We start from the raw sequence: 213905 nt of genomic DNA, 5'->3' as shown, positions 1-213905 counted from the left end.
AAAGGCGTGCGCCACCACCGCCCGGCTGCTCAGCGTGTTTCTTTAGCTTTACATTGTATGTATTTGTTTAATCACAGCACTCCGGAGGCAGAGGCAGGAGGAGCTCTGTGAGTTCGAGGCCAGCCTGATCTACTATAGAGTGAGTTCCAGGACAGCTAGGGCTGTTACACAGAAAAACCCTGTCTATATAAAATTTAAAAAAAAGAAGAGAAGAAGAAAGAAAGAAAGAAAGAAAGAAAAAGAAAAGAAGTTCAAGGTTATCCTTGGCTTTGTGGGGAGCCAGCCTGGGCTACAGGAGACACCGCTTTGATCAATCAAGGCCCTGATTACAGGACAGTGGGGCGCCAGGATTCTCCCTAACCTCCTCTGTCCTTTTGCTCTACTTCCCCCTCAGGAGGTCACAGCAGCAGGACAATGTCCTCCTTGTTTGTCAGAGGTCCCATCCCTTCAATCAGCTATACCCTCTCTTCCCTCCTAGAGTGGTGGGTGACAGCAGGAGCCAGGACATAAGTAGCTCTCTTTCCCTGCTTTTCCCCCAGGTTGGGCCCAGCTCCAGCCCTCCCTCCCTCAGCTTCAGCCTCCCTGATCTCCTCCTGTGCTGCTCACTCCCTAAAGCAGACAGTGTACCAGGAGCTTGCTCCATCCCCAGGCTGGGGGCAGGGAGGAAAAGGGAAGGCTTCCAAGTCCCAGGGGGAGCTTCTGAAGAAGCCACTGGAAACCGACCTAGGGAGGGGGTGTAATTTTGCTCTTCTGAGGTGCCCAAGACACTAGCTTCCCGTGGCATTTGTATGAGAACGTGCCAAAACTTTGAAAAATTAAAGCCTATAGAAGTCCTATACTTTTTCTCTAAGGCTGGTAAACGGATTCCTGTGGAATTCGGGGATGTCTGCAGTGCCCCTAACTCATCCCTTCCTTGGGATGAGCTCAGTTTTTCCTCCGGAGGGGCAGCCAAATGTTCCTGAAGGACAGCCTCTGTCTATGTCATTATCCACCGCACGGCTGCTCTTAGCCATGCGGTCCCAACATAGCTGAGGAGACAGGAGGGAGGCTCAAGTAACTGGGAGCAGAGCCCCAAACAGCCCGGGTCCCAGGGAGTTTGAGTCCCACTCTGAGAGCAGCAGAGGCCCTGGTGACAAGCCCGTATCAAAGGCTTCCTACCACGTGGGGCTGGAGGGCCTAGAGCTAAGGCCCTAGGCTGGCTCCCTGTGCTTTGAATTTCCATTTTCTAGGGAAAAGACTATCTGCTACTGTTTGTTTCTTGCTAAAGGGGCTGACATTGAGGGAGCGGCTCTGAGGAATCCCTGCAGCAGAAAGACAGTGGACCTTCCCACTCACCCTCCACCAGCGTGCTGAAACCAACAAATATTTCTTTTTATATATATATTTATTTATTTACTCATTATGTATACAGTGTTTTGTCTGCCTGTATGCCTGCAGGCCAGAAGAGGGCACCAGACCTCATTACAGATGGTTGTGAGCCACCATGTGGTTGCCGGGAATTGAACTCAGGACCTTTGGAAGAGCAGGCAATGATCTTAACCGCTGAGCCATCTCTCCAGCCCCTCAACAAATATTTCTGAACCGCATTCCCCACCCGTTTTTACTTCTTTACTACGTCCCCCACCTTCTCCCTTGCTGAGGCACAGCCCGAATGATGCAGTGTGGGGTGATGTCTGTCTGTCTGTCTGTCGTTACAGAATGTGTTTATAGTGAGGGATGGCCCAACTGATGCAGTGTAGGGTGATGTCTGTCTGTCGTTACAGAATGTGTTTATACTGAGGGACGGCCTGACTGATGCAGTGTAGGGTGATGTCTGTCTGTCTGTCTTTTGTTACATGATGTGTTTATACTGGGGGACGGCCCAACTGATGCAGTATCTGTCTATCTGTCAGTACAGAATGTGTTTATACTGAAGAACTGCCCGGCTTATGCAGTACAGGGTGATGTCTGTCTGTCTGTCATTACAGAATGTGTTTACTGTGATCGAACCATACTCCCCAGCACTGGGAAAATTTAAAAACACAGAGAGACACAGAGATGAGATTTTTAAAAAAAAGTTCTGTTATCCAAATACTGATAATATTATAACATCTTTCCATCTATTCTGTTTTCCAAATACTGATAATATTATAACATCTTTCCATCTATTCTGTTTTCCAAATACTGATAATATTATAACATCTTTCCATCTATTCTTGTTCAGTCCATGCTTTTAAAAAAGTGGGAGGAAGCCGGGCAATGGTGGCGCAGGCCTTTAATCCCAGCACAGGCAAAGGCAGGCAAAGGCAGGCGGATCTCTGTGAGTTCGAGACCAGCCTGGTCTACAGAGCTAGTTCCAGGACAAGCTCCAAAGCCACAGAGAAACCCTGTCTCGAAAAACCAAAAGATAAAATAAAATAAAATAAAATAAAAATAAAAAAGTGGGAGGAGAAGCCAGGTGGTGGTGGTGCACGCCTTTAATCCCAGTAGGGGCACCTCTGAAAGTCCAAGGTAAGCCTGGTCTACTGATCAAGTTCTAGGATAGCCAGGGCTGTTAACAGAGAAACCCTGTTTTGAAAACAATATCCAAAAAAAACCCAGATGGGCCGGTGAGATGGCTCAGTGGGTCAGGTGCTTGCTACCAAGTCTGATGACCTGAGTTCGATCCCCAGGACCTACATGGTAGAAAGAACTGACTCCTGCAAGTTGTCCTCTTACCTCCATATGTCCAACCCCAGCTTCAATCAGCCAGTGTAATAAAAACAAACAAAATTTATGCCATGAGTATTTTTCCATGGGTGATATTTCCCTAAGAGAATTCTGGACCCAGGCAAAGTCAGCAGGCAGGCTGTGCCCTCCTGCGTTGCTCAGAAGTGCAGGGCATTCATTGCCCAGGCTGAGCACTGCCTGGATCTTACCCCAGCCCGCTGCTTCCTTCCAGGTTCAGGCGGAGCTGCCCATGCCAAGCTTCCTCCCATGGGCCCTTGTGAAGCTTTCCCCAGCTTCAGCATCAACGGCACTTTTGTCTGCTCCACTTGGGGGAGAGGACTGGATAATCTGTTTTTTGTGTCCTTGATGGATCCAGCCCAAGTTCCATGGACCCATGTACTTGCTCAGTTTCCCTAGATGGCTCTGCTCCAAGAAGAGCTCAGAAGCCAAAGAAACCCAAATCCCTGCCTTGGCAGCCAAGATGGACAGGCTGTTTCCTGTTTCTCTCTCTCTCTCTCTGTGTGTGTGTGTGTGTGTGTGTGTGTGTATGTGTGTGTGTCATGTGTATATACGAAACATTTTACTGCATAGATTCACACTGTTTTCCGCGAGCTGTCATGAAATTTGAGCATCTAGCCCTTCCTAACTGACTGAAAAGTAAAGAAGTAGATGTGGGTGATAGTGTTTGTGTCTGGACCCCATCAGCTGGACCAGAGAGGGCCTGACGATGTGAATACTGCTTATCTGCATAGACGACCAACATCCTTAGGTGCCAGTCCCTTCATTGTGGCTGAAGGCTCAGTCCACTGGGTGGCACTCCTATAGGTAGTGTAAAGTTTGAGAGAATTTGTGGTGGCTCATGCCAAAAAGACAAGTGGCCATAAGATCGCAATGTGATCAAGGTCAGCCTGGCGTATAAAGGGAGTTCAAGGCTAGGTTAAAAAGAGAGGAGAGAGGGAGGGACAGAATGAGGGAGGAGGGGGGAGGAGGAAGAGGAGAAGGAGGAGAAGAAGAGGAAGAAGAAGCAAACAACAAACACAGGGGTTGTGGGACTCCTGGCTGGGTTCCTGTATGAGATAAAACTACTTGTTTTCAGCCGGGCGATGGTGGCGCACGCCTTTAATCCCAGCACTCGGGAGGCAGAGGCAGGCGGATCTCTGTGAGTTCGAGCCCAGCCTGGTCTACAGAGCTAGTTCCAGGACAGGATCCAAAGCCACAGAGAAACCCTGTCTCGAAAAACCAAAAAAAAAAAAAAAAAAAAAAAACTACTTGTTTTCATGTTGTTTTTGTTCTTTTGTGACAGGGTCTCTCCATGTGGACCCTGCTATCCTGGAATTCACTATCTAGAGCAAGCTCTCCTGCCAGAAGTGACCACTGACGTTTAAACAAGCAATCACCAACTAGGCATCTGCTTCTCTCCCTGATTTCATGTTCTAGGGTTCAGAACCTCCAGAACTGTGGGCCAAGTAAACTTGCTTTTTCGTGGGGTGAAGGTGCAAGCCTGTGATCCCAGCATGGGGACTAAGCAGCTTGGAAATCTTCAGTGCTAGCCTGGTCTACGTACTGAGTCCCAGGGCAGAGTATCAAGACCTACCTGTCTTGGGCTGGAGAGATGGCTCAGTGGTTAAGAATACTGGCTGCTCTTCCAGAGCACCCAGCATCAATTCCAAGCACCCATATGGCAGCTCATAAACATATGTAACTCCAGTTCCAGGAGATCTGAGGCCCTCTTCTAGCCTCCTTGGGCACCAGGCACATATGTGGTGCACAGATATACATACAGATAAAACACTCATATACATCTAAAATAATAATCATAATAACATTTTTTTGTTTGCTTGTTTTTCAAGACAGGGTTTCTCTGTGCAACTTTGGAGCCTGTCCTGGAACTCACTCTATAGACCAGGCTGGCCTCCAACTCACAGAGATCCGCCTGCCTCTGCCTCCCGAGTGCTGGGATTAAAGGCATTTAGCACCATCGCCCGGCCATAATAAAAATTTTAAAGAAAAAAATTCTCTATTCCTTTGACTTCCTAGCCCCCATCAACCATCACTATACTTATACAACATTATAAAGCAGACACAAACTGTTTTTTGAGAAAGATCTCATGTATCCCAGGCTGGCTCATTATCTAGTCAAGGCTGGCCTTTTGCTACTTCTCAAGTAGTATTGGGATTACAGGCGTGCACCACCATACCTGGTTTATGGTGCTGGGGATTGAACCCAGGGCTGTGTGCACACTAAGGATTCTACCAACATATCAACATCCCCAACCCCTAAGCTTTGTTTTTGTATTTTCGAGCCAGAGTCTCACTATGTACTCTGGCTGTCCTGGAACTCAGCATGTAGACCAGGTTGGCCTCAAACTCACAGAGGTGAGCCTCCCTCCGCCTCCTGAGTGTTGGAAATACACATACACACACACACACACACACACACACACACACATTCCGATGGCTGGCTCCCTAAGTATTTTATAACTGAGGCATGAGTTTATCCCCATCAGGCAACTTCATCTCTCTAGGGCAGTTTGAGGCTCATAGCAAACTTGAGAGGTGTGTATGAAGATGTCCCACGTGACTCCCATCCCAGCGGACAACCACGCAGGAACAGCATGCTACCCAAAGGGGAGTGCTGGCTACAACTGAGCCTCCCACATGGAAACCTCACGAAGAGGTCACCCAGACCCCAGTGTGTAAGAATGTTCAGTCTTTGCGACATTTTCTCCATGGGTTTGGAAGGCTGGCTAACCCTCACCATCTGACATCAAACAGAATTCTCTTCTGACCTAGCAGCCCCTGCCCTGCTTCATTCATCTAGGCCTGGCCATTTTGCTGGGAAAGCCTGCCTGGCCCACCCTTCCGAGGCTAAGGTAGAAACAGTCACCAAATGTGCTGGGGACAGAGCCCAAAAAGAGACAAAGCCAGACTAAGTTAATGGCTCACAGGCTTGCTTGCCCTCTCTGGAATTTCTCTCCAATGGGCTCTTCTCTCTCTCTTTTTTTCTTATTCTAATTTTGCGTTTATTTGTTTTTAATTTATTATTTATTCTTGTGTGCATTGTGTGCATGTGCGCCATGGCAGGCATGCAGGGACAAGGGGACAACTTTTGGGAGTTACCAGGGTTTGAACTCAAGTCCTTATACTTGCAAAGCAAAAAAGCAATGCCAGAAATAAAAATAATTCTTGAAAAAAAAGGGGGGGGCTGTCAACATTCCATAACAGATGGGGATGGGCTTGGGATTCCACACCCCCCACCCCTGCATAGCTATTGACAATTAAGGGTTCCTGGGGAGAATCTGCCTTACTCCCCAGTGGGGTAGCCATTGATAAATTGATTGCTTTTGCTCAAGGAAATAACTGCTGCTACCCATGTTTGTCCAGGTGACTCTAAGTAAAAACAGCAGACCACAAAAACCAAAAATAGACCAAAACAAAACCCAAAACAACAACAAAACCATATAAACATAAAAAGTGGGTACGATGGCATCTGCTTGTAATCTCAGTACTTGGGGGATAGAGGCTAGAGGATCTGGTATTCAAGGGCCAGCCTTAGCTAAGTAGCCAAGTTCAAGGCCAACTTGGGCTACATGAGAGCCATCTCAACTAAAAATAGTATTTTTGAAAAATGAAATGGAAGTAGGAGAGGGCCTGGTCCTGAAGGAGCAGGGGTCGGTGGAAGGGGGAGGTGATTATAAAGAGGACGTGACATCTGCAGGATGGCTGGCTCAGTGATGAAAAGCACTTGCAGCTCTTGCAGAGGACCCTAGTTCAGTTCCCAGTGTCCCCATCAAGCAGTTCATAGCAGAAAAAAGAACCGGGCATGGTGGTGAGTGCTTTTAATCCCAGCACTTGGGAGGTAAAAGCAGGTGTATCTTTGTGAGTTCAAAGCCAGCCTGGATCGCTTCACGGCCTTTTGGCTAAGATCAAGTGTAGTATCAAAGTCAGCCTGGTCTACTTAGTGAGTTCCAGAACAGCCAGGACTGCACAGAGAGATCCTGCTTCAAAAACAAACAAACAAACAACAACAAAAATAAAGAAAAAAAGAAAGAGAAAGTTTCCTGAATTTGTGAGTGGACACAAAGAGATCTAGTGACCCTCATGTCCATCTTTGGGGTCCAGACATGAGGAAGAGACTAAATCAAAAGTGAGAATATGCCTAAAATGGGGGGAGGTTCTGTCCGCCATTGTTTCAGCTCCTAGTCTCTCGCAAGGTCATCTGATGAGCTGTTAGCTTTTCCACAGGACACAGTGCCACCCCCCCCCCACCACCCCCCTACCCCCCGGACTCGAGCCTTTTCTCTCCTTAGGAGACTCCGGGGAGGTGGGGGAGGGGTGGGGAGGATTCTAATTCTTTCAGTATTCTGCTAGCCAAGGAGGAATACACCGTCTCTTTAGAATGTATCTAGTTCTGCTGTACAAACCAGTTACAATTTCTGGGGACCTTGATTGTACTCTACCCCCCTCTCCAGCCACCACGGAGTCTTTGCATATTTCTTCTGAAGGCTCTTCCGTTCCCTCAAAGGTCGATTAGATAAGCCTTCAACATTCTTCTGGAGTCCGCCTCGGGCCACAGGATGTAGAAACCCTACTACACCGCTTTGCCCCTGCATTGTTCTTGGTTGGCCTTTCAAACCAGGAGACATTTATTGTGTGATCAGCTGTTCTCAATCTGTGGCTCTCAGTCATCGGAAAACACAGATATTACATGATGATTCATAACAATAGTAAAATTACGGTTATGAAGCAGCAACGAAAATAAATTTATGGTTAGGGAGTCACCACAACATGAGGAGGGTTGCAGTATCAGGAAGGTTGAGAACCATTGGTCTAAATCTTAAGGTGGTGCCTCAATTTCTCGAAGTTAGCAAACTTCACTTCCCAGGGCGTCCCGGGGCTTTCCCAGGCTCTGGGTAGGGCAGGCAGGCTGGAGTAAACATCTCAGTCAGCTCTCTAGCCTGGGTGAGCTGAACTTTCATTCTACACCGCCGACTCAGAAAGTGCTCGTCCCCAGTTGGGGGTGCACCCCAGTGCTGAGCACTGTCCTAGCTGGGGAGAGGCTTCTGAGCAATATTTCAGAGATCATTGCAAGGCGAGGTAAAGGGGGTGGACGAGGAAGATGTGCCTGTGTTAGCTTACTGCAGGCAGGACCAAAGCCATGTTGATAACAATGATACAGGTGTCTTTGTTGTCCTGACAGGAAAGGATCTGGGGAGAAAATTCACCAAGGCAAAGTACCCGTGATTCTAAATATGCTAAGGCAAACAAACCCAAAGGCCAGGAAGCCCCCGCCCCAACCTGAAGCCGTCTCCCCAACTTTGAAACAAGAGCTCCCTCTTCACATCTCCCTGGGAGCCTGGAAGCAGTGAAGGCTCACAGAGCAAAGCCATCAACACCCTTGGACATCAGAGGCTTGGGAAATCTGCAAGACAGAGAGGAGGATGGGAATGGAGGTTTGCAGATTTCTGGAGGTGGAGGCGGGGGTGGGGGGGTGAGAGAGTGGGGTGTGTGGGGGGGGGGCAGTGACTGGAGAGGAATGTCGGGAAGGAGCTGGCAAAGGGAGGAGGTCTAAGGGTAAGTGCGGTCTGTTGGAGATTCTCTTCCCAGGATGTAATAGAATCCTCTAGATACTCTGATTTACCAAGGGGGGAAATGGGATTACATTTTGAATTCCATTTATTCATTTATTATCTGTGTGCGGGGGGCGGGCACATGGGCCATTGTGCCAGTGTAAAGTCAGTGGACAGCACTGAGAGTCCTTCCTTGCCCTTGGCCTTTGCATGGGTTCTGGGGATGAACTCGGGTTATCAGACCTGTGTCATGAGTGACTCTGTCCACAATTGTACTCAGATCTCACATGGAGCTAACGGGAGCACTGCTTCCTTTTGGGGGTTCAGAGTAAGGAACCTTGCCAAGGCCTTAAGTTCTGATCTCTAGCATGAGCAATAACACTCCTAAGTGCCCAAGGTGAGCACTTTGAAGCACAGAGACGAAGCCAGGGAGGCATTGGAACAACAAGTCCTGGTTGGGAGAAGGAGCTCAGAAAGATACAGAAGAATTCTGATAAAGGCCAGAACTCTGATGGAATGACTTGTCTAGAAATCCTCACCGATATCAGGGCAGTGGTGGCATGCCTTTAGTCCCATACTTGGGAGGCAGGTGGATCTCTGTGAGTTCAAAGTCAGACTAGTTTACAGAGTGAGTTCCAGGACAGCCCAGAGATACACAGAGAACCCTGTCTTGGAAAACAAACAAACAAACAAACAAACAAAAAGGAAACCCTCATCAGGGGCCTACAAGATGGCTTTACAGGCAGAGGAGCTTGCTTCTAATCCTAAACACTGAGTTCTATCCCTGGGACCCACATAGTGGAAGGAGAGAACCAATTCACAGGCACACACACACACCACACACACACACACACACACACACACACACACACACACAAGGAGGGGGAGAGGTTAATAAACAAATGTCTTTAAAAATCAATTACTTTTGCTAGGCGGTGGTGGTACGTGTCTTTAATCCCAGCACTTGGGAGGCAGAGGCAGGCTGATCTTTGAGTTCAAGGTCTGTCTGGTCTACAAGAGCTAGTTCCAGTACAGTTAGGACTGTTACACAGAGAAACCCTGTCTCAAAAAATAAAATAAAATAAAAATCAATTACTTTTATTCCTGAAATTATATGATTATTGGATTCCTGGATCTTCCTTTGTTTAATGAAAATATGACTAAACACTGTTGCTTATATGTCCAGTGGAGTTAGATTCGAGATTGATTTATTAGAATTTTCCAGACAAACAGAAGCGATAAGAGGTATGTACAAAAAGAGATTTATTATGGAAATCAGGAGGGTGTGTCCTTCAGCTTGGTTCAGGGAAATCAGAAAAATCAATGCAAAATAGATCATAACCTTAATTGTGAGAGCTTGATTATTAAGCTCTTTAATTTTTAAAAATAATTTTATTCATTTGTTTGAAGAGTCCAAGGATAATATATAATATAAAAATGTAGATTCCAGAAATATGAATGTAGAAATAAAAAAATATAAAATTGTAAGCCTAGGAGAATGAGAACAGACTGCCAGCAGCTTTTTCAGAAGATTGAGGATTAAGTATTAACAGTGGATTATTTGCTGGGTGGTGATGGCGCACGCCTTTAATCACTTGAGAGGCAGAGGCAGGCCAATCTCTGTGACTTTGAGGCCAACCTGGTCTACAAGAAGAGCTAGTTCCAGGACAGGCACCAAAGCTACAGAGAAACCTTGTCTCGAAAAAAAAAAAAAACCCAAAACCCAAACACCAAAAACCAAAAAACAAAACAAAAAACCCCAGTGGGTTATTTTGCTTTACAACCCATAGCTCTATTCACAAGGCCAAAGCATCTCTCTGCAAACTGAGAGCTAGCCTACAGATATGAGCTGAGTCGACTTTTAGGAGATAGATCTATGACCTCTGGGTTACATATTTTCCCTGCTATGTGAAACTGGCAGCACCAAAGGGGAGAGCACAGGGCTTCAGTAAACACTGCCTGGAAATACCAGGGAAGACAATAGATTAAGTACAAATACGAGTTTAACTAAAAAACTCTGTTAATGGAGATTGTAAAGTAAGGCAATCTATATCTGAGTATATTACCTCAATATTGTAAAATTCCTTTGTTCAGACCTAATGCTTGATGTCCCTATTATAAAAAGGTGGGTTCAGAAACCTGACTTTGCCACATCCTTACAAAATCCATCTCTGGCTATGGTCTCAGCTAGCTGATAAGCTTTTAAGCTTTTTATGCCCTGTGGAGATTTTTTTTTTAATATTTATTTATTTATTTGTTTTTATTATGTATACAATAGTCTGTCTTCAGGCCAGTAGAGGGCACCAGACCTCATTACAGATGGTTGTGAGCCACCATGTGGTTGCTGGGAATTGAACTCAGGACTTTTGGAAGAGCAGGCAGTACTCTTAACCTCTGAGCCATCTCCCCAGCCCTCCCGTGGAGATTTTCTTATTTTACTTTTTAATTTTTTTCCTGGATTCTGGTTTCTGGAATAAAGTTTGTTTCTGGTTTATTAGACTTTGGTGGTCTGTCCCCATCTTTGCATGACCCCCCTGGACATAACATATTTATTTTCTTTTTTTGAGACATTTCTCTGTGTGTCCCTGGCTGTCCTGGCACTCCATCTGAAGACCAGGCTGGTCTTGAACTTGGAGATCTGTGTGCCATCACCTCCCAGCTTTATGTGTGTATTTGCACATGTGTGTGGGAGCCCACCAAGGTTAGATCATTTGGAGCTGGAGTTACAGGCAGTCGTGTGCCTGATGTGAGTTCTGGGAACTGAACTCTATCCTTTGGAAGAGCAGCAAATGCTCTTAACTTCTGAGCCATCTCTTCAAACCTTACTTTTTTCCATGTATGTGTGTACATGATACATGTGTATGGGGGTACATGTGCTGCAGCACAACTCTGGATGCCCAAGGACAACTGTGTAGGACTGGTTCTTTCCTTCCACCTTTATATTTGACCCAGGGGTCACACCCAGGCTGTCAGGCTTGTGTAGCAAGTACCTTTACCCACCGAACTCTAATAGTGCATAGTTTGCTATCTATCTATCTATCTATCTATCTATCTATCTATCTATCTATCTATCATCTACCTACCTACCTACCTACCTACCTACCTACCTACCTACATAATTATGTACGGTGTTCAGTACTGCATGTATGCCTGCACGCCAGAAGAGGGCAGCAGATCTCATTATAGATGGTTGTGAGCCACCATGTGGTTTTTGGAAATTGAACTCTGCTCCTTGTTTTGTTTTGTTTTGTTTCCATGACAGGGTTTCTCTGTGTAGCAGCTCTGGCTGTTCTGGAACTAGCTCTTGTAGACCAGGCTGGCCTCGAACTCACAGAGACCCACCTGCCTCTGCCTCCCGAGTGCTGGGATTAAAGGCATGCGCCACCACTGCTAGCTGTAGAGCTTAGTTTTAACTAAGTGTTGTAGTGTGTGTCTATAGTTTTATCACTGAAGACGCTGATGCTTCAGGATTCTGAGAGTGAGTTTAGCCTGGGCGACATAGTAAGACCCTGTCTCAAAACAAAAACAAAGGCTAGCAGGGTGTTTGGTTGAAAACGTTGCCCCAGCTGCTGACACCCTTATATATCCAAAGAGTCTGGAATGTTTGGGTTGGGGCTTAGCCCCAGCCCCTGGCATCCACGTGTCCTCAGGGGAGTCTGAAATGTTTGGTGGAAAGTTCCATTCCAAGCCTCTTCCCTGGGAGTTGCTGCAGTCCAGACTCCACCCAAAAAGCCCACCAAATGGTGACCCCTCCCCAGAGCGGGTGAAGACCACTCCCACAGGCTATTTAAACTGCCCCACAGAGACCAAACACATGGTCTTCCTGGTTCTACTTTCCCCTCTCTGTGATTTTTCTGGTCTTCCTTCCTGTCTCTATCCGTGGGGGACCTGGAAGGACACCTGGGAGCGCTGATATCCATTAAACCTGGGATTTTCTAATTCGGTTTGATTTGGTCTGATCTGGATTATTGTGTTGGTGGAAAGGCTTATTGGGCCATAAAAACTTGGCACAGGGGCTGGAGAGATGGCTCAGTGGTTAAGAGCATTGCCTGCTCTTCCAAAGGTCCTGAGTTCAATTCCCAGCAACCACATGGTGGCTCACAACCATCTGTAATGACGTCTGATGTCCTCTTCTGGCCTGCAGACATACACACAGACAGAATATTGTAAACATAATAATAAATAAATATCTATTAAAAAAAAAAAAACTTGGCACAGACCTTTAATCCCAGCATTCCAGCTGGGAGGCAAAGGCGGGCAAATCTTTGTGAGTTTGAGATCACACTGGTCTGTGCAGTAAGTTGCAGGACAGCCAGAGTTACATTATGAGACCTTGTCTCAAAAAACAAAAAACAGAAAAAAAAAAAACAAGAAGAAGAAGGAGGAGGAGGAGGAGGAGGAGGGCTGGAGAGATATCCCAGTGGTTAAGAGCACAGGCTGCTCTTCCAAAGGTTCTGAGTTCAATTCCCAGCAACCACATGGTGGCTCACAACCATCTATAATAGGATATGACGCCTTCTTCTGCCATGCAGGCATACATGTAGAGCACTCATACATAAAAAATAGAAATAAATAAAATTAAAAACAACAAAAGTACAAGAAGCCAGACGTGGGGGTCACATGCCACACAGTGAGTTGGAGGACAATCAGTTGCCCAAGTGAGACTCTGTCTCAAAAACAAAACAAACATTGTGGACAACCAAACCAAACCAATTAACCAACCAAACCAAATTAAACCAAACCAAACCAAACCAAACCAATCAACCAACCAAACAAAAAACTTTAACACTTCAGGGACATAATAAAAAGGAAAACGAAACCACAGAATTGAAAAAAATATTAGTATATCATATATTCCTTTGGTAAGGGTATTGTTCCCAGAATATATAAAGAATTTATATAGGGCTGGAGAGATGGCTCAGTGGTTAAAATCACTGTTTGCTCTTCCAGAGGACCAGGGTTAATCCAAACCCCCATATCTGTAACTGCAGCTCCAGGGATCTGCCATCCTCTTCCAGCCTCCACAGGCACCAGGCACTCATGTGCTACACAGGCGTACATGCAAAGCAAAACACCCATACACACAACATAGAAATAAATAAATTGAAAAAAATTTTTGGGGGGTGGGTTTCAAGATAGGGTTTCTCTGTGTAGCCCTGGGTGTCCTGGAAGACCAGGTTGGCCTCAAACTCAGAAATCCACCTGTCTCTGCCTCTTGAGCTCTGGGATTAGAGTGTGCCAGAAAACCATCTGGATGTAAAAATTATTTCTGAAAAATCAAATAATAGCCAGACAGTGGTGGTGCACACATTTAAACCCAGCACTCAGGAAGCAGAGGCAGGAAGATCTCTGTGAGTTCGAGGTCAGCCTGGTCTACAGAGCTAGTTCCAGGACTGGCTCCAGAGCTACAGAGAAACCCTGTCTCGAAAAAACAAAAACATACAAAGAAAAAGATGTCAAATAATGAGATACAAAAAGTAAAGGAAAGAGTAAGGACAGAAAGAAATAGAGAAAGAAACCTAATGAGATACCATGTCACACACAAAAGAATGACCATGGAAAAAAAGAAAATGAAGATAATATCAAGGCTGGAGGGATGATTCTGTGGTTAAGGGTGCAGAGGACTAGAATTCAGTTTGTACTACTATATCAGGTGGTTCACAAACACCTATAAATCCAATTCCAGGGGATCTGATGCCCTTTGACTTCTTCCAAGAACCCTTTCCCCCAACACACACACCCATGCACACATAAACTCAGGCTCACATATTCAGTGCAATTTTAAAAAGAGGGGGGCATGGTGATGCAGGTTGGTAGTCCCAGCACTTGAGAATCAAATAGGCAGATGTCTTTGAGTTCAAGGCCAATATGCCAGCTGGTGTTTTGTTGTCTTGATACAAGCTGGAGTCATCTGTGAAGAGGGCTGAGAAACCTGGGCTGAGAAACAGCCTTCATCAGACTAGCCTGTGGGCAAGCCTATCGGGCATTTTATTAGTTGACATTGTTACAGAAGGGACCAGTCCTCTGTTGGCTGTGCCGTGGTCCTGGGTTCTATAAGAAAGCAGAGTCAGCAAGCCAGGAGGAACAAGTCAGTAAGCAGCACCCCTCCATGGCCGGCCTCTGCTTCAGTTCCTGCCCTGCCTTTACTCAATGACACTCTGTGATTAGGACAGGGAAGCCAAATGAACCCTTTCCTGGAAGAGCTGTGGAAAGTAAGCTAATACAGCCAGTCCTCAACTGCATAATAAGTCCCAGGTCAGCCAGGGACACACAGAGAGACCCTTTCTCAAAAAGCAAGCAGGCCGGGCGGTGGTGGCGCACGCCTTTAATCCCAGCACTCGGGAGGCAGAGGCAGGCGGATCTCTGTGAGTTCGAGGTCAGCCTGGTCTACAAGAGCTAGTTCCAGGACAGGCTCCAAAACCACAGAGAAACCCTGTCTCGAAAAACCAAAAAAAAAAAAAAAAAAAAAAAAAAAAAAAAAGCAAGCAAGCAAGCAAACAAACAAACCCAAATTGAGCAAGTAGAAAAGGTAGAACCCCCAATCTCTGTCGGTTGGAACATAAAGTTGCGTAATCACTGTAGAGAACAGTTGGGCAATTTCTCAAATTGTTAAATTGTCACATAATCCAGCACTTCCACTCCCAGAGAACAGAAATTGCATGTTCATTCAGACTTGTGAGGACTCTTCAAGAGAACATAAATCATACAACCATACATAGCCAGAAAGCAACAGCCACCCCACCTAACTACCCATGAACTGTGGGTGGACAAACACAACCTGCCACCTCTCTACAAGAGTGCGCTGTTCAGTGAGAGGCCCTACAACAGGGATGGACCTTACTAACTTTGAGCTTGCGTGAGGGGCAGTGCATATCACGCGAGAGGCTCTGGGATAGACTGCATCATCATAAACCAACTAATTAACAAACAAAACATGAGGCTCAGAGAAGGGAGCTGGTCACCACAAACACACGGTCTAGGATTCCGTTTAGGAGTGGGAGCTCTGAAGAGACAGAAAGAAAGCAAGAGTGAACAGATCACTGAGGTGGTGTGCTGGGTGTGCTGGCTCAGCTTCCCAAGGCTTTGGGTCGATCCCCAACACTGGAAGATTAATGGTTGCCACTACAGGAAAAAGAATGGGACTGATTTTAAATGGGCACAAAGTGTGATGGCTGTTCTTGGTTGTCAACTTGACTATCATCTGGAATGAACTACAGTCCAGGAATAGAGGGCACACCTGTGTTCTAGATCTTGAGTCTGGAAGACATAGATTTTGATCCAGATCTTGAGGCCAGAAGGCACATCTTTAACCTTGGCCACACATTCTGCTGGAAGCCTATCTAAGGACTTATATAAGCCTATATACATCTATACAATAGAGGAAGGAGGGCTCATTCTTGGCCTGCTTGGCCTTGTCTTGTCAGCATAGCATATCCATGCCTTCACTGCCATTAGAGCTTACTTTGGGATTCTAGAAAATACAGAAGACACCCAGTCGAGACACCCAGTCTCGTGGGACTTAGCAGCTGCTGGATTCCTGGACTTTCCCTTCACAGTAACCACTGTTGGACTCAGCCTGTAAGTCATTCTAATAAATCCCTGCCATATATGTATATCTCCATACTATAAGTTCTGTGACTCTAGAGGACCCGAATATACAAGTCTTCTTTTGAATATACTATGTATTGGACATGTACTTTATTTTTATTATATTTTATGTGTGAGCACATATGTCACAGCACATGGGTACTACACTGCATATGTGCAGGTCAGAAGACAACTCAGTTCTCCCCTTCTACCATGTGGGCCCCAGGAATTGAACTCAGGTAGTCAGGCTTGGCAGCAAGCACCCTTACCCACTGAGCCATCTCCCATCTCACCCTCACCCCCCTTTTATTTCTTAACACAAGGGTTTTTTGCTTGTTTGTTTGTTTGTTTTGTTTTGTCTTGAGACAGAGATTTTCTGTGTAGTTCTGTCTGTCCTGGTACTTGCTCTGTAGACCAGGCTGGCCTCAAACTCACAGAGATCCGCCTGCCTCTGCCTCCTGAATGCTGGGATTAAAGGTGTGCACTACAACCACCCAGCAGGATATTCTTTTTGTACACTGTGAAGAAAGCTTGCTACAAGCATGCTTGTGGCACAGCGTATGTGTGGAGGTCCTGTTCCAGGACAGGCTCTAAAACTACAGTGAAACCCTGTCTTGTAAAACCAAAAAAGAAGAAAGAAAAAGAAAAAACAAAAGCAAAACCAAAAGATTATCCCACAGCACATGCTCTGTTCTCATCATCAGTAAATAAATGGAAGGGGAAAAAAATCACTATTAACCAATCATCACAGCAATTAATTCACACAAAGATCATCAGTGCTTGCCAAACAGTTCTTTGAAAGATAAAGCATTAGCAGGTTGCTTCCAGTTTCAAAGAAGTTCTCCACGAGGTGCTTGCACATTTAAATCTGTTTTTTTCTTTACATCATGCTGGGAACGGAACCCCAAGGTCTCAGGCATGCTAGACAAGCACCCTAATACTGAGTTATAGCAGTGACCCCTTAATTTTACAAAGAGAAAAATAGCAACTTTGTAGTGGGGGAAAAAAAAGCTGCAGACACCATCTTGACCAGTGATCAAGGTTCCCACAGGACAAACTGGCACAGGTTGCCTCCTACGAGGATGCCTGGGGACTCGCTTTGTGTTCTTTAGGGAGTCCCCTCGTCCTTCAGTGCACAGACCAAGTCTAATCAGGACAGAAGTATCAGATGTTCCTAACGGGGAACAAAAGACACTCCTCCAAAATCTCAAGGCTGGGAATGGGAGGAAGAGAAAGAAACCCTTGTAGATAGTGGAGGAGGAGGGGGGAAGAGAAGGGCCTGGAATATAACCAAGTGAGAGTCCTCACCAGAGCACGTACAAGCCTGGGGTTTGGGCCTCAGAAACACACAGGACAACAGGGTCATCGAATGCAGCGGAAAATGTTGGTGCCAAGGCAGCAACTGGAAAAGTCGGAAAACCATCTATGAGTGAGTGAACTGTATTGCGCCAGGATTCATTTCCTGTTTTTATGAGTTCATCATAATGAAGGGGTTGGGACATGTGGTAGCAGAGTCTGGTGGTTTCTATGAGTTCTAGGCTAACCTGGACTACACAGTGAATTCTAGGCTGGTCAGGGCTACATAGTTGAGACACTGCCTTTAAAAAGCAAACAAACAAAAAAGAGGATTTGGAGTCTTTAGAATTTCTTCCCGTAGCCAAGTGTGATGGCTTATACACTATTCCAGTCACCCAAGAGGATTGGAACCAGTGTAAGAGATACCTGCTCCACCCAGTGAGTCTGGACCAGTGAAGGGGACACAGTGAAGACCCTGTCTTGAAAAATAGCAAACACATGAAAAAAAAAATCCCTACTTTATCTCTGTTCTTTTTGCCAAACCATCCTGGGCCGTGAGACTTTTGCATGGGTTAGGTACATTTTATTTATATTCAAAATGATTTTATAAATTATGCATCTTAGAATATATATCTGTATGCATAAACTTTTCTTCTCCTTTTTAATTAATAATGGCTCTTTCTTCCTTCCTTCCTTTCTTTTCTTTCTTTCTTCGAGACAAAGTTTTTCTGTAGCTTTGGAGCTTGTCTTGGAACTAGCTCTTGTAGACCAGTTTGGCCTCAAACTCACAGAGATCCGCCTGCCTCTGCCTCCTGAGTGCTGGGATTAAAGGTGTGCTCTACCACCTCCCAGCCGGCTTTCTTTTGTGGTGATAAACTCTATGTAGCCCAGGCTGGCCTCGAACTTGGCTATGTAACTGAACAGATCACTGCCTCCTGCTGTCAGTGCTGGTATTACGAGCGTGCGCCACCTCGCCTGGCCGCGCCTGGTTTTATGTGGGAGAACGGAACCCAGGACTTTGAGCAATCAGATGAGCTCTGCACCCACTCACCAGCAGCCCCAGCCCCCACACTAGTTTTTGTAGTAACTCTCTTCTAGGGCGATTTCTTTCCTGCTGCAAGCCTGTCAGCTGGATTCCAGCTACAAAACAGGGAGAAGACAATGAACTTTGGGGTGTGCAACCAATTTGTATTCTAAGGCAAGTTAAATTAGGATAATCTCTGTTTGCGGTCTGTTTTCTGTCTGGTCTGTCTGCAGGTATGTGTGGTGGTCAGATGTCGGCTACTGCTTCAATCCATCTCTACCTTTCTTTTGTTTGTTTTTTGAATATTTATTTTCTTTTTAATGGAATATGCAATTCTGTGCATTGTGGAGGTCAGAGAACAACCTGAGGGAATGGTTCTCTTCTGCTCCCTGGGATGGAATTTAAATTGTCAGCTTTGGTTCTGAGTACCCTTACCTGACCCACTGAGTCACCTTGAAGGCCCAGCCTCTGTGTTATTTTTATTTTACATGTATGGGTGTTTCACCTGCATGTATGTCTGTGTAGCATGTGTGTGTCTGGTTCCTCTGGAAACCAGAAAAGGGAATGAGATCTTCTTGGACTGAAGGGGTAGGCAGTTATGAGTTGCCGTGTAGATGCAGGAAATCGAACCTGGGTCTATGTTTTGAGACCAAGCTTCTCACTCAGTCTGGAGCTTGCCCTCTTGGTTTAACTGACAAACTAGTAAACTCCTGGGATCTGTTTGATCCAAAACCTCAGGGGTTACAGGCACCAGCTCCCACTCCCAGCTTTTCTCCTGGGTGCTAGAAACCTGAGTTCAGGCCTTCAGGCTTACTCAGCAAGCCCTCTACCCACTGAGCCATCTCCAGAGCCCTTTCATTGGGAACATCTCAGTTATGACTTAAGGGGCAGCACTGGGACCACCTGAAGGACTAAAGGATGTTAGATCTGGGGTTGGGGGAGCCTAGGATACAAGAGACGTGTTCAGAGAGGGGGAGAAAATGGGGCATCTGTAAGGACGCTCTGGAAAATAGAAATGAAAAATAAAAATCCTGGGTAACCGGGTGGTGGTGGCGCACACCTTTAATCCCAGCACTGTGGAGGCAGAGACAGGAGGATCTCTGTGAGTTTGAGGCCAGCCTGGTCTACATAGTGAGTTTCAGGACACCTAGGGCTGCAAAGAGAAACCCTGTCTCAAAACACCAAAAACCAAAAAAAAAAAAAAAAAAAGGAAGCGAAATTCTAGTCTGCATCCAGTCATCGTCAGAGGAAGTAAAAGCGGAGGAACGTGAGTTGCTGGCCACATTACATCCATAGTCAGGAGCAGAGAGAGAATGAATATACGCTTCAGGCTCAGCTAGCTTTCTCCGCTCTTCCAGAGAGTGGCGCTGCCCACTTACAGGCCGGGTCTTCTCAATCAATTAATCCCCCCAGACACACCCACAGGCCAGGCTATCATGATGATTCCTCATGGAGGCTTCCTTTCCAGATAATTCTAGGCTGTGTCCAGTTGACAATTAAATCCAGCCATCACAGGGCCAGAAATAGCAACAGAACCGGGAAGGCGCAGGGCAGACCTGGTTTGCTTTGTGCTGGCCCTGGTCCCTGGGCGAGAGCCTCTTCTTCATCTCTAAGGAGAGTTCTAGCAAGGACAAACTTGATTTAATGTAAAAGAAAAAAAAAAAAAACCCATCCAGTTCTCATTGTTATTTGTAGTGTTAGAAACCCTCTCAAGTTCAAATAAAGCCTTCTTATAACTCAATCAGGCGAGCGACTGTGCTTCGAGGGCCAGAAGGAAGAAAGAAGGGCTGCACTGAAAAGAAATCCAATTGTGGGCACCGAGGAATTTTAATAACTACTGATAAATCAGCTGGTGGTTCTGGTCTGTCTTCTGGGACACCAGCACTCACTGTGATGTGAAGGTCTATTGTTATGGCTCAGAGGGGGTCTGGTGGCCACTGTGGAGCTGGTCACAAGGCTTCTGTGTCAGAAAATTTGTTTGCATTCGTCTTCTTTCTCTCTTCGGCTGGGAAGATGACCCCACGAGGAAGGAGTTGCTATGCAAGCATGAGGACCTGGGTTCAGATCCTCAGGACCTCAGTAAAGCAGGGCACGGCTGTCATCTGTAAGTCGGTAAGCCCAGTGCTGAGGAAGACTCCTGGAGCTTGCTTGCTGGTCAGGTATTTTAGCTGAATTAGTGCTGGGTTTAGAGAGAGACCCTGATGCAAAAAAAAAAAAAAAAAAAAAAAAAAAAAAAAAAAAGCAAAGCAATAAAGCAATAGAGGAAGATAGAGGAAGGCACTGTGTGTCAATCTCCGGCCTCCACATGCACTCATATACATACATGTGTCCTACACGAACATGAACACAGCCACACAAACAGGTATGAACACCACTCACTCACTCCCACATAAAATGTGGTTTTTAAAAATTCTGTTTTGCAGGCTGGGTTGGTGCATGCCTTCAATCCTAACACTCAGTAGGCAGAAGCAGGCTGGCTCATTGGCTAAGAGCATTTGTTCTTGCAGAGGACCTGGGTTCCGTTTCCAGCATCCACAAGATTCACAACAGTCCTGAATACAAGTTCTCTGACCTCTTCTTCAGACCTTGCAGGCATATGGGGTAAACAAACAAACATGTGTTTGGGTGAAATGTGCACTTGAGGGTTCTTAAGTTGACTCACAGAGGACTTTATGCATAGTTTTGCACACTCCTGGGATAGCCCGACAGAGCTGGAGGCTCTCTCTTCACACGTAAACATTTCCACAGAAGCCTGGTGAGAGAGTGCATCTCGCTTCGTTTCTAGAAATCTGCTCCACCCCACTCATGAGGATTCACTGTGGTAGACTGCCTGTGCCAGTTTCAAAAAACCAAAATGTAGATTTTTTGCAAATTTTACAGAATTTTTTTGCAAATCAAAATCTGAAAGCTTTTGAGAAGTTTAAAAGAAAGGTTCCGTGGTCACATGCCTGCAGTGACTCCCAGGAAATGACTCCTGAGTACGCCAAACTGTCCTTTACAGAGGACAAAAGCGAAAAACAAAACAAAAAACTCCAAAATTAATCAAAGCAGTAAGAAAGCAATGAGAACATTAGGGTGTCTCTCATCGTCTAGACCCAGGATTGGGATCAGACTGTCAGCCTATTAAACACACTGAAGGCTACATAATTTTGTTTTAAAATAGGTAAAAGGGCAGTAATAGGTGTAGAATCCATCACACACACACACACACACACACACACACACACACACACACACACACAATTGCTGTTGTTCGTGTTGTTCGTGTTTTTGAATTTTTTGAGACAGGGCCCTACCATGAAACCCTGGTTGGTTTGAATTTGCTCTGTAGACCAGACTGGCTTGGGTCTACTTGCCTCTACCTCCTGATTGACTGGCCTGGATTTATCTGCCGGGCTAAAAGGTATGTGCCATCATGCCTGGAAACGTAATTTTTTTTTAGGCCAAAAAAGAAAACAAACAAACAAAAGAAAAAGACGTTGAATCAATCCTACGGCAAATGAGGGCCAGGCTATTTTATTATTTCTACCTCACCGGAAGGAAGGAAACTACAGGGGATGATCTGAGGACTGACCTTGCCTAATGTTACTCTGGGCTGCAAGAACACCATGAAGCAGGGTCTGGGCTTTTGTTTCCAATGCTAAGGTTTCAGGTCCAATTCTGGAAACCTGTTCCAGACTTGTTCTAGGATGCTTTGGAGTCGGCCGCGTCCTATCTGACAGCTCTGTGGCTGCTATTTCCTTCCTGCCCTGCTGATTCAAGACCCCAGGAAGCCTGGCTTCCTGTCAGGGACAGCTAGAGGACAGACTGCAGAGATGCAGACTCAGCACTGCCAGGCCGTGTGTGCAAAAACCTGCAGAGGGTCAGTGGCAGCTGTGCGCAAATGCACACTGTACTCACATGGTGCACACGTATACTGGAACCCATCCACACACTATGCACACACACATACAAGAGCGCGATGAACATGGGCATGCACCTACTCACTGAACATATATACACATGTTTGCCTACAGACACACAGATATGCATGCACGCGCGCGCGCACACACACACACACACACACACACACACACACACACACATCCAGCACACCCGAACCAGAGAGAGAAGGTCATTGGTGACAGACACAAACAAGAACTTGAAAGCAAGAAACAGGAGCCATTCGTGGGTAGATTTTGGCACATCAGAAACTCTGGAAAGCCTTGCTTTTTCTAGCAAGATTTCTGCCTTCATGGGCAAGGAGAAAACCTTTTTGTTTTTCAAACATATCTTTTGAGTTTAAATTTTTACTTTATCTTTTAAATTGAGAAGAAATTCCAGCTTTTGTTGTTACTTGTTTTCTTCTTCTTCTTCTTCTTCTTCTTCTTCTTCTTCTTCTTCTTCTTCTTCTTCTTCTTGTCCTCCTCCTCCTCCTTCTCCTCCTCCTCGTCTTCCTCCTTCTTTTCTTCTTCTTCTTTGTTTGGTTTGAGCCTAGGCTGATACTAAAGACTACAAAGGTACTGCAGTTAAGGAAATTAGGAATTTAATTTAACTAACTAATTTCTTGCAATGCTGGGGACTGAACCCAGAGTTTTGTGCATATCAGGCAAATGCTCTACCAAAATCTTGGCTATTTTCAGGCTGGGCATTGTGGCATATGCCATTGATCCCAGCAGTTAGGAAGCAGAGGAAGGCTAGCTCATGAGTTTGAGGCCAGCCTGGTCTTCATACTGAGTTTCGGACCAGTCAGTGTCACAAGCAAGACTATGCAAACAAGGACACTTAGCAATTGTTAAGGTCACAGCTCAGCAGTATTTCAGGCAAACCCACAGTCATTATTGTGCCCCCATCATCCCTATCTTCCTCTAAACACTTTTATCACCCAAAGGAAGATAGGGCTGCCTCCTCCCTGCCTCAGCCCCTTTGTGAGCTCCTGCCTGCTCTGGGGCGGGCAGATAGATGATGGCCACATTGTAGTTACTGCTGCTTTCTCTCCAGCTGGACTGAGATGCCCTCCTGGAGAGGAGCAGGGGAGATCTAACCTTGCTTACAGGGTCTTTTACTGTAGTTAACACCTCATCTCCCAGATCATTTTCCCCAAACACAATCTGTCCGGGGAGTAGGGGATCAGTTAGGACCTCCCTGCAGAACCTACAACACAAAAAGGCGGCAACCTGTGCTGAGCTTGGTAATGACTCTCCGTGTGCACAGATGTGGAAACCACGTGACTCTGCCCACAATGAGTCCAGTATTTTAACACCATCTTTTCTGTTTTCTTACACACCACCACCACTCCCCAAGACAGGGTATCTCTGTGTAGCCCTGGTTGTCCTAGAAATCATTTTGTAGACTAGGTTGGTCTTGAACTGAGAGATCAACCTGCCTCTACCCCTCCAGTGCTGGTATTAAAGGTCTGTGCTACCATGCCCAGCTCCTCTTCTAATCTTTTTTTATTGTGAAATCTGATCCCTTTAATGAAAAATGTGCGAAATATAGCTCACTGTTTTATCACAGAGCAGAGAGCCATGCTAGAAAACTTCTGTTCAGGAACTACACCATCATCGGATGTGGAGGTGGCACATGCCAATAATCTCAGATCTTTGAAGTCTAAGACAGGAGGATCTCAATTTTGAGACCAACCTGGACCACCTAGAAAAACTTTGTCTCAAAAAAAAAAACAAAAACAAAAAAACCAAAAAACCCAAACAAACAATAAAACAAAAACAAAAACAAAAAAACCCAACGTTCCCCAAGCCAAAACCAGAACAAACAAACAAAACAAAACCCAAAAGGAAGAGCTGAGTGCAATAAAAAAAAATACTTGTAAGCATTGGCTGGGCGGTAGTGGTGCACGCCTTTAATTTCAGCACTTGGGAGACAGAGATAGGCGGATCTCTGTGAGTTCGAGGCCAGCCTGTTCTACAAAATGAGTTCTAGGACAACCAGGGCTACACAGTCTAGAAACCATGTCTTGGGGAGCAGGGGCAGGTAAGAGAGAAAGGAAGGAGGGGAAAGAGAGAGAAAGAGAGAGAGAGAGAGAGCGCGCAAAAGGATGAGAGAGCTGTAGACTGGTTTACAGTCAGTAAGCGGTAAACAGAAAGGAGTTTCCCCAACTATTGAGACAAACACTCTAGTTGCACCTGAGCCCAGGCAGTGAGACCTCTTCTATAAAGTTCAGAATGCAAACAAAACCAAAATGCTAAATCAACTGGCACATGTTTTGCAAGAAAACTATGGCCCCCAAAATTTTAGGCCCATGGCTGCCTCCAGAGGGAAGTCAAGAGAATGGATAAGGATTCCTCAATGATTCCAAGTTGTTATTCTGAGACAGGGTTTCTCTGTGTAACTTTGAAACCTGTCCCAGAACTCCTTTGTAGACCAGGCTGGCCTTGAACTCAGGAGAGATCCACCTCCCTCTGCCTCCTAAGTTCTAGGATCAAAGAGTGTGCCACCACCACCTGAGTCAGTGAGCCATCTTGACGGCTGTTTCTCTCTTTCTCTCTCTTTTCTGGTGGTGCTAGGGATCACACCCAGAGCCTCATCCATGCTGGGGTGAGGGAGGGGTCTACCAGTGAGGAGCCGGCCCAGGCTTGAATATGTCTCGGGATGCATAGGTTTCCACTGAGGACCTCTCTAGATATCACCTTGAGAAGACGTTGGCTTATTAGTTTGCTAAGGCGCCTTTACCCACCAGTTATATCTGAGAGATTTCTTGTTTTACATCCTCAGTACCACTCTGTGTGGGACCGACTGTCCTGGGAGGAACAAGATGTTCTGGAGAGACATGTTCCCTCCCTTTGGCTATCAGATTATTTAAACAATGGCCTTCAAGGACTTGGGATCTTATGTTGGGTGAAGAAGGCTCCTGCTGCCAGCCAGAGGGAAACTTGCCTCCTCCAAATACTTCATACGGTTCTGCCACCATCAGATCCCTTGGAGGAGAGAGAATGACGGGGTGTGGGTGTCTACCTTGACTGTGAAAGTTTGTCCTATGTACCTCTTATTCTCTGTTGAAACGTAAACCTATGTCAAGACTCTGAAGATGGACTGGGGGGCTCAGTGGGTTTCTTTATGTGTTCTCCCCAAACCTCCTCTCTCTTCTGTTCACCACTGTGGAGGATGGGTGGTTCAGCCTGGCTATTAGGGCTCTGACTCAAACATCTGCAGTGACATTGAGATTAGAGTCAGTCTTTCACATCCTGGAGCTTGTATTGGGTGCAGCGAGGCTCATCATGGCTTTAGTTTTTATGTCTCTGACTAGTGAGGCTGAGTACTTGTTATTGGTCCTTTGGCTATTCTTTCGGATAAATGACCTGTTAGCCTTTTACCTATTTTCTTCCCTTGCTATTCATTGATCTGTAGGATTTCATTATGTTCTAAATCTGAGGGTTTTTTTTTTTTTAATTCTTCAGTTCTTTTATTTTAAAAAATATTTTGCTTGCTCTGTAGACCAGACTGGTCTCAAACTTAGAGATCCTCCTGTCTCTGCCTCCCCAGTGCTGGAATTAAAGGTGTAAGCCACCACTGCCTGGTCCAGCCCTGGGCTTTTGACCAGGTTTAAGGCACTAGGCATGCATCACCACCAGCGGGTCACGCTGCCCATTCAATCAGGCAGCGGTTGGCTACCCCCACCAGAGTCAAGCTGCTCGCTCTTTCACCAGGGGGCACATCTTGACTGCCAGGTTGGTACCACAGAGTGAGTTCCAGGTCAGCCAGGACTGTTTCACAGAGAAACCCTGTCTCGAAAAAAAAATAGTTTTTAAATACATAATGTGTAGATAGATTTTTTTCTTTGGGCTGCCAGCTCACAAAAAAATGATGTGGAGACTTATTAATTATGGAAGCTTGGGTTATAGCTTTGGCTTGTTCCACTAGCTTTTATACGTTAAATTAACTCATTTATATTCATCTCTGTTCACTTTGTGGCTTTTCACCCCTCTTCCATCTTGCACCTCCAGTTTCCTCTCTGGTAGCATCTCACAGGCCCAGATTCAGCTCCCTTTCTTCTCTCTCTCTGTCCGGAAGTTCTGCCTCACCTCTTCCTGTCAAGCTATTGGCCATTTAGCTCTTTATTAAACGAATCAGAAGGCCCCTTAGCAAAGACCAATTTTCACAGTGTACAAAAAGTTTATTCCGCAACAATAATGTCCTGGTTAGTTTTTGTTTTTGTCAACTTGATAGAAGCTGGAATTGTCTAAGAGAAGAAACTTCAATTGAGAAAATGCCTCCGTTTAGGACATTTTCTTTTTCCTTTCCCTTTCTTTTCTTTTCCTCTCTCTCTCTCTCTCTCTCTCTCTCTCCCTCTTTCTCTCTCTCCTTTGGAGAGGACTGGGTCTCAATAGATAGCCTGGCTGTTCTAGAACTTGCTATGTAGACCAGGCTAACCTCAAACTCACAGAGATCAGCCTGCCTCTGCCTACCCAGTGCTGGTGTAAAGGTGTGCACCACCAGGCCAGACTTGCAGGGAGGGCAGTTTTTAGATTAATGATTGATGTGGGTGGGCCCAGTCCACTGTGGGTGGTATCATCTCTGATGTGGGCAGGCCCAGCCCACTGTGGGTGGTACCATCTCTCACATGGGCGGGCCCAGCCCACTGTGGGCAGTACCATCTCTGAAAGAAGATCCTGAGTGGCATAAGAAAGGATGAGCAAGCCATGAAGATAAACCACGAGGCAACATTTCTTCATGGCCTCTGCTTCAATTCCTCCCCTACCTGAGTTCCTGCCTTGGCTTCTCTCAATGGGTTCACTCAGGATATTCCTGAGCTGAATAAACCCTTTCTTCTCCACGTTGCTTTTGTGCCATAGTGTGTTATCACAGTACTAGAAAGCAGACTAAGACACAGATATTTTCTGTTTACCTTTTCAAAATTCCTATTTTCTGACTAAGTTGCATCATTTTCTGAGAATGTACTCTGTGTGATTTGAGTCATTTGAAATTTGTTGGGTCTTGTTCTAGCTCTAGCATCAAAAGCATTCCATGTGCAATAGAGAATGTGTGAGCTGCAGTTGGGGGTGCCCTGTCCTACCTATACCTGTCCAGTTGGTTAAAGTGTGCTCACCCATATGTTCACACCTATTAATTTTGTCCTAATAGTTAGGGATAGAGATAACGTCTACTGTAGACTTTTCTGTATCTTCTTGCAATTCCATCTTCATTCTCTTGTTATGCTTTGAGGCTATCTGTATAAATATACAAAAACTTCAAATTATTATACCCTTTGGTTAATTGAGTATATTATCATTATGGTTTGGCTTTTTTTAAAAAATCATTTACTTTTATTTTATGTGTATTGGTGTTTTGCCATGGGTGTCATGAGCTGCCATGTGAGTGCTGGGAATTGAACCTGGGTCCTCTAGAAGAGCAGCCAGTGCTCTTAACTGCTGAGCCATCTCTCCAGTATTCTAATCTGTTATTTTTAAGTTTATTTTTCCCAATTATTTAGAGGATACTTTCTTAGTTTCTTTACTCAAACCCACATAGGTAAGACTTTATATATTTAATACAATGTTATTCCTGTACAAATGGGATAATTAACTTTTCTATACCATTATGGCTGTTAATTTCTGCACAATGCCAACCCAACATGTTAAAGCCTTTTCCAAAGCTGACAGTAAAGGTTTCCAAAAATTGAAATTATACATAGCACACACACTTGTGTGTATGTGTATTTACATAGTACATATATAAGTAGAATGTTACACATCAATAGCAGCCACAGGCTTTTGCTTTTTTGAATTGTGATTTCGTGTTTATGGTGTGTGTGTGGTGGGAAAGAACACATTGTGGCACTTATGGAGATTAGAGTTTTTTAAGTTGTTTTTTTTCCTTCCACGTTTACATGGATCCTGGGAAAAACTCAAGTTGTCAGGGTTGTATGGTCTGGCAGCAAGCACCTTTAACCAGTGAGCCATCTTGTAGATCCAGTCTCTTTTTTTCTCTAGACAAGGTTTCGTTGTGTAGTCCTAGCTGTCCTGGAACCCATTCTGTAGACCAGGCTGGCCTCAGACTTAAAGGTATCTGCCTGCCTCAGTCTCCCAAGTGCTGGGATGAAAGGCGTGTGCCACCACTAACCAGTCCTCCTCTCTCTCTCTCTCTCTCTCTCTCTCTCTCTCTCTCTCTCAGACAGGGTCTCACTAGGTAGCTCCTGCTGACCTGGAACACACTATGGAAACCAGGCTGTCCTGGAATGTACAAAGCTCCTCCTGCTTCTCCCTCTTGAGTGCTGGGATTAAAGTCTGGCTCCATTGTTTCTTTATAGCCTTCCTGTCCCCACCTTTTGAGGACAGAATTACACATCTGCTACCATGCCCACTGGGCGTTATCTGCGTTTCTGGTGACCCTATCCTTCATGCTTGCTTTAACTGATGAGCCATCCACTCAGTCCCTATTTGCAGAATTTTTCTAGAAGCAACTTTAGGGCTATAATGAGGCCCTATCTTCCTCTGCAGGTGTAAACAAATGCCCTATTATGTTAGGTGAAAATGCCTTGTTAAAAAAAAAAAAAGCAGGGAACAAATTATGGCTTCTGTGTAAGAACACTGCACTGCCAAATAAGGCAGAGAGACAGCAGCAACTCCCCACAGCTGCTACAGCAACATGGGAATGGCATGTTCGGAAGTGAGTGGAGAATCTAAGGTATTGGAAACAAAGGTGAGAGCCAGGTAGACTCTCAGAACAGAGGTCAAAGAGCTTGGAGTGAAGCTACAGGTCGTACTGAGAGGACTGAGGCAGGGTGACTGAGTTCCAGGCTAGTCTGACTTCCATAGTGAGAGCTTGTCTCAAACAAACAAAACCAAAAGGAGGGCTGGCAAGATGGCCCAGTTGGTAGAGGTGTCTGTTGTCAAGCTTCTTGACCTGATATTGCTCCCGAGGATCCCTCTGGTAGGACAGAACTGACTCCCACAAGATGGCTCAGTGGGTAAGAGTATTTGCTGTACGAACATGGGGGTCCGAGTTCACATTGCCAGCAGGCACAGATAAAAAGCCGGGAATAGGGTGTGTGTTTATAACTCTGGTGTTGGAGAGCAGAGACATGCAGGTTCTGGAAGCTTCCTGCAAGGCATTCTAATGGAAACATCTATGATGTTCTTCTTTGCCTTACCATGTGTATGTAGAGATGTGCCCATGCACACATATGGTACACACCAACCAGTCAAAGGAATGGACTGAACTGAACTACAGTCAAGGTGAGCCTGGTGGCAGATTAAGTGTAATCTCACCACTTGGGAGGAGGCAGAGGTAGGAAGAACAGGAGCTGAGGTTATTGTTGGCTAGATAGCAAGTTTCTGGCCTACCTGTGTAAATTAGAGCCAGCTCCAAAAAGAGGAAGACAAGAAGTAGAAGAAGCAAAAAGAGAGGAAGAAGGAGAAGACGAGGAGGAGCAAAACGAAGACACTGAGTTGTAAGAACACTGGGCGTGAAGTGTCTGTGCGAGATACCAAGATGTTGTTGGCCAGGATTTCCCACCGGGGGAAATCATGAGAGTGTTGTAAAGAGAGTCAGGAATTCCTTTCGGGTGTAAAGATTTGAATCCCAGAAAGAGATGCCTAGACAATGTAATTGAAGAGAGGCCTAAAGACTGACTTGGCATTCAAACTAATCAGGTGTGGCCGTGGGTGATGGAGGAGAGAGAAGACATGAAAGGAAGAGGGATGCGAGGAGGGAATCGGTGCTGCTGGTGTCAACCAGCTCAGAAACAGAAGAGAACCAAGAGGAGTCCCACAACACAGTTCCCATTGGGTCCCTAACTGAATAGGATCGGAGCAATCTGAAGAGGTGGTCGGTCAGTCCACTTTGGACATCAGCACCCCCTCTCCTTATCGCCTTGTGCTGATAACAGTATGTCATTAATTCCCCGAATATTCACTAAGTATCTATATCATGGCCCCACTCGCAAGGTAGTACAACACAGATGTGAGTGGGTCAGGGGATAATAAAACAAATTGATAAGACAATTCCCAAGGACAGTAGTAGGATAGAGGGAACTGTTCCATTTAAGGGCATCACAAAGGTCCTCTTGGAGGAGTGACGCCAACAGAGGCTTGAAGGATGATGACAAGACGATCACTGGCAGATTGAGGGAAACAGTTTTCTCAGGGGAGGAAAGCCTGGGGTGATGCAGGGGAGAGGGAGATCACCCTGGCCTCATCATGGAGGAAGGGAAGACTGTGCAAAGGCATTGAGCTGGCCTGGCATTGAGGTGGCAGGCCGTGGCTGGGAACCTAGGCTCCTTTCAAGTGTGATGCAGAAGACTTAAGGGGGAGTCACATGATTTGCATCTCATAAATTCATCCAGATGGACATCAGGACGTAAGAGGCAGGCTGGGAGCACGAGAATTACGCGGGTTCTCTTAGCCCAGGTAACAGGTGGCATCTCGGACAGGAACCTGTCATAGAAGCAGTGATATAAACAAAGTCTGTCTTTGGGCCAAAGCTTTTCTAAAGCAAAGAAAGACTACCTACCAAAGAGACAGTCTGGCAGGCGCAGCTCTTGCTCTTCGGTTGATTACTTACTTACAAGGAAGCTCAGATCGCCCACTTAAAGTTGCCAATCATTATATTACTGCATCCTAGTGGCTAAAGAAATGCAGGAACTGGAGGAGGAGGCGCAACAGGGGGACCCTGGAAACAGGACTTGGGAGCCTTCATTAGCAGGAGACACCTTTGACCACCCTAGAGAGGTATCCAGAGCTCTGGGCTCCAGTTCCCAACACCATTGGAGATTCGTAGAAGCTCTGAAAAGCGGTGACTCAGGGGAGGTTCCTCCCAAGACCGCCTCTTCCTAGTCCGCTGGGAATGACTCACCTGCTCCCTCCCTCAAGAGTGACCCCGGGGCCAATCCCTTAATGAGTCCACACCTCACTCTCTCTCCAGGCTGGGACAATAGACTGGTGGAGCTTTAGGCTCCCTAGGGGCAGAGGTTGTCAGCAACCACCCAGGTGGCTCCAGACACCTCTGGTGGATCCTGAGGTGACTAAAAAAGGCAGACCCAGGACCCTCCCCCAGCACCGAAAAGAGGGTGTGCACGAGCCAATGCCCGCGCTTACAATTTCTTCGATTTTGCAGAGCCATTTAGCAGCATTTTGTTCGCAAGCTTTGGTGTGTTGGGGAATAGCACTCCCCCTCCCCCACCCCCACCCCGGGGATTAAACTTTCCCGAAAGCTAAGCACAGGATCTACCCGGAAAGTCTTGGAGGATTTTCTTCTGGACACCAAATCTTGTTCGGGGTAGGCAGAAGTCCTCAAACTCAGCAATACTTACACTGGAGGCTTTGGGAAGAGAATGTAAAGGGTGGGGATGGGGAGTTAATCAACAAACCTCTATTTCTGGCAGGACTAGGGCTGCAAGAAGCTGGTACTTCAGAGCGCAAGGGGGGTGGTCACCTGAGCTAGGTGTCGCTCGCCCGAAGCAAATGGGAGGGGCAGAGAGCGCGCGCGGCTTGTCTAGCGGCGAGAAAGCAGCTGCCCGCGGGATGCTCGCTGAGGTCCGTACCCCGCGCACGGTCGCCTCCTACTTCCTGCGCCCTAGTCGCCTCCGAGCCACTCTGGACATCCCCCTCCTCTCTCTGCCCCGAGCCAGCGTGGCGCCCGCCTTCTACCTTGTCCGGCCGCCTGGGGTCGCCGCCCTGAGGGAGCAGGACAGTTGGTACGCGGTAGGCACTGCCCTCCACCTTCCCGGGGGCCCTCCTCCCGGCCCAGGAGCGCATCCACACCCCACCCGGAGTCTGCCCGGAGTTACCTGCCGGGGGAAGTCACAGTCCACAGTTTGGACTCTAACCCGCGGATCTACGGAGCCCAAAGCCACATTCCTAGGGGAGGGGTCCTCTGACCTAGAGGGTCGCGGATCACATTACCCGGCGAGGAGACGGCGCGAGGCTGAGTAAACCCGGGGTAAAAGTTGCATTTAGCTTAACCTTCCCAAACCCCAATTGCGCTTTTCCTGACGTTCAGAGTTCCTGGAATCCGGGGGCCTCAGAGTGGCTTCCCAGGATACAGGCACTGTCCCCGCGCGCGGGTGCGACGTGCGTGGCGGATGCCCCGGGGCGGGAAGCGCGAGCGTTAGCAAGGACCCGGAGCTGAAGGACCGCTCGCAGTCGTGCTCATGCTTGCGTCCTTGCATCCCTGCATGCATCCACGCATCCGCCAGCGGCTCGCTCGTCACCCGCGTCCAGGACACCCCATGTTGATTGAATGCAGAAGTGGGGTATCTGCATGCCCGGGCAGGATCGCGGCGGGCAGACAGCAATTCGCGTAGGGGATAGGGGAGACTCGGGCAGGGAGATAAGAGAGCACCCCAAAGGCACAGTTGGAAATCCGGGGCGGGGGGGATGTTCCCCGCGGAGTCCCGCAGGCGCTGAAGGGGGCCGGGCGGGCCTCTGGGGCCAACTTTCCGGAGGGAGGTGCGGACGGAGGGGGCGGCGCCGGCGGCAGGAGGCGGGAGTCGGGGGCCGAGGGGGGGGGGAGTCACTTTAAAGGCTCTTTCTTACCCATAATGCTTTGTGGGGACGTTGACAAGTGGATCCAAGATGGCGTAGAAAGTAATGACAGGTAAGTCCTGACTTCCCCGTTCTCCGCTGCCCGGGTCGCTTCAGGAGCCTCCAGAGCCATCCGGGGAGAGGCCCGGACTCTCCTCGGGTGCTCCGGGTCCCGGGCAGCGCGGCCCCGAGGACAGCGGGGGGTCTCGACAGCCGGCGGCAGGGCCTGGGGAGCGGGGCTCTCTCTGAGGCGAGGCCCGGACGCTGGAGCTGTTTACTGCTTCTTCCCCTCCTCAGTCTCCTCTCCCTTCCGCTGGGGGGCTGAGGCGCCAGCCGCGCAGGCGGTGGCCCGGGGGTCCTTGCACACGCCCGAGGTTCGGGGCGACCCGGGAGCCCGCGCGAGGGTGCTCGGGCACGGGCCGCCCCGGAGTCCCCGCACGCCCAGCGCCCCCCGGGGTCGCGGCTTAGGGTGGGGAGCGGGCGGCGTAGGCTACGCCGCCCGCAGTGCAGCCCGCCGGGTTAGCCCTTCCACTTGGGGTGGGGCAGCGACCCCCCGGGAAGGGGACACCACGAAAAGTGGGTCAGGGGGGCGCCCCAGAGCCCAAGATTTACTGTGGGCCCCCTCCCCACCCCCCTCCCCACCCCCCTCCTGGGACGTGCGTGGCCCGTAAGCACATCTACAAAAACAAAACCACTATCTCTTCCTGGAGAAAGTGGCCTCCAAGGCCTGTCTCTTTCTCTCTGTGTCTCTCTGTCTCTGTCTGCCTCTTTTTCCAAGGGCTGGACACACAGCTTTAACTGGGAACTTTGATTTTTCTTCCCCAAACGATTTGAGTCGTCTGCCCCCTGGCCTTTGCTGAGGGTCCTTTCAGACAGGGCTGGAAGCCAGAGTCTTCAGATTCCTTTTGGGTTGGGAACCTTGTAAGTTTTTGTTGAACTCCGAAATTGGCATTCTTTTTCTCATGGCAAACTTACACTTTTCAGGCAAGCCATTAATATAATCAAAAGTGTAACTCCAGAGATAGTGGATTCCAGGAGCGGGGTGGGGGGGGGGGGAAGAAGGGAGACGTTATCTGGCCTAATTTGTTCTTGATTTTGTCCTTTCTCCACTATATGAATAGTCCCCCCCCTTTACTCTTCCTCTCTTTTTATTTTTGAAAGCAAGACTAATCAGGGCTGAAAAGATGACTTTATTGAGATTTAAGAACACTTGTAATCTGTTACTGAAAGAAAATATTTTCAGATTTATGTAAAAGAAACAGATATTTTCCCCCACAAATCTTTACACTGGACTGTTTTTGTAACTTTTTCCACTTGAACTCTCTATTGTTCTTTTACTTCTGGGCAATGTAATGCTTGCTACCGATAATGGCTCCAACTGGTATTGTATAGATATTCTGCTTTTCTGTTTGCCCCAGGAATCGGATGAAGTAATTCATCACTAATGAACTACCGTGCCGGGGGGATGTGCAAGGTGAGACTGACTTTAAAAACTCTGCCCTGTTTTCCCTCTATCGTAAGCAATGCAAGGGGAAGGCTGACACTACTTTCCAGGGCTAGAGGTAGCAAAGTTGTACCATCCTTTTGAGTGGCTCCAACTTATTCACACATAGTGGAGCTATGTCTAGAGCCAAATGTTATTTGTGGCTATCCTTGATCAGTGTCTTCTCCAGGAGTAATTATAGATTGCCTCTTCAAATTTCCTTGTGTCACTTTAATTGGATGGTCTGGATTTTATCTGTTTTGATGTCCAGTACACTCCACTTTCAGTATAAGTAATTGGATAGATAAGTTCACACACCCACTGTTCGTGGGACTTCTGCGAAGTCCATTTCCATTGGCAATTCTTTTCGGCAAACACATCACTTATGCTGTTATTTAGTTTTTTATTTTGTGGTGCTGGTATGTATGAACTTATGGGTTCACACATATTAGATAAATGCAGAATGACCGAGCTACATCTCCAGACTCTTCTCTTTTCTGACAACTGAGTAACAAATGCCTGACAGCACTTTGAAACAGAAATGATAATACTAAGTTCTGTGTTGCTTGCTGGGGATATGACTACTCTGTCATCATTTCTGGTCCTATATAGTGTGTCAATTCAAATTTGTTTCATTTATCCTATGTAATACTTTGGAATTTTTGGGGGGTGGGGCAGGTTTTTACTACTGAAGGTTTGGCTGACCTAGAACTTGCTAATAAGTAGGCAAGGCTGGCCTTGAACTCTCAAGTGCTGGTACACTACCACGCGTGGCTTAGTGCCTTGGATTTAAAGGACATTATATATGTGGGTGAACAGTTTGTCCTGTGTGCCAGGGAGAGAGAATCTTGTTTTTTTTATAGTTTTCAACCAGTTTCCCAACTTAAGATACCTTCCTCTGGTGGTTTTAGAACAGCATTTCTCAACCTGTGGGTCATGGTCCCTTTGGGGATTGCATATCAGATAGCCTGCATGTCAGATATTTATATTACGATTCCCAACAGTAGCAAAATTATAGGTATGAAGTAGCAACAAAATAATTTTCTTTTTTAATTTTTGAGACAGGGTTTCTCTTGCAGCCCTGGCTGTCCTGGAACTCTGTAGACCAGGCTGGCCTCGAACTCACAGAGATCCTCCTGTCTCTGCCTCCCAAGTGCTGGGATTAAAGGTGTGCACCAGTACCACCTGGTTGACCACTTTGTTGTTGTTGTTGCTGGTGTATGTGTGTGGTTTTATTATTTTGGCCATAGTGATGATTGTAAGAACTGGTATTTTTGTTGTTTTGGTTTTTCTTGAGACAGCATCTCACTATGTAGCTTTGATTGGCCTGGAGCTCTATGTAGACCAGACTGCAGAGATCCACCTACCTTTAGCTCCTAAATTCTGGGACTAAAGACATATACTATTATAACACTGGGCCTTTGCCAATATCGCCTTTTTTTTTTCTTTGAGACAGGGTTTCTCTTGTACCCTGGGTCTCCTGAAACTCATTCTGTAGACCAGGCTGGCCTTGAACTGAGAGATTTGCCTGCCACTGCCCGCTAAATTCTGAGATTAAAGGCCCATTTGCCTTCGATGCCCAGCTTTTGGGGGGGCATGAAATAATCTTACAGTCACCAAAAGTGAGGAACTGTATTAAAGGATCGCCACATTAGGAAGGTTGAGAACCACTGCTCTAGAAAAAATCTGTAAATATGGTCAAGTGATTTATTGCAGATTTGTTTATCCTCCCCCCCCTTAGCATATTTGGGCATCAAGATTTTGAAATCCTCACAAACTTTTCATATCTAGTACATCTTTTTAAGAATAAGCCGTGGGGCTGGAGAGATGGCTCAGCGGTTAAGAGTATTGCCTGCTCTTCCAAAGGTCCTGAGTTCAATTCCCAGCAACCACATGGTGGCTCACAACCATCTGTAATGAGGTCTGGTGCCCTCTTCTGACCTGCAGGCATACACACAGATAGAATATGGTATACATAAAAAATAAATAAATAGGGGCTGGAGAGATGGCTCAGAGGTTAAGAGCATTGCTTGCTCTTCCAAAGGTCCTGAGTTCAATTCCCAGCAACCACATGGTGGCTCACAACCATCTGTAATGGGGTCTGGTGCCCTCTTCTGGCCTGCAGGCATACACACAGACAGAATATTGTATACATAATAAATAAATAAATAAATATTTAAAATAAATAAATAAATAGGGCTGGAGAGATGGCTCAGAGGTTAAGAGCACTGGCTGCTCTTCCGGAGGTCCTGAGTTCAATTCCCAGCAACCATATGGTGGCACACAACCATCTATAATGAGATCTGATGCCTCTCTTGGTGTATATATGTTAACAGAACATTGTATGCATAATAAATAAATCTTAAAAAAAACAAATAAATAAATAAAAATTAAAAAGAAAAAGAATAAGCTGTGTTTCCAACCCCTCAAGATTGAGGCATATAAGCCGGGTGGTGGTGGCGCAAGCCTTTAATCCCAGCACTTGGGAGGCAAAGGCAGGCGATCTCTGTGAGTTCGAGACCAGCCTGGTCTACAAGAGCTAGTTCCAGGACAGGCTCCAAAACCACAGAGAAACCCTGTCTCGAAAAAAAAAAAAAAAAAAAAAAAAGAGGCTGGAGAGATGGCTCAGGGGTTAAGAGCATAGGCTGCTCTTCCAGAGGACCTGAGTTCAATTCCCAGCAACCACATGGTGGCTCACAATCATCTGCAATGAGATCTGGCGCGGCCACTTCTGGCCTTCGGGCAAACATGGAGGCAGAAAACTGTATACATAATAAATAAATAAATCTTAAAAAAAAAAAAGATTGAGGCATATAGTCAACACTTTGCCTTTAGAATGCAGCAAAGGTAGTGGGGATCTTGGGAAGAGGTGGACAAAGACCAAGGTTCTTTGAGCACACAGCACTCCACTGGTGTTGACTCTGCAGTGCTTCTTTTATTTTAGCTTTTGAGAGAGCAAATACAGAGTTTAACGTTTATTTTCATTGTGTGGGTGGAGGCATAGTCTTGTCTTAGATCTGCCAGTTTTAACTCTTTCTCTTGTCTTGTTTGAAATATATAGGTAATTTTGTGGCCAAGAGCCAAATATTTGCTTTTGCTCCCAGAAATATTCTCACTTGTGGTTTAAAATTGAGTATTTAGGCTCGGTAATCCTGTGGAACTACTGTTCCTTAGCTTGAATTGTGTTGAGGCATTTTTCATAGTTTCTAACATGCAGACAAGTGTTATTCTCTTTGAAGTTAGTGGTTGACCATCAAGCAACTTGTCACACTGTTTTTTTGTTTGCTTTTTGTATTTCGAGACAGGGTTTCTTTGCATAGCCCTGGCTGTCCTGGAGCTTGTTCTGTAGACCAGACTGGCCTTGAATTCATAGAGATTCACCTGTCTCTGCCTCCTGAGTGCTGGCATTAAAGGGCATGTGTTACCACTACTTCCAACTACACAAAGTATTCTAAAATGGTAAATACCACAGTGTCAAAGGTTACAGGGTAGTAGAAGTCTGTGTCTTTGAACTCTGAAGATACGGCTTCTTTGCTTTTGGCTGGTAAGCTAGAGCACTGTTTTTAGATAAAGTGGTTATTTTTGGAGGAGCCGGTTAATACAATCTGGTACCTCTCTTTTAGTTGGGAAAGTTGCCTTTTGCCATTGTTTTTTGTTTGTTTGTTTGTTTTTGTTTTTTGTTTTTCGGGACAGGGTTTCTCTGTAGCTTTGGTGCCTGTTCTGGACCTTACTCTTGTACATCAGGCTGTCCTGGAATTCACAGAGGTCTGCCTGCTTCTGCCTCCTGAGTGCTGGGTTTCAAGGCATGCATCTCCACCATCCAGCACATTTTGCCATTGTTAAAAAGAGATTTCATCATATAACTTAAATGAATCCAGTCATTGTTTTTAAAGTCTGTATAGCTATATGGACTGTACACATTTCAGTGACTAGGAGAAAAATGCTAAAAACCATTTCTGCTTCTGGAGGGCCTTGTGAAACTTAAAAATGTGCAATGTAGCTGCACATCTTTAATCCTAGCACTCGGGAGGCAGAGGAAGGTGGATTTCTGTGAGTTTGAGGTCAGCCTGGTCTACACAGTGAGTTTCAGGATAGCCAGGGCTGTTACACAGAGAAACCCTGTCCCGAAAAACAAAAACAAAAACAAAACAAAACAGACAAACAAACAAAAACAAAAAAGGAAAAAGCCTGTAGTATATGCTCTGGAAAGATGGTTCAGTCATTCAAAGCACTTGTTGCTCTTGCTGAGAACCTGGGTTCAGTTCCCAGTATCTACGTGTCCACTTACATCTGTTCCAGGGGATGACCTCTGGGCACCAGGCATGTATGTGGTGCATAGACAAATGTACAGGCAAAACACTCATACACACTAAATAGAAAAAGTCTAGAAAGGAACAAAAAATTGTAATGTTTTCACGAAAAGCTGAGTGTAGTGCAGAGGGACCCTCAGGGAAGTCGGCTAACTCTTAGAAACACACCTGTGTCTAAGAGGTAGCTTGACAGTACCACTGAATGCAAATCAGCCTGTAATTGTCTGTCACTCACTACTTCAGATCCAAGTGCAGGCCCAGTGCAAGCAATAAGGTTCTTAGGGTTGTTTATTTTCATGAACTTAGGTAAACATACTTACAAATGTAATTGGATTGCTAAGTAGTGTTTTGAAATGTTTTCTACAAGCGAAGTGTAACATGGAGAGAGTGTCACACTGGCTTGCCTGTCTCTTCATGGCACTGGTGTGTCAGGGTTACCTCTGTAGCATGAGTGAGCAGTGGCACAAAACCCTTCCCTGCCACTTCAGGGGTGGCTGACATAACCCTTGAAAATACTGAATCAGATAGTCATTATTCCTCTTTTTACGACTTATCATTGACAAATCATGAAGACCAGTTGCATATGTTACACATGTAAATACTTATATATCTGTCAAGTATTTGTTACACTTTCAGTCATCTGAAAGAAATTGAAAGTTTCCAATTTAAGTCAAAAGTCTCATCAACTCTGTATACTTATAATCATTCTGGGTTCGTTTTCTAAGAACAGGGAGTCTGGTGAAACTGGAATTTGTCTAGCTTTTGAATAAAAAGTAGCTTATCATATATATGTATATGTATATATATATGAATGTATATACATACATATTTAAAAGTTTTAGGGTTCGTGTATACACGTGCTTGTCCAAGGAGAACTTTGGAGTTGGCTCTTTCTTTCCAACTTCACATGGCTCTGTAGATTGAGCTCACACATCAGTCTTGTGCAGCGAGTGCCTTTACCCACTACTGAGCCATCTCTCCTGTACGCATCACATTTTTGGACTGATCCACTCTGAAGTGTGAATGATTGTGAGTTTTATTTCTATGCCATATTTTCAGTTTTCTTATCACGTCTGAATTTGCTTTTTCACTTTCCTTTGTGGAAATATACCTTATGCTAGAAAATTTCTTGTAAACACAGCCTGTCAGGTATATTTATAAATAATATAGTTGGAAAAATTGCACAGAAATCATGCATGCATATGGTAAGTTAAATTGAGCAACACTTGAGTATATAAAACAAGGACCAAGAGTGGTGCTGGAGAGATGGCTCAGTGGGTAAGAATAGTTAAGTACCCAGCACCCACATGGGTAGCTCACAACTGCCTGTAACTTCAGCTCTTCTGGTTTCTGTGGTACTTGCACACATGAGGCATTTACACAGACATAAAATACTATTCACCCCCCCCCCAATATTAATAAGAAAAGGATTAACCGGGTGGTGGTGGCACATGCCTTTAGTCCCAGTACTAGGGCGGCAGAGTAGGCAGATCTTTGTGAGTTTGAGACCAGTTTGATCTACAGAATGAGTTCCAGGACAGCCAGGGCTGTTACACAGAGAAACCCTGTCTCAAAAAACCAAAAACAAAAAAAAAAAAAGAAAAAGATTAAAACAAAACCTCCCTCCTCCAAGCTCCTGTTTTCACTCAGTCTCCCTCTTCTTCTGCATGGCCTTGGTAAATAGCTGGGTGTCATTTAGGTTTTGGAAGACCTCTCTGATCCTATAGTGTATTGGCAACAGTAGAAGTAGAGAGAGAAATCCAGAATGCATGGCTGTTGAACTAGACACAGGATGTCTATTCTGCTCTGCTGTGACGTTAAACATTAGTGACAATCTACTGTCAAACTATTAAATGTTTAGACAATTAGTATTGAGGTCAGGTGGGTAAGTTTTTATTTTGCTGATCATCTATCCATCCATCCATTCATCTATTTATTATGTTTTGACACAAGGTCTCTTGACGTTGCCCTGGCTGTCCTAGAACTCACTCTAGACCAGAGTGGCCTTTCACAGTGATCCTGCCTCTGCCTCCTGAGTACTGGGAGTAAAGGCATATGCCACTATGCTCTACTACCATTGTTAGATTTTTTAAAAATTTTTCTTTCTTTCACATACTTTGATGTTTTGCCTGCATGTATGTCTGAATGAGGATGTCAGATTCCCTCTAACTGAGTTACAGAGAGCTGTGATCTATCTTGTGGGTGCTGGGAATTGAACCCAAGTTCTCTGGAAGAGCAGCCAGTGCTCTTAGCCTCGAGCCATCTCTCCAGCCCCCATTGTTGGAGTCTATGATAAGGTCCCCATATGTTTACTATGGATTTTTTTTAACCCGTCGGGTCCATTGTCTGGCATCTTACAAGACAGTTATTTTCATTTTGGGAAGGAGGAATTTAGGCTTGAATGTGAACTGACATAGTAGAAGAACATTGAATGGTGTTGATGGTATTCTTTCTGGAAAACTTTGCTCTTTTTTCTGGTTAGTTTTACTTTCTTGTTTTTTTCCTTCATTATTTTCATTTTATTTTTTTTTAAAGATTTATTTATTTATTATGTATACATCATTCTGCCTCGATGTATGCCCGCACGCCAGAGGAAGGCGCCAGATCTCAGTACAGATGGTAATTGAACTCAGGACCTCTGAAAGAGCAGCCAGTGTTCTTAACCTCTGAGCCATCTCTCCAGCCCCCTTCATTATTTTTGAGATAAGTTTTGTGTAGCCCAGGTTGACTTTGGACTGTGTAGCTGAGCATAAACTTTTTTTTAGAGCATAAACTTAAACATTTTTAAATAAAAATTTTCAGATTTATTTTATGTATATGAATTTTTTTTTTCTGTGTGTATGTACTACATGCATGTCTGGTACTCTTGGAGAAGGAAGAGGGCTCTAGATCCCCTGGAACTGGAGTTTCAGATGGTGCGAGCCACCATGTAGGTTCTGAGAACTGAATCCTGATCCTCTGAAAGAACAGCAAGTTCTGAAACATCTTTCCTTTCCCAATTTTGAACTTTTGATCCTCCTGCCTCTACTTCTTGGGTACTGGGATTGTAGGCCTGCGTCACCATGCCAGTTCTGGGTATTGAACTCAGGACTCTATGAATGCTAGACCAGCACTCTACTCCCGTCTTTCTCATTTTCCAGATGAGGGATGTAGCCCTGGAGAAGCTGACTTGCCCGAGGTTGCGCAGCTCAGCAGTAGCAGTGGGAAAGCTTTTATGTCTAGAGGCTGTGTCAAGGCCTTTAGTCCATGGCTGGTTCTGCTAGATCTGATTGTGTTACTGGGGACAGAGAGGCCCGATGCTGTGCATAGTGAATACAGATGCTCTGAAATGATATAGCGATTTATAATTTTTCTTTGTTGTGTATTTCTTGGAGACAGGGTTTTGATATATGGCTGAGGCTGACCTCAAATCCAAGACTCTCCTGCCTTAGTCTTTCCATGCGTGTGCTACCACACCTGCCAATCTGTGGTATTTAAAGGCTTTTTTTTCTCTCTTTCAGAAATTATAAAGCGATCTGATGGGCTATTTGGGTGAACTGCAGGTGAGTATAGATGGCTTAGGAAAGGGTTACAAAGGAGAAAAAACCTCAACCATGCATGAAGAAGGGACAGGGGGACAGGAGAAACTTTGTCTTTTTACTTTTTTTTGGAGGTGGGGTGTGATAGGGTGTCGCTGTAGCTTTGGACCCTGTCCTGGAACTTGCCTGTAGACCAGGCTGTCCTCAAACTTACAGAATCTGCCTGCCTCTACCTCCCAAGTGCTAGAATTATAGAAATAAAGGCATGTGCCACCACTGCCTACCACTTATATTAACTATTTTATGTGTTTTGGCATTTTGCCTACATGTATGTCTATGTGAGGACGTCAGATCTTAGAGTTACAGACAGTTGTGAGCTGCCATGTGGATGCTGGGAATTGAACCTGAGTCCTCTGGAAGACCAGTCAGTGCTGTTAATCTCTGAGCTACCTCTCCAGCCCCCATGACTTTTTTTTTTTTAAATGTTATTTTTTTAATGTATGAGTGTTCTTTCTGCATGTTTGCCTGCACACCAGAAGAGGTTATCAGCCCCCATTACAGATGGTTGTGAGCTGCCATGTGGTTGCTGGGACTTGAACTCAGGTCCTCCCGAAGAGCAACCAGTGCTCCTAAGTGCTAAGCCATCTCTCTTGTCCCTCCTTGTGACATTTTTACACCTCACTCCATCTTGACAAGTCAGGCCAGAAAAGATGCTGTGGGGCAGGGTGGAATGAATAGCCAGGTCAAGCAGGCAGGCTGGGGCTGTAGGACCTGAATTGGCTGCTTCTGCACAGACTAGACAAAGATAGCTCAAGGCACTTCCTGCTGCCCTGTCCGACTAGTGCTCAGAGATCAAGGGCAGTGGGAGGGAGGTTCTTCCTGCACTTTGGTTTTGAGTTAGTAAGGCACTGAGGCTCGGTTTGTCTCCTGTGATGGGGGTTCCTGTCAGCATCTATGTCAGCATTCTTAAGTGCTAGTCACCTTGGGTTCTGAAGACTGAACTCCGAGCTGCTTTCCTCAATATCTACTCTTTATGTTGGGTCAAGGATGACTGATTGTGTAAAATACATGTCTATTATGTTCATAATCAGTTTTGAGGACTGAGATACTGAGACTATTCCAGTAGAAACAAAAGGTGGGACTTTGTTCTTAAGGATTATATTGCCTTTATTTAACGCTATCTACCTCTCAGATTATTTACATTTTGCTGAAATGCCTACTAACTAAAGAGAGTTAGCCAATATTCTTGGTCCATTCTCTTGGTCTTTGATGTTACAATAGAAAAGGTGAGAGCCAGGTGTGCTTGGTATATATCTTAAATCTCAGTTATCAGGAGGCTGAGGCAGAAGGGTGGGGAATTTAAGGTTAGCTTCAACTGTATAGCAAGTTCTAAGCCAGCAAAGACTCACTCTATCTATCTATCTATCTATCTATCTATCTATTAACACACTTTCTTAGTATTGAAATTGTTCAGTGTTTGGGTTTATTACCCAGAAACAGTAGCTTTTCTTTTTGGCATTGCATTTCAAAATGTTCATACTTTCAGTTATGATTTGTAATAATTTGATGCTTTAAAAACTTTTTTTTTTTAAAAAAAAACTTTTATCATGTTATAAACTTCACAGTTTTAAGTGAGCATAGTGATGCATGCCTTTAAACCCAGCATTCAGAGGTGAGGATGGTGGGGGGCAAAAGCAGGCGAATCTAGCCTGGTCTTCCTGGATCCCCGTTTCGTTCCTGGTTTTTCTTTTTCTTTTTTTTAAAAAGACTTATTTATTGTGTATATAGCATTCTGCCTACATGCATGCCTGCAGGCCAGAAGAGGGCACCAGATCTCTCATTACAGATGGTTGTGAGCCACCATGTGGTTGCTGGGAATTGAACTCAGGACCTTTAGACAAGCAGGCTATGCTCTTAACCACTGAGCCATCTCTCCAGCCCCCTGGTTTTTCTTTTGCAATGCTAGGGATTGAACACAAGCCTTGTGCATGCCAGTCAAGAACTTTCCTGTAACTGTAGCCCGAGTTCCTGGAAGACTTAGTGTTCTTCAGTACGTCATTAGCACCAAGATTTCTTATTTTGGTTCTGGGATGGGCCCTCGGGCTCTGAGCACACAAGATGCACTAGCTGTCACTGGGTCTAAACTTATTTTCCATTTATTTTCAGTACTAGCCTTTTGTTAGGCATCCTCCTCTCCAGGAAGCCTTGCTATCTTGCCATTTGAACTCTGGTTGGTAATATTTATAAGAACTTGCTGGCTACTTTTTATCATTTGTTATAGCTTGAGTTTTTAGTCATTTTTACTGTGTGTAAATGAACATTTCTTTTCTTTTTGACTAATTTTTGTAATATAGTCTAGGCTGACTTCAAACCTGGACTCTTGCTGTCTGTGCCTCTCCTGAGAATTAGTATTAGCAGAGTGTGCGAGCACACCTGGATCTTCTGTTTGTTTAACTTACACTTCCTGGCCCCTGGTTCTTTGATATGTCCTTGAACCTGCCTGTCTTTTCACTGTAACAGCCCATTGCTGAGTCAGCACAATGTTCTTGTGACTCCTAGAGCCATGAACACACCAAAGCTGTGTATTTTGGAAGTTTACACGTGATCATGGCTCCCTAGTCATTGCAGTAATCTGTGATTATTCTTCTTTGTCTCCTGAGTATGTGAGCATTTTGCGCCATTCATCTCTTGTAGGTATGTGGAGAGGGTTGGAAGTCTATTTGAGGTAAATTATTGGTCCTTGGTAAACTAAGATGGAGACAGGCAAAGAGGGCCATGTTTATATCTCAGTACTTGGGAAGACTGGAGAATTACTAGCTAAGGTGCTGGACGACATGTGGAATCCCAAGCCACCTTGAGCTATAGTGAGACTTTGTTTCTAAGATCTAATAAAGGGAGCTGCAGAGATAGCTCAGCAGTTAAGAGCACTGGCTGCTCCTCTAGAGGACTCAAGTTCAATCCCCAGCACCCACATTGCAGCTCACAACTGTCTGTAATTCAAGTTCCAGGGGATCTGACATCCTTATACAGACAAACAGGCAAAACACAAATACATATAAAATAAAAGTAAATAAATTATTAAAATATTTTTAAAAAAAATCTAATAATCTAATAGACCAACCCAACACTAGAAAAGCTGAGGCAGGAGGATTGACCGTTTCAAAACAAAAAAAAAAAAAAAGAAGACAAGAAAACAGAGGTGGAGATACTACTGTGAGATCCTACTGCCTCTGCCTCCTGAGTGCTGGGATTAAAGGTGTACGCCACCACTGCCCGGGTACAGTGCATGCTCTTAACTGATGAACCATCTTCCCAGCCCCTGGAATTTTCTCTTTTCTTTTCTTTTCTTTTCTTTTCTTTTCTTTTTACCTCTCTCCTCTCTTCTCCCCTCCCATCCCCTCTCTTCTCCCCTCCCCTCTCCTCCCCTCCCCTCCTCCTCCCTCCCCTCTCCTCTCTTTTCTTTTTTCTTCTCTCATAAATACACCCTGACTACCTGACTATAACCTCCCCTCCTCTCCTCCCAGCCCTCCTCCCACCTCCCCTCTCCCCTAGATCCACCGTTCCTCTGTTCCTCTTCAGAAAAGAGCAGGCTTCCCAGGGATATCAACAGCATAACAAGATGCAGTAAGACTAGACATAAACCCTCATAAGTGGAAATGGGTCCTAAGAGCAGGCATAAGAGTCAGAGGAACACTCACTCCCATGTTTAGGATTCTCACAGAAACCCCAAGCTGACCACAGCATACACGCAGAGGACCTAGTGCCACCCCTTGCAGGCTCCGTGTTTGATGCTTCAGTGTCTGTAATCCCCTATGAGCTCTGCTTAGTCTTAGATTCTGTTGACCTTGTTCTCCTGGTGTCCTTGACCCCTCTAACTCCTACAGTCCCTCCTATCCATCTCCTGAGGGCTTCCCCAAACTCTGCCCAGTGTTTGGCTGTGGGGCTCTGCTTCTTTCCCATGAGCTGCTGAATGAAGCTCCCTGATGATGATTGGGCTAGGCATTGATCTGCTTTAAGTTATGATATGTAATATTTTGATGCTTTAAAAACTAATTAGATGTTGATGAACATTTCATGTTATAAATTTCATAATTTTAAGATGAGAATTGTGGTGCATGCCTTTAATCCCGGCACTTAGATGCAAACGAAGACAGAAAGTTATGAGACAGCCATGGCTGGCTAGACAGAAAAAACAAACCAAGGGCAGGGTGAGAAATTACAATTTTAATTTACACATGGAAACTGGCCTCAGACACATTTTGTGGCCTCAGATGACCTTGAATTTCTCTCCTGCTTCCACCTCCTGATGTGTAGCTACCACACTGTGGGAACTGAACCCAGGGCTTTGTGCATGATAGACCAGCATCCTACCAACTGAACTGCATTATGTATGTCTCTCTTTTTGCATTAGTTATTTATGTTGCTGGCTGGCTTTCAGTTAGCCATTTTTAAAAAAGATATGTGTATGTATGTATGAGTGTTCTGTCTGTGTGTACACCTACACGCCCGAAGAGGGCATCAGTTCCCATTCTAGATGGTTGTGAGCTACCATGTGATTGCTGGGAATTAAACTCAGGACCTCTGGAATACACACACACACACACGCGCACACACGCACGCGCACACATACACACACACACACACACACACATACACACACTCCCCTTCTGACTATATCTGTAGCATAAATTTTGTAGTATGATATTATGTTGAAGGATATTTATGTTAATGAATGTTTTTATGAATTTTGATGTGTGTTGTTTTACTCTAGCACCAAGGATGTCATGCCAATTTGTACTGCTAGCAAATACAGATTTTCCTCTTGGACTGTAAGTTGGATAGAAGTTCATGTTTTTGTAAACATTTTCTTCTGATTTAGTAGTATAAAATGACTCTTGTATCTCATTGACCTTTAATGTTGTGTTTAACTGTTTGAGTTATCTTTGTCCTTTTCTTTTGCATTATTATGCAATCAAAATTAATGTGGGCTTTGCATGGTAAGGGAAGTATAACCAGCTAATGGATAATTGTTAGGAAGATGGCCAGACTGAGCTCATTGAAAAAACTTGTAATGAAGATATAGTCTGAGTGGAAAGTGATATTGGGGATTGTGGCCGAAGGGGATAGTGGGTGATTCCAAGATTAACCTTAGTAAGTGCTTAATGGACATTTCCACAGCAGCGTTGTGTCAGCTGAGTACTTCAGATATCACAAAGGCGGGTACTGGGGTGAAGGAGGAATCTGCTTGAGGCTTAATCAGTTAGGGCTTCTGTCTTCTGATGTCCCTTGTGGCTGAGGATACCATTATAGTAGGACATCCCTACCTCATTCATGGCATGTCTGTGCCTCAGCATGCGCTTTGGGAAACTGTTCTGAGAATTGGAAGCAAAATTGTAGTTCCTGTTGGAGAGGAGTTGACTGTCTTGTAAAGGGAATGCAGATGACAGGAATTGAAAGACCAAATGAGGTCTTCTGATAAAGTGCATAGGGACTTGGTGGGGGAATGGGACATTCCAGCCTGAAGGGTGGCATGTAAGTCACAAGATGAAGAACAATCAGAAGAAGAGTGTAGAAGGAAACCTGGGGCAGAGCGGGAACTGCATGTCCTGATTACATGTGTCCTGGGGTAGTAGTGGCATGGAGTGGAAGGTGGTGCTGCCATGGTCAGGATGGTGTGCGTAGGTGGCTTGGTAGGAAGCAGAGTAAGGCACAAGAGGCTGGTTGGATTCATGGCAGTTAAGTGAAGGGTGATGAAGGCTTGAATTAAGTTGGCAGTTTTGGAAAGCAGTAGTAGATTTAAGAAGTATTTTGGAGATGGAGAGAGGTGGTGACTGAGAAGTGTGGGGAGGGTATGCAGGTACAGGGCTCCTAAGTATAAATCAGGTGAGGTTGTGGTTATGGTTGGGGGCCTGAGGTAAACATGGGGATAGATTCCTAGTGGTGTAGCACGAATAATAAAAACTAGAGACAGATAATTGGGGTTCAGCCTGAAGATCAGAAAAGCAAAGCAGCTAACTACTAGAGAGACTTTTTACTTCTTCCAAATCTTCAGACCAAAGGGGTGAGATCCTGTCTCCAAGAATTCTCACACCCCACACTCCAGTGAGCTCTTGTCTCTTCCCCCTTATATTCTTCTCTCTGCCCAGCCACTCCTGCCTCCACCTCCCAAGTGCTGGGATTAAAGGCGTGGGATCCCAAGTGCTGGGAGCACCTTTGTGTGAGCTCTGTTTCTCCTTTAGACAGATTCAATCTTGGGTAGCCCAGGGTGGCCTTGAACTCAGAGACCTGTCTGCCTCTGTCTCCTGGGTTAAAGGTGTGAGCCACGACTCCCTGGTCTGTGTGGCTGACTAGTGTGACTGCTTTGCACTCTGATCTTCACACAAGCTTTATTTATTAAAACACAAATAATATACCTCTATACAGTGGAGCACTTGCTTCTTGTTTCATCCTGGAAACACAGAAGGTCTCCCTGGGATCTGTGCTTGGAGATCTGGCAGTGTAGAGAACGATGAGTTGTTTTTGTTTTTGTTTTTTTGAGACAGGGTTTCTCTCTATAACAGCTCTGGCTGTCTTGGAACTTACTTTGTAGACCAGGCTGGCCTTACACTCAGAGATCTGCCTGCCTCTGCCTCCCTAGTGTTAGAATTAAAGGCATGTGTTACTACCACCCGGGTGAGAATGATGAGTTATTAATTTTAGGCATTTCTATTATGGAAACTTGTGGATGCAGAAATGTGGGAAGAGGAGTGTTTGGCTGCTCAGCTCTTCCCCTTCAGTGTTGTCTCTCATCTCTTTTTTTACCGTCACCTGCAGTGAACCACATGTGTGAAGTGATCCCAATACACTGATTTTGTGGCCTGGTTTGCTTTATGCTCTTCCAGAAGTTTTTTTTTTTTTTTTTTTTTTTTAGTTTTTTGATACAAGGTTTCTCTGTGTAGCTCTGGCTGTCCTGGAACTCGCTTTATAGACCAGGGTAGCTTCAAACTCACAGAGATCTGCCTGCCTCTGCCTCTGGCTTGATTTCTTCTTCCTCCTCTTCCTCTTCCTCCTCCTCCTTCTTCTTCTTGTAGCATGAACAACATAGATGAAAAAACTCACAGAAATTCAATGGCTTCTGCCTCCCACGTGCTGGGATTAACAGCACGTGCCACCACTGCCCTGCTCAATTTAAAACATTTCTTGATACTGGGCAGTAGTGGTGCATGCCTTTAATCCCAGCACCACGAGGCAGAAGCAGTCAGATCTTTGAGTTTGAGGCTAGCCTGTTCTATAGAATGAGTTCCTTGACAGCCAGGGCTACACACAGAAACCCTGTCTTGAAAAACCAAAAAAAAAAAAAAAAAAAAAAAGTATTTACTCTGTGACTAACTGTGAAACTATAGCTTCCATGACGAGGTTGATTCTGTTCCTTCTCTTAAGTTTTACTTTATTTTATTTTGGATGGGGAGGTTGCAAGGACAAGGGACGGAGACTGAATGAGATGGAGATGCATGATGTAAAAGACACAAAGAACAAATAAAGAGAAAAAACCATTTTCTACAGTTCTGATATGGCAGTTCAAGCCAAGGCAGGAGGATTGCTGTGAGTTTCTACTAGCCTGGGCTACATAATGAGTTCTTGGCTAGCCTGAGCTATGGCTTATGAGAGCTTGTTTTAAATAAACAAACAAACACAAAAGTAAAACATTTTCCTTTGCTAAGCATTTGGAGTTTAGAAGCATTACCGCATTATGAAAGAAGGAATTCTCAATGGAATATGGTTGATAAACTTGAATTTTTCTAGTTTTCTCTCAGAAGCTTAGTTTCCTAATGCTTTTATATTTAGCAGTTAAAACTATTGTTTTTTATAATTATTATTGTGTGTGCGTGAGCACGTTTGTTTGAGCATGTGTGCATGGATACGTCAGTGGACAGTTTGCTGAGAACTTAGGGGAATCAGTGCTCCTTCCACTACGCGGATCCAGGAATAGAACTCAGGTCCTCAGGTTTGGCAGCAGGTGTCTTTATCCACCGAGCTAGCTCACTGGCCCTTAAAGTTTATTCCCTCCTTCCCTCCTTCCCTCCCTCTCTCCCTCCCTCCTTCCCTCCTTCCCTCTTTCCCTCCCTCCCTCCCTCCCTCCCTCCCTCCCTTCCTCCTTCCCTGTGTATGTGTGTGTGTACTCAGTGGCCTTACATTTTAGAGAAAAATGCAAGGCTGCTGTATTGTAAGTACAGTACAATAAATAAAATTTTGCTCATCAGGATGTTTTACCTCTGTGTCCATAGAACCATAACAGACTCCAGTCTGGACAAAACAGATGATGTAGAAGCTAATACTGTGTTCCTTGTCTGGCCGGCATTCTAGTGACAACTGAATTCATATACGATAGTTCTTAGAATCCTGGTATTTTAGTTATTCTAGGTCATTTCTTTGGACAGTTTATCTGAAGTACTTACTGAATACTTTTAGTGAATGTTGTGTTTGTCTGGGAATAAAAATGGCAGCAAACGTGATGCCTGTTTATATAAGATGGTAGTATTGGGCAGATAAACATTGTACATGATATATAATCCAAGGTAAAATGTCGGAGGCCCAGTAGTTCTGTAGCAAGGAAGGCTGGTTTGAGGAGGTCATTGAAAGCAGCACAGGATGTAGGTCGGACAGAGGTTGAGAAGAGTACTGTGGGCAGGCTAACAGTGTTGTCGGGATCTGACTGCCCTTGGCGTTTGTGTGTGTGGTGCTGAGAAAGTTGGCTGGTGGCCAGAGTGAGTGGCCAGTGCTAGGTCATGAGTTTGGGCATTAGTAGGTGAGCGTCTTGGAATCATGTGCCCTCTGAGGGGTGGTGATGATTCTTTTTTCCCCAGAGGAAGCATGACAGTTGTACCATGTAGTGAATTCCAGGCTATGCTAGCCTAGATCCATCTGTGTCTTGGCAGACCTCATGCTTTCTGCTGTGTCTGCCATGGTCATGTGGGTCAGTCCGAATTTCTTTCTGTGATCATTGGAAATCACACAGACAAAATAATGCATTACGCAAATTATAGGCACCTGTTAGCTTAAATGTGAATTTCAAGCCAGGCAGTGGTGCCTTTAATCCCAGCACTTGGGAGGTGGATCTCTGTGAGTTCAAGGCCAGCCTGGTCTTATAGAGTGAGTTCAGGCTTCAAAGCTACAGAGAAATCCTGTTTCAAAAAAGAAAAAGAAAATGTGGATTTCAGCTTTTTTCTGGTAGTTCTTCAAAATATCTATATTCTTTGTTTTGTAAAGAAACTTAAAAATATTTAATGTGGTTAAATCTATTAATTTAAAAATTTAAAATATGGCTAGAGTCCAGTTACTAATAGTTTTTTACATTTATTATGTGTGTATGTATATATGTGTGAGTGTGCATGCATGTATACACACACGTATGTGAGCAAGTACATGCCCCAGCATCCACATAGAGGTGAGAGGACAACTTGGCAGGAGTTAGTTCTCTCTTTCCATCCACCATGTGGGTCCTGGAGATTGAACTCAGGTCATCAAATTTGGCAGCAAAGTACCTTTACCTGCTGAGCTCCTTATCAGCCCTGCTGGAGACAGGATTTCATGTAACCAGGCTGGCTTTGAATTCTGAGAATACCTGAGAATTTCTTTGAATTTCTCACCCTCCTGCCTCCACCTCCTGAGTGCTGGAATTGCAGGTGTGTGTCATCATAATCAGTGTTTTGTTTTGTTTGTTTTTCTCAGACAGGGTCTCTCTGTGTAACAGTCCTGGCTGACAAGAGAAATTAATGTAAAGAATGCAACTGGTTGGATTTGTATCTGTGTGCATGTGTGCATGCGTGGTGTGCGCACACATGGGTGAAGGACAGAGGTGCTGGTATAAGTCCTCCTCAATTGATCTCTATTTTTTTTTTTTTTTGAGACAAAGTCTCTCACAGCCCTGGAGCTCACTGGTGAGGCTGGCAAGCAAGTCCCAGGATCTTCCTAGCTCTACCTTCCCAGTGCTGGAATTATAAATGTGCACAACTTTTATGCGGTTGCTGGGAATTGAACTCGGGTCCTCATGCTTGTGTTTCAAATATTTTACTCACTGAGCATTCTCCTCTGCCCCATTTTGTATTGTTTTTGGAGACTGGTTCTGGAGTTGTGGCATCTCCTTGCTTCAGCCTTCTGAGTGCTGTATGCTGCCACACCTAGTGATATTTTCTAAATAAAATTAGGGTGGGCATGGTGGCACATGGCTTTAATCTTGCCGGGCAGGTTTCTGTGAGTTTGAGGCCAATCTGATGTAAGTAGCAGCAAGTTCTAGGGCTTCAGGAACAAACAGTAGATTTCATGACTAGGTTTGAAGGTGGATTACTAATTTGTTTCTGTCACAGACAGAGGTGCATGTAGGAGAGCCATGCTTCCATGTTGTCCGATACTGACAAGGCTTTGCCACACTGTGGCACACCACTGATTTTATTTTTTTTTCCGGTATTTACTTTGGACCCAGACCAGCCATCTAGCTATGATGGCATTCTTCAAAAGGGTCCTACGATTTGTGCCAGATGACTTTCAATGGTTGGTTATTTGGAAATGCTCCTTTTGAGGCTGCATCCTTGCTTTTCAACCCAAAGAAGAGTAAGGGAAATGCGAACATTTTCTATTTATTAATAACCCACTTTTTCCCATTTTCTAAAAGCATGTCAATCATGACACTAAGACATCCTTATTTTATTATTTCTATTTTATTGGTATTATTAATATTTTGTTTAAATTTAATTTTTTATTTTGTCTTCTGAGATAGGGTGTGTGTGTGTGTGTGTGTGTGTGTGTGTGTGCGCGCGTGTGTGTGTGGCCCTGTGTGGCCCTGTGTGGCCCTGTCTGTCCCTGTCTGTCCTGGAGCTCTCTATGTATACCAGGCTGATCTGGAACTCAAAAAACCTGTCTCAGCCTCCCCAGAGCTGGAATTACATGTGCTCCACTACTACCTGGTAAAATTGACTCTCTTTTGGCGAATAGTTTCATTATTTTAATGTATATATAGTTTCTCCAGACATCAGTATATAGTCAGAATTAAGAACAATATCGAGCATGGAGAAATGGCTCACTGGTTAAGAGCACTTGGTGCTCTTGCAGAGGACATGGGTTCAATTCCCATTACCTACATCAGGCACCACTCAACCACCTATAACTCCAGCTCCCACAAGATCTGATGCCTCTGGCCTCCTGGGCACCTGCATTCATGTGGTCATTTGAACACACTAAAAACAAAACAAAACAAAAAGCCTTTATTTAAAAAAAAGGAAACATAGTGACATCCCCCAGGCTCATTCATTTTGTCCTATGTAAATGTAAACATTTATAAATATAAACATTTATAGTTTCCCCTGGCTTGTCATTGTGACCATACAGTATGCAAACTTTATGACTGCTTATTGTTTTTTTTTATTATTAATACATTTATCTATTTATTGTGTGTGTGTGTGTGTGTGTGTGTGTGTACTCTTGTGTGCATGTGGGCGTGTGTATGCCTGTCGAAATGTGGAGGTTAGAGTATAACTTTTGGGTTATATGCTTCCACCATGTAGACTCTGGGGATCTGAGGTCTTCCGGTTGAATGGCAGGTACCTTAAACCATGAGCCATTGGTTTCACCCCCACTCTTGTAGGCTGTTCTTTTCCCTGACGAGTAGTTTCACACTGGGAGTGCTGCAGTTTGTTCACTCGGTCAGTGCTGAAGGATGTTTGCATTTTTTTTTTTTTTTTAGCAAATATGAATAGAGCGTCTGGAAATGTTTTTATATCGGTTTCTGAGTAAATATGATTCTCATTGTCTTGGGGTATCCAGATACAACAAGGGGTGTTGTTGAGACATATATGTCAGAGTGTGAGTATGTGCATGTGTAACACGTGTGGAGGCCAGAAGAAGGTGACAGGAGCTGTCACTCTCTGCCTGTCCTTTAGAGGCAAAATCTGTCCTAAATCTGGGGTTCGTGTTTTCCTGGCTGGGCTGGCAGCTACAAGCTCCGGAGATCCTCCTGTCTGAGCTTTCTGTGGAGCCGAGATTATATGTATGGGCCAGAAACCAGGATTGATATGTACACAGGGAACCTGACTTGGGTCCTTTGGAAGAGCTGCAAGTGCTCTCAACTGTCAAGGTGTCTGTCTATCTCCCCTTCCAACCTTTAAACTTGTCTATTCTAGTAAATGTGTTTGATAATTTAATCATAGCTTTACTTTTCATTTCTGTGATGGATGTTGAGTAACTTCTTATTGTATTAGTATTATTATTTTGGTCTTTTTGTGACAAGGTTTCTCTGTTATGTAGCAATGGTTGCCTTGAACTCACTGAAGTGATTTCTATTTTACATAAGCAGAAAAATTTTCAAATTTAGGGAAATTGACACTACCAGGTATCATGTTAAGCTCTTAACAGAGTGACCCCAGGAGGGAGGTGCTAGGTTTGATTATCTGTTCATTTCCAGGTAAGCAATTGAGGGTCTCAGGTAAGTCACTTGCTCCCGGCCACCTGGCTGGTGAGTGGCAGGGTAGTGAGCTCCAATGTGGGGCCTGTGACTCAGTCTGTGTTTGCATCACCAAGTTATGCTCTTTTCTGAGGACAGATTTCAGCTTGAGCAATATTGGTTTTGCCTTTATTGCTCCTTCTGTGTATAGTATTTGTATAGGGATGGGCTGGGAACCTTGTTGGACGATTCACTAATTGGGATCTGTGACTTGTCTGTTTTTTTCCCTGTGGTTCTGGGGTTTATTCTAGGACTTTATTAATGGTATGGCAAACACCTACCACTGAGGTTAAGTCCAGCCCTCTTATAGCTTAAAACTTTTATTTAAATTCTTGCACAGACACAGAAAAATAAATAAATCTAGAAAACAACTGGAGAGATGGCTCTTGAGTTGTAAGCCAGACTCTGTCTCAGAAACCCAAAAACTGGGGCTGAGAAATGTGTAGGTAGTTAAGAGCATTTTTCTGCTCTTACAGAAGACCTGAGTCTTTAAGTCACACCCATTCTTTTCTCATGTTTAGGATTTTTGTCCCTGAGTCATGGAAGACAGAAGAGCTGAAAAGTCATGTGAAGAAGCGTGTGAGTCACTGAAGAGGCAGGACTATGACATGGCCCTCCAGCACTGCACAGAGGCCCTGCTTTCTCTTGGCCAGTACTCCATGGCAGACTTGGCAGGGCCATGTCCCTTGGAGATAGAGCGCATCAAAATCGAGAGTCTTCTTTACAGAATTGCCTCATTCTTGCAACTGGTGAGTGCTGTTGGTATACTATGGAGAGCTGTTATGTACCGGTGCAGACCACATGTTGGCCACTCCTGTACACACAGCTGATTTGGGGCTGAACAGATAAAAGAGTACCTGGTGACTGCTGGATATTCCCAATGGCAAACAACTGTCTTTTTTTTTTTTTTAAAGATTTATTTATTTATTATGTATATAACATTCTGCCTCCATGTATGCCCACACGCCAGAGGAGGGCGCCAGATCTCATTACAGATGGTTGTGAGCCACCATGTGGTTGCTGGGAATTGAACTCATGACCTCTGGAAGAGCAGACGGTGCTCTAAACCACTGAGCCATCTCTCCAGCTCCCCGCAAACAACTGTTTTTAAAATTGTGTTATGGCGCTCACTCATTTAACACATGTTTATTGAGTACATGCTATCTGATAGAGAGAGCCCTTCATCCTCTTAGTGTCTAGTAGAGGCCTAGATAGAACATTGGCCATTGTAGACAGCTCCACACTAGGGACAGCGTGCTGAAAGGAGCAGTGCTCGGGAGCCAGGGAGCAGCAGTGCTGGAGGTGGGGTTACCCAGGACGGTCAAGGTGATGGGTGAGCCATGTGGAAATCTGGAGGAAAGGGACCCTGAGGCAGAATCCCAGCTGAATTGAGTACTAGTTGGCAAGTGTGACTGGGGTAGGATGCATGAAAGTGGAGGAAAAGGCTAGGGCCAGTGGAGTCTTGTGGGGCTTTCTGAGCCTCTCAAAGTGAACTGGGGAGCTGCAGCTGCAGTTGGAGCGGAGCAGTGATGGGATTTGGTTCAGCAGGAACTAGGCTGTGTTCAGAAGAGATTAGTAGAGTGGTAGGGGTGGTGGCACACCTTCAGTCTCAGCCCTAGGCAGAAGCAGGAGACCACCTACTCTACAGAGGGAGTTCCAGGACAGCTAGGCTGTGTAGAGAGACCATCTCTCAAAAAAAGAAAAGACAATAGACTCAATGTTAGTTTGTATAGACAACGATGCAGCCTGTGCTGTGTAGAAGCACAAAGCAGGAGCAGATACTCTGGCACTCTGAGTGCAGGGAATTCTGGAGCTCTTTCATGTCATTTACCCTGACTTTTTTTGACTGAGCCCTTAGAAAAATGGGGTTTCCTTCAGCTGGGACGACAAGGTCGTATGTAGGGAGCAGGTTTATGAGCTTAGTTTTGGGCCTTGCGAGTTTGAGGTGTCATCTAATCATCTGGCTGGAGATGAAGAGAGAGTACAAGAGTGGATTAAAGAGATTATGGGGTACCATGTTAGATTGCATCCAGGATTTGGTGCAGGTCACCAGGGAAGGGACTAAGGACCTGGGATGATGGGTGTCAAGAGGGTGTGGAGAAGGAACACGCAGAGCATCTGAGGAATAGCTGGGAGTAGAAGGGAAAGGTGAGAGTCATAGTCTGTGCAGCTAGGTAGAGAAAATGTGATATCAGTGTGTCTAATAAATGGCACAAGTCAGTGAACTGTGGCTTGTCTGGATGTAGTGGAGATCACTGATGGCCGTTATGTGAGTAGGTTCCTTAGATCAGCCTGACTTAAAAAGAACCTGGGAGAACTGGGGAGAAATTCTTCCTGTTTTTATTCCTTCGGACAGCCCCACTGTGTAGCCTGGGCTGGCCCGAGCTTCCCTGTGTGGAGCAGGCTGGCCTCCAACTTGTGATCCTCCTGCTTCTTCTGCCTCTTGGATGAGGGTTTATAAGTGTGCAGAGCCTACTCTGTGAGAAGTTCTACCACAAGGAGGCACCAAAGATAAAAAGGAACCAGTGGAAGAAGCAAAATCATAAGTGGGGGCTCCCCCAAAGACAGGGTTTGTCTATGTAGCCTTACACACCTTGGGACTTGCTCTGTAGACCCCGCTGGCCTCTGCCTTGTGAGTGCTGGGACTAAATGTGTGCACCACCATCCCTGACTCAGTCAGAATGTTTTTTAAGTTGGGAAAAATAACAGCATGTTTGTTTAGGAAAGAATCAGTGGAAAGGAAACTGTCAAAAGGTGTGGGAGCATAGAAGCTTGGGGGGTGGTGTCTTCAAGGTCAGCTTTAGAATGGGATAGTGTCTCTGGGAACAGGTGTGAGGAGGTGCTGGGAAGGAGGATGACATGGCTGTGGCAATGGGAACTCTAGTCAGGCCATTGGCCGAGGAGGAGGTGGGGCAGGAGGCGGTTGTGGTTGGGCTAAGGTGCTGAAGTGAGCCGGCTGTCAGAGTGGTTGGAGGGGAGTACAGTGGGTGCTTGGTTCTTGTGTGGAGGAGGTAACCCCAGGAGATCTTGGGAGTGTGCTCTCCCTGTACGTGGTAGACTGATAGTATTCGTGACTCCTCAAAGACAGCTGAGCTCTGTGCTGACGGTTTTAATCATAGCCTTTCAAGTATGCCATTTTACCTTATATCTTTCCTTTTCTTTTTGTAGAAAAACTACGGGCAAGCTGATGAAGATTGTAGGCATGGTATGTGTAAAAGACGGGCCCTTTTCTGATCTGATGATTTTTAAAATTATTTAATTGAATTTTTTAAAAATTTTGCCAATTTCAAAAGCAATTATAATGTTAACAATCCTATCTTACTGTGGTGCCTAGTGACAGATTGGGTTGATGTCTTTCCTGCTGTGACAGGCATACCAGGTGAGCATGTGGGCGTGAGTGTTGGCATTCTTGTCCGCATGTGCCCCTTCACCCTCCCTTCCTCAAGGAGCATTGACAGTGAGCCTTTTAAAAGTCTGGATAAATAGGTATAGTCTAAAAATGCCATGCTTAAGAAGTGCAGCACATGCTGATTAAATTGCCAAGCTTTGAATGTTGAAAATATCTGTCTTTTTTTTTTAAACAAGTCAGCGTGTTCTTAGGAGTTGGCTGGAGTGCTCTGAAATGCTCCTTCCTGTTTTCTTGTGGCCGGAAGTTGAGACCAGTAAGATCCACATTCTCTGAGTGTTCATGTTGTAGAAATCCCTTTCTTGGCCCTTGCTGCATCTCAGTAGAAAGAGCCTGTGGGTGGAGGGTCAGGGTGCCTTCCCACGCCCTCTTGCTGGGCTATTTTGCACAGCTCAGTGGCCTGGATAATATAAATTATGTTTCATTTTTCCATAACTGGGGCTTGAGGCTGAGTTGTTTGACATGTTAATTTTTATTTTTTGCTTTCTCACTCCTTTGTGTCAAAATGTTAAAAAAGAATTAAGTATTTTTATTTTACATGTTTCCAAACCATGCTACATACTCTTGTTGTACATGGACCATACTTTAGACATTACTCATTAATGACCAGTGACCTTTCTGTGAACCTGCAATGGAACTGTAGTGGCATAGGATTTAAATTAGAATTAGAGATATCCTTGTCATCTTTAAACAGCTCAAACGACAGAATGCAGATATAATGGTAGATTATGCAGAGGAATGTGACGGGCTCCTTTTCCTCTCCTGGAGTAGTGGTGGCCTGGTGAACTTACCTTTTACTACACTGAGAAACACAGATGCTTATCATACATAAATTGTTTATTTTTTTCCTTTAACAAATAATTTTAAAGGGGGCCTTGTGAAATGGCTTAGTGGGTAAGAGAACACTTGTTGGTTTTTGCAGAAGATCCAGGTTTGACTCCCAGCACCCACACGGTGGCTCACTAACTTCTTTAGCTCTTGTCCTAGGGGATCCAACACTTCTCTGACTTCTGTGGCCACCAGGCACAAATATGGTGCACATATGTACATGTAGGCAAAATACTCAATATACATAAAATTATAAAATCCTAAAAGCAAACAAGAAAGAATTTGAACATACTTGTCATAAAGTTGCTTTTCTGCCACCATAGCATGACAGGTGTCCCTTGTGTGGATGACACAGTCAAGTTATTTCCCGAACTGATGAGGCTCCAGCAGGTTCTGGTTCATTCTTTGTCAGTATAATCCACCTGATAATAGACATTCTTGCTAACTGTTGCCTTTCTTTCATGCCGTGAGAGTTGGCTTCCTGGGTTAAGGATTATGGGAACTTGTGATTTTGTTTTTCAGTTTTAATTTATTTTTTTGTGCATTGACATTTTGTCTGTGTAAGGGTGTCTGGGCTCCTGGAACTGGAGTTACAGACAGTTGTGAACTGCCATGTAGGTGCAAGAAACTGAAAGCAGATCTTCTGGAAGAGCAGCCATTGCTCTTAACCACTGAGCCTTCTCCTCAACCCTGAACTTGTGATTTTTATAGACACCGTCAGCTTATAGTTTAAAATGTACTTACCCTCTGCAATATATGCAAATGTTTCCTATATTTTCACCATGCCAAAACCCAGCAGTTTTAAAACTTTCCCCACCCATCTCATGTGTAAGAAATAGTTCCATAGGGGCTGGAGAGATGGCTCAGTGGTTAAGAGCACTGACTGCTCTTCCAGAGGACCTGGGTTCAATTCCCAGCACCCACATGGCAGCTCACAACTGTCTGAAGATCAGTTCCAGGGGATCTGACACTTCACACCAATGCACATAAAATAAAGTTAAATAAACCATAAAAATATAAAAAAATAGTTCCATATATTTAGTTTTGTTTTTCCTGAGTTCTTGGGGAGTTAAAATATAGTCTTCCCATTTGAGAAATGTACAAAGACCCCAGAAGATTACATGACTTGTGGGAAGTCATGGAAAAGTAAACGTTGGGGAGGGGAAATTTTCATTTTTCTGTTAAAAGAGATGAATTCAATAGCCAGGTGTAGTGGTGCATACCTTTAGTCCCAGCATTCAGGAGGCAAAGATAGGCCTCTGAGTTTCAGGCTAGCCAAAGCTACATAGTGAGACCCTTTCTCCAAACAAACAGGCAAACAAAGCCCAGATTAAAAACTTTTGTTAATTAATAAACGTTTAGCCGTTGGGAAGATGAAGTTGGCATGACACATGATGTGTGTGTGCTTTGGTGTCAGTAGCCAAATAGAGTGCAGGTTGAGATTCATTCTGACGTTTGATCCTCTGATTTCATTTTTGGGATCCTGTCCCAAGTAAATATTACAACAAAGGAGAAAATTGTCCACACTGTTGTGGACTGTGATGCTGTGTGTAAAGTGAGAAGAGGTTGGTTTTCAGGGAGGTAGGGCTTCATTAATTATAGTCTCTGTGTTCTCTACTCTTCTTAGGTGACATGAAACAGCTTGGAAGTGGCCCTTTTGTTTTGTTTTTTTCCTCTGAGACAGGGTTTCTCAGTGTAGCCTTGGCTGTCCTGGAATTCCCTTTGCAGACCAGGCTAGCCTTGACCTCAGAGATCTGCCTGCCTTTGCCTCCTGAGGGCTAGAATTAAAGGCGTGCTGTAGATGAGGCGAGCAGGCCTGCTTTTCGTCCTGCCTGGCTCCCACATGGTTAGCTTTACACCCGAAATAACAACACACAAATTGTATTCTTTTAAACACTGCTTGGCCCATTAGCTCTAGCCTCTTACTGGCTAACTCTCACATCTTGATTAACCCATTTCTATTAATTTGTGTAGCACCACGAGGTGGTGGCTTACCGGGGAAAGATTCAGCATGTCTGACCTGGCGGCTGGCTCCATTGCTTCTGCCTCACTTCCCTTCTTCCCAGTATTCTGTTCTGTTTGCTCCGCCTACCTAATTTTCTGTCCTATCAAAAGGCCAAGGCAGTTTCTTTATTAACCAATGAAAGTAACACATAGACAGATGACCCTCCTTCATCAGCGTGCGCATTGGAAGCGGTCTTTTTTTATGTGCATAAGTAGTCTTTTTGTGTGAGCATGTGCATGGAGACAAGAGGTTGACGTTCGATGTCTTCTCTGTTTTTCTCCAGCTTTTCTTCTTTTGGGAAATGTGGTATTTTTATTAAACCTGGAACTCATTGATTGGCAAGGCTGGTGGCCAACAGGTCCCCCAAATCTACCTGCCTGCACTTCCCTGTCTCCCTAGCATTGGGGTTACAGATGTGCATTGCTGTGTCCAGCTTTTACATGTGTGTTGGGGATTGAAACTCAGGTCCTCATGCTTGTGTAGCAAACACCTTACCCACTGAGCCATCTTCCTAGCTCCTATTTATAAAATTTGTATAAAAACGCCTTTACAAAGTTGATAATTTTATAGATATTAGAAAATATTGGCTAAGATTACTCATGTACTATGGAATTCTGTTTTTTTTTCCCCCTGAGATAAGTTTTTTCTGTAGTTTTGGAGCCTGTTCTGGAACTAGCTCTTGTATACCAGGCTGGCCTTGAACTCACAAAGATCCGCTTGTCTCTGCCTCCTGAGTGCTGACTGTGGAATTCTGACTATATATATCCGATTCTCAGTAATGTTGTTGTGTAAGATAAGTCAGTATGGCTAGATAGTCAGGTAACTAACAAGCAGGAGGAATTTCTTGCGGAGTTCCTGTTAACCTGTCACCCTGCATAGTTATACTGAGGTGCTCTGAGGCTAGGCCTGGAGAGCTCCATCGGAAGTGCCTTTTATCAATGCCTTTCTGTTTGCCTTTTACATAGTGTAATGCTCATTCTTCTATTGGTAGACCAGTTTGCATTTTGATTTTGGTAATTTGTGTGTATATGTGTGTGTCATTTTAAAAATGAACAATTAGCCAAAGTACTTTGAATTTGATACATTACATTGTATTGATTACCATTGCCAATAGTTACTGCAACCAACATGTGACAGTGACTATTAATTTAATTCCTACTTTCTTGAAACATCACAGAATATCACTGAATCTAAATCTAAAAGCATCTATTTACATACCCATCTATATCGATCTGTCTGTTTGACTGTCTATCTATCTATCTATCTATCTATCTATCTATCTATCTATCTATTTTTGTGACATCCTCTGTCTGGCCTAGAATTCCCTATGTAGACCAGACTGGCCTGGAACTCACAGAGATGCAAGTGCTGGAATTAAGTGTGAACCACCACCATGTCTAGCCCTTCTTAAATAATTCAAGTGTGAGTGTGTGTGTGTGTGTGTGTGTGTGCATGTGCATGTGTTTATCTAACAGCTCATTATAGTTACATATAAAATTAACAGTGTATACACACACACACACACACACACACTCTAGGAAGTTTGCAGCCATTAACAGTTGGTAATTTCTGAAGTTGTTAGTGTAGTGGATCTTGTAGGTAATATACATGCATACTTTCCATAGCATATTTGGAAGGATCTCTCTAAAATTGGCCTCATTTATTTTATTCTCTGCAAACTGACCTGGCCCACTTAGCATAGCCTTTATTGCTGATATTTGCACATGTTCTCTTTTTAGAATTGATTCATGACCATCCGAAGATATTAATTTGACAAAAAGGCATCAGGGCCTTTACAATTACCATGGATTTTCTCCTCTCTGTCTGTAGGTTCTTATAAAATTGTAGTTTGATCCCACAGGAACTTCAGAATGGTTTCCTGATGGGATGGATACACAGTCTTTAGTAACTTGCATTTGGAGGAAGGACATAGTGTTCTCTTCTGAAATAATTCTTATTGTATTTATTTCTTTCTGTCTATCATATGGGATGTGGGGATTGAACTCAAGTTATCAGGCTCAGCTGCAAGTACCTTTACCTGTTTAACCAACCATCTTACTGGCCCTGTATTTGAAATAGTTTTAAGTAGCTATAGACAGCGAGATAACTATGTCTTTATCTCTAAAACACAGAGGCCATCACTGTATAACCACAATATTTGTTTAATCTGACAAAATTAACAGTGTTTTTTTTTTAATACTATTTGAGACCCAGGCCATAATATGATTTACTTGGTTGCTCCTAATATAATTTTGTAGCTGGTTTATTTAACTGGAATTCAACAAAGAATTATAAAGTCTTGAAGGTAGAATTTTACTTTAGAAAATAACTTCTGATATCTTATAAAGATGGGTAGATACTATGTCTCAGTTAAAAAATAGGGAGTTTAGGAAAGTACAAAGACTAGAGTTCATGGCTTTTAGATCCAAACTCAGGGTACTGCTGGACTAAGGCTGTGAAGCCAGCGACCACTGGTTAAGTGATGTGGTTAGATCAGTTATTTGAATATAAACAGGATAGGAGCACTTTTCATGAAATGATTCTAGTGCTTTGAAATTTTTATTATTTGGGAAACTTTGAATGTTTATTAAATTCGTGTGTGTGTGTGTGTGTGTGCGCGTGCGCATGCACATGTAGTTATATAGGTGCTACTGTGTGTGGTAGGGGCTGTCAAAGGACAACTTATTAGGGTTGATTCTCCTACTGTGTGAGTTTTAGGGATGGAGTTCAGGTCTCCAGACTTGGCATCAAGTACTTACTCACTGAGCCATCTTACTGGCCCTTTAGGACTTTCTGTACTAACAAATTGAATGAACTAATGATATTTTAGATGAAGCCTGATTATTAGAAACATCGTCAGGCTGTACAGTTCTAAAGCCCTAGCCAAGAGTTTTGTCAAGCTAAGCAATCACCATTGCAAGTGCATGTCAGTGATGCTTGGCCTGTGAGGCAAGTGATGCTGTAACCAGCAACCCTGTTAAGTGGCTGGCCTGTGACCCAAGAAATTGACAGGTGATGAGATGAGCCTTGCATGGTTTTTCTGGGGGAGCTGTTGACATCTTTGATGACTTTTATTCTCAAGAATTTTGATTAAATATAGATACACAGTCCTGGACTTAAAATGACCCCATTATGGTGTTTTGACTTTATGATGGTATAAAAGTAAGTATCTGGTAGAAGCTGTGCTTTGATTTTTGATCTTTTCCAGGGCTACTGCTGTGTGGTCTGATACTCTTATCATGCAGGGTAGCAACAGTTAGTTGCACCTCCCAGTTTGCCCAGAATTATGAGGCCAAACAAGCAGTCCTCTGCAGCAAGTGTATTAGTTGGTAGCGCTGCTAGCTGGGATATTTGGAAAGATTGGTACTTTAGTTTTTGGTTGTGGTGGTGCAGTCCATCAAACCCAGGGCCTTGTGTTAGGCAAACATTCTGTAGCTGAGTTCTTTTTCTCATCCCTTTAAGGCACTTAAAGTAGTCATTTTATTCTTAATTGTATGTGCGTCTGGTGTAGAAGGAGCTGCGGGCAGTTTCCCGCCGCCCAGCTCCCGCATGGCTAGCTTTACCCAAAATAATTACACGGAAACTGTATTCTTTTAAACACTGCTTGGCCCATTAGCTCTAGCCTCTTACTGGCTAATTCTTACATCTTGATTAACCCATTTCTAATAATCTGTGTAGCACCACAAGGTGGTGGCTTACCGGGAAGATTCTAGCCTACATTTGTCTTGGGTCGAAGAATCATGACGACTGCCTCACTGCCCTTCTTCCCAGCATTCTGTTCGGTCTACTCCACCTATCTAAATTCTATCCTATCAGGCCAAGCAGTTTTCTTTATTAATTAACCAATGAAACAACAGATAGATAGAAGACCCACCTACATCAGTCTGGTGAGTGCAGGCACCTGTTGAGCCTGAAAGAGGGTGTCAGACCCCTGGAGCTACAGCTGCAGGCAGGTGCTTTGCACTGAGCCATGTCTCTAGCCTTTAAATGTACTTTAAAAAAAGTGTTTCTAGCATATATTAATTACACATAGTGATGGGTTTCATTATGACATCTTCACACACATCATTCTCTCCATTTCACTGTCTCCCTCTCTCTTCAGCGGGTTCTTTTCATCTTACTGACCTAGTCTTCTCTCACATTCATGCCTTTTTTCCTCTCTTGGCTGACCTAGGTGTTTCATTAGGGACTGCAGGCATGTGCGTGAGGGACTATTCACAGAAGCAAGGGCCACTCACCAGGTCAGAAAAAGCCAAACAGGCTTCTGGTTTGCGTTATTCTCACTTCACACTGACTTTATCAGGTTGTGACTACATAGTATGTCAAGGAGAATCTGTAGTTTTTATGGTAATTAAAAGGCTCTGTTGGGAAAATAGTTAGTAAGATAATAGTGTTTAATTACAGTATCTCAGGTCAAGCCCTCTGAAACACATTGTTTTATTTAATCATGTTGTCTTCTTGGTTGTATAGCTATGGAAGCAGGCTGTGTGTGATGGATCAGCTTGTTGAAGGCCCAGAGCCAGTTGTGAGCGTGACTGTAGCTTTGATGTGAGGCTTTGTGATGGGAAGCCATGCTGCTGTCTGAATCCACATCTGTTTGTGTCTATACTTCAGGATTTTACAGACTTAACAACCAGAAAAAGAACACAGAGAAAGAAAAGCAGTTCTTTTATTTTAGAATTAAAAAGCCAGAGGCTCTTAATTTTTTTTAAATATTTATTTGTTATCTTCAATTATGTATGTCTTGGTCACTGTTCTATTGCTGGGAAGAGACACTGTAACCAAAGCACTTCTTATAAAAGAAAGCATTTAATTGTGGGCTTGCTTACAGTTTCAGAGGTTTAGTTCATTATCATGGTGAGAAGCCTGGCAGCAGAGAGGCAGAAATGGTACTGGAGAGGTAGCTGAGAGCTACATCCTGAGAGATTCTAGGTTTTTTGAGATAGGGTTTCTCTGTGTAACTGCCCTGGCTGTCTTGGAATTCTCTTTGTTTACTCATCTGGCATCGAACTCACAGAGAATCTGCCTGTCTCTGCCTTCTGAGTGCTGGGATTAAAGCACTCAACCAAGAGTAAGTATTCCTAACCACTGAACCAAAGCTTGGTGCTTGGCTGGTCTGGCCAGCTGCTGAGCTACTTACTGGAATTTGCCTTTCTTCATCCTCAGCCACAGGGTTACCGGCTTGTATGGCCATGCCTGGCTTTTAGGTGGTTGCTGGGGATTCAAACTCAGATCCCTTTGCTTTCACAGCACCTGCTCTCACCTTCTGAGCTACTTCTTCAGCTGTCTTTTATAAAAGATATTTTCTAGACACAAAGACTTTTTTCTTCAATAGAAATTTAGGATTTAAATCTTTCTATTTTGAAACAAGTATAGGTTGAGACGAAGTTGCTAGGAGAGGTCCCATGTATGCTTCATATACTTTTTCCTCATGATTTTGACTTCTGTCAATACAGTTCAATATCAAAACCAGTAAATTAGTATGTGAAGGGTGTGCCATTTGTCATGCATTGATTCATGGAGCTACACCACAAACCACCTCAGCACCGACCTCACTTGTCCTGTCCCCATGGTCACCCTCCCCACCATTCCTGACCCCTGCCAACCACGAGTCCCTCCTCATCTCAGTCATGTGTCATCTTGCAAATGTTGTGTAAACACAATTGTGGGGTGTTTGACCCAAAATGGCTGTTTTTACTCAAGCTGGGACTGTCAGTAGTTCAGTTTTGTTCTCTAATAGGAACTGTTTTCTAATAGGAATTGAAAATTTTATGGCATTAGATTTTGGTTTTCAGTCTGATTTCTCCCAAATATCTGTTAACATTTGTACATAAAAGTCCTTTTTTGAAAAAGAAATATTTAAAAATTCCTGGTACTTTTGTGTTGCATATGCATGTACTTGCACTACAGTGTGTGCGTGGAGGTCAGAAGACAGCTTGTGGGATATGGTTTTCTCCTTCCACCACGTGGTGCACCCTGGGTATCAAACTCAGGTTGTCAGCCATGGCGCCAGTTCCTTTACCCATGGAGCCATCTCGCCAGCCCTGTGTGTAGGTCTTATTATATTTAAATTAAAGAATGCTAAGATAAGTGAAAGTTTTAATGTTTAAAATTGAGGACTGTTACGTTATCGCTTAGTGTGTGCAGATGTGTGCGTAGAAATACACTTTGTACTAATATGATCTCAGTGGTACTATGAGCTCATGTTTGTACGGACTCTACTCAGGGCAGTTACTAAGTAAGCAACTGTAGCTATATATGAGTTTTCAGTCTTATTTCTAGAGACAAGGTCTTGTCAGCTGTCCAGGCTGGCATTTAACTTGCAGTTTTGCCAAGGACGGCCTTGAACTTCATATTCTCCTGCTTTAGCTTCCAATGTCGATGTGATTACAGCATTCCACCATGCTCAGTTACGAGTGATATTTTAAAAGAAATCTCATGTTAGTGTTGGCTGGATACTTGTTAGTGCTAATTTCCTAGTTACTGTGTGTGTCACTGAGGGTTAAGCCCAGGGTCTGGTGCATGTTGGGTTAGTTCTCTACCTCTGGGCTCCATACTCAGACCTGGTATTTGTACACAGGAGGAGATTAAGACAGAGAATAGCTTTCCTTGTGAAATCTCAGTAAATCTTGTGCACAGTGACAAGAGAAAGAGCCTATTAGTCCCTGAAACAGAGCTTTCTCCCATAGGGCAGACAGAGGAGGCCGTGTCTGCAAGCTTTCTCAGCAAACCTGTCACTAGAACAATAAAAGTGAGCGAGTCAACCACCGAGACAGATGAGTGCCTGAGCACTTGGAAAGGCTTGCTTTTTCTACAGTTAGAATTTCCCTTGGGGGCTTGCAACAGAGATCTCAAGATGCTGAAACTGAGAAAAGCGGAGGGAGTTTCAGGATAGACAAACGCAGTTTAAACTCACCGTTTCTTCAGAGAAAGTGCCTTCATTGGTGACTGGACACCAACAGTGACAGCTTCTCTGTGGCCATGTAGCCACAGCTCTCTGGGCGTTCGGGCTCTTTAATGAAGAGGAAGTTGAAGATACTCTGAGCAATGGATTCTTTTCCTGCCTCATGCACCTGGGCTGGTTTTGCACTTGTCGTTTCAACAGTGCCTAAAATACAACATTTATTCAAGTGTGTTCATGGCATCAGAGCCTTTTGTAAAGTTTTGGAGATCAGGATTTGGGTTTGTATTTATGTTTTATTTTGTTGTCAGTTTTTTTTTTTACTCTGTAGAATTATTTCCTATTTGTGTATAATGAGGCAGTTGAGGTGTGCTGAAAGAATTAGTGCCTATGTTTAAGTTTCATCTTACCTTATTTATCTGAGACAGGTCTCAATATGCAGGAATTGGTTTTCCCCTTTTACAATATGGTTTCAGGACATAAAACAGTTGGTCAGGCTTGGTGACAAGTATGTTTACCTGCTGAGTCAACTTGCCAATTCTGAGAAGAGAGCCAAAAGTTGTTTTTTTCTTTTTCTTTTTTTTTTAAACATTGGTTTAGTATTTTTGGGACATATTCTTGTTTAGTAGCTTGACTGGTACTTACTGAGACAAGACTGGCCTCAAGATTATGGTAATTCTCCTGCCTCAGCTTTATGCTGGGCTTAGAATTAAAAGGATTATTATCATATCTTTGCAGGATGTATGTGTGTAGGCGTGTACTACAGTGTGTGTGTAAGTCATTGGACAGCTTTGTGGAGTTGTTCCTCCCTCCACCTTTATGTGGGTCTCAGGCATCAAGCGCCAGTGATTAGGCTCACGCAGCAAGGGCCTTTCACAGCTGAGCCATCTTGCCTTCCTGAGAATTTCTTTTAATTTTTCATTCAGTCCTTGGAGTTTTGTTTCTAAAAGTGATTGTATTTAGGTAGCAGATTATTAATTTAACTTTTTTGGTATTTTTATTTTATTATTTTGTGTATTGGTTGGTGTTTTACTTGTATGCATGTCTATGTGAGGGTGCCAGCTCCCCTGGAACTATTGTTACAGACAGTTGTGAGAGAGTTCTGGGAATTGAACGCAGGTCCTCTGGAAGAATAGCCAGTGTGATTAACCACTGATCCATCTCTCCAGGTTCTAGTTTTTTGTTCGTTTTTTTTAAATTTATTTATTTATTTATTTATTTATTTATTTATTATGTATACAATATTCTGTCTGTGTGTATGTATGTCTGCAGGCCAGAAGAGGGCACCTTATTACAGATGGTTGTGAGCCACCATGTGGTTGCCGGGAATTGAACTCAGGACCTTTGGAAGAGCAGGCAATGCTCTTAACCACTGAGCCATCTCTCCAGCCCCTGTTTGTTTGTTTTTAAAGAAGTTTTAGGACAGTGCTTTCATTATGCCAAGCTCCTTAATAAAAGACTATGGAAGTTAAGGTTTTGGTGAAAGAAATGACTTAATATTGTCCTGTTGTAAAAAAAAAAAGCTTAACTTTTGTTATACTTGAAACTTAAAATGACTTTGCTCATTGTAGATAATTCTTTTTTTTATTTTTATTTTTTATATTTATTTATTTATTATGAATACAATATTCTGTTTGTGTGTATGCTAGCAGACCAGAAGAGGGCACCAGGCCCCATTACAGATGGTTCTGAGCCACCATGTGGTTGCTGGGAATTGAACTCAGGACCTTTGGAAGAGCAGGCAATGCTCTTAACCTCTGAGCCATCTCTCCAACCCTGTAGATAATTCTTGAAAGGGAATCATGTCTTTGTGAATAGCTGAAGGCTCTCGCTCTAACCTGGCCATTGTCGACAAGGAGATGGCCAGTCCTTTAGTATTACTGTTTCCAGTCCAGAGCTTCAAGTCTATCCCAAACTGCTGGAAAACAAGCCAGAGTTAAGGCAGAAGGGAGTAGTAGGTGCTTGGGTGGCTGAAGAGGGGTGTACAGGCTCCTCCGTCCACTGCTGTGTTCAGCATACTGCTGCAGAGAGGCACCCTGGGCTCACAGACCTGCAGAGTTGTGGGAAGAGAATTCATCTGCACAGAATTTTAACTAGAAAAGGATTTTTCTTTACAATTGCTAAAGAGTATATTTTGAATGTTATTTTCATTTTCAAGTTCAGTTACTACAGCTGAGATAAGTTTAATAACATGCTGCCACACTCAGATTTCTTTCAGGTTTTATCAAGAGAGCGAAGATAGTAAGAGACCTGATTGGCAGCATTGCTATGTAATTTTGTTAGATGACATGAAGTCAAGAATGATCTTTAGTATTCACTTTTTCTTGTTGCTCTGCTTCTTTATATAGACCCTGTGAGACATAAGCTAAATTGGCTTTAAGATAAACAATTGGAAAACAGCTGTAAGCTACTTGTCTGAAAAGATGAAAGGAAACATGATTTTGACAAATTCTGAAATATTCAAACACTGGTGCAAATGATGAATCTTGGGAAGTAAAATTCGGGAAATTTGTATTAGCTCATATATCCATGGTAGGTGCCCACTAGGCAGCACCTCAGCCTCATAAAATATTTTGTGATTTACCATTTTACACATCTGTTTGGCTGAGTGATGGTGGCACACACCTTTAATCCCAGCTCTCAGGAGGCAGAGTCAAGCGGATCTCTGTGAATTTGAGGCCAGTCTGGTCTACAAAGCAAGTTCCAGGACAGCCATAGCTATTACACAGAGAAACCCTATCTTGAGAAACAAAGAAACAAAAATATGATTTATTTTTACATTTGCATATTTTATGTGTGCATGTGCACATGTGGAGGTCAGAGGACAACCTAAAGAATTCAGTTCTGCCCTTCATGTGGGTTCTGGGAATTGAAACTCAGGGTTTCTCTTGGAAGCAAACTCCTTCCCCACTCTGCTACCTCGATGGCCTTAGTAATCTTTAGAAAGGATGCTTTAGAAAGGATGGAGTCATCTGAAGTTGAGATGTTACTAAGCTTTCTCACTTCCTACATCAGGGACCTCCTCTCCCTCCCTCAGACATTTCCCAACTTTTAAAATCTTTATCCATGTTTAATTTTGACTTACAGTCTCAGGCTTATTATGTCTTTAACTTCTGATATCTTTCTTCCATCCCTCTACTGCTAGGATTGCAGGGATGTGTGGAGTAGGGATTGAACCAGGGCCTTGTGCATGCTAGGTGAGCACTGTACCAACTGAGCTACATCTTACATCAATTCTTCAGCTTTTAACTAGTTTCTTTTTTTTTAAATTAAATACATTTAAAAATCGCATGTGTGTGTTTGCTTGCACTTGTGTGCATGTGCACCTTTGGCATATCATATGTTCACTATGGCATATGTATGGGGGTCAGAGGACAATTTGTAGGAGTTGGTTCCTTCTTGCTTAAACTCATGCATCAGGCATGGTGCTAAGCACACCTCCTGGGCCCTTAACTAGTCTTTTGTTTGTTTTTCCTCACTGTGTAGCTCTGGCTGCCTGGAGCTTGCTTTCTGTAGACCTAACTGTCTTTGAACTCACAGAGCTCTTTCTGTCTCTGCCTCCAGAGTGGTGGAATTATCAGAATGCACCACCACACTCAGCTATAGTGTTACTTTAAAAAATAAAAGTGGAAGTCTTTCTGGACCAAAGGGATAGCTAAATAAATGTATGTATTTATTTGATAGAATATTACTTCTTCATTAATTTGATAAGTAAAAATATTAACATGGACAGTGTTGAATTTGCTAAGAGGGAAAAGTGCAACATTAACTGCCATGTTTATTGGGCTGTTCCGTGTAAAATATGTAGATAGTAACAGCAGTTGGGTGAAAGCATGAGCAGTAAGTGAACACTGTTTAACTGATGAGATCATGGCAAGCCTGTATGTAGCATTTTACTAGTGTTATAATGTTAATTGTGTGATGAACAATAATACAGTGAGAGGGTACAGTCAGCACAACCAAAATAAACCGTCCTGTACAGGCCCAGCTTCTACTCAGTACAGCTAGCCCTTCTTATAACGGGATACCGGTTTGGAAATTGTTTACACCCAAGTTCAGTTCCTAAGGTATTCTCTTGTAGCAGATCATGTTCATGCAAAGTAATACAGATTTTTGTGGCACTTGTAATTGTATTAATCTACAAAGTCTTGTGAATAGTTTAGGTTGGATAATTGGATCTTAGTTAATCTTTTTTTTTTTAAATTTTTTATTGAGAAAAAGAGAAAAAGAAAAATTTCTGCCTCCTCCTGTAACGGCGTAAATGAATGCAGACAGAGTGTAAAAATATATATATATAGCTTTAATGTAGAAATAGACTTACAGAACCACCGTTCCCGCGGAGACCAGGAAAGCAGAAGCGAGCAGCTCGGAGCTTGCTCGCCAAATTTATAGGCAGACATTAGCCCGAGGCGAACACGCCCCTTAAGGGGCGGGACTTATCCCTACATCCTCCCAGCCTTCCATTTCCTTCCCCCTCCTCCCACCCTTCTCCCCCTCCCCCCACTCCTTTCCCCCTCCCTCTCCAGTCCAAAGAGCAGTCAGGGTTCCCTGCCCTGTGGAAAGTCCAAGGTCCTCCCCGCTCCGTCCCTGTCTAGGAAGGAGAACATCCAAATTGGCTAGGCTCCCACAAAGCCAGAACATGAAGTAGGATCAAAACCCCATGCCATTGTCTTTGGTTTCTCATCAGCCCTCATTGTTCGCCATGTTCAGAGAGTCCGGTTTTATCCCATGCTTTTTCAGTCACAGTCCAGCTGGCCTTGGTGAGCTCCCAATAGATCCAGCCCCACTGTCTCAGTGGGTGGATGCACCCCTCGTGGTCCTGACTTCCTTGCTCATGTTCTCTCTCCTTCTGCTCCTCATTGGGACCTTGGGAGCTCAGTCCGGTGCTCCAGTGTGGGTCTCTGTCTCTATCTCCATCCATCACCAGATGAAGGTTCTAAGGTGATATGCAAGATAGGATCTTAGTTAATCTTACTAATTTTGATGAAGGCTCATTTTTTCCTTTGTTTAGAGAATTTCACTGTGTAGATCAGGCTGGCCTCAGAGGTCTTCCTGTTTCTGCCTCTGCTGGGATTAAAGGTGCATGCTATTACAGCTGCCCAATAAAGAACTAATTTTTAATGCTTTTTTTAAAAAAAATGACTTACATGTTTTACTGTTTATGCAGATGAGTCTTTTGCTTTCATGTATCTCTGCATCATGTACATACATACCTAATGCTTGAGAAGGTCAGAAGAAGGTGTTAGATTCCCCTGGAGCTGGAGTTACAGACAGTTATTAGCCATCTTGTGGGTGCTGGGAAGTGAACCCAGGTCTTCTGCAAGAGCAATAGGTGTTCTTAATTGCTGAACCATCTCTCTAGCCTCTAAAGGCTATTTCTTTCCCTCCCTCCCTCCCTCCCCCCTTCCCCTCCCTCCCTCCCCCTTCCCCTCCCTCCCTCCCCCCTTCCCCTCCCTCCCTCTTTCCCTTCTTTTCTTTCTTTCTTTTTTATTTTTTTAAGACACGGTTTCTCTGTGTAGCCCTGACTGTCCTGGAACTCTGTTACCCGGCTGGCCTTGAATTCACAGAGATCCACTGCCTCTGTCTCCCAAGTGCTGGGATTAAAGGTGTGCACCACTGCCTGGCTTTAAAAGACAAATGCCTTAAAAAATATTTATTTATTTATTTATTTGTTATTATACAATATTCTGTGTGTATGCCTGCAGGCCAGAAGAAGGCACCAGACCCCATTACAGATGGTTGTGAGCCACCATGTGGTTGCTGGGAATTGAACTCAGGACCTTTGGAAGAGCAGGCAATGCTCTTAACCTCTGAGCCATCTCTCCAGCCCAAAAGATTAATTTTTAATTGCATAGAAATATTCAATATTGAGATTTCTCTCTCCTCCCTTTCTTCCTTGTCTCCTTTTGCTTCTCTCATTCTCCCTCTCTTTAACCTCAAACTGACTATGTAGGTGAAGATAACCTTGAACTCCTGATCCTCCTGCTTCCCTTCCCATCTCCTTAGTGCTAGGGTTAGAGGTACATGCTCCCCGTTATGTGCAGTGCTGAGCATTGAACTTAATGTATGCTAGCCAAGCACTCTAATTAATTGAGTTACACCCCAGCCTGGATTTTGCAGTTTCTCTTAAACAGTTTAATGGCACAGGATCTGGCCAGCTAATAAATCTCCAGTTTTAAAAGCCCTCATTTAACTTGATATACTAAATGACATTTTTGAGAAAGAACTTAATTTAAAAAATATTGTTGTGCATAGAGAGTGTATGTGCACCTATGTGGTGTAGCACACATGAGGCCATAGGGAAACTTCTTTGAGTTGGTTCTCTCTTTCTACTAAGGGGTCCAAGGACTGATCTCAGGTCATCGGAATTACATAGCAAGCACTTTTCTCCAACATGGTCTGTATTTCCTTGGCTGGAACCAAGCAGCTTCGGTTATCCTCCTGCCTCAGCCTCTTTCTTAACTGGGGCTGTAGGAGTGCACCACCATTCTCTATTAGAGTCTTTTAAAAAATGTCAACTACTTGTTTTCCTTCTGTTTAACTGATAGTTAATTATCTCACCTATGTGTGAGTGGTATTTTGAGGCATGTATATAGTGATCAGGGTAACTGGCATATCATGTGAAACATTTGTCTTGTCTGGGTGTGGGTGTGTTCAAGATCTCTTTCCTTGTGGTCTTGAAGTACACAATTCAGGACTGATGTAGTTCTGCTGGCCACAGAAGCTGACATTCTTACCAGCTGTGCACTGGACAGCTTTAGAGGGTGTTTTCTCTGTTTGGATGCTGGAAGTTGTAGTAGGGTCGGTACATCTGTTCTTTGTCGTGCTCCTTCTTGTCCTTGCATGCATGTCTTAGAAAGACATGCTTTGTTCTTCTGTTTGGAGTGAGTCTTAGGATGTCTTACCTTTGTGAGGAAGGAAATTGGGTCTGAGTGCCCTGTGGCGGCTAATGATGTGTTTCTTCCTTGGCAGTACTGGGGGAAGGACTGGCCAAAGGAGAGGGTGCCTTCCGGGCAGTGCTGTGCTGCATGCAGCTGAAAGGGAAGCTCCAGCTTGTGTCCTCCATCCTTGCCAAGTCACTGTCAGGAGAGTCTCTGGTACGTTGATGAGCGCGGGTTTGAATGCTTGCTAGTGTTGGGTCATGTTTGACTCCTCAGTATAGTATGAGGAACATAGTGTATGTTTAGTGTAGTTTTGTCAGATGTCAAAGTTCATGACAATCCCAAAATGCTCAGTTTTTAAAAATGACCTGATACTCAATCATTGGACCCTTGCCATTTCTGATATGTATATAAAAAGCACAGGTACTTTTAATGGGTTCTAAATTATATGAAAACCAGAATACTTTAACAGTTAAAATCGGCCAGGCAGTGGTGGAGCACACCCTTAATCCCAGCACTTGAGAAGCAGAGGCAGGCAGATGTCTGAGTTCTAGGCCAGCCACAGTACTGTGAGACCATGTCTCAAAAAATCAAAATTAAAAAAACAAAACAAAATTAGAATTAAAAAGTTTTTTTTTTGAAGGTCAACGTACATACTAATGGGTTTCATACCAGATGGGTATGTGTAAGTTAATATCCTTATTTACTTTATGGAAACTATCTAGTTTTATTTAGACTCGAATTTAAGTTTTTTTTTAAATTATAACTTTTGTTGATTCTTTGCATTTAGAAGGTAAGTTTTTAAATACATAAATTTTCTAGTTTTTTGTTATAATGGAAGGGCTACTTTTTGTAACTTCATAGAGTTGATAATTTATAGGAATTTGAAAGAAAGAACTTTTTCAAGTTCCTTGGTATTTTTCAGGCATCAAAATGAAAACAGAGAAAGAAGAAATCCTATAATTACCAGGCACTGTGACCTTGACAGTTGTGCTTCAGGTTGATAGGGATTTTGAAAATCAAGAGCACAGATGGTGAAAATACAGAAATTAGAAAAATATTTATTCTTTTGTGAAATATAGTATTACTGCTCCACTACAGGGTAATTTAGTCAGTTTATAAGGAATTACTGTGCAGTGAATGACTTCCTTTATTTGGCGATGTCTATGATTTCACCAATCACAAATGTGAACCCAGCAAAATGGTGCTGCTGTTTAGATCCCAATCCTGTCAGGATGTATTTATTTCTTCTTTTGAGGCGGGACCTGGGCCTTGAGACAAACTTCTGCCTTACTCTTCCTAGTGCTGGGATTATGGTTTCTGGTCACCACTCCTAGCAAGAGAAAAATGCTTTTGAGACATGGTCTCTCTGCATGTGTAGCTCGGGCTGGCCTCAGGCCTGGGATTTTCCCTGATCTTTCAAGTACAGCAGTTACGGGTGCCTACCCTTAAAAGGTCTTTTTCTATAATTATTTTACTTTGCATTTGTTGGGGTCTTTTAATTTAAAGCAAGTGAAAAGTAATTTGTTTCTAATTTTCAAATTTTCTGAAATTTGACTTTCAAAAATTACCAAATGCATGAGCCATCTTTAGGCACTGTTTTGACTCCCTGGTTTCTGTGATGCTGGATAACCGCTGAGTTCAGCATTTCATAGATACAGGCAAGCCTGTTAGCACCAAGGGAGAGGGGAGGAATGGTTTTAGGTTTGCTTTTCTCATGTTTTGTTCTCACTGATATTTGCAAGCATTTTATAGAGTTGAAAAAGATTAGTTTTTGAAACAGAGTCTCATTATGTATCTTTGGCTGGCCTGAACTCAGCCTGGCCTCAAACTCATAGAGATCTGCCTGCCCCTGTCCCCCGAGTTCTGCGGTTATTTTACAGTTGTGCATCAGGTGAGAGCATGCATGTTGTGTGTGTTCTTAGCAGGAGCAGCAGCTGGAGTCTTTCTTCCCATTAGGCCTCTTTCCTTTCCCCAGCTGCGTGCAGCTTCTTATGGCAGAGTAGCAGTGTGAAGAAGGAAAGGGAATGAGCGGTATTGAGCACAGACAAGTCGAGCTATACACTGATGATTTTCTGTCTTCGTCTCACCCTTCCAGAATGGGATGGTAACAAAAGATTTGACAAGACTGAAGACGCTTCTCATGGAGACAGAGGTGAGTCCATTGCCGGGACCCCTCACTTATACCCAGTGAGGTCAGTGAGCATTCTGTGTTAGCATTTGGAATATTGTGGTGGTGTCAGTCAAGATACAAGGTGACAACGGGACCTTCTGTGAAACGGGATTGAGTCCCACCCTCAGATGTCAGAACATGGCCTCTCATGTCTCCTCTGCATTCTGGATCTTCTGTTCTGACTATAATTCTTCTTCTTCCTCTCCTCCTCCTCCCTCCTCCTCCTCCCTCCTCCTCCTTCTCCTCCTCCTCTTCGTTTTTGTATATATATATGTGTGTGTATGGTTGTTGTGTATGTGTATTCACTCATTTGTGGGCTACACATGGATGCATGTGGAGGCCTAAGGTTGATGTAAGATGCCTTCCTCAATTATTGCCTATTTGTTGAGGCTGGGTCTCTCACACATACAAACTCTCCAGCTGTCTCGTGTCCCTTGTGTCTGCCTCCTGAGTGCTGGGATTGTTGGTATCACCATTTCTCTGGCTTTTACGATGGTTGTGGGAATCTGAACTCTTCACATTTGCAACACAAGCTTTTCATACACGAGTCATCTCTCTGGCTCCCATCCCTGTTGTTCTTATTTGTTATCTCTGGCCTCCAAATGTTTCCATTTGGTACTTGGTTAATTAAAATTGTTTTTTTCAAAAAATATTTATGTGCATTGGTGTTTTATCTGCATGTATGTCTTTGTGAAAGTGTCCGATCTTTTTTGTTTGTGTGTTTCTTTGTTTTTTGTTTTTCGAGACAGGGTTTCTCTGTAGCTTTGGAGCCTGTTCTGGAACTAGCTCTTGTAGACCAGGCTGGCCTGGAACTCACAGAGATCTGCCTGCCTCTGCCTCCCGAGTGCTGGGATTAAAGGTGTGCACCACCACCGCCTGGCTTGAGAGTGTCCGATCTTGGAGCTGCAGACAGTTGTTAAATGCCATGTGGGTGCTGGGAATTGAACCCAGGTCCTCTGTAAGAGTAATCAGTGCTCTTAACTGTTGAGCCATCTCTTCAGCTCCCAGGAAATTTTACGTTTTGATTATTCTTTCAGTTATAAAGCACAACATCATGGAGTTTTAAGTGATCTTTGGGGAAACATGGGATGCTTGTAGTATAAGTAATTCGTCCTGGATTACTTGTTTTTATATATTTTTATTCAATCCATTTTCACCAAAAACTGGGTTTTCTTTTAAAAAAGCACTCCTTAGTAGCTTGATAATGACAGTAACTTCTTGTTGAAACTATGGTGATTTTAATCTGCAAAGTTCAATTTGTTGGTCACATGGCAATGATGGCAATGATGGTGTTGTTTCAGATATATCCAGTCAGCATTGCCACCATCCTTTCTGTGGTGTAAGACATTCCAAGTTTCATCTTAACATTAAGTTTCTTCCTTTTGAGTGTTAAAGGTGTACCCAGAAAGTGTGCCTAGCAGGAAACATGGTGGGCCACTCGGAGAAGCACCCAGGGCAGGCTTTGGTTAGTTAGTGCAATGGTAAACACTAACAGGAAGAGTAGGGGTTAATATTGCAGGGGAACCTTGGAGGCAGGAGTGTTAGAGCCTGGACAGACCGGTGAGTGTTAGAGCCTGGACAGACCGGTGAATGTCCAGAGGGGATTTGATGAGTGGTATTGGCAAATAGTCAGCTGGTTCAGGGAGAAAATAAGACAAGTGACAGGACAGTAGCAGTTGGGAGGACATTCAGGCAGACAGGAGAAGTGGTCTAGACTTGCTCAGGACAGCAGAGTTCAGGATGACTTTTAAGATTCCAGTCTGAGGCCGGCAAGTGGCTGCTACCCCCTGAAGTCAATTCCTGGGGCCCATGTAGTGGAGGGAGAGATTGACTCTTGCAAATTTTGCTCATGCATATCCATACACTTACATGCATACAAAATGAAGAAAATGTAATAAAAAATGTCTAAAACCAGAAAGATTTCAGTGTGTGGCTGTCTTTAGGAGAAGACACCTTTTCCTTGAGACACGTTCTACAGAGGCTTAGATTTGGAATAAAGCTGATGAATTTGGTTTTGCACATACTGTGTTTGAAGTGTTCACCATGTGAGAGCTACTCTGGCGGGGGCTGGTGGGAAAGCACAAGGCGGCTGTATGCAGTCTTCATAGTGACGCAGCAGTGATGGTGCTGCACTAAAGCTGCCTGCTCAGTGGGTTCAGAACGTAGACTTTTCTTCAGGTCGCAAGGTGCTTTTCCACTGCAGGGAGAGTATCTGGCAAGTCCTTTATTTTCATGCTTTTATAGTGAAACAGAACAAGCACAAGATGTTACTTGCCACAAAATGTTATGGAAAACTTCCAAATAGATTTTCTTTATTATTATTATTTTTTCACATGTTTATAGAATTTTTCCCAAAACAATTTTATTTCGTAAAGTAAAAGTCAATTATATGCATTTTATAAAATTAGCAGAGATCAAATGGGGTGACAGGGCTTGATGCAATACACAGTTTTTATCTCCAGAGTGGTTTCTATTAGAATTCTCTAGTTGGACTTGGTGGATTATTATTTTTTTACAATTGTTTTTATTGAGCTATATATTTTTCTTCACTCCCCTTCCTTATACCTAATTCTCCCCTCCCCTTCTACCTCTTCTATGGTCCCCATGCTCCCAACTTACTCAGGAGATCTTGTCTTTTTCTACTTCCCATGAGGATTGGATCCCTGTCTTTCTTAGGGTCCTCTTTGTTTGTTGTCTAGGATTGTGAATTGTAGCTGTTTTTTTTTCTAGATCCATTCATTTGCCCACAAATTTTAAGATGTCTTTTTTTTTTTTTTGTGCGATGAATAGTACTCCATTGTGTAAATGTTCCACATTTTCTTTATCTGTTCTTCGGTTAAGGGGCATTTAGGTTGCTTCTAGGTTCTGACTATTACAAATAATGCTACCATGAACATAGTTGAGCACATGTCCTTGAGGTACGATTGAGCATCCTTTGGATATATACCCAAAAGTGATATTGCTGGGTCTTGAGGAAGGTTGTTTCCTAATTTTCTGAGAAATTGCCACACTGACATCCAAAGGGGCTGTACTAGCTTGCACTCCCACCAGCAATGCAGAAGTGTTTTCTTTACCGCACATCCTCCCCAGCATAAGTTGTCATCAGTGTTTTTGATCTTGGCCATTCTTACAAGATGGAATCTCAGAGTTGTTTTGATTTGCATTTCTCTGATGGCTAAGGATGTTCAGCATTTCTTTAAGTGTCTTTCAGCCATTTAGATTCCTCTGTTGAGAGTTCTGTGTTTATGTTTGTGCCCCATAGACAAAGAACTCAAGAAATTGGTTGTCAAAAGAACAAATAATCTTAATAATATTTAAATATTTGCTTTATTTTTATTTATGTGTATGGGTGTTTTGCCTGCATGTATGTGTCTACACCAGAAGAGAGCATTAGGTCTCCTGGATTGTGAGCTGCCATGTGGGTCCTGGAAGTCTCCTCCTGGTCCTCTGTAAGAGCAGCAAGTTCTTTTTACGGCTGAACCATGTCTCCAGTCCTTTCTTCTTTTATTTTCAACATTGAAAACGCCCAAATTTAAATCAGCATCACTCAGTATTTCTTATTTCTCTTACACCTCTTTCATTTGAAAATTGCAGACAGCTACAAGTAGTGTTCTCTCTGGATGTCATGTGGAAGACTTAGATGAAGGTAAGTGCTAAATTTGTCATGGCTTCTGGTAACTCTTACTGTGGCCCTTGCCTTTTAATCGAAGAAGTATTTGTGGGAGGAAAATTTCTGAGGATAGTCTTTATAGTTGGAGATGAAGGAAAGGATGTAAATATTTAAAAGCAGGTAGAGACGAAAACATTTCTCTTTGGAACCTTTTCATAGGTTGCAGCTGAGGCTGGCCTTGATCTTCTGATGCTCCTGCCTTGACTTCTGAGCGTTTTCCTGCAGCTGTGCATTGTTATGCCTCCTTACGCAGCTTGCCCTGCAGTGCCTGTTCCAGGCCAAGTGGCTTTCATAAAATACACACTGACTTCTCAGGGTTCATCTTCATCTCTGTAGTCAGTGTGAAAATGAATATTTATTGAGGTTTAGTAGTTTCCTCAAGTCACCCAGCTAGTAATGCATGAAGCACAACTTTTAAGCCTGGCAGAATAGCCTTCTTGTCCCCTGAGGGGAGGTTGGGGGACAGAACTTGTAAGACTAGAAAACGGCTGCTTAGCCTCTCTCCTGAGCCTATTTTCCTTGGCTTATTTGGAACTTTCTCTAAATCAATCAAAGTCATTTGTATTCAGAAATGTGTGCACTTAGCTTCTATATTTGCTTAACTGAGCTTCATTTCTGTTATACAATGTTCTGCAGTGATATGCCCCAAGCAGGTCTAAGGGCTTCTCCCTCAGTGTGCAGTGGTAGGGTTTGTCCACAAGAATTTCCTGGACAGTCAGTTTTCATTCCTGAAGGAGTTTCTAATAGAAATGCAGTAAGCCTCTCCCCTGGGTTCTCAGAGAAGAGGTTACCCTGGGAGGAAGGCCACCCCCATCAGATGAGAGCCAGTGCCACCAACTTGATTTAGCTGCTGTTTAGTGGCCTCTACAACATGCTATTTCAGAGCCAATTGACTAGGCTAGTTGATTGGTAGGGGCACCTTTGTCATGTCTGTTTTATATCATGTGGGATGATACATGTGGAGGGATGTGATTCTTGGACATTAAGATATTGGAATGACGAGGTAGTCTCACATGACACGATTATGTCCTGATTACTCCCTAGGGTCTTGTAACGGTTGGCATTTTCGGCCGCCACCCAGGGGAATCACAAGCAGCGAGGAATATACTTTGTGTAAAAGGTAATGTAAAAAATATTTTAGAAACAAATTACATGTCTCTTTTGAAAAGAGAGATAATTTTCCTTCACTTTTTGAAGGTAGTAATTTAAATTCAAAGAGGATAATATGTGAAGAAAGAAAAAGCATAGTGATTAAGGGAAATGGTTTGTTTCCCGTTTGAAACAGAGGCTGCACAGGTCAACATCAAATCCATGAGATTTTAATATTAAACCACAATTGTGTGAATACCGCTTGTTTAGACTTTGTTCAGAAAGCTTTCATGCTGGCTGAACTTAATTGCAGGCTGTTGTTAGTGTGGTATTTATTCAGATGTGGTAAATGGAGTTGAAATTAGTTCCTATAAACTGGAAGAGAGCACAGTATCAGTCATACTCAATTATTTTCATAATTTTCTGAAAAAAGAGTCATGTAATTCTTATATATGGAATTTATGGGTACTTTGTATATGCACGACTTTCAGAATTAATGATGTAACTCATTACTAATAGTTATTGGTAAAAATGTAGAAAGTAAACTAAAGTCCCATTTTAAAGGCGAGCTCTTCAGTTCCTTTCATAGGAATGTGTGGCTGGTAGGGCTTTGCATAGACCTTGCTGCCCTAGACTGACTGACATTGAGAGGGGTCTGATATGTGCTGTAATGAGACACAGTCAAGATGAGGGCTCAATTGTGTTGTGGAAGTAAAAGGGCTGAACTAGTAAACACTGCAAGTCCTTGTGGTACCAAGTTAGTGGGGTGACAACATGAGCTTTTGAAAAAGAACCCCGCGAATTAGATTCTAGATAAGAATAGAACCCCATTTTTTGTAGTTTTTGGTTTTGTTTCTATTTTTTTTAAGACATCTTTTTTTTTAGTTTTAATTTATTTTTATTTCATTTTACATTCCATCCAGTTTCTACCCTACCCCTGGGGAGTTTTTTTTTAAAATTTATTGTTATGTGTATGAGTCTTTTGTCTGCATATATGTCTATGTACCATGTATGTACCTGTTTCCTACAGAGGCCTGAAGACAGTGTTGGATTCTCCCCTTGGACAGGAGTTACAGACAGTTGTGAGCTGCCATGTGGGGGCTGGGAATTGAGACTGGGTCTTCTGGAAGAGCAGCCAGCACTCTTAACTAAGTAGTGAAATAGCTTAGGAGCACACAGAAAGACAGATTTTGCAGCATGAAAACACACTCTATGTGTACAAGGCAAGCACAAGTTCTGCACTTATTTTCTGCAGCACATGAGGATTTAATCATCATCATCATCAGCAGCAGCAGCAGCAGCATTCTAGGTTCATTCAGCCTCACTTCAGATGGTTTGGAGGCACCAGTGAGATGAGCCATGCAGGGCTTATGCTGTGCTCCATTCATTTCTGTCTCTAGAGTGTGTTTTCCAGCTTAAAGTTGTCCATGCATAGCCTCTGTATTGTGTTTGTTTTGTTAAATGTACTTTTTTTTCCTCAGAGGATTGTTTTCATCAATTTTTGAATGTTTTTACTGATATAAGATCAGACTTTACATAGTTTTGCAGGGCATTTTAAAGTATTTTTTTAAAAATATTTATTATGTATACAATATTCTGTCTGTGTGTATGCCTGCAGGCCAGAAGAGGGCACCAGACCCCAATACAGATGGTTGTGAGCCACCATGGGGTTGCTGGGAATTGAACTCAGGACCTTTGAAAGAGCAGGCAGTGCTCTTAACCTCTGAGCCATCTCTCCAGCCCATTTTAAAGTATTTTTAAAAAATTAATGATCAGTGGTCTGGAGAGATGGCTCAGAGGTTAAGAGCACTGGCTGCTCTTCCAGAGGTCCTGAGTTCAATTCCCAGCAACCATATGGTGGCTCACACCCATCTGAAATGATATCTGGGGCCCTCTCTTCTGGTGTGCAGGCATACACGCAGGCTGAACACTGTATACATAATAAATAAATAAATAAATAAATAAACAAACAAATAAATAAATACATCTTTTTAAAAAAATTAATGAGCCAGCCAGTGGTGGTGTATGCCTTCAATCTTGGGAAGCAGAGACAGGTGGATTTCTGTTCAAGGCCAGCCTGGTCTATAGATTGAGTTACAGGACAGGTAACAACGACATGCAAAGAAACATGGTCTCAAAAAAACCAAAACCAACCAAATAAACAAACAAAAAAGATTGCCGTGTTCTTGAGCACTAAGTCAGGGCATATTGGTGACTGTCGTGAATATTCATCTGCCACCCTCTTCTCCCTTCATTGGACTTAACAGTGATAAATTTGGCCTCTCAAAAGATCTTTTTCTTGATAACGAGGAGGCAGAGGGCAAATGGTAGAAGTTATCCTTAAATGGTTGAACAATCTGGGCAGTGTTGGCTTATACTTTTAATACAACACTTGGGAGGCAGAGGCAGGTGGATCTCTAAGTTTGAAGGCAGCCTGAGATCAGAAAAAAGTGAGTTTCAGTGTAGCTAGGGCTATGCAGTGAAACCCTCTCTTGAAAGACCCTCCCCCTCAAAAAAAAAGGTTGAATGTAGGGCTGGAGAGATGGCTCAGAGGGTAAGAGCACTGACTGCTCTTCCAGAGGTCCTGAGTTCAATTCCCAGCAACCACATGGTGGCTCACAACCATCTGTAATGAGACCTGGTGTCTTCCTTACCAGCAGTACATTGTATGCTTAATAAATAAATAAATCTTAAAAAAAAAAAAAAAAAAAAAAAAAAAAAAAAAGGTTGAATGTATATAAAACAGTCTTTCTCATTCCTCTTAGGTTTTTAGAGCAAGGAATTTGTAGGTATGGTGCACAGTGTACTTCAGCACATTCCCAGGAAGAATTAGCAGAGTGGCAGAAAAGATACGCCTCACGGTTAATAAAATTGAAGCAGCAAAATGAGAATAAACAGCTATCAGGCAGCTACATGGAAACCTTGATTGAAAAGTGGATGAGCTCACTGTCTCCTGAGAAAGTGGTAAGAACTAACAACCCCTGTTGCTCTTGCTCTGAGCAGTGTTCTGGTTTAATCTTTGCTTTCTCATGTGCTCAATTGTAGCTTATTTCTTCAGTTTACTAAGAACATGGATGTTTGTTCGTTTGTTTTATTTATTTATTTTTGAAACAGGGTTTCTCTGTGTAGCCCTGGCTGTCCTGGAACTTGCTTTGTAGACCAGGCTGGCCTTGAACTCACAGAGATCTACCCGCCTCTGTCTCCCAGTGTTGAGATTAAAGGTATATGCCTCACCACCATCTGGCTGAGAACATGTTCTTAATAAAGTGGTGTTTTTAGTAACAAAAGATGGCTTGTTTGTTAAGATGAACATTTGTCTGGAGGTATGCAGCTCCTACAGCAATGACCTTCATTAGGAAGGTTTTGATTCTCAGGTTTTGGTTGTTAATTTCCTTCTGTCTGCATTGCATGTCACTCTTGTAAGAATGGCTGGAAAGCAGTGTGTGGAATCCCTTGGTCATCGGCCAGCAAGCGCTGTGTCTGTGCTCATGGCTGACACTTGTGTTTCTGCCCTCAGACTATAATGAAATCACTCTTTGCTTCCAGCTCAGCGAGTGCATAGAGGGAGTTGAGGTGGAGCATAGCCCTGACCTGTCGGTCACCGTCAACACCAAAAAATCCCACCAGACATGGACCTTTGCTCTGACCTGTAAGGTATGAACCCCATGCTAATTAGAGATGATATCAGGCTTGTTCTGTCTCTCGAAGCTTATTGAATTTTAAATGTCTATTAAGAGAGTGTTAAAAATGTTTTACTCGGAGTACATTTTATTATGCCAAAGTGAGTTTCTGTATATCAGTCATTAAATGTCCTTTTTTCTACTTTGAAATAAGATTCATTTATCTGTGTAGGACACCTTATTATTTACTTGGTAAAGAAGTCTGACATATATTACCTTCTTAACTTGGAACATAGGATGGGGTTCATGGCTTAAAATTAAATATTTGATAATTGAATTATTTAATCTGGGAGTTCTAAGATTTTTTTTCAATGAAAACCTATTTTTCTATTTTATTTGATGAAGTCACAAGTTCTGTAATAATGTGTATTTTTTTTTATTTTTGCGTTTTCTGGGCTTTGCCCATGCTAGGCATGTGTTCTACCACTGAGCTATATCCCCAGTCCTAGAGAGGGGTTTTCAATATGAGACATTTCTGCATTGCTTCTCATCTTAAATTATGATGGTCACAGTTTAAGACTGGAGTAGAGTTAACCATTTCAGTGAATATATTTGGTGGAGAAGTTTTGTGTTCTTTTTAGTGGTATTTCTTCTTGGCACCATCTGCATCTTGAGATGGAATGTTTAGCTTCAGCCCTGAACCCAATCCAGTGCTCTCAGAGGTAACCGTCCTCCTTCGAAGGCTTCCTATGTGAGGCTCTGTAAGCACAGTTAGAGGTTTACTCAAGATGGCAAATTTTGCCACTGGGAAAGATGAACGTATACAGAAGGTCCAGGGAGGCTGATGACGTAGTATACGTATATTATTTTAGAAACTTTGCTTTAACCATTCTGTTTTGTCTTTGTTTTTCTTTTTCTGCTTAAATAGCTTGTGAGCACAGTTTGTTGGACAACATAGTACCTTAGAAACATGGGGAATAGCAGATCCTTCCGGGAATATTTTCATTGAAGAGCCCAGTTACAACTGAATTTTTACCCCCTTGTACTCAATGAATTATTTTAACTTCCTTGTAGCCTGCAAGAATGCTGTATCGGGTAGCATTGCTTTATGATGCTCATCGTCCTCATTTTAGTATCATTGCCATATCTGCCGGAGATAGTACTACCCAGGTATCACAAGAAGTCCCCGAAAACTGTCAAGAATGGATAGGAGGAAAGATGGCCCAAAATGGATTAGATCATTACGTGTATAAAGTCGGGATAGCATTTAACACAGAAATATTTGGAACTTTTCGCCAAACCATAGTTTTCGACTTTGGATTGGAGCCAGTACTCATGCAAAGAGTAATGATTGATGCAGCTTCTACAGAAGGTAATATTTAGACTTTTTTCCCCCATACAATGTATTAAAAGGCAAGATTAAAAGATTTGTATTGACCCCTAAATATTCCACAAATAGGGAAGGAATAAAAAGCAAAAATTCCCATGTTAATTGACTTACTCACTGTGTAATGACCATAAAATGGGTCAGGTTGTGCTTTGGATCTCTTCATGCAGTTATCAGGCAAATCTTACTTTAAAGTCCCCTAAAATTGCCTCACACGAGTAGGTTATTTTGGTCTAGCAATTTCATGTTTAAAGTAAGATGGTTTTTAGCACAGTCAGACCTTTTAGTATTTGTTTGACTAGAATGTTTTTCTAAGGGTAATGACGTATATACCTACAGTGTATTTCCATTTCCTGACTGTTCAGTTAGCTTTGCTGATGTTACTAAATTATCTCTGAAGGAAAGCCCTCAATATCAGTATTAATTAAGTCAGTGTGTGCCTTCACTATTTTTAAGGAGGGCAGGGTATCTCAGCAGGATCTGTTCGGTGCCTTGGGAAGGGTCCCTGGTTTCAGCACAGGAGCACCTGCATACTTGTGCTGTGGCTGATTTGCTTTGTATATTGCTGGTGGTGCCTGTACCTAAATTTGATGCCTATTTCTAACAGGACAGGGAAAGGGCATGCTAACCCACTCTTCTGTGGCTCTTGGTTGGATTATAGGTGCTTTAATTTATTAAACAAATGATAAAGGATTTCATTAATGACACTGTGTAGTATGTGTATGACATGGTACTGTGCCGACTGGAAGTAATTATAATGTGGAGGATGCTCACTCATTAGAACCTGGAACATTTTTTTTTTTTTTTCATGAGCAGATGCTAGGATACTATGATTTGTACGTGGTAACCAGGTAGTAGAACTGTTCTTTTTCTTTTTTTCCCCTATAAGTTGAGGTTAATGAATCCATCCATCCATCCATCCATCCATCCATCCATCCATTTTTCTGGGACTGTGACTCACGAAGTAGCCCAGGCTAACCTTGAATTCACAAGTCTGCTGCCTCAGCCTCCCCAGTGTTGGAATTACAAGTGTGTGTGGCCGTGACTGGCCTTCATTGTAACATTTGTGCCAAGCTTTTGTCACTAGGCAATGTCTTCTTTGTGTTTGCTATTACAGCCCAGGTTTCATTTTATCTCATTTTCTGCCTTGTTTGGTCTCATTTACACTTTATTTGGTTGTATGTAATTTTGTCATTTTCTCAATAGGAACAAAAATACGTTAATTTCCATTGCCAAAGATAGATATGCCAGTAGATTAAATACAAATAAAAGCAGAGGGTATAATAAATCTTCTTATGAAGGACTGCATGGTAAAAATTATAGGTGTTGTGAGGACTTGGTCATGGGCAGAATTCTAGGAATGGACCTGACTGCATTCACAGAACTTCAGAACTGTACTGTTTCAAGTTAGGGGAGGTTGGAATTGAGGAAAGAGAAGAAAACGAACTCCTCCTTGGCATGTTGTTTTTAGAGTAGTGCTTTTATAGTCATGGCTTGTTTTCCCAGAAATGTTAAGAATCCACACTAGTGGGTGTTAAATGTCTACAATAAAAAGTTAAGGGAAGCGGGTGGTGGTACATGTCTTTAATCCCAGGCAAAGGTAGGTGGATCTCTGAATTTAAGGCCAGTCTGGTCTACAGTGTGAATTCCCTTGTCCCTGTGTCTATACTGTGTAGAGGTCTTATTATCTCCGAGCTTGATGAGAAAACTTTTAAGAGAATGGAGCTGGTGTACCTTCCTTAGATGAGTGTGAGGACTAGACATAAGTGTGGCATGTTTAGCTCATAGTAGGCATTTAAAGGAATTATTTTCAGGCTGGTGAGATGACTCAGTGGATGAAGGCACTTGTTACCAAGCAGGTTGCTTTATTGATTGCTTAGTCTGATTTCTTATAGAAAGAGGTAGCACTACCAGTCCCAGGGTAGCACCACCCACAGTGAGCTGGGCCCTTCCACACCAATATCTAATTAAGAAAATGCACTACAGACTTACCTACAGGTCACTCAATGGAGGCAGTTTCTCACTGATAATCCTCCTTCCCAAATGACTCTGGCTTGCATCATGTTGGCATAAACTAGCCAGTACACTGGTAACAAGTTTATCCCTAAATAATACTGGACAATAGTCTTCTTCCATGAGTTATACACTTGACTTTACTGGGCCATCTCCACTGACATCCCCAGCAGCCCCTATGGTTAAGAATGCTGCCCACTCTCTCTTGCAGTTCTAGTGCCTCACCCACTAAAGGCTGTTTGTGCCCTTCAGACTAACTGCCTTCGTGTGACTCAGGGAGATTCATAGTCCAGTTGTATGACAAATAGTATTTTCCTAGCTCATTCTTAATTATTGGACTAAAAAATCCTTTCTTCCTTAATTAATTTAGCTTTTGAGTTGAATTGAAAACACAACTCCATAGGTTTCTCTAAAAAATTATTTGTTTATATTTTATGTGTGAGTGCTCTGCATGTCTGCCTGTATGCCAGAAGAGGGCATCAGATACTATTACAGATGGTTGTGAGTCACCACGTGAGTGCTGGGAATTGAACTCAGGACCTCAGGAAGAACAGTCAGTTCTCTTAACCCTTGAGCCATCTCTCCAGCTTGATTTATTTTCTTTTTTTTCCACATTATTATTATCTGCAGTGTCCATTTATGGGTCATGAGGGAATGTCTTTCTTCTTGTAGTTATATGGTAACCTCCTAACTGTTGAGGAAGAATGTTACTTCAACTGTGTTTTTCTTTTCTTTCCTTTTCTTTTGCTTTCTTGATTATTGAGGCTTAGAAAAATAAGCTATTTACTAAAATTGTCTTTGGGTAAGCTTGAAGTTATAACTCAAAATGTGTGATAAAAGGCACTTGCAAGGGAGGGAAGTTAGCAAGCTTTCCTTGCTGCTATATACGTGGCTTCCACTGATGGGAGAGTTTGGAGATGCTGATTTGGAATTGTGGTTGGATGTCTGGAAGCAGCATATCTATGATTTATTTAGTCTTAGGTTTGAATCTGGAAGCATGCTATTCATTTCTCTGCCGTGAGTCTAGCAAGACATGATAACATCACCACAAAGTTTAGTCTACCTTAAAAATGATTTCCCATTGCCAAAGTTGATGGCAAACTAAGGACACTTATCTTCAATCCATGAATATTGTGTGATCAGCAAAGCATTAGAAAAAGAGGGTTTTAAAGTTTGTCTTCAAAGGTCAGTGTAGTGAATGACAGCACATGGAGAAGCTGCCCTCTCCTTTCACTGCTTCAGTCTGGTTATGTGGGGGATTCCTCCACCTCAATGAGACAGGGTTTTTCAGTCTACCCCTGGCTGTCCTGGATCTCAGTCTGTAGAACAGGTTGGCCTCGAACTCAGATCACCTGCCTCTGCCTCCTGAGTGCTGGGATTTTAAAGGTGTGTGCACTGCCGCCTGGCATTGGTTATGTGGGGCTTCCCCCCCACCCCCAGACAGGGTTTCTCTGTGAATCTCTGGTTGTCCTGGAACTCACTCAGTAAGTAGATCAGACTGGCCTTGAACTCACAGAGATTTGCTAGCTTCCATCTCCCTGAGTGCTGGGATCAAAGGCGTGCACCACCACTGCCTGGCAAGTTTGTTTGTGTGTGTGTGTGTGTGTGTGTGTGTGTGTGTGTGTATATTTCAGCTTTTATTAGGTTCTTAAAGCGGGAGAAAATAGAGGCCAATGGTTGGCACAGCCAAAAAGGCTTCACGTTGCCTCTGGGTAGCAGTATGGGAGAGGAGTGTAGTCAGAGGGAAGCAGGAGTGCTAGTTGGAGTTGTGTGTGCTTGGGTTTTATTTAATGTGAATAGCCAAAACTTTGATCTTCTAAGGAAAAGTGTGGTGTCTAACTTTGAAATTAGGAAACATTTTATCTTGCTTTTAGATAAATAGAATTGCTTTTAATAAATGACATTTATTGAATCCTGTGGGCCACCTCTGCTTTGTTTTCCTCTCAGCATCTTCTCGTATAGTCTCCAGGCCCCATTAAAGACACTGTTTAAATTGATAGCATTTTATATTTCACAGCAAAGCTCTCCTTTGGATACTGTATTATATGGGAAGTAGCTTTGTGACTGGAATGTGAGCAGGCTCTTGATCTTAAACACCAGAGAGCCTAAGGATAGTGGGAAGTATTTCTTGTGTCAGACTAGCTATTCTAGTTGAGTTGGCTATTTTGTAAAAGGATTTATTTATTTTATTCTTTTACAATTACATGTAGGTGTGCATGTCTGCATATGGGTATGCACGGATGAGTGGAGGTGCCCTCAGAGGACAGAGCCGTTGATCCATGGAGCTGGGGTTATAGATAGTGAGCTGCCTGATGTGGGTGCTGGGAGCTGAAATCTGGTCCTCTGGAAGAGCAGCAGTGCTCTTAACTCCCGAGCCGTCTCTGTAGCCCAGAGTTGGCTAGTTTGGGGAGTGGCAGCCCTTCTGTGGTGGTAATTACATCCTGTTAGATTTTTGCGATGCTGAGGATCCATTTCAGTATCGCACGCATGTTAAGCAAGTGCCCTTTAGGTATAGTCCAGTTTGATTTTCCATGGATTTCTCTTAAATTTATTTACAGTTTCTGCCTACTTGCCACACCTCAGGGTAGTGCCTTCTATATTGGTGTCAGGTTTGCTTGGAGATTTTTATTACAAGAGTTGGTTAATGAATAGTCTTAATAAGCACTGTTAAACTCTCCTGTTGATTTGTGACTATTGTCCAAGTTTGTTCATTTTTGTCTTTCCGGTGTGTGATTCATTTTAGGCTGGTACAGGTTGAGGGGACACATATACTGTGGCTGAAGAGCTGCGCAGCAGTCCTGAGCATTACTCAGTCTGGTTTTGATGATCGCAGATGCAGGAGCTACAGCTGGGGATGACAGTGACCACACTTGTTAGGTGCTGGTGTGTCCAGCATCTCATAGGGCACCCTACCTTCTTCTCCATAAATGGAGAGTCTCTAGAAGTAATGACCTTTAAGCACTGTAAATTAGTGAGTCATTACACAGCTAACAGTTTCTTTTTCAGATAAGAGGAATGAGCAAGGTGTGGTGGCTCACACCTGTAATCCTAGCAATCGAGAGACTGAAGCAGGGGAATGACTGCGGTTTCCAGCTATAGAGTATTGTAGAGGAAGACTTTCTCTGCACAACATAAAATCACTCCCCACCCCCAAGAGGGAAACAAATAAACAAAAAACACAAGGAAAGAATGAAGAACAGAGAGGCAGAAGTCTGACTCGGGCTCCCAAGAGAAGTAGTTCTGTAAAGCTTCCCAGGAGCCACCAGCCAGTCACAAGCATGACCTTTTGAGGCTGGCACACCAGGATGTTTTCAGGTGCCTCCTCTCTGCTGCTGCAGCTTTCCCTCCTACATAGTCATTAACAAGACATTGGGTATGGTGGCTCATTATCTAATCCTAGTGCTTGGGGAGCAGCCACGAGTTCTAGGTTAGCCTGGCCTACTAAGTGAGATCCTGTCCCACACCTCCAAGTGAAATGGGATAAAAATTAACATTGTTTGAAAATTTTGTAATGCTACTTGCTCAAGACACTAAGAAATTCCTAAAACCAAAGTGTAAATGATGGCACTATCTATATAAAATGTCAAAAAAATACTGCCGCTTATGCTGATTCCCAAAGTTTAAATACATCTAGGCAGAAGTAGAGAAGTTGATTTCTGTAGATTTTAATATGTTTTCCATAGCATTCTCAGGATACCATTTTTGGTCTGTTTTTCCCAAGCACCTTAAGGAACATCGAAACAGCCAGTGACCTTTAAATGACACAAGAATGTATGGTTTAAAGTATAGTCTAAAGCACTTAAATAAAATCTGTAATGTAATTATGAAATGTAAATTTCCCACCTTACAATAGCAGTTAGACATCCTTCTATATTCTCATTCTCTCTCTCTCTCTTTGATTTTTCAAGACAGGGTTTCCCTGTGTTTCTGACTGTCCTGGAACTCACTCTGTAGGTCAGTCTGGCCTCAAACTCACAGAGATTTGCCTGCCTTTCTATCTGCTCAATGCTGAGATAAAAAACATAGGCTACCAATGATCCAGTGCAGAGTAATTTTTATTTAAAATGACTTATATATGTGTGTGTATGTATGTATTTGTGTTTGTTAGTATGTCATGTGTGTTTGTACCCATCGGTGTCAGAAGAGGGTGTCAGCTGTCATGGAGCTGGTTGTGAGCCATCTGTCATGTGTGCTGGAATTCAGACTCTTGTCCTGGAAAGTGTTTTTAATTGCTGAGCCATCTCTCCAGCCCTAGAGTAGTTTGAAGTGTAATTTTAATGGATAGTTCATCTTTACTGCTGTTATGTTGCTGTCTGGGAATAACAATACTCTTACAAAAATGCTTTCACAAGAATCAAAAGTTAGAACTTAGAGCCTTTTTTTGTTTTTTGAGACAGGGTTTCTCTGTGGCTTTGGAGCCTGTCCTGGAACTAGCTCTGTAGACCAGGCTGGTCTCCAACTCACAGAGATCCGCCTGCCTCTGCCTCCCGAGTGCTGGGATTAAAGGCGTGCGCCACCACCGCCTGGCAGAACTTAGGGCCTTTATATATTTTTATTAAGAACTAGGATGTAAAACAACAACAACAAAAAAAAAACAAACAAAAAGATACTAAGATCCTTGCCACTGTTGTGAAATTTCTTTGTTAATGGCTGCATGTGTATTTATAATGCGTATGTGATATTTAGAGGTTACAGCACCAGAGCCTGGGGTGTAGTTCAGTGGTAGAATAACGTTGGATTTTGGACTTGATCTCTAACACCACAAAATAATCAATAAATAAACAAACTTGCCAAATTACTAACTGAATGGGAGGTTGCAGTCATGCCTGTTCTGATTCAGAGACAGCTTGAGGTGACTTCCCCTGAACTCTGAACCTTTGCCTCATGAGTTAGCTAGACAACTTTCTAACTTTTGGCTATGTTTTGCTTTCCTGGGCGGGCATGCTCCACCCAGTAAGTCTCAGGTAGTGACTCTCATGTTTGCTGTTTATGGTACGACCCTATCAAAGATGCCAGAATCTGACAGTTCTGGTTTTGACACTGTGTCCTGTTTATAGTTTAATTTGCTGAGTTTTACATGGCCTTTTGGGAAGTGGCATTCAAACGACTTCCTATCACATGTTCCAAGGAGTTGGCAGTGTTGTACACCTGTATCTTCTAACAGATTGGTGCTGGTAGCAAGGTGACCTTCAAACAGCTTCTCTGCGCTTTGCCACACAAAGATGGACACTTTCAGGACTTTGGATCTTCTCTTTGTCTCATGGGGCAGGTACTAGCAGGATGAGGAGGAAAGTGACTGTTGTCCGCCACTCGGTACATTTCATCATACAAGGAATTGGTCAGGTTTCTCCTGCAGGTCAGGGTCTCTTGGCTGAAGAGTTAAGTTCTGAATGTTTAACTGAAAAGTAACTATTTGTGGCAGGAGATAGCCAGTCTATAAAAAGATATTCTCAAGTGGATTCCTAACAATGTTATTTTGTTAAAATGATCAAAGATGCCAGGCATGGGAAAAGTACTTTCTCAATGAGTTTTGTGTTATTTTATTTTAAGGATTTTAGCTCTAGTATATGAAACTCTGTTATAAAAATAAGTACTTATTCACTTGAGAATTTAACCCTGTGTTCCTTTATAAACGTGTTCCTTGTTTCCTTTAGATCTTGAGTACCTGATGCATGCAAAGCAGCAACTGGTGACCACAGCCAAGCGCTGGGATGCTTCCTCTAAGACTATCGTAGATTTCGAACCTAATGAAACTACTGATTTGGAGAAGAGCCTTCTGATCAGATACCAAATTCCTCTTTCTGCTGACCAGCTGTTTACACAGTCCGTTTTAGACAAATCATTGACCAAGGCAAACTATCAGTCACGGTTGCACGACCTGCTTTATATTGAGGAGATAGCCCAGTATAAAGAAGTCAGCAAGTAAGTTCTTTGAGAACCTCCCTCCTCCCCTCTACTCCTCTCTTCCCTCCCCTCCTCTCTTTCCTCTCCTCCTCTCTTTCCTCTTTTCCTCCCTCCTCTCCTCCCCTCTTCCCTCCCCTCCTGTCCTCTTTCCCCTCCTCTCCTCCCTACTTCACCCCACTCCTCCCCTCCTCCTCCTTTTATTCCTCCAGTCCTCTCCCCTCCTCCCTTCCTCTCCTCCTCTTCTCTATTCTCCTTGGTCTACCTTTAGAGTGGTGTTTTAAATTTTACAGTTTAGATGTGCTTAAGTAAAGATGGGCATTAAAATAATTATTCTCCATTAGCTGTTTTTATTTAACCAATCAGCTAGCTTCGAAACAGGGTCTTGTTATGAAGTCCTGACTGACTTAGAACTCGATATGTAGGCCAGGTTGGACTTGAACTCTCAGTAGTCCTGCTTCTGCCTCTTGCATGTCAGATTGCAGGTATGAGCCAGCACCCTTGGCGCTCTGTATTCTATCTTTATTGGAAGTGCTAGTAAGAATTGTGTTTAGGAAGCCGTCGGTAGTGGCTCATTCCTTTAATCCCAGCATTTGGGAGGCAGAGGCAGGTGGATCTCGGTGAGTTTGAGGCCAGCCTGGTCTACAAAGCGAGTTCCAGGAAATAGCCAGGGTTACAGAGAAACCCGGGCTCAAAACAAACAAACAAACAAAAAACCAGAAAGAAAGAATTGTATTTAGTACCTGGCTCTTTTTCACTGCACCTCACTGAATGTCTCCTGGGATCAGCTGTGCTCACTTTTGCTGTATAAAACCAGCCCTCACTCTTGAGACACTTTGCAGTATGTGTAGGCTATTGCAAGCACTTAGAGAATATTTGTTGAATCAATGTACAAAGACAAAAGTAAGCCACATATTTTTTTTTTAATTTATTTATTATGTATACAATATTCTGTCTGTATGCCTGAAGGCCAGAAGAGGGCGCCAGACCTCTTTACAGATGGTTGTGAGCCACCATGTGGTTTCTGGGAATTGAACTCAGGACCTTTGGAAGAGCAGGCAATGCTCTTAACCACTGAGCCATCTCTCCAGCCCCAAGCCACATATTTTGAAAGTTATAAGTTTATAAGTGCTCTGTCATCTTTTATATTTTGGCCACAGCCACATATCAAGAGCTGAAAGCAAAAGATTATTTGATTAATGTAAGAGAAGTAGTCTTAAATGAAAGTGTGAGTGAGTAAAACTATTGCAAAGGTCATTATTTTGAAAATAATTTTTACTGTTTAGGTAAAATAGGATGAATCTTCAAAATTGAACCTCAATGAGACATGATTACATTTTTGTAACTATTTTTCCTTTTAAATATAGTCTAACCAATATACTGTTTTGTAAGCTGTCTTATCATTAATAATAGATTCAGAATGCTCATTAGGACCATACACAAAAAACAAAGAGCAAACGAAAATGTAAAGTACATTGTGCCACTCTGCTTGTTGGTTAAATGTTATAGGATCTTTCAAAGTATCTCACATGAGATGTGCCAGGTCATTATACTTTGTTTTCATTATTCTGGGACTCTGCCATTGCTCTTTTGGTTGTGTTCTTATCTCCCTGCTCTGTCCGGAGCAGAGTTTTGCTGTGTAGCATAGGCTGGTCTAGAACTTGTCACTCTTACCCATTTCCTCTTGAGTGCTCATATTACAGATATGTGCTGGGCCGTTTATTGGTAACTGTCAGGTGCCCAGGTGTACATGTGATGTTAGAGGACAGTCTTCAGGATTGGGATCCCTCCTTCCACCTTGGTTTTGAGACAGGGTTTCTCTTGTTTTGCTTCCGCATTGTATACTCAAGCTTCTGGCTGATTCTCTTATCTCTTGCACTTACTGAGGTCGCAAGTGTGGGCTACTACACCCCATTTTTGGGTGGATTCTGAGTTTTGAGCTCAGTTCATCCTGGCACTGTACCTGTTGAGCTGTCTTCCTTAGCCTCCCATCTGTGCAAATAAATCTTAAAGGCATGTATTGATTTTGACTGTACTGTGTTCTGATGAAATTATATTTATTAACACATGAATATGCTTGTGTATGGTTCCCAATATCATATCCTTTTTCTTAGGAAAGAACATTCTGTGAGTATTGGGCTGATGCCTGGCTTGGGGTCCATGCTTTTAATCCTAGCACTTGGATACTTGAGAGGCAGATCAGGTGGAGCTCAATGACTTCCAGGCCAGGCAGGACTGTATAGTAAGAGCCTGTGTCAAAACAAAAACAAAAGCACAGCAGCTTACCAGACATTTGGTCCTGATGTTACACATCTGTAATCTTAGCACTCAGGAGACAAAGGCAAGGGAGAGTCATGGGTTAAAGGCCAGCTTGGGCCACCTAGCAATTTCTTAACTAACCCCAGCTACAGTAAGATACTGTTTATAAAGCTTGTGACATGCAGGTGCTAAGGACAATACACTTCATCTTACTGACTTTACAGAGGCTTTCAGATTCTTCAGAATTTGTTTCTTTCTTAAAACAAGAACAAATTTAGGCCACATGTTGATGTGCATTCAGTGATCCTACCATGGAAGAAATATGTTCAGTTCTGAGAGATACATTTTTAAAGAAATAAGGCTTTAGGGCTGGAGACATGACTCAGGTTAAGTCCATGTACTATTCTTGCAGAGGACCCAGGTTTTATTGCCAGAACCCACATCAGGTGGCTCACAACTGCCTGTAACCCTCATTTTCAGGGGATCCAACACTTTGGCCTCTGAGAACACCTGACATAAATTGATTTATGCCTTCAACATACACATAATTAAAGATAATAAAAATAAATCTTAAAAGGCAAAGACTAGACATTAACTGAAGCTGTGATTTCTATTGAACTGTGCAGTGCAAACCTACCTGGTCTCCATTCCTGGCTACCTAGTGCACTCCTGCCTGGCAGGCCTAGTGTGGGAGTAGGATGTGTGTCACATCCTAGCCATGAGCACAGCTTCCGTGGGTTACCTCACTTCTCCACTCTGCATCAACAAACCAAACTCAGTGTAATCTAAAATGTCGAAAAACTCCAAATAGTTAATTTTACTAAGCTGATTCTTGTTCATGTAGTGCAAAAAATCTCTTGCAATCAAATTTGCTATATAGCTCTGGTGTTTGAAAACTGACCTATCACTTCAGAGACATGGCCTGCCTAATGCTGGCATTGGTCCTAATCACATTTCTTATCAGCTACACAAGTGGCTTACAACAGCTGGTAATGTTGGTGGCTGCATTGCCTCCTGGGAAGGTTGAGATTACTGGCTTCAAGATTGATTCAAAATGTGGTATGCAAGAGTGGAAAGAATTTGAATTATTAAGTTTCAAAGTCCTGTTCTTTAGATTTTTAACTATGTGTTTCTATATGTGTCTGTGTACAGGTATTTGTATGTGAGTGCTGGTGTCCCAAGGAGGCCAGAAGAGAGTGTTAGATCCCCGGAACTGGAGTTACATATGGGAGGTTGTGAACTGCGTGTTGTGGGTGTGGGTCCTCTGGAAGAGCAGCAAGTGTTCCTAACCTTTGAGTCATCTCTCCAGCTCCAAGCTGGCAGAGCTGTTCTAATACTTGAAGGAGGCTATGACTGGAATTTTAGTTTAGCATGCCAACCTTTTAGGAAGATGAGATATTAGTAGTAGTGGTTTCTACTAGAAATTCTAAACATGCATCTTTAGTATGTGGCTAGTCTCCTGCAGGAAAATCTGTTTTTTGAGGTGTTTATTTTCTAGTGTGTCAAGGCACTGGTTAGTGTCACAGCAGTTTCTCTTGCTGCTGTCAGGCTGTGGGCTTAGTTCTCATGAATAAAGTGGTTGAAAGGAGAGTTTAATATATGGTGATAGAAACATGACAGAAAGCCATGTTCAAAGTTTATTATAGTAACAGGCTAAAAATGTCAAGTTGAAAATGACCTAACCAGTAGTAGGGACCCATGGTGTCCCTAGAAACCAGGGCTTTGTGAGAGTATAGCGGGGGGGGGGGGGGGGAAAGGGAGGGAAGGCTGTTGGTGAGATGGGCACAGTTGATGTAACTCAGCTTCTGGATTGGAGACATAACTTAATGATGGAGCCTTTTTGCATAATGTTAGAAAGATTTGATTTGGAGTCACGGTGGAGAGGCCAGAGGTTATTCGGTGTTACACATCAGGGCATGGAGAATGCAGGATCAAAGGTATCTGTTAGAAGGTAAGATGAGGGCACACTGGGGCTTTGAGAAGGTGGCTGATTTTGGATGGCAATGGAGGTAGTTAGGTAGCTGAGAGTTCCTGGAGGGTGTGACTCTTAAGAAGCCCGAGGAAGATGGAGTTTAAAGAAGAAGGGAGACATTTGAAGCCTGGACATGACCTTGAGCAACAGAGAGAGGTCTTGTTGGGCAGCTGTATTAGAGGCAGTCTCTTCTAACTTAAGTGAGTTTTCATGACCCAGTCCTTCTCATCATGTGAAAGGTGACTTGTGAAACTCTCCTTAAAGAATCACCTGTGACACAAGGACTCATGGCTTTTCATGTGCAGGCTTTTTAATTTGAGTCTTAGTATACATCTGGTCTTTAAATAGTCAGATAAACTTGGGTAAGATGATGTATGCATTTCTTTAAATTACCCAGAAAAATTACATACAGAATAAAAGAAGTGTAATAGGATTTTTAGAAAGTCTCATACAAGGCAGATCTTACTGAATTTTATTTGATCCTAATATAAAACTGTACTATTGAATATTAATTTTAATATGTGTAGACCTTTTGGTTTTATACCTCTTTGTATTCTTTCTATCTATCTATCTACCTATCTACCTATCTATCTAGATATCTAGATATCTAGATATCTATCTATGTATGTTTTTCAAGACAGGGTTTCTCTGTAGCTTTGGAGCCTGTCCTAGAACTAGCTCTTGTAGACCAGGCTGGTCTTGAACTCACAGAGATCTGCCTGCCTTTGCCTCCCGAGTGCTAGGATTAAAGGCATGCACCACCACCCGCCTGGATACCTCTTTGTATTATATGTGATGTTTCCCTCCCTGTAATATATGTGATGGTTCCTTCCCTTTCTTCTTTTCTCCCTTCCCTCCTTTTTTTCCTTCCTTCTTTCCCCTCTCTTCCTTCCTTCCTCCCTCCCTCCCTCCCTCCCTCCCTCCTTCCCTCCTCCTTCTTCTTCTCTTCCTCCTCCTCCTTCTTCTTTTTTTTTTTTTCAAGACTGGGTTTTTTTGTGTGTAGCCCTGGCTGCCCTGGACTCACTTTGTAGACCAGCCTAACCTTGAACTCAGAGATCAGCCTGCCTCTGCCTCCAAGTGCTGGGATTAGAGGTGTGCACCACCACGCCTTGCCAATACTGTGTAAGTTAACAACTCTTGATTCTCTGACACCTTCAAGCACACTTTGTCTCATACTCACATGTACATGAGTGTCCCGATTGTTTTTTTTTTTTAACTTTTTTTTATTGAGAAAAGAAAAAAAAAACAAATTTCCTCCTCCTCCCAGCCTCCCATTTCCCTCCCCCTCCTCCCACCCTTCTCCCCCTCCCCCCACTCCTCTCCCGATTGTTGTCTCTAAGATAGGCTGAGCTCTTTTCCACACAGTGAATCTCCCATGTGAGACTCACTTCTTTGTAATACCGGATACACTTTTATTCTGGTTGTTATTTATTATCATTACCGAGAGAGAAATGTTATGGTTAGATTCTTTTGGTAAGATTTACCTGGCAAACCCTCAGCTGAAAGTCCATTGTAGTTTTAATTCAGTGCCTTTCCTCCTAGCTTCAGTAATTTTAAAGTCTTAATTATCTTAATTATCTCAACCATGTTCAAACAGGTTTACCTATTAGTTAATGTGTTTCACTTATTAAAAATCACCTGTAGCTTACTCAGACTCACAAGAATTATATGTCCTTGTGCATGTGTGTCTGTCTGAGAGGCAGCATTCACATATGAGGTCAGATAACAGCTTTCAGAGTCAGCTTACTGCTTCCACCACGTGGGTTCTGGAATTGAGCTCTGCTCACCAGGCTTGGCAGGAGGCACCTTTACCCACTGAGCCCACTCAGGGGCCATACTCAGTCATCTAAAAATTATTAAAAATATTACTTTATCTTATATAACTTGCCTTCAGCTTGGATATAGGAGAGAAAGATATAGTATATATAGATTTGTTAATTCAGTACAGTGAAATTGATACAGAATTTTACATTTCCATATATTTATATTTGAATTTCTTTGTTGTATTTTTTAGTTCTTATGGTTTTGATGAGAAATACTCAAACTAGTTTTCTGCTTTCGATTTAGGTTCAACCTTAAAGTGCAATTGCAGATTTTAGCAAGCTTCATGCTCACTGGAGTTTCTGGGGGTGCAAAGTATGCTCAGAATGGACAACTTTTTGGTCGTTTTAAGCTTACTGAAACCCTTTCTGAAGATACTTTGGCTGGACGACTGGTGATGACCAAAGTCAATGCTGTTTATTTATTACCAGTCCCTAAAGAGAAGCTAGTACAGAACCAGGGAACCAAAGAGAAGGTTTATGAAGCTACTATTGAAGAAAAAACAAAAGATTATATATTTTTAAGGATATCCAGGGAATGCTGTGAAGAGCTTAATCTTCGGCCTGACTGTGACACACAGGTATGTTTGCAGGCAGTGCCTTCCCCAGTGTCTTCACCCCAGTGTCAGCTGTTGCCTGCTGCTTGTTCTCCCTTGCCGACCAGAAGTGCACTTGACTTCGAAGGCATATTATCCTGGGTAGTTAGAATTGCAGTTTCTGTCACCTTTTGAATTTAAGGAACATGTAGTATGTTCTAGTTTTGTACAAGCTTGAACTCTGATTAGACGTTTGACATCTGCAATGAAAGAGTAAGGTTTTTTTGTTTGTTTTTTAAGCTGCTGTGACTAGGGCCACTGGATCAGCATTGTCTGCTTTCCTTGTTTTTCACTAATGGTGTTTAGGTGAAGCCTGTACCCTGTTGGCTATATTTAACTGGAAAGCTAAATCTAGCCTTTAGATGAAATAGACCATTATTCATAGTCAGTCTGTACAGGGTTGTAAGGTCGATTATCACTCAACATGTGATACTACACACTTGTTCTGGTGTTATCAAATGTGTTCTTCATGGGCATGGTCTGCTCAGACACTTTTTATCTAGCGTTTATAAGATTTCAGTTCTTAGTATGTAAAATGAGGTTAGTAATAGCATGTATGCTGTTAGTATGATTACACAAGGTCATCCATGGTAACTGCTTATTACAGTGCCTAACAAATGCTGCCAATGGGATATAATCATAGTCTGAAAGAAGCTCTAAACTTGTCCTGCAAATTGTTGTCTCCATGAAGTATTTTTGTGCACTGCCAATAGTGATGTTGGTGTAAAAGCTATTTTAAAAACGTTCATTTTGTATTTCAGGTTGAACTTCAGTTTCAGTTGAATCGACTACCCCTCTGTGAAATGCATTATGCACTAGACAGAATTAAGGACAATGATGTTTTGTTTCCAGACATCAGTATGACTCCTACCATACCTTGGAGTCCCAACAGGTATGAAAAGAGATTTCTTAGAAAAAGGAGGATGTTAATATTAAATTGAATGCCTGTATCAGTTCAAGCACACTTGCTTGTTTGCTTTTTTCTTTTTCTTTTCTTTTTTTTTTTAAGACAGTGTTTCACACTATAACCACGCTGGACTGAATCTTATTATGTAGTTCAAGTTGACCTTGAACTTGTGGTAATCCTCTAGCCTCTGTCACCCCAGTGCTGGGGTTGCCAGTGTAAGCTAGTACACTGAGCTCAAGCCTGCCTTTGTTAGAAGCTTGCCTATGTTCTTCAGGAGATGAACGAGACATTTGACATTCAGACTGGAGATTAGTTCTGTGGCTTCTCTCAGTGATATCAATTTGATAGAACACTGAGCAGCTTAGGGATATTTCCAAATGGAATTCTGACGTGACAATCATGACCTTCTGCAGTGGTTCAAATAGATACAACAGCTTTGGACGTAGATGGTATTGTGATTTAGCAAAGTACAGGGAGAGGTCAGAAGATGTTTCTTCAGAAACTGCTGTCAAGTTAGGGGTTGTGCAAATAGCCATCTTCTTAACTGTTAACTCCACTTGAAGTTAAATGAATTACTGCTGGTTTGTCCCAAGAAATACAGCTGTGAGTATTCTTTGTCACTGGTTTTCCCCATTAACTTCTGCTTTCCTAGCTCACTTGACCATAGGAAAGTATCTAAGTGACTTTACACATAAAGATTTGCTTGGGCGGCCACTTGGCAGAGTGGTGGTGCTGTTCCCTACTGATGGATGTCTTGGTGTCTTTAGTGATTGATTACTGTTGACAAGTAAAGAGTGAACACAGAGGACCAGGTGGTACATTTTTATAGATCAGGCCTAGAAGGATCAAGACATACAAGTCCATTCAATATTCCATTGCTCCTGGTCCTAAAAACAGAATAAAACATGATACACCTTTTAGTACAAGCTTTCCATTACTGCCTCACCCCACTTCTTTTTATTGCCACGTTTCTTAATAGGCAATAGTCTGCGTGTCTCCCAACATTATTCATTTACTGTGACTTTGCTGCTCATTGTCCTGAAAGTAATTGTGATCTGATCATAGAAACTCAGGGACATCCCAGCTCTCATTTGGTTGAGCTTTGCATCCATCTCTTTCTTTCCATTCTTATAACTGGTGCTGAGGTTATACTTGAACTATTTTGGTGACATTCTGTTGATCTTCCATCCTGCTGTCTGTATCTCTGTTGTTTGGCCCAACCTAAATACTTCTTCCAAAGTTAGTTTTTAAAATAACTGGCATTTCATCATGTGTAGATCTTTGGATAAAGTCTGAGAACCTGATGCTGAGCTCTGTTCTAGCTTCTCACTGACTACCTTCTAGTCCCGTCGTCTTTTCTCATTCCCAGTTCTGGGTGCATTCAGTTGTCTTGACACTTATTTATGCCTTCCTGTACTTATTTACCTCCTTATGTTTTTGTTATTCCTATTAAGCTTTTTTAACATTATGGTAAAATCGATGCAACAAAGAATCCGCCATCATTAATCATTTAAGAGTCTAGTCTGTTAGCTTAAATATATTGATGCTGTGTACTCATGTGTTTCTCTACCTCCTCATCTCTGTTCACAGCTGCATGGTTTCCTCTGCTGACCAGTCTTTGACCGGGATCAGCCTTTTGAAGATCGTTTGGTACTTTAGAGTCACATGCAGCTTAAGTGCTCACTCTTCAAGTAGACGAGCAGGATGCTTCTGTTCCATTATTTCAGCACGTATTTGCTGAGTCCCTGATGTGCCAGTTTTGGGCTTTCCAGCATGATCTCTCTAAATTAATTTTTGTCAGTTGTGTACATTTCAACTTTTTCCCTGAACTTCAAGCTTTGTAACATACGAGATCATGTCTTATTTATTTTGACAATCAAGAAAGTCTTGTACATTGAAGTTAATATTAATTTCAGGTTTAAAGAGGAAGTTAATATTAATTTCAGCCTAGTGAAGCTTTTGGCATTGTGACTTGATTTGCTCATTGTGTCCAACAGTACTACTGGCTGGCTGTTAAGTACAGAAGTGCCAGAAGCTGTCACAGAGCAGGGTGCTTTCAAGCAGGGCCAGGCTTGCCCACTACAGTTGGAATAGTAGAGGAGGGTCCTGTGTCTAGGACCTGAGATGCTGGTAGCCATGCAAACCCTTTTCTGGAATCACAGGGATTTTATTTTATTTTATTTTTTATTTTTTTTCCATTCAAAAATTTACACTTCCTCCTCTTCTCCGCCCCCCCCCACTCCCCCTCCTCCCTCCCCCTCCCTCCTTAAGAGAGGGCATGGAACCCTGCCCTATGGGAAGTCCAAAGCCCTCCCTCCTACTTCCAGGCCTAGGAAGCTTTGCATCCAAATAGACTAGGGTCCCAAAAAGCCAGTACATGCAGTAGAAACAAGTCTCAGTGCCTTTATCAATGGCTTCTCAGTCAGCCCCCACTGTCAGCCACATTCAGAGAGTTCGGTTTGCTTACATGCTCATTCAGTCCTGGTCCAGCTGGATTTGGTGAGCTCCCATTAGAACAGGCACACTGTCTCAGTGGATGGACCAACCCCTCGCGGTCCAGACTTCTTGCTCATCTTCTCCCTCCTTCTGCTCTTCAACTGGACCTTGGGAGCTTTTAGATAGACAATGAAGCCAAAAAGTCATTCTTGAGCATGTAGCCTATGAACTAATTGCAGGAATGAATCGGGCCAGAGGAGGAAAGGCTTTGAATTAACATAGTGCTGGGAGTGAAATAATTTTTTTTCATTTAAATTTTTTTTCCCCCTGAAACTAAGCTTGGATAGATTGTTTTCAGCTGTGGAGACAAGGCTCTGCAGCCTGCATGCTTAGCTTGCTTTCTTACTCAGTGGTTGGACAATGATGATAGTTGCTTTCAGATTTTGACTTTCTTTACATATTCATTATTTATTGCCAGAAATTGCAGAGATAACTGACATCAACAAAGTCTCAGATCTGCTCTGAGTCCCTTACACTAAAACAGTTGATAATCAGAATGGGCTCCATAGTTAAGGAATGATATTGACAAATTTACAGAATTGTTCCTTAAGTATGTTGTTAAACTCTTAGCTTTGTAGTTAATATAAAAGTCCTATATCTTTAGCGTTTTGTAACTCATGCTGCTGGAAATGGTTGGATGTGTTGTTTTGTTTTTTAATGTGATTATTCAAGTAATGTCTTTTCCTAAAATCATCAGAGAATATAGAAATAGAAGCTAAAGTGGATTAAACTTTTGATGCTCAATTATTTTTCCAAACAACTTTAGATTTAGAGTGTTTTAGTTGATGCAAACATATGCAAGGTGTCATTGGCTTTAGGACAGCCATCTAGTGCCATGTCTTACCTTTGTAGATAGAGGGAGGGTTATAGACGACAGGGGATCTTGCAATTGCAGTGTCAGATTGGGTGTGTGGAACTGCTTTCTGAGCTGAGCTTCTGCAGTAAGTTGAGTTACAGAAGCCCAGAGTCAAGTAGCCAGGACTGGGGCAAAGGCCAATAGTGTTATCATAGACCACATCACCTTTCCTCTTGGCCTATAATAACATGTTGGGAGTTTTGGTTTTTGCTTTGTTTTCTGATGCTTCTTGTTCACTGGGTTTGTGTTGGCTGCTCGAAATTTATTTACCTTGTGCTCTTTGCAACCAGAGGAGCACAAACATGAATAGGGCTTTCTTGACTCAAAAAACCCAAAACACTGAGCATTATTTGTTTGTTTGATGGTTTGTTTTGTTTTAATAGATGTGGAGGCTGTTTTGAGAGACTTCTTCCACTGTCAGACTGACCAGAGTTGGGTCTCCAGAAGCTAGGCTCTGTAGAATAGAAAGGCAGAGGAAAGCGGTGCTGGGGATGGTTTGTGGGTAACCATGCCAGTGACTGCCTCATGTCGGGTCTGGACGTGGTGGTCACTTAGAGCTCATTTCTTCTTTTGCGATAGAAGATAGAGCATTGCCAGGCACTGGAAGAGCTATTATTGCAGAAGCTGGCCATTGCAGAGGGACTCTGAAGTAAGGTGCTTTATGTAGTATATGGTCAGAGTTCTCTTTCCTTCTAATGTACAAAAACAAAAAACAGTCAAATTCAGAAAAAGTAGTAGTGGCATGTTTTTATCTCCTGAGTTGATTTTCTAAGGGTCTGTAGATTTAAAGACTCAAAAAAAAAAAAAAAAAGACTCTCCTTGGTTTGAGTTTAGCACAGTGGATCAGTTGCAATTCTTAAGCATCTCTGACGGTTAGGACAGTTTTCATATGTAAGGAGTTCAGCCTTCCTCACCAAGAGGGACTTTTGGTCTCAACTCTGTCCTCCTGCCTTTGGTCGTTCCACAGATACTTGACAAGTTTAGCCGGTGTCTTCACACACCCTTCTGTTTTAGCTCACATCTCAGCACTTTTACCATAACTGTTGCAGCATTAGTATTTTGGTTGGCGTTGTGAGGAAGAATGCCATTGATTCTTTACTTTCACCTGCCTCAGCATCTGGTGTCCATTGAAATCTTCAAATCATAACCATGTTGGAAGGGGCACTCGTGGGAGCGGGTTCATTACACAGCCACATGTGCTGCAGGTGGTCGTCACTCTGAACAGTAGGAGCTGTGTGGGTGGATGGCAAATGTGGGAAAATACCAGAAAATACGCCATTTCATCTGGATGTATGAAAAAAAAAACCCTGCTATTTAATCAAGATTTTAGTCAATCTGTTACTTAATCAAATATCTCTTAACCAGGGGGATGTGGGTTTTTCCTTTTCTTTGTGTTCCAGGCCTGGATGGAGATCTTCCAGTAGGTCAGCAGTAGACAGTAGATAGTTGTTTTTTTGTATTCTGTTACAGCTTCCCCATTATGGGAAACAGTTTTTTCTTGTATTTTGAAGTATTGCCAGCAAGTAGACTACAAGTGTTTGTTTTCTTTAGATTAGTATATAACTCAGGTTAGTTTTGATTCCTTGTAGAAGAGATTACCTTGACTGTAATCTGGAGAGGTGTTAGCGTAAGTGTTGGTTATTGTAGATGCTGTGCTACTTGTGTAGGTGTGTCGGTGAAACTGACAATACTGATGTGTATGTTTGTATTTTCTACAGACAGTGGGATGAGCAACTAGATCCTCGACTAAATGCAAAACAGAAGGAAGCTGTCCTGGCTATCACCACTCCTCTCTCCATCCAGCTGCCGCCTGTTCTCATCATCGGACCCTACGGGACAGGCAAAACCTTCACCCTGGCTCAGGCGGTCAAGCACATCTTGCAGCAGCAGGAGACCAGGTGAGTGGAGGAGGCATTACTGTCTCCTTAGCCAGACACAGTTTCTCTTCTTGTTTTAAAGATAGAATGAGGGCCAACGAGACAGTTTATCCAGCTCTTAATCATTAAAGGAAGAGCAAGACCTCAAAGCGATGAAGTTTGTATTCTCTTAGAATATGTTGTTTTAGAAGCTGGCAATGTAGACAATGAGAGTTTTTAACATAGCTGTCAAATCTTCAAGTCTGCTAAGGGTTGGGTATGTTAGAACTCAAAGAGCTGGGTTTAGAATGTTTATTACAGACAGATTTAAAATTTATTTGGGGGAAGTCCTCTATAGCCTAGAGTAACATACTCTCTAAAGACATCATGGGGTCCTTGGTGAAGACTGAGCAGGGTGAGGGAAATGGACATGTAAGATGGCCACTGCTCTTTTGATATTATATACTGCTTGACTAGCTTTATGTTGTGTCATTCTTTTTATTTGCACCATTTATTTCAGCAGGATTCTCATTTGCACCCATTCTAATAGTGCTGCTGACCTCTACATAAAGGATTATTTACATCCATATGTAGAAGCAGGCAATCCCCAGGCAAGACCTCTCAGGTATTTTTAAGGCTTATTATGTATCTGTATCGTTCTTTGTTATTCTTAAGAAAAGGTGTCTGTAAAGATTTTATAGGCTTTGGAAACACCTAAAGCATTAATTGTGCATTGGCATTTGAAGGTTATGTCATTGGAAGAAATCCTTAAATTAAGGCAAAATGTAAAAATTGTTGACCATTTCTGAAACATTACATATACAGAAAGACATCCTTTTTTAAGTTTCTCATGTAAAACTGTTGTTATGGTTGGAGTAGATTTTGGTATGTACATCTAAAAAATAGTGTAAGATAAGCAATTAGCTTAAATCAAATTGAGTTTGGTTACTAGCACGGTTTGCATAGCAGAGAAGTCATGTAATAACAGTTCTTGACGGAGTCAAATTTTAACTGTGGTCATTTACTGGAAGCTGCACATTAGAGAAGCATGTGTTCTTCACACTTCTGCAGCACTGTGATGATGTGTTCAGGACTTTTTGCTACTATGTAAGAGAAAGAGTATCAAAAGAAATTTTCCATTGCTGTAGAAAGGTCCAATGATTATATGTGGTGGACATAAAATATACTTAAATATAGACTATGGGAGAATAAAAATCCTTTTCTTCAGAAAACAATAAAGAATCATAAGTAGTTATTATATCATTTACTTTTGTTGTTATATGAATTATTAGTTTTGCCATTTTGCAAACTAATACACCATGGTTTAGGTTGGTCATATGATTATTAATTACTGCTTAAAATTAATTTCTAACCACACTTTGATTCATAATATACTAACCTCTTATTTCTAGTCGAGTCCAGGCATGGAAACATGAAGTTATGCTATTTAATTCTTTAATTCCCATCACCAAAACCCTTTGAAAGTGTTCAGCACAGTGGTGTGGCCTGCTAGCACAGATGCCCATGCTGTGCTGTCCTCTCGCTGTAAAGACTAAGAAATCATCAGTGCAGTAGAATCAGTTACGTGTAGTAATAAAATACTGACCACTTATCCCCTGAGCATGGGCGAGATGTTTACTGAAAGATGCCTTCACAGTAGGTTGCGGATTTTAACCTCTAACCTCACAGTGGAAGTGGAGGAGCTAGCATTCTACTCTGAGTGTTCTCTAATGGAGAAGAGTTGATTGTTTTATTTACTTGTAGTGGTGTGTCTGTGTGTGTTGCATAGAAAATGTGGCAGTCTTGGATATCATGTTGTTCTTGGCTTGGAAGCAGTTGAATGGAGGTAGTGGTGGCGCACACACAAGCCTTTAATCCCAGTACTCGGGAGGCAAAGGCAGGCGATCTCTTGAGTTTGAGGCCAGCCTGGTCTACAGAGTGAGTTCCAGGACAGCCAAGGCTACATAAAGAAACCCTGTCTTAAACCAAAAAAAGCAAACTAAACAAAAATAAAATACTTGAGAGAAGCCCCCATCTTGCTTGGTGGACTTAGCATAGGGTATTTGATATTTGAGATAGTAGACTCCCATCATATTTCTAGGTTATATAGCCTTTCCACGTGCAGTTATTTTGGGCTGTGAGGATCCGCCATGACATATGTCCCCATATGTGTAATACAAAGTGATTTTTCCAGTAGAGTGTGTTCAGAGTGGTCCAAGTGCAGAAAGATATTTCACTTTTTCTTAGCTCTCAGAGTTGTTGAATCCAAGATGAAAAAATAATTATTTTCAGATTATTTCATTTAGTAAACAGAATAAAATGAAAAAGTGCCTAGCTTCCTGGAGTGTTTTCTTTATATACAACACCCTACATACTTACTGTAGCTTTATTTCTCTAGGAGCGGTGCTAGCTTGCAGCTGCAACCTAGGAGGGTTTATGTCTTGAATTCCTATTAGAACATTTGCTGAGATTAGTTGATAGTTTTCCTATGAATCATAACCATGATAGATTTGGGAGATAGAGCGGATTAGAATGCCTAATTGCTCTTTGAGAGTTTTGCTCCTTTTGGTGGTTCTGGAATAGAACCTTATGGGCTTGGCCATGCTAAGCAAGTGCTCCTTGCCACATCCCTAGCCAGAGGAGGGGGGGGAAAGAAACAGCTTTACTGGAATTGTTCTGGAATGTGAGAGATGGAACACAAGAGGGCACCAGATGTCTATAGGCTCCTGAGAGGAGAGCTGTTGATAGAAAGGCAGGCTGATATAAGTTGGCTACTTCTCAGGCCATAGTGTGGACTTGGCCCTGGGAACCAGACTAGTCAGTGAGGAGATAAAGTAGTAGTGTGGTAAGCACGATACTCAGGGTTAGGATTCATGAAGTTTCTGTTAGTTGCCAACTGAGCCTAACGTATTTGGAGTTCTTAGATAACATTTTAGATTACATTGAGTTTCGGTTTTTACTTTGTTTAGAATTGGGGGATTTATATACATGTGTATATATGACATACATGCACACATCCCTATAGACAGATAAGTAAACAAACAAATGAATAGAATTCAGAGATTTGACAAAAAGAATATAGAAATACAGATGGGGAGTGGCACATGACTGTAATCCTAGTACTTGGTGAGGCGGAAGCTGGTGAATTATTACAAATTTGAGGTCAGCCTTGTAATATCAGGAGTCACGAGAGCTACACTGTGAGACTTTGTCTCAAAGTTACAAAACAAATAAAAACAAAAACAAGGAAAAGAAGTATGAGGAAAGCTCCCTCCCTCCCTCCCTCCCTCCCTCCCTCCTTCCTTCCTATTCATTTATTTACTATGCATGCAGTATCCTGCCTGCATGTATGCATGAAGGCCAGAAGAGGGCACCAGACCTCGTTACAGATGGTTGTGAGTCACCGTGTGGCTGCTGGGAATTGAACTCAAGACCCCTGGAAGAGCAGCCAGTGCTCCCAACCTCTGAGCCATCTCTCCAGCCCCCAGCAGTTTCTTTTTGTATGTGGATCTGAGGATAAGTTTCTGACCCTCGCAAGACCATAGTGCATGGAGGCAGTTATCTGGAGGAACGGTGTTACTGCTGTCTGGGAAAGTTGAAGGCAGCTTCATTTCGGGTAGTCTTTAAAGAAATAGGTGTTATTATTATTATTATAATAAAGGAATCATCGGTTTTTGACAATTTCTGTTCTAAGTGGTAACTTTTTGTTTTGTTTGTTTTCCTAGACAGTGTTTGTCTGTAGTTCTGGCTGTCCTCGACTAGCTCTGTAGACTAGGCAGGCCTCGAACTGAGAGAGATCTGACTGCCTCTGCCTTTTGAGTGTTGGGATTAAAGGCGCATGCCACCACCACCTGGCTAGTATTGACATTTTTAGTTGTTTATTGTATGTGAATTTATTACAGAGACTTCAGTGAATTAAAATTACATATACCAAACTATTTTCTGTTTTAAGTATTAATCTGAATCTTATGGAATATGTAAGATATGCTGTCACATATATATTTATGTTTTTTATTTCTCTCCTGTGGTGCTAGAAACCCAGAGTTTTGAGCATATTCGTCTTTATGCCCTACATTTATACTTTCAGTGGATGATGAACTTAAAAACATCATTTGCCAATGTTAATTCTCTGATTTGAAAAATGTCACATTTATTTTATTTCTTTCTCCGCTAAATACTACCCCATTCATCTAGTTTCAAAAGCTAGAAGTAGGTGGCTGTAAGCCAGCGATCAGGAGGTAGAGATGGGTAGAACAAGAATGCAGATCATACTCCATCTATGTGTAGTGAGGTCGAGTCCAGCCTGGATGATCTCAGACTCACTGTTTCAAAAGCAGAAATGACAGAATCATCCATTGCCTTAAATTCTATCACTAGATCATTAATGAATTCTGTTGATATTACATTAAAATGTCTAGTGAATCCAATTTGTATATCTCTGCTCTTATGCAAGCCACCATCATCTCATGTCCAGATCCTGGCATTAACCTCCCGACCTGCCTCCCTGTGGCTTTTGTACCCTGCTTTTCCCTCCACCTCACTTAGGATTGTTCTGGAATCAAATCATATGAGCTTGTGAGGGCCCGTTATGAACCCTTTCCATGTTCATGTTTATTGACACCATGCAGATGCCTTGAAGTTGGCCATGGGAGCTGCTTTTTACATCACAGAAGCCAGCAAATGCTGGAGCCCTTACTCACATTCTGCTTGTTAAACAGTGAGCAGTATGCCACCTTTAACTCTCTCCCTAAGTGGATTCTGCCCAGAGACCAGAGTAGTCTTCCAGCAACATGAGGCACCACGACTACCCTGTCCAGTCTGATGGCTTTTCATTAAACTCAGAGTAAAGCCAAAGCCTTTGTGGTTGCTCTGAAGCCCTGTGCTGTCGCACAGATCCTTGTCACGTGGGCAGTGGGGTGGTAGAGGCTAGAAGTTTACGTTGTGTCTGTACATCAGATCAGAGTAATCTATAGCTGATTCCTGTTCATATTTTTTTTTAAGATTTATTTATTTATTATGTATACAACATTCCTTCCATGTATGTTTGTATGCCAGAAGAGGGCACCAGATCTCATTATAGATGGTTGTGAGCCACCATGTGGTTGCTGGGAATTGAACTCAGGACCTCTGGAAGAGCAATCAGTGCTCTTAACCTCTGAGCCATCTCTCCAGCCCCCTCCTGTTCATATTTTTTACTGTAGTTATTTGAAAAGATGAAAAGGTTGTATCTGTACAGATCAGAGTAATCTATAGCTGATTCCTGTTCATATTTTCTACTGTAGTTATTTGGAAAGATGAAAAGGTTGTGTCTGTACAGATCAGAATAATCTATAGCTGATTCCTGTTCATATTTTCTACTGTAGTTATTTGGAAAGATGAAATTTTTTAAGATTTGCACTAAAGAGTTTTTGATTATTCAAAAATTTATCTTCAGATTTCAGAAGCCCAGGTAGAGGTCTTTTTTAAAAATAGTTTTAAGAACTTTTTTTTTTGTTGTTGTTGTTGTTTTTTTTCGAGACAGGGTTTCTCTGTGGTTTTGGAGCCTATCCTGGAACTAGCTCTTGTAGACCAGGCTGGTCTCGAACTCACAGAGATCCGCCTGCTTCTGCCTCCCGAGTGCTGGGATTAAAGGCATGCGCCACCACCGCCTGGCAAGAACTTTTCTAAAGTAAAATTATTGCAAATTGTCCTAACCTAAAAATGTTATAAGCATACAATTTCATGGTTTGTGTTAGCATAATAAATAATTAAAATATAAGTTAAGTACATTTTTGTAATAGTATAATTGAAAAAAGGTAGTTTGAGCATGAAAGGTTTCAGTTTTTAATTTTTAAAACAAACTGTTGCTTATAAAGCATAAATTGATATATTAATTGTTGAAAGATTAATCTGCATACTTAAAAAAATAGGTATTTTGTGTTGGCACCTACACTTTATGTTTATTTGATGGGAAGGTCATTGTGGGCATAGTGGCAGTTTTATCCTAATATTCTAAAGTCTAATATGGAATGAATGATTGAGATTTATTTATTTGTTAATTTTTGGCACTATGGTCTTAAGTAACAGTCTAGTGTTTTAGTAATCAGCAACTATGACCGTCCTAACAGGAAGTGTGGTCTTCTCTTGTAGGGTGTATTTCCGAAACCGCTGGGTGAAGACTGTCCACCCGGTTGTGCATCAGTACTGTTTGATCGCAAGCGCACACTCCACCTTCCAGATGCCCCAGAAGGAAGACATCCTTAAACATCGAGTGGTGGTGGTCACACTGAATACTTCCCAGTACCTCTGCCAGCTGGACCTTGAACCCGGTATGCCCACTCACCACAGGGGCTTAGCATATGCCTAACTTTGACAAGTTCTAGCCGGTGGGCCATGTCTGGCCAGGTGTTTCTTTTGCTGCATGGAATGCAGCTGCCCATGCCCATTTATTAACTTGTTTCTTGTCTGTGCCTGCTTTTGTGGTGCAAATCTCAGGTGGGATCTTCAGCAGGTCAGCAGGGAAAGAAACTCTTTGGCCCTTGACTGAAAATAACTTGCCAGCCCCCAGTATAGTCAGCTCGCTGACTGCAGTCCCATTTGTGCTCTAGTCAGCCAGGTGGTTGGTTAGTGAACACGTGAAGAATTCAAATATGGACAGTGTTTTTGTGTGTGTGCATGTATGGTTTGTTGAGGTTTCCTAAGTTGTTTTTGCATCTTGTGTAGAAATAACAATCACGGCTCATGATTAAGGTTTCTCTTTTTTAAAAAGATTACTTGTGTGTGTGTCTGCGTCTGCATGCACAGGCGAATGTGTAGGTGTACGTGCCTGTGGGTGTGTGTATGGAAGCCAAAAGGTGTCCTCTTCCATTACTCCTTGTTTATTCCTTTTAGGCAGAATCTTCCCCTGTGTCTGAGACTCATGCTATGCTGTCTTGGTTAGGCTGAAGGCCAGCAAGCCCGAGTGGTTCCCTGTCTGTTTCCTCTTTGGAGCTGGGGTTATAGGCATAGGCAGGATGCCCTACTTGATATGTGGGCGCTGCAGCAGAGCTTCAGTCTTTATCATTGTGCAGTAAGCACTCTTCACTGCTGAGCCATCTCTCTAGCCCCGAGATCATTGTATTTACTCTGGAACTATGCCAAATCACTCTTAATTTTATTTACTTTTCACTTTTGTGTTTTTGAGACAGAGTCTTGCTTTGTTACTCATGTTTGCATTGAACTCAATCTTTTGCCTCAGCCTTCCAAGTACTAGGCTTCCAGGTGTGTGCCACCATGCCCAGCTCAGTTTAATTCTATATGAGTACACAAATCTACGATGACAAGTGTGCGAGTAGGATAGGACTTGACCATAAGACGATCATGCCACTTCAGTAGAACTTTAGCAGGGTTCTCACTGGCTTCTGTTTTAGTTGTTGACATTGCTCTTTACTTTTCTGTCTCCTATTGGAATTGCCTTTAAAGCCAGTGACAAATTCTGTTGAACCTCTGAGTCCCTGGATGGCAGAGGGTATTCACTTTCTCTGTATTCCTGGTACCTGGCCCAGGGTGTAAACACCTGGAGTCCTCAACTTTAACATTTTTAAGATTAAAAGCTCTGTTTATCTTAAATGAAGAAATGACAGCCAACCTTTTTCTTTTCCCAAATGAAGCTCATTTTAATTTTAGAAAGAATTGTTAAGGGAGGTGACTAACCTGGGATTAGTGACTAACATGGGAAGGCGCCCCCGTGGGATGGGACTTTTTCTCCATGCCTTTAGCTCTTAGTGGCTGTGAGGGCAATCCTAGGATGGGTTTCAGAGCTCATGGCACAGTGGCAGCATCACTGCAAACAAGGCTCCTTGAAAGGTCAGTTGGGGAATACTGACCTTTCAGCCCCCTCCCTCCTCATTGGTGCTGATACCTTGTACACGTGTTCTGCAGATAGAAAGCTAGATGCTGTAGCATTGCTTGGTGAGAGGCCAGGGCATCGAGCTGTGTTTACTAGGTCTCTCTCTTGTTCTGGGTTCTGTTACATATTATTTCATTTCATTCTCTTATCAATCCTGTGGTGATAACAGGGTTTCTCTATGTAGCTCTGGCTGTCCTGGAACTCCTTCAGTAGACTAGGCTGACCCGGAACTCAAAGATCCACTTGCCTTTGCTTCCCAAGTGCTGGGTTTAAAGGTGTGTGCCACCACACTTTGGCCCTTCTGTTTTTTGTTTGTTTATTTATTTATTTATAAATAAGCTTTTCAAGTCAGGATTTTTCTGTGTATCCCTGGCTGTCCTGGAACTCATTTTGTAGATCAGGTTGATCTCAGTTCAGATCCCCTTGTCTCTGCCTTTTCTAACTTAACTAGTAGACAACAGTATCAGTATTTATGCAGCTCCTGAAAAAAAAAAAAAGATAACTAAAGAAAATAGTTAACCCTTTTTAATCTTTTTTTAAAAAATATTTAAATCATTTATTTTTAGTACTCTGTATCTGAGAGAGATTATGTGTATATGTGTATATATGTATGTGCAGAAGATATCAGATCCCTGAAGTTACAAGTAGATTTCAGCCATCCAACATGGGTGCTGGAAACCAGACCCAGGTCCTCTATAAGAGCAGTGCATTTGCTTAACTAATGAGTCATCTCTCCAGCTCCTAACCTTTTTAAAAAAAATCATGTCTTGATTGTTATCTAGATTGAGGATGACCTTAAGGTACTCATGACTCTTGGATTAACTAGGGAAGCTCTTTCCTTAGGGCTGCAGGGAGAACTACTTCTGTACTGCTGCTGTGATGTGTGCTCTGTTTACACTGTGCCTTCCAGGGTTCTTTACGCACATTCTGTTAGATGAAGCTGCCCAGGCCATGGAGTGTGAGACCATTATGCCTCTAGCCTTAGCAACTAAGAACACACGGATTGTTTTGGCTGGTGATCATATGCAGGTAGGTGCCATCTTAGTCACTGTCTTACAAGTTAATACCAGTTTTTACCAGAGCAGGGACCTCATTCTAGGGCTTCTCTTTACTAGATTAGCCTCTGTTCTGTAAAGGTCAACAGGTGGGAAGTAGGTGATGGGGCAGGAGAGGAGCCTTGAACTTCTTGTAGCGATTCGGGAGACCATGTGGAGCTACCATTGCGACATTAGCCTTGAGGCTATGACAGGACAAGACAAAGGATGTGATAGCCAAGTCTGCTGAGTGCTTCTGTAGTTCCCTACTTCTAAAATCTGTTTTTGAGAAGGTTTAATTTTTAGTGTGTTATGAAATAAAGCATACTATTAAAATTATAGCCACAATTTCAAATATGTCAGATTTTATGCCATTTGCATACTTACATATAAAGAGAGACGCCATCTGTCTGTGATGCTGTTTGGAGCTTGTCCTGATGTTTCAGTGGGTTGAGGGTCTGCAGAGCAGGCGTGAGTCTTCCAGGAAAGTAGCTAGTGTGCAGAAGGAATTTTGTGCTCACTTGCCTGAAGTAGTTTAAGTGTGATTTTTTTCTTTTCTTTCTCTCTCTCTCTCTCTCTCTCTCTCTCTCTCTCTCTCGCAGTAAAAGGTGTAGCCTAGAGTGGCTCTGTGTACTTATTTAAACAAGGAGGCTGTTTATAATTTTTTTTAATTAAAAGAAAACTTTCTTGCTATGTTTTATCATTTATGTATGGATTTAAGGTTGGTTACATAACCCTTTTGTAGTTTTAAAAAAATATTTATTTTATATGTAAGTGTGAATCAGAGTATATCTGTATGCACCATGTGCATGCGGTGCCAATGGAGGTCAGAAGAGGGTGTGGGAACTGAACCCAGGTACTCTGCAGAGCAGTGAGTACTCTTAGCCTCTGAGCCGTCTCTCTAGCCCATTTAAAGTTAATTTATAAAAAAGATTTATTTATTTATTTTATGTATATATGTTCTTGTCTACATGTACATCTGCACACCAGAAAGAGGGTATTAGATCTCATGACAGTTATGAGATGGTTGTGAGCCACCATGTGGGTGCTGGGAATTGAACTCAGGACCTCTGGAAGAGCAGCCCGTTCTCTTAATCACTGAGCCATCTCTCCAGCCTCTAAAGTTAATTTTTAAGGTTAGCAGATAGGATAGTAGATTTCATTATGGAAAAGGCTTGTTGATTATAGTATTAATATTTGTTCATCATAGTCAAATTTCTTATGAGTCAGTTTTATTTATTTATTTATTTATTTGTTTATTCATTTACTTATTTATTGAGACAAAGTTATACTGTATATCCCAGGCTAGCCTCAAAACACAACACTTTGACCTAAGTCTCTTAAGTTCTGTTATTCAGGTGTGTACCACAACATCTAGCCTGAATTTATTATTTTATTTTTATAGTAAATCCTCTAAAACCCTTATTTGTTTATTTTGTGTGTGTGAGCGCGTGCGCACACCCAGCCATGCATACATGTTGTACATGTGGAGGTCAGAGGTCAGCTTGCAGCAGTCAGTTCTCTCTTTCTACCATGTGGGCTTTCAGGATCGAACTCTGCATCAAGTCTGACAGCAAGCACTTTTACCCACTGAGCCATTTTGCCAGCCCCCCAGTTTATTATTTTAAATAATTGATTGGTTTGGTGAAGTAACTGATTTATGCTCTTTAAATTATTAAGTTGTATGGGAGGGTTCTGTGTAACTGTAGGAACTTTAGACCCTATTGCTGCACTGCACTCAGTAGGAGCTTTAGTCCTTGAATTCATAAAATGGTTTGTAGACAAGAAGGTTGATTTGGGATGGGTGCTTGCTCCAGCATTCGGCATGTTAAATACATGAGAAGTTGTAGTGTAGAAGACTATATAAGCACTTTCAAAAATACTATTTATATATCTGGTTAAATTTTCTTTGCATGTTTGTCTGTTACAGCTCAGTCCTTTTGTTTACAGCGAGTTTGCCAGGGAGAGAAACCTTCATGTTTCATTACTTGATCGACTCTACGAGCATTATCCTGCCGAGTTTCCATGTAGGATCCTCCTCTGTGAGAACTACCGCTCCCATGAAGCTATCATCAAGTAGGTGTGAGCTGTCCCCTCTGACTCACACTTGTATGGGTTGTGGGAGGGAACCCGGCCAGCACATGGCCAGGCACAGGTGATTTTAGGTGGATTATTTGTGGTCTCTCAGTGTTACAGACTATGCCTAGCTTTGTGTTTTTAAAAGAATACCTCAAAATCCAGAGCTGTGATTCTTCCTAAGAAATAATGCAGTTTGAGTACTAAAACTTCAGTTTTTTTCTGGTCATGATATGTTTTTCTATGAATTAATACATAATCTATATGAAAAGTGACATGCCACATTATCTATTTTAAGAGAAAGAAAGAAAGGAAATGGAAAGAGAGAAACCCTGACACTGAGTTTTAAAAAAGACTTCTTTTTAAATATAGTACACATGTGTAAAGGAGTCATCTCCTATGTGACATCTGTGTGACCAACTCTTATGGCCAGCATTCCAGTTGAAGAGCAGAGTGTCGCCAACTGGGGGCCTCCATGTGCCCTTTTCTAGTCAACAGCCACGTCAGAAACAAACTCTGTAAAAGCTTCCTATAATTTAATAATATCTGTTATGTCATGCCTGCGGAAAGCATTTTTAGATCTCTCTGGGAGCAGTTGCACAGATTCTGTTCTGTCGTCATCTCACACTGCTTTCCTTTTTCATGGTTGCCATCCATTCATAGTCAGTGATGAGTTTAGTACCAGACAATGTGTTTCTCAGCAAAGCCTGTTCACTTTACAGTTGGAGACTACAGTTGGTACATTGTATCTAAATCTGTATCTTTGTGTTTGCATGTTCAGTCACATGTCACTTAATCTTAGGATGCAGTCTGAGAACTGTCATTTGGACTTTGTCATCGTGTTAATATCACAGGATGCTTTTCACAGACTAAACAGTGTAACCAGTCTCTAACTCTAAACAGTATAATGAGTCTGCTAACTTGGTCTCATGGTAAACAGGAGATGTATGAGGCTGCCAGTATGACATAACAGACGGCTTTACAGACATGTTTTTATAGATGGAAGGATACACTCTGAAATAACAAGATACATAAAACAATAGAACAGTCCTTTGGAATAGGAATACTGTGTATCATTGTCCTTTGTGGGTTTCCACCAGCATCACCACAGAGGTGGGGACCTCTTGGTGCTGTGTTTTGGATGTGCTAGGAGGTTTTCAGCTATAGTCTAGGCCATGGGGTCCATTGTTGACCCAAGGTTTGTTAGGTGACCCATGGCGGTACATGATCCACATTACTGGGATTGCGCGTTAGCTAAGAAAACTCAGTTTAGGGATTTTTTTTTTCCCCAGAGCAGAGATTTTAATTAGTTGTAAATGCTCATCATTTCTTTTGCATTCTGGTTTCATTTCTTACAAATCAATGCATTTAACAATGGTGTTATAGGGACTTTCTCTGTTACCACTGTCATTATTTTTGGGAAATTATTGGCATCATGAGTATTCAGTGTTTGGACAAAAATTAATTGTGGGCATAAATTAGTATTAGAATTCAGCAGGTTTTTGTGTAGGTGAAATTAATTTGGCTGATAGATTCCTTTGTTCTTTTCTTCCTCTGCAGCTATACCTCTGAGCTTTTCTATGAGGGTAAACTGATGGCCAGTGGAAAGCAGCCAGCACATAAGGACTTCTACCCACTAACATTTTTTACAGCACGAGGGGAAGATGTACAAGAAAAAAATAGCACAGCTTTTTATAACAATGCAGAGGTATCTTAGTTATCCATGCTGATTTTAATGTTTTCTTGGTCTGTTCTTTTGAGCATTTATTTTGAATCCAGGGTTGACAGTTGATAGTGTGTTGATTTCTTTTATAAGAAAAATTGAGCCAACTTTACATTTATTTATTAAGATGAATCTACAGGAGGAAAAAAATTGATTTTCTTCTTTTTATGGGGGAGGTTTTTTTTTTTTTTTTTTTTTTTTTTGAGACAGGGTTTCTTTGTAGCTTTGGGGCCTGTTCTGGAACTAGCTACTGTAGACACAGAGATCCGCCTGCCTTTGCCTCCCTAGTACTGGGATTAAAGGCATGCTCCACCACTGCCCAGCTCTGATTTTCTTCTTGTAATATTGTCAAAGCAGAAAACACAACTTTGTTAGGAAAAACCAATATATTCTGACATAGAACATTATTAGCTTAAGTTTAAAGCAGATTTCTAGCTTATACTCAAAGGAGGCATCATTTTGAACAAGGAAGAGTTGAATTGAAGAATCCTGTGCTTCCGAGAGATCACACAGTCTCCAACATTGGCACACTGTCTCATCAGGGACTTCGTAATTCTCTTTTCCAGTTTCTGCTTTCCAGAGAGAATGTGGGTGTCCTTAGGTGTTCAGATCAGGCAGCAGGCAAACTACTACTTAAGGGAGTAGTAGGAAGTCTGTAGCTAAGACTCCAGCTGTCACAGAAAGATGAAGAAAATATGTGTGTTTCATTTCTAATCTCTGCTCATTATATTTATGAAAAAACAGCTTTTGTTACATAACAGGAGCTCATATGTTTCTTTAAAAATTGATCAGAGGGTAATAGTTAGAATTTAGTGCATGAAAACCATCAATACCACTTGCTCAAACCCTAGCCCCAAGCCAAGAAGCCTGACATTTTCATTAGTCTGTGCCATTTCATTTTAGGAACAGGTAAACTTTTCTTTACATAGAGCAAGACTGAAGGTGGGTGCTCAGCTCCCCTTTGTTGTGTTTGCACTCAGGCAAGGATTAAAATCATGCACCACCACATTTGGCCTTTCTTCAATTATTTTATTTATATATACAAGTATATATTTGTTTTTTAACGTATCTTCTTATTTTGGTATTATTTTTAATTATAATTGTTATCTTTTATTTTTGAGATTAATTGTATCATTTCCCCCTTGTAATTCCTTCTTCCAGCTCCTCCATGTATCCCCTTACTCTCTTTGAAATTCATGACCTCTTTTTCTTTCATTTACACACACACACACACACATGTATATATACACATATGTATGTATATATGTACGTATGTATAATTTCCTCTTAAATATATAAATACAAGATGCTTAGTCTGTATAATGTTATGTGTATGTTTTCAGGGCTGACCACGTGGAATTGGGTAACTGATCGATGTGCTTTTTCCTGAGGAAGACCATTTCTCTTGCTCTCAGCATTCCTAGGTTGCCTGTAGTTCTTTGTTTAGGATTAAAGCCTAAAGAACTTCCCCCTTCCATGTCAGCTGTCAATTTGTGTTACCCTTGCTCAGATCATGTTTAGGCAATCATGTTAAGTCAGACTTTATGGGTTAGCTTCTCTGACGTTTCTAGGAGAAAAAAATCTCATAGCAAACTTCCCGTGCCTCTGGTTCTTAACGATCTTTCCCCACCTCTTCCGAAATAATTCCTGAGCCTCAGGTGTAGGAGTTGTGTTGTGGATAAATATCAGTTGGAACTGGACTTTCCAGCTGTGCATTTTGAGCAACTGTGTTTTTCTGTAATGCTGAGAAATTTTCTTGATTGAAGAGTGAGGATTACACTTGCCTGTGGATAGAAGGGTAAATGCTTAGATGTAACTAGGGATTATGCTTGATTAGTGAAGTGGTGATTATAGATTCTCCTTTAAGGGCCATGACTTTACTAGCCCTGGGTTAACTGGGTTTCCAGCACCAGGAATGATTTCCCTATTGTTGAGTGGGTATTTAGTCCAATTCTATAGTTGTTGGTTACTGCCCAACCACCTGTGCCAGTACTGTATCCTTCGGGTTACTGTGCCATGCTGGTTGCTGTGGTTCCTAACTGGATAGGACTGTTGTTTGCTTTCTTCCTTTGTGAGTCTTCATGGTGCCTTCTTATGCCATGAAAGTTAGTCCTCAGGGAGGAAGATTTCATGTCTGATCCAACTGGGTTCTCTGGGTCCTGTGTCCGAAGAACGTGGTATCTTCAACAATAGGGATTTGTCTTTCACCTTTGCAGGTAACAGCTGTAACATATATATTGTATTAGGAGTCTCTTAGATAACCTTGAACAGTAACTCAAAAGAGTGCTTCTCATGCCTAGTGCTGGTGTTTCATTGTTAGATAGTCTACAGTGGCCCTTGTGGAGATTGTTGGCAGCCCAGATGGAAATTTCATTTACATTATTTCAGTGTATGTATTTGCAAACTTACATATATTATATATTTAGTTGTTTAGTAGTGTTTCTGTGGCCAATAGTATGTATGTAATCAGAATCTATTTCAGATTTATCTAACTAAATTTCAGTGATACGGAGAAACATCAACATAGCTCTACATTTCCCCTCCCCTTTTCAGTTTTCATTCTCATACATATGTGTCAATGTTTAATAATTTGAAAGATACCTTGTTAAATTGTGTGTGTGCGTGTTTTTACAATTCCAAGAGAAGAAAAGGGACAGACATATAGTTTAATTCCCCCTTGTGGGGATATCCACGACGTTGAGCATGCTAGGTTGTGCTCCGCCAAGCTACACTCCTGCCCAGCCCTCTGTTTCTATTCCCATGCTCTTCAGCTCCCTGATGCTTTCTGTGACTACCTGCCTTTTGTGTGCTTACTGTCAACACATAGTGTATTTCTGTGTGCTGTAGCTTGACATTATTTTATACAATTGCTCTTTAAATTAGTTGAGAGGAGGAAGAAAAGGAAACAGCTATGTTCTGCCTTTTGTAACCATCTACAGGGTTACAGTCTCAGCAACACTATGGATTTACATTGCTATATAGTGATATTTGGTTTGGAAGAATGTTCCTTAGTATTTCTGGTCAGTTATTTTGATAGTAGGAAATTCTCTCAGATTTGTTTATCTGTGAATGTCTTTATTTTCCCTCTGTTTTGAAAGTTTTGCTAGATGTAAGGTCAGTCCCCGCCACCATACTGAATTTCCCTCCTCTTCTTACTGATGAGAAGTTATCTGTTTATTGTTAGTGTCCCTTTGTAAATATGGCTGGTTTTCTTTTCCTGTTCTCAAGGTTTCATTTTTGTCTTTGATTTTGAGCATTTTGACTGTGATATGTCTAGGTGCACATTTTAGTATATATCTTAACTTGAAATTCATTGTATTTATATGTGTTTTTAATCAGGGAAAGACATATTTTAGCCACCATTTCCTTGGACATTTTTATTAGGATGTATTAATTGTAAAGAGTAACCGGTTTCCTCATGCATGTGTATTAAGTGTTTTGGTCATGTTTACTCCTTTTCCTTTTCTTACTTCTTCTGATAATCATCCTTCTACATCCGCACCATTTCTTATCTCCTAGATTTTACATGTCCACAACAACAGACCATTTGTCTTTGTGAAATTGGCTTATTTCACCTTTAATATGATGATCTAGTTCTTTCATTTCCTGCCCCCCAACCCTCTATTTTTTCCCCTTTAATGGCTGAATAAAACTCAATTTTTGGTAGGCGTATATACAAACACGCACATATTGTGTGTTTGTTTTTATTTCTCTGTATAGTCGTGGCTGTCCTGGAACTTGCTCTATAGACCAGGCTGGTCTTGAACTCACAGAGATCCACCTGCCTCTGCCTGCCAAATTCTGAGATTAAATGTGTCTGCCACCATGACCAGCCTTATTTTCTTTGATTATGTTTAATTTTTTTCCTTCTCTCTATCTGATTTTCTTTAATATTAGAACACATTGGAGCTTAATGATGTCTCTTTGGTAATTTTTCTTCAGTGACTTTCCTCACTTTACGTTGTATTCTCTAACTTGCCTTTTTGTTTGATGAGCTCTTCTGTCAGCACAGACCTGTTGAATCCTGCTAGTATCTTTTTTCATGTCAGTTATCTTAGTTTTAGTTCTTTGGGGCATGAATTGTGATCCAACTGAAGTTGTTGGTTTTTTTTTTTTTTGGCAGTGTTGCCACTTTCTGAGCTTACTTTTAAAAATTTTATTTATTAAGTGTCTGTCAGCCACCCAGGATTGGTGCTTGGAAACAAACTTGGGTCTTCTGGAAGACTAGAAAGTACCGTTAGCTGCTGAACCATCTCCCCAGCCTCCAGGAGGAATCTTTTGCATTTAGACCAAGGGAAGTTGGGATCCACTGATGCTCACTGGCCACCAAATGTGCAAAGGATAGGGTTTTTGTCCTGAGAAGGACTGCACTCTTCTCCTGCTGTCGTCTTCAGATCTCCCCTGGGCTGTAGGAGATAGGAACAGGGGTTCAGGATCTACCCAGCTGCCACCACCTGCTCAGTACAGTCCTTTTGCAGTAGGGAACTGTGGAAAATAGAGTCCACCAGTGTTTACCAGTTACTAAAGCCTCCTGTAATAGCTTCTTCAACATAGGGATTTGAGGGAGATGGAAATTTGCTGCTGAAGCAGTTCTGGAAGCAGTCCCCAGTGTGGTTGCCCAGCCTCTCTTTCTTACTGAGGGGCTGCAGATTTCATTAAATAGATGTTTCCCTCTTGCTTGTAAGCTCTTGGATCAATCTCTAGGGTCTTTGCTGAGTTTGGCTAGGCTATAACAGTTCTATTGGGAGGCAGTTTTCATTTTGTTACCATTTTATCCTACTTAGAATGTAGGAACAGAGGGATAGGGTGGGGCAGTGGTTAGGTTGTTGTTTCATGTAGAGACTGTTGGGGTTTTGCAACAGAACATCTTCTGTGTTTCATTTACCCCATATCTGTCCATACAGGCAAAGCCATGCTTCTCATATTCCTTATTGCAGTAGACATTGTAACTTCAAATAGAAATTGTTAGTAAATACTGAATAAATATAGTTAAAAGACATTTAAAATTTCTACTTCAGCTATACAACATTAGAGTATTGCCTGATTTTGGATTGACCTTGCCAGATAGATAGACAGATGAATATGTGGAAGGAAGGAAGGTAGAAAGGAAGGAAAGAAAGATGGGTGGATGGATAGATAGAAGGATAAATGGGAAGAAAGAACGAAAAATACTTGCCAGATAGATAGACAGACAGATAGTAGGTAAGTAGATAAGTATATAGGTAGGTAGATAGACAGATATGATTGTTTTCTAAGTAATAATCTATTTTTGATCAATTCATTGAGATAATGTAGACAAACTGTACTAAAAACCCTATATAACCTGGCAAGTAGGGGCCCAGCAACTTGCTGTCTGAAATGTGTGGGAATTCCTGTGATGGCTTTGCTGTACTTGTACCACAGTAGGCAGCAGGTTCTGAAAGTTTCTTTGAAATTTGTCTTAGTCCCAGCTGAGGGCTGTGTCACATAACAACTGTTGGAAATGCCCTACTTAGTTGTATCAGTAGGTCACAATGAGGACAATACCAGGTCTTGTCCTCCTGGGACTCAGTGGAATCTTCTGGTTGGTTGAGTAGTTTCTTGGCTTGCTCTAGAGTAGACTGAGAAGCACCAGAGTGGTGTGGATTTGCTTCCCTGCTTTACCTACATTCTTGATTCTACCCTGTTTTTCTGTGACACTCCAGGTCTTTACTTTAAGAATGGGACATGTGGAAAATGTAGCCACTTGCTCAGCACATTTTCTTGTTTTCAATGTTTCCTAGTCACAATATTATAGGATTTTGTTGTAAGGAGGCATCTTGTTCATTTCCCGGCTCCATACTACCAAAATAATCACACAGAAACAGTATTAATTAAATCACTGCTTGGCCCATTAGCTCTAGCTTCTTATTTGCTAACTCTTACATCTTAATTTAACCCATCTTCATTAATCTGTTCATTACCATGAGGTCATGGCCTACCAGCAAAGTTTCAGCATGTCTGTCTCCAGCGGTGGCTTTTTGGCTTCTCCCTGATTCTGCTTCCTTTCTCCTAGCATTCAGTTTAGTTTTCCCTGCCTAGCTCTGCTCTACCCTATTATAGGCCCAAAAGAACTTAATAACCAACAGTATTCACAGCATACAGGGGGGAATCTCACATCAGGATTTTACTGTTTGAAATGTGAATGCAGTGTTACCTTTCTTACTATGTTTGTGTCAGGAATGCTCTATTCTCTTTAGTGGATTGGTTTCTAAATGGCATTTGCTAAAATGCAGGCATGTAACAGTCTGTTACCATATTCTTTGCTCAAACCCCAGTGGTAATTTTCACAAGTATGTTTGTTTAAAGGTATTTGAAGTCGTGGAACGTGTAGAGGAGCTAAGAAGGAAGTGGCCAGTAGCATGGGGGAAGTTAGATGACGGCAGTATTGGTGTGGTGACTCCATATGCTGATCAGGTGTTTAGGATACGTGCTGAACTTCGGAAAAAGAGACTATCTGATGTGAATGTAGAAAGGGTGCTAAATGTTCAAGGTAAGTGTTAACTGTAATGAACTACATTATTCAAATGTCTTAAAGTGTGTCCAGATTGGAATTTTTAATTCTATTAAATAATCTTAGATCTTTAAGAACTATGATATAAAGAAAGAAAGAAAAGAAATTTCCTTACTCTTTTGGGCCAGCAATGATATATTGATTTCCTGCCAAGCTCTTTAATACTAAATTTGCATGTTTATTAAAATTGCAATACCAAGTAAAAATAGTAATAACAAATTGAATTTTCTATCACTACAGTTATATGATGTCACAGATATCTATGATATAACAATATGCAACATAATACATTCTGTTGTACTGTATTTGGGAACTAATTTGAAATATTTTATCTGTAGACCTCCTTAAGCCAGCAAACGTGTTTTTACTATTCATGAAATGAGTTATTATAAACTTTGTGCCTTTAAATACATGAAGCAGTGTGATAATGTGAGCACTAGAAAAGCCCCAGGGATGTTAGGTACATGATGTGACAGGAAGGGTCATCCAGTGTCTGGATCATGGGGAGCAAGGGCTCCCCTCTACCCCCATTCATGGCACACTCAGTTGGGTATTTCAGTAATGAGCACAAATGCTCACAGGGTAAATGTAGGTCAACTGATGCTCTATTCTGTGTCCACATGAATGAGGAGCAGATGAAGATGAAGGGCTAGAGAAGAGAAAACTGAACCTGATATTAGCACTGTTGTCAAATGTTTGGATCCCTAACTCCATCAGGCTTCTTTGTGACATCAGCCATGTCTGTCCAGTCTGGCAGGAGAGTAAATGGCCCTGCTTCCAGGAAGAAGCTTCTTGTGTAGGGTGGATGTTTGGCTAGATAATCTCAAAGATTGGTCCCAGCAATAATGATTAGGAGAAAACATTAAGCTAGGGTGGTGGTACATACCTGTGATCTGAGCATTCAAAAGGCTGAGACAGACAGATCATCAGGAGTTTCACAGCAGGCTGGACTACACAGTGGATTTAGGACCAACCTTGACAATTTAGCAAGGTTCTGTTTTTAAAAGCAAAACAATTATCATAATAACTTTTTTGGTGTGGTAAAATACCAATAAAAAACTTCAGCATTTTGAGCATTTTCATGAGAGCAGTTCAGTGGCAAGCGGTACCTTCATTCCTGTGGTATATCACCACAGCTATCACCACCACCACCCATCACTAGAGCTGTCTGTCTTCCCAAACTGAGGCCCTGCGCCCATTAAGACCTCCCATTCTTCTCCAGTCCTCGGCCAGCACTATTCTGTTCTCCCTTCTCTCTGTGTGAATTTCCCTACTTTAGGGCCTCATCTAATTAGACTAAGATAGTGCAGCTTGAATAGTTCTTGCTCACAGTGCTTGGGGCAGGCGTACTTTAGATCTCACAGCTGTCCTCTAATTTAGGGCTTAAAAAAGCTCACATTGTAGCTGTCCTTCTGTGACTAGGTTTTGTTCACTTAACTCAGTGCCTCTAAGGTTCATTCATGTTGTAGCATGTGCCAGCCTAGTAACTTACTGTGTGTAATTACACCAGTGTGTCTGTGGACACTGGGTCACACTTTTTGGCATCGTGAGCAAGGCTTCAGTGAGCATGGGCGCTAAGTTCTCATGGAGACCTTGCTTGCAGTGTGGGGGTTTTCTCTGAGGTGGTCTTGCTGAATCAGATGGGCACTCTGTCATTTTTGAGGTCCTGCCACGGTTTTCCAGAGCAGCCGCGCATCTCACAGCTCTGCACAGGTTGGGATTCCTCACGTCTCGCCAGCACTTGTGCTTCAGCAATCATGACTTTAAAGATGTGGGATTTATTCTGTCAGAGATTCAGTGATGATCTCGCCTTTTTTTCCAATTTTTTGTAGGAAAGCAATTCAGAGTTCTGTTTCTTAGCACAGTGCGTACACGCCACACTTGCAAGCATAAGCAGACGCCAATTAAAAAGAAAGAGCAACTTCTGGAAGACTCCACTGAGGACTTAGATTATGGTTTTTTATCTAACTACAAACTTCTCAATACTGCCATCACAAGAGCACAGTCCCTGGTTGCTGTGGTGGGAGACCCCATTGCTCTGTGCTCTATCGGAAGGTGTAGGTAAGTCTGTGTTACTGAACTGAGAGACTCAAAATGGGAAATATGGAAGAATTTGCACCCTTATGCATGTATTTATCTGTATGACTTCATGGTGAATTAAAATCAGGCTTACTGATAATGTTACCTGACACCCAGTATTAGTGAGAGATATTTTATTTAGTGCCTGTTCATGGTATATGTGTAACTGTAGATTCAGACAGCCAGTAGCCAGCAGATACTCCCCGTGTCTGTGTTCTCTGCACTCCTCTAGCTGGAGACAGTCGGTGAGCAAAGACACATCTGTCTCTGTGGTGCTTACACTTTATTTGGTAGGAAATGAAGGCTGACAACAAATTAAATAAGATCATTGCATAGTATTTACTAAATAAATTAATACCAAAAAAAAAAAAATGAGAGCATAGGGAGCTTTTAGGAGTGACAGGTGAGATAAAGTGGTTTGGGACCAGAAAGGATGTGGTCAGAGGAGCCTCCCCACCAAGCTGACTCAGATGACTTTGGAAGTGCCAGGGTGAGCTTTGCATACCAGCAGCTGAAGTGCTGTAGGAAGAGGGGCCAGCTGGTGCCAGAACCCTGAGGTGGGGTATGTGTGTGTGTATCTTTGGACAAGTTTAAATTTTTTACTGTCTACTACCTTTTATCTTCTCCTTGCTTCATTGTTTTCATTTCTTAAAAACTTAATTTTATTATTAAATTTATTTTTTACAATTTAATACATGTTTATAATATAGTCTAATAAAACTCAGTTCCAAGTTTTGATGAATTTTGTAGTCATTTTCTTTTAAGGCTTTTGTTTGTTTGTTCATTTGTGTCAAGACAGAGTTTCTCTGTGTATCCCTGACTGTCCTGGAACTTGCTCTGTAGGTCAGGCTGGCCTAGAACTCACAGAGATCCTCTCCTTCTGCTTCTTGAGTGCTGGGATTAAAGGCATGCACAGTCATGTCCTTTGCAGGGCTTCTTAATTTAAATAATTTTTATGTCTGGTTAAAATTAAAATACCTTAAAATTAAGGGAATAGAAGTAAGTGACCATAACTTGTTTTAGGGTAATTTTATTATTCATTATGCTATAAGTAAGAACAATGGTTCTACTAAAATATAGCTGAAATACCATCTAGACATTTTCTGTACAGTTGTGATCTTGACCAGTTAAGAATGTAAACTGTATGAAGCCAGGACTATAAGATTCAACTTTTGCAGCATTGAAAAACCGCTAAAAAATAATTTTTAAAGAAATTTATAATATTCTGTTATGAAAAAGAGAGAAATATGCTAGAGGACTAATTGCATTTTATAGGTGTGACAAAACCTGCCTATAAATTCTTTCCTGTAGTCTATCTTATAATTCATTTTTATTTTAAATTATGCATATGTGTATATTTGTGTATGGGTATGTGCATGTGAGGGCAGGTGTCTGGAGTTACAGGTGTTTATGAGTCACCTGACATGGGTGCTGGGAACCACACTCATATCCTTTGGGAGAACAGCAAGTGTTTTTTTGTTAGTTTGGTTGGTTTGGTTTTTTCGAGGCAGGGTTTCTCTGTGTAATAGGCCGTCTTGGAACTCACTCTGCCTCTGCCTCCTGAGTGCTGAGATTAAAGGCATGCACCACCACCACTGCCCAGCAAGTGCTCTTAGCCACTGAGCTGTGACTGCAGCCTCTGCATCTATGCTTGAGATAGGAATCTCTCACTGAACCTGGAGCTCACCAGTTTGCTAGTCTGACTGGTTAGGACCCTGCCTGCCCAACTCCACCTTTGTCCTCTCGCCCCCCACTCCTCAGCACCGGGATTACAGGCCTGGGCCTCCATACTGAACCATCTTTAGCCCCGAGTCATTCATACAGCTCCAAATTAGTAGAATCTTCTATAGGGGAAAGCTGCTAACAAAAGAATCCACTTTTTTTTTTTTTTGCTTTTGTTTTTGTTTTTTAGGTTTTTGCTGTAGTTTTAGAGCCTGTTCTGGAACTAGCTCTTGTAGACCTGGCTGGCCTCGAACTCACAGAGATCTGCCTGCCTCTGCCTCCCAAGTGCTGAGATTAAAGGTGTGTGCCACCACTGCCCAGCCAACCTTTTCTTTTTAAAAGTAAAGCTCATAGGTTTCATAGCTCACCTAGGAGCAGTTCTGTGGTCACATGACATCACTTTTATGTCTAAAAATTTGTCATTTGTTTACAATCATTAATGACAAAATCTGGATAAAGGAATGTATGATATATGTGTGGGCTTTAATACTACAGCACATATACAGATGTCCACAGGTAACTGTGTAGTTGGGTCTCCCCTTCCACCTTTACATGAGCTCCAGGGATTACACTTGGATTATCATGTTGGCACAGCCAGCACTTTTACTGACTAAGCCATCTCACCAGTCAAGGCCAAGAATATTAATGAGTCTCCTAATTTTATTCACATCCTGAGAATTGTGCTTTAGTTCCTCAACTGTCTATCCAAAGCGTGTTGGTTAGAATGTTGCAGTCTCTTGCCATTTGTGTTTATGATTAAATAATATAGAATGGGAGGATGTGTATGCAAACAGTTCTGTACTCTTAGGGGGATGAATGGCAGAGTAGCATGGAACCACATTACTGTGGGCTCTCCTAGTAAGTAATTCTGAGTATTTAGCAGCCTGAATGTTGTTGAAGAAGCTATATTACATTTTCTGTGGCCACACTGAACAGCACAGAATTAGCAGTTTTAGTCTTTCTCTGATATGAACTGTCACTTTCTCCAAGCAGATTGATGAAGAATTCTTCCTAGGGCCTGCTGTCACGTTGCACAGGGCTAATTTTTAACTTTAGGCCAAGTCTACTGATGGCTCATTTTGAACTGAATCTCGGTTACCAAGGACTGCAAATAATTCATGTGCTAAGCCAGCTGTTTGCAGGGGAGTAATACAGTGTTCAGTAGAGCAAGAGATTACACGGTGAGAATGTTGATTGCCTCTTTCATTTGGATAGTTTAATTCATGGTTCCAGCTCAAGAGTTGGTAGTAAAAATATCAGTAATAATAACGTTGCCAACCAACTAATACAGCTAATATTACAGGCCAAGTCCAGGGGATGTGCTGTGACTCCCTAATCCTGTGAGAATGGAGAAGTGGATTCTGTGTAGTTTGACCTCTTCAGCACCCTCCCACTTTGCATGCTGTTTATTAGAAAGTAACATGCTTGTCTCAGGTGTTACTGGTTTTCAGGAAAGGATTTATGTGTATTACACCAGCTTGATCTATTCTTTTTGTTGTTGTTATTTTTAACAGAATTTGTCCATTAGACTGAAGTAGATACAATGAACTTCTTCCTCCCCACTAGCAAATATTAATCCAGCAGCTGCTCTTGTCCACCACCTCTGTCAGGTGCTGCCTTGTGTACTCTGCACACATTGCCCTATTTAGTCAAACCAACAACCGAACAGCAAGCCGTTTTCCTTTCATTTTGAATGGGCAGCCTGATGGAGTGAGTTTAAGTAAAACTACTCAAGGCTTCATGTGGTTCATGAAAACAGTGTCAGAAATAACTTCAGAACTCAGGCCCTTCTCAGACATCCGCCTTGCCCATGAAGAAATGACATGTTTTGCACATGACAAATCTGTGCCAAGTGTCAGGGTGGTGACACAATGGTGACGTTGTTCCACATCCCAGCCTTGAGGAATTCTTTCTTACAACTGGATTCCATCATTAACACATTTCACTAACTTGGTAAATAGCAACATATTTAATGCACATGTAGACTGTGACCCAAGGACAGCGAGGGAATACTTATTTGGTGTATGTATGTGTGCACACATGTATGAGTTTTGGACTTGTGTGAGTTTGTGTGCATGTATGTGTGTTTCTGTGTCTCTGTGTGTATCTTGGTGTGTATGTGTGCGTGTTCACATGACTTTTCAGGTTTTACCAGTGAATGTAGAACCAAAGCTAACACAAAGTCCAAAGCATATTTAGTTTGGTTCGTGCTTCCTTTACTTATTACAAGTCATGTTCAGCTGGAGAGGTTGTCTCAGCCAGGAAGGTACTTGCCACAGAGGCATGAGAACCTGAGTCCAATTTCCAGGCCTCCCCCAAACCCCAAATAAATCCAGGTGCTCCAGATGCTGGCCAATGAGAGACCCTGTCTTAAAAAACAATAGCAAAGCAAGGTTGACTACTCCTGACGTTGACCTCTGGCCTTCATCCCTTTGCCCTCACTCACATACACAAAATGTAGCATTATGTCTTCTCAGATCCAGGAAATTAAGTAGCAGTGCATAGACGTAAGTGGCTTTCTAGCTAACATTTCTCTTTAAAAAATGGTCAGCGTAATAAGAGATTGCCATAGTAGGGAGACTGCCAAGAATGGTGAAGCCTTTACCTACAGTGGTGAGATCTCATCCCCAGAGTACGGTTGAAATTCTCACATGCGCTTCCACTTCCTGTGTTGGAAATGCCTGATGGGCGAAGGAAAGAGCTGACCCCACAAGTTGTCCTTTGACCTCCACTCACGTGCCGTGGCCCGCACTCATACACACACAGTCAAAGTGTAATACTTTATCTTAAAGAGCTTTTATGGAGAAGAAAACTCAAAATTCTTTTAGCTTTAAAACTAAGAATTTTGGGAACAGGCAAGATAGCTCAGTAGTAAAGGCCTTTGCCATATAAGCCTAGAGACCCATGTAAAGGGGAGAGCCAGTGTCACAAAGTCCTCTGGCTTCCACATACACGTCATAGAACGTGCTCCCACTAAAAAGCCAGGACTTACTTTGTAGGAAGTAGTACACACTTACTTACCTGAGCTGTACGAGGCCCTGGGTGACTCTTCAGCACCTCCATTCCCTGTGTTTTTCTCTGAAAGTTTAGAAGTGAGAAGCTTGAGAAACATGATGAGGAATGATAGTCATAGTGTTTGTTCTGTGCACGGGGAAGCCAGTACAAAAGAGAAACGTTCCAGAGGTCACTGCACATTGCAGCTACTGGGACAGAACCAGGGCCTTTTGCTCTGTCTATGGGACCTGAAGATAAGTCAGGTCTAGAATATAAATTCCATCTTTTGAAACTCGATTTATTTATAGTGTTTAGAATGCTTCTGACATGGTGTCCTTTAAGCCAGGTGTGGTGGCTTCTGCCTGTAATCCTAGCAATTGGAAGGTTGAGGCAGTAAGATTGTTTGAGTTCCAGGCCAGCTTGGGCTAGAGAGTGAGACACTGTCTTAAACAACTACAGCAGTAATAGCAAAAAGACACCCCCCCCCTAAAAAAAAAGATGAAAAACATCCTATAGCTGAAAGATTATTTGATTATGATCTCTGGGGTTAATGAACCGTTTTCCATGAAATGTGAGGTTCTTTGACATTTTTGCTTAATTCAGTGTTGTTTCAGCTCCTACACAAAGCTGAGGTCCATATGGGTATGGGATGTGAAATTTAAGAAGGTAGCTTAAGGGGCGGGAGAGATGGCTCATCGGATAAAAGCACCAGCTGCTCTTCTAGAGGGCCTGCGTTTGATTCCCAGCACCCATGTGGCAGCTCACAGCTGTCTGTAACACCAGTCCCAAGGGATCTGATACCTCTTCTTCTGGCTTCTGTGGGCACCCAGCACAGATATATATGTAGGCAAAACACCCATACCTACAAACTAATAAAATTATCAAGACATCTTAAAATAGCATATTCTAAGAACATCGCACCGTTTAAACTGGAAGTGAAACTATGTAAAGTGGAGTTGATATTACAGGCAGAATAACAAAGAATCCACTGGGTCTGGGGAGATGGCTCAATGGTTAAGAGTGCTTGCTGCTCTTCCAGAGGACCAGAGTTCAGCTCCCAGCACCCATGTCAGGCAGCCCATAACTTCCTATAACTTCAGCTCTAGGGGATCCATCATCTCTTCTGGCCTCTCTGGGCATTTGAACACATGTGACATGCGCGCGCGCACACACACACACACACACACACACACACACACACACACAAATCATGAGATGGATGTGGTAACCCACACCTTTAATCCCAGTACTTACATCCGAGTTCCAGGCTAGCTAGGGATAGGTAGAGCCTGTCTGAAGTAAATAAATTCCTTGTACTTTGTCTTGAAGTACAACACAAATTGAAATGTCAAGCTATGAAACTGATGCTTTATCAATCAGACCTGAAATTTTTTCTTTTGAATATTGTATAGTGGAGCTGTGTTGGTATTTGAATGTTGTAAAAGGTCTACGGAGGGGGGCTGGAGAGATGGCTCAGAGGTTAAGAGCACTGACTGATCTTAAGGAGGTCCTGAGTTCAATTCCCAGCAACCACATGGTGGCTCACAACCATCTGTAATGAGATCTGGTGGCCTTTTCTGGCCTGCAGGCATGCAAGGAGGCTGAATACTGTGTATACAATCAATAAAAAAATCTTTTTTTTTAAAAAAAAAAAGGTCTATGGAGTTTTAGATCATAACTACTGTATTGGAAATAATCCTTTCTTAGGTTTTCTTCTATCATTACAACAACGAATTGTATTTTTTAGGTGGAGAATCGTAGAGGAGGTCTTCCAGAGTCCTTCTCTGGCCTCCACATGTGTACAGGGACTTGGACATACATGCACACACACTACACACCACACATGTACACTCAAGCACATAAACATATGCAAACTTGATTCATTTAGGAAGATTCTGTCTTAGCTACTTTTCTATTGCTGTGCTAAGTCAACCATAACCAAGACAGCTTATAAAGAATTAATTTGCGTTTCACAGCTCCAGAGGAGTAGAGTTCATGAATATCATGGTGGGAAGTCTGGCTGTATGCAAGCATGTCATTGGAACAGTAGCGGGGAACTTACATCTTGATTCACAGCAGGAGGCAGGGCCTTTGGAATATCAATACTCATTTGCATTGGGATACCTTCTAATTATTTCTGAATAGTTCTACCAAGTGGGCTATATGTATTTAAACCATTATACATTTTGTTCTTAAAACACAAAATGAAGGATAACTTTTCGGTGTGCACTTCTAGCAGAACATAGCTCCTGTAACCAAACGATTATCTTCCTAGCCCGTGTGACGTGCTCAGAAGTCCCCAAGTGTGCATGTCTTACTTTCCCTTTTCTTTATACTTTGGATTATTTGCCTAGACCTATCTCTTAAAGTCATCTTTAAAAAGTAGGACTGAAGGCCTAGCGTGGTGCTTAGCAAGTAAAAGCATTTGGTGTGCAAGCTTGACAACCTTACTTTGACCATCAGAACTCATGACAGAAAGAGAACTAACTAATTGGGGTTGTCTTCTGATCTCCATATACACACAGCTACATGTGCCTGTACTTAAACACATGCATCCACAAATAAGACGGTAAAACACAGCTGTAAAGAAACACAGTTCAGAATTAATTGCATTTAAAACTGTCGTCACCCATACCTGCTCATGCGTTAACTTTTTATCATAAACTTATCCCTGATGCTTTTGAAGCCTTCTTGATTACTTAATGTCCATCTGGTCGTTGGGATGCTAACTGGGGAAGAAATCATATCACATGTCTTCAACGGCATAATCTATTATTCTAACCTCATAGGTACACGTTTTTATACTAATAGTCAATCATGTTAAACTTTCTTCATGTTGCTTTTGGTAATATTTATTTCACGTTTGGAGATTCATTCCCAAACCTTTAATAGCATACAACTGTGACCAGTGTGCCTTTTTGTTTTTGTTTTGTATGTTATAGATTTGTTTATTTTATGTTTAGCACTCAGGAGTATTTCTCACTTTTGTATATTTTCCTTTTCTTCTTTAAGTTAGCATATGAAGTCATGGGTCTCATGGCATGTGTGTGTGTATGTGTTAGTGTAATGATTCTCAATCTACCTAATGCTGTGTCCCTTTAGTAACAGTTCCTTGTGTTGTGGTGACCCCCAATCACAATATTATTTTTGTTGCTACTTCATAACTGTAATTTTGCTATTGATATGAATAATAATGTAAATACCTGATATACTGGATATTTGATATGCAACCTCTGTAAAAGGGTCATTCCAACCCAAAAGGTTGAGAACCCCTGGGTTAGTACTTTGTTCTTCCTCATCCCTCTTTCCCTGTGTCCTCACCCATCCTCTATCAATCCCTTGCTGGTCCTCAGCCCCCTTCTGCTTCCATGTCACACATACTTTTTTACCCCCTTCCCTCAAGTTCTTTTATCTCATGGTTTTCTTTCTAGTTTCATGACCTCCCCTCCCACACAGATGCGCGCGCGCGTGTGTGCACACACACACACACACACACACACACACACACACACACACTTTCTGTCTCTCACTCTTTTAAATCTAGATTCTCTGTATGAGAGAATTTGTTTTTTTTAATTGTCTTTTTTTAATATTTATTTATTTATTATGTATACAATATTCTGTCTGTGTCTATGCCTGAAGGCCAGAAGAGGGCACCGGACCTCATTACAGATGGTTGTGAGCCTCCATGTGGTTGCTGGGAATTGAACTCAGGACCTTTGGAAGAGCAGGCAATGCTCTTAACCTCTGAGTCATCTCTCCAGCCCCTGATATTGTCTTTTTGAGTTTGGCTTGTTTTGCCTACTACGATGATCTCTAATCACATCTATTTTCTTGTAAAATATGATTTTGGCTCTCCTTACGGCTGAATATATATGCATGTGTGCATTCTGTCTATCTGCTGGTCTCTAGACTGGTTCCATTGCCAAACTGTTGTGAAAAGCGCAGCAGTAAATATGACGGTGCATGCATCCAGGATGTGCAGGCCTCTGTGCTGTGTCTTTGGGTGTTGTAGCTGGGTCTTGTAGTTTTGTAGTGGCTGTAGCAGTTTACATTCCCACCAGCAGCAAATGCTGTCCCCACCCCCAACATCCTCACCAGCACTGGTTGCCCCTTTTGCTTTGGTGATGACCATTCTGACTCTGCTGCGATGGAATCTTAAAGCAGTTTTAGTTTGGGTTTCCCTGACTGTGAAGGATGTTGAACACTTTTTCAAATATATATCTCTTCAGTTCATTAGCTTACTTACCAACTGGGTGAATTTTTTTAATGCTCGTAACAGTTTTGAATGTATTTTTTCTTTTCTGTATTTACAGATTTGATTAGAAAATGAATAATGGACATTGCAATTTTTTTCAGTTCCTTACTTGTATTTTCCGTAATTTATTTAGCTCTTACTACTTGGTCAATATTCTAAGTTGTGGTTATGACAAGTATCTCTAAGAGAAAACTATATGAGTAGCTGATTATTTTTGAGAATCCTCATGTGGATTATCTCCTTCATGGCTCCAGTTTATGTTTTGACTGAATCATTTTATGTAACCTAGCATATCTAGGTTCTTTTGTGCTGTGTATGTTTGTGTCTGAGTGTGTGCATGTGTGTGTGAGAGTGAGTGCATTGTATATGCATTTCCATATGTAAGCATATCTGTGGAAGTCAACGTCAGAGCATCTTCCTTACTCTCCACTCTATTATTTTAGATTTCTTTCTATTTTCGTGTCTGTATATATGGGCCACATGTGTGTGGGTGTCCACAGAGGCCAAAAGTCAGGTCGCCAGGAGCTGGAGTTGCAAGCTCTTGTGCCAGCTGATGTGGGTGATAGAAACGAAAGTTGGGTCAAGTGCTCTTCCATCTATTCCATCTTATTTTCTTGAGCGTGGGGCTTCAGTGGAACCCTTTTGGGGTATAGGTACTATACCCTAACCTTTTTGTGTGGGTATTGTCTTTCAGAACTCAAGTCTTCATGCTTTACAGCAAGTGTTTTGCCAACTGAGCCATCTCCCTAGTCCCACACAAAATTCTTTACAGTTATACTAATAAGCATATAAGTGTATTCTCTCTATATATATAGTATATAGATACAATCACTCATTACTTATTGATGAGTTCTGAGAAAGACAATTTTGAGCGATAGCCTCATCAAATGACTATCATAGCAGATATCTACACAGACTAGGACAGCCATGACATTGTCCACTGTTTTATATATGCATTGTGGTATTGGCCAAATGTACAGAGCATAAATGTTGATAGATGTGTATATTTACATGTTTCACTAGAAGTACACGGTACATGTGTACATGTGTGTGCATTGGACTAGAAGTACAGATTTTCTATAGATTCTTGAAAACCTTATTATATGGCTCACAAACACATTTCTATAATAGGGTGGAGGAGTCAAGTTTTTTGTTTTTGTGTTTTGTATGTACCATGCTCCTCGACTGACTACAGTGTGCGCATCAAACATAAGATTTGTCACTTGCTAGAAAGAGTCTGTGTCATACTCATATGAATATTAACCTTAAGCACTTGAGGTGGGCAGAATTTGAAATCATCTTTAGTTACTTCTATTCACACACGGGCGTTTGTAACCCAAATTTCTGAATCTTTTGTGCAGGAAGTTTTGGGAGCGATTTATTGCCCTGTGTCATGAAAATCATAGTCTACACGGGATCACATTTGAACAGATCAAGGCCCAGCTAGAGGCTTTAGAACTCAAGAAGACATATGTATTGAATCCACTGGCTCCTGAATTTATCCCTCGGGCTTTACGACTGCAGCACTCAGGAAACAGCAGCAGACAGCAGCAGTCATCACCCAAGGTAAAGCCCTGCTGTACACTGGCTTGTTGGGCTGCAGGTAATGTTTATATTTGCAAGGACCGTTCCCAAGATTTGGGTGAACAAATGAGAACACAGCATGGTGGGGAGCCATGCTTAATGTTGTAGTCATCCTCGGAAAGAGTGCGATAGCTGAAAAGTTCTGGCACCCTTCCTTTAACCTCCCAGCACTCCCTGCTGATAGACTTGAGGCTGGCAGATAACATGGGAATAAAAACACAGCTTAAAGGGTTACTACACATTTTATTTTGATTTAAAAAATCTGAAAACACTTACTAATTTGATTTGCTTGGAGTGTGTATATTTGTGTGTGTTTGTGTGTGTGTGTCCGTCCCATGCATAGATGAGGCAGTCAGAGGGTAACTTGATGGAGTCAGTTCTTTCAGCAAATTCCTTCACCTGCTGAGCCATCTTGCCAGCCCCAATGAGACATTTAAAAGCATGTCCATAACAAGCTACTAGGTACAGAAATTACATTCTGAAATAATGTTTGAATAAGAAAATCGTTCTAATCTTTTAAGTGGCATTTGACAGAGTTGAGACAACTTGCTGGATTCTTGAAGATGAAATGGTTCTGTAGTCTGAAAACAACTTGTTTGGAGGGGTCAGAGCTGAGGGGTGTAGGGAGGTCAAGGCCATTTTCAGTTCTGAGCCTAGTTATTTTGAGCAAAGTCAGCTCTGGCTTGTTTGCTCCAGTGCATGGGGGAAAAAACAAAAAAGCAAAAACCCTTTCTTGCAGTTAGCATCCTGAAAAGCAGACTCTGTGAATGGTACGTGTAGATTTGCTGCTGTCTGTGCTCTTAACCTCTGAGCCATCTCTCCAGCCCTATTTATTTATTTGTTATGTGTACCATAGTCTATCTGTGTGTATGCCTGCAGGCCAGAAGAGGGCACCGGACCTCGTTACAGATGGTTGTGAGCCACCATGTGGTTGCTGGGAATTGAACTCAGGACCTTTGGAAGAGCAGGCGATGCTCTTAACCGCCAAGCCATTTCTCCAGCCCATGGATTAACTTCTGTACATAGTCAGCTCTAGCTGGCTGCTACATTTTGTTTTGATTATAAGCTTCTAAACTGTATTTTGCCCAAATCAAGTGAATCTGCTGCTTACAGTTACCCATTAAATCAAAATATGGTGGGTAGCTATGTCCTTTGAGGTGCGTGGCGTGTAGTATTAGACATAAAGACATGACACCTCTTTTTGTGTGACAACCCCAGTTTGCTTTTTATTTAGTATATCACAAAGCACCCAGAGTAGTACTATCTTGTCAGCTAACAAGCTACCCACTTTAAAAGGAGAGTGAACCTCAATTATGGCTACCTTTGACTCAGCTTCCCACTGCTGCTTAACCTTACCGTTAGCACAGAGACTTAAAAAGAACACGGATTTATCAGCTTGGTTGGGATTGACTTGCTTTAGTTTCTCTGGGACCACGATATTAGCTGACAGGGCTCTTAGATGCCCAGGAAAGAATCTACTTCCATATTGATGCAGTGGTTGGCAGAATCCAGATCCCTGTGATTTTAGGACCGATATCCTCGTCTCATTGGTGGTCACGTAAGGGCAGACTAATGCATCACATGGACTATCGTTGCTTATTTAATAAAGCCCCCAGTGATGGGTATTTGGATCTTAAGCATTTATCACACATATGTATCACTCTGTGATGAACATCTGTGTCCAGATCACTCACTGATTATTTCAATTGGATAAATTTCTGGAAGTGTAATTACAGTATTAAAGTCTCTGTATGTGTTTGATGCTTCTGATCTATATTGCCAAATTGCCACCTAGCAATTAACTAAAATTTCCCACAAAATCATCAGTGTCTCCCTTTTTTTTTCAGAGAAATTGAATACTTTGAGATACTATGAATCATACTGGAAAAAAAAATCAAATCATGTTAGGTTCTTGCCCTATGAGTAGAACATGAATTTTCCTTTTTGAAAAACAACTTTCATATTTTGTCATTTCAGTTTTAGAACAATTTTAGGGTTGTTCCCACGGGATAGAAATAGTTGTATTGATTGCACATTTCATTGTAGTTCCAGCACTTGAGAGGCAGAGAGGCAGAAGGGTCACTGTGAGTTTGTGGCCAATCCATTCTCTCACAGGTTCTAGGCCAGCTAGGCTAGATAACAAAAACCAAACCAAACCAAAAGAGAAAAAATGATTAAACAGAGAATTTGAGGGGCTGGAAATATAGCTCAGGTGGGAGAGTGCTTGTCTAGCATGCACAGAGCTACCCCTAGCTTTGTAAGCATAAAACTGAGCGTGGTGACCACACCTGCAGGCAGATCAGAAGTTCAAGGTCATCGTTAGCTGCATAGCCAGTTTGAGGCTAGCCTGGGGTACTTGAGACCCTGTCTTAACAAAATGGGCTAGAATGCTGACTCAGGTTAGGAAACTGCATTCATGAGGACTGGAGTTTGCATCCTCGCTCATGTGTGATAAACCTGGCACCTTCCAAACTCTGAGATGGAATACCTTCTTCTGACCATTTTGTCTAAGCACCTACCCACAGCTCTGCTCATGCATGCACTTGTGTGTTCGCGTGCACACACAGTAAGATAGAATAAATTTTTTAAAGAAATAATTTATTTAACTTTATTTTATGTGCATTGGTGTGAGGGTGTCAGATCTTCTGGAACTGGAGTTACAGACAGTTGTGAGCTGCCATGTAGGTGCTGGGAATTGATCTCAGGTCCTCTGGATGAGCAGCCAGTGCTCTTAACCACTGAGCCATCTCTCCAGCCCTGATAAAATAAATCTTTAAGATACAAAACCAAAAGGATTTTAGGTGTCATCAGTTTTGAAGCAGAAAACTGAAGACACAGCAGTGTTGCCAGAGAGGGCATAGAGCTAAGGAAAGTCAGCTTGATGTAGTCAGGATAATTCCTGATGACAGCCTGGGTGTTTAAAATATTCATTGTGGGTAGTTGTATTATTTTGCACATGTTGAGGAGAAGCCCTGTTCTCTAATGTTAAAACATGCTTAGGCTGTCATGTCTGTTCTCTAATGTTAAAACATGCTTAGGCTATCATGTATTTGTTTTTGTCTTTAAAGGGAAAAAGCCTTCATCATCCTCAGAGCGACCATTTCCAGAATGATGGCATTGGTGAGTAGAAGCTTTTTTTTTTTTTAAACAAAATTTGCTACAGTAAAGAGCTTTCTGTCTTTCTGTCTATCAATCTTTTCCTTCCTCTCCCCTTCCCTTTACCCCCACTTCCACCTCCATCTCTCAGGTATATACAAACACTAACTTTGTAGTCTTAGTGACTTTGTGACATGTTAATTTCTGAAAAGTGGTCAAAGTGTAGCTACTGACACTCATAGCCTTTTATACAATGTAAATCTTTGCGAGGTATTTCTATCCTATAAATGTCATACCATACACATTTCATGGTAGTTTATTAGGACGACTTTGAATACCATGTGGTACTCGGGGAGCCTTCACTCCATATGTTACTGCTGCAACCCAGTCAGAACTTGGTTCTGAGCAGCTGCCTGCTCCTAGCCTTGAGGCTGCTGCTGCGAGTTGTGCTCTCCTATTTCTCTGTCTTGAATACTCACCTCCAGCTTCTCCTAAGTTAGCACTGTGGGTTATGGAAAGTACCCTCCGCACAGCTGTGGCTGTTGTTTGAGAGCACCGTGGAGTGTTTGTTTCCTAATGTGGTTTATTCTGCATACTTGTTCTTTGGTGGAGGCATTTCATGGTTCACCTGGGAAATGTGTTTTTTGTTGGATGATGATGGGGGAGTGTCATATATCAATCTGTTGATTTCCTTGGTAGCAATAAAGAAACTGCTTGGCCCTCATAGGTTAAAACATAGGTGGGTGGAGTAAACAGAACAGAATGCTGGGAGAAAGAAGCTAAGTCAGGAGTCGCCATGGGTCTCAGCTGCTTCCGCAGCCGTAGTCTGCTTCTGCAGCCCCAGCAAGGCGCAGTGCTGAAAGGGTACAGTCTGCGCGCCCAGGGAGACCTCCGGGGGGAGGTGCCGCTGGGAGCAGTCGCCCCCAGGAGCCTCCGATTTGGGGCGGGTATCCGCAAAGCCCCATGAGAATACAGTTTCCGTGTAATTATTTCGGGTAAAGCTAGCCGTGGGGGCGGCCGGGTGCTGGGGACGCAGCCCGCCGCTCCTATTACTACAGGATGATTAGAGCATTTCTGTCAATGTGAACATCTATTGAGTCTCCTGTTTTTGGTTTGTTTTACAGTTCAACCCAATCCTTCTGTACTTATTGGCAATCCTATTAGAGCATATACTCCTCCACCCCCTCTTGGACCTCACCCAAGTTTGGGAAAATCTCCAAGCCCCGTTCAAAGAATAGATCCTCACACTGGGACAAGTATTCTTTATGTACCTGCTGTCTATGGAGGGAATGTAGTCATGTCGGTGCCTTTGCCTGTAAGTGCATGCTTTAAGTATTTTCTTCTGGATCAAGTAGTGGCAGTCTCAGTGAGTGTTTTGCCAACTTTTTTTTTTCAGTGCTGGGCATCAAGCCAAGGGTTTCTTGCATGCTCAGCAATCACTCCTGAGCCACACCCATACCAATACACACTTTTATTTACTTTTAACGTTCCAGTGTCCATAAGCTTCTTTTAAAGCAACTTGTGTTTAACTACTAAGTTTTGAAATGACCAAAGAAATGTCTGACTTATATGTAACTTGTTGGTTTATCATAGGATATGAAGAAGTCAATGAGTCATGTGTTTTGATTCAGAAGCCTTCTAAAATGTTTTTTTTTTGTCTCTTGAGAAGAATTGTATAAGTGATGATTTTATTTATTTACTTATTTGTTTTTAGTTTTTCAAGATAGGTTTTCTCTGTAGCTTTGGAGCCTGTCCTGGAACTAGTTCTGTAGATCAGGCTGGCCTCCAACTCACAGAGATCCACCTGCCTCTGTCTCCCAAATACTGGAATTAAAGGCGTGTGTCACCACTGCCCGGCCATGATGTTTTTATGTGTCTTTTTCTCAGTCATGAACTGATCCTAAACAGTGGAATTATTGAAGGAGACAGAAGAGATCTTTAGTCAAGTTTGGGTCTAAATTTGTCACGCTTTATGTAACATTAGTGCCATACAGGAACACTACTGAATTCTAAGAAGAGATTTTTAGAGGACTTCCATCTTATATATAAAAACATTTTTTTAAAAATATTTTTATGGTTTATTTAACTTTTTTATGTGCATTGGTGTGAAGGTGTCAAATCCCCTGCAACTGGATCTTCAGACAGTTGTGAGCTGCCATGTGGGTGCTGGGAATTGAACCCCGGTCCTCTGGAAGAACAGTCGGTGCTCTTAACCACTGAGCCATCTCTCCAGCCCCTATAAATACATTTTTATTTCCCTTTTGAAATGTTGGGTGCTTTTTGTTCAACTTGTAGAAACATAGATATTTCTAAATTTAGAAGTTTTTGCCTAGGAAACAATTGATTTAAGTGAGGTAATTTCAGGCAGAGATGATCTTTCCGAGAGCTCTGGCCTTCCTGCCTGTGTTCATGAAGAGGAAACTGCTGTGCTGCAAGCATTCTCATTCTTGTTGGCCATGGTAGGCCACAGGCATGGCAGCCAAGCAGAGTAACATGATACCTGCTCTGCTTGAAATAGTCTCTCTGTTAGGATTTCCATTTCATTTTCCTAGGTCAGAGAAACTTTTAGTATAGAGGATTTCTTGAGAGTCTGAGCCAAGCAATTATAACAATGATGAGAGCAGTTGTCATTGCCATCCCATCTGTGTAACCCTGGAGAGATCACGTGTGTATAGGCAAGCTTTCTGCCTCTGTAAAGGTGATCTAAGATAGAGTTGACTCAATCAAAAGCACTAATTAAAATAATGACCCGTTTGAATTTTGCCTGCTGTGAATGAGCATTAAATAAATGACTGTTACTCATGAAAGGTTAGAATACCTACTCTTTGTGTCGAGAAGTCTTAGCCTCTCTTCTTTGATCCAGTCTATTAAACTATGTAACCATGCAGTTTTCACTTGAAAAAAATCATTTTTATGGTAATCTGTGTGTACATCCATATGGAGGGGAAATGATTCAGAAGTATAAATTGCTTTGACATATTAGGGAATAAGCATCAGTTTCAAGTCCTCATTTCCTTCTAGCCTCCAGTGATCCATTTTTCCTAACATCCTGAAGATTTAGAGAACCAGGTTTTGGGTACTAGGGATTTAGTAGTGATTCTACCTATTGTTACTGTTGACTGATATCAACATGGTAGTTGAGTAAAACGTTGTCTCTCTATGTGTCTGTTTGTATTTTGCTAATCAACAACATTATATCAGTTTGTGTTGAGAAATATACTCAGTTTGAGTAATTTATTTCTTATAATAATTTAGGTACCATGGACAGGATACCAGGGTAGGTTTGCAGTTGATCCTCGGATTATTACACACCCAGCAGCGATGGCCTACAATATGAACCTGTTACATACGCATGGACGTGGGTCACCGATCCCTTATGGCCTTGGACATCACCCACCTGTCAACATAGGGCAGCCGCAGAATCAGCATGTAGAGAAGGATCAACAAGAGCAAAGTCGAAACGGTGGGTGGAATCCCATTAGAAGTCTTGTGTCAACTCTCATAGTGGGTCCTTGAGTTAGCTTTCTGTGTCCTGTGAGATAAGGACTGATCATTGGGGTGGTTTCCTTTGTTTGGCATATCTGTGGTTGTTTGCTCCAGGATCATCTATAGATACCCTCCTGTCACTGGGCTACTTTGAAGCTCATGCTAAAATCAGCTCCCCATACTTGGGCTCTTCTTTTTCATTGGTGTACGTTTTCATCCATGCTAGACATGCCAGCCTGAGTACCTCAGCTTTGTACACACTGCTCAGGAAAACAGGTAGTCTAGGTGCTCCCACTTCATTCTGTTCCAAAATGGTCTCATCTAGGCTTTTCTTCCATTTCCATAAACAGTTCAGAATCAGCTTGCCTTTTTTTGTTTTTAATGATTTATTTAACTTTATGTGCATTGGTATAAAGGTGTCCGATCCCCTGGAACTGGAGTTACAGATAGTTATGAACTGCCATGTGGGTGCTGGGAATTGAATCTGGGTCCTCCAGTTGAGCAGCCAGTGTTCTCAACTGCTGAGCCATCTCTCCAGCCCCCTCAGCTTGTCTTTTAAAAAGCAAACAAAGAACCTGAAAGCTAGCTAGGCTTTTAATTTGGATTACATTAAGTCTTTGGGTCATTTTTGGAATAATTGGGAGCTTAACAATGTTAAGTCTCTGGTCTATGGACAGAGTATATGTGTACCTATATTTTTAGGTCTTAATTTCTTTCAACATTTTCTTAGGTAGAAGCTTGATTAAAATGGCTATCTAGTATAATGTCTTCCTTATTAGTACATTCCACAGATTCTGATATGTTGTTTTTGCATTTTTGTTTAATTCAATATACTTGAAAAATACTTTTTAATTTCTCTTAAAATATTTTAAGATTCATGGGCTGGTGGTATGGTGCTTACCTATCACATCAGCATTGGGAAGACTGAGGCAAGAAGATTATGAAATCCAAGCTAACCTGAGCTATAGTGTAGTGAGAGTCTGTTTCAGAAATAAAACCAAAAAGATTATAGCCATGCATTATTTAAAATGGTGAGTTTCAGTTTCTGGTTTTTAATGATTTTCTAAAATGCATTCTGTTACTGGTTCTTACTTTTAATTCCATCATGGTAAAAGAGCATATTTTGTATTGCATGAATTCTGTTGAATTCACTGAGATTTATTCTTTATCAGTGCTCCATGTGTGCCTTGAAGCCCCAGGATGCTCAGGGTATGCTGGTCAGGCGTGCTGCCTGTGTCCTTGCTGGCTTTCTGCCTGTCTTTTCTGTCACTCTCTGAAGAGAGAAATTAGTCTCTTTAGACAATTATTTGTCTATCTTTTGTATTGTTCTTATTTTTTGAGACCAAGTCTCAGCTAGGATGGCTTTTGATTGCTTATACAGCTTGGGGGTGACCTTGAACTCCTAATGTTTCTGCCTTACTTCCCCTAAGAGCTGGGATGACAGATTTATCTCCTATGCCATGCTTGTCTAGGTTTTCTTTATATTCTGTCAGTTCTCAGTAAATTCTAGGGTCTGTTACTAGGAGATAAACATTCAAGAGTGTGTTCTCTGGTGACTCACTTAGTGTCACAGCATGACTGTTCTTGGTGATGTTCTTGGCTCTGAGGTCTACTTTGGTCAATGTCTGTGCAGCTCTTGGGCTTTCTTTTGACTAAAGAGAGCAGTGCACATTGTTTTCGGTCTTTTGCTTTTACTCTGTTTGTCTCTTTAAGGCGCATTTCTGAGGTTGGGGCTGCAGTGCAGTGGTTGTGCATATTTCGTTTACATTTACCTGCAGCACCACCTGGAAGGAGCAGCAAAGCGTGCTGCTCTTATAGTTCATAATTGGGACTCTTCTCTCTGCTCTATATAGACCAGGCTAGCCTCACATTCAGAAACCTGCCTGCCTCTTCCTCTGAGTGCTAGGTTGAAAGGTTTAAGCCTCCACACTGAAATGGATTTCTTTTTAATCTTGGGTTCTGTGAGCTTGATGTTTGTAGGGTATACTTATAATTCCATTTGATAGCTTTTGTTGGCTTATTAGTTATGATGTAGTTAATAGTGTTTTAGTTGCAGTGGGGCTAAGTATCTTTTATCTCTGAAGCATATCTTTCTACTTAAATTCCACACCTCATGTACAGTAAAAGGACTGATGGAAGTTCAGAACCTCCTCTCTGGGCATGATGGCTTTGCACTTCACTCACTCACTTTCTTTTCTCTCCCTTTCTCCCTCTCTCCCCCCCCCCCCCATTTTCTCTGAGACAGGGTTTCTCTGTATCACTCTGGCTTGGAACTTACTCTGTAGACCAAGTTAGGCTCAAACTCACGAAGATTCACTCCTGAGTGCTGGGATTAAAGGTGCACACCACCATGGCCCGGCACATGTTACTTTTTATGTAGGTTTACTTGAAAATATTTCTGGTGGTTTTTGTTTAAACAGGCAAGTGTCATTTTAAACAGTTTTAAAAAGTAAGAGAGTTAAGGTGGCTTAGGGTACAGCTCAGTGCTTGCCTGGCAGTCTCAAGGTCCTGGTTTTGATCCTAGCACAGAAGGGAGTGTGTGTGGGCCATCATTAGCCATATTTTTCACATATATGTAATGTACTGTGCTTTCTCTTTAGTTTTTTTATTTCATGCTGGTCTTAGTAGTTTCATTATAATATACCTTTGGGAAGGTTTTCGTTTGCTTTTTTGGTGTGTGCGTATTCTGGGTCTTTTTACATAGTTCTTACAATGTTTGGAGAGTTTCAAACTTGATGACAGCAGATATTTTTTCTGATTCCCTTTCTGATTCTCTTGTGGTCCCATTTGCCCATGCATTCAGATACTTAACGTTCTCCAAAGCTCATGACTATCCCTGTATTGGTTCCTTTCAGGATTTTTTGGTTTTGGTAGTTTCTGTTGCTGTACTATTTAGCTTGCCTCATTTTTCTTATGTACTGTCTAGTCTTCTGGCCGTCCACTGGTGTTTAGCCTTGATATTACAGTTCTCCTGCCTCCTTGTGCAGTGGTTAGTCAGTGTTGATAGGACAGTTCATTTTCAGAGTTTTAGTGCTGTTGCTAGGGCATTTCTCGAAAAATATCCAACTTGGGCTGAATTCTTTCTGAATAAAGCGCTTTACACTTGTGAAGATAGGCTTCTCTACTCTAAGGTATTGGAAAGCCTTACTTTGCTTCCTCTGCAATCCCTCACTTACTTCTGCTCAAAATCTTTGCACTAGAACTCCCGTCGGTGTGACAGAACAGCTGGAGCTAACAACTTATAGTAAAGATGTGTTTTGGTTCCAGGTCCCATTGCTGTGGGCCTGTGTGACAGAGGAGTTGTGTTTGGTTCATAGGAATAGGGAAACAGAAGCCAAAGAGAAAGGGGCTGGAGACCCAATGCCTGCTGCTGTCCTTTACTCTCCACATCCTAAGGTTTACTTTTCCCTGTAGCACACACTGAGAACAAACCACTTTACATGTGGGCTTTCAGGAAGCTTTTAGGTCTAAGCCTAACAGTCAACTTAAATTTCTTCAGGAAGTTGAATTGATACATCATTTAGATTTTTACTTAATTGCATTTGCAAATGAACAAAGTGTTGAGCCTATGTAAACAGGCAGGAATACCAAGACCTTTTATGTGTCTAGTTTTTTTTTTTTTTCTTTAAAGAAAGACTGTAAATCTTGGAGAGCGGACCATTTTCTTTTTTATTTGCTGTTTTCAGGTTGTTTCTCCTTTGTGAAGCTTTTGCTCTGCCATTTTTCATGTATAACTTTTTCTTTTTCACAGAAAAGCTGCAGTTCTGACAGTAGAGGACTAGCATGCACACGGTAGTGTAAGGACAGTAGAGGACTAGCATGCACACGGTAGTGTAAGGACAGTAGAGGACTAGCATGCACACGGTAGTGTAAGGACAGTAGAGGACTAGCATGCACACGGTAGTGTAAGGACAGTAGAGGACTAGCATGCACACGGTAGTGTAAGGACAGTAGAGGACTAGCATGCACACGGTAGTGTAAGGACAAGAGGACTAGCATGCACACGATAGCGTAAGGACAAGAGGACTAGCATGCACACGGTAGTGTAAGGACAGTAGAGGACTAGCATGCACACGGTAGTGTAAGGACAAGAGGACTAGCATGCACACGATAGCGTAAGGACAAGAGGACTAGCATGCACACGATAGCGTAAGGACAAGAGGACTAGCATGCACACGATAGCGTAAGGACAGTAGAGGACTAGCATGCACACGGTAGTGTAAGGACAGTAGAGGACTAGCATGCACACGGTAGTGTAAGGACAAGAGGACTAGCATGCACACGGTAGTGTAAGGACAGTAGAGGACTAGCATGCACACGGTAGCGTAAGGACAGTTGAGGACTAGCATGCACACGGTAGTGTAAGGACAGTAGAGGACTAGCATGCACACGGTAGCGTAAGGACAGTAGAGGACTAGCATGCACACGGTAGCATATAAGGCTATAAGAATGAATGAATAATCTTTAAACTATTCTGCTTTGTCTAGTGTTGAATAGTGACTGGAAATGTCATGTTTATTGGAGATAATTTATAAGGATTTAAAAATATTTTCTTAGGTAAAACTGATACAAGTAACCCTGGACCTGAAATTAATAAGATCCGAACACCAGAGAAAAAGCCTACAGAGCTCAAACAGGTATGCTGCTCACATCAACTGAGTGTGTGGTTCTGGTTGGGAAGGTCTCATTGTCCTAAAGCAGCTCTGCTTCCCATGGCTCTGTTATGCTTTCTGTTTTAGGATAATTTAGTAGGGCATGTCACCTTTCTCCTGTCCTGTTGTCTTTCACTGAGTTATTTTTCTTTGCATGTAAATATTTCTTCAGATTTTCTCTTTAAAAATTTAAATATTTATTTTATTTTATGTGTATAAGTGTTTTGGCTACATATATGTATGTGTCTACGTGTGTGCCTGTGGAGTTTGGATGAGGCCATAGAGCTCCTGGGACTGGAGTTAGAGATGGTTGTGAGCCACTGTGTGGGTGCTAGGAATTGAGTTTGGGTCCTCTGCAAGACTAGCAAGAGCTCCTAACTGTATGAAGACAGAGCTACAGATGTCTCATTGGCAGTGACTTTAGCCTTGGTGGGACTGTGACAGTGATTCCCCTCAGTGCCTGACCTTTTCCACCACACCCACTGTGCAGATCCTTAACTTTGTGTCTGCCCACTTGTTTACTCTTCCTGCTTCTGTGCTGACACAAATTAGAGAAGACCACGTTATTGGTTGATGTAGTGTGGCTGGAAGCTGTGTGTTTTCATTTCAGCGAGACTTGGCCCCTCCTTTCTTGTGCAGTGCTCAGCTTTGTCTGGCTCCTCAGTGGCTCTTCTCAAGCCTCTTACCTCACGGTGCAGAGTGACTGCTCTAGATGCACCACTACCAAGGTTGTGCCCTGCTAATTGATGGCAACAGATAACTTGCTATTCATGTATCCTTGAGCCTTTCTTGTCTACAGCCTTAGATGAAGTCCTCTTGAGTTTACTGTCTCCTGTCCTCGTCCAGTCACCTCTCTGACTCCGAGTTATCAGCCTTCTCCGCTGTGCAGACTCTTCCCACTTCCCACCTGCCCATTCTTCCCACTCTGCTTGTCATGCCGTTACTCACATGCTAGCCTTGCGTGCAAACACTGTCTGGCGGACTTTCTAAAGACGCTTTCTCCTGAGATGTAGCACAGCAGTAGTGTGTGTCCAGCACACACGAGATCTGAGGTTCAGTGCTCAGCGCCACACAACTATAGCAGAAGAGTGAGGAAAGAAAGGTGCATTTGACCTTCACCTCCTGGTGCCGCACCTTAACCCACACAGTTCAAGAGCTCTGCTCACTGTCTCAACCACAGCTCATGTTTCTTTGGTGTTTGCCATTTGGTTGTCTTACTTCTATTATTTTCTTTAACACAACATTTCTTTTCCTACACTCCTTCTGGATTTTTTTTTTTTTAAAGAATACATTCCCTTCTCATGACCCTAGCCCTCAAGTTGTGACTTCCCAGAGTTCTATGTGGTCCAGCTTCTTTTTGAGTCTAAGGTTGGTGGCTATAAACTAGTCTGAGTGTGTCTTTAAGTGCCTACATCATAAGAAAGACTTCCAATTTGGATCTCCAACGTCTGCCTAAGCAGCAGTTCTCTACCTTCTCACAAGTGTCCCAGGAGCATCTCTGACTGGCAGAGGCCAGAGATGGAGGGCGTGTCATAGGAGGAGCCGTGCTGTAAGTGAGGCAGCCAGGAGACTTCCTGATTGAGTCAGAGGGTGTTGCTGAGAAAGTAAACCTGATAATAGGTCTGAAGCAGCCTGCGTCTACCACTGTCACTCAACTCCTTCCTTTCATGTGCCTCTTAATACTGAGGCACTGAATTAAACAAGCTCAGAGTTCCTTGCACATGTTTCCTGGGCTCCATAGCAAAGCATCAGGATGTAGAGAAACAGAAACATGGCTGCCAGATAGCCTTCTTTTCTAACAGAAGATTTATAGCAAATTTAAAAGCAGTGACATGACTGGCACTGGCTATCTTGATTCTAATTTTGATAGCACCTGAAACTAAGCTGCCTCCCACTGTGTAGCCACTGGTGCTTCCACTGACGGGTCCTGAAGTGCCATTTATTCTCCTCCACACCCTTCTGAAACACACACAAGTTCACTTTCTCCGCAGCTCCTTCTCACTTCAGAGTCGTAGAGTATTGTGGTCATGAGCTTCCTGACTGTGTTAGAGTCACGAGTGATGGAGAAATTAAAACAGCAACTGAGCCACAAACAACCATGGCATGTAACCATAGCCTTGTGTATGTGCTCAGAGTGTGCACATCAGCAGTGTCTTTTGGAGAGAATTGTGTCCCTAGCTAACGTAACTTCACCATCCTCAAGAGTATGAATTGTATGAGGAAATATTTTTTTATGAGGAACCTCGGTTAGGTTCTGAGATGTGGACAAGAGGCACAGCAACTGCTTAGGAAGACCAGAACACTTGGTTTTCAGATCACTTACACACCTAGCAATCCCAAGGACCCAAAGAGCCAAGTGGTGAGAGACGTGATGGCTCTCGGTATACGATTGGCATTGCAATGGCCTGGTCAGTATTCCTAGTGCAAATTAGGAACCAAGCTACTCGGTCTGTTTTCTTGGGGAGTGATCAGCACCCTGTGTAGTGTATAGACTTTGACTAAACAAACACCCTGCAATTCTCACTGACCATTTCAGCACTGAAACTTGCAAGGTAACACAGAACAGTTTGTGGAGTGGTTTAACAGCTGGGAAAGAGAAGGTGTCATTTTACGACATTACATATCGTTTTTGTTTTCACATTGTCAACACTTACAGCAAACCTACATTTCAAGACAAGCATGCTTTTTAATTTCAAACCCTTTTCCCGGTGGTTCTCCAAAGCTCAATGGCATCAAACTTGATGTTTGTGCTCAGTATTGAGTCAGCCAGGGTCTGTGTGATTGATGTCAAGAAGGGGAAGCTAACATGTAAAGAAGAAAGTTCTAGCTCTATGAACAGAAAATATGTATCCCACATCTGCTGTGCTGTTTTCCCCTCTGTTTGTTAGAATGTTCTTCTCTCCTTGGAGCCTGCTTTTCTGAAGCCTTCTTTACTTTTCTTAGCCTTAGTATCTCATGTGACCCCTCTTTCCAATGTCTCGTGTGTTTACACAGAGCCTCCGCTGGGCTAGTGATTGGCAGGCTGCTTTTGCAAAGGGCTAGACATAAATCTCAGGCTTCATGTTCACACAGTGTGTGTTGCAGCTATTCAGCTCTGCCACTGCAGTGCGAAAGGAGCCATTGGATAACATGTAAATGATTGACCTTCTATGTTCTGAGAAGACCCGATTTACACAGGTTCAGGGCACTGGAGCTAGAGTGGCTGGGCCGAGGGTAGCTTCTGCTCTAAGCTCTTGAGGGTATATATTGAATCTTACTTTTGCTTTTTAATTTTCAGACTCAAACACGGTGCACTTAGTAGGCCCTCTACGAGTGTTAAGAGAAAGAATGTCAGACTATGTAGTGGACATAAGTCAGCAACCATACCCGTGACATGGCATCTGTCTGTTTATTTGGAAGTTGCCAGAGACACAGTTTTTATTAATGTTGATTTGTTTGGAGAAGTAGATTGGATATATAAAAACAATAAAATCAGAGGGAGAGAGCACATTTTGTTGATTTATATCGGAAGGAAATTAATGGTTCTCTTTCTAAGTAAGAAAGTGTGAAATTGAAAATAGTATAGTAGGAATTAGAGTGGCCATTCTAATAAAATGGCAGTGGCTTTCCTTCAGACTCAAATTTAATATGCTGTTTCCTCTGTCATCTTTTTTAATTTATAAGAATATTCTCTTTGATTGTCAAAGGTGATTGATTCTGCACATCAGGCCTCCCACTGCTACTGATAAGAGCATATTATAGCCTTTAAGTGGGGTATGGTTGGGAAAGGATGAAAAGTCACCCAACTCGGTTTTTTGCAGTTAAAAATGTTTCTTGTTTTTTTCTTTTTCTCCTCTAGGTTGATTTGGAATCAAATCCACAGAACAGAAGTCCTGAATCCCGTCCCAGCGTTGTTTATTCCAATACCAAATTTCCTCGAAAAGATAATCTCAACCCAAGACACATAAATCTTCCTCTTCCTGCACCACACACACAGTATGCAATCCCTACCCGCCATTTTCATCCACTTCCTCAGCTACCCAGGCCACCATTTCCTATTCCTCAGCAGCATACCTTGTTAAATCAGCAACAGAATAATTTGCCTGACCAACCAAATCAGGTGGCACCCCAGCCAAATCAGGTGGCACCCCAGCCAAATCAGGTGGCACCCCAGCCAAATCAGGTGGTCCAGCAGCAAAGCCAGGCACCTCCACAGGCCCCGCAGCCACCTCCTCAACTCTCTCCTGCATTTCAGGCGGGGCCCACCAATGCATTTTTCAATAATGCAGTTGCTCACCGACCACAGTCTCCTCCAGCTGCAGAGGCTGTGGTTCCCGAGCAGCAGCCATCTCCCGTGCTTCCTGACGGTCACAGTCCACTGAGAGCCATTACACAGCCTGGTCCCATCCTAGCCTCACCTCTGAACAACTTTGTTGATGAGAACTCCCCAGGATTGCCTATAGGAGAAGCTTTGGGTAAGCTTTCCTGTCATAATGTCACATGTGAAAAGAGTCCCCAGGTTATTTGCTGAACATGGTGTGTCCTGTATAGTATTAACTCTAGGTCAAGATTGATTCATGTCTCCAAATAATTCCAGAAAACCCAGCCAATTAGTATTATAAAATTTGGCTTCAAGTATTATATGTACATAGGTGTATACTAAGTATCCAGGTGACATCATTTGCACCATCATGAAGGAGAGAGAGTCAACACCATAGCTCTGGGCTCTGGCAAATTTAGGATATTACTTTTACCCAATGGAATTATAGCTATTTCTTTGCCTTTGTGGAGGAAAATCTGGGTGTAAAGGTCTTTGTACAAAATTTACTTGGAGCCCCAAATGGACTAAACTAGCTTTTCCCACCTGCCTCTTTCTGCAGATCGAGTACATGGAAGTGTAGCTCTGGAGACACTGAGGCAGCAGCAGGCGCGGCTACAGCAGTGGAGTGAGCACCATGCCTATCTCAGCCAGGGCAGCATTCCGTATCCACACCATCCCCATTCTCACCTCCCGCATCTTCCCCAGCCACCAGTGAGGGCAGAGTGGAAACTGGCCAGCAGAGTTGACGATGAAGTGGAGACAACGTTCTCGAGGTACTCCAGCAGCCCAGGGCCAGCCCTGAACGGGATCCGAGTTTTCTGCCCTTTAGTTTTCAATTGGAACACGGTCTCAAATAAATCCACTGTTGGCCTTGTTGGTGGATACTACAAAGTTCTCTCCATTGACTCTACAATATGGAGAATTAGACATCACTCTTGTACAAATCTGGGCCTAGTGATCTATGACTTTAGCTCCTTGACTTATGGTCTGCTATCAAAAGAAACAAACCATTCCTGGGACTGTGTATCTTGTTTGTTTGCCTACTTAGTAAATAAAAGAATAATGAGGACAGAAGTAAATTTGTGGCTAAAACTTAAAGATTGCAAGTTTATTATTAACTTTTTATCTGACTTCCTGGAGCTTCGGCACTCTGAGGATTCAGCGTATTTGTGTCAGCATCATATGACTGCTGTGTGCTGCCTCCTCATCCTCTCTGGAAAACCCTGTTACTGTGGCCCTTAAAGCTTCTTTCTTCTTATTTTTTTTTAGCATTTATTTCTATTTTTAAAATATACAACTTTTTTTAATTAATTGATTTTTTTTGTTTCATGTGTATGAGTATTTTGCCTGTATGTATAGTGTGTGTACCGTGTGCATGCCTGGTGCCTGAGGAAGCCAGAGAGGGCCTTGAATCCTCTAGAACTGGAGGTACCGGTGGCTGTGAGCAACCACACGGGTGCTGAGACCTGAACCTGGGTCCTCTATAAGAACGCAAGTGTTCTTAACTGGTGGGCTGTCTCTTCAGCCTCTTAGTTATTTATTTTTATTGCCGGATGTATGGGTGTGTATGTGTGTGTACAGGAGTGTGTGTATGAGTGTGTACAGGAGTGTGTGTATGTGTGTACAGGAGTGTGTGTGTGTGTACAGGAGTGTGTGTATGTGTGTGTGTACAGGAGTGTGTGTATAGGTGCGTACATTTGTGTTTGTATGAATATGGGGGCCAGAGGGCAGCCTATGGGGAGTTGGTTCTTCTATCATGTGTCTTCCAGGGATTAGCTTGGATTGTCAGCTAATTGGTGGCCAGCATCTATACCTGCTGAGCTATCTCCCTGGCCTGTGGTAGCCTTCTATTACTTCCAGTTTTCATGTTGAGGCAAAGGTAAAAAACAGGGATTTGACATCTTTATTGAGCATCTCCAGTTTAGTATCTGCTGAGTATCAATACTTAGTTTGGGATTAATGGCATCCCTAGTTAGATATTGTGATTTGGTATGAAATCACACATGGCTGACTCTGCTCTTCTTAATGCAATGGCGTTTCTCCCTCATATTTTTTTGTTTTCGTGTAGGTTTCAGGACTTACTCAGAGAGCTGTCTCATCGTGATCAAGGTGACACTCGAGAGCTAGCTGAAATGCCACCGCCTCAATCAAGGCTTCTGCAATACAGACAAGTTCAGACTAGAAGCCCACCAGCAGTCCCGTCTCCCCCTTCCAGCACAGACCGCAGTAGCCACTTTTCTAACTGTAACGACAACAGCAGAGACATTGAAGTAGCCAACAGCCTAGCATTCCCACAACGCCTCCCACCTCAGCTCTTCAGCTCCCCCTTTTCGCTGACATCTGAACACCTTGCTCCACCTCCCCTGAAATACCTGGCTCCTGAAGGAGCATGGAATTTTGCTAACTTGCAACAGAATCACTTAATAGGGCCGGGCTTTCCCTATGGCCTACCTCCATTGCCTCCCAGGCCACCACAGAACCCTTTTATACACATACAGAACCATCAACACGCTATTGGTCAAGAGCCATTTCACCCACTGTCATCTCGCACAGTATCTTCTTCTTCGCTCCCCAGCCTAGAAGAGGTAAATGCCTTTCAGTGGTCTTCTGTTTGGGATCAGCTGGCAGTGAACAAACACTGCTGCTATCTACCTATTTGATAAAAGGAGATCTTCTCAGATATGATATCTTTAAACAATAACCTTTTCTTGGAAAAAAATTAATGTTTATCTTTTTGTGCTGGTTCATATTTTGTGTGGTCCTGTTGAAACATGAAGCCTCTTGAAAGTAGTTTAAATTGCTTTTCTGCACGTCTGACCTCTGAGAACACTAATATCTGAATTGTGTTCGCCTTTCCACTCTGGGGACATGGACCTTAGTGGCTTATCTTTTCATTAGGTTTATTTTGGTGACTAGTACTTGCTAAAGATGCCAGTTTTTCTAGTGAGTGGTCATTTCCAAGCACCAGTTCTCCCTCCTGCCATCCTGAGGTTTTAGTGGGATGTTATTCATGAAGCAGTGGGTACCCAGTCAGAGCAGTTTCCAAACATCACAGCATCTTGCCAGTTAGCCTAAGCCTGGCTGCTGAGTAAGCATCTGGAGATAAACTCGGCTTTCACGGCAGGACTCTTGCATCGAGGTCAGCAGCAGTCGATGGCACGAAGCCTGTAGTGATTCCAGGGAAAAGACTTTCAAAATGGGGTTGGAGAGATGGCTCAGCAGTTAAGTATTCTAGGTGCTCCTCTTCCAGAGGATCCTGGATCAGTTCCCAACACCCACATGGTGACTCAATTGTAACTCCAGTTCCATGGAATCCTATGCTTCTTTTGGATTCTGTGGCCACATGTAGGCAAAATGTGAACACGCAAAAACAAAAGCATAACAAATTTCCAAAATTGTGTAATGTGTAGCTTATCATTGTCTAGCTCTTCCCAGTGAGCTCACAGTGACTAAGGAGAAAACTCTGTAAAGGGAGTGACTGTTAGTTATCATATCTTTTTAAAACAGGATAAATGGAGTTTTGTTTGTTTGAGATAAGGTCCTCTTGTCCTCTTATGCACTTAGATTACAGGCATGTACCACCATACCTGGTGTGCAGTTGTGAAACATGATTAAAACGTCTTTCTTTGAGACAGGGTCTCACTGCGACCTCAAGCCATCCTTGAGTCAATATCATCCTACTTTGTGTCTGGGATTGTAGGCGTGAAGTACCACACCTAGATAACACAGATCTTTGGATGTAGTCTTCCCGAGTCGTGAGACCTCAAAGCAAATTATAGTTGTGTGAGTATAATGAGGCCTGTTCTGCTTCCCCTGGCACCTGGGCAGGGCTTATTTCCAGGGCTGCCACAGAGCTGAAGAACACCTTTGCAAGACCACAGAACTGATAATTTTATAAAATACTGAGGCTTTCTTGACTGGATGTTCTCGTGGAAACTGCTAGTTTTTAGTTTCCTAGCCCAAAGACTTGTTTGCCGCATTTGACAGTGTTGTTGTCATCTCTATGGAAAAGAAGACTTTGGCACCAGGGTGTGCTCCTGGCACTGTTGGTGGGACTGTGTCCCTTTTCTCACAAGGCTTCACTGTTTATACTTTGATTAGTAACACTTCCTACTGAATCACCTACTTGAATCACTGATCTTTTTAAGTGGTCCTTGATTTTGGAATTTAAGTTCTTTGTACACTGTCGCTTTCAGTGTTTGGTATTTTTGTGTCACTGCAAGTGTTATAAATACGTGCCTTCAGTTGTCAGTGAGTTCTTTTGCTTTGCAAAAACACTTGGTCATCTTGCTTCTGACACTAGGTTCGTGAGTGATGACTAACTTGCAGCAATTGAAGAAATTCTTTGACAAGGAAAATATTATTTTTACCACATTGTAGATTTTGACATTTTCAACGCATTAGGGTAAGTTCTGTGCGTTCAGAATTATTTTGCATGAATCATCTCACACAGTGAATGGCATATGTTCTCACTGTTTATTTCCAACCTTTTAAAATGATTTCTTTAACAATATAAAGAGAGTTACTTTCTTCCCCACTGTGGATTCTTTTATTGCCAGAAACGTGGCAGAGTCATCTGATGGGATGAAAACACTCACGGGTTAGTCTAACAGTTACTTTGAATGGAGAGAATTTTTTCCTTCAAATTTTGTTTGACTAGGTTTTTGGTTTTATACTTACCTTTTAGACCAGATTTTGCTATGTAGTTCAAGCTGGCCTTAAACTGTGGTCATCCTGCTGCCTCCGCCTCCTTAGTGCTGAGATTACAAGCATGTACCACAAATACTCAGCTATAATTTTTATTTTCTTTGGAAAAATGAAATGCATGGCCAATATAAAACATACAGAAGCCAGAAAAACACCTAATTTCACTAAATAAAAATAGCTACCATAGCATTATATTTGGCTTTTCCTGGTGGCCTTAGATTAGAATATGTGGTGGGTTAACCTAGGGGAATTGAGTGACTGTCATGGAAACTGGAAACTGCTGTGCCCCCCATCGTATTGTGCCTTCCACCACCCCATCCAGTCGCCTTTCCCCAAGGTCAGGGCACTCTGAATGGGACCCTGGTCTTACAGCCCTTTGCAGTTCTGAGAGTAATTCTCATTGCATAACTAAGACTGAACTTCACTGGTTTTCCTTCTTTACTCCAAATTCAGTGGAAGCTGTGGGTGGCCTTTGGCTCTGTAGATGAGGCTGGGCCACACAAGGGGCTGTCTTTTCCAGGGGCAGGCCCTGACCATTCTTAGCTGGCAATAGATGAATGAATTCCACCAATTTGACTTCAAATACTAGTGCATGTTTGAGATCATGGTTTAATTTCCCTCCAGATATTTAGCTAAGTGTCTTCATACTGTCACTAGCTTGTGGTATTATCACTAACTAGAAGTAGCTTCCCTGTTAAATGACAGATTCTTTATATAGCATTGTAGTCTGCTCCAGTGTCAGCTGGCAACAGAATGCAATCAACAGAAATCCATTCTTAGCTTTGGGGCCTCTGAGGACTCTATTTCTGGTGATTTTGGCTCGATTAAGAGTTTTTCAAGACTGAGAGATGACTCAGTAATTAAGAGCATTTACTGTTCTTGTAAAAGACCAGGGTTTGGTTCCCAGTACCCACACTGTTGTTCACAACGGCCTGTATCTCCAGCTCCTGGGGATCTGATATTCTCCTCTGGCCTCTGCAGGCTCATGTATGCTCGTGGTTCACATTTATTCATGTAGACTTGCACACATACACAAAACTTAAAAAAATTTGAAGGCTGAATTTGTGTGAAAATGCTCATTTTGCATGGTAACTGTATGACCTCAAACCTGAGAAAGAAGCCATTCTTCAGCATATTCTGTATTGAAATCACTTTCTGATCTTTGTGCTCATTTTCTCCTCCAGCTTCTCTGTTCTGTTCCAGATGATGCTCTTAACTTAAATGAAGTTCAGTGTTATAAACTAACATGCAATCTTAAGGGGTAGAGTGAAGCCCATGTGCTGTCTTGTTTGTCGTCTTTATCTAGGAAGGAGGCCATTCTGTGGTTTTCCTACTAGTAAAAGTTGAAAATAGCTTTGTCATCTCTTTCTCTTCCTTACATACCTTTAAAACCCCCTTTAGATTTCTATTTGAATTATACTAAGCATAGAGCTTAAATTAAAGGGATTTTATCCCTGGAGATTTTTCCAGTTTCCTCTTAGGAAATGGTATTCTCTCCCTCTCTCTACTCACTCCCCTAAGATTTTGTGTGTTTCTCTTTAAAAATTCTGTAGTGTCTTCATTTCTGGTTCCCGTGGGATAAGGTTGTTCTGTTTTATGCTCTGTTCAGTGTTGTGAATGCAAGCTTCTTGCATCAACGCTTTCAGGCATTCCATCTTAAAAGATAGCTCCTCATTCTCCTTAGGTGGCTGTAGATTTGTCAAGATAAAAACTTCCATTTAGCACGGAGTTTGTGGTGCTGAGGCTGGCACAAGGCACAGCTCCCATATCAGATGTGCTTTACTCGGAAATAGTCCGATTAAAGAAATAAATGGAGAAAATGAAAGATTCTTTTCAAATTGTCACTGTTCCAATCAGAATTGGTTTCTGAAATTGCACATTTTTGTCTGCAGTGATGATGTTATCATAAAAGCCTCATTAGAGATTAGGTCCCGGCTGGGGGTGTGACTGGTGGTTGAGCCCTTGCTTAGCATGCGGAAGACTAAGGGCCAGCTTCTCTGGTTGGGGGAGTGAGGCTGTGGCGAAGAGGGCAATGCTCCTGGGCTGCTCATTCTGATCAGCTCTGTCAGTCAGCGTTAGAGATGGCCTCTGCCTCTGCAGTGGCTCTGCCTTGGAATATTTCTTGTCCTAGCTTTTGAACAATTTCCTTACTTTCATTTTTCTCTCTACCACCTGTATTTTTTGCATTATTTAGTTTGGATTTCACTACGTTCTCCAGCCACCTTGTTCCTTAGAGCCAAATATTATAATGGAGGAGTCTCATATTGACAAAGCATTGATAGGTTTCACCTCTTCTCATTGATAGCTTGTGATTTGTGTTGTGTAACCAACTGGAAACACTGCTGTCTTTTTGGCTTAGTAAATAATGTGTATAGCAAACCTCCTAATCTAAGTATTAGTGATCAACGATTGATAAGATAGACCTCCATTCATTGCTTGAGCATCAAAGCTAATCACTGAGATGAAATGTTGAGCTTTAATTAAAGCTCCTGGCACTGTAGGTAATGTGACTTGGAATTCCCACTAGAGCACTTAACTTTTCCTTGGTGATTAGCTTTGGTAGCATAATTATAAATATAGGACTTTAATTAATATGCTAACCTTTCCCCCAGTTATTTATTTATACACATCCATATTTAAGGATTTGCTAACTTAAACATTATAGATATGTTTTAGAGTAGCAAGCAAATTAAAAATTTTATTTAAATTGACAATAGCAATTTTTACACAAACTTAGTAATCATTTTTACTTAGAGTCCATATATTAAATTGTACTTGAAATGTTAGCATTACATTCTGATATTTAGAAAGAAATACTAGCAGCAAAAATTAAAAATAGTGATCATATGTTTCATATATAATGATATCATAATTCAACATGTATCAACATGGAACTTTTTTTTTTTTGAGACAGGGTTTCTCTGTGTAGCTTTGAAGCTGGTCCTGGAAGTAGCTCGATAGACCAGGCTGGCCTGCCTCTGCCTCCTGAGTGCTGGGTTTAAAGGCAACATCGAACATTTTAAAAAGGATTTATTGATTTTTGTTTTATGTTTGTGAGTGGTTGCCTGTGTGTATGTATGTGCATCATATCTATGCTTGGTGCTTAAGGAAGCCAGAAGAAAGTGCCAGTTCCCTGGAACTGGAGTTGTAGATGCTTGTGAGCCACCCTGTGGATGCTAGGAATTAAACCATGGTCCTCTGGAAGAGCAACAAGTACTCTTAACCAGTGAGCCATCTCTCTATCCCCAAAAGTCATTTATTTTAACTCCTTCTTTATTATCATCATTACTGAGTTACTGGGAATTGCATCTAGATTCTCATGCATACTAGACAAAACACTGCCCCTCTGAGCTATATCCCCAGCCCTGTTTGTTTTCATTTTAAGAGAGGGTCTTACTAAGTTATACAGGCTGTTGTTGAACTTGCTGTCTATAGCCAGGTAGGGCTTGAACTTTCCATCCTCCTGCCTTAGCCTCTTGAAGAACTGGGATTACAGGCCTGTGTCAACAGGCCTACTTTCTTTAATTTTTTTAAATCACATGTAAGTTATTTATTTCTGTATGGGGAGGGTTCAGAGAGGGAGGGAGAGAGTTTTGGCCTGGAGGACAGCCTGCTGGAGTCATCCTCTGTTGGTTCTGTTATCAAACTCAGGTTTTCAGGCTTGGCAGCAAGCACCTTTACTTTCTGAGCCATCTCACCAACCAACTCCTGGCAACGTGTGTGTGTGTGTGTGTGTGTGTGTGTGTGTGTGTGTGTGTGTGGTTTATTTATTTTTATTGCTTTATAAATAATATTCAAAATTTCCACTTCCTCCCCTCCCATTTCCCTCCCGTTCCCCCATTCACCCTCCTCCCCCATTCACCCTCCTCCTCTCTCCCTTCAGTCCTAAAGAGAGGGCAGGGTACCCCTGCCCTGTGGGAAGTCCAAGGCCCTCCTCCCTCCTTCCAGGCTTAGGAAGGTATGCATCCAAATAGACTAGAATCCCAAAAAGCCAGTACATGCAGCAGAGACAAATCCCAGTGCCATTGTCATTGGCTTCTCTGCCGTCCCCAATTGTCAGCCACATTCAGAGGGTCCAGTTTGATCACATGCTCGTTCAGTCCCATGGGCAACTTATCTTTAAAAGCACCTGAGGCACCAAGCTGCTTACGAGCTCCTGTTAATGAAGTTGAGATGCATGCCTGACAGGAACATGGAGGAAACAAGGAACGACGACAGCAAATGTTCTTGGGACAAAGAATTACATTTTCAGTCATCTAAACATTTCCCCTTTTGTGGGGAGGGGAGGAGCAATTCTCCCATTCTGGAAATCCATTTCATTCTAGCTGCTAAGTTTTTGAATATTCAGATGGCCCAAATCTCAGAAATTCATAATAAGCAATGAATTTCTCAGTGCTAAGGAGTGAGCAAGCCTTCTCTGACACTCTTTTTATAAAGCTGGTGTCTTAATTGTGGTCATTTTGGTCCTTCAGAGAGAAAGCACATTGTTCTAAGTTGTAGGGTTAACCCCTCTATAAACTGTATCCTCTTCAGTCTGGCTTTGCTTGCAAGAGGCATCCTGATGCCTGACCGTCCACTTTGAAGAAGAGTAAGCAGTCAGGTGAAGTTGAGGCAGCCCAGAAGGCCTCCGTGGTGCAGACTTCTCTTAGCTGGAGCATTGTCTTGTTATGATCTGCTCTTTGGGGGTAGGAAAGCACAGCTGGCCAATTCACAAGTGACCTTTCCTGAGAGGTCCTTTCCTTAGGTGGCCCCAAGCTGACGAACACTCTGTCAGAGAGTCACGACCATTTCACTGCCGTGTCTGTCTGCTTTTCTTTTTCTTTACCTTTTTGTTTTTTGAGGGGGGAGGGGGTTTCTGAGACAGGGTTTTTCTGGTGTAGCCCCGGCTGTCCTGGAACTAGCTCTTGTAGACCAGGCTGGCCTCAAACTCACAGAGACCGCCTGCCTCTGCCTCCTGCTTGCTGGGATTAAAGGCGTGTGCCACCACCGCAGAGCCATTGCATTTCTTATAAGAAGACACAATATAAGCATAGTATGGCTTTAGAAACCGAGGTAAAATTTTGCCTTTATTATTACTGAATTTTATGAAATTAATATGACACTAGAGTTGCTTTTAAAATTCTCTAATAAATCTTTTTAAATGATACTGTACAAACAGTGAAGAAGGCCATAGCAGTTCTGATGACTGATAGTGGTGGCTTGTGCTGTGGCGTGTATTGGGAAGGACGGATACAGGATCTACTTGTCGGTGAAGTCTGAGGACTGCCTGGTGGCCTAGCTGTGGGTCAGACCAAACCGGGATTAGAGTGGGCACCCGGAGCCCAGCTCAGCATATTTCTGCTGCCTCACAGCCACTTCAGGGCAGGCATTGCCTTCCTACAGGTCATGGGAATGTACCTTCCAGATCACAGAAAGTCCCTGGGCAGTTTTATGCCCTCAGCCATGTGACATCATCTCATCCTTTGGTAATCTTCAGCCAGCTCTTTCCCTGTCTTTCCTTCCGAAGATGAAGATGCTGGGCGTCCAGGTTCTTTAGTTCTCATTCTTTCTTGGTCATATTTCAGTATTCTTACGAGGTTTCCTGTGTTGGCGAATTACTCCTTTTTTTTAAAGCCTGTTTGTATCATTGCTTTTTACATTGGAATTTTTCGACTAGAGAGGCTCAGTGACACAAAGCTTGCCCATCACTAAGGGAAAAAAGACATCAAGCAATTATTCTGGATTACCTTTGTTTTTGTTGTACAATTATAATACCATGTTCGTGAAAACCATTAGAGTTTGTTATTTTGTTCTGCTTTATATCTACAATAAAACTAAGGCAATATTTGAAAAGAACTTTTAGGTTTTTCGCATTGCCTGTCACAGTGCCAATTCTTTCTTTCTGATTTTTCTTTTTTGATGTCTTTGTACCAAACTGCAGGCGCATGGCTTTAAGCATACAGTGCTAACCTTAGGGAATTTAAACCGTTAGTAGGACATGAGAGTGTTTCATAGTTGGAAGTTTCTTCGAGTGATGGGAAAATGAAAAGACACGTTTAAATAAATATCAAATATGATGTTATAAGAGTTTTCATGACACAGGAAAATATCTCTGACTCTTAAAAAGATTTATTTTTTATTTTATATGTGTTAGTGTTTTGCTTGCACATATATAAGTGTGCGTGCCTGGTGCCCAGAGAGGCCAGAGGAGGCTGCCAGAGCCTTGCAGCTGGGTTATGGATGTTTATTAACTACCATGTGGGTGTCAGTCTTTTGCAAAGCATTAAGTGCTCTTAACCCCCGAGTCATTTCCTCAGTCTCTATCTGTGACATGTGAACAAGAAATTTATCAAGCAGAATGTAATACAATTTTGTTTTCAGTGAATATTTATATTCATATGCGTGTGGAAGGAGATGCAGGCGGTGTTTAGTTTCCCCACTTTGGTGATGGTAACTTGGCTGCTGAGATGAGGGTCAGGTATCAATCTGACCTGTCAAGTGTAGTTCCCAACTTTCCTGACCTAGCAGATGCTGATGGCTGTTTCTTTTAGTCTTTTGTTTTATTAGGATGACAAATAGTATTTTAAAAAAATTTAAATTTTTTTTGTATTTATTTTTGTTATATGAAGGAGGAGTTTCATCATTGCATATTAGATACTAAAATATAGTCTATATGGAAAAGGCAACTAAATAATTTATGTCCTTTATTCATTTTTTTAGGGTAATAAATCAGTGTATTAGCAGGATTCAAGGATGGTGTTGAGGCTTTCTCTTCCTGTTTTCACTTTGAATATCATTCTGAATCAAGCATCGTTATGTATTTGAATTGTCAGCACATTGTAGCTACACTTTTTGATATCTCATTCTGTATCTGGATGCTAATCTTTTAAGAATCCCATTCTGGTTCCTTTTTCCCAGATGTCTGTGTATAATGCAGATCAGTGGCTATTGTGTGTTAGAGTAAGAATGTGGTGCGCCTGAGTTCGTGCATTGCTGTCACAGCAGCATCAGAGGGGATGTATAATGCTTAAAGTAGAAAGAAGAAATTCTAAAGGAAGAGCAAGATAAACTCCAGGAAATGAGAATGATGAAGACAGATTTCAGGACGGCTAATAACTACAGAAAACAATAGACAAGAAAGAGTCCACGAAACTCACAGTTGGTTCTTTGTAAAGGGAAAGATAGCATTTAGTGAGACCAGGAAGAGTCTAACTTTCTTCCGCATAACCCCCTCTTTCTCTCTCACTAGCCATGCTAAACCTGCATACCTTGGGTGTGCCGCTGGGTAGTGTGGAAACTCTTGCTTTGAATTTTGCAAATCTGTGAGTTGAAGGCCCTGAGGTCTGGGAACTCCTGAGGCTGTTGAGGGTCACAGTGGGAAGCTGTGCCTCATCTCCCAAATGCTGGTACCCTGAAGTCTTATCTGGAATCCCTCGGAAGCATTGTTGATTCCCTTGAAATGATGATGTTCCAGTGCTCACACTCACACCCTGGTGTCCGCCCTAGTGCAGACAGGTTGAGAGGTAGGGTCATAGACATTGGAGGGATTACAGGAAATGGACTTTTTAGCCTTCCGCAACCCTTAAGATTGAGGGAGCCTAAGCAGTTTGGATGCTCACCTTACTAAACCTGGATGGAGGTGGGCGGTCCTTGGACTTCCCACAGGTCAGGGAACCCTGATTGCTCTTAGGGCTGATGAGGGAGGGGGACTTGATCGGGGGAGGGGGAGGGAAATGGGAGGCGGTGGCGGGGAGGAGGCAGAAATCCTTAATAAATAAATAAATAAAATTAAAAAAAAATAAACTGTCAAAAAAAAAAAGATTGAGGATCAGAGTCTCAGGGAGAATTGAAGTAGAATAGAAAGACAGGAAAAATTATGAGGCCATGAAGGGAAGGAGTCCTTCATGCCAACTGCAAATTGTGGACTCCCTAGGCTAAAGGCTACTGTAGGTGTCCTGCTCTAGGAGCAGGCACAAAGCTGTTTCCTCCCATTGGAAAACAAGCTGAGACCCACACCTTCAGCTGAGTTTATTCTTCTGAGTGCCCCCCCCTTAATCCTCATGCTTCAGTCTGTATTAGAATATTTTTAGCTCCCCCACCACCAAAAAATGATTGACAAGAGGAAAAAAGAGAAGACACTGGCTGCTGATACCAGGAACAAAAGGAACTATGTCACTATCATGTAGGTGTCTTTGCAAGAAAGTAGGAAGGTTGCACACAGTTTTCAAGAGTGTAGGTGAGGGGCTGGAGAGATGGCTCAGTGGTTAAGAGCATTGCCCACTCTTCCAAAGGTTCTGAGTTCAATTCCCAGCAACCACATGGTGGCTCACAACCATCTGTAATGAGGTCTGGTGCCCTCTTCTGGCCTGCAGACATACACACAGACAGAATATTGTATACATAATAAATAAATAAATATTTAAAAAAAGAGTGTAGGTGAGATGGGCCACATCCCTGAAGTCCACACACTTTCAAAAACCTGGCAGCAATGCAGAAATGTCATAGGCATGGACATCTAGCTGTTGAAGACTAGAATTTATGGTTAAAACACTTCAAGAGAGAGCTCTCTTAGACAAGAATTGTTTCACTACTGAATTTCTCCAAATATGTAAAGAAGAAGATTTACCAATTATAATCATTGCCAGAGAATGGAGGGGAAAATTTGTCAGTTAATTGCATAAAGCCACCATTACTGTTTCCAAAGCAGGACAGAGACAGTACAAAGATGAAAACTATAGGCTTATTTTTATGGCAAGAATGTAGCTATCCTCAACAGAACAGCAAATTCAGCCAGGCACGAAGAAGAGAACAATACACCATGACCCCGTGCAGCTTATCTGGCTGGTGCAGTATTTGAAAGTAAATCAGTGTGTAACCTACCATGTTAACAGTCTGGGAAAAAGATCACATGATCATCTCAATAGATATCTCCCCTTCTGAAAACAAAAACAACCCACCATCCTCCTTACTCCCAACCTACACACAGTCACACAAAGTAGAAAGAAACTTGCACCTGCTGCAAGGGGTCTGTACACATCCCGCAGCCACCAGTGTGGTTAATGGGAAGACTCTGCATTAGAGAGGTTAGGAGATTAAGTCACAGTGGTACACACCTCAGTCCCAGCTGCTGGCATGCTGAGGGTCGCTTGAGCTTAGGTGGTCAAGACAAGCCTGGGCTACGTGGAGAGACTTGTCTCCAAAAGAAAGATGGGAAAGCAAAGGGGGGTGTGGAAATTGATGAGCAATGAAAAGAACAAAAGAGGGATGGGAAAAAGAAAAGAGAAAAGGTAGCAGGGTAGAGTGCTTGTTGGAGGTTGCAGTCAGTGGCTTAAACAAGGAAATAAAAGTTAAGAATTGAGACCAAAGGAATGAAATGGCCCTATCCTTATTTGGTGTATAAGCCATTTTCATTTGCTGTCTGTTACTTCGCCCATAGCCATCTAACCTTTGAGGAACAAGTCTGATGAAGATAGCCTTCCACATGTTCACCTTCGTGTATGCGATAGCTGAACCTATAGACCTTGTTTATTTTTCTTTCATTGTATTTATGTAATTTTCTAATAGATTCCTGTGTCTCCCCATGGTCTATACTGTTGGTCTAGGTGCCTGTTAAAGACAGGGCTTATGAAGTGACCGTGCGCAGTGTTCTGTGTCACTGGGCTCTTACGGTCTGCTCTCTTTGAGCCCCTGGCTGACATTAGTGCATTAGCATTCACATATAAAGGCTGGAGAGTGTGGTCCGTGCAGACAGCAGCAGGGCGGAATTCCCAGGATGATAATTAAAAGACACTCCATCTTCATTTCAAGAGCTAATTGTCTTCCTTACAAAAATGACTGCACAAACCATTTGATCAGTCACTCAAGGGTTGTCTGGCCTGGAGAATGAGCACTTCCGAGGGGTTGGCTTTCCTGCCTAGCACCTTTTAAGGACTGTAAAACAGGATAAAACAGTTGGCTCTTCGCAGGCACCAGGGGCCACCCTGAACACCCTCCATTTCTAGCTTATTAGTACTTTCTACAGTCCCAAGAGGAAGTGGGTGCTGGAGGTGATCCATTATGTAGATGAATTTCCTAGGAGGGTCGACCAGTTGCCCAAGGTGACACTTGTAGGTCTAAGGCAAGACCTGAAATCGAGTCCTGCTGGCTAGGCTCTAGACAGGTTGTTCTGTACTGTCTGTCATTGCAGCTGATACCCAGTACCTACCACAGTCAGACCAGAAGGAACTGGAGAGCCCCAGCTGTCACTACGTCTTGAAATGGTGGTCAAATAGCCCTTTGTCAGGAAGCCAAGAGAGTTTGGCTTGTATACTTTTAGGGAATTTACAGAGGAGGAGATACATAAGCTAATTGGGTTTTAAACCTGTGAAAAGACTATTGTGGAGAAAGTAACGAGTGTTCCGTATCAGCTGATTAACTGGGAGACAGACGGTGAAGTCAGTAAGGAGTGCTTATGCTAGAGGAGACGGATCTTGCTGGCAGGGCCGAGCAGAGCAACTGAGCAGAAGCTGGGATGCCCAGTGGCTCTGGCCCAGCTTCGTGGGTCGGCCGACTTGGGACTCCTATTCATACCCAAGCTCTGCTGTTCTCTGGAATAGCTATTCCAGAGAATGGCTTTATATGTGGCTTTATAACTAAAGACAGCTGGGCACAGGACCACATAGGGAGGGACCGTCCAAAGATGAGTTTCAGGCCCAGGTTTCCTGACACCAGGTTGGAGTACCTGCTGCATTTTAAAGGGGAGAAGCTGAAGAGGAGAGGGCCCTATACCACGGAAGAGAATTTCCTTGAGAATCTGTCCTGCTCTGTGAGGATCCAAAAGTGATATGGGAGTGGGAGGAGGTGCTCAGACTCACCACGCATCCTTTTCTTTGTGTAGTATGAGCCCAGAGGACCTGGTCGGCCCTTGTACCAAAGAAGAATTTCATCTAGCTCAGCCCAGCCTTGTGCGGAAGAGGCAAGTGCTCCCCAAGGCAGTCTGGCTCAGGGCAAAGAACTGCAGGACCACAGCCGCCCGCCTGCTTTCAGCTTCCCAGCCCCTGAGTCCTGGGCTAACACCACCTCGTCTACCCCCTACCAGAACATTCCGTGCAATGGACCCAGCAGGACTGCTCAGCCCAGAGAGTTGATAGGTAAGAGGATTGGGTGAGTTTATAGAAAGCCTATTTTGATTCCTCAGTGCCTCAATATTTATGGGCCTCTTTCCTGTCAGTCCTGCCCACGTGAAATTGCTCAAAAGCCACTGTGTGCTTGCAAGGGTGCATGGGTGCTCTCTCTCTATCTCCCCTCCCCTTCTTTCTCTCTTTCTGTCTAACACACACACACACACTAGTGTTATGTAAGTTGTAAAAGATTGGAAACAAAGCTGTGTGTTGATGGACTACACCACTGCCTGGGAAGACAGGTGGAAATGCGATGTTTCCACGTTTTCCCCTCTCATCATTCCATGTCACTTAGAATGTAAGAGCTAGGTATATTGGTGCACACCCTCACCCCAGCACCAAGCAGGCCAAGGAGGAAGATCAAGAGTTCAAAGGCAGCCTAAGCTACATACTGAGATCTCATTTGGAAAACGAAAACATTTCAGTGTAAATGTGTATTACAAGAAATGGGAGTGTCTGTAGCGGGTAGACCCGGTGCCCCTGAACCAGGCTTGCTGCTGCTACAAGTGTGTTCTGGTTCACAGTAGCCCAACTTCCCAGGCAGATGAGTGTTTATCTGTCAGCACACCTTCCGGCCTCTGTTGACATTGGTTTCTGTGTTGTAGACCAGGCTGGCCTCGAACTCAGAGATCCGCCTGCCTCTGCCTCCCAAGTGCTGGGATTAAAGGCGTGCGCCACCACCGCCCGGCCTTTTTCTCGGTGATTCTTAAGGAGAGGGGCTTAAAGTGTGGTTTTACATCCTATGGCTGAAGCTATGTGTGCCTGAGCTAAACTGCCCTTGCTTTCTCGAAGACCGAGGAACCCGTGCGCAGGCTGTGCTCCTGCGCCCCTGGTTAAACCCTGTTACTGTTCTCTGTTTCTAGCGCCACCCAAGACTGTCAAACCCGTTGAGGATCAGCTGAAGCCTGACAGTGCAGAGGTGTCCAGTTCCTTCAACTACACGGTGCTGCAGCACCTCGGCCAGTTCCCACCCCTCATGCCCAACAAACAGATCGCAGAGTCGGCCAACAGCAGCAGCCAGCAGAGCCCGGCAGGGAGCAAGCCCGCCATGTCCTATGCCAGTGCTCTGCGGGCCCCGCCCAAGCCCAGGCCACCACCCGAGCAGGCCAAGAAGGGCAGCGACCCGCTGTCCCTCTTCCAGGAGCTCAGCCTGGGCAGCAGCCCGGGCAGCAACGGCTTCTACTCCTACTTCAAGTGACCGCGCTCTCAGAGTGTTCAGTTCCTATTTGTTAGTAGAGTTGAGGTGGCAGGCTCCTCTGTGTGCAGCCCTCTGCCCAACGTTGACCGCGCTCTCAGACCCTTGCTGCTAGACCTGCGCCTAAGTTTAAAAGTATATCCCATTATTTTGCATTTTTGATGTGAGTCAGAACTTTGACAGCTTTTATGTAGAATAAAAATATTTTTAAATTTGTGTATTGTTACATATGTTTGCATCAAGCTAGCAGCTAAGAGGTTATTGTGCAACTATAAAAAAAGAAAAAGAAAAAAGTTTGTCTAAAATGTATTTAAAAAGAAAAAAATGTTAGGTAGCATTTACATTTATTTGATAATATTACCATACGCTGGGTTTCTGTACCAGAAATGGCCAGTTGATGTACAAATGGATGTTATTTTTGCTTAAATTCATTTAAATTTTTTTTTAAATAAAGGGGCAGCATCTTCTAAATACTTTATCAGTTTTTTTTTTTTTTGTGACAGGATGCTGCATTCTAAAACTTTCAGAGTTTTAGACTATCTGTGATATGCTGTTCTCTCCATCAGCGTAGGGTAGAGGTCAAGGCCTTCTTTACCCATGTATTCTATATGCCACTGGGTTTTGAAATGTGAAAAAAAAAAAGAAAGAAAGAAAGCAAAAGAAAAAAAAACCCACAAAAAAAATAAAAAAAAAAATCCAAAAACCCAAAACCTAGTGGCATACTTAGTTTTGGTTTGGTTTGTTTTTTTTGAGAAGCAATACTTTTAGTTTGTTTTTAATGTTAATTTGATAGTTTTTTTTTTTAACAAATCATGAAGCTGAAAAATTTTTAGGATTGTTGGTGCTTAGTAGACTTGATAACTATTTTAAAACTGCGTGAATTTAGTGAGACAAAACCTTCTTTCTCATTCTGCATGTGTAATGTTTGTAGCCTGGCCTCTCCTCCAGGGCAGAAAGGACTGTGCCGACTAAAGGTTTGGCTTTCTTTTCCTCCAGTGAAAATCTTGGTACCTTCTTTGATGTTTACATTAAGATATGACATTACACATGGTAAGTCTAACATACTTCTAGTTGTTCTGTTTGAGAAAGATCATTAAAGGAAAAAGAAAGTTTGTCCAAAAATCGATCAAATCTGGGGCATGTTTCATATCTTTTGATTCTTCTGAAGTTCCCCCTTGAACTCATTAACAGCTGTCTGCAGTAGTCCCCAGCCTGACAGTTGTTTCGGGTGACGTTGAGAGGGAGGAAGAAGTTTCTGTCCTTCCCATGTGTTCTTTAATGCATTTGAAGAAATGAATGTCATTGTTTCTGACCCAGTAGCTCTAATTTTGTATTTCTGAGATATCTTGAGACTACAATATATATATATATATATAATATTTTCTTTTTAAATTAAGATGAGCCCAGGGGATATTTCAGAAGAGCCCAACCTTCCTGGTGATCATTCAAGCATAGTTTTCTGGAAGGTTATTTTGATAGAACATTTTAAACTGGGTTGAAAGTGGCAAGGGGAAGGTAGAATTACATCTGTATGACTAGGAGTTAGTCTATGGCAGCCATCTCCAGCCTCCTGGGATAAAAGGCGGCCTTGGATAAGGACTAGCCAACTCCAGGATCAATGACGGCCACCTCTCTAATTTAGTTCCCTCTCTGTGCTCATTACTACCTGACTTCCTGTCTCAGACTGAGCACTCCTTTGAGGTGGCAGATGTGGACCTACAAACTGGAGATATGTTCATAGATATTACACATCACAGCAGGGAAGTGGAGCTAGTGGGCCAGGGTACCACGCTCTGTGCATGATGTGACATCCCCATGTATTTTGGGTGTGTTTTAGGCTAAACAAGACAGCTTTTGCCACAGGACTGGTTTTCTAACTCTGTGCCCAAACAAGAAGTAGGACTCCCCCATGATGAGGCTGTCCGTCCCATCGTGACAGCCCCTGCCCGCACACATGCAGACCCACAGGACAGCAGCACATGTTGGGCAAGTGCTCAGAGCCATTTTGCTAATTCAGATGGAACTATGCTGTCAACTCCCGGTTCACCTCTCGTGAGCGGAATATTGTCTAGTTTTCTTTTCTCATACTTGAACCTTTAAAAAAATACCAGTTTTTAAATTATTTATATTTAGCTAAAGTCACCTGTGCTGTGCCCTATCATCTTATAGAGAAACACTGATGGTGGGATGCCTGGATGAGGAACCCATCAGATTGCAGTGACATTCTCCAAGTGGTTATTTCTAAGAAATGACACTAGCTACTCCCTAGGTGACTGTCTGAGTGTTCCCATCTCTTCCTTTTTCTGCAGCAGGTAGAGGATTTGTTTCTGTGTTTTCATGTTCTGCATACAGTGCGTTTTTGAACCCAGCTCCCTCCTGTCTTCCTGTCTGGACTCAAAGGAGCCTATCACTTAAGCCCAGCATCTTGTAACAGTCTTCAGCAGTCTTACCAGAACCATTGTGAGTTCTCACTGCTGCTCTTTGCTGTTACTTGGGTATTTTGGCAGGATTAGTGAGTGTCATGATATAGCTTATTTCACTCATTAGATTCAACTTTAGAGCTCAGATGGAACATACATACATACGTGTGTGTGTGTGTTGTGTATATATATATATATATGTTTGTTTACATAAGCACACCTTTTTTTTTTTTTTAAAGAAAACTTGATAGCTCTGTGATGCTCTTTTCTTCTGGGTGGATTTCTGCTGAGGTCATTTTATGATTTCTTTCATTTCTTTGTTTTTTTTATCAGTGGAATTTCGTTGTCCTTGCCAGTACTGTTTTTACAGTACACCACAACTTGAGCTATTTCTTTTCCCTCCTCCCTCCTTTCCTCCCTCCCTCTGTCCATCCCTCCTTTCCTTCATCTTTTTCTTTCTTTCTTTTTTAGGTGATAATTCATGCTAAGTGTGGTTCCCCCTTTCCCTCTTGATCTAAAAATGGATTCCTGTTGAATCTGACCAGCCTCATTCCTGTATCATGGATATTTTCTGGTGTGTTTTCTTCAAAGAAGCCCATTCTAGCTCTGCCATTGCTAATCATAACATCTTGTCTTGATCAGTCCGTGGTTAATTACTGACCATTCAGACTAACGACCTCAGTCTTCCTGGCCTCACACAGACATGCTTTCTGTGTGGGCCGCCTTGCGTGCGGAACGCATCCAACTGCCTGGTGTGGGTTATTTTTGTATCGTTTCTTTCTAATCAAGATTCTAGGATGAGTTCAGGTTTGGTCTGAGCGTCAACTGATCTTTTCTGTTCAGAGAACTGCAGGGTAAGTAAGTTAAGCAGAAATCTTGTGGAATAAGCATTACCCAATTAAACACAGCTGTCTCTTGAGCCTATTTAGGGAAGAGGGTTCCTTGTTTCTGAAGGCACTGCAGTCCTGAAGACGCTAACTGGCTTTAACCTCGAGCTCATATGTGGCATTGTATTGCCCTAGTGTAGCCGATGGTTCTGTTGGATTGGTTTTATTCCGAGAGCACAACTGAAAACCTAAAAGAACGTATCTCTAACCACTGTGACTAAGGGTCAGGGTGTGTAAACAATTGTAGGTTAAATCTGAGTATTTCAACTATTGTCATGGAATAAGATAGATGTCCTTAAATAGTTGATTTTTAGGAGATGCCCATGTGTGAAAGATGCCATGCCTGAAATCATTGCATAGTGGAGAGTTTTGTTAATAGAAAAATTCTATAAAAATGAAAGATTCAAATTTCCCATATAGTAAAACATATACATTACTCCTTTCAAATCTTACTAGACTGTTCATCCTTCCCCGCCCACCTTCCCCACTTCCTCAGAGTTCAGCTTGCCTTTTCGCCGTAAGTCGACAATGTTTTTCTTGCCTTCCCTTCGGCATATGGAAACCGTGCTTCTACTAGAAGCAAGAAAACCATACAGGTACACATGTCTTGGTAGCTCTGGCATGTCTTCTGATCGCCGTTCAGACTGCCTAGAAAAGAGAACGGTGCATTGGCCACTTCTTGTTCCGAAGATCACTTAGTATGTCCCCCATCATCGTGTGCCCAGACAGAGCTCACATCATGTCGGTCTGCAGGGCGCTCACATTCCCTTTGAGACTCGACAACAAGGCTGCTAGATTCACAATTGCCAGCTTATCCCTGTTAAATATGCAATCCCAAGACCACTGAAGTGGGGGGATCTTCACTAGAATTTAATGTCCTACTATGATATCAGAAAAGTGGCATTATGACTCTAAGCTAGAATATCAGGTTGAACCATTTTTTTTTTTTTAAGTTTTAGTGTAACATTCAGACATTCGAACCTACTAAAAATACTCTACTGCTTTGGAGTGATCTTTAAAGAAGGCCTCATCGAAAGGGAGGTATTGAGTAGAATCTAGACGTAGGCTTGTGAGCCACGGTTAAATTCCAGCCCATTTCTACAGTGGGAACCTACAGCTTTCTGAAGTGAGTTTCAAGAAGTAGCCCATGTGTCTTGTCGTTTCAGTCATGAGCGTGGTAGACCAGACTTTACTTGCAATTTGTTCAACAGAGAGATTTTATTTTGATACAAATATTAAACATAAAGCATAGTAAGTTTTATATAATTCTATGAGTTCATTAAACAATATTATGAGATTTTTCAGTATGTTTTAGGGGGTCTTTTGGCTATTTCTACCTCATATGAGGTCTGTACTTTATTTAGCATACTAGCATGTGGTTGCCTGCCTTAGAATGATGTATGGGAGGGGAAATCAATATTACCTTCTAAGAAATTTTGATTTTTATGGAATATTGTTTTAGTATTTTAATGTTTGAAAGTAAGGGGGAAAGGGTGGCAAATTACATATAGTGATAGCTATTTACAAATCTGTCATATTTTAAGATTTTGAAATTGTAAGCAAGATAGAGCAAAAAAGAAAAAGAAAAGAAAGTGATTGTGAAACTGAATGGCCTCAGCTTCCCCTGGACGGGTTGTTGACGTAAGAAGACCCCTGTCCCCACCCCCAGGGGGCCCACCACAGCTCTCCAGGGACCCCACTGGTCTAGAGAAAGTTGGAGCATTTTCCATCTCTTTACTCTTGGGTCATCCCATAAGTGGCCCATTCATGGAAAAAGCTCTCTCTACCTTTAGCGTCTCTGCCGCTTCTCATTAGGGTGCAGGGGCTTTCATGTCTAGGGTGAGTTTGTCATTAGGGGCGGAGCTACCTGGCTGTTACCTGGAAGCTGTGCGTTTGTGGGATGTGCTTAGAGTCAACCTTTGTGGAAAGAAGCCATCGGGTGCCCCAAGAGTGCATTCGCACTTCTCAAGGCTCTTAGTGCAGGAGTCCCTGTCCGAGGGTGGCAGTGACGTGGAGCATCAGAAACATAGTCCCCGAATAATGGAGTCTAGAGCTTTTAATCCTTCTTCTTCTTTGGTACGTGTGTTGGGGGCTAGGGCAAAGAATTTACTTTCATATTATATGTTTCTCAGGTTAACAAAGTTCTTTGGGTTCTCTGCCATGCCAGCAGTGGTAGGGAGAACATGGGTATTGTATATGGCGGAGAAAAAGCAATTGTTTCTGATTCCCTTGCTACCTTGAAGAACTCTGTATGTTTGCAGAAGAGTTGAGGGGAGCACACCACCTCCACAGCATGAGTGGCCCCTAAGTCATAGCAGACATGGGTGAGCAAGTTACTGTTGAGAAAGAAACTGCCTACAACAGAATAAACCTGACAGGTCTTTGGATATTTTCACATTTGTGTGTTGTGTTTAACATTCGGCCTGGGCTGCAGCTCTGCGGATATTGGGCTCCGCTTCTCTTTTTTCGTTTGGCTTTGAATTTACTGTTACTAGCAAGAAAACAAATCTATGTTTAAGGTAATAGAGTGTAGAAAGGCATAGGTGTAGAGGTATAATCCACAGTGGCCATCCTAGAATGCAGTTTTAGAATTCTTAGCCCCCAGTACTTACTCCCTGAAAGGTCCGGAAGCTTTAGCTGCAGATTGCTGGCGTGCCCAGCACAGCTTCCTCTATGCACTCCCAGCTTATGAGGGATTTTGGTTTATTTGCGATTTGTCTTGCATGATACCACTTTGTATCTTTCAGGAGATCTGAGGACTCTCTCATCCAGGTTAAAGTCCCAGAGCATCAGTTATAGCTGAGACTGTTTCTCAGTAACACCCCTTCCCACACACACAGAGGGAGGGTCCTGCTCCTATAAATCCGTCTTTAAGACATTATATACATCAAGTACTGTATTTGGTCTCTGTGCCAGCCATCTGACTCAATTCTTTGAAAACCATAAAGGTAACATTTATATGTAATGCTAGCATCCCTGGTGAATAGAGTGGTTCAGATACTTTCTCTAAATTATAAAGCTAATAGGGTTTGCATTTTAGTAAAGAGTCCTAATCATTAGTGACACAGGGTCTTTCTAATGTTTTTTAAAAACTACAATTCTCTAAATGTGGCCAGCGGTGGATAGAGTCATGTAGTAGACTCATTCTGGGTCTTCTCCTGGGAAAACCTCTGTGAGGGAGGCCACGTAAAAAGCGCCCTGGTCCATGTCTCTTGCAAGCACCACTTATGCAGCATCTGGTTATGCATAATCTCTGGCAAAAGTAATAACAATGACTATGTTCTGTTGCGGTCTATCATACCTCATGTGGGAGGCCCTAATACCTAAAGAGTTTATTCTTAAAAGTCAAGATGATTTTGTATCATAGAGAACCCCAAAGCTGTCCTCAGAGGCTTTTCTTTTCTCCTTTCTTTGTCTTTCCTAACTTGGTTTTTGGAATCCCCTTAGCTTATGCTACTTCCTTAGGACATGTTTTGAGCCCAGGAGTCTATGGTGTGATCATTGTCAGTGAAGTTCTTTTGTTTTAAAAGATTCATGGTAACACAAAATGTATTTTACTGCTACAACTAAAATGTATTTATAATAAAATGCCTTTTTAATAATTCGGAGCGGGTTTATTTTGTGTGCACTTTCTGTCTTTTCCTTCCATGTTGAAAAGGGTTGGAGCCACGAGCACACACAGAAAGCCGTATAGCTCATGGGAAGGAGAGCCCACTGTCAAGAAGGAAGGTTGTGACTTTACAGTAGAGAGCTGTGACGTAAATCACTTCAGCAGTAGCAAAAAGCCTTTTGGGCATAAGTAATGTCACCTGGAAGGTTAAAGGCAACATAGAAATGATCTTCAAGGTGTCAGTCTCTAGGTCAGGATTTATTTATGTTTTAGCACATGTTCTTAACAAGTCTTGTAGTCATTAGTACCAGGCCTGTGTGGCTCGGAATTTGAGAAGTCATTAATCTAGTATATGCTGATGTATTAAAGAGGGGCTGGTACTACATCTCACAATACATAAAGAATTGCCCCGAACCCATCTTGTTTCTGTTGGAGAAATGTTTATGTCTGTGGCGATGCAGCTTTGAGACGCACTAGAAGGTTGCACACTGCTCCCCGTCTCATATTATCTGTTTAACACTCCATTAATGTGGTGCCCCTAGTCTGGCTTGAATGTACCATGCTTCGGGGCTGCCATTGCGAATGACATGGCTGGTCTTTTCCCGGGACAACAGCTTATATATAATCCATTGCACTGTATCTATCTTGTTAAAAAATTTTTAGGTTATCTTTTGTGCATGAGTGTTTTGACTGCATGTATGTTTGCACTATGTGTGTGTCTGGTGTCTGTGGAAGTCAGAAGAGGTTATGGGATTCCCCTGGGACTGGTGTTATAGACAGTTGTGAATCACCATGTGGGTACTGGGATCTGAACCCCAGTTTTCCGCAAGAGCAGCCAGCACTCTAATCAATGGCTCCTCCATTGTAAATAGACAATTTGCTTTATGTTGCTTAGACAGGGTGGACACCCACCTCTGGAATTTAAAAAGAAAAACTGGTTTCTTCCACATAAGTGTGGTGGATTCAGAGACTCCTGGAGTTGTACTCTCCGCTCTGCAGAAGTAACCCAAGGCCCATGGTCAGTGAATAAATGCAAGGGTGACCCCTAGGCGGTTACTTTTAGCAGGCATGGTAAGTGGTTAATCACCAGCTTTCATCAGAACAGCAAGGTGAGAAATCCCACAGAAACCAGACGGAAGGGAAGGCTGGGCTGGCGTGAGTGTGTGTGTGTGTGTGTGTGTGTGTGTGTGTGTGTGTGCGCTGTCACTGCTCTTGGTAAATCTAGAACACTCAAGCAGTCCTTAGCCTGTTACTGACCCTTCTGCTTGAATTACATGTTTTTGGAATTACATGGTTTTATCTCAACCAGTCAACCCCCTGTTAGATAGAAATCCTTAGGATTTGAAGAACTGGCCATTGCATGACCTTTTATCCTGTTTATCCCACCAACAGTAGCTGTCCCCCTTTCTGGTCTAAGCTATTCTCTGAGTACCCACAGTGGTTTTCCAATGCAGCATATTTTATTTTTAAATTATATTTTCACTATGTGGCTGGCTTGGGACTCAGTACATTGACCAGGCTGTCCTCCACCTCAGAGATCTGCTGTCCTCTGCCTCCTGAGTGCTGGCATTAAATGTGTGTACCACCACATTTGACACCACACATGTCCTGCATTTTTTATTGTGATGTTTGAAGAATCCAAGTTCTTTTGTTTTAAAAGCTCTCTGTCTCTCCATGTATGAGAGACAGCACCTATGTGTGAGAATGCAGGGTGTGTGTGTGTGTGCGGGCACGTGCTACTACATACATGTGGAGATCAAAGGACAACCTTGGTGTCTGTCCTCACCACTTCATATGCCAAGCTAACTCTCAGGTCCTTCTGTTTCACCTCACATCCCACCATAGAAGCACTGAGGTTACCGATGTTCGCTAGAGCATCCGGCTTTATTTAATTGGGTTTTAGGATCTGAACCCAGACCCTCACTCTTCATGACAAGCATTTTACCCACCGATGTACCTCCCCAGCCTCTACTAACTCAGTCCCCATGACTGGCTCCCAAATCTTGGTCTGGAATAAGAAACACCCCCAGCCTTCACAGACCACTCACTGAAGGGACCTTAGCCCACTGGAACATGTTATAGATGGAAGTTTCTATCCTGCAGTCATTCAGTCCCAAAGAAACACACAGAGGCCTATATTAATTATAAACTATTTGATCTATTATCTCAGGCTCATTATTAATTAGTTCTTACAGCTTAAATTAACCCATACCTTTTGTTGTTGTTAGCCACATAGTTTGGTACCTTACTCAGTGCAACTTTCTCATCTTGCTTCCTCTGCAACTGCCTGGCGACTGCAGACAGCTTCCTGCCTGGCTACTGGTCAATCAGCATTTTATTGCTAAACCAATGCCAGTAACAATCTTCACAGTGTACAAAAGCATTGTCCTACAGCAGCATGTGGCTCCGGCAGGCCTTGTATTTCTCCACTTACCTCTACCTTGCTAAAGGCCACTAGATTACATTCCTAAAGCTAGCCCCAACATCTATTCCCTTCTTTGGCCACTTCCTCCTGAGGCTGACCACCAAAGTCCAGCTATCAAAGTATCCAAGTCCAGCAATCAAAGGCCCCCTTTGGCTCACCTAATTAACATGTCCAATTAAAATTAAACACACCTCATCCTAACACGGGGTTCTCTCTTGTACCTTTTTCCATTTTCCTTTGTGCCACATCTGTCTCCTCTCTATCCAAAGGCAGTCCTTTGTTCTTCCTAAGCAAATATGCCTGCCCCCTTTCCCTTCTCCCTCTTCTTCTATCTTCTGTCTTTGTCCCTTATCCCTGCCCTCTGTTCCTCTGGGGCAAATACATCTCCTTTGTGCTGAGGACTTGGTCTTGGGGTCCAGAAAGGATACTTTCCCTTTTCCTCACCATTTGCACCCCAGGAAGCTCCTGACATGCTTGGTTCCCTACTTGGTCTTGGACCACTCCCTTTCAGGCCCTAAGGCTACTCTGGGGTGCTCTACTTACTAATCGAGACTAGGCAAATTCTACCTCCCCAGGCTCCCCAGCTTGAACACTGCCCCCTTCCTCAGTGCATGCAATGAAATCTCCGTCTTTGTATTAAAGTGAAGAGCGTGTGAGCTCTGGATGGCAGAGACGGCAGTCCTTCAGGAGTGTTTGCTGAGTGGAATACCAAGGTTTAGTGGGAAGAGCAATTCAAAGATACCCTCCCCTACTCCACTGGCCACAGTGTGGCTGGATGACAGCCCCCTCAAAAGAGGGATGACCAGGGCTGAAGAATGAATAGAAAGCTGCGATGTTCTTACTTGCTCCACGCAGCTTTGAGTGGTGACAGCAGTGGTTAGTTCCCCAAGCCATTTTCTATCATACTGGGTGTCCAAAACATTTTCTTTTACAGTTTCACTGTGGTTATACCAATTTTTAATATTTTTATTATTTATTTATCTATATTATTGTTATTGTTATTATTATTATTTTGGGTGTTTGAGACAGGGTTTCTCTATAGCTTTAGAGCCTGTCCTGGAACTAGCTCTTATAGACCAGGCTGGACTCAAACTCACAGACATCCACCTGCCTCTGCCTCCCGAGTGCTGGGATTAAAGGTGTGTGCCCCACCGCCCAGCGGTTATGCTAATTTTAATGGATAGCCTGGTCTATGGGCCTGTGGTACATACCTATCATGATCATGCAGAGCTCTGAAAATGGGCTGAAATCCCCCCTTTATCTGCAGCTCTGGTTGATGTGGAATCCACAGAGGGAGGGAATTAACTTGGCTAGAAGCTGCAGCTTGTAAAACCTACGGTCTAAGCCCACCCTCGGCTCATTAAACCTGATGCTCTACCAATCGATTTAAACATTTTCAGGAGATAGTTGCTAATCCCCCAGCATGGGCTAAATGTGGGGAGCTGATGCCGAGGAGCCCGCGATGGACTCTGAGGGTGGATCTGGCTGGCTGATCACACGGAACCGGAGGAGAAGGCAACTTGGTGGTGTTTGCTCCCCAATTAAAAAGACAGGCAGATGACAAGCTGTCTGGATGTGGGTGGGTGCCTAAGAATATGGGTCAGAGACCTTGCACAGGACTCCAGAAATGTTCCAATTAGTACTGAAAATGTTCTTCCTCTCTCTCCCCCTCTCCCCTCCTCTCTCCCTCTCCCTCTCATGGTCTTGCTATGTAGCCCAAACTAGCCCTCAAACTCTTGTGTCCCTGACTCAGTCTCCCAGATGCTGGGTTTTATAAACCATGCGCCATAATGCCCAGCAAGCTTTGTTTTCTATACATGGAGTCAGGTGAACTCAAAGAGAAATAAAGTCACAGGAGAAGGGGTGTTATCTTTGTTCCTGATGTTTCATAAGGCTAACCAGGAGTGATTGCTCTAGCCCGAGGGCTTTTCCAAGACATGATCTTGTAGATTCAGTCTCCCTAATTCTGTAACCACGTTTAAAGCAAGGTTCCATAACCTGGGACAAAGTCACAGATGACTGGAAAGTAGTCATCAGTTAGACCTTAGCTTGTGGCCACCTCTGTTTCTGAAGGTGTTAGGTCTAGACAAGTATGTCCCATAGACCCATGGGCTAATGGCACAGTCCCAAGCCTATGGTACAATTGAGAGTGGTGGACCCTTTAAGAAATGGGACCAAGTTGAGTCTTTAGGTCCCTGGGAGTACAACATTGAAGGGGATTATGGGACCCTAAGGAGGTGAATGAACCTGACCTGATGTGTTGTTCCCCCACAGGTCTAAAGTGAAGGAGATAATCAGCCATGTGAAGCCTCCAAAACTGTGCCCCAAAATACTTTCCTCTTTATCAGTTGATTTGTCCAAGATATTTATTATAGGAATGGAAAGCTGACCAATTCAAGGTGAACCTACATGCAATCTAGGAACAAAATGATTCCTGTTGGGTTGGCTTAGCAACAGGGTGGAGGATCAATTGTTTCGAGGAAGAAGAAGAAGAAGAAGAAGAAGAAGAAGAAGAAGAAGAAGAAGAAGAAGAAGAAGAAGAAGATTGTGATTTAGTATAATTAAAGGTGGCTTTGGCTTTGTACCTCGGTCAATGCTCTTGGGAAATCCGTCTGTACTGAAGGCTTCAACTGGCGTGCTTCAGCTTGGAAAAGAATTCTATGAATTCTATCTTGTATCTTTGGAGCCCTAAGTTCCACTGTGGAGAATGCAACTGGCTCGGTCTTATTAATTGGACTTAAGTGTGTGTGTGTGTGTGTGTGTGTGTGTGTGTGTGTGTGTGTGTGTGTAGAATCCACTGTGGAGATAGAGACAGCTGAGACTGGAGACCTGGAGCAGGAAGGTGCCCTTTCACACTCTTTCCTTGCTTCAAAGGACTGTGTCCTGTTACTCTCTCTCATGGCGTTCTTGCATAGTTGTGCCTTACCTGGTTTCCCTTGTGGACTGCGCATTCTAGTTCACAGACTAGGCTTACAGGCTATCTGGACACTGCAGGATTGGGGAAATGACTGGTGTAGGGAGGGTCTAGCTACTGCAGTGATTCTGAAGAAAATATGGGCTTTAGCTTCAAAGATCTGTAAAATCAGGTACTTGGCCGAACTGTGCCAAGATAGGTTAAATGTAAGGATATGGATGGGGCACCAAGAGCAGAAGGAGAGAGGCATGGATGTCCCATGGGAGATTGGAAAATGTCACCTCATGTGGTCTGATCTGACTCCAAATAAGCAGGACTTCTGTAAGCTTCAGAGGTGCCCTCCTCATGACCCTCTGAGTGCCCATAGAATGCTTGCAAACCTCAGAGAACGTAGACTTTACTTATAGCCACTCAGCATTGAAAGACAAAGAAATAGCCTCTCCCTCTGTGCCCTCACTCACACAGTACCCAACACATAGCACGCGACATCGACCACCATGGTGGCTCACACAGTACCCAACACTTAGCACGCAGCATCGACCATGATGGTGGCTTACACAATACCCAACACATAGCATGCAACATCGACCATCATGGTGGTAGACATAGTATTGACCCCTGTGGAATGTTTCCATCCTCCCCTTAGAACCTATGGTGTATGTCTGTATCTTAAACTCCAGGACCTTCTATTCTGTTACATGGAAGGAAGGACTTTGGAGGCAGATTCTACAAAGGACACACAGGTTGGGGAGACTCTCTAGGGTATCATAGGGTCCTTCGAAGGGGCTGTCTCTACCTCCCTAGTGCTGGGATTAAAGGCGTGGGAGTCCAAGTGCTGGGATCACCTTTCTGTGAGCTCTGCTTCTCTTTTTAGAGTCAACCTCGTGTATCCCAGGGTGGCCTTGAACTCACAGAGATCAGTCTGCCTCTGTCTCCCGAGTGCTTGGCCTCTATGGCTAACTAGTGTGGCTATCTCTGCTCTCTGATCTTTTAGTAGGTTTTATTTGTTAAAGCACAAATAAACTATCACTACAGTGGAACCTTTGAGAGCTTTGCCTTGCTGGGCCAGGCTTTGAGGGTTTTTAACCTTGCCCTGCTTCCATGTAGTTGGACTTTCTTTGGACCGCCAGCTCCCAAATAATGACACCAAGACTTATTAATTATGAAAGCTTGGCCTTAGTTGAGAATAGTTCCCAACTAGCTCTTAAATCTTAAATTAATCCATTTAAGTTCATCTGTGTTCTGCCACGTGGCTCATTACCTCTGCCCAGTACTACACACCCCACTTCCTCCGTGTCAGGCTGGCAAATTCCCCTCCTCTCAGATTCTTCCCCCTAGTTCCTCTCTTTCCACAGAAGTCCCGCCTATCCTCTCCTGCCTAGCTATTGGCCGTTCAGCTCTTTATCCAACCAATCAGAAGGCGCCTTAGCAGAGATACATCTTCATAATGTACTAAAAAGGTTATTCCACAACACTTCCAGTTTGCCCTCTCTGCTTTGTGTTTGGGGTTGAAAAGGTGATTGTTCAGTTTTCTGCTCCAGCTACCGTGCTTGACTGCTGCCCCGCCTCCCCGGCCTCCCCCCCCCCCCCCCCCCCCCGCGCGCCCTTTCCCCCTCTCCTGCCATGATGGGCTCTTTCTTTGGAACTATAAGCCAAAATAAACTCTTCCATAAATCACTGTAAGCCATGCTGTTTGTCACAGCAGTAAGAAGTGACGAATGTGTCTGTGTCCAGGGAATAAGGTGGAGAGAGAACCTCCTGCCTCAGCTTCCTGAGTGCTGGGATTGCTGGCATGTGCCACCAGGTCTAGTAGGAAAGTAAATATTATTTACATTGCAGGCAAAAATCTTTCTCCTGAGGCTTGTCAGTGCTGCTGTGAGGACAGCAGCCGCACCGAACACCCACGGGAACAGGTGTGGCTGTGTGCCGATAAGACTTATTTATGGACACCGAGATTCAAATGGCATCCACTTTTCATGTCATGAGATACTCTTCACATGCATGGCAAGTTTTTGTGATGTCTGTCGAGCTGTAAAAACCACCCCTGTGTTGCAGGCTGCACAAGAAGTTATGTGCCCCCTGGCAACTCTGCCAGCTCCATGCGGGACTCCAGTGTTCACTGCAGGGACTGCAGAGAGTCCTCCCTGTCGGCCAGTCAAGCCTGGCTTCTGTTTCTGGAGGCCAGGTTCAGTGCAGCAGGGTTCTGAGGAGTGTTTAAACCATGGTGCCACGTATGCGTGGGTGCTAAGTGTCTGTGAAGCCCTGCTTCTTAGGTTTGGTTTTGTTTTTTGTTGGTTTGTTTGTTTGTTTTCTGTTTTTCCAACAAGATTCTGGCTTCAAAAGCTAGACTGAGACCGTGGAGCTTCAGTGCTGAGAGGGGCTGGATGATTCTAGAAATAACCCCTCCTATTTTTAACACCCTTGCCCAAGTCACAAGGTTTCTAGTTTCATTCCAAACAATTCCAGAGCTCAGACATTCGAGTTGGAATTCAGAACCTCTAAGCTATCCCCACCTCGCTTCTCAAAGTCCTCAGTGCCCAGGCAGTGGGCCTCTACTTTTCTAATGCTGCGACGACCCTTTAATGCAGTCCCTCATGTTGCGGTGACCCCCCACAACCATACAATTGTATTTGTTGCTACTTCATAAGTGTAATTTTGCTACTGTTAGGAATCATGATGTAAGTATCTGATATTCAGGTTATCTGAAAGGTGACACCCAAATGGGTTGTGACCACACAGGGTGAGAACCGCCACCACGGAGGGATAATCCTACCTTTTCTCTTCCAGGGTTTAGGGTGCCAGGCCTATGGCCAGGAGTCTCAGCAATTGGTATGCAAGGCACAAGAGAAAAAGGAAAGTTTTTTTCCTGAGATCTTTTATTTCAAACCACAGATTCTATCCAGTTAAAAATGTCTGTTGGGGATCTTGGAAGCCAAGGAGGGATGTTCGGGTCACGGAAGAGGATTTTATATCATGGTAGAGGAGAGTGGGGGAGGAGCTGGCTCCGGACGCTGGCGCTGTTGAAGCTCAGGCCTGGTGAATGAGTACAGGCTGTCCTTGGGAGGTTTCTAAAGAAAACCAGACCAGTTCTTCAAAGACAACAGGCATGGCAGGCAAGCCTGAACTGGGGCAGGCGTAAGAAAGAGCCCCTTCAAACACCTGCCTGCTTCCTCTGATGCCGGGCAGGTCTCCGTTCATGTCCCTGTGCAGGGGAACTCAGAGGAAGAGGCATGACAGTCAAGGGACCAGGGCAGATGTAAAACGCCTTCCTCGCCTCTGGGAGACTCCGGTCTGGGCTCGATCTTCCCAAAGCTAGTGTTCTGGCTCAGCATCCATGCAGGACTCCCAGGGGTTCTGGGGCATCCGAGGCAGGGAGAAGAGCAGAAGGAACAGCCCACCGAGGAAGAGCAGGGTGAACGCAGCGCAGGCACAGGCGAAGGACCATGAGTAGTAGTACTCGATCCAGACGGTGTCCTCGCTGTCAATCATGCGCTTCACCGATTGCCTCATGACCTCCACAGAGACAATAAGGCAGAGCCCTGGGGACAAAGCCAGGAGTCTCAGTGACTGATAGTGCTCCCGCTGCCACCACAGTCCTCCCCCAACCTCTGTTCCCTGCCATTGACCTGGTCCTGAGAGGAAAATGCTTCTAGATGGTTCTAACTGGGAATCTGCAAAAATGATCCATGTCTGCCACTTCCCACAATGCACTTCCCACGTCCTGCAGGAGGTTAGCCAGAGACTGGCCACATTTCCTTCCTTCTTTGTTAATTGCTTTCTGGGGCGGTTCCTCAGTGTTTCTCCTAAGCGTAGTGTCATTGTGGGGGGGGGGGGGGGGGGAAGAAACAAAGCAAGCTTTCTCCCTCGCATCCTTCCCGGGATCACCAGTGTTCAGATTTTGATCCTGCATGGAGCCTGAGCATGGAATGGGGAGCCCTAAGGACTCCCCCTCACACCCAGGCACCGCAGGACCCCACTCTACCTGCAAAGGCATAGAACATGGATGCTGGCCTCAGCAGATAATCACGCTTATTCCCAAAGGATAGAAACGCGCAGATGGAGCCCACGATGATGAAGCCGAGGCTGAAGATGGCAATGGCCGCTGCTGAGATGCTGTACTCTGCAAAACAAAGGGAGCCTCAGAAGCAGAGCCTTTCCGGGCACTTCTTCCTGTCAGGGGGTTTAGTGAGCTCCCACAGCCTGGATTCTCATTTCACACCTGACTGAGGCCCACCCCCTTTCTTACCCTTCCCAGTTCGGTGCTGTGAAAGAGCGAGGCCAGGTGCCAACAGGATGGAATCACCTGTGTCTTTCCAGGCGCAAAACTGCAAGGTTCCCTGAGGCAAAGACCTCCAAAAGAGGCAGGACACCCTGCGTCTAGAGATGTCCCTAGAGCCAAGCCTTCCTGAGTGACAGACGGAAGGAGGCACTGAGCTGTAGGTGGTCTGTCTTAGATTGACAGGGGGACTCTGGGAGATTGACAGGGTGTGGGTGTTACCTAGCATGGGAGTGTGGGTGAGGAGGATGTGAGTGGGTTGCCTAAGAATCCATCAGAGTATGTGCCCGTGTCTGCACGTGAGAAGTGTGTGTGTGTGTGTGTGTGTGTGTGTGTGTGAGAGAGAGAGAGAGAGAGAGAGAGAGAGAGAGAGAGAGAGAGAGAGAGAATCTACTGGCATATGAGGATGCTCGTGTGTGCTTTTCTCCTGAGGCTGTCAGCACTTATAAATACCTCACATATGAGGATCTGTCTGTGAGTGCGTGCATGCATGCGTGTTCCTGCATTAAGGCTGTCAGTGTGTATGTGTGCCTTGTGCCTGAGGACCTGTTGGTGTGTGCACGTGACTACATGTGAGGGTCTTCTAGCATGTGTGTGTCTGTGTAAGCTCTGGTACCCTGTGTGGCCACCTGCTCCCACACAGCCCAGGCCCTTCCTGCTGATGTGGTCTCTGAGTTCCGTTGGTGAAGGGCAGGAATACCATGTGTCCTCAGCTCCGGGAGGACTGTTAGTAAAGGAGGGGAGGACAACCAACTGTCGCCACAGAGACTCTCACCCACCCACCCCATGGTCCTGCTCCAGCACTGTGAGCTGTACCACTTCCTTCTTCTTCTGGCTCTGCGGGCTGGAACATGTTCCTGCGGCAGCTCACAGCCTGCCAGCAAGTCTACACCAACATGTGTGCGCTGAGTACCTGGACCCAGAACTGCTTGTGTGTGCAGGGGATGCGACAGGGTACCAGCCTCCAGCTGCTTTCCATCCCTAGCGGGAGTCAGCACGTCTCTGCCAGTGACTCCTAACCCAGCAGTTGGTGACGGAAGTGGCTTCCCGCCGCCCCTGCCTTCCAGGGCCTCACCTTTCTGAGTGGTGAATTCAAAGATCTCTGAGCTCTCTCCTGGGTTGAAATGCCTGAAGTAGGAGCAGTTCTTGTCTGTGAAGGAGACAGTCTGTGAACTGGTGGAAAAGGTGGGTGTCTCCCCACAGGGCATGCAGGGGCCTATGACTGCCTATCTTCCCCACATTCTGAATCTGGGCCAAACATTTCCCTGACCTTTAGCAAGCCATTTCAGCAGATAAAGGATGCTGGGACAGCATTAGGAAGTAAAGGATGATGGATTCTCAAGATAAACAGCACGTAAGCCCTGAGCCAATTAGGCAGTTGGGGTAACTGAGACCCAGGCTCAGTATTGTTCCTGAAGTGGGGGCCATGCATACTTAGCAAATAACCAGTCAATAATCTTGGCGTGTGGATCTCTCTCCTGGAGTCCCTGGGCAATGCCTAGAGGCTAGGGGTTGTACTAAAACCCTCATTTCACAAGAAAGCCTGCCACAGCATGGAATTATCCAAGGGAAATGTTAGCAATGGTGATGCTGAGGGACCTTGGATTAAGCCAGAAGCAGACCTTTATCCTCCGTTTGCAGCGGGACCTGGGGAGCAGTCGGTGTCTTTCAAAAGATTTCCGGGGGCTAGGGAGATGGTTCAGCTTGCCACACAAGCATGAGGATTCCCGGCAATCATGTAAAAAGCTGGGCAAGGGGATGTGTGTCTGCAGACCCAGTCCTGGGGAGCGGATCCCTAGAACTCACTGACAAGCAGTCCAGCCAATTGGTGAGCTCCAGTCCAGCGAGCGACCTTATCTCAGAAAGCAAGGCGGAGAGCGATTGAGGAAGATACTAGATGCCAACTCCTGGCCTCCACAAGCACATACATCCAAGTGTGTGTGAACCCCACAATGTACACTCTCGGGGTGGGGGGAAAGAGAGAGGTGGGGGAGGGAGGGAAAGGGAGAGTCCTTTCCAGAAGATTCGGATGCTCATCCAGGTTGACCGCCCCAGCTCTGCCCTACAGAGGGCTCTTCTGCCTGTCACTTCTTCAGACCCTCGTGACCTGAGTCATGCAGACCCCAGACAAAACATCCCCTAGCAAGCTTCTTGGCCACTGAGCACTGTCATGAAGCCATGTGGACAGTTAGACTTGAGACTAAGATGTTAAGGGCAGCAGGGGAGGGGCGCATTGTAAATACAGTCATGGGGATCTTATACACGATTCTACTTCCAGCTTTCTCCTTTACTTTTCCCCATTAGTCTCTTTCACAACTTGACAAGGCACCAAAGTATAGTTGTGGTCTTTATTGAGCACATTCAATATTCTTTACCCATGAATTACTCAATTAGGAAGTATACAAATGGGTTATTTTGCTTTATTTCATGTTTGGTTGTTTGTTTTCGAAACAGGGTCTCACATGGCTCCGGCGAGCCTTGAATTTACGCTCTATCCAAATGTAGCCAATGATATCTTGAACTTCTGATTTGTCTACCTCCACCTCCCTAGCGCTGGGGCTGCAAGTCCTTGCTACCACTTCTGGTTTGTGTGGTGCTGGGGGTGGAGCCCAGGCTCTGTGCGTGCTCTCCCAACTGCGTGACACCCTCCTCCCTATTTTCTGTTTCTTAAGAAAACTAAATTAGGTTTTTTTTTATTTATGTGAGGCCTCACCTTGGTGTTTTTTTTTTTTTCTCTTGTGTTTCTGTCTCCTTTATTGTAAAAAAACAGCTCTGCTTTTAGTTTCAATGGCATTGAGTGTGGATTCAGTTTCCCTTCTAGGCCACAGTGGAAAGCTCATTCCCTAAAGACTGGTGCCCAGTTCCTTTTAGATATGTACCTGGAGGCTGCCACCATCGTGGCTTTGAACGGAATGAAGGCTTTCTTCTGTCTGGCTACATCATTTTACTGCGACTTAATCCTGTCCCTCTCCGGGCCTCCTCAGTTCAGTCGCTGCCTTTCCCAAGGCCCAGGACCAGGACGCCTGGAGATGGGGTCTGGCCTAGCAGCAGTGACTGTTCCTGGCAGCAAGCTGCCTTTCCCCAAGCTTCTATATTTAAATCCCTTTTCTTTTGAGCCGAGCTACCTGGGGTGTCTGAAGACCAGCGGTGATGTCAGACTCAACACTGTGCTTTTTCCCTCACAGCGGCCCTGGCTATTTTAAAGCATAATGCAACCCTCTTATATTCATGAGATCAGTAGCTGTAGATGCACTTGAATCACTGCCTCAAAACAGCTCACGCTATGTGACACGTCTCCCTGGGTCTCCCTCCGGACAAAAGGACATTTTCTGTTTCGTTCTCTAAGGGCCAATTTCAGTTGCCATTGAAAACCCTCCAAGAAGAATCAACTGAATTCAAGTGCATTTTCATGGTCAGCTGCTTTCCCAGCTCCTCTCTGCCTGTGAGTTAAGAGCCTTCAGAGTGAGGACTGGGAGGTACAGGCAGCCTGGAGAGATGGTGACCACGGATGATTGACCCTTCTGGGTTGCAGAGGCAACTCTTGCATGGCATGTCGGGAAGTCAGTTGCCGTCAGATAAATGCCAGGCCCCACTCAGGGTGGACAGTGATGTACAGACAGACATTCTGGATATCAGGACAGAGAAGTCTGAATCCAGGTGCACTAGAATAGCCTGCATACCTTGGGGGTGAGGCAGGTGTCCCTGGGATGACTCTTTCCCTTGGTTAGTATACGAAACGTCTCTTCCTCCTCCTCCATTCAACACTCTCACATGTGGATGATGGGATAGGGAGCATTAGGACTACTGGAAGCCTCAGTTTCTCCCCAATATCCTCAACTTTGCACCAGAGGACAGACAGGTTGACCTGTCTTCTCTCTTGAGCTTGGCACACAAAGAAGGCCCACGTACTTGGCTTTCAGAGGGCTTCCTGGGGGAGAACACAAATCCCTTCAGAGTCCCTGTGGGCTCCAAAGATGGAGCAACCACACCAGACATCAGTCTCATTCAGAACCAACCAAGCCAGCACCTTTAGAGGACAGCACAGGGGCCCACAGATGGGCATGCCTCACGTGACTTAGTTTTTCACACCTTTGCCGCATTGATGGATGGTAGTGTTTGGGAAACTCAGCATTAAAAGAGTCTAAACCAGATGGCTAAGTCGGCAAAGTGCTTGCGCATGAGGACCTGAGTCCCATCCTCAGCACCTTCAGGGCTGGGGTAGTGGTGCAGTTGGTGACCTGCCCTTGTGATGCCAAGCTGGAGGGTCAGAGACAAGTGGATTTCCAGGGCTGTCAGACAGTCAGACTAGCTAAACTGGTGAGCTCCCAGGCTCAGTGAGAGACCGTGGCTCAAACAATAATGTGGAGACTAACGGAGACACCGTGTGCAGCCCTTTGACTGTCATGTGAACTTGCACACACACACACACACACACACACACACACACACCATCTGAAGCAGGCCCTAAGTGGGCCATTTGTTCACAGGTAGGATGATAGGGACAGTCCTGTGTACAATACAGATTCCGAACTCTCCTGCTTCTGCCTCTCCGACGTCATTTCTTGTCTCCAATACCAGGTATAACACCTTTGTATAGGTTCAGGGGCTCACACTCTGATTTGATGAGCCTTGTCCCCTTGCTGTGCAGACACAGACACTGATTTAGACCAAGTAAACAGAGGTCCAGTTCCAAGAGGATCCAGGACTGTGATCGGGGGTCTGAGGTCATTGTCATCTCTTTTGTCTCTGAAACTGGCTTATAATGATTCTGAGATTTCTTTTTCTACAAAACTCAGTGGTGTAAAAATGTGAACCGGGCTATTTCTTAAAAATACACACAGCCAGGTGTGATGACATACACAAATGGGCAGACAGAGACAGGCAGATCTCTGTGAGATCCTGGCCAGCCTTGTCTACATTGTGGCCCATTTTATTGGTTAGAGGATAGGTGGGAGGGGTAAACAGAACAGAACGCTGGGAGGAAGAGGAAGTGAGCTCAGTCTCGATAGTTCTCCTCTTGGGAGCAGACGCCTGAGAGAGACGCCATGCTCCTGGCTCCTGGGCAGACGCACGCTATGAAGCTCCGACCCAGGATGGACATAGGCTAGAATCTTCCCGGTAAGCGCACCTAGGGGCGCAACACAGATGATTAGAAATGGGCTAAATTAATATGTGAGAATTAGCCTAGAAGAGGCTAGATCGAAATGGGCCAAGCAGTGATTAAAAGAATACAGTTTGTGTGTTGTTATTTCGGGCATAAGCTAGCCGGGCAGGCGGCTGGGGTGTTGGGGAGGCAGCCCCGCCGCCCCATATTACTACAGAGGAGAGATGTGTGTGTAGAGAAACGGGCTGCTGGGGCTACCCTAGAGAGGCAGAACTTGAAAGAAACAAGGGCAGGGAATGGTCCTTCTGGGGCTTCCCAGCTGATCCATGATCTCCCCTGGAAACTGGGGAAGCCTCTCCTTTCGCTCAGGAGGCATTGGAACCAAGCTTCGGTGCTGATTTTGTACAGATCAGAATTTCTCTTGCTCTTTGTGGACAGTGGAGAACTCACACGAGACATCTTATCCTGCCCACCCTGTGAGGAACCTCCAACACATCATGGCAGAAAGAGTTCTAGTGAAACTGCCTTGTATCAGCTCTCGGTCTGGCTGTCTCTGACCATGTCTTATCCTACATGGGACTCCTTGTGGCCTCTTGAGTCAGAAGGCTTTAGGAGTTGTGTATGTACATCGGACGTTATGGGATGGTTCTGGAAAGCAAGGGAGCTATGGATTTAAGACCTGGGTGTTGAACCTCTCCTTGTTAGGTAGCTAGCCTGGGGAAGGCCATGCTACCTTTAGTGTTCCTCCTTGTCAAGTGAAAACCATTTGTAGAACAAAAACCTCTATGATACAGTAATTAAGAAAGTGAACATAATAGGCAAAAGTCTAGGGACAAATTCTTGCTTGTCAATCACATAGCCACACTGAAATTATCTGTCTCCTCTGAGCTTCATTTTCCTTATCTGTGATGTGGAATGAAGATGAATGTATGGGTCTTCTGCAAGTTTCTGTGAGATTAGATGAGCTGGTGTAATTGTGTGTTGCATAGGCAACCTTGTCATTGTGTAAATGTTATGGAGTGAGTGTACAAACACCAACTAGGTTAGCTATGACATCACCATGTGGTATAGTCCCACAAGGTCATTCCTTTTAATAGGCTCCATCGTTGACCAAAATATTGATGTATGGGATACAGCTGCATATGTATGGCCTCCCATGATCTCCAGGCTTCTATGGTGTCTGGGAAAAAGAATCTGTTTATCTTATTAAGAAACTCATGAGGGGTTAGAGAGACGGCTCAGTGGTTAAGAGCACTGGCTGCTCTTCCAAAGGATCAGGGCTCAATTCCCAGAATCTGTATGGCAGTTCACAACTGTCAGTAACTTCAAGACCTGACACCCTCACACAGACATTCATGCAGGCAAAACACCAATACATGTAAAATAATAATAATAAAAGGAATTTCATGTGTGTGATAAGTGGTTGTGCTGGTCAGTTTTATCTAACTTGATACAAGCTAGGGCCACCTAGGAAGAGAGACTCTCGACTGAGAAAATGCCTCCATTAGATTGGCCTGTGAGCATGTCTGTGAAGTATCTTCTTCCAACTCTGGCTCCAGGAGAATTGTCTTGGTTAATGTTGGATGTGACAGGGCACAGTCTACTGTGGGTAGTCCCGCCCTGGGCATGTGGTCCTGGGTTGTATGGGAAAGCAAGCGAGCAAGCCACGGAGATCAAGCCAGAAGGCAGCATCCTTTTCCGTGGCCTCTGCTCACTTCCTGCTTCTGTGTTGTTGCCTTGAGTGCCTGTCCTGGCTTCTCTCCATGAGAGATCGTAACTGGACGCTGAAATAAACCCTTTCCTCCCAGAGCTGTTCTTGGTTAGTGTTTTGTCATAGCAATAGAGAAACAACCTGAGACAGTTTCCTTTTTCTGTTGCTGGGAAAATTGGGTTGGCTCAGAGTTCTGGGTCATAGTAGGGAAGTTGGAAAAGCAGGGATTTGAAACAGCTCGTTACACCCATAGTCAAGAACAGAGAGCGATAAAGTAATGCGCCTTTCATAGGCACGTCACACACCAACCTAGTATAGATGATTCCTCTTTGAGGCTCTCTCTCAGGTAATTCTAAGCTGTGTCAAGTAGACAAATCAAAGTCGTCATAACCATGGCTTCCTTTCTGTTTTTAGCATTCTCTGTATCTTTCACCAGGTTGGATATGATGTATGTAGGTCTAGATTTCTCCAAGTTTATACTCCCTAGAATTCATTGAACTTCATGGATTTGTAGGTTCATGTTTTTCATCCAGCGTGGGAAGATTTAGCCATTATCTTTCCCAAAGAGTTTTTCCTCCTTTTCCCCTCTGTTCTTCCAGAGACTCCCGTGACGTATATGATGGTGTCTCACATGTGTCTGAGCCGTTGCCCCTTTCCCCCTTCCTGTTACTCTGCCTGGAGAATCTCCATGAGCATTTTTTAAAGCTCATAGACTTTTTCATTTGCTTGCTCAGGCCGGGCTTTGAGTCCCTCTAGTGAACTTTCTACTTTAATCATTGTCCTTCTCAAAAGGGTTTCTATTTGATGTTTAAAAACTAATTTCTGCCTCTTGATTGGTATCTATTTCATGAGGGCACCCTCCTCCTCTGCCATTCTTTAGATATGGTTTCTTTCAGTTCTCAGAACACATTTGAAACTGCTAATTTAAAGTCTTTGTCTAACTGGGGCTGGTGAGCTGCCTTAGCAGACACTGGCCAGCAACCTGATGATTTGTGTATGGTCTCCAGAACCCACGTGGTAGTAGGAGAGAAGTGACTTCCTCAAGTCATCCTCCGACACGCCTCCAGAAACAAAACAGCAAACAAATAAATGTAATAAAGTCTTTGTCCACATCTAGACATTCCAAAGGCTCATTCCAGTTTGTGGATTTCCTCTTCACATATTATCTTCATATATTATCCACGTCATCTTAGTACTCTGCATAGTTTGTTTTCTGTTTTTTTTTTTTTTCTTGTTTGCTTTTGAGAAAGGGTCTCACTAAACTCCCTATGAAGATCAGGCTGTCCTGAAAGACACAGATATCCTCTCCAGGGTGGGGGTCAAAGGGGTGTACTCAATGGCTGGTAGTTTTTAAATATGTACACAACAAGGCAATTTGGGAAACCTGGCTCTCCTTCCTGAGGCTTGTTCCTGTTGCTGTGTTTGAGCTAATCTTGTGATGTCTATATTCTTAAGCATGAAACCTCTGCTCTCTTGGGTTGACCATCAGTTAACAGAGATATTCTAACAAGCAAGGAGCCCATTCATCCCCCAGTCACAGTTTTGCAATTAAGGACTTTTGCAAAAGGACAAAAATGCAGTTAACAACAGGAGAGGGACTCTGTAAGGGTCCAACCTTATTCTGTCTCTACAGTCAGCCAGACAGGTTCTTGGTTTTCCTTTGTTTTACTGAGGAAGTAGCTTCCAGGCACACAACAGAAGAGAGGAAATTAAAGTACCCTAAAACTCACTGTTTCCACGGGCAGGGGTGGTGCACAGCTTCAATCCCAACACTCAGGAAGCAGAGGCAGGCGGATCTCTGTGAGTTCGAGGCCAGCCTGGTTTACAGAACAAGTTCCAGGACAGCCAGTGCTACACAGAGAAACCCTATCTTGAAAAAAAAAAAAAACAACCAACTAACCAAACAAAAATTTAGTTACTTCTCTCAAGTCTCCTGCTTTTCTTGAATAAGCACTTGCCAGGTTGTTCTAAGATTTAGGCTAATTTCCAGAGTTCTGAAAAATAAAGAATCTTTCCCCCATTCCCAGCATCGTCATTGTCATCACCGAGGGCGAAGACGCAGCGGGGGAGGGGTTGTTTCTCCCTCAGTTTTTCTTTCTCATATCACCCAGAGTTAATACACAGCTCCCTACATGACTCTGCCTTATTATTATAGTTGCTGATAAGTGAGAGGGCTCTGTGTGAACCCTCTTTCAGAAAAGATAGTTCCCGGGGAGCACAGAAAAGGTGGACGGGGAAGGAAAATGATGTCTGCTTGAATGCAGGAGCAGCATCGAGAGGACAGCTGGGGGAGGTCAGGTTCTGTGTCACAAGTGTGGGCAGTATGATTCACAGCTGATGGGGCGAGAAGGCAGACAAACAGACTCCGCTTAGGCCCCAGGCCAAGCCTTGCCTGTCAGTCCCCTGAGGCTGGTGTTCTCATCAGCTTGTCTCCGCACAGACCTGGCTCATCTGCTCTGACTTTAAAAGGCACAGGCTCGAAGGACAGGTGGACAGAACCACAGTGTCCCTCCACACACACGGTCCCTGGAGAAGCTGCCTCGCCCTGCCTCGCCCTGCCCTGCCCTGCTCTGCCCGGGGAGTTGGCGGAGGATACACCTGTTTACAAGTGTGGAGAGTAGCCAAGGGGTGTGGGCATCAGGCTATGCGACTGATAGCCTCCAAGCACATGTTCCTGCTCATCAGGCCCGCCACCCCGAGACTCTGTGTTTCCAAGACAGCTGAGTGGTTACAAATCTCTGGTTCCCCAGCAATGATGAGTGACACCCGCCCAGGTTTTCCCCGAAGCAAGAGCTAAGGAAGAGGGAGGAGAAGAGAAGGAGGGTGAGCTCTTTACTCCACATGCAGACTGCTGAGGATTTGAGACCTAGGACTGACCACTCGAGTGGCAAGCGTGAGGCAGGACATGGAAGGAGTCATTCTGAGCATCAGGATGGGAGCCACACATGCTGTGGTCCACAGAGGCCTTGGAGACGCTGTGAGCTCTAGAAGTGATCCTACTGTTTCAGACAGGCGAAGCAGGGGCTGAGATGGGCGCTGTCCTGTCTGAAGAGCCCTTCACAGGGCTAAGGGCGTAGCTCAGATGGTAGAACCTTTGCCTAGTAGTCACTGGGTTCCATCCCCAGCATTCTATAAACCGACTAGACAGCTAGCTCAAGATGCTATGTCAACAAGAAAAAGTCCTTTAATGGTTAACGGTGTAATGGGTAAAAGGCAGTGGGTAATGACGGCAAGAGCCTGGGCCTCTTTTCTCCCTGGCATGTTCTTTCCCATCATGTATCGTCTGCTTGCTCCAAATCCCGGGGGCTCTACACTGACAAGATAGAGACACATCACACCAATGCCTGAGCTCCCAGGCCAGGAACTTGCAAGCTGTGGGTAGGGAATGGAAGAATCGCAACAACCGCTATGGAAGGGAACCCTGAGGATCTGAGTGATGGGGACTAAGGGAGAACCCGTCATAGGACCACAGGCCCTAAGAAGGCATCCATACCACATTTGCTTCACAGCCATGCAGCCGCCTTCCCCAGCACCCTGACCCCCGAGTACCCCCGCTTAGTTTCATGCTCTGCCGTTAGCCACGTGAAGTTCTCAGTACCTAAGAAGAAGGAACCTGGTGTATCCTATTTGTAGGGCTCGACAGACTAGGTGGTAGTCTTATCTGTACTTTTGCTAAGAGGTTGAGGAAGGCGCCAGCCTGCCCCACACGTTCCTTCCAGCCTGAGGTGTTAGGGTCACCAGCTTGTCCGTACAGGGAGAGAATGGATCCGAGATGCCTCTGAGTATCAACTCTGAGCATCCGCCGCTGGAGCCAGAAGTCCCGGGTCTGGTAGACCAGCAGTTTCGGGAATCTCTTAACTCTAGCAACCTGCACTGCATCAAGAGCCCAGGCCTCACAAGATGGACCTGGACACAAACACCCTCATCTTCCACCTTAGTTCTAGCAGTAAAAATTACCCCAGGTCACTCCCATCTGTTCCCGTGCTGGAAAGACTGGCAACAGCTCTGTTTGCGCAGGCAACTTATCTTGGGGTCTTGGAAGGACGAGAGATGGAAAGAGGGAGAACGGGGAACTTACCTCCCGACAGCGTAATGCGTTCGCAGTTTTTGTCTTCTTTGTCACGCACAGCGACGCGCGTGGTGCAGATCCTCCAGAGGCCAAAGTGGGCCGCCTCGCAAGTCTCGTTATGGTGCTCCAGGTGTGGGCTCAGCAAGGCCCAGTGGTCGGTCACCACAGCCACCATGGCCAGCACTCCTCCCACCAGGATGAAGAAGAGGGTCACACGTACCTTCAGGGTTTTGGTCTGTGACATGATGGTGGCTGAGGTGTGGGTGCTCTGGGCAGGGGGCAGCAGGGTCTCCCAGGGAAAGGTGACAGCTGGCTAGCCGGTGGCAGCGGCTATGGAGTTGGGAGTGGAAGCTAAGTTTAGTGTGCCTGGCTGAGCCAGAGTGGGCTGGCCTTGGGACTGAGAGACACTGGGCCTTTGGAGCAGCTGCCCAGGCGCGTCAGCGGCCTGAGGGAGGCTTCTATTAATGCTTGCCCCTAGGCGTGTCACTGAGGATACCTTCTGCTCAAGTTTCAGGGCTTTTCTCCCATCTGGGGGCTAGAAATATCCTCCCCCCCCAGGGTGAGGGAGAAAGCACTAGATAGTGGCTTGAGAGGTCTACAGAGCAGACTTGGGGTGTGTGTGCGAGTGTGTGTGGGCAACAGGTTCACTAGATGTGTGGGTACTCAGGACCATACGGCATTACCGTGTAAGGGTAGGGGACCCCATGGGTCACTGGCCTCACAACTTTCCTGTCTCACGCTGCCAAGGCAGTCACCAACACCAGTAGACATGAAGAACACAGGAAACTGTCTGGAAGACACCAGAAGAAACTCCTACAGTGTTCACCCACCAAGCAAGCACTGTAGTGGCAAGTCTTACCTCATCCTCCTCCTGCAGCCACCTCCAACTGGCCTGAGCCCAGCTTGAGAAGTTTGCTTCTTTTTCTACCATCATCTGCAGCTGGGACCAGAGGAGCCGCTGGGGCTGACCAGTCCCTGCACCTCTCTGCCGTTGGCACCCAGCTGTCTGCAGCACAAGAACAGACTAGTGGGCGAAGAGGCCATGAACTAGACTGAAGCCATTTCTTTGCACTGTTTTCAGTTTCGTTCCTTGGCAGAGGCAGGAGAGAAAGGTTTTCTATTATGCTCCCCTCACTGCTTTTCTTTCTTGACACTCTCATGTAGCCTAGGCTAGCCTCAAACTTACTGTGTAGCCAAGGAGTCCTCTTTGTCTCTGCCTCCCAAGGGCTGGGGTAACTGGCACGTGTCACCATGCCAGTTGAGTGGTTGACGCTCAAGCCAGGGCCTTGTGCATGCCAGGTAAGCACTCTACCAGCTGGTTTATGTCTCCAAGCCATTTCACTTTCAAACAGTAGGAGGTTGATTCATAGGTGAATGACGGGAAACAAGCTGGATACGGACAGAGTGTATGTGGGGGAGTTTGGGAGCTCTGTCTAAGGACCATGAGTTTCCTAGTTCAGCTCCTGAGGTTCTGCCATCTTCCTCTGTCCCAGCTCAGCAGGGGCCCCTTTTGGGTGAACCCATGAGGCTGACGCATGACTGGAACTAGAACTCCTGAGTTGGGCAGGGTGTTGCACCTCAGAATCCCAGGATCAGGTTTATGACGGTTTTAGGAAGGCTCTAACCAGGTGTGGAGAACCATTCAGACGTGAAAACCACAGAGTGCTGACCCTATTGATAAAAGTGATTGTAGTTACTTTGTGGCCCTCTCCTGGAGACCGGCCTTCAGGTTGGTATTGTAGGTGAACTTTTCTTTCCTGCTCTCCAATTCCCAAATAACAGACATGGAGACTCAATGTTAACTATAAATGCTTGCTGATAGCTCAGGCTTGTTACTAGCTAGCTCTTGCAGCTTAAATTAACCCATTTCTATTAATCTATGTATTGCCACACGGCTCGTGGCTTGGCTTTACCTGTCCTCCAACATGCCTTGTTCCCTCTTTGTTTCCTGGTGACTCCTCAGACTGCACCCTTCTTCATCCCAGCATTCTCTCTGCCCCGAAAATCCTGCATAGCCATCAGCCAATCAGTTTTTTTTTTTTGTTAACAATGAGCAACAAATCTTCACAGTGTACAGGATTATTCCACAGCATGGTCTGTTATAAATTCAAGTGTGGGAGGCATGGCTGGGGGCTGGCAGCTCACTGGAAGAGGGTTCTTGAGAGCTTTGGTAAGAGCTCTGCTTCCAGTGAGTTCTTTGCTTTCTGATATACTGAGATGTAACAAGCTATGCCTCGAAGCTCCTGTTGCTGCTGAGCCCTGGCTGCCAAGCCGGCATCCTTACTATGCTGGACTGTAATCTTTCAACTGTGAGCCAAAGAAATTCTTCTACCCTCAGTCACTCCTGTCAGCGATTCCTTTGTAGACAACAGAAGCGGGCTGTCACATTAATCTTCACACTAATCCATGGGGTGGGTACAACTGTCACTCCCCCTTTATAGATAGGGACATACAGACTCAGACACACAGTCATTGTCAGCCGGGCAGTGGTGGTGCACACCTTTAATACCAGCACTTGGGAGGCAGAGGCAGGCAGATCTCTGTGATTTTGAGGCCAGCCTAGTCTTCAGAGTGAGTTCCAGGACAGTTAGGGCTACACAGTGAAACCTTGTCTCTCTGTCTTGAAAAAAATAAAAAAGTAATTTGTCCACTGGGAGAAACTTTTAAAGTCTCCTGGAAGAGGAATCCACAGCAGTCCAGAGCCAGCACTAAGCAGGGAAGATCTGACAAACAGGGCCACCGGGCTAAACTGGAACCTGCTGCCTGAATCCAGTAATTCCAGCTGACCTGTCCTTTCACAATAGCCCCCTACCCTTTCCCAAGAGCTCCAGTGTAAACCTCCCTAACTCTGCTTCCCCTCCCTGTCCCCAGCTTGGCATTCTCCACAAAGCTCATCAAGGCAGACGACCCATGGCTGAATGTTTTGCTGACACCCACTGTTGTCCCCACTCAGTGACATCTGTCTCCACAGAGTCGGTTTTTTCCGTGCAGAGCTTCGAGGACCTAAGACTTCATGTGGCCTTTGAGCCCCTTTAGGCAGCCCATGCTTAGGAGATGCTGGGTGGCCTCAGGTACAGCCAACGGGAGCCAAATGCCCGGCAAAGCACCAGTTGGGGAACTGGACAAGTGTGATGTTTGAAGACAGATGATCCAGAAAACAAAGAGCGACTTAATCTTAGTAATTATAGTTGTATGAAGATGTACGAATACATTTGGGATTTCCTGGCATGGGGGCACCCTTTGCTCTCCTGTACTGCCTATGGAGGGATTTCTTAGAGTGTGGTCTAGCCCAGGGTACATTCAGTGTCAGTCAGCATGCCACTGTACAGCTAAGAGAGGCTAGGGCAGCCGCTAAGCAACTGCTTCTTGCATTTTCCTCTGCAGGGGGAGGGGAGGGAAGCGCGTGTTGAGTCCTCCACCCTGGCGAGTGGAAACATTAAACATTGATAGCCTTTTCTTTTTGAAGCCGTTTTTGTGTGAAGCGCGCAGCTTGGCAGGCAGCTCCAGCGACTGTAGACGAGTGGGTTCTCTTCTCTGCTAAATCTCTCCTGATGCACCTTTTTCTGCTTAAGGGCTGTCTTGGTCAACTCACGTAAGGCCTTGCTGGGCCAGGAAGGGGCTCAGAAGCCGGGACTTCGCTGGGAATCGCCATTACCCAGTGTGGGTGCTTCCTGGAGCGCCAGGCAGGGGAGGTTTTCACAAGGGCAGCCAGAGAGTGGGCAGAAGTTTACTGGGGATACAGTGGCCTCAGGATCACACCCCACTGGGCCAGTCTCCAGCTGTGTGGCTTCCAGCAGGTCCTGAGCCTCTCTAAGCCGCCCTTTCCTCTGTGAAAGCAGGGCAATCAGCCTGGAGGGAGCTGGTGGGAGGATTAAGTTGATGGTTTTATCAGTTTAGCCCATGACAAATGCTATGAGCTGAATTATGGCTCCTGTAATTCACATCTGGAAGCGTAAGTGTGGCAGAGATGCTATTTGAATGGCGGAGATCTGAGGAGAGAATTAGGTTTAGGTGAGGTCACACCGCCAGTAGAGCCTTCTGATGGGATTATAAAATGAGGTCAGGGCTGTCTCAGTCCCTCTGTTGGTCATATGAGGGCACAGAGGAGTCGACAGCTGTCTGCAAGCCAAGGAGTCTGAGCTCTCTGAAGAACCTGACCATGCTGGCACCAGAGCTGTGAAGACATACGTTTCTGCTTATTTAAGACACCCGGCCTGTGGCGTTTTGCTCTATTAACAGCAGTCGGGAAGACTAATATAACAAATGGTTGCATCAGGGTAGTGTTATCTGTAGACTACACATAGGTCTATTTTCCTAGATGGGCAAGAAACTTCCAGAAGGCCGGCCCTGGGGCTACATCAGGTACACCTTCTAGATCCCCTCCAATGGTTCAGCCTAGACCTGAGTGCATGGTAGAATCTACACAGTGGTTATTGAGTGACTGTTGGATGGCTGGGTGGATGGCTGGATGGGCTGAGAGAAAGGGACAATAGGTCATATACTCTAGTCCACTAGACGACCCTAAGGAAATTTCCATGTGTTTAAGGTCACATAAACCTAAGAAATGGCAGTAGGGGGTAGATTTAGTAACACTCAGATAATTTACCTTTACTTTCTAAGTAATGTCCTAGGGGGACACAATAGAGGCCGGCAAGCATGGGAATAGCATTGCATCTTGGGGTGCCACTGGCCTTGGGCTGTGGGCACATCGATCTTCTCATAATGCACCTTACAACCCATGACCCTCACCTGCACCAGGCCATATGCACAGCACAGGCCTCTTCAAACATCTCGAAACAACAACAAGGCAGAGAGAGGAGGGATTAACTCATAGTGGCATAAGGCTTTTAAACCTCCAGGACCACCCTCCATGACACATTTCCTCCAACAAGGCCACGCCTCCTAATCCTTTCCAAACAGTTCTACCAACCAAGTATTGCAGCCTCTGAACTGTTTATGGGGGCCATTTAGTGAGGCTAAAATGGTAGGCGTGGCAGTCACCAAGGTCGTGACCCAAGGCAGGTACTAAGAAGAGGGTCTGTTTGGAAAACCTACAGGTGTAGACACAAACGCCTTCGGTGAGAGACTGACTACGGAAAGGGGTGAAGACTGGGGTCACGAAGGCCTCGGCGGGCAGTAGTGTTGTTGACTGGAAGATGATACTCTAAGGAGAAACTAGGCTTTAGATTCAGAGTCTATGCTCCTTGGGCTAGTCTGTCTGTGTTGCTATAATCAAGAGCCTCAAAGGCACTGATTTCGTTTGGGAAATCTTCACCAGCCCCAGCCTAGGCAATCTGGCTAGTAGCATGACTATTTTCATCCAGGAAACCATGCACCCGGGAGTCTCCCCGCTTGCTGCTCATCCATGAGGCTAGACCTGGCTCCCTGTGATCAGAGAAGGCTCAGGAAGGAGGAAAGGGTGCAAGCTCAAAGCAGACGTTCCAAATGTGCAGGGGAGACTCGAGCTGCATGAAGTGCTTGAACTGGCAAGAACTCAAACTCACTGTTGTCAATGGACTGGCGGGTCTCTCGCTCCAGTAGGAGGAAATCCTGACTTGGCGATTACAATTCCCTGAGTGTTACCAGTTTTGAGCTTAAGGTGTAGAAGAAGCCTAGGCTTTCTAGAAGGCAACAGCCAGTAAGATGAGGTGTGACAAAGGCCCAGGTCAAAAAGTGCCCATTGCTTTTAACAACTGACAGGCAATAAAGCAATGCCAAGAGCAATAATTTATGTTTATAGCTGAGGAACAGACGCCAGGTAAGGGAGGATAGACAGCTAGCATAGACCATTCCTGTGACATGGTAGCTTAGAAAGGAAGGTCACGGGCCAGTGAGATGGCACAGTGGATAAAGGTGCTTGCCTCCAAGCCCGACAGCCTGAGTTCAAGTCCCAGAGCCCACCTAAAGATGGAAGACAAGATCTGACACCACAAAGCTGTCCTCTGACCTCCACGTAGGTGCCATGGTATGTGACTCCCATCACATACACACAGTGATACTAATAATTAATAAAAAGATTTAAAAAAGAAATCTAGAAGAAAAAGATTCAAGAGGAGGGGGCATGAGCAATCGGATCAGATGGGAGGGCTGGCATTAGATGGGGGAGGGGAAGGCTGACTCCCACCTCTGCCTAGGCAGAGGAGAGGATTATGGGATGAAGCAGTGTGCAGGTGGCAGAGATACTGGAGCTGTTACCTTCTGAAACCTCCTGTTTCCTTGGTGACACAGGAGATCAGGCCAAGCCTAGGAGAGGTCGAAGGAACTAGGAAAGCCAACACAGCTGTTGTGGGGGTGACAGCTCAGATGGGGCTTCAAGAACGATGGCCGGGAGGCAGAGGTGCTGAGGCATGTCCAGGAACCCTGTATTAATTTTCTGTTGCTCTGGGAGCAAACTGTCACACGCCCAGTGGTTCAATACTCCACATTTCATATTTCACAGTTCAGGCTGTTTTGCAGGGCTGAAAGGAAGATGTTCACCAGGCTGTGTTACTCCTGAGGCCCTGGGGGAAGAAAACAAACACTCCATGCATCTCCTCCCTCTGAAGGCCACCTCTGTCACACAGCCCCTTCCATCTTCAAAGCCAGCAATCCTGTCTCTCTGTCCTCCACTTCTGGGCCTTCTGCTCCTCTCTTTCCTTTACAGGGACCTCCGTGAAACACTGAAGTCACATGGGTAATCCAGGGCAGCCTCCTTGCTTCAAAATCTTTAACATTTAAAAAGTGATTTACTTGATTATTTATTTAGATGTACATATATGTATCCACAGAGGCGAGAGGGCCAGAGAGCTGTGAGGCCAGGGAGTCCTCTCTGACACTGATCCTCACTCCTGTGATGGGGGTAGGGACTGGGGCATAGAGGAGCTTGCTGGCAAAGGCACCATCGTTGGTACGCATGCAGGTGTAGTGGAGAGGTGGTTAGGGGAAGGCATTGACAGGAAAGAATTTCTGGTGCTTTATTCATGGCTGTCTGCCTCTGCCTCCTCTTGTAACTCTGAGTCTGGGAGTTCATGACCCTCTCTTTCCAGACTTCTGCTCCTAACATCATCTGGTCAGTTTTTTGGAAGCTGCATGTCTCAGGCATATCCGTCCCAGCGTCCTTTCGGATCCTATATGTAGATGGACTTTTTTGTTTTGTTTTGTTTTTGTTTTTTTAACTTTTGGGAGCCTGTCACCCAGCTCCCAAATAAACACACAGAAACTTATTCTTACTTATGAGTGCCCGGCCGTAGCTTGATGATGGAGGAAGGTCATCGGCTAATAAAGGAACTGCCTTGGCCCATTTTATTGGTTAGAGGATAGGTGGGAAGAGTAAACAGAACAGAACGCTGGGAGGAAGAGGAAGTGAGGTCAGTCTCGACATCTCTCCTCTCGGGAGCAGACGCCTGAGAGAGACGCCATGCCCCACTCCCGGGATGAAGCTCCGACCCAGGATGGACATAGGCTAGAATCTTCCTGGTAAGCGCACCTTGGGGTGCCATACACAGATGATTAGAAATGGGCTAAATTAATATGTGAGAATTAGCCTAGAAGAGAATGGGCCAAGCAGTGATTAAAAGAATACAGTGTCCGTGTAATTATTTTGGGTAAAGCTAGCCGTAGGGGCGGCCAGGTGCTGGGGATGCAGCCCCGCCGTCCCTATTACTACAGCTTGACTTGTTTCCAGCCAGCTTTTCTAACATAAATTATCACATTTCTCTTCAACTATGTTTTGTCTCTGAGATTTTTACCTCTCTTTATTCTATATAGCTTTCTTTCAGTCTTACTCCACGGCTGACTCTGTGGCTGGGTGGCCCCTGGAGTTCTCTCTCCTTCTCTTCTTACTCTTCCCTTTTTCTGAGCCCATATTTTTCCTCCTATTTATTCCCTCTGCCTGGCAGCCCCACCTGTTTTTCTCCCCTGCGTAGCTATTGGCCATTCAGCTCTTTATTAGACCAATCAGGTGTTTCAGGCAGGCAAAGTAGCCCAGCTTTAGAGAGTTAAATAAATGCAGCGTAAAAGGATGCAACACATTTTTGCATCATTCAACAAATATTACTCAGCATAAATAAATGCAACACATCTTAAACTCATGTTCTACAAACCCTACACATCCCCACTTATCCCTTTTTCACATCACATACCCTGGGACTGGGCAGTCAAGGGTGCTATCCTGGGAACCTGGGCAGGGGCTTTTCCAGGGTGCGTGGCTTTCTTCAGAGAGACTTGGGAGCAGGGTCTTTACAGAAGGCTGTGGAATCACCTCTCCAGGCGGGGGTGGGGGTGGGGACTTGGTGAAGAGATTTGAAGATTTGGGGAGTTCCGGAGAGCACAGTGGAAATAGAGGTTGGGAGGGGCATCGCTAGAGCTACGGCAGGGTCCTGGGATGTTCTTTTCACGTAAGCCCAGAAAAGGGTTTCCATCTTCTGAGACTTCCACTTTTCTTTCTTGTCCCAGGAACCTGTCCTTGGGTTCAGATGCTGTGCTGAGGGGTTTTCTAGGCATGAAGAAAGGCATTCAGTATGCTGCTTCCGACACCAGACCTTTGAGCAAGAGAGTCTCCAAGTGATTCTAGATTCAGCCATGGAGCCTGTCAGCAGAGGCTCTAGGCTGTGCAGCAGAGGGATCATGAGGCCCTGGCCCTGTTGAACTGAACTGAGAACCCTTGAGCATATTTAACGGGTGCACATAACACGTGCACACGTGTATGTGTGTGTGTGTGTGTGTGTGTGTGTGTACCTGTGTGTGTATTTGTACATGCACATGTGTGGAAACATGCACATGTGTGTGTGTGTACCTGTACGTGTGTGGAAGTCAGAGCACAGCTTCTGGGAATTGGTTCCCTGCTTGATGCAAAAATCCCAGGGACTGAAGTCAGGTTGTCACTCAGGCTCGGTGGCAAATGCCTTTACCCACTGAGCCATCTTGCTAGGCCTCCAGCCCATATTTAATGGCTGTTTAATGCTCCTAGGTTTGGAGTGACTTCCCCCACAGTTCTATTAGTTGATGGACTAGCAGGAAATGCATTTTGGTATGGCTGAGGATGGGCAAGAGTGTAGTCTGGTGGGAAGAAGCGTTTTAGGATCTAGAATTCCCTGGGAGTCAAGCCTCTAGCATGTCTCTGACAATCTTCTAGAATAGGTCAGCCTCTAGACATGTCTGTGAAGCATCATCTAGAATAGGTCAGCCTCTAGGCATGCCTGTGAAGCATCATCTAGAATAGGCCAGCCTCTAGGCATGCCTGTGAAGCATCATCTAGAATAGGCCAGCCTCTAGGTATGTCTGTGAGGGATCGTCTAACATTATTTTATTTGGGGCTGGAGAGATGGCTCAGAGCACTGGCTGCTCTCCCAGATGACCTGGGTTCAGTTCCCAGCTTCCACATGGCAGCTCACAACTGTCTGTAACTCCAGAACCAGCGGATCCAACACCCTCACACAGACATACATGCAGGCAAGACATCGATGCACATAAAATAACAATAAAAAGATTATTTTAACTGAGACGAGAAGACCACCCTGAACGTGGGCAGAGCCATCCAATGGACTAGGATCCTGGACTGAATGAAAATGAGAAAGTGAGCTGAGCACCAGCGTTCCTATCTCTGCTTCCTGATTGTGGATGTCATGTGACTCGTCGTTTCACGCTTTTCCCACCACACTCTGATGGGCTGCATCCTCACACCGAGCATCAAAACAAACCCTTCCTTCCTTCCTTCCTTCCTTCCTTCCTTCCTTCCTTCCTTTCTTCCACTGCTTTTGCCAGGTAGTTCCTCGCCACAGTGGGGAAAAACTACGAACACACCAGGTGTGGAAGCGTGAGGTTTTCATCAGCCACTCGGTTAAAACCGGGCTGCAGTCCCGAGTGAGAGCTCACCCGATCTACCACCAAATGTATTACAAGAGTCCGGGTTCTGGACGCCAGTCAGGCGTCATCTGTGGGGAAGCAAATAGCGATGTCCAGCAATGGGGCACCATGCAAATGCTCCACTCTTGGTAGCCACCAAATCACGGTTTTGAGTTGAGCCCACAGCTCAGTGGTAAAGCTTGTGTTTAGCATGCTTGAGGCTCTGGGTTTTATTCCCAGCACGGCAAGACAAAAATACATTTTTAAAGAATGCTTAAAGGTGTGGGTAGGAGACTGGGGATGCGGCTCAGTTGGTAGAGCACTTATGTGGCATACATGAAGACTTGAATTCCATCTCCCCTGCATTATATAAACTGGACGTGGTGGTATATACCTGAAAGGCCAACACCTGAGAGGTGGAGGCAGGGGGATCAGAAGTTTGAAGTTGTCCTCAGCTACAGCTACACTGTAAGGTTTCAGGCTAGTGAGGGGAACATGGGAACTTGTTTAAAAAAAAAAATGTCGTAGCAAGAATGTCATGGTCAAAACCAGCAAGTACAAACAGAGGCAACACCTGAAGCCGCAGCTCCCCCGCCTCCTTTTATGGGTGCCGAGATGTTAACTGCTTTTTATTCTTGGGTAGAAGGACTTTTGACTGACGCTTTAAATTTTTCACTCTCTCAACTGGGCAGGGGTGGTCACACCTTTAACCCCAGCACTCAGGAGGCAGAAGCAGGCGGATCTCTGTGAGTTCGAGGTCAGCTTGGCTTACAGAAAGAGTTCCAAGACAGCCAGAGCTACTAAACAGAGAAACCCTGTCTCAAAAAACCAAAATCTCTCTCTCTCCCTCTCTCTTTCCACATGTGTGTGTGCATGTGTGTATGCACACATATGTGCACATGTGCATGCATGCAGAAAGGAGAGGTCAGCCCTGAACGTCTTCCTCTATCATTCTCCATCTTTGTTTTAGACAAGGGCTCTCACTGTTTGGCGCTCACTGATGTAGCCAGACTGGTTGTCTGGCTGTCAAGCCACAGATCTACCTGCCTCAGCGCATCTCAGCCCTGGGGTCCCAGATATCTGCTGCTGCCATGCCTTAGTTTTTCACATGGGTTTTGGGTTCCAAAAACTCAGGTCTGTCGATGGACAATCCCTTATAACTTTTTATATTTTAAAGATAAAGGTATTGACCATAGAATTTTGAAGATGTAAGTATTTTATTGTTTTTTAGAGGGACTTGGATGTTGCAATTTTATTTGTAGGTTCTGGGTGTCCCACAGGAGCCTGTCCCCTAGAATGCTTATCAGAGGACAAAGGCCAGGAAGGACAAGCCCTTCCCTTGCAGGCTTAAGCACACGGTGGCAACTCTCCTGGACTACAGGCTTCAGCTTCTGAGGTTGCTTCTGCAGTTTTGTTGAAAGCTGCAAGTATAAAAATATCTCTACTGAGAGTATCTTCTCCATCTGCCCTCTGGACTCTAAGGTCCCCCTCCCCTACTTCACTCTTCTCATCTTGGGAGCTGGGCAGCCAGGTGTGGTATCTGGTACCTGCAGCAGGGACCCGAAGTCAAGTGCTCTCCTCCCTCCGGTGAAACCCGCTCCAGCGGCTTCACTTCGGTGAGCCATTGGCAAAAGTACTCTATTGGTACAGCTAGGCTTCTGGCACTGCTGGGCTTTTTCAGTCCTGTGTGTGAGCTTTATGAAGCCAGAGATTTCCCCATGGGGTAATAGAGGTTGCGGGATAGGACCTACAAGCACCCTAAACACTACTACCCAAAAGTCTGGGGGATATGAAAGGTGTAGGAAGTGGATGTTAGTGGAACTGGCCACAGGAGGACTCAACAGGATGCAGGCATACTATGAGCAGTATGCATGGGCAGGTCTGGTCTTCAGACTGTCCCCCTTGAGAGCTGTTCTAGAACATTCCAACATTGGAAACTCCTTGAGAGTTGTCAGCAAATACTCTATTCACTTATATTTATTTGTTTGTTCATTTATTTATTATTATTTTATTGCATTGGTGTTTTGCCTGAATGTGTCTGTGCGAAGGTGTCTATCCCTGGAACCACAGACAGTTGTGGACTGCTGTGCGCTTGCCGGGATTTGAACCCAGTTCCTTTGGAAGACCAGCCAGCGCTCTTAACAACTGAGCCATCTCTTCAGCCCCCTCAGTGAAAACTCTTGAAGATTCAAATGCAGTCTTTAAAAAATCGATTTGGTTTATTATTTTAATTATGTGTAGATGTTTGTGTCTGTGTGTGGGTATGTGTTCGTGAGTGCAGGAGCTTGCAGAGACCAGAGGCGTCCGATCCCCTGGAGCTGGAATTACAGGTTGTGAACTCTCTGACATGGTTGCTGGGAACTGAACTCAAGTCCTCAACAACAGCAGTAAATGCTCTTAACCATTGAGCCATCTCTCCAGACCCTCAGATGAAGTGTTTAAACTGGGTATTTTAAAGCATTTCCGTATTTAAAATCCAATTCATTCTCTCAAAGATCTGGTGGCAACCTCTTCCTTGGATGATGGGGACAGAGCTGTGATAGGCTGCTCACTGCGGCTGCCCTAGGAGGAAGGCCGGAGGAACTGAAGTTTTATTGGATTCTTTCCTGGCCTTTGGCCACATCACTGCGGCTGCTGGATGTGGGCTGAGGAAGAAGACACCACCATGCTGTGTGCCCGTATGTCATACTGGGCCATGCTTAAGGGCTTGTTCAGTTCTCCTAACATTCTGTTCCCCAAATCCAGGGACAAAGACTTCAAGGAGGTGCCCCATCTTTCACCCCCAGTGGGCCATTTTCCCATGTCCTTCCTCAACCTCCAATTTCTATTTTGGAAATGTGTGGGTCAATAATGATGCAAAAATCCTAACACAGAAGGAAAAAGGGACGTGAAGAAAAAAACTTTTTTTTTTTTTGGTTGTTTTTTTTTTTTTTTTTTTTTTTTTTTTGACAGGGTTTCTCTGTGTAACAGTCCTGACTGTTCTGGATCTTACTTTGTAAACCATAGACCAGTCTGGCCTTGGACTCACAGAGATCTACCAGCCTCTGCCTCTAGAGTGCTGGAATTAAAGGCGTGGACCGCCACTACTCAGATAAAAAAGTGTTTTATGTTCATAGTCTAGGCACACGTACCCCAAAGCTGCTGTGTGATCTTGCACAAGTGACCATCCCTTTCTGTGCCTTGAATTTTTGCCCTGAAGTCGGGCTTGTGTGGGGCACTTGGCCTTGAGTTTACTGATGTTTGAAACAGACCATTCTGAGGGCTGAGAGGCTAATTCTGGGCACTGTACAAGATTCAGAACCTTCCTTGGCGGCTCCCAGAAGACCCAACTGCAGCTGCTTCAAGCAGAACTGTCTCCAGACATTGGCGAGTGTCCCCTACAGTGCAAAATCTCTTCTCCCATTGGGCAGGTCATGTGTCTCCTTTTAATGGTTATGAAATTGAAAAGGGTGCTTCCTTTATTTCATCCACACATTCTCCACCTTTGAACTTGGTTCTTCTATGATGAGCAGGTGAGATGAGGCCAGGCCAGACCTGGTGGTCACGTGTTAAATGGTGTGGTGCTCTTGGGTGATAACAGCATGAGCTCAAACCTATTCCTCACTTGGGAAGAGAGTGACACAGGCCCATTTTATACAAAGGACATCTAGAGCAACGAGCCCAGATGCCGTGTAGGATCCCAAAGAGGGCTCTGGACACATGGGTGTTGGGACTATCACGAAGATTTTACTTTTAGGTGAACACACCTCAGAAAGTTTGGGAGTAGGAGGGCAGAAGAGAGAGGTACCAAAATTTCCAGCACTCCCTGAGAGTCGTCAGCTGTCCCCCAAACTCTTTTCTCCTCTATAGATTGCATTCCTACTGTAGCCGTTTGGATGAAAATGGTCCCCGTAGACTCACAGAGACTGGCAATATTAGAGGTGTGGCCTTGTTGGAGGAAGTGTGTCACTGGGACTGGGCTCTGAGGTTTCAGATGCTCAAGCCAAGCCCAGTATCACTCTCTCTTCTTGCCGCCTGCTGATCCAGATGCAGAACTCTTGGTCCCCTCTCTAGCACAGTGTCTGTCTGCATACTGCCATGCTTCCCACCCTGACAATGGGCTGCACCTCTGAAATTGTAGGCAAGCCCCAACTAAATGTTTTCCTTGTAAGAGTGCTAGGCAGTGGTGGCACATGTCTTTAATCCCAGCACGTGGGAAGCAGAGGCAGACAGATGTCTTGAGTCTGAGGCCAGCCTGGTTTACAGAGTGAATTCCAGGACAGTCAGGACTACACAGAGAACTCCATTCTCCAAAAATCAAAAAGTAGAAGAAAAAAAACAGAAAAGAAGAAAGAGTTGCTGTGGTCATGGAGTCTATTCACAGCAATAGCCCTCAGTATAACACCTACCTTCTTTCTCTTGGATGCACAGATAGGATTGAGTTCCAGCCTATGGTGTGTGGACAGCCGGTCACAATTTCCTGGTCCAATAAAATCAAAATCCTCCACGCTCACCTTCCACTTGCCACAGCAGAACCTTCACAGCCTGGGCCTCTGAGTGTCTGCATTGAGAGCACAGACCAGGGCTGCCTCCCACTCCCTAGGTGCACCTAACATGAGAAATGAAGGTCTTTCGTCTTCAGCATTTACACTTGGGGCTGCTGAGCATGTAGCTGGCCTACTCTTAAATAACACAGTGAAGGCTAGGATGGTGGCTACTGAGCTGGCCTATGGCTAGGCTAGGAATGTTTACATAAATGTCTGGGTGAGGTAGTTCACATGTGTGCACATATGTATGGAGACCATCCGCAGGGACCCTGTCTTTCTTTCTCCTTTGAGGCATGGTCTCTCATTGACCTTGGAGGTCATCTGATCAGCCAGAGAGTACCTTCTCAATACTGGGATTGTCAGTGCCCATTACCTTAGGCTTGAGTTGTTTGGCTTTTTTTTTTTTTTTTTTTTGATTTTTCGAGACAGGGTTTCTCCGTAGCTTTTGGTTCCTGTCCTGGAACTAGCTCTTGTAGACCAGGCTGGCCTCGAACTCACAGAGATCCGCCTGCCTCTGCCTCCCGAGTGCTGGGATTAAAGGCGTGCGCCACCACCGCCCGGCCTTTTTTTTTTTTTTTAGTGGGTTCTGGGAATTGAACTCAGGTCCTCAAGCTTGCAAAGCAAGTGCTTTACTAACTGAGCCATCCCCCACGTC

General features: G+C 43.5%; 2 protein-coding genes across 6 annotated transcripts; one reads left to right on the top strand and one right to left on the bottom strand.

Annotated features, from left to right (window-relative positions):
• Positions 1-32651: 32651 nt before the first annotated feature.
• Positions 32652-178401, top strand: Helz (helicase with zinc finger). Of its 5 annotated transcripts, XM_041635668.1 has the most exons (34): positions 32666-32697; positions 34043-34098; positions 41918-41959; positions 46707-46764; positions 54929-55156; positions 57576-57612; positions 74520-74644; positions 76527-76583; positions 80196-80247; positions 81316-81391; positions 84126-84324; positions 84907-85014; positions 86055-86352; positions 94035-94302; positions 100580-100913; positions 101690-101820; positions 106906-107085; positions 107564-107668; positions 113173-113351; positions 115821-115939; positions 117875-118020; positions 119581-119728; positions 126071-126254; positions 128108-128336; positions 138690-138894; positions 141981-142032; positions 143133-143323; positions 145264-145471; positions 150052-150131; positions 153985-154600; positions 155006-155219; positions 156515-157031; positions 170009-170261; positions 171155-178401. In XM_041635668.1, the coding sequence occupies exons 5-34, from the start codon at positions 54947-54949 to the stop codon at positions 171487-171489; spliced, it is 5856 nt and encodes a 1951-aa protein (XP_041491602.1). In that variant the 5' UTR covers positions 32666-32697; positions 34043-34098; positions 41918-41959; positions 46707-46764; positions 54929-54946; the 3' UTR covers positions 171490-178401. The 5 variants fall into 5 exon arrangements, with proteins under 5 accessions (XP_041491604.1, XP_041491601.1, XP_041491605.1 ...); XM_041635670.1 differs by lacking the exon at positions 46707-46764 and having other exon boundaries at positions 32652-32697; positions 107567-107668; XM_041635667.1 differs by lacking the exon at positions 46707-46764 and having other exon boundaries at positions 32652-32697.
• Positions 178402-186665: 8264 nt separating this feature from the next.
• Cacng1 (calcium voltage-gated channel auxiliary subunit gamma 1) lies at positions 186666-199146 on the bottom strand. The gene is made up of 4 exons (XM_041636173.1): positions 198912-199146; positions 189094-189168; positions 187725-187862; positions 186666-187281 (listed from the first exon to the last, which is right to left on the bottom strand). Exons 1-4 carry the CDS (start codon positions 199144-199146, stop codon positions 187055-187057), a joined length of 675 nt encoding a protein of 224 aa, XP_041492107.1. The 3' UTR covers positions 186666-187054.
• Between the last annotated feature and the right edge of the window lie 14759 nt (positions 199147-213905).

Source organism: Microtus oregoni, unplaced genomic scaffold, assembly GCF_018167655.1.
Source record: "Microtus oregoni isolate MIOR12 unplaced genomic scaffold, Mior012 000048F_ref0000485, whole genome shotgun sequence".
Classification (NCBI taxonomy): Eukaryota; Metazoa; Chordata; class Mammalia; order Rodentia; family Cricetidae; genus Microtus; species Microtus oregoni.
Note: the sequence above shows the minus strand (reverse complement) of the source record. Positions and strands in the feature narration are given on the sequence as shown.

Coding starts and splice junctions, on each gene's coding strand:
- Cacng1 (XM_041636173.1), bottom strand. CDS start 199,146: ATGTCACAGACCAAAACCCTGAAGGTACGTGTGACCCTCTTCTTCATC. Junction 187,863..189,093: donor TGAATTCACCACTCAGAAAG/GTGAGGCCCTGG, acceptor TTTGTTTTGCAG/AGTACAGCATCTCAGCAGCG. Junction 187,282..187,724: donor CATGTTCTATGCCTTTGCAG/GTAGAGTGGGGT, acceptor CTTTGTCCCCAG/GGCTCTGCCTTATTGTCTCT.
- Helz (XM_041635667.1), top strand. CDS start 54,947: ATGGAAGACAGAAGAGCTGAAAAGTCATGTGAAGAAGCGTGTGAGTCA. Junction 86,353..94,034: donor TGATGCAGCTTCTACAGAAG/GTAATATTTAGA, acceptor TGTTTCCTTTAG/ATCTTGAGTACCTGATGCAT. Junction 170,262..171,154: donor TCAGCCCAGAGAGTTGATAG/GTAAGAGGATTG, acceptor CTCTGTTTCTAG/CGCCACCCAAGACTGTCAAA.